At 46.9% G+C, this 256,924-nt stretch overlaps 6 protein-coding genes and 1 long non-coding RNA gene across 27 annotated transcripts; 4 read left to right on the forward strand and 3 right to left on the reverse strand.

Annotated features, from left to right (window-relative positions):
* Positions 1-4,193: 4,193 nt before the first annotated feature.
* On the forward strand, positions 4,194-47,747 carry FAM20A (FAM20A golgi associated secretory pathway pseudokinase). 2 transcript variants are annotated; one of them, XM_032456992.1, is made up of 11 exons: positions 4,194-4,642; positions 32,194-32,378; positions 33,092-33,142; positions 34,583-34,661; positions 38,283-38,375; positions 39,169-39,284; positions 39,760-39,940; positions 40,842-40,951; positions 41,723-41,804; positions 42,287-42,346; positions 43,543-47,747. In XM_032456992.1, exons 1-11 carry the CDS (start codon positions 4,230-4,232, stop codon positions 43,805-43,807), a joined length of 1,635 nt encoding a protein of 544 aa, XP_032312883.1. In that variant the 5' UTR covers positions 4,194-4,229; the 3' UTR covers positions 43,808-47,747. The 2 variants fall into 2 exon arrangements, with proteins under 2 accessions (XP_032312883.1, XP_032312884.1); XM_032456993.1 differs by lacking the exon at positions 43,543-47,747 and adding an exon at positions 42,623-42,831.
* A 738-nt stretch (positions 47,748-48,485) lies between these two features.
* Positions 48,486-65,821, reverse strand: PRKAR1A (protein kinase cAMP-dependent type I regulatory subunit alpha). 2 transcript variants are annotated; one of them, XM_032456995.1, is made up of 11 exons: positions 65,668-65,821; positions 62,269-62,448; positions 57,207-57,377; positions 56,268-56,359; positions 55,984-56,045; positions 54,948-54,994; positions 54,153-54,311; positions 53,067-53,127; positions 51,800-51,921; positions 50,753-50,834; positions 48,486-50,426 (listed from the first exon to the last, which is right to left on the reverse strand). In XM_032456995.1, the coding sequence occupies exons 2-11, from the start codon at positions 62,440-62,442 to the stop codon at positions 50,254-50,256; spliced, it is 1,143 nt and encodes a 380-aa protein (XP_032312886.1). In that variant the 5' UTR covers positions 62,443-62,448; positions 65,668-65,821; the 3' UTR covers positions 48,486-50,253. The 2 variants fall into 2 exon arrangements, with proteins under 2 accessions (XP_032312886.1, XP_032312885.1); XM_032456994.1 differs by lacking the exon at positions 65,668-65,821 and adding an exon at positions 65,259-65,417 and having other exon boundaries at positions 48,488-50,426.
* Positions 65,822-88,308: 22,487 nt separating this feature from the next.
* Positions 88,309-120,828, forward strand: WIPI1 (WD repeat domain, phosphoinositide interacting 1). 6 transcript variants are annotated; one of them, XR_004311670.1, is made up of 14 exons: positions 88,309-88,490; positions 92,402-92,484; positions 93,865-94,034; positions 99,055-99,151; positions 106,428-106,525; positions 107,172-107,264; positions 107,964-108,034; positions 109,314-109,421; positions 112,670-112,741; positions 114,315-114,479; positions 115,221-115,328; positions 115,971-116,089; positions 116,548-116,734; positions 119,448-119,990. XR_004311670.1 is itself a non-coding variant. In XM_032457009.1 (14 exons), the coding sequence occupies exons 1-14, from the start codon at positions 88,411-88,413 to the stop codon at positions 120,678-120,680; spliced, it is 1,512 nt and encodes a 503-aa protein (XP_032312900.1). In that variant the 5' UTR covers positions 88,309-88,410; the 3' UTR covers positions 120,681-120,828. The 6 variants fall into 6 exon arrangements, 5 of the variants coding, with proteins under 5 accessions (XP_032312900.1, XP_032312904.1, XP_032312902.1 ...); XM_032457009.1 differs by lacking the exon at positions 119,448-119,990 and adding an exon at positions 120,534-120,828 and having other exon boundaries at positions 116,548-116,648; XM_032457013.1 differs by having other exon boundaries at positions 116,548-116,712.
* On the reverse strand, positions 119,987-228,194 carry ARSG (arylsulfatase G). 10 transcript variants are annotated; one of them, XM_032457003.1, is made up of 13 exons: positions 189,531-189,657; positions 176,633-176,730; positions 165,753-165,985; positions 165,141-165,328; positions 161,800-161,847; positions 160,650-160,761; positions 157,745-157,882; positions 148,898-149,094; positions 147,835-147,915; positions 137,672-137,780; positions 132,553-132,673; positions 127,773-127,863; positions 119,987-120,988 (listed from the first exon to the last, which is right to left on the reverse strand). In XM_032457003.1, exons 3-13 carry the CDS (start codon positions 165,782-165,784, stop codon positions 120,714-120,716), a joined length of 1,392 nt encoding a protein of 463 aa, XP_032312894.1. In that variant the 5' UTR covers positions 165,785-165,985; positions 176,633-176,730; positions 189,531-189,657; the 3' UTR covers positions 119,987-120,713. The 10 variants fall into 10 exon arrangements, with proteins under 10 accessions (XP_032312894.1, XP_032312895.1, XP_032312891.1 ...); XM_032457004.1 differs by lacking the exon at positions 189,531-189,657 and adding an exon at positions 177,646-177,805; XM_032457000.1 differs by lacking the exons at positions 165,753-165,985; positions 176,633-176,730 and adding an exon at positions 228,104-228,194 and having other exon boundaries at positions 189,531-190,272.
* LOC116656751 lies at positions 187,201-189,532 on the forward strand. The gene is made up of 4 exons (XR_004311671.1): positions 187,201-187,633; positions 188,281-188,394; positions 188,581-188,776; positions 189,231-189,532. It is a non-coding gene; the product is annotated as an uncharacterized LOC116656751 (long non-coding RNA).
* On the forward strand, positions 202,770-219,689 carry SLC16A6 (solute carrier family 16 member 6). 3 transcript variants are annotated; one of them, XM_014553042.2, is made up of 6 exons: positions 202,770-202,858; positions 211,159-211,397; positions 213,478-213,621; positions 214,537-214,665; positions 215,727-216,542; positions 217,447-219,689. In XM_014553042.2, exons 2-6 carry the CDS (start codon positions 211,166-211,168, stop codon positions 217,695-217,697), a joined length of 1,572 nt encoding a protein of 523 aa, XP_014408528.1. In that variant the 5' UTR covers positions 202,770-202,858; positions 211,159-211,165; the 3' UTR covers positions 217,698-219,689. The 3 variants fall into 3 exon arrangements, with proteins under 3 accessions (XP_014408528.1, XP_014408527.1, XP_032312899.1); XM_014553041.2 differs by lacking the exon at positions 202,770-202,858 and adding an exon at positions 203,970-204,154; XM_032457008.1 differs by lacking the exon at positions 202,770-202,858 and adding an exon at positions 207,172-207,569.
* Positions 228,195-228,302: 108 nt separating the features above from the next.
* Positions 228,303-236,334, reverse strand: AMZ2 (archaelysin family metallopeptidase 2). 3 transcript variants are annotated; one of them, XM_032457016.1, is made up of 8 exons: positions 236,281-236,334; positions 235,209-235,381; positions 234,463-234,745; positions 233,972-234,145; positions 233,764-233,892; positions 231,174-231,337; positions 229,454-229,630; positions 228,303-228,554 (listed from the first exon to the last, which is right to left on the reverse strand). In XM_032457016.1, exons 3-8 carry the CDS (start codon positions 234,743-234,745, stop codon positions 228,399-228,401), a joined length of 1,083 nt encoding a protein of 360 aa, XP_032312907.1. In that variant the 5' UTR covers positions 235,209-235,381; positions 236,281-236,334; the 3' UTR covers positions 228,303-228,398. The 3 variants fall into 3 exon arrangements, with proteins under 3 accessions (XP_032312907.1, XP_032312906.1, XP_032312908.1); XM_032457015.1 differs by having other exon boundaries at positions 235,114-235,381; XM_032457017.1 differs by having other exon boundaries at positions 235,289-235,381; positions 236,281-236,328.
* Between the last annotated feature and the right edge of the window lie 20,590 nt (positions 236,335-256,924).

Consider the following 256,924-nt stretch of genomic DNA (forward strand, 5'->3'; position numbering starts at 1 on the left):
TTCCTATTGTTCTTTCAAGAGGTCCATTAAAATTCCTAAGGTTTAGATATTCTAATAAATATAATAGTTAATGTTTATCTGGGGCCAGATTTTTTTAAGTCCACATTTTTTTTAAATACTCTTTTTCAAACCACCCGAGCACAGACAGACCCACGTATGCAAACATCATTTATTCTACAGGAATTTGTTAATTTCAGTTCAATGCCTTGTGATGTCAGGGGTCCTATGGAAGCAGGAAACAGGAGGGGGAGGCATGTTGGCCTTGTATTCGTGGAGTTCTAGTTTAGCGTAGAAAACCAACCACACCAACAGGAAACAACTAGTTGTGTTTTAAGTAACATATGAACACGTGTGTGACAAAAATAAGAGTGTAACCTTCACAGATTAAAGAACTCTCCTGTTTGAATATTGACTCTGTTGTTTTCATGGTTTAATTCCTGGAAGTAAAGGGCTTGATATTTAGCCAGACTGAAAGGAAACACAAGTGCCCTTGGAGTCTGCTCCTTTTAATACAATAGCATAGTTTACCTGAATCTGCTCAGTGCACTCTGTCTTAATTGTCTCATGGGTATAGACAGATTTGGTTTCTCAGAGATGCTTGAAGGGAGGAACCATGTCTTCTGTTTCTTCTGTGTCTCCCACAGGGTCCAAAGCTGTTATTTTATTGTAACCAATAGTTAAGCCCCTACTGTCTACCAGGCCCTGTGCGAGATGCTACAGTTGCAGAGGGAGCCCAAGATCCCTGCCCTCAGAATTTTCCCTTCATTCACGCTGGTGGTTTGCTCAAAATCCTGGGCCTTCCCTCGCTTGTTGAAGTAGCACCCTGGTCTCTGCCTCCATCTTCACATGGAATTCCCTTTGTGTGCATACCTCCGTGTGCAAAATTCCCCTTTTTATAAGGACTCTGGTCATACTGGATTAAGGGCCCACTCTACTCCAGTATGACCCCATCTTACCTAGTAACACCTGCAATGCCCCTGTCTCCAAATAAGATTGCATTCTGCGGTATTAAGAGTTGGGATTTAAACATAAAAACTTTGCAGGGAAACAAAATTCAACCCATAACACGTATAAACAACTAAACACAACATGATCGATGCTTTGGTCGGAATGCATGCAAACAGCTATCAGGGTGTAAGAGAGCACATGGCACTGATGTTGCAGAGAGAATAAAACTGGCGGCGAAAGTGTGGGTAGACCACGGACATTCTCCAGGTGGGGAAATGGCAATGAGCCTTTGGTTAAAGGCATGTCTGTGAGAGCAGGAAGCACTTGGGGAACTTCAGAAAGTATTACGGGGTGAAAACTGGAGGACACAAAAAGAAGAGGTGGGAGATGAGGCTGGAAAAGAAGTCAGGAGCCAAACCATGAAGAGTCACATCACGAGTGGCCTAATCCAGAGGCAGTGAGAGGCTGTGGAGGCTTTTCAACAGGAGAATATCGTGGTATCTGTATGCTAGAAAGCTCCCTCTGGCAGGAGTTTTGATTATATCAAAACACGAGATGGGCACTGAAATGGGGCCACAACTGGAAGCAGAAAGAACATTCAGGAGGCTGTTTCCAAGAATCGATGCAAGAAACAGATGCATTCAAGAGCAGGAGAAATGGAAAGGGGGATGGCTTTGCAATGGGAGGCCTGAAACAGAACAATGGGACCTAGTAAACAGCAGTTGGAGAAGACATAGGTGCGAACTGAGGGGATGAAGATGAGGCTGGCGAGGAAGCCAGGGCCCCAGACCTGGAGAGTCAGAGCAGGAGCAGAAGGGGAGGGCTCATTTCTGGGAGGGGGAAGGAGAGATTTAGACAAACCGTGAGGACAGTGGCATCGGACTGGCCAGCTCTGCCTCGAGGATTCCCACTCTCCCACTCCGACCTTACACTCCATCTCTGACTTCCACATGCAGTTTTGCCCTTACCTTTATAGGGCAGGGAAGACGTGTTCCGATCATCGCTACTTGAGTTAGGGGTAGCTGTTTCCTGAATCGAGGTCACACAAAAGGGTCTCCTGAGAGAGCAGGACTCCACGCAACCCCTCGGGAAGGTGAGAGTTAAAGTCGTAAGACTTGCAATGGCTTCTTGCCCATGAACTCTGCCAGCCCAGAAATGCAAAGCAGTTTGCCTCATAGTTACTGCAGATGCAACACCCATGATGCCCGCTACTGGATCCACTGGCCACGATGCCTAATTAGACACGTCAGAAGTTGCCAAGTTTCTTAGAAACGGGAGGCCAGCTAGAATTTAATTCCAGATAAAAAGAAGAAGGTGGTTCAAGAGAGCTTAAAAACCCCACCACCACACCCAGCTGAGTGAAGCAGCTGGCAATAGTGTTATATTGGGATTTCTCACTCAGACTGGGCATTCAGGCCACTACGTCGTGTTCCTGACAATGGTCCCTTTTTGGGACTTTCCTTTTTCGTACTTTTCTATTTTTGTCCCACTCAGGAACAGTCTCTAACCTATCCCAGTGTACACCAAGAGCCAGGAAGTAATCCTATTTCTAGCAAACACATATTTCACACTTATTCAACTGTGTGCTGGGGGCCATTCAAAACAAGTTACATACTTTAAGTCACCAAAGTCACACAATAACCCCATGGGGTAGGTTCTATTATTAGCTTCCTTTACAGGTGAGGGATGGCAAAGGCCACAAGAATCTCCCACGGAACCACAGTGGGGAAGAACTCTGAACCCACAAGTCAGAGTGTATTTGCGGGTTCTTGACTCCAGTAAGGGAAGGACGGGGTGAAAAAGCAGGGTTCGCAGACAAGGGAGGCTTTGCTGTCTGGGCAGGCAGCTCGTGGCGAAGATGCATTTTCCTTAACTTTCAGCAGGGTGGGGCTGCCTCCGCCATCAGATTTGCGCTTCACCATCCTAACAGCTCATTAAAAAGAGGAGCCAGGAGTTCAGGGCTGGGCCACTGCCCCTCCCTCTTTTTTCCTCAAAAGGAAAACGGGGTGGGGGAGCCTAAATTACCCCATGGGATATCAGGAGAAGGCCCAACACCCGTCCTTCAGTGATTCATTTGGGTGGACCGCGTTCACACCAAGCTAAATGCCAAAGTTCAGAGTGGGGTCATTGGGAGGACCCTCCCTCCTTCACCGCAAGGAAAATTTCCTCTCGGTAGAGTTGCAGGCACAGTTGGAACCAAACTCTATCTAAACAGGAAATCACCACGATTCTAGGTAAAACTGGTGCCTTATTTTGAAAGGTCAAACTTTTTCATTGACTGAGTGGGTGTTTGTTGAGTGCCTACTACGTGCCAAGCACATGACATGTAGTCCTTACGGATCTAGTAGATGCTCTGTTGGAAGATGCAGAAAAGAACACACACACACACACATCTGGCAAATCTTACAGGACAAAGGTTTTCAGGGAGTTGTCTTTTTTCTAGAAAATAAACATGGAAATCAAAGGTTTCTCTCCCTCTCTCTCCCTCTCTCTCTCTCTCTCTCTCTCTCCCTCTCTCTCACACACACACCCCTCTGGAGTCCCCCCAAAGTTTCTGGCCTGAGCCCTGAGCAGAGCAAGTAGGAGGCCTGGGGCGAGGGGGGAAGGGTGTGAGAAGTGGGTTGGGTGACAAGGTGGAAGGGCAGAGCCGGAAGAGGGATCGGAGTTGGCAGGCGAGCTGCGCCAGAGGCAGGTGCCAGCGGAGAGTGGGCGGAGGTGCGGGCGCCCGGCCCGGCGGGGAAGGCCCGGCGTCACCCCCGCCTCTAGGAGTCGGGCTCGCAGACCAGCTCGCCCGGAGAAGCCGGGGGCACGGGCGTCCCCGCCGCCCGCAGGACGAGCCGCGGGAACGGTCGCCGCAGCCGCGGAGCGACAGCATCCTCAGGAGAGACGCCCCAGGCTCCGCAGCCGCCTTCCTCCTCCGGGAGGCGAGCGCCACCGCCTGCTCCCTGCACTCCGGCCGCCCGCGGAGGGCAGCCAACACCCGCGCCCCCATCCTCCACCTGCCGCGGGCTCCCGGGCGGCCGGACGCGGGAGAGAGAAGGTGCGAGAAACAGGGGCCCGGGGGACACCGTCCTCGGTGGCCACTTGGCGCGGAGAAGGGACACCCGCCCACACCGCGAGCCCCCGGGAGCTCTGCACCCGGTACCCAAGTTCAAGGGCGACACCTCTCGGAGGGGGGCTTTCCCGCGCGGTGGGCGTTTCGGCCCCGCTGACCCCCGCCAGCCCGCGGGACTCCTGCGCCGCCCGGGTCCTCAGAGACGCCCGCGCGCCCCGGCGGGGCCATGCCCGGGCTGCGCCGGGACCGCCTGCTGACCCTGCTGCTGCTGGGCGCGCTGCTCTCCGCCGACCTCTACTTCCACCTCTGGCCCCAGGTGCAGCGCCAGCTGCGGCCCCGGGAGCGCCCGCCGGGCTGCCCGTGCGCCGGCCGCGCCGCCTCCCCGGGCCCGGGCCCGGCCCCCGCCGCGGCCCCCTCGGCCCCGCACCCGGCCGCGCACAACTTTTCCCGGGCCCGGCCCCGGGCTGAGCAGGACGCCGGCGGCCGCCGCCGCGGCCCGGGCTCCAAGCTGCGGGCCCTCTTCGCCCACCCGCTGTACAACGTCCCGGAGGAGCCGCCGCTCCTCGGGCCCGAAGACTCACTGCTGGCCAGCCAGGAGGCGCTGCGGTATTACCGGAGGAAGGTGGCCCGCTGGAACAGGTGAGGACCCCGCCGGCGGCGCTCCCCCAGCCGCCCCCACCCCCACCCCCCGGCTCCCGCGCCGGGCTCCGAGCGTGCGCCCCGCCCGGCCCCCGCCCGCGGCTGCGGACGCCGGAGCTCACTGAGCAGACCTCCGGGAGGAAAAGTTTCTAGGCGGCAGCACAGGGAAGAAATGGTCTCCGCCCCACCCCCGAGCCCCGTGTCCCCTCCTGAGCCCCACTTCTGTTTCCCCCCTCTCTCTCCTGGTCCTGACGTGAAAAGCCGCTGCTCGACTTCGGTTTTCCAGAACGAGGTGCCCAAACAGAGAGCTGGTTCGAATCCAGCACTTACCTCTAGACCGGGGTGCCTTCCAGAACCCGAGGCTGCTCCCTGAAGCCCAGCTCTTTCCCTCTGCTTATTCCTCTGCCCCGGGGTCAGAGATCACGAGAGGTCAGCCCGGGGCGGAAGGTAAACCGTCAGTTTCCCGAAAGTGCGTGGTCGCCACTCTGTGCTATTTAAACGTGACTTGTCCCTTTCTGGTGAGTGTTATAACCTGAAGGCAGTTGTATTATCGTGGCGATTTGGGCTGACTTGGATCTGAGGCTTGATGCTTTCACAGAGGACGTTAAAAAAAAAAAAATCTACCTGGGAATTTTTAAAATCTAAGGCAAAATACAGAGGAACAAAGTACCAAACATTAGCATAATATTAAGAAGGATGTTTTTTGTATAAGGGAGGGGAGGGACGGTGTTGGAGAAGGGGGAATGGTCAGTACAGAGATCCCTCGCTAGGACAGAAGGCCTTCATCTGAGTTACCACTGTTTTGAAGTATAGATTTGCCTAAAGATCACTCACATCCAGAGTCTGCTTTTGGACCACACCCATCACTTTTCTTAATACAAGATATTTCCAAATGAAATGTCATCGGCTGGTTTTATAGTCCCTCTGGAAGATAGGGAGACCATAAATCTCGCTGGAAATTTAGTCCTAGCCCAGTTTAACTGTTTGCTCATTATTCTGCAGTGCTGAGAATGACCTGGGGTGGGGGGTGGGGGGAGACAGTCTTCAGAAAGTGAAAAGAGAATAAATTGAGTTATTGGCTGAAGTTTCTTTGGTGAATTTCAATTGCAACTCTACGGCTGATGATTTTATATTAGAAATAAAGTGGTTCTTGATTCTACTGCTAATTGGATGCAATAAAAAGGCAGTTTGAGTTTGCTTCTCAGACACTATCATTTTCAATATTACCTTTATTTCATCAGTAACGTGGGAGTCTGGATCAGTGAACGAGGAGATTTTGCCATTAGAAAATCAGCTACACAGTCTGTTGAGGATTTGAGGAGGGACCGTGGGAAAAGTCACTTGCTTTTGTCAGTGTAGATCAATAGTCACTCACATTTCTGTGACCATAAACTTCCCTATGTTACTTTCGTCCTTAAGGAAAGTGGAAGGGACTATTTTGGCAGAGAAACAAAAATCTTTCTCACCAATCTGCCCCACAGTCGATTTTGAGCTCGATTTCTACACCATTATCTGGCGGAAAAACACATTTACTGACGAGGAATGATCTTGGTCATTTAACAGAGGATTGGCCAACGGGGGCTGGTGACCTTGCTGTATTCAAATATAACAGAGTAGTTTTGTGTGGTCGGTTGAATGTGATGGTTGTGATATTTACTCATCACTTCCTTTGAATACTTGGGGTCTCAAATGAGGTTTGTGGGCTGCAACAGGAGTGGGGGGGCTGCACTTAGGAGTGTTAGAACGGAACCTCAGAGGCAGAGAACATCCTTCTTTCACCTAAACTGCATGATAAAGGTCAAGGCGAGGATGTTAATAAGTATGTGCTGGTTGCTTAGATCAGGGTTAAAAACGGAATACGGAAGACTCAAGAGCCAAGGTGAGTCTGAATCACTCAGAGCCCCACCATGAGAGACGGTCACTCATTACCTTAAGTGAGAGAGTGTCCTGACAATGTGAGGACAGGTGAAAGTACCTGCCACAATGTGCAGGGCCACCGAAGTCTCCAGATTTCAGTGCAGACAATTGGAAGGAACAGCAAAGGGAGAAACAGGGAACGACCTCGCTAATTATTTCTCTCTTGCACAGGCAAGACCCCACCCCCGCACCTTGTTTGTAGCCACAACCCAGCCAGTGTTTAAAAACCAAGGATTTATAGACATATGTGGATGCCATCATGCCAATAATTGCTTAACGTTAGCTGCCATCCAAAATAATTGTATCCGCAAACCATCTGCCACACCAGGAGGAGTGCAGGTAATGAAACAGCTAAATCAGCATTCCTCACCACTTGCCCAGAGGAGCCCATTAGTCTGAGTGAGCGGATTTTTTTTTTTTTTTTTTTTTTTGCCACCACACTAATAAGTAACGGTATGAAGTCGGAAAGTGTCTTTCTACAACTTGAGCTCATTACCAATCGGAGAGAGGACATGGCCCGTCTTCTCCCCCTCCAGCACATTCCTTCTGGATTTCAGTGGAAGATGGAGCTTCTACACTGTTTTGAATGTTTCAGGTTCTCGATCAATATTTGTTCATTGGAGGTCAATATTTAGTTAAGTTGAAACCATGCAAGAGACACGTTGTGAGGAGGGCGGGCTATCCTGGTGCCAATGCTCAGGCTGCCTGCAGACCCCCTCCACCAGCTGTTCTTCCCTCCCTTCCCCTCTTTTCCCCCTCGAGATGGAACTAAGTGTGGCACAATCCAAGCTAAAAATGTAATCAGGGGAAAATGTTTCTTTTGGGTCGTCAGCCACCGATCACAGCCAAGCGATCCAACACCAGCCTCCATCGGGCGTGGTGACGCATTTGGCACCTGTCTTGGATAGTGAAGAGGAGGGGGCCCAGGGAGCCAGGGGAATGGGGTCTTCACTATTTCAGGACTTAAACCAGTAAGCCAGGCAAAGCCTTTACCTTTCACAGTAACGATGGAAGGCAGGGCTTACCTGGAGCCCAAGTTCACATGCTGCTACCCTTATATCTAGAGGCTGAACTTTGAGTTTCTTCCTTGCCCGGAGGCTGCCCAAGCCAGAGGACATCTGTCCTTTGACATGTCAAAACTGGTCTGCTTGGCCTGGCCGAGTGCCCACATATCTTTGGTCAGTCAGTTCCTCTGTAACCCTCTGGTCTGACAGTCAAGGTCAAACAAGGTCATGAAGCAGTTACAACACAGATGTGAGTTCTCTACTCTCTGCATTTCTTTCTTGAGACATCTTCAAGTGTCAGGAAGGTTATATTTTCCTGCAATGACCGACTCAGCATTTCTCAGAAGCGCACGCAAACGCGTGTGTAGATCTGTGTTTTCCCCACCATCGGAAGCTCCTGTCTTTTGTTTGTTTTGTTTGGTGGGGAAGGTAATTAGGTTTATTTATTTATTTTTTTAATGGAGATACTGGGGATTGAACCCAGAACCTCATGGATGCTAAGCATGTGCTCTACCACTGAGCTATATCTTCCCCGCATAGGGAGCTCCTGTCTTTCCCTCTCCTCCTTCCTACTTGCCGTCACCGAAGGAAGGCTGGCCCTGAGTCTCTCTTGGAAAAATCACAGCAAAGAGACAGTGCAGCTTTGCAAAAATGACAGTTGCTCAAGGGGAGTAAATTGGCTCACCTATTTCCGGGGAAGCTTTGAGAAGAGCCAGTTATAAGAGATGGAGAGAGAGAGCCAGAGAGATGAAGAAGAACTCAGCTGGACACGGGAATGGTCTCATCGAGGAATTTTTGGAGGAAAATCTCCCCACCGTGGCATCTGTGGAACAAAAAGTAAAATCTCTTTATTCTCATTCCCTCCTTTTTATCTCTTTCCTGCTTATCTCAGGCTGGCCCCAGATCGCTTGGAGCACAGATATATTGGGAACAGGGGGTTCAACTGGCAGAGGGGATAAAAGTCCAGGTTCTTGCTCATGGATGCTGGCTATTGGTCTTTCTCCCAGAGTCCACAGGGCCTTGGCCCCTGGTCTGATTCTTCCCCCAGTGACGCCAGGCTAAGAAAGGAAATGACTTCCCTGGGTTGGAAGAAGGACCTCAGCCACAACCTGTGTGTGGTTCGCAGAGGGAGTGGGAATCCGGACATCCATCTCTCTTTTCTCTCAATTAAAGCCTTGCTTGGCCGGTTTGGGAGAAGTTATTATTTCAGTGGTTTCTGAATCCCTGGACTTGTAGCTGGAGGAACCTCTCCACTTTTCTCAGGGTCAAAAGCTCCAAGCAGATGGTTTCTGAGAGGGCTAATCCAAAGGCTGTTTTCATGTTCCTTCTCCCTCATTCCAAAGCCCAGTCCTCACTGCCATTACCACAGCAAAGATCTAAATCGGGGGAGACCAGAGCTGTTCATCCAAGGACAACAGGCACTTCCTGTTCCTAGTTACATCAAAATGAAGCCCCTCGGCCAAGAATGGGAGGATGTTCATTGTTCCCAACCCCAAACACCTTCCTTTTACCCCAACCAAGTTCTCATCCATCGGGGAACTCAACTGGTTCTAATTCTCTGCATGCAAATCCTCCCACCTAAAAGACGCTGGGCAAGTGCCAGGTTCTTTACATACACTGGCCAACTCAGGCCTCACAGTTTCCCTAAAAGCAGGTGTGCGTGGTAGACAGGATTCCAAGACGGCCCTCCTAGAGGCAGGGCCCTGGTGTACACACAGCTTCTCCTTATTGTCCAACCCAATGCTAATCTAGGAACTGCAGTGAAGGGATTTTATAGATGTAAGTAAAGTCTAAGATTGGTTGACCTTGGGAGATTATCAGGGTATGCCGGATCTAATCACTTGAGCCCTTTAAAAGCACAGGGTTTTCTTTGGCTGGTTAAAGAAGAGGAAGTCGGAGACTCAAAGTCTGACAAGGGTTGGGTGTACCATTGCTGACTTGAAGATGGAGGAGACCATGTGACGAGGGAGATGAGTGACCTTCAGGAACTAAGATGGGCCCCCAGCTGACAGCCAACCAGGAAACGGCAACCTCGGTCCTGCAGCCACAAGGAAGTAAATTCTGCCAAACGCAAGAATGAGCATGGAAGCAGATGGCTCCCCAGCATCTCCAGACAAGAACTCAACCGAGCCAATGACTTAACTCCTTTCTGCCTTGTAAAGCCTGTGCAGAGAATTCAGTCACACTAAGCTGGGTTTCTGACCTACAGCCCTGGGAGCTCATCAGTGGGTGTTGTTTAAAGCCAGCAGGTTGGTGGTCATTTTTGCCCAGCATAGAAAACAAATTCAGCATTGCTGCTTCCTTCATTTTATAGAGGGAACGGGGGACGAGAAGGTTGTTATAACTTGCCTTCTAACGTCAGGCAGCTAGCACAAACCTCAGGCAGGCTTTGTACCCAGAGGGCCTGGCTCCAGAATCCATGCTCTCTAAGTGCCAGCTCCACTGTTCTGCATCCTTGGATGTCCACAGGTCCCTGCTTTTCCTCTTCTGGAAAGGCTTTTCTGATGATTTCCATTCACCCTGGTCCCTCCCTGACCAGACGCATCCTCTCCATGTCCTAGTGTGTTGTTATGACTGTGCACTGTCCACCAGCTTCATAACAGCTGTCTGGAGCTTCATGTCAGCATGAAGAGCCACTTGCTCCTGGCATGAAAATACCCCAGCTTGCACGTGGTCACACGAATACATCTGTTCCGTGGTTTCCCACTGGGGAGAGCCAGAGTCAATATCTGTGGGACAAATAATTGAGAACAGACGACACCAGGATTTGGGGGCTGTTAGCCGATGGTCTGTTGGCGCCTATGAAAAAAAAAAAAAAAGCCTTGAATATAAATAATCTTAACTTTTAAATCATCCCACCGGTATCCTGTCCACCCCTCCCTGTGAAGGTCTAAGGTGAAACCAGCCCACCAAGACATTCTGAAATTTGGATCCTGGGCGTTCCTGCTATTGCAGTAGCGTAAATAAAATCAATTTCAAAAGGAAAAAGAAAAAAGCCCCAGAGGAAACTTGAGAAGATGTCATTTGCCAAGAAGAGAGAATTTCCTCAGCTTCCTGAGCTTTCCAAGGAAGAACAGCCAAGAAGCCATGCATTAGGGAGAAGTGGAGAGTCACAGAGCGACCCCGACTTAGCCAAAGCAGCCCCTGCTCACCCCTCGGAAGGTGCTGACCTGTGTTTTCCCTGTGATTATTCATTAAACTGGAGGCCGATGAGAGCCTGTGGATTCTGCTGACGGAGGCTTTCGCGTGGCTAAAAGCCAAATGAGGATGCCATCCTAGACAGCTTCAGTGGAGCAGAAGTTCCTCGGAGTAATGGCATCTGTGTACCTGTTATTATGGGCAGGCACACACGTATATGCCTTATGAAACCCACAGTATGGAAAAAAAAGGGGGGGCTTGGTTCTTTTTATGGCCTGTCACTTGGCAGGATGTCCCATGGCTGCAATGCGAAATCAGAACAGAACCGAGCTTGAGTGCCTTGGCGATGCCAGCATCCAGGACGCTCTACCCCTGGAGGCTGACCCTGGAGGGCCAGGAACTGGAGGCAGCCAGCGTAATTTGGCTTGGGCAAGAGGCAAAGTGAAGAACCAGAAAAGGGCCTATTTTATTGGATTCTCTAGTAATAAACCAGATCAATCTGGGAATAGTAAATAGTGGAGGACTGTGGTTCCTAAGAAGCCAAGAACCTGAAATAAAGTTCAGCAAAATATGGAAAGTAAAAGAGAAACTTAGGGAGTTGTTGGCACAAGGGGCACATGCACTGAGAAGCTGAACCACAAAAAAAACAAGGCGGCCTGGGGCGGGGAGCGGGGAGCTCGGTGGTAGAGGGCGTGCTTAGCATGCACGAGGTCCCGGGTTCAATCCCCAGTGCCTCCATTTAAATAAATGAATAAACCTAATTCTTCCCCCCCCCCCAAAAAACCAAGGTGGCCTGGGAAGAGATGGGATTTTAGAAAACTTGGGAGAGGTAGAATGTCTAGAAAAGAGCTCTGCTCTGCTAGCAGAAGGAAAATCAGAGCTGTTCAGCCCTGGGAAGTCAAGTTCAGCTCTCAGAGATCATATTGGCCTTCACCTGTCCACACCTGGGTCAAACTCTGTAGGTCGTGGGTAAATATTTTTGATGGGGCTCACCAAAATGGGGTCTGTGTGGTCTCTCCTGGCCAATTGAAGTGTCCCACAGAGTCTCAGTTTCATCAGTATAAACGGGATTTTTATATTTCCGATGCATTTTCTTCAGTGGCTGAATAGTGACAAATCCTGTATGGAAAGTGTAGTCATCTGCACACATGTGTCTTCTCTCTGAGTTAAGGATTCTGCACAACCGGCAGCCGCTCATTTACGTGTTCTCTGCCCCTCTGAGCACTCAGAGATCCTGAAGAAAGTTCCATTGACCACTTCATGGTCAGCTCAAGCCCCTTACTAACCAGCATTGCATTGCAGGGGTTGTATAACTGGGGTCATTGGAGTCTATTGAGTGCAAGTGATGAGGGCTCTATTTTCCTCTGCACACACTCTTTTTCCCCCATAAGGTCACACTCACGGGTTTTAGAGACGAGGTCAGGGACATATCTTTTGGGGGAGGACCATGCAGCCCACGACAGTCATGTCTTATTATCAATACAAAGGCCATGTAGTTACCGTTTTATTTTTGTTTTTTTAAAAAAGATTGTTTTTACCATTTCCACAAAGGATTGGCATAAAAGAGTGTTTTATGGTTGACATCACAGATCTTGCTTTCCCTGCTAGAGCTTCTGGTGGACGTAGAGTGGCAGGGGGTTTAGGAGGAAACGCCTGGCGATGCCTGGAACGTATCATCAAGGTCGTCATTCAAGATGGAGAAAGATATGGTAATTAGCTGAACCTGGAGGTAGGAACAAAGGCTCTTTATGAAGGTCGTGGAGTCAAACAGGACAGGCAAGTGAACTCAAGCCACGGACCTCTGTCCAGAGAGGGGCCGAAGGGCCGAGGGCAGCCTGATTCTCCTCAGACGATTCTTTGGGATCTGCTATGACAGGCGAGCCGAGGGGTAATCGATACATCAAAGCCATATGCTGCGGAATGTGACTGCGAAATGTTTGGCTGGAAAAAATATTACAATAGATGACAAGTAAATGCCACCGTAGGTATTAAAAAGCTATCAATAAAGCAACCATTGGATGCCAGATTTGAGCAGTGTAACTCACCCGTGGCCCCTCCGGATTAAACTCCTTGCAAAATGTACACCCCAGGTAACTGAATGAGGTGGCGTTCTCTTCTGTTATTAGCTGTAAATCCACTGAAAGGTTTGGGGAGGTCGGCCAAAACCGATGCACTTGGATTTATAGCAATTGATCTGCATCCATGTTTTTGGCAGTAACAGAGCTAACGGTCTGTTTAGGCTACTTGTAATTTGTGATGTTGAAACCACTTTATCTGCATGTATGAAAATGCTTCCTCACTCTCCTGGGCACAGCAGGGGGTGCTGTGCCCAAGTCACCCCAAAATGATATTTACTCATTACGGTATAAATAAACAAGCAGTTGGGCCAGAACACTGAGCCCCACTGGACGTGATCAGCTGACTCTTTCTTGTCCTTCGGGTCAGCTTGCAAAACTGTGCACTCAGAGAGGTCTTTCCTGTCTCACCAACCTAAACGGATCCCAAACGCTCTTTTACCAACTCCCATTTTATTTCCATCAAGGCCCTTAGCACCTTTGTGCCTTCCTATTTGTTAATATTCTTAGCGTATACCCTCGCGAGATTGTAAGCTTTTTAATGATGTATTGAATCGAATGGATATGGCCACGTCCCGATCCCCAGAACACGTCACCGTGATCTTCCTTGGAAAAAATGTCTCTGCAGATGTCATTGGGTTAAGAATCTTGAGTTGAGGAGATCATGCTGGATTATCTGGGTGGGCCCTACACCCGGTGACAAGTGTCCTTATAAGAGAAAAGCAAAGCGAGGTTAGGCACAGACAGAAAAGGAGGGGACATTGTGACCAAGAAGGCAGAGGTTGGAGTCGGGGGCCGCAAGCCGAGGAACGCCAGCAGCCACCAGAGCTGGACGAAGCGAGGAATGGATACTCCCTGGGAGCCCCCGGAAGGGGCACAGCCTTGCTGACACCACGATTTCAAACTCACGGACTCCAGATCTCCGAGCATACATTTCTGTAAAGCCACCAAGGCTGAGGTCATTTGTTAGGGCCGCCACGAGAAACAAACAGAAAGATGGATGCGTGTTTGCTTCTTTGGCAAGGTAACCCCCATATCTAAAATACTGCTTGTCCATAGCCGGTGCTTAGTAAATGTTTGGTCAATGAATGAATGGAAGTACTTCAGAGGCTCTGAAGTGAGGCAGTTCTGGGTTTCAGTCCTGACTCTGCCATGTAAGCGTTGGGACATCTGAGGCTCGTTTCCTCCAGCCTCAGTTTCCTGCTCTGTAAAGTGGGCTGTAAAACCTGCTCCAAGGGGTATCAGGAGGGCAGAGTGAGGTCAAGTGTGTAACACACGGAGCAGGGCGCCTGGTTCACACAGCACTGAGTCACCAGTAGGTAAAGGAACACTAGCTGATTACTCTTTTATGTTACATTTGGGTTATTTGATAACCCATCGATAGCCAGCTTTATTCATTAATGTTTGATGCTTGCTTGGGTGGAGGAGGAGGAGGAACTGGAGGAGGAGAGGAAACAGCTTTTGTGGTTCCCAGACGCCAGGGAAAAACAGCAATGCTTCCCGCCCAGCCCCTGCCCTGCTTTGCCTTAGCCGTGGCTGGTGCTTCCAGAGAGAAAATCCGTGTATTGATCTCCCTGCAGTCACTCTGACATCAGATACCTGGTGCTCGCAGACAAGGAGGAAACACAGAAACGGGCTGGTCTGCAGTGAGTCTACCTACTTCAGAAATGATACCCCCCCATACACACACACACACACCCCCCCCGCACACACACACACACACACACACCCCGCACACACACACACACACACTCACACACACACACACCCCGCCCACACACATACACACACACAGACACACACCGCACACTTCTGAGGGAAAACCAGGCAGCTAACGTTCCTCAGCGACCTGACAGGAGTACTCCTTTTTCTCTTCTTCTCACCAGGCATTTATGAGGCCGGTTAAACAGGCTGATCTCCGGTCACTGGAGACCTCTCCCTCCGGCCGTGCCCCTGGTGAATTGGGTGCGTTGAGGAGGGCTGACACCTGCCCTCACTCTGCGCGAGGCACAGGGCTGACCACTCCACGCACCATCTCATTTAACCCTCAGAACAACCCCATAAGAGGGGTACTATTACTATCCCCATCTTCTGATGAGGGTTGAGGCTCAGACAAGCTAGGTTGCCCAAGAAACTGGATTTCAAAGGCAGAGATTCAACCTCGACGTTAACTTTGCCTCATGTCGTAGATCAGGTTCTGGAAACAAATCTGAGATGCGATTTGAGTGCAGGAGGCTTGGTGGGCAGTTCTTCTGAAGTCCCAGCCCTTCAAGGCCCAGAGGTAGGCAACAAAGAATTGCTTCCAACATGCTGCTGTAGAATGAGAGACCGCCGTGGTCTTTGTGGGAGGAAGTTGGCGATAAGCATCAAAAGCTTTCAAAATAGCCCAGTCTATCCATCCTTATGCACCATCGACCTGTTTTTTATTTTTATACTAAAAAAATTTTTCTTTGTTTTTATAGTTGGGGGAAAAAAAACATTATTGCAGAATCTCTCTGCCCCTTCTTAGCAGTGCGGCCTTGGACAATTCGCTTGCGCTGCCTTTATCGGGTCCACTTACCTGTAGATGGAGGTAGTAACCATAGCACTGGCCTTATCAGGAGTTGCTGCGACTCAGAGTTACAATTTCAAAGCGCTTAAACAGGGCTTGGGGCCACCTTAAGTGCTAGGTGAGGGCTGGCTGTTTCCTCTGCTGTTATTCAGACCTAAAGACCCAGTTGGGGTCACTGGTTCCTCTTCAACCTGATTTTTGTTCACAAGGACAGAGGTCCACGTGGCTCCCACACCTGGCGTGGTCCCCGCTGTGCCCCTTCTCGTGCTGGTCCCCTCTCATTCTGTCCGTGCCAGCTCAGAAGCCTTGTCTCTGGGTCTTCCGCCACCGCAGACCCAGGGCTGTGACTCTGTGAGGTCAGGATGGCGCTGGGGACCCAGCTCAGCCCAGAGTGAACACAAGCGGTCAGTTGCAACACAGCATGAAACCAACTCCAAGAGGAGGAAGTGATTATATTTCAACCAGAAAGAAAGGGGTTCGTGTTGGGAAATCAGCTGATTCTTGGCTAAATCTCACTAAAATCTTGGTGCAGTTACTACTTTCTCAATGGAGAGACAGATAAGCAGGTTCAGTGCGTCCACCACCCCAACCACCACGCTGATCTTTAAGGAGCGGCCATCAGCATTCTACATAAATCCTTGCCAAAGCATCACTGTCTCCGCAGCCTCTATGGACGAGCAGAAAAGGCGCGGGTGAGAAACCCTGGCTGTTCATTCCTCCTTTCGCACTTACTATGTTGCTGCTTACCCTGTGCAGACCTTCATTTCCTCCTCTGGAGACTGGGCTTGAGGGGACTGGAGCAAGACAGTACAGTGAAAGTACCCCCCCAAAAAATTTGCAATGAGCTCTACCCAAATGCAAACATTAATAGTACTAAATAAAAGGATGCATCCTCCATTAAGTAAGCACCACAAAGGCTGTGGCAGAGACACCAAAATCCAGATGTCCCCCCCTGTGTGTCCCGGCCCCTTTGCAGTGAGGTGGGACCACATGCCTAGTTCCAGCCCATGGTAGGTCAGTTCAAATGGTTTACATCACTTCCTGGCCAAAGCATTTGGGAGCCCAGTCCTCAACCTTCCAGTGCCTCTCTTTTCTGGCCCTGCTGACTATGAAGGCCGCGTGCTGGGCTCCTGGTGTGTCCATCAAGCTGATCCCTGAGTCACTTGGTGGAGCAGAATCCCTGGTGACCTTCATCAGACTAGTCGCAGGTGTGAGAAATAAACCTTTGTTGTGTTGAACCGCAGGAGTCTCAGGATCAAGCCATTACTCTCCAGAGCCTGGTTCTCCTCCACAAGCCAAGTGTGAGAGAAATGTAACAATGGTTTCTTTTTCTAGAGTCAAATGGGACTCCAAGCCCCCTGGTGGCGGGGGAATGCCCTTAGGGTCTTAGGTGGCAGAGCATTTGAGGAAGACCCTCGAGTCCGTGTTCCGTCACCCGGTCTTGTGCAGAAGGGTGGCAGTGTCATTTCTGCACCAAGTTGAAGCGCAGGATTGTTTGCTAAGGGGGGTTCCTGGTGCCTGAAATGTGTCTTTCTGGGCACAGCACAGAGCCATTTCCCGCCACCGCAGGTCACCTCCAGGAAACAGGCCAGACCCACCACCCAAGCCAGCTCTCCTTTCATAATCTTGGAGGATCTGCACGCTTCCCCAAAGTGTGTCTTGTGTCCACACTCCCTACTCTCCGTCCAGCCCCCAACCCCCACCCCACCAGCTAGCCTCTCCCTTCACTGAGCTGAGGCTCTTCAAAAATAAAAAATGTTTAAAAGCCAGAGAAGGGGTGGGGAAACCTGTCTAAGGGTCTTCCTGGTCCTGGGTCACCAGCACCCTCGAAGACAAGGAAACGCAGAGTCCGGCCACCTCCTTAGAATGGGGGTGGGTAAGATTCCGCAAGAATGAAAAGCACATTAATATCTCAATAAATTATCCTACCCCACGGGTGACTGCTTACACTGAGAAGGAAAAAGATGCCAAGATCTGCAATTACCCTCTCAGTGTGTAAATCAGATGGAAAAATTATACCAGGCAAATTAGCATGAGCACACAGGCCAAGGACCTGGAAGAATTTAATCTGTGGGGAAGGCACAAGGAAATTTGCCTGAGAACCATGAAAATGTGTGTCCCCAGCCTAACCCTACACTCAGAGCCGTCCCTCCTTCAGATGTCCATGCACGCGCTATGGGCGGTAAGGTCAAGTTCACACTCTTTGGAAAAGAAGTATATTCTGGTCAAGCTTTATGTATTAGAGGCCCCAGCGTGTGCATTTTTAAGGCTCCTCATTTTCTTTTTCCTTTTTTTTTATTGAAATACAGTGGATTTACAGTGTTTCAGGTGTACAGCAAAGCGGTTCAGTTATATATACAAGTTCTTTTTCAGATTCTTTTCCATTATAGGTTATTATAAGACACTGAATATAGTTCCCTGTGCTGTACAGTAGGTCCTTGTTCTTTATCTATTTTATATATAGTAGTGTGTAGCTTTTAATCCCGAATTCCCAATTTATCCCTCCCCCCTCTTTCCCCTTTGGTAACTGTAAGTTTGGGTTTTTTTAACAATTAAATATTAAAATTTTTTGCTTGCAGAAGATTAGGAGGAGTGTTGGAGACCCTGCTTTATGCTGTCTTATGGAAAATATTAAATTGCACAGAGTCCAGGATCCTTCATAGCAACTTTCAGGTCATTATCGGAGGATTAAGTGCTTTATTTGCTCGAGATTCTGTGGCTCCAGCCCAGGGTCTCTCAACCTCCGCTCTCCTGACATTTGGGGCAGATAGTTTTCTGCAGCACCAGGCTCTCTTGTGCATTAAAGGATTTTTAGCAGCACCCCTTAGCACCCCACCACCACCACCCATGATGCAAAAGTGTCTAAATATTGCCACCCCAGTGGGTAAAATTGCCCCCAAGTTGAGAACCTCTGGTCTACACCATGGAGGCAGTGTCCTACGGAAAAAAAAAAATAGTATGCAGCTGTGGGACCTCCGCTCTGTGACCATCACATCCCGAGGAGGTTGAGGGTCCAGGGTTAATATTTAACGTTTCCCAAAATGCCCTGTGTGCCACACAGAACCCAGCGGACATCGACATGTGCTGTGTAAAGGAAGGGTTCAAGAAGTGCTCTCTGAACCAGAGTCCTGGCTGCAGGACTTCTCAGAGCCTTCGCTGCCTTTATGGTGACTGTGACTCCCCCAGAGAGGTGAGAGTTTGCCACTCTTCCCAGTTTTATTCGTGTGGAGCAAGTGACGTTTGTCAGTGATGCTGGTGCTTCGCTTGGTGCCCAGGACCAGAGTCTGGGAAATGCAGCCCAGCCAGAAGGCCCCGCTAGTTCCCTGCCTCGAGTCCGGGGATCTCTTCGACCAGGGATCATCCTTGCCATCTTCTCCAGGGGGTCGGTCTGCTTCATCTCCGGTCATAGGTCTGGAGGTTGTCGTGAGGGTGCAGATGCAAGTTTGTCACTAAGATCATAGTCCCAGCCCCTGGAGCTAGGATTCTTACCTGCCATAGGCATCTGGCTCATTCTCTTAGGCCAAAGCTGAACGCAGGTGTGAGGAGGGGGCCAGACAGCCAGAGAGGAAGCTCTGTTGTGGCCTGTCCCTGGGCTCCTGTGTTTTCCCCGGAGCTTGTCTCATTGGCCGGCCGGGTCCATTCAAAGGGTTCAGTAGGCAGCCACGTTCCAGAATTTGGGATGGGATGGAAAAGCAATAGCCTCTCTCCAACTTGGCAACCACTCCCCTCAGTGACAGCTCCTGGGCGTGGGGAAGTAGCAGGGCGCCCCTTGGATTTGTTCTCAGGAGCAGCAGTGCCCAGAACCACTCCGAGCCTGGGGGTTCCCATTGGCTCCGTCAGCTGTAGCTGCTGATGGCTGCTTGGATGTGTTTCCCAGAACTGCCATCACAGCCCTGGGTGGCTTAACACCACAGAAATTTATCCTCTGATGTTTCCGGAGGGCAGAAGTCCAATATCAAGGTATACACATGGCCCTGCCGCCCCCATAGGCTCTAGGAGAAAATCCATTTCTTAATTCTTCCAGCCTCCGGTGTCTCCAGGCCGCTTCACTCCAGGGTTGGCTTCTGGGGTCGCATCACCCCCTCCTCTGCTCTTTGCCTTCTCCTCCATGTGTCTGTCTTGGGAGGATATTTGCAGTCACACTCAGAGCCACCCAGATCATCCGAGATCATCACCCCATCTCCACATCCCTAACGGTCACTTCTGCAAGTCCCTTTGGGCATATAAGGACACACTGACAGGCTCCAGGATTAGGATGTGGGTGTCTCAGCCTGCTCCCCAGCCTGCCGCGGGGGCCATCCCAGGGAGCGCAGCATGGAGTGCTTGCTCTCATCCTAGCACACAGAACCGGGTACCTGGGAGGTTCCGCAGCCGTCACAAATCATCCCGCACAGCCCTCCTTCCCCACCTGCCTCAGGCCGAGCGGCCTCTCTATAAATGGAATCTCAGAAATCATAGTGATAACTCACTAAACAACTATGAATTTATTTAATCCTCACTAAAACTAATTTATTTCCCCTACTTTTCAGAGTCACAGAGAGGTCAAATAATCTGCCCTAGGTCACATAGCTGTGAGTGGCAGGGCCAGGGCTCCGGGTGAGGGACCTGCCTCCCTGCCTTCCACTCTGCCTGGATTTGTAGACTCACCACTAATAGTGACTCTGATTCATAGATCCAGGAACAGCATCACCTGTCACCTTCCCCTAAAATCAAGCTGTAGCCCATGACCTCACTGATGTGGCTGAACGGCAGACTCCCAAGGGCAAGTGAGCTGAGGAGGTGAGGGGTTGGGAACTGGTTTGGGGGCTGACAGATCGCTGGTAGGTTTGGCTCACAGCTTCCGGGGACTTGGTCGGCCTTGGGTGCCCAGAGCTAAATCGCTGGGGAGGCAGATGAAGAGAAGGGGGACATGGGAGTCATGCTCTTTGAGCCCATGGGTGGGACGGAGCGATGGGGAGATGTCAGTCGGCATCCTGTGCCTGTTTATGAAAAGCCAGAGGATTTTGGTGGTCAGCCCACGAGTCTGCCAAATCTGGGGAGAGTTGGCTGTTCTAGATCATTCTGTGGTGAGGACACGCAGCCTGCAGGAGCTCACTGATCTCAGAAACAATGTCCCCTCGAAAAACCATTTCCAAAAGCCCATGCCTTTCCTGGCCTCCAGCATTTCCACTCAGGGCTGTTGTTCTGATGCCCTCCTACTCGGGTGCCGGCTGGGAGAGTCCAGAAGGTCCTTTAGCTAAAGCCCTTGGCTTCCCTAGAATAGTGTGCCTGAAAGTGTCGTTCATACTGGGCGCTCAGTAGATAGTTCTCGGCTGTGAATGGTCTAATTGCCTGTCAGAGGCAGATTTACCACGGAGCTGATTAAGCTTCAGTCCAGGGCCTCTTGCTTCCCCAGTGGGTACAGGAAGCTGTGGGGGTGGCGGGAGGTTGAGGGGAGACAGCATGGAAAGGGAGACAGGTTGCAATCAAGACGTATTTCTATGTTAACCTCGGGAAGAATGGGATCTAAATCTTCAAGGCACTAGTAATTGGTTGCTATCTTTTCTCATTCCAAAGAAACAGCTCTCACGCCTAATTTTGTATTCACAATTTTATATTCTTTTTCTTAGCAATAGTCCTCCGAATTGTATAAGCGTCAGGTCCCACTAAACCTGAATCCTTCTTACTCACAGGGGACACAGGAGAAGACAGAGGAGGATTTTCCTAAACTCATCACCACCATGATAAAAACAACTCTGGGAAAATGTTCTCTCTAAGACCAATGTCAAGGACAAGGATATTGAAACATATGGATCAAACAGATGCATGGATTTAATTTGAAAGCCAAGTCCCTTAGAGGCTCACTCTAATGCTTTTATAATTTTCTTTATAGCAGAGTGGTTTTGGAAATTCATAAGATGGTTAAGGTAATAAATAAGTAAATACATAACTTTATGAGTTCTGTTCTAACAGAGATAGAATTCTAGTGCAACTCCTATCTTTGAGAGATTTCCCCTCCCCTCCCCTCCCCAAGTTTTAATACGAGTGTTCTGGAGTCTGATGGAAGTTTTGCAGCAGGAAACGTGTTCGGTTATTCTAAAAATCAGTTATTTATAGAGAATTTACTCCATGCAGAGCACTTGGTCAAATACTGAGCAAAATGCGAAAGAAATACAAGGCAGGCTCCTGCCCTCAGGAAATGTAGAGCATAGCTGGGGAGAAAACACGTGGGTCTGAAATCTTTCACTGTTGCTCCGTCTCTCTCCCAACACTACAGCACAATGACCATGACACTGAGTTTCCAACCGAGAGAATTTTTGCCTGAGTGCCTGACAGCCCCATTCCCACCTCCCTCCAGCTGTTCAGGAGCCGGGTGCAGATGGCCAGGGCCCCATGAACCTCCACAGACCATCCATCTTAAGCCTGGTGATGGGGCAGTGGGGCCCTTCATACCTCTCCACCTGGCACCGCATCTCCTACAAATGCCCAGGAATGCTCAGCTCCAGGAAATGAGCAGGGGGTGGGGGTGGGGGGTCAACCAATTAGAAAATAATTAATGGACTATTACCAAATTCCTCCCCAGGGGACCCCAGTGTGAGCACTTAGAAAGCAGCGAGTATGTCATTTCTCATAATGGCTTCACAACCAGTGAAGGTAGCAAAATACAGATTCTAAGGCATGCAGTTTAAATAGCTGTGCTTCAGAGAGCTTAGCGTCATTGCTTTTGGCAGGGAACTCGGGCTCAGGTGCCAAAGGGAGACTGGTTATTTCAGCAGAAAGGACAGAAGTTAATTCCTCAGATCAGTTCAGTCTGTCCTGACTCAGGAGAACTGGGAAATTTAAGAGAATGATACAGTTAGGAAGAAGGAAGGACGGCAAGGCAGGATTTCTGGAAACTTTAGCATAATAGCGAACATAACTATATCCAAAAGGCACGCAAATCAGCTTCTCTTGGATAAGCCTGTGATTCCCGTTAACTGCCTTTCCAGAGAAAGGCAAAGGGCGCTTCTTACAGAGCTGTGCACCCGCTGTGGGTGAGATAAGGAACGCCTTCATTCATCCAACAAATATGTATTGAGCACGTGTTACGTACGGCAGGAACGGTAGAAGAAATGGGAGGTGTGTACAAATTGGCGAGAGCGAGAGGGAAAGATCATATCCAGTAGTAGAATTGGAAAAGCTTCAAAGAGGGAGCTCCTTGGGCGCCTGGGAGGGAACTGGGGAAACCTGGGAAGGCTGGGAAGGAATTCTGGGGATGAAACTGTGGAAGAAGGCATTCCAAGAGAAGAAGCAGCACCAGGTGGGGAGGGAAGTTGGGGAGCATTAAACACGAGTGCTTAGGTAGAGGGGTGATGGGGGGAAAGACTAAAAAGAGTAGCAGGGCTCTGGTGTATGTAGTCAGGAGTCTGGACCAGATTCCATGGGCAGGGGAGACAGAGTGGAAGACTTTGCAGGAGGCAGGCGTATACTTGGAGCTGTGATTTCCAGATCATTTGGCAGTGATCAGGGCCTGGAGAGAAGCGAGGGGAAGACTGAGTTATGAATATCAGTTAAGAGGCTATTTTAGGCTCCAGGTAAGAGACTGAGGGTTGAGCTGGAGCAGAAAGAAAAGGAAAAATTTTAGAGGTGGTGGAGGTGAAAGTACAGGTTTTAGAAATGATTTGGAGCGGACGGGAGTCAAAGATGTCTGTGCTTTGCAGCCAGGTAACCTTACAAATGCTTAGTTTTGGAGAAGAATTAATGGGGGCCTCGACTCCCCATTGCCGATACAGCCCCAGCCTCCCACGTTAGGGGCTGTCAGAGAGTGTAACTGCTGTGTGTGTATTTGCAGGATCTAGTGCCAAAATTATCCCCAAAGGGCCTGACCCCAACCCACAAGGAACCCATAAATACAGGAGGCATCTACACCTTGAAATCAAGCGGGGCCGGGGGTGGGGGGGTCAATCGTATCCCTTCTGTTCCCTCCAGACAAGGAAATCTAGGTACCCAGGAGGTTCTTCAGACCCGAAGCTATACGGTCAGTGACTAGGAATGTGGGGGTGTGCCCACGCCTCTGAGAACCTTCCAGATCCTCCCTGAACCCTCTGAGTCACTGTCTCCCCTCCTTGCCAGAGGTGTTCCCTGCACCGGGCCAATTAATACCGCACCTCAGGGGCTCTGCCCTCAGGATCCCAGAAGGGACACAGGGCACGGGTGGGCACCTTCCACATGCTCTCAGCACCGCACTTCCCAGGAAGAGGACCCCACTTAGCCCACTGAGAGCAGCTGAGGTGCCGGCTGCAGGATTCCCATCCCTTCCCCACGCCAACAGACGCCCACTCCTATGTCCCAAGGCCAGACCTGCCTGAACATTCAAAGGGCTGAAGAAGCATTTTTCTCTAATGCCTCGAAGATAACTTGGCTACTGCTTAGTCTGCACATCGAAAGACCGCAGACAAGCTGCAGCGGATTCCCAGGTCCCGGGGATGATCCACGACCTCGCAGACATGCCAACGCATGCAGACAGCATTGTCTAGCAGAGCAAAATGATGCAGATGCTGAAGGGACAGTATGACATCCCTTGCTTATGGCATGTTCCGAGGGATGTGGTTCTGGCTAGCAAACCTGGCAGTTTCTACACTACAGGTGTGTTTTTGAAAACTTGTCATCTACCTGATCTTTAGTCTTTATAAACAGTAATAATAATTTAAAATAATGACCATCCTTGGACACCTAGTCTGTTGTTGGATGTTGTTACACTTAATTCTTATGACACACAGTGAGGTAGGTGTCAGCATCCCCATTTTCTGCAGTAGATAAACTGAGGCTCAGAGGGCTTAAACTACTATTTTAAGGCCAAGCCCTGTCTTCAGTCTTCTCATTTGCAAACTGAGTATAAGAGTATGTATGTCGCCAGGTGGTTGGAGGCTCATATGAGATACTGTGTGTATGGTAGTGACACCAAGCCCAAATCTCAAGGTCATCCTGCTGGAAAGAGGCAGGAGCAAGTCTTTGTGGCACAAAATTCTGTCCTTTTCTCCTGCTGCGCTCCTGGTTAGCTCTTGCTTAACTGTCAGGTATTAATGTCTGCGTTCTTTGACACGCTTACCTCATCCCTGCAGGGGTAGAACTTTGTCACTGTCATCATTGAAACCAAACCATGCCTTGTGTTTTGCTTTTGTGCCATTTATTCTTTATTTGGGGGAGTCAAGGAAATGTTTGTGCTGGAGGTGGGGGCTTTTGAGACGGTCCCTGTACAAGTTCTCCAGGTGAAGACTGCTATCCCAACAGACTGGGGTTTTGGAGGCAGACCAAGGGAAAGATTTAACATGAGTTAGGGGGGGAAGAAAAAACAAACTCTAATTTAGTCTGGAAATGAAAACAGGGTTTAATCAGGCACTGAGTGATAATGAAGATGATTGAGAAAAGGACCTGTCATGTTGACTCACACAGCCGATGAGACCAGGAAAGTGGTTTTGGTTTTCTACTGACCTAATAACTGTGGACATGAAGGAATGACTCTCTCAGTCCTGCCTGGCACCCGGGAGGTAGATGAGATGGCCAGGCTCCCCTCCCCGGTATGGTGTGTATGTGTGTGACTGTGTAGAGTGGGTGCTGACACCATCTCCCAGAAACAGGGCAAGCGTGCAACACATCAGAAGCGAGACTTGCATCTTGCAAAGGGCAAGTGATGGAAACACACCCAAAGCAGCGAGGGGAAGAGTGCTTGCTCCGCTCAGATAACTGCGATGTCTGGGTGTGATGGCTGCATCCAGGCGCTCAGACGATGCCACCGGGAAGCCTTGGGCCCTCTTTCCCCTGTCACTCACCTTTCAGTTCTGTCTCCTCGGCAGTGGCAACACTAGGCAGGCTTTCTGGCCACCAGCAGCTCCTCACTACAGTGTCCTGATAGCTGAGAATCCCAGAAAAAGAGGCTCACTGTTTTCTGGTGGCCCCTGAAAATTCTCCAGGCATCCTTAAATTGGCACAGCTTGGGGCATGGGGACGTGCCTGAATTACCCGCCGAGGCCAAGAGGATGGAACATTCCACCCAATCACAATCCATCCAAGCACAAAGAGAGCTTATTTGCCAGGTCTGGGGAGGCTGAAAAGGTGATGGAGAGGACATTAGATAGGGAGACAAAGGGAGGAGTGAGGGAGAGAAGCAACTCTTCGTGTTAGTTGTTTAATCGCAAAATTAACAGAAATGCATCAAGTAAGAAGTCAAAATTGCTCTTCATGACCCTCAAGGCCTCCCGTCATTAACAGTGTGTGTACCTCTTCTCACGCACAGCAAAGTGTTTGTGTGTTTGTGTCTATATAAGTATGTGTCTGACATTTTTAACAACAACAGAATACTCATGAGATCCACTCTACGAACCATACTGCAGTTAGGCATTCTTCCATGTCACTAAATTCAGAGCCGTCTCTTCCATCCCCCTGTCACGGACATTTGTATTTGCTCCACTTGTATCGTTATAAACAACACTGCGGTGAACACCCTCGAACGTACTTCCTCACGCAGTTGTGCAAATAGCTCTACTGGATAAGTTGCACCAATGAAATGGCTGAGTCATAGGGTAAACTCATTATACATCTTGAAATGGAAAACTGCTCTCTAGACAGCAGTGCCAACTATCCTCGTCAATAATGCAAGAAAGCATTATAATAATGCTACTTGACAAGCCTGTTTAAACCCTTTGGAGGTTTCCATTTTGAAAGGGTTTTGGCATTGTAAAATTCATGCAGATTACGACATAGGTTGGACTATAAAAGAGGAAAACTCTTTAAAAAGAGCGGTAAGTGGAGGGGTTGGGGGGGACTAGACTTCCCAGCAGTTAAAGTGTTTTATAAAGTTTTAAAAAGTTCAAACAGCATCACACCAAAACATGGCTAGACAGAACATGAAACAGAATGGAGAGCCCAGAAACAGACCCAAAGATAAATGGAAATTTATTGTGTGAAAAAAAGATGACATTTTGAATCAATGAAGTTTTAAAAAATGGATTGTTTAAGAAATGATTTTCTTAAATCTGGGGGGTGGACACATCCATGCCTGACACCTTTACTAAATAAATTCTAGACATGTCAGGCATTTATTTATTTTTTTTAATAATCTTTTTTGTTGTTGTCGTTGTTAATGGAGGTACTGGGGCTCGAACCCAGGAGCCCCATGTGTGCCAAGCATGGGCTGTACCAGTGAGCTGTACCCCAACCCAACATGTCAGATATTTAAATGGACAAGAATGGAACCAGAAGACACTAGAGGGAACCATGGTTTGTTTTGGTTTGGTTTTGCATTCCTGTCATTTCAAAGGGAGACTGGCTTTTCTAAGTATAACGTGGAAGTCAGAGCCATGAATAAAAGGAGTGGTCGTTTCAACCTTATAAAAATCGACATGTTTGCATGAAAAAAGATTATCCCTAAGTAAAGTCAAAAAAATGGGGGGGGCAGTATATTTGCAAATCATATCAGGGAAAAAGCTAATATTCTTGATATATAAAACCAATAAGAAAAAGATGAACAACCCAGCACAAACATGGGCAAAGGAACATAAATGAGTCTTGAACACATGCAGAGATGCTCAGCTTCGCTCCTGACAAGATAGAGCTGCACATTTAAAATACACGAAGGTACCATTTCTCACTTACTAAATAAGATTGACAAAGATCAAAAAGTGTAATGATGCTGTTGACAAAGCTTCCTGAAAATAGTTTCATATGGTGCTTTCAGGAAGGGGAGGTGATGTTGGCCTTGGAGGAGGGCAATTTGGCAACATCTGTTAACACTGATGAGTATACATACCTTTGACACATCAGTAACATTCCTAGGAATTCATTGTACAGACATCCTCCTGCACAGGGGAAACATCATATGTACAGGTTAAACGTCACAGCATCACTTGTAACAAAAGATTTCAAACAACCAAGATTTCTACCAAAAGGGAGTTAGATTAATTCTGTGATTCCCATACACCAGAATACTATGCAGCCTTGAAAAGTAATGAGAAACATCCTGTGTGCTGAATTGGAACAACTGCCAAAACCTATGGGCAAGAGAATAAAGCACGTTTCAGGACAGCATGGATTTTCTGTTACTCTGCCTATAAAAATAAAAGCAGAAAGAGATAAGGGGAAAAAAACCAACAACATCAGTATTCTCTGGAGAGGGGAAGTGGGTAGACTGGGGCACAGAATGAAAGGAAGATTTGTGGAATTAAAATTTTGGAACATGTATTTCCTGTTTCAGAAATAAATAAATACAATCAAGCATGTTGATATTTTTAAGTCTAATAAAAGTGCCATTCCTTCCAGGAGACAATTTTTGTGGAAAACTCCGGTATGGCGGAGGGTAAGGAGCAAAGTGGTGTTTACTCCTCCCCTCAAGGTCACGGGACTTGTAACAGGTTTTCTTTTTATTGATGAAAGCAACATCCATCAATACTTCATGCCTAGCAGGTGGGGAGAGCTCAAGGGGTAGAGCACACGCTTAGCACACACAGGGTCCTGGGTTCAACCCCCAGCACCTCCTCTAAAAATAAATAAATAAACCTAACTACCTCCCCCCTAAAAAAAATAATAAATCATAAAATTATACTGCTTCATGCTTTATTTTTGTGAGAACTTCTCTTTCTCTTCCTTTAAAAGTTCGGCTAGCCTGAAGACCAGGATGATCTCGGCTGCTACTGTGCACAGCCATCCCCTCCCCCTCCATATATGTATAATATATATTTTTAATATAGTGATATTTACTGCTGCCATATTGAGCTGCATTTTTAGAAATATGCCTTCTTTTCCCCCTTGAGTATCCCAAACAGGGAAAAAGAGCAGGTGACTGCTCTCTGCGTTCACCATTTTTCCACTCACAAGCACACACCGTAGTCAGAGCACAGGCCAGTGTGCTGCGGAACTGGCTCCCCTTTCAGGGTAAAAAAAACCCCAATTTGTAACATTTGCCAATTTCCATGGTGTAAGCTGCCCCACCAGGGCAGATTTTCAGCTACCTGTCCAAACCAGCCCCTGCCGGTTGTCCCCAAGGAACAAAAGGCACACAAGCGAAGTTTCCGACAAGAAATAAACTACTCTTGGCAGCTCTGCCTTGACCATTAAAAAACAAAACAAAACAAACAGAAACAAAACAGAAAAGCCCGCAGTGGGAAGGATCCCATGATGCCCTTTCTTTCCGCCCTCCGACGCCCCCACGGCCAGCCCTCTGTCCGGATTGTGACCCTGCCCCTGGCAAGGGCAGGAGAGCTAACCAGAGAGCCACGTGTCCCCAGCCCAACAGTAAGTGCAGACTCTTTAAGGAGCAATTTGTGCTCTTGCAGAAGTTACACTCAGTTTGCCACCCTTGTCCTCCGATTCGGGTGCTGCAGCCCCGACTGTTGCTATAGCTGGAGCCCATCAGCCATCAGCGCCACTGACTAAAACTCCCCCTCCTCCCCCACCCCTGCTCCCAAAACCCAGCCCAGCCTGAATCACCGTTTCTCTTTCCCCAGCTTCCCTTCTGTGCTGCTCTAGTTCAGGGTGACCAGCTCAGCTCAGGACTTTGCAGTCTCCCCAGCAGGCTCCCCAGAGAGTCGAGCAGTCCCATAGTTTTAGCCTCAAAGTAGCCTTGGGCATGAGAGCCCGGCCCAACTATCTTTTAAAATAAAAATCAATGTTAATAAAGTCAGGAAATGCTGGCAGGAGGCCTGCAAATCTGCTCAACAATTTGCCCTTCCCCTTGATTTTCGGAAACTACTAGATCTGAAGCAGCGTTAACATGAGACACTTCAAATTATTACTCAACTGGTTCACATCTCTCCCCATCTTCCCCAGCTGGGAGGCTGCCTGTCCAGACCTCGCTCTCTTGGTGGGGACATCCCAGCCATCTTTCTCCCTGCTGCTCTTGGAGGACAATGTCTTCAGATACTCATGCTCTCTTGCCTTCTCCAGAGCTGGGGCCGGGGGTGGGGAGTCTTAATATTGTCCTACGTCGACCCTGATCGCATCTGCATCGGCTTTAACAGCATAGGGCAAAGAACACAAATTGACTGCTATCTTGGTGGTGGTGGTGTTTTTCCAGCTTTACTGAGGTATAACGGACAAAAATTGCACACACACTGAAGGCATACAACATAATATTTTGATATATGCATGCATTGTGAAATAATCACCACCATCAAGCATTAAACACATCCATCACGTCGCGTAGTGAGCATTTGTGTGTGGAAGAAGGGCGGGTGTGTGGGGTGGGAACACTTAAGATCTCCCACCCTCCTAGCAAATTTCAAGTCCACAATGTAGTATTATTAACGATACTCACCACGCGGTACATTAGGTCCCTGGAAAGTATTCATCCTGAGAAACAGAAACTCTGTACGTCCCCCCATTTCCCCCTCCCTCCAGCCCCTGGCAACCACTACTCCACTCTGTGCTTCTAGGAGTTTGACTATTTTAGATTCCACCTATAAGTGAGATCTCACAGCATTTGTCTTTCTGTGTCTGGCTTATTTCCCTTGGCATCATGTCCTCCAGGTTCATTCAGGCTGCTGCAAATGGCAGGATTTCCTTCCTATTTTAAAGCTGGATCATATTCCCGTGGTGTGTACGTACCACATTTTCTTTACCCATTCATCCACTGACAGACATTTAGGTTGCTGCCGTATCTTGGCTGTTGTGAATAACGCTGCAGTGAACGTGGCAGTGCAGATATTTTTTCAAGATACTGGTTTCGTTTACTTTGGATGTAGACCCAGCCCACACAGGATATTTTTACATTCAAGTCAACATGTTTTAAAAAGGAGATTACACATTCTGATCAAAATCTGGATTTCCAGCTTCTCTTGACAACTCGGAATAAATGATTTCCCCGGGAAAATGTAAGTTTCATGAGAACAGAGAGTTTGCTTTGTACACAACCCTGGCTCCAGAAGTTGATCGGTGTCTAGGAGTCAGCCAGTGGAAATTGGAGGGCCTGGTCTTGGTAAGATGGCAAAGCTTCGAGTGTCTGAATCTATCCAAGCACACAGCCTATCCAAGGCAGAACCTGGGGTGGGAAGGCAAGTGGCAGAAGACCAAAGAGACAATGAGTTCAAACACCCAGAAAGAAAGTGGTAGTGGAGCTAAGTCACAGTATAAGAAATACAGATGCATTGTGGAAAACAGTATGGAGATTCCTCAAAAGACTAGGAATAGACTTACCCTATGACCCAGGAATCCCGCTCCTGGGCATAAATCCAGAAGGAACCCTACTTCAAAATGACACCTGCACCCCAATGTTCATAGCAGCTCTATTTACAGTAGCCAAGACATGGAAACAGCTTAAATGTCCATCAACAGATGATTTAGTAAAGAAGATGTGGTATATTTATACAATGGAATACTATTCAGCCATAAAAACTGACAACATAATGCCATTAGCAGCAACATGGATGTTCCTGGAGAATGTCATTCTAAGTGAAGTAAGCCAGAAATAGAAAGAAAAATACCATATGAGATAGCTCATATCAGGAATCTAAAAACAAAACAAAGCAAAACATAAATACAAAACAGAAACAGACTCATAGACATAGAATACAAACTAGTGGTTGCCAAGGGGGCGGGGGGTGGGAAGGGACAGACTGGCATTTTAAAATGCAGAATAGATAAACAAGATTATACTGTATAGCACAGGGAAATATAAACAAGATCTTGTGGTAGCTCATAGCAAAAAAAAAGTGACTGAATATATATATGTTCATATATAACTGAAAAATTGTACTCTACACTAGAATTTGACACAACATTGTAAAATGACTATTACTCAATAAAAGTTAAAAAAAGAAAAAAAAGAAATACAGATGCATAGGGACCCCGAAACCCTGCCCCCATGGTGCCACCTACCCATCGCGATCAGCTTTACCTCACTAGATGATGTATGCTAGCTTGCCTTGCTTTCCAGTCCAAAGGCCTCCATCTTTTCACTCAACCATCTATATATCCAACTTCCCTCTCTAGTCCTCTGATATAGCTGTCCCTTGCCTGCCTCTCTGAGTGTTCATATTGCCCCCAACCCAACAGCAGGCTCCAAATCTCCCGTTCAATTCAGATACCACCCATCTGAATGCAGCTGAAGTCCACTTTCTCCCATTGGAGCCTTCCTCTTCATCATATAATCATCTTTCCCTTCTCCAAAGGCATATTAGCCTGAAGACTTGTCTAGCCATCGACGGACCCCTGCCTTCTATTTTGCTCTGCTTATTTTATAGACATACAACTTGTCTCCTGCTCTAGACTCTGAACCTCTGTGTGGCAGTGGCATTGTTTTTGACTTTTTTCTTTTCACCCTGGCAGAAATGGCTCCTGAGCAGGACAAAGAGAAAATGGCTAATTAATTCTTCTTTTCTTATATGATGTATTGATTCATCCAACTCAGCTCCCAGCTCTACTTAAGGGTCTTCACCCTCATTCTTTTCATTTTCACCAATTACCTTCTCTCCTATCTCTGGATATCTTAGGTCAGGAAATACTGGGAAATACAAAATACAGACTTTTTCATGGGGAAGTGCACAAAGAGGCTCAGACCACTCCCTGAGATATCGGATTATCTGAGGTCCCTCATGTTACTCTTAACCATCTGCCCTTTTCCTTCACAGTGTTTGTTGTGGTTTGTCGTTGGGTATTTGCATATGTGTGTGTGGCATTGTGTAACTGTCTGCCTGTTTCGCTCACTAGACTGTAAGCTCTCGGGGGCCAGGAAGGCATGTGGCTGCTTTGGCATGTGGTATCCTGAGCACAGCACCAAGCCGGGGGCCTACTGGGTGCTTCGTACTCCTGTTGAATGAATGGAAGAGCGAATGGAGAGTCTGGACGAGGCGTTCCGGCAGGGCCGTTGCACCCTTGTCCCCCAACCTGAAAAACACAAAACCCTTCCTGCTTTTTCAGGCGACACAAGATGTACAAGGAGCAGCGGAACCTCACTTCCCTGGACCCCCCACTGCAGCTCCGACCGGAGGCCAGCTGGGTCCAGTTCCACCTGGGGATCGACCGCCAAGGGCTGTACTCGCGGTCCAGTCCCATCGTCAGCAAACTCCTCCACGACATGAGGCACTTCCCCACCATCAGTGCTGGTGAGGGTCACGGGCCAGGCGGGATGGCCTGACGTTCTCCCCGAGAGGCTGGGTAAACCGTCTCAGGCCGGGCTCCAGGATGGAATAGTAATGGGTTGATTCTAACACCCAGTAGAACAATAAGAAGAAAAACATTGAGGACGTTGATCTTTTTCCCTGTGAAAGAGAGCTTACAACGATGAGCTCCTCACAGCCCCGTAAGAGGCGCATAGGAGGTGTCCTATAGTTTACGGAGAGGTGATGGCTACCACTCACCTAGTGCTCCTTTTGAACCTGGTGACTCTCTCTTTTACACGGTGGTCTTATGATGTAACCATTATCATTGCCATTTTACAGATGGGAAAACTGAGGCTCAGAGAGGTTAAGCAACCTGGCCAAGGACCCAGTGGTGGCCCTGCTGACTCCAGGTCTGTGCTTTCAAGCACTTCGACAGTCTAAGGGACACACCGAGTCCCTTAGCAGACACCAAGCTAGCATCAGTTTCCCAACTAGGTGCTGCTGGAGTGTCCACTGAAGGGCTGGAGAGCATGGGGGCTGGACGGAGCAGGGTGGCAGACTGAGGCCAAAAGAGGCTTGGGGCTCGGCCCTATTGAATGACCAAGGGCCCCAGGCTGCCTCACAGTCTTCCCCCTCTGGCGTCTGAACCAGAGTCAAGGGCTCTCCGAGGAGCACGGCTGAACTTTCTCACCATCCTTCTCCTCTGTAATTCGCAGATTACAGTCAGGACGAGAAAGCCTTGCTTGGAGCCTGCGACTGCACCCAGAGTAAGTGGCCCTGGCCCCACCCCTGGCTCCACCCACCCCTGGCCCCACCCCCACCCTGGCTCTGGCCACGCCTCCACCCCACTCATTCTCTGTCACTATCCTGTAAACCCCAGTACCTGGCACACAAGTGAAGTTCCCACCATCCACTCCACGGGGGTCCTGGTCGGGAGGTGAAGAGCATGACTCCCGCTGCCTAATCTCCGAGCACCGGATGTGTCTCCCCACCCACCCACACAAAAGAGAAGGCATTAGAGAGGCGCTCTTGTGTAGGACCCAGCTGGTCAGCGTCTAGTCTGGGGACCAGCATGACCGGCGGCATCGGCGTCCTTGGAGAGCTTGATAGAAATGCAGAATCTCAGTCCCCACTCTGATTTTCTGAATTGGAATCTGGATTTTAACAAAATCCTCAATGGATTGGAGTGCATTTTCAGATTTAAGAAGCAGTGGTACAGGGCCGTGGTTCTCGGCCCAGCAACAGATTAGAGTCACATGGGGAGCTTTAAAAAGTGCTGCAGCCTGGCCTCCACGCAGGAGGTTTCGATTCAATTGCATAGGGTGAGGCCCAGGCATCAGAATTTTTAAAACCCTCCATGTGATTCTAATGCAGCCAAGGCTGAAACTCCCTGGAGTAAATGATTAGTAGAATTTTAAAAAAAAGAGGCATGAGATACAGCACTCTCTCCTCGCAGGGTGCTAGGACTGGGGTGCAGTCGTGCCTGGACACTGAAGCCCCCAGCCCATCACTGCCGGCCACAAGTAGCCTCATCCGTTTACCTCCATGTACTGAACACACATCAGAAATTTCCATGTGTTGTGCTGGGGCTCCCTTTTCTTTAGTTTGGCCCCTGCCATTTGCTATTTTGTGGAAGGCAAAGGTGGGGGAGGCATCGTCCAGGTCCTCACAGGGCTTACAGCAGGGCCTGGACAGGGCCAGGCGAGTGAGGCGCCCAGGACACATGTCAGGAGGCAGCACTCATGGTCAGGGCCGGGCAAGTGAACCTCGGGTTTCTAATTCACCCAGCCCCATCGTGGCCCAGGTGTCCAGTCTCAAATAGGAAGCGACCCCAATAAACCAGGCTCGTGTGATGTTATGGGTGGCGCAGTCAGAATCTCTAAGGTGCTGCTGAAGCACAATAAAGAATGTTTCCTTCTTAGGCAAACATCCTGGAGGGTTTTCAGGGAATGTCTATCTGGGGAAAACTGCCTTGTCTGCCCTTTTCCCGTAACAGCAGAAAAAGTCATACCTTGAGTCCCTGGACGCACTCTCCATGGCCTGATACGGTGGAATTTGCCCCACAGGCTTTGAAGGCAAATCCTAGTCTTCAGGGTCTCAAGTAAGAGCAAAGAGAAGGAATGGGCCGGGTTTACTGAATGAACAAAGGGTCACAGCCCGGAGCGCGGGCCCAGGAGCATCGTTAACTCCCCCTTCTCCCCATACAGTCGTGAAACCCAGTGGGGTCCACCTCAAGCTGGTTCTGAGGTTCTCGGACTTCGGGAAGGCCATGTTCAAACCTATGAGGTAAGTGACTGCCTTCCTCACCGCCACGCCCAGCTGTGGCCGCCCTGGGGGAGTTTGGGCCAAAAATTAATCAAAGTCGTCCAAAATCTTTTTAAGCCAATCATTTGTAGACTGCCTTTTGGGCGATCTGCCCAAGCATATAACCGTTTTGGTAATAATAATTAAAAATCGTAAGAGCTAGGTCTTTGCTAGTTTCCACGTTGCACACTTGGCATGAACTGTCATTGATTCATCAACCTTCTTATGAGCCAGGTGGTTTGGGTGACCACTTTACAGATGGAGACACTGAGGTCAGCTCACCCCAACCTCCCAGCTGCAAGCAGTGGGACCAGGATTCAAACCCAGGCGGCTGGATTGCTAAATTCACACTCTGTATAATTGATCCCCGCGTTTTTCCAGGGCTAGAATCCTCAAAAAGTTGACAGAGATCTACATAGTAATACTTGTTTTGATTGAAAAACTAGCCAATGAAGAAAGACTACTATGAAGTCAGTCACACTTTTAAATTAATCTCTATTTTATTCGTAAATAAAGCAAGAGCATGCCTTTAACATTTTGCAGTGCATGTATGTGGGCGAAATAATGTGTATTCAGTCTATGGACCGAGCTTGGTGTGCATATGAATCCGTGGCCCCCAAAGGGTCTGCAGCCTACAGGTGTGGGACTTCTGAATCAGGAGTGGTCCCCTGGAGTTGACATGCCCAAGAGAAAATGGCGCAGGAGAGGTTCCTGTCACCCAAGTCTTGCTTTCTGCCAGAATGGACCACCTTCCAGTGGAATCCCATTAGACTGACTTAGATTCCAAACCTTCCATCAACGGAGAGGCTCACTGAAGGCCCTGTGGGTGGGTCTGATGGTGGAAGGAGCGCTGAATAATGAATCTTAGTTCTAGTCCCTGCACTGCCTTGGAAAAGCACTTAATAAGTACTAGGTGCTTATAAAGAACTAAGTCTAGAAGAATTGGTCTGGGGTGGGGGGGTCAAGGCCCAGGCAGCCTTGAAAACCACCGCCATATAAGGAGACCTTCCATTTCCCATGTGAAAATCCAAAAACCTAGTTATTTGGTCAATTTAAATATATAACTTTTCAGAGATGTATGTGAAACGAGTGACTGTCTGCCTATATTTAATTTACTGATAAAAAAAAAACTCATATAAAACAATACAGAGACTTGGAAATCTTGCTTTTTTTTCCCTCCCAGTCTCACATTTCACCTGTCCTTTTTCTTTTTGGAGCAGCGTAAGGTTTACTGCAGGGCCGAACAAAGAGGGCAGGGTGGTTTGTGCCCAAGAAAACCCTGAACTCTGTCCAGAATTTTTGACATTGGTCCTCGCCATCGCTAGAGTCGAGTTTGGGGTCAAGGTTAAAATCAGTGTTGAATTCTCTTCCCGTCGCCACCACCAGGCTGTTTAAACCAGTTCAGTCGGGTAATAAAACCAGCATCTCTGTTGAAGGAATCTGTCCCAAACAAAATGAAGAAACTGAGAGGTGGGGGGAGCCTGTCATTTGCAGGACTATGCAGGGACTTAAATACAGAGAAACTCCCTTTTCTGAGGGACAGTTTGGGGAGGGGATCCCCTCTTATATCCAAGCATATAAGGTACTTTAAAAAAAAAAAAAAGCGCTCCTTTTAAAAGAGAATGACAGCAGAGAGCACACACAGTCAGTCCGGGCTCCAGAAGCAGGCACTCAGCTGAACACAAGAGCCATCATCACGCTCGGGCCATTAGAGAGTTTTAAATTATTGTCACGGTCAGTCGTGCACGTTTAATGTAGACTCATAACTGAGCACCAGTTAAGGAGAGGACACAGAAGGAACACTTGATATAGAAACAGGACGTTAAAGAGAAGCATAAAAATCATAATAAATCTGCAGATCCATGAATTGCATTCTCTGAGTGAAGTTCTCGTACGGCACACCAGGGTGCCTGTAGTTTTTAAAAACTGGAAGCTAACAGAAAGTGGATGAACTCCGTTTGGGGGAGGAGAAACTGCTCACTCTTGCAGTGTGTTATTTGCAAGAAAGCACATGAAGTAACAGCCTAAAACCTCTTCTCTGCCTTGTCAATGACAAACAAAATGCCAAAAGTGCTCAAGTTAACCAGGTTTTTTTTTTTCCTGAATATAATCCAAAAGCTTCCAACATTAGGTCATAAAAGCCATTTTATCTATGCTAAGGCCATAGCACAAAGTTTAACATGCATTTTATAAAATTTAGTCCAAAGCCAAAGTAAGTATCATTCTAAAATGTATTTCTTGAAAACGCAGGCATTTTTTTCTATACGTAATGTCAAGTAAATAGCATTGGTCCCCTTTTAAAAAGGAAAACAGAAACTTACCTGTGGGTGATGTAAATTATGACTATGATTTAGAGATTTATTTTAATGTAATACGGTCTGTACAATGAGAACTCCATCTGTGCTTCACATGCTCTGAGAAGCACTGATGTAGAGGAAAAATTATTTTCAGATTTAAAGTCACTTCTAAATATGCCATACGAAAATGAGGAAATGGCGTTTCAGAAAATTCTGAAGGGCATCCGAGAGACTGTATGTTCTTATGGATAGAATTTAAGAATTAAAGCGAGATTAAGTCACAGGGACGGTCCTTGCTGGCCCGGACTCTGGGCGGCAGTAGTGAGGAGAAGCGGGTCAGGTCTGGGCATACTTTAAATGTGGCTGCACCTTTTAAAAAAAGGAGTCTCCTCTTTCTGGGCAGCCCCTCACTCTGGTTTCCAGGACCCATGGCCGTTTCTGGCCAAGTGCACGGCACGCTTTCAATTTCAAGTGCCGTTTGCGTGCAGCATTCCGCAACATTACGTCTTCTCACATTTATGTTGCTTTTGCAAATGTCATGCAGCCCTACACGGTAGATTGTAAAATTATCTGAAGATCATCATTCTTCCAGTGATTACTAGCGTCAAGTCAACCTGGGGCCAGAAGCCGGGGTGCCCTTAGTTATTGGGAGGCACATTTCTGAATATACACACCCAGCCAATTCATCAAGACCAGGCAGGATGATGCTTTTCAGGAATCCATTAGAGATTTTTTTTAATGTATGTAAATAAACATCCTCAATGCCAGCCACCTTCAGCTCTCTAGCAGGACCCTTATTGCACAAAGACCCGGAATCTATCTGCTCTTCAAATGTCAGTCATGTGAAACTGCACCTCCAGGACCCTCTTCCTTTTATGAAGTCCTGTCTCATACCCCAGCTCTCTCAGTCCTTGGCATCTGGGTCTGCGCTCCCTGCGTCTGGTGTGTGAGCCAGTCCCCCGTCTTCTGTGTATCTGCAGAAGAGTGGATTTCTTCCCTCTTGACTACTGGGTTTTTAAAAGAATCAGCCACTGTCGCCAGAGCTGTTTGCATCGGAGACGTGGCGTTGGGGATGCCAACAGGACAGTCGATGTCCTGCAAGTAGCCCGACTCCTGCTACTGTGCAGCCTGGGTGGGTGTGGCAGGGTCTTCTCCAAGCCCAGGGAGCCTCGGGCCATTCCAGCATCACGCTGTGCATACAATAAAAGCATGAAAGCGTGTTTTCCTCTCCGTCTGGTCACGTCTGTCAGCTCTCCTCTCGGGCTTGAAGTCTGAGTCCAGGGCGTGATTCCTTCCTTCCTTCCAGACAGCAGCGAGATGAAGAGACACCCGAGGACTTTTTCTACTTCATCGACTTCCAGAGACACAACGCCGAGATTGCCGCGTTCCATCTCGACAGGTGGGGTCCGGCCCCGCGGGGACGGTGTTCACTGCCAAGGCCAACCCCAAGGCGGGCAGAGCCTCAGGGAGACCTCTCTGGAGTTCCTTCTCTCCAACACTTGCTCATATCCGCGAACTCCAGTGATGCCTTCACACCCAACACGTCCCATCCAACCCCATGGATTGAAAAACTCGAGGTCTTTTAATGTAATGAAAGGAATAACTTAGAAAGAAAATGAACCCTGCCAGGCAGCTCAAGTTTCCACCTGAACTGGACATGGCCCTTTGGCTCTGGTTTCCTGATTTAAAAGGAGGGAGAATGTGCCCACTCCCATTTCTCCAAAGAGTCTTACGATAGTAAAAGGTGAAAGTTCATTCCTAAACTTCCTAGCTCTTCCTGTTTGCCCGTCATTACTCCTTAAGGTGTGGTCTGTGGACTGGCAGCCCGGCTACCCCACCCCCCACCCCGCCACCTCCCAGGGAGCTTTTCAGAAATGCGGAATCACGGTCTCACCCTGGCTCCACTGAATCAGAGCCTGCATTTGCACAAGATCCCAGGTGACTCGTGCACACTGAAGCGTGAGAAGCTCTGACCTGGAACACAGCTTGGCTGGTGGGGAGCTTTGCCCAGGAGGCTTGATGGGACCAGGATGCCAGCCCCTTTGATGTAGGCGTGCCCTGGGCATGGTCGATTCAGCCCTGCAGAGACCCTCTCAGCTGGGTCTGGTCGGCAAGCCCAGTCCATTTCTAGTGGGCGACCATCTAACTCCCTGACCCGCCCTCAGATCTGAACAGGGCTGCCTCTCTTTCAGGATTTTGGACTTCCGAAGGGTGCCACCAACAGTGGGGAGGCTAGTCAACGTCACCAAGGAAATCCTGGAGGTCACCAAGAATGAAATCCTGCAGAGTGTTTTCTTTGTCTCTCCAGGTAGAGTACTGGCCAAGGCAATATTCTGGGTCTGAGAATGTGGTCTGACCGGTAGCGCCACCCATTACTGGACACTCCCGCCCTGGTCCAGCTGAGCGTCACACGAGATGAACTGGGGGCTGGAGATGGTTGTACGTGAGACGCTAACTAGCCTGTGTGAGCCCTGAACGCTAATGCCAGCCTTTCTGGAACCAGGTGTAATCCATTCAAACAATGACCGTTCTAATCATGTGGGTGGGATGCCGTGAGGCTGGGCCCCATGCTTTCTCTATGCTGAAGCACGTGAAAATTGGTACCCAGGATGCTCAGTTTAATAGCACTCACAAGCCCCTAGATCTGGAAAAGGCGATGTTTTCTTCTTCTGCCTTTTCCCAAGCTGTGAATTTAGGGTTTCCCTTCCCTCCTGGTGGACTTCGTGGGGCAGGAAGATGACATGCCTCCTTCTCTTACTGTTCTCTCCTCCGCCCTCCTCCAGCCAGCAACGTGTGCTTCTTTGCCAAGTGCCCATACATGTGCAAGACGGAATACGCCGTCTGCGGCAACCCACACCTTCTGGAGGGCTCCCTCTCCGCCTTCCTGCCGTCCCTCAACCTGGCCCCCCGGCTGTCTGTGCCCAACCCCTGGATCCGCTCCTACTCGCTGGCAGGAAAAGAGGAGTGAGTTGGCCCCCTGGCCGCGATGCCATCCCACGTCCCTGAGAGTGGCCACAGTCCCTGTACCAGGGACTTGTGGCCAGCCAGGCGCAGGTCCCTGAAGCTGCCTCAGTCCCCCTTTGCCTCATCGCATATGGGTCCTGGGCGTCTGTTCGGCCCCTTTAGTTCACGTGTTCAGTTATAAAGAGCCCATGGTGTTCTCAGCACTAGGGGATGCTGATGCAAAAGACACGGGCTCCCCCTTCAAGAAGCCACACGGTCCAGGGGGTGGTCAGACAGCAGCCAAATGGTGAAAACGCAGTGCCACACTTGCTGTCGCACAGAGACAGCCCCCAGGAGCCCACAGGAGGGACCCGGGTTCACTGAGGAAGCCCCGTGAGGCCAGGACCTCCTGGTTGTTCCCCCGGGGCCTGGCACACCCCCGGGCACAGAGCAGGCCCTCCCTTAATATCAGGTGACTGAAGGAGGGGGTTCCTCGATCCAGAGTCCCCAGTTGTGGTGGGAGGAGAAGGAAGCAGGCAAGAATTTCTGGAGGGGGTGCCGGAATTCAGGGACTTGTGAAGACTGAGGGAGAGCCCACCAGACGAAAGGGGGCCTGGGGTGAGGGCTGCAGAGGAAGCAGGTCCCTGCTTCCTCTGGTGTGAGGTCAGTACAGCACCCAACAGGGCGGACACTTAGCATACGGGTGGTGGAAGGCCCCAGGCCCTCCTCACCATGTGGAATCTGCAGCGCCTGTGTGTCCCTCCTCAGGGTCGTCCCGGGTGCACCCAGGACCCCCTGTGTGCTGAGGAGCTGCCACCAGCCTGGGGCAGGACCAGGGAGCCAGGGATTTGGGGATGCGAGGGGGCCCCCAACACCTTGCCGTCTTGGCTTTTCCAGCCCCAGGACTTCTTCTCCCCCTCAGGTGGGAGGTCAATCCACTTTACTGTGACACCGTGAAGCAGATCTACCCGCACAACAGCAGCAACCGGCTGCTCAACATCATCGACATGGCCATCTTCGACTTCCTGACAGGCAGGTGCCCCCGCGCAGGGCCTGCGGCGGTGGCAGCGGGCTCCATGGGTGGGCTGGGTTCTCTGTGATCCCGGACTACGAGGACTGAATAACCTCCCAACAGTTCCTGGGGACAGAAGCTAACATGCTCCCCTCTTTGGAGGGGACGTCACTCCAAGGGCAGGCACCCAGCCCTGCCATGAGGCCCGGGTGGACCTCAGATCACAGGTGTCGGACTGAAGTTCTCTCTTCCCTTCGCCAAGTGAGAAGGAACCAGGGAGGGAGGGAGGAGGTGCACAGTGAGCGAGCAGCAGAGGGGAGGCCTCAGAGGGGACCAGTCATCCCACCTTCAAGTCCCTCGGGGGCTGGGGAGAGGCAGCCACACACACACACACGCTTCCATCTAAAGTCAGACAGCAGCCTCCCCCGCTCAGTCGCATGCCCTTCGGGAGGCTGACCTGCTTGCCTCTGTATCCCGGCCTCAGCTGAAGCTCTTGGGCAGGTGAGGAAGGCCACACATCCATGCAGTGTATTAGGATCCCTGGCGGGGAGCGGGGGGGGGTGGTGGTAATAAAAGCCTTAGATTTGGAAGCAGCCCACGTTAGGGTTTGCTTGTTCAGCTTCCTTCTCCCTCTGCAATTTCACCAGTAACTCTGGGGGAAGGACAGCTCGTGGCCCTGGGTTCAGACTCCTGTCCCTGAACAGCTAGCAGGCCTCCATGCCCTGGAGAGGCCAGGAACAGATACCCACTGGCCTGCTGGCCCAAGCTCCAACGTCCCCCCTCCTCTACAGGAAATATGGACCGGCACCATTACGAGATGTTCACCAAATTTGGGGATGACGGCTTCCTTATTCATCTTGACAATGCCAGAGGGTAAGTGTCCCGACACCCTCCTCCCAGCCACCGCGCCCCTCGTGCAGCCGCTCAGGGGAGAGAATGAGGGGCCCCACTGCCAGGTTCCCGGCCTCCTCGCCTGCCCTACTTGCTCTGTTGCCTTTTTCTCGACCTTTGCTAAGTACCGCTTGATTCTCTTCTGGCCTGAGAGCACGTGTGAAACACTGAAGTCTTCTATGAGTTCCTGGAGGCAGAGCACAGGCCTCCTCCTCCCTGGGGGTCTGGCCCAGGCCCCCTGGAGTTGGTGAATTAATGAATGAATGATGCTTGGTTTTAACATCTTGGGACAGAGGTTTTTGTGACCTGGTGGAAGGGCTGGAGAGGCAGCTGCCGTGCTCCATGGCATTTTACCCCAAGCTGTGATTCAAAAAAAAAAAAAAAAAAAGGCAGCGACAGCAGAGGAACATAACGTTAAGGAGAGGAGATGCTTGCCACCCACAAAAACCTGTTTCTTCTCGTAGGTTCGGACGACACTCCCACGATGAAATCTCCATCCTCTCGCCGCTCTCCCAGTGCTGCCGGTGAGCTTTCGGTTCAGGGACAGGTCACAACTGTGACACTTCGTCCTGCATGCCACCAAGCTCTGAAGGTCCTCATCCGTCTTCCCTGGTCTAGGACGTGGGTGGGGGGAATGAGAGGAACGACCTCATTTCTTATCCTACAACTGCGGGAGCTGCCTTGGCACTGCTCGCACTCCCCCTCTTCTCAGCACAGGATGACTCAGGGTCTAATCTTTTAAACCTTTCAATCGCCGGCTGTAACCTTTAACCCACTCAGAGAATCACTCACTTTTGCAGAGCCTGACAGCCACGGGTATGACTAATCAGACCTACGCTTCCCATGAGCTCATAAGTACTCTACTCGATCACCATCTAAGCAAGACCCTGATTAAAGCCCCATAAAGCTGTCCAGAGAATCTCTCTCCTACGTCCATGCCTCTCCACTGTTCCAGCCCGGCTGGGCAAAACTGTCCCCCTGCTCAGCTGCCGTTTCCAGAGCTAATTAGGTATTTGTGATTCACTCGCTGCGAAACCATCTCCATTTCCGGCTGGAAAACTCAGAGCAGAGACTGAGCCTTCTTGAGCTAACTTCAGTGTGCCTCCCTCCTCACGGCCCTTCCTCTCCTGAATAGGAATAGGCAGGAGCTGTTTATGACAAAAGTTGGGACAATTAAGCTGCTTACCCATCTGAGCCCGAGTCAGATTCCCACATAAAAAGAAATCAAAACCTGAAAGTCCAGGATGGTCCTGTCCCATTCGCATCCCCGATTTTGGAGTCTTGACGCAGAGCAGAGTTATAAAGTTGGCCAGGAGCAGCCTGGAGCCCGTCAGTACCTACAGGTGTTGAGGTGACAGACGTCATCGTTCCACCTCCTGGGAACGTCTCTCATCAGCTTTGTCTCTTTGAAGAGTCATTAAACATCACTTCTGTTTGGATTCCCTTAGAAACGTCAGCTGCGTCGGTCCAGTAGCCACACTGTGTGGCATTACAGATGTCACAGCACAAAAGAGATCGGGAGGCTCTTGACCAAAAGGAGACCAGGCAAAGGATGTCACCTTTCATTCAGTCCCTTTTTACCTGGTTTTCACTGAAGGCACTAGGAGAGAAGGCTCTCAAAATACCAGCGCAAACAGCTGTTTGTGGGGAAAGAAGCAAGTTTGGGGAAGTTTTTTTCTTTACATTTACTTATTTGGTTCCTATGGCTTTGTCCTTTCAGAATAAAAAGGAAAACACTTCTGCACCTGCAGCTGCTGGCCCAGGCCGACTACAGACTCAGTGACGTGATGCGGGAGTCGCTGCTAGAAGACCAGCTCACCCCAGTCCTCACAGAGCCCCACCTCCTTGCCCTGGATCGGAGACTCCAGACCATCCTGCAGACAGTGGAGGGCTGCATAGAGGCCCACGGGGAGCAGAGCGTCGTAGCCAACGGCCCAGCAGAACAGTCAGCCCTGGACTCCGGCCAGGCTCACTTGACAAGCTAAGGGCTGGACGGGTCAACTTTCAGGAACAGCACCTGGAGCCCGCGGTGGACTTGAGTGCGGACCTACTTCCTCACAGCCCCCATCCACGCTGCGGGTCCTGGGGCGGGAGCGCGTGAAACAGGTGCGGCCCCGGGATGATTCTAAAAGAGCAAAGGAAGTGGGATCCACTAAACTTTCTTCCTCGGTGCACGGCCTTGGCTCCCTCTTGCCCAGGAAGCTCTGCTCATCAAGGCCACAGACCATCCCTGAGCCCACTGGGAAGTCTGGATACGGAGCAGGCTTGGAAGCCTGGTTCCCAGAAGCGAGTATTAACTGTAACGAATAAAATTAAAGGACATCAAATGGACACCTAGCTGACCCCTCCAGATCTTTATTATAGCTACAAGGATAATTCCCGAGCCAGATAAAATACCTGACATCTCACAAGCAGACAAACAAAAAATCCAGAAAATGGTAACTCTCAAACTGGTTCAAAGTAGACTTCACACTTTGTATTCATATTCCAATCACTGTGGCCCAATCTGATTACAATTATCCCTATTGACTGGTCCCCTAAGGTAATTTTTCAGAAACATTACAAGAGGCAAAAATCACATAGGGACCTGCTCAGAATATCATACAAGGGATGTTTTAATCTGAAAAGTAAACGTCAACAAGTAATATCAAAGTATGTCAAAATTAGCATCCAGTAACAACACAAGGGCAAACAAGGGCGGGCTTGGCGGTCGAACAGTGAAAGAATGGGTCCAGCAGGTACGCGAGCCTGGACCAAGGCAGGAGAAATGCCAGGGCTGGCTACGGGCCACCAACCAGGATCCTCCTCCCCATACGATCCAGGAATTGCCCCCCACCTGTCCCCAAGAGAAGCTGGGGCCACCTGGAGAAGTCTGACACCCTTAATGCCCCTCCCCTCAGCTGCTTACTCAGAAAGGACGAAGTCAAGTTTAATTTCCAAGCCTCCCTCAAACGTGGGTATTATCAGGGATTTCCTGTCTCTTCCACCTTCTCCCTGCTGACCTGCTGATGTCTGAACAGGGGGCTTTGTTTCTTACTCCGTAACTGGTGTCTGAAGACACACATGACAGGAATGCATTCTCATTAATCAATCAACAAGTAAAAATAGCTGATTTCATCAGATCAACCTTTCTAGTAAAGTCCAGAGGCTCAAATACTGGAAGTATGAGTGGGGCTGGAAGAAGCTGTCATTGAAGTGGGTACCAGGTCAAGAACTAGAGACGCCATCCACGACTTCTGCAATGTGCCCACAGACAGCCCAATGGGGTAAGTTATGAAAGTCTTTCTGACCCACCCCGGCACCCCCATTACTCATCCACTGCCCCGAACTTGCGTCTCCACGGAAGTAGCGTCACTACCACTTACGGAGTTCCTCCCACGTGCGAAAAACACAGGTTTCCAGTCCTCCCAGACAGACAGACAGAATCCCCTACACCTCCATCGTACCTCCAAGAAAACGAAATCTCAGAAAGATTAACGAAAATCACAGAACTTGATGATTCAAAACTATTCCAAAGCATTCTTTCCACTGGAACACAGAAATCCAACAGTCTCTCACCCAGTTTATGAAGTTGTATCTGCTTGTGTGAAAACAAAGATCAGCTCTTCAATAGAGGAACCTTAATCCCAGAGACCTGCGTTACTGAGCTGACCCTACAGCAGCTCAGGGCTTCCCACTTCAGGAACTGCTTCTCTCACTCCACGCCAGTATTTCCTTTTGGAGGGGGGACCAGGTAATTACACACAGAGGAATGAGAGAAGAACATTCAGGCCGAGGCATTCAAAGAACAGCACAAAATGGTCCGAAATTCCTAACTGCAGAGCCTCAGGAAGGTAAGTCAAGGTCCCCCTCAAACCCAGGCTCTTCTGTGACAATGGCTTCATTTTCAAATGGCCCATCATAAAAATGCTGGCGCACTTTACAAACTGAGAGTAACAGAACTGAATATGACCACAGTATGTTGAGTACCGGATACCTAATTATTCACTTACCTTAAACATGCCATTATTTTTTCACTGATACCAAAGTTAAGACTCTCTCCTTCGACAAAAGTACCAGAAAGCAAAAGACTCCAGCCTTAGAATGATCAAGTTCCTCCAATATGTTCATTTTGGACTACTGTTCACCTCTTCGCAACATAAAAACTCTCCTGTTCCTAGGTAGAAACTTTTCATGCTTCCCTGTCACTACTACTAACGGCAAACTAAAAAATCAAAGGGAAGTGGACAGAACAGGAACTGGTGGAGAAACGGGTTTGGGGGAATTCATTTAGCCTTCCCCAAAGTCAGGAGGACAACTTGACTCTGAAGACTAAAAAGTAGTTGACTCTCTTACTTGTGGAAGTTTTATGGTCGGTAAATTCACCACGGACACTCAATTAACCAAGACAACCATTTGCCGTGAGACAGGGTTTAGGTTCCTGTGAGCTTCTGGTTACATTTTTGTCAAGCAGTCAATACACAACCTTGTTTTATGTGTTACGGCCTGTTAAAGACACCTTAGTTAATATATATTGTTGCTTCATCAACATGGAACTCGTGGTCAACAGCACTGTAACTCATGTCTGAAAGAAGCTATCAAAACATTTCCCTAAAGACACATCACAGCCTTCTCACCCTCAGGAACTCTAGCCAGGACTTCAGCACTACACTTGGCGGCCACAGAAGGTACAGAAGTGCAAAGAAGTGGTACTGCATAAACCCGAAAAGGGCCATCTGATCCCAGCACGAGCCAAAACTAGAAGGCAGAGCGTGCCCTTGTCCGACCTCAGCTGCACACATGAGTGTCGGGAGACTAAACTCTTCATCACTCCGCTCCAGTCCGGGAATGACTGTGAAAGTGCTGTGGCTGTTGATTTTAGGGTTACAAATTTTAACAAACAGGCAAATTCGCAACACTGACAAATGCAAGATCCATGAATAATGTGGATCAACTGTAATTCATCTTGAAGATCAACAAAGATGACTAAAAAAAAAATGTTCTCCATCTAGTGGTGACTTTGAAAACCACAAAGCTACTTAAGCTAAATTAATTGGCAGAACTTTCAGCAAAATGAAAAAATTATCCTCATCAGTGGTTTCGGTTTTAGGTAAGGGTCAGGAAGAAGTCACAGCTCGGATCATATGTCAACACACAAATTTTAACTTTGTATGTACACAGCAATACCGATTTCTCTGTGAAAGCTCCATAGGGTAAGAAGGGAGAGATTGAAGATTCTCCCTCTTCTACTTTTCTCTCTACAGTCTCTACTGGTAGCTATTAGGATGGCTACTTGGGGGCCACGTTAAATGGTGATCTAGGCATTACTTCTCGATGTTGCTTTATTAGCTCATCTAGGAATACACTGCCAGAAAATACAGAAATACAAAAAGGGTTCAGCCATTACTTTGTGGCTGGAGGTAAAGCGGTATTAAGAAAACTAACATTATACTACTTCAATTTTAAAATGCCAATACTTAAGTCATTAAAAAACAAAAAGTGATTTCATATGAGCCAGTGTTTTAGAGGGAAAATTAAACAACCAGTACAGTCAACCCAGGAAAAATTTTAGTTATATTCTGTTGTGACTCAAAATGTTCCAACTCCAGTGGCTTGAGGGAGGGGATTACTGAATCTGGACAAAGTGCATGTGTTATAAAGCGGTAGAATTATCTCCAACTTCACTGGATGTAAAGAAATTAATTGCAATATACTAATGAATACAACGTAATCATCCCATGCCTCAGAAATCTGAAGAATAACTGTATCAGAAATGACTTTATATGTGCAAAATATAGAAGCATACCTAAATATCTGAATGCATATGTTAAACCTGAACCAAAAACTATGCTGATCTAGAAACGGTATTTCCCCGTTAAGGCTGGGAAAGATTCAAGGCCAGAGAACCAGTCTGTCTTCAATAAAAAGGAAATCTTTGGCTCTTGATTTAATCTTTTCCTTCCATTACTCAGGAAACAGGTCTGCTACATCTCAATTACCCTTTAAGTAAGGCTTTTAGATTCATTCTTTGACAAACTGGATTGGAAACACTGAAAATAAACATTACTCTTTCAAAACCCTGACCCACTAAATTCACTTTCCTGGCCCACCAGATTGGAGTTTCTGGGGAAGGGGGAGGGAGAAAAGAAGGGAAGGAGAAAGGGAAGAAAAACTGATTCATTAAAGAATTAAATTATTTAATCTTTTTTTATTACTTGACCTACGGTTAAGACAATCTATAACAAAAAGAAGAGAGTATATTAGCACACACAGTATAATCCGACTAGTAACCAGGAAACAGTACAAAATGGTCCTTTGGCCATCTATGCTCCCTACAGCAGTATCTCATAAATTCACTTACCAAGCCCAGAAATGGCTGCTAAAGCCCTGAATATCAACTGAGACCCATTATGCCAATGGTGATTTGCCACATACACTCAGATTGCACAAAGATAAAGCTTTAAATGTGATCATTTTTAAATTTTGACTTAAATTCTCAGATTAAAAACTACAAAAGGGAGTAAACAGCAAGCCAATGATTTAAGAGCAAAACTCATGTAGAAGCATCGTATGTATCTATACATGAACATGATTCTATACATACATGAAACTGCAAATTTACAGTATTCTAAATTCAGTTGAGTACAATTTTGGCATTTTAACAAAGATCAAATCAAGCTTTAAGCTAATAAGCACATTAATTTTTATTTTTTATATTTTAAATATAAAAAAGTGGCTAAACAAGAAACAGATCAGAAAATCCTCATTTAATATATTGAAAAATAAAAAATTTGTAGTTAAGGTGGCTTTCTATCCCACACTAGAATGTAAATAAAACCTCTTTCCCAGATTTATACTCCTAACTTAGTAACAACCTAAAAACCGTTCAAATCTATGAAAAAAAAATCTACCATGGCCAATTTAAATTACCTGGAGATGGGGAAGGAGAGGGGATTAATAATCAGAGCTAGTTGCACAGATGGAAAATGCTTGCAGTCACTCCCAATATAACCCTACATATTATATAAATCACAATGTAAATGAAAGTGCCTACATTACGGAACTGTGAAATTTTGTTTAAAAAATAACAATAATAAAAATAAACAGTTGGGTTTATTGGTGCACATGGAATAATGTAACAACACGTTAAGATTGATAAGCCTGGAAAATACTGAAATACAGTTAAGACTCAACACACAAGTTTACACAAAAAAGTTTGGTACAGAAATAAAATGAAAAGCAGAACTTCTCAGCAGGATTGCCTTTTAGACCAATTTGAAACAGACACATCCTACCCCACCTCTAAACCACCATCAATTCTAGTTGATGTAAAAAGGAGGGAAGTTAAGCCAAAGTAAAACGCCTCTTTCCAAATCTCATGCCCAGTGAATGTGATGGGGCAAAGTTCCCAGCGTGGAACGCTGGCCACCTGGCACTTCTCCCCTTAGCAGAACCACCTCCGTTTTCCTGCTACAACATTTGTTCCATCTAGTCTATCTCTTCCCAGCAAGTCCAACCTCCTGGGATCAGTGTTTAAGGAGCACAAGAGATTATTATCCTGGAATCAACTGAAGGATATACATTAACCAAAATCTCTAAGTTAACAACCAAGAGTGCAGACCTCAAATTCTTAACCTCCATTCAGCATTTGATGGTCAGTATTTGGCACTAGGTGGATAAATAAAGGTCTGATCAGAATTTGTGAGCTGAGGCAGACATAATTAAATCATAACCCAATATTTGCAGCCTATGATTTGGTTTCAAACTCAAAAGGCAGGTATAGTCAGAGAAGTGGAGAGGAAACATTAATAACAAGATATAAACAAAACCACGTAAATTAGCTTGACAAATCAAAATTGTTAAAAAGAAAAAAAAAAAACTGAGCAGATCAGATGAATCTGATCACTAGCAAAAATGGGCATTTCTCCACCCTTAAAACTAGTTTAAATACAGGCAGATGCCTTTCTACTGTACTAAGATTCTTCTACTTCTGTTTTTCCTAATCCTCAGAGCTTAATGAGAAATCATTTATTCTATAAGAAATACAGCATATATGGCCACAGTCTAAAATATGCCTACGATAACAGGAAAATTACGTCACTTTAAAAAAAATCTTGCACTGTTACATCATGACTATGGTAATTCATTTGGTGCAGGGATCTGCCCTCACCAGGAAGCATGGCACGCGCTGCCATGTGGAACACTAACACTGCACAAAGAGAAGCAGTAACAGCAAAGTCTCCAGAGAACTCTTTCTATTTATTTAACTGTGTACGAGCATTCAGTTAGTGCTCCGAAATAAAAACAGTGCAATAAAAGCAACTTTTAATAGAAACCGACAAGAAGCTGCGATGCCAGCGGCCATGTGGCGCTGCAGAGGGAACAGAAAGCAGTCTGCACGAGTGAAGCGTGGACTGGGGGGAGGCAAGGAGGGAGGCACAGGAGGCAGATTTCAGACAGACAGTGACACAAAACTGTTGTACTGCTGGATGTTTCGTTTGAGGATATCTGAGCACGGGCCAAGAACACGTTCAAATCTAGGTCGGTCCAGCTTAACGCACTTCAAGGGGCCACGAGCCACCACGGTGGCCGCACGGGGACGATTCATCAGCAGTGCGATTTCACCTGGAGAAAGGAAAGGCGTGGTTAAGAGCAGGCTAACTTCCACGGAGGGCCGCTTTCTCGCAGGCACGCTTCTGAGGGGAAAAGAACAGCATTTACTTCTCCTTATAACCTAGTACCGGCCACACCACATCTGCACTTAAACAACTGGCAGACATGAGACAATCAGTAACTTAATTATTAACTGAGTAAAGATCAAAATCTCACACTATTTCTCTCAGAGCGAGGAAACTAAAAAAAAATAATAAAATTCAAGAAAAAAGATTATGAAAGACTGATACCTCATTGAGAGAAGAAATTGTATGTTTAGGATGAGGAAATCCACATACCAAAATAATCAGAAGGCCCCAATCTTCCCACTTCAACAAATTCTTCATTTTCTGAACGACGCTGCAGCACAGCCGCTGAGCCCTGGGATGAAGCCACCGAAAAGCAAAATACATGAACACTTTCAAATCCAGGCTGGTATGTTAAACATCCTATGCAATTTTAGCTACTTTTCAGAAATGAAAACAAACAAGAAAAAGGACTCAGCAGTCACTGCAAATCAGCGTCCGTGCGATAGAGCACACCTGCAAATAGGCGCTACGTGGGCTTGATTCCTGTTTACACAGCAGCCCCCGCCGGGGGTCCCCTCATCAAGCTGAGGTGCTTAGAGGTTAGCAAACTGCGGCCGGAGGGCCGAATCCAAGATCACAGCTTTTTTTTTTAATAAATAAAACTTTATAGGAACAACACACCAAATCAGTTACATGCTGCCTATGGCTGCTTTCCCACTATGACAACAGAGGTGAGTCTGCAACAGAAACACTATGGCTCACAGAAGCCTAAATTACTTACCGTCTGGCCCTTTACAGAAAGAGTCCCTCGACCCCTGGTTTAAACAACACCATTAGCATCCACTGAGCCACATTCATACAAAATCTGCTATGTGGCGCTTCTTGGCCAGCAAAGGTATCTGCTGTACATTTCCATGGATTATGAAGACAGAAAACCTAGTAACCTTTAGAATTTAAATACTGGACTTTGATCCTTGTTTGTCAAATAGCCCAAACACATGATTTTAACGAGGATGGTGCAGCACACGTTAACAGTCTGTTACGCTAAATGGCTGGGCTCTGTTTGGCTTGCGTGATGAGGACTAATCTAAGCCAGTCAGAATTTGGCTATTACCTCAGGGACAGCCCTTCCAGAATTCCACCTCAAACTCATGTAAAACATGGTGGCCTGGCAGAAAACCAAACAAATGCATTTCAAAGTGAATGATAATTTTTAAATAGAACTGTCAGGTGATCTTAAAAACTAAAGCTATAAAGCAGAATCGGTATTCCCTATTTTCTCGCTTCCGCCGTACCATCAACTGCAGAGCTGTTTACCTCTAAAATAATGAAGAACTCATCCCCTGGTTCTCCCTGCACCACAATCTTCTGCCCATCTTCAAACTGGACCGGTTCCAATGCATCAGCTACTGTGAGACGTTCCCACTTGTCCAGAGATTCTATAAGGAAAGAATCGGAAGAATTTGTCTACATTATTTGGTACTGCTAGAAATTTTTACAGAAGTCAACCAAACAGCCATGCCAATTTAACTGTCTAGTAATGGCTCAGATTAAACACGGCACCTGCCTTCAAATGCCTCTCGTTTCAGAGAGATCCTCCTCTTACCTACAGATGGCCCTTAGAGCCTTCCTTCAGTAGCACGGTGGCCAAGTTAATTTATACCAACTAAATCCAATGGCAAAAGAATAAAAAGAATGCCATCATTAAGTATTCCTAAAAACTGCCATCGATACAAATCAAACCTACAATTACAGGACCTAAAAGTAACAGTGTCAGCAACTATATCATTCCAGAGATTCATAGAAATAATGTATCTATTTATCTCCTCAGTTGAATTTATGAAACCAATAAGAGTAACTAGAAAACAACTTTTGTTCCCAAAGGCCAACCTTACACCCAAGACACTAAGTAAATGTAATTATTTCAGAGAAAGGACAAGTAAGGGCAAAAAAAGTCAATTCACTGTAACAAAGCAATGGCTGAAGACTATTACCTTTGAAAAATCACCATATCCTCTCCCAATGAAGAACAGCTTGTAATAATGTCTCTAAGTCCACATAACTAAATATATAGAAATATCTACAACCACCCTGCTTTACTCTAGATTTCCATAAACTTCTAGTACATTTTCAGAGAAAGCCAGCAAATGATACCTAATCTTCCTACAGAGGAAATGCATTCCTGGAAATACTCACTTTCCTGAACCAATAAACTCACTGATGGAGCAAGAGATTCAATTCATAAGTCACAGGGAAGAACTGTGAATGTCTACAGTCAGGAGGAGGACACTTTTACCCTTTCTGTCTCTCCAGGACATGTAATTCCAGAAACCTTTCTCCAAATCTAGTAATTTCTATTTAAGAGTTTTCTCATATACTAGCCAATTAAACACATTTTAAAATGACTTCTTAGTCAAACATCAACTTTGCATTCCATGTGTTTTTCATTACCATTAGTATTAGCAAAAAAAAAAGAGCGAGCGAGCTGATAACTGGCGCAGTCTTTATGAAACATAATGGGTTCTCCTTAAGCATCATGAACACTTCAATTTAACAATTCTCCACGCAATCTTCCAAAACTCACCTAAAATAGACACTTTACTAAGGAACTCCTCATACATCTTCCGCTTTCTCAGCGTGCTTCCCTGTAAACGAAAAAAATTTAAAAATCGTATCTCTAAAATGTGTGATTCACATAACGCTGTGGAATAAGAAATATTAAGTTTCAAGCAAATTAACAACAGAGAAGTCAAAGGTTGCTGCTGCTGCTTCTTGACACATGATTGTTCTCCTTCGTGCTGAAGATGGCAAGCCCTCTGCTCGGTTCAATAAAAACCTTTTAGTAACTTTCTATTAAAAGGATCACCAGGTACATGGCCAAAATATTCACCAATTTACTGAAGTATCAAATAAGCAAATAATCAGTTCTCAAAAAAAATAGCAAATAATATGTGTGACTAGAGCTAAATATTTTTCCAGCCCAGGGTTCTTTCCCACAATCCCAATCCTCCACAGAAATAAGGAAATAAAACTGCTACCATATAAACAACATCCCCGCCATCACTGACAAGAGTGCCATACCCCAAACTAAACCAAAATTTCTTATCTGCAAGGTTTGTTAAATATATCTAGGGGAAACACACAGTTCCTCTATAACATTCTGTTCACAGTAAATTGTCTTGCAATTTATATATTTATACACTTAAAATACATATATAACATATATTTACATATATTATCACTTATATTTATTATACATAAATATACACATAATTTATATATTTCCATCCCCTCAATATAGAAAATTTTCTAAACATATCCAACTGCATATTGTAAAACAGCCACAAACTTAAGAAAGTCATTCAGGATGATTCCTGTCATTAGCTGGGACTTAAATACTCAAGCTACTCCATAAACATCACAAAGTTCGCAAAAAGTCTGCAGAATGTTCCAATGGTTTTATTACTTTGTTTATTCCCTTAATGAGAAAGGGATATGAAATTTGCATTACTGATAACCAGGTACAATGAATAATGCTACGCTGAGCTTAATGTAAAGCATTCAATCGCTGAAAGTAAAAAATATTCTCACTTTAACTTGGTGATATTACTCAAACGTTAGTTACATACACTCGACTGTAAATCACACTCCAAAAACCATGGTGTCTTACCATAAGGATTCTTCTATAGCTGTCTCGGTCGATACCCCACAATTTCACATTTGTCTTTGCCTTGACAGTGGCTGCTCTAGGTGTTCCATAAATCAAAGCAAGTTCCCCAAAGCTCCCTCCTTCCCCAACACTGGTTGCCCATTCATTGTTGACATAGACCTAAAATACAAACAAACTGTTTTTTTCTACCTACAAAACACATAAGTTTGAAAAACCCATAAACATTTTTAAGAGGTCCAAATCCTGAACTTTGTTTTAAAAAACAAGAGTATGTTATGTTTTCGGTATACAGCAGAGCAAAATGGCTGATTTCTGACAATGAGTTAAGTAAGTTTAGAGTGTCTATGATTACCTGGTTTAACTATCTGATAAAAAAATACGCTAAGCATTAATAATAACCATGTATTTACAGAATACTGCGCTAGGGCACTGTGTTAATAGGCATTTTACTTACACAGGGCACTGAGTTTTCTAATAATCTTAAGAAAGCAACATGACTTAGAGATTCAAGGCCTTACCAAGTCTCACAGCTCATTACCAGATCAATCCAGACCCTCCCTTACACTTGGCCTGCTCCACAGCATACACGTGCCTCAACTACTCTAGAAAAAGTTCTGAACTGTATGTCTAGCTAAAGAAATTACCTTTAAGAAGTTTCTGTGTCATTAAAATATTTGGCAAAAGGAATTTAACATACATGGGCTGTAATATAGCCCTTCAGAAACTCTTAGCAATAAATATTAACAAGTTGACTTTTAAGATTATCAACATATTTTTGCTATAATTAAATCTTACATCCATCTCTCCTTGATCAATCACATAGAAGTTATCCCCTTCATCACCTAAAAATGAGGAGAATAAAAAAGTTAGGAGCATATTATAAATTAAAAAGCACAAATCAAAACTACCAAAATAGGGGGGAGGGTATAACTCAATGGTAGAGCATGTGCTTAGCATGCACAAGGTCCTGGATTCAATCCCCAGTACCACCATTAATCAATCAATAAATAAACCTAATTACCTCCCCAGCAAACAGATCCAAAAACAAAAACAAAAAAAACCCTACCAAATTAATGTAAAATAATAAACTTACTAAGGTGCTGTGGGAGAAAAGAGTATATTAAAAATTAACACAATCTTTCAGGAAAAAAAAGTCCAGCAATATATTTCAAAGTCATAAAACTGATCAAGTTTTAGTCATCTTGTGGTCAAGAATATCTCTGAAAAATAACTTAAAAAAGCACTGTGTGTACAAAGGTATTAAATGCTACATCATCTATAACAACGACAAAACCAGAAACAACTCAAATAGTTAAGTAACAAAGTATCAGATAGTCACTAAACAAGAAGACATACAGATCACGAAGACCCATGAAAATACCAAGAGTAAATCAGAAAGGAAAAAAGGGAAGAGACCCAAAAGATGTGACCCACATTAGCATGTGGCCAGTCAATACTCAGGAGACGGCAAGGAACCTTACGAACAGAGAAGCCATACGATGAAGAGTGGGAGCGCTCTGATTGTTTCCTGCTTTATTTTACTAAGTGGTTAGCCATCAATATGAAGGATGTATGAAACACACGTGGTTCTCAAACTCCATACAAAGTAAAAACGCATGAGTTTCCTTTAACAGTTACTATAAGCAAAACTGTATCAGATGCTTTGGGAACTATTAGTCCCTTAGACAAAATGTGCCTTTTAGCTCAGAAGATTTTAATTAAAAAAAGAAATAGGAAAGTCCAATAGTATAACAGAAGGGGAATGGTAGGCTTAGAAAGGAAAGCAAGAGCCAGTAATAATACTGTGTGTCGTAAAAGCATCAACCTTTACCTTGCTGAATAACAGTCTCTCCAGCAATGAAGGAAACCGGAAACATGGCATCAAAAATATCACTGCAAGGGAGAGAGGGCCTTGTGTTACATTTTATGTGCCTCTTCTATGGACTTCAAACGTTAACCTTAGAATTAAAGCCCCCAGATTTTCAGCCTGGATTGTCATCAGGTAAACGACTGTTAAGAGCCTTAAAATCTGTGACCATGAGACTAGTTATGACTAGTTACTAGTTACGGACTGCAGCTGTACTAGAAAAGCAGGGTAACAAAGACTGTACCTACCTTCTCTCGTTATCATCAAGGTGTGAAAACAGCACATTCTTTTCAATGGCTTTAGCTAAAGCAGCCATTGTCTTATAATCTTTTGGTATAACCTAAGAAAAAAACAGAAAGTCAAATGACAATTCCATAAACCAAAACCATTTCATGTTTGCAACCTATTATTCAATTAAATGTCAAGTTCATTATGGTATTTATATATTTTCAACACAACACTCTTACACTATCTTTGATCTACAAACACTCAACATATATTGACTAATTAATCCCTTTGGCTACAACTAGGCCTGTATTTAAAGGCTGGTACTTGGTTCCTAGTCAACAACTAAAGACACAGGTCAAAACACCTTGGCATTGACACAACACTGTAAACTGACTACACCTCAACTTAAACAACAAACAAACAAACAAAAAACACCTTACCCCGAGTCATTACTGAGGCAAAACTAAGCATTTTATGACAACTAGTCATTTTTTTAAACTGATCATGTGCTACTAGTTTCACAACTTCTTGCCAGCACAATTCTCTCCTGTTCAGGCTAACAACGTACCTCAAAATGGCAGACTGGCTCTAAGGAAGAGCCAATTGAGATGAACGAAGCTCACAGGATAAAAGATTAAAAGCCACAACGTGAATTACAGGATGTTAAAAAAACTGACACCATGATTCAAGGGGAAACAGAGTAGTGCCTGCTCTTCTACTGCAAAACACCATCAAACCCCCAAAATGCAATTATTCACTGTTTTATAATTACTATTAATTATTTCCTTTAATGGCATGCTATTAAAGAAACCTGTTCCCTGCCCAGGAACCACACAGGATGCAGTACAATCTACCCTGCCTGTGTTTTACTATTCAGGAGTGCACGTATCCATCAAAGGAGACTGAATGACTAGCACATGGGTCTCGAAAACATTTCAATGTTCAGCTATCCAAAGCACCTTTCTGACGTATGACGCAGCATCTTCCTCCGTGTAGACCTCAGCGCTGATAGCACCTCGTCGCCTGCGGCCCTTTACCACAGGGTTGGGGGGAGGAGGGGAGATTTCATCCTCCCTTGAGTCCGCACGGCTGCTCGCTTTCTGCAGATTCTGGATCTGTTTTGCCTCCTCCTGAAAAAAATTATGACTTTATAACCTTCAGCATGTAAAGCTGATAGTCTCACATTCCAGTGACAGTCCTTCTCAGTCACTTTAAATCCCTTCCTCTATTACCAAGGTGAAAGTTAAGGGGAAAAAGGCCAATTACCAATGGGAAAAAAACAGTCAAGTCTGTAAAGAAATATTCTGAAAGGACTGTACTCTTTCTCCGATGATGACAGATGCTGTACTTATTAATGAACAAAAGCCACTGGTACAAGGACAGTAACATGCAAATAAAAAACTGGGTATTCATTATAATAATATATCAACAATGATTTGTAACGCACACAACAGCAACAAACTGCAAGACAAACTCCTGGGAAATCAGCGTGAGATCCCTGCCCCATCCTACTCCCAAGAATGTCATCTGGGAATAAACACTCAGGCACAGCAAAGCGATACAAGAATGTCTAGATTACTGGTCTGTTCCATTAATTCAGTAAGTATTCTCTGGATCTGCCAAGTCAAGTCTACGCTAGGCAAGGGGAATATAAAAACCAAAGAGAGAGAGTCACGAGCCCGTGGAATTCATATTCTAGCTGGAGTCTCAGACAGACAATGCAATGATGTGATACTAACCAAGAATTTAAATAAGATCAAATGTAACAATACTTCTCCTTAACAGAGCTAGAAGCATTCTTTATTATCAGGGTTTACACTTGAAGTTAAAACAAAAAAAGTTTACCTGCTTTAAAAAACTTCCTAGTAAACCAATCTGTATAAAACTGATGAACTATTTTAAACACTCTTATTTTCAGATCTAGGGCCTTAAAAAGGAATTCCTCTCAGGTCTGCAGTAAAGAATGAGTTATGCCTGACATAAAATCAGAATTTTAAAAAGCTAAGAATGTATTATCTACTACTTTCTCATTCATCTGACTCATTCTCCATTATTTTTCTAAACCATCTTTCAAATTCTAAATGAACTTAGCATTTACTAATTATTTCTGAGAATTTTTTGATAAAAAAGAAATCATGGAGACGACCGCTCTCTCTCCTGCCGGGTGCTCAGCTCTGCGTCTGGCAGCAAAAGAACACGCACCTGCAGCAAGAAAAGCCTAGCGCCACAGCCAGTTGTTATCAACAGTGTTTATTCTGTTAGTAACGTCATGCCTGGTTTTTATTTTTTTGGAGGAAGGAGGCAACTTCATTTTTCTCACTTCTCTAGAGTTTCTAATTTTCAATTAAAAACACAGTAAGAAAAGCCTGTAACAAAAATAACTTCAATATAGTTGTATAGTTAGTTACAAACGCAATTACTTGTTGACCAAATAATCCAGTAATTCTACTGCCAGGAATTTATTCTAAAATATGCATGTATGTGAAATGACAGATCTACCAAGTTATTTACTATACCACTGTTTCAACAGTAAAACACTGAGAACAACCAAATGGTCACCAACGTGGTCACTAAGTAAATTGTAGTATATCCACACAATGGAATACCATACACACGTTGGAGAAGAACAGAAAGCTCTTTTATATATGAATTTGTAAATGTCCATATATTATCTATGGAACAGGAGCTGCATTCAAGGAAGTGAGGAAAAAGACTTTTTGTTGTTATACCCTTTTGTACCTACAGAATTTAGAACCATGTGCAAATATGTAAACAATTTTTAAAAAAAAAATACACATTTTAATAAAACTCACTTCATTTTCATTCTGGTAATTCCAATAACTAACTGGTAAGGTTTTCCCATTCCATATTAACTGAGAACTCTAAAACACAAGTCTCCTCAAAGTTTAAGAGTATAAATGAAAACACAAATTCCAATCCCAAAATTTGTCACTGACATATTTCACAAAAATTTCATGAAAAATTTCACAAGTAACTACATCTCATTTGGAACTGTCTTCTATCTGACTTTTAAAGATAATTTTGAAGTACCAAAAGCATTTTGACTTTAACACTTTCATGGATTCTCGTCTTTAACAGCAACCAGATAGAACCTACCTCTAAAGACTCAGAGCCATTACTGAGATCATCGATTTCTACTGTGTGTCATGATACATTTTTATATCCTTTTTCTTGCTGTTGTCATTCTTCGGTCAGTCTCCTCCCTTGTCAGTTCTCCCACTTATTAAAACAAAAACAAAAGAACCTTTCCTAGTCGACTTACTGTCACCATGTTCTAGAGTATTACATTCAGATCCTGTCCCCACCACTTACTTAACATGTTTTCAACAATTGCTATTTGTTCCCTCCCTACCCTGGCCATTCCACTTTTCTCCACAGGTGAGGTAAACTTCCCACCCCACTGACTCGGGGCTTGCTACATGGCTTGCTTCAGCCATGGAACGCACGTGGGCGTGCCATACCATGTCCGCCTGTAAGGTCTGGTTCAGGCCCCAGGAGCGTCTGATCTCCCTCTGCCTTGAGAACAGCACACTTCTATAGTGACTACTCCTTCCACTCAGCCCCAGAACAAAACATGGAGCCCAGAAGGGAAGATGGGCCGAGCCCAGAAGAGCTGCATATGACCAAGAGATGAGGACTTCTGCAGGAAACCACTGCCATCTGGGCAATGTATGCTGCAGCAAAAGCTACTGCCCTGTATGACCACAGCCAAGTTAACTTGGTTTCTCTTGGTTTCACATGCTACCTCCATAAAATGGTAATAATCACCAACCACACATACTGAAAATAAGGAGAAATGTGTGTATGTAAAGTGCTCACACAGAACCTGGCACACAGGAAACACTCCATAGTTGGAGCTATTAAAATCCCTCTATCAGAGAGGCAAGTTTCTACTAAATATATGCATTTAAAAAGGTTTCAAATTACAAATAACAGTCTGAAGTAAAATGCAGACGCTTTCAATGGACCACCTATGAGAGTTTTTGGTACGTTTTTATTGACCAGTTGAGGGTACGAGAAACATGACCTCCGGTTGACACAGAGAGGTGACAAGAATGTGACTGTATTTTCAGACACAGAACCTAACACCTAATGTATAGAACAATGACCTGTTGAAAAGCTGACAACCTAGTTACTTCAAGGCCAAATACGGGTATTCAACTCTGACTAAAGGAACTGTGCAAGTGAACAAAGATCCTTGAGTTACAGAAAACACGGTGCTAAGCTGTAACTTTTATTAAGAGGTAAAGAAGCCAACATACCTTAACTCAAAAAATTTCATGTGCAAAGAAACTACTTTAATGATTAATTTCTTGTTTTCTCTTGGTTAGTGCTGAAACATGGCCGTGAAGAGTACAAACTCTGAAATGAGCACCATGCACGCAACACTCCCTATAAAAAGACACACACTTAATGTCTCACCAACTCTATCCTCTCATCGGATGGTTTCTATTGATGTCCAAAGAGAAGAGGGATCACCTTACAGTGACCCATTTCAGAACCAGATCTCCAGGAACGCACTTTACTTCAAAACAGGGAAGGCCCACAGCAGCCTGGCTCTACAGTGTTTCACTATTAGGAAACTGCTTAAACAGGAAAAAGCCAAACTTTCTACCACAATTCTGAGACAGCAAGGCTACATTCACAGAGACTGGTCAGTTGCTTTTGTTGCTGTTTTCATTATTCTAATCATGGTACCAGACACCAATTTTAACAAACAGTTTTTCAAGAAATCAGTAGAAAATACCCTATCACTGGGGCACCCAAACATTTTTTTAAACATCAGTATAAAAAGGTTCTTTTACTAATAAATTATGCTGATTAAGAAACTGTCCTGGGGAGGAGACAGCACAGAGGTAGACTGCATGCCTAGCAAGCACAGGGTCCTGGGTTCAATCCCCAGCATCTCCTTTGAAAATAAACAAGTAAATAAAACCTAATTACCACCCCCTAATACAGTGCTGTATGTCAATTATATCTCAATAAAACTAGCAGGAAAAAAATTAAAAAAAAAAAAAAAGAAAAGAAAAGAAACTGTCCAAACCAGTGGGGTATATTACCAGTATTTCTATAATACAATTAGACAATTAAAAACCAAATAACTAAGAAAATGCCTCCCAACTGGTTCACAATCATTATGAACCACATTAAAACTTCAATACACATTAAAAAAAAAAACCTGTGAATTTATCTTGCTGAATTTCAGAAGCAAATCAAACAAACTACTCAAAACATTTAACGATCCAAATGTTCCCACTCATCATTTTTTTGAGGGTAGTGAACTGAAGCATTGTCCTTGATGATAAATTACCATTTCGCTTAGAAAAGCATATACCACATGCTTAGGTCACATTGACATACACATAATGAGGATGAACAACAAAGCCTAAGAACTGGATTAATTTTTTTAAGAGAAAACAAACCCTGACCAAAACTGTAAATAGAGTAAAATTCTGACAACTATCAATCTTGATATCTCTCCTCTATAGTCGGTTCATCGGAGACATATTCTACAGTAAAACACACTTCACTAATTCAGTTTCTGATAAATGTCACAACCTAGACTCAAGTGTTTACTACGATTTCAAAAGGTGGAGTAAAGCTTTTAAGTTTACTTGTTTTGTTGAAGAGAAAAGCATTGAATGCTTTAATGCATTAAATTTCTCACTTCACATAACTGCTTACTACTTCTGATCTTGTCAGTTATTTTATTTAGTCAGTTTTACGTACTAATTAAAACAGTTATAAGAAACTACATCTGGAAACCCTGTTAGCTAAGGAAATTTAGCATACGGATTTGTTTTGATAACATCTGTTGATTACAAAGTTAAAAATTACTACAAATGCCGTAACTGCATTTCCCTTTTGAAGTTCTACTACAGACTTCTTATTTGGTCAGAATTTCTTTTCTTCCAAATGATACAACTCAGCACCTTTCTACAGCATTACATTTAATCATTGTCAGGGTCATCTCATCTTCTCCCCCCATTTATTTTTTACCTTCTCCAGCCTCTCAAAGTATTCCCTGAGGAATGCCATGGGTCTCTCAGGCCGGGCAGTGCACAACTGCACGATAGAATCCTTGAGCAGTGCCTGAATGTTGTGCTTCTGGACATAGAGCTCACATTCCCGGAGGCTTCGCTCCTCCTCACTGGCAGTGCTGCCAGACGCCATGGTGGTCTACAGGAAAAACACACAGATGCTTGGGAAAACTATTTATAAAGAGCAAATGCCAGTTTGGCCTTTGACTTACCAAATTCACAAGGATTTTTTTTTTCCCTCACTAAGTAGATTTTTTTTTTCTTAACAGGGCGGTGGGGGCTAGGGAGTAAAATACATAGAGAAATAGCATCCCCTTAAAGAAGTGTTTCATTTAAGTCCTGCTGCACAGGATCTAGGCTCTGTAGGCAGCAATAGTAAGAGGCAATAACCTCAGCTCCTGGGAGGAAGTATGAGCCACTATCCCCTGCAGAGGCGGGCTGCTGAGGAGTCAGGCCCTTAAGGGAATTTCATTCAGTTCTCCTCCTACAAAAGAAATCATGATGACGTGGGAAGTGTGTAACTGGTAAACAGGACAGAGAATTACAAGGGCACACAAGTCAGCAATAAGTGAAAGCAAGTAAGCACAATGAAGAACATCTGACATTCCCTATATGTAACTCGTATCCCAGAGGAATGTCCTAATTGTCAACCAGCAAACTACGGGAGCAAAGGCTTTGATTAGCCAACTACTAGCATAATTAAGATTTTTGGAAACGTAAAAGAAATGCCAGATGAGTTTTAAAAGCAATCTTTTATTCCAGACTCTTTTTACCAGATTCTAGCCCTAGATAACACACTTACCCACTAGAAAGAGGGAATCCTTACTAGAAAAAAAATTAAACACACATAAATAAACAAACACCTTACCAAGTAGAAAAGATTTTGACAGGAATATGTCAAAACATTTTCTTCATCTGGACAGGAAAATGTTAAAACACATGAAGTTTTAAACACACATGAAGATCAATAGATAAATTTCATTTAGTGAATTTTAGAAGGTTCAAACTACCATGTGAAGTAAACTAAACAGAAATACAATCATGAGCAGCTAACCTTACCCTGGAATCAAAAGCTTAGTAATTTAACAACAGTCATAACTGTTTTCTTTCCAATCTCTAATTATTAAGATTAGAAGATAAAATCAAGGTCCCCTCCATTCAGCAACTGAATTCAATACTAACCCATTTTTTCCAAATATAACGCACACAAAACCACTAAGAAACTGTAAATTTAAAAGGAGAAAGAAACACGAGTAAAGAGCTGAAGTGCTCCACTGTTACTCATTTTGTTTTGACAACTTTCACGATAAAGGTCAATAACGAGGAGACTAACAGACCATGAGCAAGTTTGTAGCTCCCTGATAAGCACATAAAAATTAGAAGCCACAGAAAAAGAATCATGCCTCTACTTAATAAACAGTCAAAAAAAAAAAAAAAAGTCCATTTACTTTAGGATAGATCTATACTAGTCACTTTTCCAGGTCAGACTACCTTATGAACTGATAATCTACTTCAGTAGAATTTTCTGCATTTGAAATACTGAAAGCCACTAAGAACAATGATAAATGATCTTTTTTATGCTCCAAGACATTCAGAAATACTATATTCAGACATATTTCAGGAGTATTAATACATGTACTCAACAGACAAATCAAAGATCAGGTCTGTGGTAGAAATAAGAGAACTGGGTCTAAAGATGAAGCTGGTCTTTTGCTTGCAACAGTATATTAAAAAGACGAAAAAGAAGACACTGGAAATAAGGTAGCATTATTAACAAAAATGCCCCAGGATTAATCCAGTCACCGTGTGAACCCCTGAAATCCGTATTTCATGATCTTACTATTTTTAATCGAATATACCTAGATTAATTCTGTGCTCATACTTAGCTTTAAGAGCCTAACAATTTAGGTTCCCTCACCCCTCCAATTATTTAACTGTTTTAAAACGTCACTGCATTGCCTCTACTCATAAGAAAACACTCAGATTTTCTTTTGGAAATTCAGCTGTGATAAAATTCAGTTTCAAAAGGATTTCATGAAATATTTAAAACACTCTGAGAAACTTGCTGATTCAGACCGCAGACCCTCAGACCAGCCATGAACACTTTCTTGGGAGTCATCTTGAGGAAGTGTTAGCTTTCCTTCCCCTGCGGAAGACCCATCTCTCGGCGAATCTCTCAAGTAGCTAAGACGTTTGGCACCGCACCTGCACTGAGCTGGAGGGGTTAACAGGTACCGCGTATTTTTCGAGAGAAAGGCCAGGAAAATGCCCTTCACTTCACTTATGCCACAGTCATGGCCACAAAATGAAGGAAGGCCGATCCTTCATTCTGTTTTAGTCGGAAGGCCACAGTGGTGGCAAGGGGACCTCAGAGGGGAAAAAATAGGAAAGGTAAGGAGATGAAAGGGGACAAAAGGAAATTTAGGACCCAAGCTAAGACCGTCCTGGGGGCGGGGGAGGGGCAGTAATCCCGGGAAGGAGAGGGAAAGCGATTGACGAGCAGACAGGAGGAAAATAAGAACGGCCGGGTCTCAAGACGAGCCAGAAAAGCTGGAGGGAGATATGGCGAATTCCGGGAAAAGCGAGCTGTTGTCCTTCAGGAAATGGGGGAGGGCGAGCGAGGTGGCCGCGGCGCGCGCGGGGGCGGAGGCGGCGGGGGCGCGATGGCCGCGGAGTCGGGGAGCGCGCGCAGGTAGGGCGGCCGCGAAGCCCCGCATCGGAGCAGACGCCCCAAGGGTCTCGGAGGTACAGACTCCCGGCCGGGGGCGCGGCCCGGGGCGTGAGGCCTGCGGGGAGGCGCCCGCCGGAGCCGGGGAGGGGCAGGGGGGTGCGGCCGTCCCCCTGCAGGTCGCTCCCCGTGACGCCATCTTGGATCGGTCCAGCGCCCCCCAAACGGGCGGCGGGGCGGCGAAGCTCGCCAACCCGGGACCCCCGGCCGACCCCACTCACCTGGGGACGGGCGGCGGTGGGCACGGGGCTGCGGCTGCGAGGCGACGGCTTGCAGAGCTCTCTCAGCGTTTCCCTCCCAGCCGGGCGCCACTCTGCGATAGCGGCTCCGCGGCGGCTCCACCGGAAACGGCCCGGCCGCAGCCAATCAGCGTTTGGCTGCTGACGTCAATGCGCCTCGCTCTGGCCAGGGCCGTCGCCTTGGCAACCTTAAAGGCTCAGAGCCGGGTTCCTCCCCCGCCGCTCTGAAGGACCCCCCTCCCACCTCCCCCTAGAATCGATTCCCTTCTGCTCTTCTTTCGGTCTTACCTCGTCCCTTTACTGTAGCCATTTCCTCAAAGCTGCCTCTTGTCTATTGCCCCACTCTCTCTAACCCAGGGCTTCCCTCCTCTGTTCACCTGCCTCCCCTTACCTGTTCCTTTCTGGACGCCTCAGGTCCCCTTTATTCTTCCTTCTGCTCTTCCTCTCTGCGTGGCTGTCTCCTCTCTCCTCTCTTCTCTCCTCCCCACTCTCGCTCCTACCTCCCCCGCAGCCTCGGCCTTTTCTCCCTCCCTTCAACCCCCGCCCCCCACCCAGGCCGACCCACGTGGGGCGTCTCGGATGACAGGTGGGCGACTCCGCCCCGTGGCCCCTGCCGGAGGCGGACGCGGAGCCGGGGAGGGGAGATTCCTGCCGTTTCCAGGCCCCACAGGAGGAGGCGGCCCCCCGGCGGATCTGCGGCAGCTGCGCCGCCGGCCGAATGCGGGCGAATGCCGAGAAGCGCACGCCCGGCCGCGCATCCTATGGTCGGCAAGCGCCGTGCGGGCCTCCAGGCTCCGGCCCGCCATCCGGTCCAGGAAATCTGAGCCCTGCCAAGCGTCTGTTTGGCAGATTGGGCTGCTCTCTTCTCCGGGGGTGCTGTCATCAATGGAGGCCACACCGTCCCTTTGGGCACAAAACGGTCCGAAGAGGACTGAGTCCTTCTAGAACCTGAAATGCCCCCTCCCCCCGATCCTCGCACCTGACCCTGTATGATGAGAAGTACAGATCGTGCAGATGATCACAGACCCTCTGTGACCATACAAGAAATCTCAATTGCCTGCAAAAACTGCACTAATTGGGGATGATTTGGGGAGGACGGGCGAGACACTTCTTTATTGGTTCAGCCTTTTTTTTCCACCGGAGTGTCGGTGGAAGAAGAGAGGGGATGCAGGGGACAGTTTCAGACATATAACGTCGCCGGATGAATAAAGACGCCCCCTGGAAGACAAGCCCCTTGTGTCTGGCTCGTACCTTTGTACTCTTGCGGTATATAGCTCAAGGGCTGTATGTGTAAAATACACAATGGATTTAACACCTAATACGAAAAATATATACAGATATCTCGTTTATAATTTTTGTATTTATTCCAAGTAGAAACTAATCTTTTGGATATATTAGGTTAAATATTACTAAAATTAATTTTGCCTTTTTTTTTTTTTTTACCTTTTTACTATAGCTATTAGAAAAATTTTAATTACCTATATGGCTCATGCTTATGGTATTTCTGTTGGACAGTCCTAGCCAGCCAACTGCTCCCCTTAATCCACCAGTATGATGAGGGTCCTGCTTATCATAGAATTTCTTTTACTTAGTTGTGGTTAACCCCTGCTTTCTTTTTTGTTTTGTTTTGGGTTTTTTTTTTTTTCCAGGGGGAGGGGAGGTAATTAGGTTTACTTATTTATTTGTAATGGAGGCACCGGGGATTGAACTCAGGCCCTTGTGCATGCTAAGCATACACTCCACCACTGAGCTATACACCCCCTACACACACCCCATTATACCCTGCTGTCTGAAAATCAGGAAGCAGAGGCAACATCAGAAGGGCAGGATTAGGCCTATAAGAGGGAATGTAAGAGGGAAGCTGCTTCTCCCACCCATGCCCCCACCTGCTGACTGTTCTTTCGCCAGGGATGGGTGGAATGGGGATTAAAGACAGAGCCCCAGTCATATAGGATTTCACCCTTGTCCGTACAAAGAAAGGCTAATAAACCGAATCCTAAGCTGGCAAGCAGCAGAGGGAATTCGATAGCACCGAGCAGGCCCAGTCGTGTTCTGAGAAGAAAACACTGCCGTCAGAAAAATCTGAGTTCGGTTTCAGGCTCTGCCATCGCCAGTAATTGACTTAATCTCCATGAGCCTCAGTTTCCTCAATCAAGGATAAGCCAGGCTGTGTTAAAATTAACTAATAGAGATAATAACAGCACACAAATCTATAGCACCTCCTAGGTACCTGGCACTGTTCTGAGTGCTTCATGCACGATAATTAATTTAACCTTCATAATGGCTCTATAGCATCGGTATTATGATTATCGTTATTGCTTCAGAAGGAAAGTGAGGCATGGATCAGTTAAGTGACTAGTGTGACCAGGCAGTGAGCGTCATCACTCTCCTTCGCAGCTTATATAAAGACAGTGCCAGCACTGGGTGTAAATAAATGATAATTTGCTTCCCTCTTCTCCTCCGCCTTCCTAATGAGCTCTGCACACTACCGGGTGAAGACCGAGTTGTACTGTGGCCCACTATCAATGGTACCATCCTAAGATAGTCAAGACGCTTAGAATAAGGAAACAAGTAAGCTGGTGACATTGAGCCAGGTGCTTTGAGTGACAGCTGATACCGTGCTGAGGCCTGGGTGTGTGTCCCCATTCAGCTGCATTCAGGCGCCAGTCCAGCCACGGGCTGTTTCCTGTGTCAGTAGCGCTCAACCTTGTTCTAGCTGCCAAATCCTCATATGCTCGGGCTTTGAAAGACAAAAAAGGACATGGGCAGTAGATAGTTGAGCCTGCAGGGTGTTCACTGAGACAGCTGTTCTGAAAAGCCAAACAGCCTCAATGATTTCCAAATGGTGCCAACACTCTTTCAGTGCCCCTGGGTGAGTGACACCGTGTAAATTTCATTTCAGAGCCGACCACTGTTTCCCTCTGGTTTCTGCTTGGTTTCCCCTTCTCCAGAGGCCTTCTGCCCTGCCTGGATTCCAAGGTCTGCCAGTCTTTTTTCTTTTTTTTCTTTTTTCTTTTGGTCTATGTCCTTGAAAAGCTCGACAAAATGAGTTCCTGGGGTCGTGGGGTTGTAAGTAAATTTTTCTTTTTAAAACAAAATTCCTTAATTGCTGTTACAATGTTTGTGAAACAATAGCAATTTTAAAAGTAAAATAAACATCAGCTGGGCATTTACTAAGCAGAAGTAGAACTCAGAAAGCCAGTACATAAAAGGAAAGAATATTTTGGCAGCCCATTTCTTAGTGTTTCTTATGTTTAAAGTTTCCATTGGCAAAGGTCAGATCCACATATTTCAGACTTCCAAGGAGAAATTTTCAGACTATCATCACCTATTTGGGCTGAGTATATATGCTTCCTGTGGAACCCAAGGTTGTGGTTTCAAAAATAACCTAATTCCAGCAAACATTCAAATGCCAAAAGTCTCTCACAAAGAATGGTTTCACTGCCCTAGAAATCCACTGCGTTCCACCTGTTTATACCTCCTTCCTTCTCCCAGTAACTGGCAACCACTGATCGTTTTACTCCCTCCATAGTTTTGCCTTTTCCAGAATGTCATGTAGCTGCAATCAAACTGTCTGTAGCCTTTTCAGACTGCCATATTTCACTTGGTGTTATGCGTTTAAGGATCTATATTTTTCATGACTTGATAGTTCATTTCTTTTCAGTGCTGAGTAATATTCTGTTGTCTGGATGTACCACAGCGTATTTATCCATTCACTCCTTTGAAGGGCGTCTTAGTTGCTTCCAAGTTTTGGCAATTATGAATAAAGCTGTCATAAACATTCATGTGCTGGTTTTTATGTGGACGTGTTTCCAACTCGTGTGGGTAAATACCAAGGGATATGATTGCTGGATCATATGGTAAGAATATGTTTACTTTGTAAGAAGCCTCCAAACTGCCTTCCAAAGCGGCTGTACCATTTTGCATTCCTACTGGCAGTGAATAACACTTCCTGTTGCTCCACATCCTCATCAGCATTTGGTGTTGTCAGTGTTTTGGATTTTAGGCATTCTATTGGGTACGTATGTAGGGGCGTCTCATTGCTGTTTTAATTTGCAATTTCCTAATAGCGTACGATATTGAGCATCATTTTGTATGTTTATTTGCCATTTGTATATCTTCTTTGATGAGGTGTCTGTTAAGATCCTTTGCCCATTTTTAAATTGGGTTGTTTGTTTTCCTATTGTTGAGTTTTAAGAGTTCTTTGTAGATTTTTGGATAAAGTTCATGTAATTTTGACATGTCCCATTCTTTTGATTTATTTCAACAATCAAAAAATGTAAAAATTACTTGTCGCTTGTGAGCTGTACAAAAACATACAGTGTGCCAGACTCAACCCACAGGCCACAGTTTTCCAACCCTTGCCTTAGAAGTTTGGGTTTTCTTCTTAGAGCCATTGGGGAAATCATCCAATGGTCACATGCAGGGAAGAGATGCCATCAAGTACACACTTTATCACTCTGCCTCTAATGAAGCAACGACAGGTGTAGGAAGCATAGGGGAGCCTGGACCGAGGACACTTGTTGGAGTCTGTGTAGAACTAAGGGCTTTGAACTCATCAGCTTATTAATTACAAAGCCACGGAGTGAATGAAATCCCTCCTGGTAGAGGGTGTTGAGAGAGAAGAAAAGGGAAATAAGAAGACGGCATGAGGCAGGCCAAGAACAGAGGATAGAGGAAAGAAGGGGACCTAAGGGGGAACATTTGAAAGCAGGCAGCAAACCAGAGAGGATGGGGGTTGCAGAAGCCAAAGGGAGCAACTGTTTTGAGAAGGAGGCAGATGCTGCAGAGAGATGGAATAAGAAATGAAGAGTCAGGGCAATCTGAACAGGTGGGACCCGGGAAACCAAGATGACCTTCTGATCTGCCATCAAGGGGGAAACGATGCTCAGAGTTATTTCTCCATGTGGCCTCATTTGCATGACCAGCCAGCAAGAGATTAGACAATTCCATTGTCACAAGTGTTCTATTGGACAGCACAGGTCTAGAGCAAGGATTGGCTTTTTTTTTTTCTGTAAAATGTCAGACTGTAATTATTTTAGACTTTGCAGTCACATCGTCTCTGTTGCAACTACTCAGTTCTGCCACTGTAGCATCAAAACAGTTATAGATGATGCATAGATGAATGGAGAGGGCTTTGTTCTGTAAAACTTTATTTATGGATACTTAAAGTTGAATCTATGATTTTCACACTTCACAAAATATTATTCAGGTTTTCCAACCACTTAAAAATGAGGAAATCATCCTTAGCTTGTAAGCTGCACAAAAAACAGAGGACCAGAGTTTGCTGATCTTCTTCTTAGTCTCCTGGAGTTCCAGCTATCTACTGTCACACAACAAATTAACCCAACACTTAGAGCAACGATCATTGTATAATATCTTATGATTCTGTGGACCAGGAATTTTGGCAGAACTCAGTGGGGTGATTCTTCTGCTCCTTGTGGTATCCACTGAGGGCACTGGGTGGTATTCAGCTGGAGGATGGGCTGGTCTGAAGGATTCAGATGGCTTCCCTCCCATATCCGCTGTCATGGTGAGCGGGGAATGTCAACTGGAGCACTCACAGTATGGAAGTCTCAAGATGCTGGACTTCTTCCACGATGGCCCAGAGTTCCCAGAGAGCGTATCCCAAGAGAGCTAGGCAAAATTTGAATCACTTTTGATGACCTAACCTGGAAATCTCTGAGCATTATTCCTGCCACATTCTCTTGGACACACCAATGACTTCAGCCAGCCCAGATCCAAAGGGAAGGGCATGGAAACTGACCTCAGCATCAGAGCTCCTTCACCATCTTTAATCGGCCACAACCAGAAGCAGGAAGCCAGGAAAGGGGCCTTTTCTTTTCTTTTCGTTCGAACTATGTAGGGTTTTATTTTTAATATGGAAAAACACAAAAAATAAAATTAAAAATTACCCTTCAATCCCACTACCCAGCAACGATCACGTAACACTGTCAAGAATTCCCTTTCAATATTTCTGATGCTCCGTCTTTTCAGAGTCTGCCTGTATTTCTGTACTTTTCTTCAAAGGACTTTAAATAGGAAAGATACATTATTAAGTTTGCATGTTGAAACATGACTTTGGCATCAGTGTGGGGAGTAGTCTGGCAGGGAGACAAACTGAGCCGTGATTGCTGTAATGGGGGAAATGATCCCCCAAGGCTTGGCTGCAGAAAAGTAGAGGAGGGGGAAGGGGACAGTTCAGCTGCTCCAGAAGCTTCTCCCCACTTAGTTTTGTGTTTTGATTTTAAACATTATGTAAAATGCGTTGCAAATGCAACTTCAAGACAGGCCCAATCCAGAAACAGGCTGGAAATAGAGCCATTGGAAAGTTTCTTTCTCACTCACACTTTGAATCCACCAGGTGGTCTGAAACTTAGTTCCATACTGTCTTCACAGCAGACCTCAAGTTTATGAAGTGACCTCTTTCCAAAACATGATGCCGGAGGAGAAGAAATCTTGGCTGTTAAAGTTTCTGCAAAGGAAAGACACTTATCAGTTCCTCTTGCCTTTCATTAGTCAAAGCAGGTCCCGTGCCAGTGGGGTTGCGAGTAGGGCAGAGAAGTCTCCGATGGCCAGCCTGCCCGCCCGCCCCTAGGATCCGGCCTCCCTCAGCCTCTGATCTCAGCCCTTCTGCTCTCCTGCTCACACCTCCTCCAGCCCCACTGACATCCTTGCTGTTCCTCAAACAACGCAGGTCCTTCTCCACCTCAGGGTTGGCTGTTCCGTCCACCTGAAACACTACTTCCTCCAGCAGCCTCCTGCCCCACCTCCTTCAGGTCCGTGCTCACATGCCACCTGGCCGTCTTATTTCATATGCAACCTTCCATCCACCTCCATTGCCACCCCCATCATTCTCACATTTCCTCCATATTGATCACTCTGCGACATATTGTATATATTTTACTAGTTTGTTTTCTCCCTCTCTTACACACACACACACACACACACACACACACAGAAATGTCAGTTTCATGAGAGCAAGGTTTTCGTTTTGATCCCTGTTGTGCCTCCAACACTTAGTATCTGGCCCATAAAAAGTGCTAAAAACATCTTGGAAGGCATCTGTGATGAATGACTGAATACTAGAAAGATGGTCAACACAGGGGAAAGTCAGAAAGCATTCACTTTAATTATAACCATATGCCTCTCACTGCATAGCAGAGTGTCCAGCTAAAAAAATATTAACTCATTGGGTGACCTTCATTTGAAAACCCTAGATTGTAAAAATGTACCTGGAGGTAAAATTTATTTCCCAGGAGACAAACTGTGGGTAGTTTCAGTTATCTAAGTTTTTCTGATTTGTATTATTAGAGCAATATTCTGAGCTCTCCCTGGGTGCCTGGCGCCTCTGTGTGAACACGCGTATCTGGTGGAACCCACACAACATCCTCTCGGGGAGGGAACGAGCGTCAGTACTGAGGTGTGTTCGGTGAGTGACCTCTGCAAGGTGACACGGCTAGTCAACATCAGGACCAGATTTCAAACTCAAGTTCGGTTCTGGAGCAAAAGCGCGGCCACCCCACGCTGGTACTTTCCACAGCAAGTGTAATTATACTCAGAATATGAAGCAGAAGGGGGAACGCTTATTTAAAAAGAAGCAGGAAGAAAAGGAGGAGAAAGAGGACAGGAGGAAAAAGGGGGAGGGAAGGAGGAGGGGGAAGGAAGGGAGGAGGAGAGAGGAAGAGGAAGAAGCAGAATCTCCTTAAAAACAAGAGCTTGTGCCTCCTGGCACCACCGCTGGCTCCAGCCCAGTGACTTTCACAGAACGGTCCCCTGGAAAGACATTTAAGCTTTCAAGATTCCATCATTATGCAGACATTATAACCCTCCTGGGGTCTTCTCTGCCTGGTCCCAACATCAGTCTGCCTAATGGGAAAGCGACTGCAAAGTTAGGTGATTCCTCAAAGAATCTTTTCTCCTGTTTTGATCAATCAATGTTCAGTGAATCACTAAACACGCAGGACTTGATCACTGAGCTTCGAGAATGTTTCTTTAGACTCAGTGGGATGAACCTAATTTTTGTAAATAAAGCTCTTCGGGCTTTGCAAGAATAATTGGAAGGTTTCCTCCTTTACTCACCACAACCCCTCATCTCCAAGAGCTGTGGATGCAAAGTGAAGTCCCCACGGCTGTGGGTCAGGCATTCTTGCCGTTTCACAAACACAGAGGTGGGAGCAGGAGAGTTTAAAGGGTCCTGTTTCCAGAGTCAAAGATCAAAGGGTCAAAATAACAAGTGGAGACTAAAAAAGGCCTGCATGAAAATCAAGCAACTCCCAACGGACGTGATGTCATCGTGTTCTCTGCAAAATCTGAAATCAGCTTCAGGGTTAGCAACAATAACAAGTAAAAACTTGACATGTTTAGAAATCTTTTAGTGTTCCTTTAAATATATATATTTTTCATTTACATTATATGATATATATATTATTTATTAGTGTAAGGCACCATGCATTTCTTTCTTGAAGAGTTCCTTGTCTTGTTAACAACTTTTTTAATTGGACAATTAAGACATGCCTGTGTCTTAAATGCCAAAAAGTGGCAAATAATACAAATAAAGAGTAAGCTCTCTGCCACTCCGTTTCTACAAATCTCCAAGGCTTTGGGAATGCAAATATTATACAGTACATACTATTCACATATAAATTTTTATATTCCTTTACGTATGCATATTTACATATATGACCATAATGGAAATTAGGAAATGTTTTGACGTGAGCAGCAAAGGCAAGAATATGTATCGAAATGGCTGGGCTGCATCTAAAGCAGAATTTAGAGGAAATATTTCCTGCTATGCCCATCCTCCTGGTGCCTGTTTTATTTGCTCAGTATTATGTTTCTTGAGATTTTACTGACCAATGAAGATTTAAGTCATCTCTCTGCTTGTAGAGACACAGAGGACTGCAGGCCTGACTCCCAGGAAATTCTGGGCCATGTTTCTACAATAAGTATGCTATTTTTTGGAAGTTTTTGGTAGATACTTTTCACCAGGAAGGCAGTTTCCTTCTATTCCAAGCTGGCTGAGAATTTTTGTCATGAACAAATTGGAATTTATCGATCCGCTAAGATATCCACTGAGAGGGTTATGTTCCCCCTCCGTCCATTGATACGTTAAAAATTGCGTTAAATGCGTTCATTGATTTTTGAATGCAAAACCGTTTTTTCATTATAGAGATAAATCCAATTTCGATTTTATAAGTGTTTTAAAAGACATGTAAAAGGTTGTATTTACTTATGTAAGCCAATAGGAAAACTCAAGTGTTTTGATTTTGAATGTTGGTGTTCTGGGGGTTTTATTTGAGAAGCTGATTGATGGGGAGCTGCTGGGAGAGGCATCACCTGACCTCCTGCTCTGCTGACCATTCATCACGGGACCAGAGGTGGCCCTGCCTGCCTGCTGCCAGCCTTCTCACTATGCCTGACATCAGGCAGCCAGAGATCAAATGGCCCCCGGGGCACGGCTGTCCAGGCCAACAGCCCTTGACTCCTCCGGCACACACTCGGCATGTCCAGCGCAGGAAATAAGCTTCTGTCGGCATCCTCTTCATCCGTTAGCAGGCACACCTCATCTTTTTAAAAACAACCACAAAAATGCCAGCTGACTCTCTACCTTTCCAAAACCTTAGCCCCAGGAAAAAGCAGAGCTGATCTCACTTAATGCTCTACATTGGGCAATTTTCCAAGCTTACTGTTTTTTCAGCTGAATTGAAGAGGCTGAACTATGATAGCTATATATGATATAATAAGAATACTATAAAAATATAACCATTAAAGGTGTTGGAAAGATTAGCAAGAATCAAAATATTACCAATGAGCAACTGAGGTGCTGAGATTGTAAGGCACTATGCATTTCTTTCTTGAGGGGTTCCTTCTCTTGTTAACAGGTTTTTAAACAGGACAATTAAGACACGCCTGTGGTTAAAATGCCAAACGGTGGCAAATTTTACAAATAAAGAGTAAGCTCTCTGCCACTGCATTTCCCCTAATCTCGAGGCCTTTGGGAGTGGGAAGCAACCAAAAAAATCACTCTTTCCAGTTTCTCTGCAGAAATCAGTAATGCCTATCTCGAGGGAGAGGCCGATTGGTGGGTAAATCTACGTTACAGATCAGCAACTGGATCAACAGGTCCATCTCTTCATGCTAATCGGGTCTGTGTCCGTCTAAATTTAAGTTTAAATGTAAATTTTTACAGTGACAATTTTACAAGTTGCAAATGCCAGATTGTAAATTTTTACAGTGACAGTTTCCTCTGACCTCTCCTGTAGCTTACGGGGATCAAGAAACCAGAAACTTGCATCAGCAGAATAATCCCTCCCAAAATTAAGAATTATTTACAACCTGGCGTTTGCCAAGAGCAGCTGACATCACTTTCAACTACATCGATTAAAAATGAAGTTACTTGTGGGGTTGGGTATAGCTCAGGGGCAGAGCACATGCTTAGCATGCATGGGGTCCTGGGTTCAACCCCTAGTACCTCCATTTAAAAAAAAAGAAAGAAAGAAAAAAAACGAAGTTACTAAAAGCATAACATTTGATGACCTAATAAATGAATTTGCAGAAGAGTGAGCCAGAAAATCCTAATGACCAGTAGCAAATAATTGTGTGATAGAAACTTACGACACGAGATGTGTATTTTTTGCTCATTGTGAGTTATATTACAACTCCTATGTCTTTCTAACCCCCATATGTTTTATAACTAATAAAATATTTTTTTCCTGTAAAAATCACTTTATTGTTAATTAAGCAGTATTTTTTTACTGCACATGTTTTTTTAAAATTTACATATATGCACTGTTCATTGTTTCTAAGAATGTTTAGAGCTTTAGCTTTCTAAACTTACATAGTTATCAAAGGAATAAAGCCAACCACAAACTAAGAATTAATTCAAAAGGCGAATAAAATATTTTTAACGGGAAAATCTTCCTATTTGATTGCCTTTAACAGCGCTTTTTCATGCTTTTGGAATAAAGGAGCTTGCATGTCCCTTTGCACCAGGTCCTGAAAATTCCGTAGCTGGCCCTGGTTGGGAGCTTTGTGTTGTGCTATGAAGATTCTCAAGTTCAATCCAGTGTCTGTGAGCAGAGAGCGGGAAAGTTCTTGGGAATCTGGCCTGTGTCCCCTAGAATATGGGAGGGTCAGGCAGAGGCACAGGGAGCCTGGTACCTGTTTCTCACCAGCAGGGTGAGGGGAGAGCAGCTAGCAGTGGGGAAGGCTCTTTGCCAGCCACGGCAGGGCGGCAGGGCAAGGACTGGTGAGCTCCCCCTGTAACAGAGGCTGGAGGAGTCATCAAGGCGGAAGTCATCTTGAAAGGCCCCACCTACCACCTGCCAGTGCAACAGAAGAAAGAGGCTGTGGATGGGCGCTGCGGGGGAGATGCCGAGGTGGAGAGCCACAAGGGGTCTGCCAAAGAGAACATCACCCAAATCGGGAGCAGTGCAGAGGGTCCCATGAGAGCCCTCTGAATAACCACAAATGGGGCCCCTGAGAGAGGCAGGCTTTTGGAGATGCTGTCCTAATAGGAGAGAGGGCATTAGGGGGAAAAAGCCTACAGGGATGTCACTGAGGAAGACTTCACCCCATCCCCTAGTCCCCTCTCTTGGCCCCAACTCAGGAGAAGATGGAGATGGGGTGGGAAGGAGGAGGTAGGGAAAGAGAAGAAGAGGAGCTCAAGGCTGTGAATGGCTGCGAGAGAGACATTTTCTAGTCTCTGAAAGGACTTGAAAAGTAAGGGGGCCTGCCCATACGATGCCTCAAGGTGAGCATGCAGGGGAGGAAGGGGCCATGATCACAGCAAAATAAGCTGTGTCTTGTTTGTCCTTCCATCCAGTTCACGTAATAAACCAGTTACCTGTGCGCAGTAATCCAGACGTTTATAAACACAAATAGACCTCGCATGACCTTTTTTTTTCATATAACAATTCTCAGGTGGTTCCAGGTCAGTACTATAGAGCTGCCTTACTCTTTTTAATGATCACATAGTCTCCCATCTCTCAATGTCCCACAGTTAACATAACCTGTCTTCTCTTGATGGATATTTTGTTGTTCTTCAAGTCTTTCACTGTCAATGTATTACTTTTCAAATCAGAAAAAAAATGCATTGACTTTTTATTAGTTGCACATTACTGAAAGAAGAAAAAAATTTTTTAAAGGCTTTGATTCATTTATGGAAAAATGGTTAATTTATACAGTGAGCTCTTCATTGTTTCTGGGCTTTTTTCTCCCCATGTTGTGGTAATCTAGCATTTGACGGTAAAAGAGCGCATGTTCTTGGAATAAGAGTCATCGCTTTGTCACTTATTAGCTTGGTGACCTTGGATACTTTGTTTAAGTTTTCCAAGCTTTTGTTTCTTTGTGAAATGAGACTAGTAATTCCTACCTGGAAGTGTTTTCATAAAGACTAAAGATAATCTTTGGAAAAAATGGAGCGTGTAAGTACGTGCTCAGTAAAGGCACATGTTTTTATTATTGATGTTTTTATGTGCGTGCAAATGGATCGGAGTGCAATAAACATTAACCCTTGGTTTGCTTTTCTTTCATTCATCATTCACTATGCATCTTGGCAATGATGTATTTTTGAGGAATATAAACATAGTTTAATACAAAGCTAAGCAAAGGATGTGGAAGAGGAGGATACAGTATTTAAAGGTGACGCAGTTCAAAGGCAAAGCAAAATACTCCTCTCCACTAATATTGTTCATTTGTTCTCCAAATGTGCTTCGAGGATTCCTGGGTCTTCCCCAAGAATCTCTTGCGGCACCTGAGAACTCAAAACTATTTTCAAAATAATACTAAGATATGACTTGCTTTTTTTCACCCTTGTTCTCTCACAAGTTCACAGTGGGATTTTCTGCAGGCTACTGGATATGTGATATCACCACAGACTGAAAGCAGAAACAGCTACAAGAATCCAGCTGTCTTCTGTTAAGCCAGACATTAAAGAGGTGTGTAAAAAAGGTCAAACTATGCCCCTCCTCCCCACTTTTTGTCTGCTTTGGAAACAAATATATACATACATACATATATATGAATGATATTAATGTTAACTTATAATGAGTTGATTATTTTTAATGAATTAATTAATAAATATCTTGAACTCTTCTCAGTTTTCGTTTCTATTGCACCAAATAATGATAGCTATAACCCACTCAAACAATAGCTCTTTGGGACCCTAAATAATTTTTTTCCTTAACGGAGGCAGTGGGGATTGAACCCAGGAACTTGTGCGTGCCAAGCCCACGCTCTACCCCCGAGCAGTACCCCCCACTCCCCACCCCCACAGTCCTCAATAATTTTTATGAGTGTCAAAGGAACCCAAAAAGTTCAAGAGCCACTAATATAGTTAACTGACATCTGGTTATAATACCAATTAAATTTGGACAATATCGAGAGATTATGTTTAAGAGAGACAAAAGACAAAAATGACACTGATGATGAGTTAACAGAAAGCTAATTTTTATACAATTTTTAAATTATTCATTCTGTAAGTCAGTCAGCCAGCAAATATATCATGAGTTCCTACTACGTGGTCAAGCATCACTTTAGATGCTGGGAGAAGTCCTTGTTCTTACGGAGCTTACGTTTTAGATGGAGGAGATAGAGAGTAAGCATGTAAACAAATAAACAAACAAGACAAATTCAGGTTGTGATAGCTGCTTTGAAGGAAATAGACAGGCTAATGTCCTAAGAACCCCTGGGGTGGGGGAGGCGGGTGGAAGGCACTGGGCTGTGTGGTCATGGAAAATGACATACTTATGTCAAGGAGATCTCAGACTCTACTATGTTCATGGATTGGGGGATTAGAAGAATGGAAATTAACAGCTGACCATGCAAAGAGTCAATGCATAAAACAGTGCAAAATAAATGGTTCCTGTCTTTGGCGTGGGACAAATCTCTTTAAAACAAAACAAAACTCTCCCACCCTTTCCTGGGAGTTGGCTGTAGCAGGATTCTTTCAAGGGCTCAGGGGAAAGAGATCCCTTCGGGAATGCCATGGGAAGGGCATGTTGATGTGCTCAGAGATGACAGTCAGAGGCAGGCAGAGCATTCCAGAGAGTGAGGTGACACCAGGGTCATGTGCAGACAGAGGCTGACTTAAACCCCCACATGTGGGAACAGATCCCTGGGGAGGAAGCAGCAGAGGAAGCACTGAGGGCCTCGGAAATGGTCACTTGAAATATTTTAAGATATGTCTTGCCCACTTGGTATCTTTCCTAAGGGCTCTTAAATAGCTTCTGGAACCAAACTTCCATAAGAAACTAGAAACCCACTTCCTAAGTAGGTACAGATCAGGGTCGGCTAAAGGGTGTATTTCTAGCAATGAACACATTCACAAAAGTGACAGATTGTGAACTGCAGAATGTTGATGCTTTTTGACCCTGAACCAGACCTCCGTGTTTAATTCTGATTAAGCACAGTTTAACGTGACCTTGTTTATAACGTGTACCATGAATAGTTTCATAAAAATGATACTTTCTTAAAAAAAAAAAAAAAGAAAGAAAGAAATTAGAAACCTGCTCAGGGATGTTTCTGACCTCAGAGAAACCATGAAAAGTTTAAATCACACCCACTTCAGATGTGCAGCCGTGAAAACTCTCGGTTGTGTTTTTGGAAAACACACCAGCTTTTTCTTCCCTGGGCGTATTTGCAATCAATAAGGAAAACAGGGGCTTCTGTAGATAATAGGTACTGAAATAAACTGGTGCACTTAGTTTCAGCTGATGAGCACTTGCCAGTTTGCATTTCCATTTATAACGGAGGTTCTCACTCATCAGCAATGTGTGACTTAGCGCTGCCACGGCCGGCTCAGCACACAGGCCAGCCTCCCCCTTCCTGATAGTGTAACTAAAATTAAAGGAATACTCAAAACATCAAAGTGGGACATCTCATTCCAGTTCTCCACCAATGGACATGTCTTCCATTACACGTGACCTCCTCCCACGGCTTCAGCTACTACCCCTTTGCCAGTGATTCTGAACCCTGCCCCCTCAATCCCATCTGTCTCCCCTCTGCCCGGGATACAGGTATCCACTGCCTCCCAGACGTCCCCTCTTTGATGTCACACAGTATCTTTACAGTCAAAGGAACCAAAGTCGCTTCCCAGATCAGTTTGTCCTCCTGCATCATATGTGAGTGGCACCACTTTCCATGCTAACAAGAAACCTGCATAGTGGAGAGATCCCCGGGGCTGAACCGGAGCTGGGCTGATCACACCCCGGCTTACTTGAAGGACTAGTGGTGCATCAGGAGGATTTAGCCAATGGATGAAAGATAAGAATGCAAAGAACGCTGTCCGTGCTGAGCTGTCTCTACTCATCCTGGTGTCTATGGGGCCACCGAGTCCTATAATGTCTAACTCCATCCCCCCGCGATCGCCTGAGTTCAGCTCTCATCATCTCCAACCGGGACTGAAGTACCACCCTCCCGCCTGTTCTCTGCTTCTACTCACCCATCCTCCTCCCCTTACCTCTGCGGCTGCAAGGAGCTCTCTAAGATGCAAGTCTGGTTTTGTGGGTCGCCATTGCTTACACTCATTGCTACTCAGGTGTGTACATTGCCTAGAACCAATCTGGTCTTTCTCTGGACATCTGTGCATTGTCTGAGAAAAGTCCCAAGAGGCTCCAGGCAGGAGGGAAGGGTACGAAGCCCCAGTCAAGCCAAGAGGGTCCATAGCACAAACACGCAGACAAAAAAAAAAGTGAGCAGCAGGAGGGACCAGACAGACAAGAGGCAACTTATAAACATAATGCCCACTTCCTATTTTTAAAATATTTGACAACACGGTCCTTGCCCATTTCATTGATTGTACGCTGTTTTCCAATTAGTACGCATGACATTTCAGGCGGGGTGCAATGTCTCAGACTCCAGGAATTTTATAGTAGGAAGTAAACATTTCATTCAGCTCTCCTCCAACTTTATTCTACAAAACACTGGGGGCTGATAACAGTTAGAGGTGGAGACCACCAGTGTTCGCCAAGTCAGGGTTAGTTTTATTAACTTACTGCAGCAAGAAGAGTGTGTACATCAGATGAACCGTGGGATGTTTCAGTAAGAGGCTGTGGGAAGGGGCTTTTTGTAGGATTTGGTTTGTGCCAGGTAATTCTAAGCTGGGAAAGTTAGGAGAAACAGGATCAAGGTCGGAGGTGGTCCTGAAGGGGGGTGGTTTAGTCACTGGATATCTCAGAAATCTTTGTTCGGGAGGTGGGAGGCACCGAGCGAGACGGGGGAAGGCATTGATAAGAAAACATTAGTCATTCGCAGTTAGTCATTTTGCAGCTGTGCGGCGGCCTCAGGGAAAACACCGTGTGCTCTTGGCCTTGCCCTGGACTTGTTTACGTCGGTTGGGAACATCGGAGTCGGCTCTTCCGGGCTGATTTTTGCTTTCTCAAGTCCCGCAAGATGTTAGTGGGTGTTTCTGGGAAAAAAAAAAGAGATCTAAATAAGCCTGCAAAGTGCTTGTGAAACCAGGTTAAATAAACACAACATCAGGCTCCTTGGGGCTTTTAACACGCTAAAGTCACTGGTGACTCTTCCCAAAGACACCTGCGGTTTCTTTCAACACAGCTGCCGGAGGGAGTCTGCTCAAATCTAAGGCAGGACGTCCAGTGGTTTCTCATCCCTCCCCCACACCCTGAGCGTGAACCATTCTGGACCCTTTTCCTGTTTATTCTGCCCTCTCCTCTCTCTTCCCCAATGACCCTGGTGGCTCCTCCATGTTCCAAGAGCACTCCTGTTCCTTCTGCCCACAATGCTTTTCCCCACGTGGCCGCATAACCTCTTCCTTTCTCTCCTCTGGGTCTTTGCTCAAGTGGAATCTCCCAGTGAAGGCTTCCCTGTTTACTCTCCGCGAAATCTACCTCCTCCTCAACACCTCCAAATGCCCTTTCACTGCTTTCTTTTTCTTCCTAGCACTCATTACCATTTAAGGTGGGCTCCATTTTTTTTCTTCTGTATGGTTCCTCTGCCCACGTGGGCAGGGATTTTGAAAAATTGTGTCCCATGGTGCATTCCCACGACCTGAAATCGAGGCAGGTGCGTAACAGGCATGTGATAAAAATTTGTCAAATAAATGTATGTGCAAACCCCTTCCAAACTTCTCCTCCAGCAGAGGAAGTGATGAGTGAGGTGTCTGTGTTTTCTGGGTACAGACAGTAGAGAGGTTTTGGAAGAACACATGGGGAGCCTTGGGGGCTCTTCCTCTAGGACTTCAGGACCAGCTCTCCAGATGGTCTCAAGTCAAGTCTTTCCTGCAAGGTCCATCCACCAGCCTGGAACAGAATACGGAAGACCACTAGATGGCATTGTTCACCACGAATCGTTGGCTTCCTGGCCCTCATTCTGCTAAGACCTTTGAAATCACCTTCTTCCCAGAGAATTCCAAGGAAAGGTTACCACTCCCAAGCTCTCCCTCTAGACCACGAAGAAACCCAGAGGCCTACAGCACCACATATCAAGGAGCCACCCCCACCCATGGGCTCAGGTTAACCCTTGGCTTGGGAGCAAAAGATGTTTTCAGATGCGGTCGACCCTGGGTACCCGCAGGGGTTGGTTCCCAGATCCCTGCCTTGTATCAGAATAAAAAATGGCATACAAAAGATGGCATAGTATTTGCACATAGCCTATGCACATCCCCCCACAGGCCTTTTAAAAATTTTTAATTTTTTTTAATTTTTAATTTTGGGGGTTTTTGTTTTGTTTTGTTTTGGGGGGAGGTAATTCGGTATTTATTTATGTGTAACAGAGGTACTGGGGATTGAATCCAGGCCCTCATGCGTGCTAAGCACATATTCTACCCCTGAGCTGTACCCTCCCTCTCCCATATACTTTAAATCATCTCTACATTACTTACAATACCTAATACAACGCAAACGCTTTGTAAATAGTTACCTGAACGGTAAACTCAAATTTTACCTTTTGGAACTAACTGGAATTTATTTATTTATTTATTTAAATTTGGGGGGATGTTTTCAGTCAAAGTTTGGTTGAATTCGTGGGTGAGGAATCCACTGATACAGAGGGCCAACTGTACTTCTAGCAGCACCCTGGCAGACTTAAGCAAAGCTTTGGACCTCTTTGAAAAGCAGCAGGCCTCCATGCCTCCCATTTACACTTGGCCTGTGGCCTTCTTGGCGCAGTTCTGTCTTTTTCTCTCTACCCTGCCTATCTGTCCCTTTATAGGACAGTGTACAGGGTAAGATGCTAACTCTATCTCGCCTTGAGCCACGGCAGCTTGAGACACAGCATGGAACGGCAGCCTGAGAATCTGCTGGAGGGAGCTCAGAGCAAACAGCATCTCCAGCACACACTGCCTCAAGATCGCAAGATCTTTAGAAATGCACCCATCACATCCCAAGTTTGCTTCACACGGCTGCGTGATGGGGATAAAATCCTTGGGTTGGGACAGATCCAGTGAGCACTAAATGAGAAGATATAAGAGGCTTCAAGACAAACTTTCCATAAAGTTTTGTTTTCCATTTCCAGATACCACCTATATCTACACTCTAATACCTAAGTTGGGGTGATCGGCTGACCTGATGACCCCATGTCTGTAATCTCAGCTGTTCTTAAGATGTCCAAGTGAACAGAAACTCCATGAATTGAACCTTCCTATATTGTCTTAAATAACAGACCAGGAGCCCAAGGTACGTCTGCAAATGCATACATGGAAAGCTACCATCTTCGTGAATGTCAGTCCATCAGCAAGCATGTATTGATGGAGAACTTGTGATCTGCCTTGGTGTTTTAGGATGATTATTCTGGAAGCAAAAATAAGACAGATCGGGGAGAGGGGGTGAAGACAAAGACACCAGCTCATTCTTCAGTGAAACATCATTGTTTCTTACCCTGGAGAGGAAATATGTAAGTCAAGGAATATTAGAATGGTTCTTAGTTTTTGCTCCCTGCCCTCCTTTTTTTTTTAATCAACGAAACCAGAAATAAAGATTCCATTTTTGGGAACAAAGGCACATTCTAGGGGCTGTTCATTCACTGCAGCCATGCTCTCCCACACAGATGGTGCATATGATTAGTTTAAACAAAAAAAGTCCAGTTGTGCCTTCTGGGGACTTCCTGATTGCCGATCCCACGGGACAGTCTCCTTTCCCAGAAATCAACCTACAGCCCAACCCCTCCTCCCCTACCTAGAACCGTGGGGCTGATTTCCTGAGCTTCCTTCACTTTGTGGCCCACCACCTGCCCCTCTCCCCCACCACCCCGAGGCTTTCGTATTCTGTGTTGCCCCTTGTCCTTTACCCTTTTCTCAAAGTACTGCCACACACACTTATCCATTATGGTTCTACTTTTTTTCTCAGCCCGCATTCAGAGTGTTGAAACACATCAGAAAAGAAAAAGGAGATTGTTTCCTGTGACTTGATTTTATAAAAATAGAATGAATTTTATAAAAAGCAGCAGCAGCCAGCCGTGGTATTTGCTCACCTAGTAGTTACTCTAATTATAGACCGTTGGGTGTTACGGGCAATCATATTGGGTGACAGGGGGTTGCCTCAGATAGGATGTCTCATTTCCAACTTCCCCTGTTAATGCCTTGTGCATGCCCTGATCAGCATCTCAAAATTACAACCTGATTGTTGACACAAAGAAGAAGTCTTCCCGTTAGCTGAACTGTGGCCTGCAATTTTGTATTACCAAGGATGCTTGATTCCTAGACCCTGTCTCAATTCTCCCAAGATTTGCTGACTTATGTTTCCCTAAAAATGAGAGGCGTTGTATCTGGGAAAAGATGGACACTCGGGAATTCCAACTGGGAAAAGGAGAAAAAGTCAAAAATCTTGTTACCGTTTCCATAAACTGTTGTATTCTCTCCCTCCCCCTACCCAGTATCCCCCATATTGCTTCTGTCATTTAGCCTTGAAATCGCTGTGCTAAGAATGTGGAAGGATTAGGATGCCACAAGCCCAATATTCAAATCAGGAGTTTCCACTCCTGCAGAACCCAAAACGAGAACTAGGACTTAGAAAAAGAAAAACCAGCCTGACATCAAATGAATTCAACACCTCTGAATATATTTATAACCTCTTCCTTGGCTTTTTATATAAATGGAGTTCTGGGATTTTTTTTTTTTTTTTTTTTTTTTTTGAGGTTGGAACTTCTCGAAGTGGCTGCTTCTGCCTCTAAGAAAGGCACAATGGGGCCACAAACTGGCCCTCCACAAACCACATCCAGCCAGCTGGTGTGTTTAGTTTGGCTCATCTGGTGTTTTTTTTAAAAGGTAAGAATTAGTTGTCAACATTGACAATTTTTACATAAAAATATAGGTTTATGTAAAAATTAACATTTATATAAATATAAACATACATAAAATACAGACTTCTGTAGTGTCTTGGGGAAAATAAAACCAGATGAGGCAGCCCTGGGATGTTACTTCCACATGGGTCGTTAATGGATCATGAAACATTAGCCCAGGAGCAAACACACAAGGGACATCATTCACACGAAAAACCAGGGCTGGGAAGGTGATCTGTTTTCTCCCATATCTGCATCTCTAAGCCTGGACCTTAACTCCAGTGAGCCTTCAGCTCCACTACCACAACATATCTGAAACTACATGCGTCTTCCTGCCAAACATCTGGTTTCTGAAAGCAGCCGGATGGGCCTCTTAACCAAGGAATCAGCTTTAAATATTCCCTCTTCCCCCCTGCCAATCACCCCTTTCCCCACCAGCCACCCCTTTTCCCACCAGTCACCATGCCCTGCAGTTTATGCTCTCAAAACGTCTCTGGGCGACAAGAAAGCTACCAACCACATGAGCACCTGAAGTGTGGCTAGTGTGACTGGAGATACACTGTAAGTGAAAAGGACACACTGGATTTTAAATACCTATGCTAAAAAATAATGCTAATCTAAACTGGCTGATTAATGATTTTACATGATTATTATTAAAATGACACTTTTGACATATTGGGTTAAATATAGTGTTAAAATTAACTTGCCCATTTCTTTTTACCCTTTTTTAACATGGGGTCTAGAAAATTTTAAATTATATATACCTTGAACATTTTAAATTACATATGGGTTCATATCTGTGTCTCACATTATCTTTCTATCAGACAGCTCTGCTTCTAAGTATCTCTTGGTGTGTCCATGATGAGGTGCTAATTTGCACTACAATGACAGTCATATTACAATATATAAATGTATGAAATCAGCATGTTGTGAACCTTAAATGTATACAATGTTATACATCAAATATATTTCAAGAAAAAAGTATCTCGGGTTTTTCCTAACCTTTCTGGCCTTACTGCCATCCAATAGACTAGTTTCTCACATCCCTTCACTCTGAAAATTTCACATTAGTCTAGGCTTTTCCCCTTTCTAATCTGTTCTGCACACCCTGGCCGAGTTTATCTGCCTAAAACACTGCTTTTATCATGAAACACTCCTGCTCAAAACCTAACACCAGCTCCCAACTCTACCCCATAAAGTCCAAATTCTTGGTAATAACAGCTTCCACTTTAAAAAACCTATTGTGCACACTGTGTAATTCTAGCACCTAGCATGTGAGGCTCTTGGTTTTCTAAATAGAACAAAAAGGACTGCAGCATTTGCCTGAGCTGGGGGAGGGGAGGAAAAGCACCTTTGATCTGAGCTGTTACAAGGATGATGCAGTTAAGGCATCCAAACAGCAATTCTTTTCACGTAAGACGATTTATACAACACCTCACAATCAACTAAAGAGCAATCAACATCTGCATATCTATGAGTTGAACTATTTTTTTACATCAGTTGAAAGAAAGAATAGTAGCATTGAAAGAAGAAACTGTTATATTTGCATTTCAGAAAACCAAAACCAGAAATCAACTGGAAAAGCTTAAGTGAAATATTGATCTCCACTCACCTGCTGCAGGCTCAAGTTTCCAAAAAAAAAAAAAAAAAAATATATATATATATATATATATCTTTGTCACAAAACAGAAAACCTGAATTATGTGAATTATGCCAGTTTAATAATAAAAATATCATCTCAAAATCTGAAAAAGCAAGAATTAAAAATTCATCATATAAATCCCAAACTAGCAGAGCTTGTGATTCATAAACTGGGTTGGTCTTTCTACATGGCAACATGTACTTAGCTTGGAAAGAGAGACCCTTTGTCAGGATTCGTCTAGAATTACGTGAGTTTTTAACTGTCCTTGGTCTTCAAGATGTCATCTCTTTCATAAAATACACCATCCTATACACATTTTCTTTCATTTTTTTCAGCTACAGATCAGATAGGTTTTGCCAAATACTGTCGAGCAGAGTCCTTTGGTGCACAGGTCTTGAAATCAGACAAATCTACATTTTACCACTTACCCTGTTACTTCAGACAGAATTGTTCAGCAGTTCTGTGTTTCAGTTGCAGCTTTAAATTGGGCATAATTATACTTTCTTCACAAACTTTTACAAGAATTCAACGAGATAATATACATAGTGATTACAGTGCTTGACATATAGTGAGAGTTCTCAATGGCAGGGCAATGGATAAGATAACTTCTTATCTATCTGGTCTTAGCATCCTCACAGTAGAAAGTTCAAAAGCAGCCTGACGACTCTACAAGAGGGTGGGGCTTTAGCGTCTAACGCTCTCTACTGAACTCTGTAAGTATTAAAAAGAACAGGAGGTTGGGTGGAGTCAGAACCAGCGCGTCTGCCTGTCTCCTTTGCCGCGTCGGCGACGCAGATGCGGGATTGCAGCCAGCAAGCCCTGCCCCAGCTGCACTCGTTCTCCCCTTCTCCCGCTCCGCCCCGCAGCTCTGGCAATGAAAACACCACCACGTGGCCTGTAGCCTGTGCGTCACGCGCCTTCACCCAATGGAAAGCCGCCTCACCGTGCTGGGGGTGGGCCGCCAGCAGGGCGGTTCCGCCCACAGCCGTTGCCAATTGGCCAAGGGTACTCCGAGTCATGGACTAACGACCAATGGCGGCAGGCGGCGGGGACCCCGCCCTCTCGGTTGCTTTGTACCCCCGCGCGAGAGGGGCGGGGTCGGGGGGGCGAGGCGATGAGGGGCGGGGCGATGTGGGAACAGGGAGGGGCTAGGGCCGGGGGGGCTGGCGAGCCGGCCCGCGGAGCCGGCGCCAGCGGGCTGCTGAGGTGGCTGTCGCCCGCTCGGAGCTGCGGCTTCCCCGGGTCGAGCCCCCGATGGAGGCCGTGGCCGCGGACAGCCCCCCAGGCAGGGTCGAGGGGGCGCTCAGCTGTTTCTCTTTCAACCAGGACTGCACGTAAGCCGAGGCTCCAGCCGTGCCGGGAGGTGGTGGGGGGTGAAGTCGCGATATGGGGTGTTGTCCAGTCGGCAACTTGTAGCAGGAGGCGCGGGCCTACGCGCCAAGAGGTCCTCGACGGGACGGCCAGTGCTGCCCCAGACTGGTGCGGGTCCTGGTAGCCACTCTCTGCTCTTTCCCCTTCCTCCAGCAGAGGGGTTGAGCGCCCCCATCCCCCGCTGCCGGCCGAGAGCAGGCAGGGGCCCGCGGACGGCGACGGGAGGGTATCAGCCAGGGGAGCGAGGCTGAAGAAGCCTGAGGAATATGGGGGAGAGGGGGGAGGGTAGTGACCGAAGTGGGGGTCTGGGGAGGGAGGAGCTGTGGCCAAAACAAAGGAGATGAGAGGGAGGGGGAAGTTGCAAGTTGACCCAAGGCGAGGTAGTTGGGGCCCAGGAAGATGGGAGTACCGGAAAAACTTTCCCATTTGTCCTTGAGCATCTCAACGTGGCATCTGGGCAGGGCCAATGACAAAGAGGCAGCCTATCCCTACGGCCAGGCCAGCCCAGTCCCAGCCCAAGAGCAGGGCACTTCGCCTGCCGGCTCTGCCTGTCAGAAACCTTTGCATTGCTCTCCCTGTTTTCACATAGCCCACTCAGCAAGGCAGAACCTCCTTCTCCGAGTTCAGGAGCCCTTTCCCGGGCCCAGGCTGCCTTCTCCAAGAAGCATGCACTCCACCCCCTTGCTTTTTGAGTGGATTTTTAATGTTTCACCGTGATGTTCACATTCGGACTTTGGCCAGAGAGACAGGAGCTGCTGCACTGTTTCAGACATCTAGAAAATTCAGTCCCTTAGAAGCAAATGCCTGTTTTCTTACCTCTTCTCATGGAATTGTTAGATGCCAGCTCAGGGACCATATGGAATCATCTCTTTGGAATGTGTGTCCAGAGCATCAGGCAGCAGTGACCGCTTCCCAGTTTCCTGATATACCAGTTTCTGTTGTGTTCCTTCTTTGAAGTTGGCTTCAGGTTTGTGTGTTGGCTGCCTGCGACTGGGCTGTGCTAATATTGAACTTCAGTGGTGTCATTAAGGCCGTCGTGTACCATAAGCAACTCTCTGCCTTCCATTCCCTTTGTGTTTCTGTTTAAAAACACTGTATGCCAAACAATGTGCCTTTGTTAGGAAAATCTGTATGTGTGATCGTGTAATTGGGTAGCTGGACAACTTGGTTAGATGAGTGACTTTCAAGCTTTTCTTGACCGCAGCCCACAATAAGAAATACGTATTTACAACATTACCCTATATATTTATACATATGAAATATTTTATACATATATATATATAATATCACTGAAAAGCAATTCACAGCATGGTGTTTACCCTTAATATGTGCAATACCCTCTGGTATTTTGTTTCTTTTTTTTTTTAAAGCCATCTGTGACTCAATGAATTGTTTTTAGGATCCACTCATGGGTTGAGACCCACAGTTTACAAAAATGATAGTCTAGATAAAATTCTGATGTTTTGTAAGAAACATTTTGCAAGAGAGGATGGCTTTTGAAACACTTGGGTGTTTTCCTTCCCAATTGAATGCAGATTAAGGAAGGGAGCTAGTTTGCTTGTTTGTAGTAAATGTTAAATTCTGCCTTGTAGCACTGTTTATCAGATTTTTTTTAAAGGGATGTTAATTTTTACTCTAGGTGAATCCTGGCTTTCTATAGCCATTGGGTAAGAATGTTATTTTCAAAACTGTAGGGTGCTTGGGAATTAATTTCCTTAGTCCCTACTGTCAGTCCTGTTTTCTTGGATGCAGGCTCTGCTGGACAGCTCTGTCTCACCTATAAATAAAAGTTTTTGTCACAGTCAGTTGCTCTGAGCCTCAGAGGGTATGACACTGGATTTTAAAATGAGTCACACCCCTTACTGAATACATTTAGGAGTGTCAAGGTGTCTTTTTCTGTAAGGCTAGGCTCAACTTGGGACCCAGTATTTCTGGAGAAGGTGGATGAAGACAACTAACCTTTACCAGTCTCCTCTACTCATACTTCTTGCTAGGTCCCGTGCTAGACAATTTAGGTTTATTTTGTCATTTGACTCATGATATGTATTTGTCCCAAATCCCATATTCATGAGAGGTGATGAGAATTTTTTTTTCCCTTATGGTTGGAATAAGGCTTTAGTCTGAATTCCTTGATTCAGAGTTTTTGTGGCCATTGATCAACCATTTAAAACACAATATTGCTCCCACTGCCATTTCTCATATTTAACATTCTTCTGTTCCCAGAGCAGGGAATGTTTGAAAGTTATTTTAAAAGGCCACATTTTTTGGTTAAGTATAAAACTCTAGTTCCAACGTATTTTTCCTTTACTGCAAGCTTTAGAAACCTCAGTTTGCAACTCAACGCACATGTATTTATGTGAAACAAGTTTACATGAAGGAAGTTTAAAAACAGTGATCGCTATGGAGTATGTACATTTTGAAGTTTTAAGATGCTGCGGGCCTGCCTTTCCAGTTGCTGTTTGCCGTCATTAATGCTGTAGTTCTGGAAGCCGAGCCCCAGTTCTGCGTGTCCTGCTGCTCTTCTGCAAAGATCCAACACACCAGGGTAGCCACACAGCAGGTCGGAGGGCTCAGGAGCAGAAGCAGCCACCTTGCTGATTAAAAGTTGACAGTAGTCACCTCTCCCATTGTCCCAGGGAAGAGCCAATGTTTGGGTGGGGGAAAAAAAAATTCCAGGGAAAATCATGTGACCTTCTCTTTTTTAGGCTAGTGAAACAAGAGCCTTGGCCACCTAGGCTTGTAGCAGTAAGCTGCTTATTTTAGTACGTGCCTTCCTGGGAAGAACGAAGCTCACCTTTTCATATATTTTAAATGAGGAAGTAGGACCAATTTTTGGGTCCACTTACGACCACTTTAGGGTCCGTTGCAGCTCAGACATCCCATTTCCCAGGGTGGAAATGCTCAGAGTCTGACTCATTCTGAGGGCGCCCCGTGGAAGGTTTTGTGCATCACGCGGGTGTGGAGGGCAAAGCGGGAGCGAGCGGGATGGCAGTTCCCAGCTGCCGAACAAAACTGACAGGTTTGCTTTCATCCTGGGGGCAGGGAGACCTCGGTTCTCACTCTGTCTTTATCTATTGGTTGAAAAGTGAAAAATTAAGAAAATAGCAATTTGTTTTAGCCCCACGCCCTTTGTCCCAGATAAGCGTTTAGTTTAGTTTTGTTTGGTTGGTTGGTTGTAATGAACCTTTAAGTTCTCAACGCTGGCTTCACATTAAAGGACTTGAACTAAGAAAAAAACAAATCCAATTAAATTGCTCAGCACTGGGGGGAGGGAGCAGGGGTGAACAGTCATCAGGAATTTTTTTAAAACTTCCCAGGTGAGTTCAATGTACATCCAGGAATGAGAACCACTGGTATAAAGTATCTGGGATGCTTTTGTGGGAAAGTGATGTGAGAGAGCATCAGTTAAATTCTGCTACTGGTGACCTGCTGTGCCTCCTCTGATTATGTATTTCCTTTTTAAGCAAAAAAAAAAAGAAAGAAAGAAAGAAAAAAGAATTTATTTCTTGGTAGCACTGTGATGGATATTCTTAAACATTCCATTTTTCCTATTTCTGCCCGGTGAGGAAAGCACGGTGGGTTTGACGTTTCTTTTGATGATAGACAAAGCCCACATGGTTTCAAGTCTCTTAACCATTTCACATTTTTGTGAGTGGTTGTCTTCGACTTTTTCTTTCTGGCCGTACCTGCCCACCTGACAAGGCACGTATGCGTCACCGTTTAGAAAGTTATCAAATATCCCAGCTCCTGAGGTGGTATGTTTGTTTATCTGTCCCCTGAGAGGCTAGAGGGAAGGGGGTTGTCAGTGTTCAGGCAGATCGACGGGTGGAACACAGTACCTCTTGCCACCCCCATGCTGTCATTGTCTTCACAGATCCCTCGCAATTGGAACCAAAGCTGGTTACAAGCTGTTTTCCTTGAGTTCTGTGGAGCAGCTGGACCAAGTCCATGGAAGCAGTAAGTACATGTGTGTGTGGGGGGAATCTCAGGGTCCCCCCTCTGGACTTTAATCCGTGATGCTCCTGGGCTTTGTTTCCCTCCCGTAACCCTCAAACGGACAGAGTCAGTATTCTTCAGATTTAAATATAAATCATTGTCTCCACTTGCTTCCAAAAAACCACAATGAGGCACTGGTAAGATTTGGCAATAGCTTAGGTAACATTTTCTTTTTACGTTAAGAAATCCTTTGTTTGAAACCATGTTGACACTTTTTCCTATACTTAGATTAGCTGTCTTCAGTTCTTATAATTGTCTAACAAAAAGGTCGTTTATGATTTTTTTTTCACCATTTTATTGGCTCTGTAGAATACTGGAAACATTCATTCAGTCATGAAGCATTTTCTTTGTTTTAATAAAGCAACACTATCCTAACTTATATAGTCTGTATCAGAGAAGTTGCAGTAGTTCTAGAGAATATTTTTTTTAAGTTCGTCTTAGAAATGTGACTCTCTTACTGTCTCAGATTAAGTAATAATTTATGGCATCATAATAGTGAAGAATATACAATCTTTGGATTTCCTGGAAAGAAAGTGGCAAATAATATATGGGGCTCCAAATTGATTTGTAAGATGTTATTTTCATTATAACATTTTTGTGAAGATTTTACTCTGTGTCCGTCCTGTGTTGTTCCCTATGGGACCAGAGCCCAAGAAAGGCAGGGCTAAGAAAAGAATGTTCTCAAAAAGACACCGAGGCCTCCACCGATGGGCGCTCAATAGGCTTGCTAGTTTACCTTCTTCCTGAGTACAGAAGCAATTCTCTGGTCATAGCACAGGTGTCCAGGTTGTTTTCAACAGGAAAGGGATTCCAGAGAGAGTCAGGGAGCAGGGAGCACAGAGAGATGGGGAGGGGGCACAGAATTAACTCCGTTCCTGCTCCCCCATCCTGGCGGCACCTGTCCCTGTTAGCAACAGGGACCAGAATTCCAAAGCAGAGGCTCCCAACAGAGTGGTCACTCCTTTACAAACCTCTCATGGAGAAGGAATAGATTGAGATTGTCTGGACCTCCCAGGTATGTTTTACAGAGTGAACAGTGGCGCCCTGGGGCCCTGGGAGTGGGGTGATTCCACCACGCAGACAGCATCAGGAGAAGCTCTGGAAATCCTGGCTTTGTGTTCTGGTCACGAGCGTTTTCTTTAGATCATTGAAAGGGCTTTAAAACTTGGGAAACAGTTAAAGCTTCACTGTTGGGGAAGCGAGGAGGGCAGAAATCATTGCAAACATGTGCTAACAGAGGGCACCCAGTCAGCAGGACCCAGAGAAGGCCAGCTGACTGGCGTGAGGGAGCGCAGGGTAGGGGCTGATGTCTGTGTAACCTCGAGCTGCCGTCCCTCCCAGATGAGATCCCGGACGTGTACATCGTGGAGCGCCTCTTCTCCAGCAGCCTGGTGGTGGTGGTGAGTCACACAAAGCCGCGCCAGATGAACGTCTACCATTTCAAGAAAGGCACGGAGATCTGTAATTACAGCTACTCCAGCAACATCTTGTCCATCAGGCTGAACCGGCAGGTAAGTGCAGGGAATCCCTCTGGGTTGCAACTGAAGAGAAAGATGAGCATCCTTTGTGATGAACGTCTCTACCACAAGCATCAGGTTCTATAGGGGGTTTTAATACTCAAGCCGAGTGTTTTGGGGACACCGTTAAGAGAGTTTCCTCCATGCGATGGTTTCAGTGGTGTGACCCTCCCTGGTCCTTTGCCTTGTGTGCTTTCGGTCCTTCTGCCTGGTGTGCTTTCTTGATGTTGGCCACTGGCTAGGCGGACCCTCTCCAGCTGGGTGCTGGCTGGGGGGACTCTGGCTCTGAAACTGTCTGGTGAACTCCTGCAGGGGCACCTTTGAACGCCTCTCTGGTTTGGGCCCTAGACAGTGGCATTCATTGTAGGCTGGCCATAATGCCTCTCAGAATAAAGTTCTAAAGAGCAAGTGTGGTCCTCCTGGGTTGGTCCTGAAGCCAGTCAGTAAGAACGCCCCTGCTCGTGCTGTTACTAAGGCCTTCCCAGAGGGCCATGTGTTCAGTCTCATGCTTCTAATCCTTAAAGATGTTTCTTGCAGTGTTTTCTTTGTTGGAGGAAGGATTATTCTTATCTGAAATATGCAATATATATTCTTTCTAAAAAATAAGTTCTCAGATTCCTTAAAAAACTAAAAATAGAGTTACCATATGATCCAGCAATCCCATTCCTAGGCATATACCTGGAGAAAACTCTAATTTGAAAAGATACATGCACCCCAGTTTTCATAGCAGCACTGTTTACGATAGCCAAGACATGGAAGCAACCTAAATGTCCATCGACAGATGATTGGGTAAAGAAGATGTGGTATATATATACAATGGAATATTACTCAGCCATAAAAAAGAATGAAATAATGCCATTTGCAGCAACATGGATGAACTTAGAGATTAGCATACTAAGTGAAGTCAGTCAGAGTAAGACAAATATCATATGATATCACTTATATGTGAAATCTAAAAAAATGATACACATGAACTTACTTATAAAAAGAGACTCACAGACATAGAAAACAAACATATGGTTACCAAAGGGGCGAGGTCGGAGGGGAGGGATAAACTAGGAGTTTGGGATTAGCAGATACACACTACTGCATATAAAACAGATAAACAGTAAGGTCCTACTGTATAGCACAGGGGACTACAGTCAATATCTTGTAATAATTTACAATGAAAAAGAATATATATACGTGTAACTGAATCTCTCTGCTGTGCACCAGAAACTAATACAATGCTGTAAATCAACTGTACTTCAATAAAAATTAATTAATTAAGTTCTCATTAAATAAGTTTTGGGGATATTAGCAATTTCCCTTGAATTATTCAGTTTTAAATCCTCTGAGGGCAGCGACTGTATCCATTTTGCTCCCAGCTGTAAGACCTGGTAGAAAAGACAGTGCTGGAAGACAAGTGCCCGGGGACTATCTGTTTCCTGGCTGCCTATTAAATAAACAGACAAACCCATTCTTTGTATGACTGGGCATACCTTTGTATTCAATTAAATACTCCCAGGATGCGGGAGACCATTGCCTTCACTGAGGACATTGTTTTCTTCTGTCCTTGTACCCAAGCTATTAAGTGCTTAATTAATTTTTTTTTAAACAACGAGACAAAGCACCATCTGAATTAAGTTTATGAGAAGAGATAGATGGTTTCTTTGGGTCGATCAGCTATTTTGACTGAATATCCACTGAAGTCTGTAGAAAGCAGCGGGGTAGAACACAGGCTGAGAAATAGAATATGGGAGGTTTTAAGCAAGGAGTAGCAGGGAGATAAGATAAACTGGGTTCTTGGCAGGAGACGGTAAGGCGGTTTGAGAGTTTTCAGCTTGAAGGCTTTTAAGCACAACTCTTGGCTCAAGTGCTCTTGCCGAAATCTGTTGGTTGCACGCTGAATTTCGTTGCAGAACGTTTTTATCTTTGCATGTGGTAACAGCCAGGACGTGAAAATTAAGCTTGTTTAGACAAATGTCCCATAAAGATCAGAACCCTCAAATGGTATCGATGGTATTTGTTTGTGTAATGTCTCTCTTACTTGCTCTCTGATATTTTCATCAGCAAATGGGACAAAGAAGGACTGTTCAAGCATCTAAGCCTGTCAATCTTTCAATGTCACCCCCTCCTCAATAAAACACTCATTAACCTCAAGGGTCCCCTCTCCCATCTCCCATCTCCTAAAGAGCACTGATGCACCTGGAACTTCTCCACTGTTCATGGCCAAGCTAACTGGACCCCAGACCGAGCAGGGCTCTCTTCCCTTAACGTTCCTTCTCCTAAGAAGATGATTTGAAACAGGTCTAGAGAGTCTTCAGGGTTTGCTTTCCCTAACAACGTTCAGGTTTGCAGCTCCACTTTTGGTTTACTGGGCGCTGCAGCCCCTCCCTGCCAGGCGGGGGTCCTGCCGCCGCCCCCCCCCCACCAGGTGTGAAAAGCGGGGCGAGAGCAGCATGTCCTGTCCATATCATCGGGTCTTCAGACAGTGCAGTTCCTTTAAAAAAAAAACAGGAAAAAAAAAGTGAAAGATTTGTGTAGGGAGTTACCAAAGAAAGAAAATCCCTATTTTCCTCTCAATCTATAGAAAGGAGAAATATTTAGTAATTGTGGTCTTTTTCACTTTTAATTGCTGTTATTCCCCTTGCACTAATTGAGGAAATGTATCCTGTGGACTAAAGACGATGGCCAGATGTGTTTTGAGACATAAATGTCCACAGTTCTTTGACCATCTGTTCTGAGGGGCCCTCGTTATCCAGATGGAGATTGATGGGACGGGAAGCCTCTGAGGGCAGATATAAATATTTTCCTAATGGATGAAAGGAGTTTTTAGCTCTAGAACCTAGAGAAGTAGATGAGAGCCAAGGTGGCAAGGAGTGGGCAGAGCCTGGGGTTCTGCTGAGACTGGAGACTGACGGCTTAAAGGAAGCAGTGACCAGGGTCGCGCTCATCCCAGGAACAGGCTCTCAAATGCAGTCAAGACGAAGTGCCTCCTCTTCCCCTCTCACTGTTTTCTGTCTGTTTTCCTCCGTTTTTATTCTTTCTTGTCTGCAGCCAGCAGGGGGGTGACCTGAAATCGGGCCAAGTAGCCAAGAGCAGGTGGCGTCATTAGAGCTGGCGGGAGAAGATGCAGACGGGGTCAGACCAGCTAGCTTGTGGAAGCTGTTCCCGCCCCAGACACATGCTGAAGACCCAATATGCTGGGGATCGCGTGTGCAGCTGGGTGTGGGGGTACGGGAGCGTACCAGAAACCTACAGACATCAGCAAGCACAGAACCCTCTAGTCCAAACCGTAGCAAGTGCTGGCGAAAAGTCACAGTGACGGGGGTCTACCAGGGGGTGTGTATTCCATGGAGAAACACTAACATACGCCATCAATTTGGAGACCCTGTTAGAATCATTTTCACCCCTCAGCACCCACAGCTTTGGCCACGGAGCCTTAAGTCACCTGGCAAAAGGTGTTTAAGTGTTGTTTTTTGGTGTGAAAGTGACAGTCTCCAGAAAAATCCTGAACTGTTAAGAGTCTTCCCGGGGAGCCTTCAGAGCAGGCTTTTCCCAGGAAGAGAGAAAGTGCTTCCTGATAGCCTCGTCAGGTCCCTCCTTTCCAAGAGGTGTCCCTCGGGATGAAAAAGTCTGGCCGGGGAGCGGTGGTTCTCAGAGCCAGGGACTTGTGTAAATGCCTCTGAATCTGAGTCTCCAGGCAGAGCCCAGGCCTTGCCCCTGCGATACCAGGTGCTCACCAGCCCAGAGGAAGCCTGGTCCGCACAAGCGGGGTCGGGGGGCAGGCACTTGTTGGGCCAGAACCCCCTTCCTAACAGCTCCTCCCCAGCCCCCAACATCTGCCCTCGTTTTGAGCCCTGTGTTCTGGTCTCTACACATCCAACACCTTAATTCCGAGGCCTGTTTCCACAGGGCCTGGGGAAAGAGGCTTTAAGTCTGGCAGGTTTCTTTTGAAGAGGAAGAGAAGGGTGACAGGGCCCTGGGGAGGGGGAGCCCCCTGGAGAGGAGCCAATCAGAGCGGACAGAGGGGGCTGGGGGGCGGGCACTGGGTCGGGTGTCACGTGAGGGTTGAAGGGTTTCTCCAATTCCCCTGAACCAGGGCTGGAGAAAGTGCACAAAAGTGGGTCTGGACGAGAGTTTGAGTGGAGTCTAGTTAAAGCCAGCAGTGACTTGGAGAGGGCAAAATGGGACACGGTGTGGTACAGATGGAACAAAGAAGCCCGCGTCTGTACAGGAGGGAGACTTTGCTGTGAACATGGAAGGGTGGGACATGTCTGGTGGGAACGGGAACTGAACAGTTTCCCTGAAATCGTCTTAAATGGCAAAGGAATCTGATCAGGAAGTGTCCAGAAACCCCTGTGCTAAGGGGAGGGGAAAGCACCCCCCCTCAATTTCTAAATGAAATTTCCTGAGATCTTAAATTTTCTGTTTCTGTTCAAGTGGCTGATGTACTTACGCACACTTCACACGATCTTCAAATTGACCATCAGAATTCTTCCCCCTTTATTCTAAGTGAAGTAGGCCAGAAAGAGAAAGAAAAGTACCACATGAGATCGCTCATATGTGGAATCTAGAAAACAAAAACAAACAAACAAACAAAAACAAAGCATAAATACAGGACAGAAATAGACTCACAGACAGAGAATACAGACTTGTGGTTGCCAGGGGGGTGGAGGGTGGGAAGGGATAGACTGGGATTTCAAAACTGTAGCATAGATAAACAAGCTTATACTGTATAGCACAGGGAAATATACACAAAATGTTATGATAACTCACAGAGAAAAAAATGTGACAATGAGTGTGTATATGTCCATGAATGACTGAAAAATTGTGCTGAACACTGGAATCTGACACAATATTGTAAAATGATTATAAATCAATAAAAAATGTTAAAAAAAAAAAAAAAGAATTCTTCCCCCTTTAGGCTTAGAATCAGGTTAGGATTCACATGAAAGGCAAGTGATTTCGGGATGGTGGGGCTCTTTTCGTGGAATCAGTCCGGTAGAGTGATGGGTCTGTGTGATTTCAGAGGCTGCTCGTTTGCCTGGAGGAGTCCATTTACATTCACAACATTAAAGACATGAAGCTGTTGAAGACCATCCTGGATATCCCTGCAAACCCAACAGGTGAGCTCCAAGCACGGAAATGGGTGCCCCCAGATCTCGTGTCAGGGTGCTCCTTGCGCAAGCTGTGTTTCCACCTAAACTGAAAACCTATTGTGTTTGCTTCATTGCTTTACACATCTTTGTGGCGTTTGCCTTGAAGCTTTGTCTTAATGGTGGCAGATTCAAATCCTATCAGGCTGCTCCTCCTGCAGGGGGAAGTTCCTTCCGTCTGGGACCCGTGCTCAGGGAACGTGTCGAAGCGTTTAGGCAGACACATAAGAGATTTCACGCATCTGATACTGAAAGGTGTTTACCCTTCGTTACTTTCCTGGTTGTTCAGTACAGCGTAAGCGTAATAATTAGAAGCAGGTTTTGACTTGATGTGTCTGCGAGGAGACGGACAACCCAAACCGTGAAGAATGTTTTGTTACATTACAAGTGAATCTCTCTACTTGGGTGATATGCTAGGATGTTGGGCTTTAAGTCTCAGATGTAACACCGTTCAATAAAACTTCCCACTTCAAGAATGGGAATAGTTTGGACTGGTTTGATTGAAATAGCTGATGATGATGATGATGGCACTTTATGAATTCGTGGAAGTAGAAGTAAACGAGAAGGAAGTCCTTCGTTGTGCGGTTGGGTGGGGAGTCACCAGACTGGAACAGCTGGCACATCTAACGATTCAGGGTAATATTTGTAAATTGCACTCCAACTTAGTGTCATTGAATTACTGCCTCCGTTTACTGTAGTTTCCTGATCCTTTGACTTTCACTGAATTTCAAGATCTTTGTGGCCCAACTTCAGGCCCCTAGGTTCTTGGAGCCTCAGTCTCACTATCTGTGAAATGGAATAATAATACCCATCTCCCAGGATCAGCTGGAAAATTAAGGTACTTATACAGACGGCCCTTTGCTGTTGACCTCAGTGCTTTAAAATCTCAGTCCTGCCAAAATGGTATTTTAAAAGATCAAAGCTATTGAGGCCATTATAAAGTTGGGTGAGATAATGACTTTTAAGCCTATTTCGCAAAATGGAGGGTGGTAAGTGAATTTGCTTGGGGTGGGGGGCGGTTAGTTGTTTTTCGTTTTTTGGGATTTTTTTAGAAATGAGAGGCTGAACTAATCTGGAAAGTATTTATTGCAGACATGCTATGTGCCCAGGACCACAGTAGACACTGTCAGGCACAGATTGTGGCAGCCGCAGGAACCCAGGAACCCAAAATCTAGCCAGCACTAGCTCCCTGAGGCGGCCTGCCCCATGTAACGTAGGGCACAGCCAGGGCCCTGGCCTCTTTGGTAGGGCCGGGACCCAGGGTGTGACAGCTGAAGAAAGATGTGCTCTTCTGATCGGGCGGGAGAGGAGTCATGGAGTCTGAGCAGAGCCCACGGGACGGGTGGGCCTGACCTGGACCCTGGTGGCTCTGGGCAGGGGACATTTCAGGAGGACAGAAAGCTCAAAAGCTGCCAGTGGCTCTCTGTTTCTTAGAAAAGAGGGGAGTTGGGCACAGTCCGTGGCCTCTCCAGTGGGGTGACCTGTGGGTTAATGCAGTGGTCAGCTGCCCTCCCTCCCATTGACACACTCAGCCTGCTCGGGCCCGGGGACAGGGCTGTCTGTGTCCAGGGCTGTCCCTTCTATGAAGAGCCCATCTGCTGTTAATTTTCTGCTGTTATAGCTGTTTGTCATAGCTCGGAAAACTCACTGATTGCCTCAGATCCTGCAGTGAAACAGGGAAAAGATGAGGTTTGAAAGTGTGGGGCTATTTGTGCTTGATGTGAGAGAGAATGTGCACTATCTGTAAAGGGCATCCTTTTATCTCAAGAAAAAATTAGGAACAATGGGAGGTGTTTTCTCTGTCTCAGATAAACATTATGAATGGGTCCCGGTTTAGCACTTCCTCCTGAAAGGCCAGGGGTGGGTGAAAAGACCAAGATGTGTCTTATTACACCTGGGACATTCTTTGGAGACACAGCCCGAGACCTTTTTCAAACCCTGACATTTACAACCATCCTCTCAACTATCCCTGAGCTCTTTCTGCTTCAGTAAAGTGGAGCTGATCATTTTCACCACACAGGGCTATTCTGGGGAGGATGGACCAGGGCCGTGGAGTGCATGAGAGTAAAGGCAGGTCTGCTGAGCACAGGCAGGCGGTCAGCAAGGCTCCCTCAGCGCCAGCTCTGCTCACACACTTCCGTCTCCAGCCGGGAGGGCGGCCTCGAAACAGGTCCAAGTTTCACTGCACTGACCTGACCCATCAGCAGACCCTGAGCAGCTGAAACCATGACTGTAAGATCCTCAGAAGCCAGGAGTCTCCTATATTTGTTCCCATTCTCTCGTTTATTTTCTGAACAGCAACAACAAAATATAAGAGGGGAACTCTGTCCCTCAGTTTTTCTGAATCCTTAATGGGTCCACAAGGGAGACGGAATCACTTGACTGTGTCTCCATCACACAAAGTCTGAATGTATCTTGACCTAGTGAACCACAGATACGCGATGAACACGGACTTCTGCCACTGCTTCATGCTCAGCATCGAATGTGGCTGTAAATTTCCTTCCCTTTTGTCTGTTTGTGTCAGGCCCATTCCTGTTGTGTCAAAGATTGCAGGCTGTTTCCTTTCAAGAGTTTGGCCAGACGGGGCCCGAAGTTAATTTCCTGCCAGCACAGCAGTCTGTGCCCTGAGCAGCTGAGGGTGGAAATCTCCACAAAAAACCTGCCAACTGCAGAACTCAAGGATGCCATAGATCAGAGACCCCTTTACGGGGTGTCAAGGGAGCAGTCTATTCCACGGGGCACCGTGTGTAACAGAGCAGAGTCGCTATGTATCCCCCAGCGAGTGCTCTTAAAATGTAACCCAGGTGGGGTAAACGGTGCTCGTTTGCAGTAGCACGGAGCATTTGCAAGCACAGAAATGACTTCTTTCCTTTCTATTTTTAAAGATGGCAAAGCATACTCTGAGACATTAATCAACCCAGAGAGAGCTGCATTTTGTAAATCACTGTTAACTTGCTTTATGTTTGACACGTAATACTATAAATACCAAGGTAAGAGTGATTTAGAATCACAGGACTTCCTTCTGATTCCAGCAAATGATGCCACTGGTTCTTGAACGGAAAGCAGGCATTTCTTTCCCAGCTGTGGAAGAATTACAGCCAAACAATTTCTGTGAAATTATAACTGACAGTGATTTATGAAAATGTGTGTCAAGTTTAAAGTCCACAAGCCACATCAAAACCTAACTCCTGTAATTTAAAAAAAAAAAAAAAAGCCTGGAAGAAAATACTCAAATATTAAGAGCACTGAAAAGCCTCTGGGTTTTAGAATTATGGGTGATTTCTTTCTCTCTCTCTTTATATTTTCTGGGCTCTGCAAATTTTTTTGCACTATCACTTTTATATTACAAAACATTTTATATTATAAAGTAATATCAAAGAAAAAGCTCATTTCCTGCCTAAAAAAGGGATTTGGGTGACATTTGCGATACAAACGGAAGACTTGGTAGGACAGTAATATCTAAGTCTGTAGCAGACTCTTCCTACTGTCCTCAGGGGCTTCACAAGAAATAAAGATGCATTCTTAGGGCTGATTGGATTTGTCCGACAACTGGACTACAGGAAACCAAAAAAGCTCACATTAAGCATTTCTGGGGACCTTCGTTAAGTCTACAAGGGTTGGTGTGCAGAGTCCCTTGGCTAAATTCAGATGGGCTGGCAGAGGTGCCGGCCCCTAAGCAAAACTGTCAGGTAGGTGGTTATGTGTCAGGGTCAACCTGCCCTGGTCCCTTCTCGTCAGAATCCAGTGTCACCTCTTCCTCCATTAGGTATTACAGAAAGTTCTATGTTAGCCGAAGAAGTTTAAGCTTTCTTCTTTTCTGGGATATTTACATTTTAATATAGAACTCAGCAAGTCACCTCACACTCAGCAAGAATGGCCATTATCAAAAAGACAAGCGGTAACAAGTGTTGGCAAGCACGTGGAGAAAAGGGAACCCTCGTGCGCTGCCCGTGGGAATGTAAACTGGTGCCGCCGCTATGGAAACGCTCCAGACGGTCCTCAAAAAACTAAAACTAGAACCACCTTATGTTTAAGCAATTCCACTTCTGGGTATTTATCCAAAGAAAATGAAAACACTAACTCAGAAACATAACTGGGCTCCCGTGTTCATTGCGGCATTATTTACAATGGCCAAGACATGGAAACAAACTAAGTGTTCATTGATGGATGAATGGATGAATAAAGAACTAGTATATAGAAATAATGGAATACTACTTGCTCAGCCATAAAAAAAAAAAAGAAAGAAATCTTTCCATTGTAATAACAAGGATGGACCTTGAGGGCTTCGTTCTAAGTGAATTAAATCAGGCAGAGCAAGATAAATACCATCCGATCTCGCCTGTATGTGGAATCTTAAAAACAAACGAGCTCATAGATACAGAGAACAGATTGGTGGTTGCCGGAGGCTGGGAGTCAGGTGGAAGGGGAATGAGAAATGGTCAGACGGGGTCAAAAGGCACACACTTCCCAGTTACAAAATAAATCATCCACGGGGGTATAACATTCAGGACAGAAACTGTCATTAATAATACTGTAGTGCATATTTGAAAGGTGCTTAGAGAATAGGGCTTAAAAGTTCTCATCAAGAAAAAAATATATTTTTTTTGGTAACTATATATGGTGAAAGATGTTAACTAGACTTACTGTGATCATTTTGTAATATATACAAATACCAAATCGTTATGCTGTGTCCCTGAAACTGATACAGTGTTATTTGGCAGTTACACCTCAGTTAAAAAGAAAAACATACTGAAGGGCAGCGGGAAGGATCTGTCCAAGCCTTCTGCTCAAAGACCCCTCTGGTTCCTTCTCCCTGCCACAGAGATATTTTCAGTTGAGGAAGTAAGTAAATGAAGACTTGGGATCTTGGAACATTAAAGCTGGAAAGGACCCTAGATCACCATTGCCCCCTTGCCCCCTCATTCCCCAGGGAGGAAACAGGCCTGAAAGGACCAGGTATAACTCAGCCTGTGTTACACTATCTACAGAACCTACGTCGATGCCATCTTGAAGCCATGCCCTGGGCCTGTCTCTGCCAGACATTCTTCAAACACTGACTCCCCCGCTCCCAAAATAGCTTTATTGAGATATAATTCACATGCCATACAATTTGTGCATTCCAAGTACACAATTCAGTAGCTTTTAGTATATTCAGTCAATTTTAGGATATTTTCATCAATCCCCACAAAAAACCCATACCTCTTAGCCATCACCCCCTTGCTCCAAGTCCTAGGCTACCCTAATCTGCTTTCTATCCCAGAGCTTTGTCTGTCCTGGATTCTCATATAAGGGACTCATACAATATACGGTCTTTTGTGAACATAGTATTTTCAGGGTTTATCCATGTAGTAGTAGGAATTAGTACTTCATTTCTTTTTAGTGTCTGATACTATTCCATGGTTAGGATATACCACATTTTATCTATTCATTCATCAGTTGATAGACATTTGGGTTGTTTCCACTTTTTGACTATTATGAATAATGTTGCTATGAACATTTGTATACAAGTTTTTATGCGGCTACACTTTTTAATTTCTCTTGGGTGTATACCTAGGGGTGGAATTTGGGGGGTTATATAATAATTCTGTGTTTAACCTTTTGAGGAACTGCCAGGCTGTTTTCCAAAGCAGCACCCACCCCCATTACATTCCCAGCAGCAGTGTATGAGAGTTCCAATTATCTGTCTTTTTGATTATAGCCATCCTAGGGGGTGCGAAGTGGTATCTCATTGTGGTTTTGATTAACACTGCTTTTTCTAAACCCATGTGCTCAGAACCCGTCAGCAGTTACCCACTGCATCTGTAAGATCTTAACTTTTTGATCTGGCTTGGTGCTCGAGTCCTTCTACAGATGCCACGTTCAATCTTAATATCTTTGCCGCCCCTATGGGAACCCCCGACACCAGCCACCCGACCTCCTGATTTTCTTCCCTCCCCAGTTCCACAAGACCAGAATGCCTTCTGTCTGGCTGGCTCTTCTTGAAATTGCATTTGTGTTGCAAAGAGCTCGGATGATGGTGGGAAATTGGGGTTCCTAGAGCAAAACTGGGAAGGGATGAGTGGCCTCTTCTAAAGCCTGGTGACCTTGCACAGGAAAGAGGGCTGCAGGGTGCCAGAGCCTGCAGGAAAGGGTGCTGGGCTCAGTCGCCCTCCCACAGCTGCATGGCCAGTGATAAGAGCATAGCCCTGGCTGTGTCCTCAGCAAAGCCAGAGCAGGAGGTAGGACCTTGGTACCAATTCTCAATGTTTATTTATTTTACCCCCACTCTCCCCACCCCACCCCAAAAGATTAGATCAGGTACCTCTTAGCCTGATCTAAAGTTTTTCTTATACTTTTGAAAGAAACCCATGTAATGTACTAACTTGTAACAAAGGTATCAGTCACCTTTTTCATTTAAAAAGACGTCTCTCTTGCACTATCTCAAAGTTTCTATTCTGGTGATGCTTTTGGTCCTGATAATTCCTTGAATTCACTTCTATCACGTACACCTCTATGAATCTAAACCATCCTTGTAAAAGTCCCTTACTTACATGCTAGTAGGATCCTCCCCAGCTTGAATCCCCTTGTAAATAATAATGGCTCAGGTTGGTTCAATTGTTTGATTGGCTGTTTACTCTTCCAGAATATTGTGGAAGCGTCTTCAATCCAAAATGTCCTCTTTCTTTGGTTTGCTCCAGTGGCAGCCACGCTGTCTTCACTGCAGATGCAGCCCTCAAGTGCACCTTCACCTCTGCCTTTATCAAGGCAGGATATTTGGCTCAGAAATGAGCACTTTCTAAATAGGTGCCCCCCAACCCCAACCCAGCTTCCCTATCCTCCAGCCTGAAATGACTGGCCTTTCTGTCACCTGCAGAAAGGCTAACACCACCCACCCTTTTACAGTTGGAACATTTCCAACAGGAGTAAATTCTCCTGCAGCCCTAGAGGGTCATGGAACTGGGGGAGAAGTAAATGTTATTTCAGGGCCCTGGGGTAAAATGTGAGGAAGAGCGTTCAAAATGTTCTAAATTCTGATTTCTTCGCTGTGGAGTGGACATGGTCGGTGTCAAACGGTGAGGTCTTCCCCGTGAATTCTCTTTATTGGAGTCCTTTGATGAGAAGAATCAGTTCCAAGGAAACATCGGCAAGGCCGTTCCTCCCCTCACCAGCAGGTGGCACTGTAGTCGTACCATTTGCAGATGCCCTTTCCAGGCAAGGTCTCCCCTGGCGGACCCTGGCTTTTCATGTGCGCTTTGCTCCCTGCCAGGTCTGTGTGCCCTCTCTATCAACCATTCCAATTCTTACGTGGCCTATCCTGGAAGCCTGACGACAGGCGAGATCGTGCTTTACGACGGACACTCCCTGGTAAGTGGACAGTGACCCTGACCGGCCCAGCCTGCCTGCCTGGCTGCATGGTCAGTGGCAGGTGAGGGGCAGGTGGGGCGCAGTGCTGAGGCGGAAGCAGCCCTGGGCGGCTGCTGGGTGTGGAGGGGACGGTGATGCTGTCCACCCTGGTTGCCCAGTCGCCGTAGCCACGAGGCAGCGTGCCAGGCCGAGTCAGACATCTGCCGGCGGATGGAAGCCTTGCACCAGCTGGTGGCCCTTCGTCGGATCGAGTGTGTCATGCTGGGCCGTGTCGCGGCCCGCGACAGCGTGCAGCTGTTTCACATTTCCTGTCCTCTGCTCTCGGAGGCTTCACAGAGCGGGCCAGGCTGGCTGCAGGAAGTCAGGCCCCCAGAGATGCACGCAGGGCCACAGCACCCTGCCTTGGCCACACGGCAGGTCGTCCAGCTTCCTGAGGGCAGGAAAGGGGACAGAAACGGAGCAGCCCCTGAAGCAGAATCTAGATAGGCCAGGAAACGACGTACAGTTTATGTGTCAACAGTCTGGTGGAGAGACAGGGAACCTGGCAGATGAGTGGGAGTGTCTGGGAAGGAAAGAGGAAGGATGGAGATGAAATGCACCTTCCCTTTGCCCCGCCCGCAACATCCATTTTGCTTTTCACCAACAGAAAACAGTCTGCACGATTGCTGCCCATGAGGGGACACTGGCTGCCATCGCCTTTAACGCCTCAGGCTCCAAACTGGCGAGCGCATCTGAGAAAGTGAGTGTTCCCAGGGCCTCGGGCTCTCCTCCAGCTGGGGCGGTGCTGGTTGGCTCCCGGTGCTGAGAGCTGAGGGAAGGAGGCCAGGGACGCGAGGACTGACAAGTCTCAGGCCGCTCAGGATTCATTCAGAGGGAGGCCTTCAGGCCCCTGCGGGTTGGGGTGCATTTATCAACCCAACAGACCAGAGGCCTCGGCCCTGCAGGAAACGAGATACTTTGCACAGAGCCTTGCGGTCTCATTAAGCAGTGTAGGTGCATGTCATCGCAGATACAGAGAGATACTGCATCTCATAAGCCCGTTAGAAACAGTGTGTCTGGCTGTTTAGCAGGTGAGATTAATCTCTTCTGAGTAGAATAATCAGGGAAGGTGATCAAGTTGAATTTCAGATTCCATGGAAAACAGGTGTATCTGTGACAGGCAGAGACTGACTGTTCTGGGAAGGCAGAGTGGATGGAACAGACACGCCCAGAGCCTCAGGCTAGGGTGGGGAGGGACCAGGAAACGGGAGTGTCCAATTCCCGCTCCCAGGATGGTTTACATGGCACATACACAAACCAGAGAGCCTCACTGCTCCACCTTCTGGGCTTCCCCTCCAGAGACAGATGTTCAAAACCAACAAGACGTGCTCCTCTCTAAAGGCTCGTGTCTGTGTGAAGCCATTCGTGGTATGAATTGCCCACCTGCTTTCTCTTCCAGGGCACTGTCATCCGGGTGTTCTCAGTACCTGATGGGCAAAAGCTCTATGAGTTTCGGAGAGGAATGAAAAGGTCTGTGTTCACTGTGAGACCCATTTTAAAGTCCCCACAGAGGTCCTGCCATGGGTGGCTGGCAGCCATCTGGGGAGAGGATGGGGGTGCCATGCGCTCGGCTTCTGCCTGGAAGGATGAATACCTGTACTTTCTCCGGTCACTGCCTTAAACGCCCTGCCAAGTGCTTAGTACCCCTGAGAGCGGAGAGGGGTTACCCTTGCTAACATGGGCCTTCAGCCTGGAGAGCCCTTTTTTTGACATGTGCATGGGTGGCCGGCAAAGGAGGAATGAGATGAGCGAGGAGTCACAGCCCAAAAGTAACTTCCAATTCCCTTCCGTGGAATAAAAACGTGCCGTGGTCGGGGATGCTATGGGCTGCCAAGCTTGCAGCTGGGTCGGTGCACAGAGCACATGCAGAACCTCCAGCATGACAGGAAGGAGGCTTGTTTCTTCTCACCTGAAGCCATGACCCACTGGGAATCTTTCCGACATTAATTTCAAAATAGGAATGACACAGTGCTAAAGGGGTCTTAGACCACAGGCAGACCTCGGGGCCACTGTGGGCTTGGTTCCGGACCACCGCAATAAAGCGAGTCACACGCATTTTTTGGTTCCCCAATGCCTGTAAAAGTTATGTTTATACTGTACTGTAGTCTTATTAAGTCTGCAATAGCATTATGTCTAAGGAAAACTGTACATACCTTAATTTTAAAATGCTCTATGGAGGGAGGGTATAGCCCAGTGGTAGAGCACATGCTTAGCATGCACAAGGTCATGGGTTCAATCCCCTGTACCTCCATTAAAATAAATAAATAAGTAAAACCTAATTACCCACCCCCCCAGAAAATAAATAAAAATGCTCTATTGCTAAAAAAATGCTAACCACCATCTGAGCCTCCAGCGAGGTATGATCTTTTTGCAACAGTAACATCAAAGATCACTGATCACAGATCACCGTGACAAATATAACAGTAATGAAAAGGCTTGAAATATGGTGAGAATTACCAAAACATGTACAGAGACATGAAGTGAGCAAATACTCTTGGAAAAACGACGCCGATGGATTTGCTCAAGGCAGGGTTGCCACAGACATTCAACATGTTAAAAAACAACCAAAAAAAGACCCCAAAACGCAGTATCTGCAAAGCGTAATGAAGTGCGGTGGAATAGAAGGAGGTCTGCCTGTGCCCAGGCTCTTCAGGACACGTCCGTGTTCTTTCTGAAGCTGATTTTTGAACTCTAAGGCCGCCCCCCTCACCTCCCGGGCTCACCCGTCCACTCGTTGCTGTGTTTCTAGGTATGTGACGATCAGCTCTCTGGTCTTCAGTATGGACTCTCAGTTCCTCTGTGCCTCAAGCAACACGGAGACTGTGCACATCTTCAAGCTGGAGCATCTCAACAACAGGTAGGCGAGGCTCCTTAGCCTAGAGGAGGCAGGTCCTGGTTATCCTGCCGGCGTCCACGGTTTCTTCCCTTTCTCAATGCTGTGAACTTGTTACGTCTTCACCAAAGGGGTGAGTGTGGCTTAGCAAAGACTCAGTGGTGCAACGCCTGGCAGCACAAAACCTGGGGCCCCCCATCCTGAGTTTGTGCCCTGGCTCTGTCCCTTATGAGCCACAAGGCTCAGGCAGGTTATTTTGTGTGAGGGGGGGGAAGACATATCATTTCTTTTTTTTTATTAAAGTATAGTTGATTTACAATGTTTCAGGTGTACAGCAAAGTGATTCAGTTATATGTATATACACATATACATATTCTTTTTCAGATTCTTTTCCATTATAGGTTATTATAAGACACTGAATATAGTTCCCTGTGCTGTACAGTAGGTCCTTGTTGTTTATCTATTTTATATGTGGTAATGTGTATCTGTTAATCCCTAATTTATCCTAATTTATTTATTTATTTATCCTAATTTATCCCACCTGCCCCTTTCCCCTTTGGTAACCATAAGTTTATTTTCTATGTCTGTGAGTCTGTTTCTGTTTTGTTAATAAGATCGTTTGTATTGTTCTTTCAGTTCCACATGTAAGTGTTATCATATGATATTTGTCTTTCTCTTCACTTAGTATAATAATCTCTAGGTCCATCCATGTTGCTGCAAATGGGATTATTTCATTCTTTTTTATGGCTGAGTCATATTCCATTGAGTGTGTGTGTGTGTGTGTGTGTGTGTGTGTGTGTGTGTGTGTGTGTATCTTTATCCAGCCATCTATTGATGGACATTTAAGTTGCTCCCATGTCTTGGCTATTGTAAGTAGTTCTGCTATGAACATGGAGAAGGTACATGTATATTTTCGAGTTAAGTTTTCGTCTCTTCAGGATATGTGCTTAGGCAGGTAATTTAATCTTTCTGTACTTCCATTTCTTCATCTGCAAAGCATAAAAAAGTCATAATCATAATCATAATGATACATGCATCTTAGGCTTGCTGTGAGTTCCTTGACCGGGAGCATGCCGTGTAGGACAGAGGTGTTAGCCAGTCTGGCCGTAAATACAGTAGTGTACAGGCAGGCCTCGTGTTGTGGCTCTGTGCTTTATTGTGCTTTGCAGATACCGCATTTTTGAAAAATTGAAGGTTTGTGGCAACCCCGTGTCGAGCAAGTCTATCGGTGCCGTTTTTTCCAAGAACATTTGCTCACTTTGTGTCTGCGTCACATTTTGGTAATTCTCACAATATTTCAAACTTGTTCATTATTGTTATGCTCATTACGGTGATCTGTGGTCAGTGATCTTTGATGTTACTAGTGCAAAAAGCTTACGCCTCGCTGAAGGCTCAGATGATGGTTAGCAGTTTTTAGCAACAGAGCACTTTTTAAATGAAGGTACATACATTGTTTTCTTAGACATAACGCTATTGCACTCTGAATAGACTACAGCATACTGTAAACATCACTTTTCTATGCACTGGGAAAATAAAATGTGCGTGTAACTTGCTTTATTGCGCTGATCTGGAACTGAACCCCACAGTAGTTCCAAGGTCTGCCTGGATTGATCATTGCCATTCCCCAAGCCCTGAGTGCTCGGCAGACACAGTCACAATGTGTCACTTTCTCGTGCACAGCACAATGTCCCAGTCATGCCTGTACATATGTATATTCATTTTAATATTCTTTTTCATTAAAGGTTATTACAAGATATTGAATATAATTCCTTGTGCTATACAGAAGAAATTTGTTTTATCTATTTTTATTTATAGTGGTTAACATTTGCAAATCTCAAACTCCCGAATTTATCCCTTCCCCCCCTTACCCTGGGAACCATAAGATTGTTTACTCTGTGACTCTGTTTCTATTTTGTGAGTTCATTAGTGACCTCTTTTTTTTTTTGTTTTTTTAACAGTCCACATATGAGTGATGTCATATAGTATTTTTCTTTCTCTTCCTGGCTTACTTCACTTAAAATGGTGATCTCCAGGTCCATCCATGTTGCTGTAAATGGCATTATTTTATTCTTTTTTTTTATCACTGAGTAGTATTCCGTTGTACAAATATACCACAATTTCTTTATCCAGTCATCTGTCTATGGACATTTAGATTGCTTCCATGTCTTGGCTATTGTAAATAGTGCTGCTGTGAACTTTGGGTGCATATATCTTTTTGAATTAGAGTTCCCTCTGGATTTGTGCCCAGGAGTGGGATTGCTGGATGATATGGTAAGTCTGTTTCTAGTTTTTTGAGGAATCGCCGTACTGTTTTCCATAGTGGCTGCACCAAACTACATTCCCACCAGCGGTGTAGGAAGGTTCCCTTTTCCCCACACCCTCTCCATCATTATCGTTTGTGGACTTTTTAATGAGGGCCATTCTGACTGGTGTGGTGATACCTCATTGTCGTTTTGATTTGCATTTCTCTGATAATTAGCAATATTGAGCATTTTTTCATGTGCCTATTGGCCATTTGTATGTCTTCATTAGAGAATTGCTTGTTTAGGTCCTCTGCCTATTTTTGGATTGGGTTGTTTGTTTTTTTTGTTATTAAGTTGTATGAGCTGTTTATATATTCTGGAGATTAAACCTCTTGTCAGTTGCATCATTTGCAAATGTCTTCTCCCTTTCCGTAGGTTGTTGTTTTGTTTTGCTTATGGCTTCCTTTGCTGTGCTGTGACCTTTAATTAGGCCCCATTTGTTTATTTTTGCTTTTATTTCTTTTGCCTGGGTAGACTTCCCTGGGAGAACATTACAAAGATTAATGTCAGAGAATGTTTTGCCTATGTTTTCTTCTAGGAGGTTTATAATAGCTTCTTATGTTTAAGTCTTTAAGCTATTTTGAGTTTATTTTTGTGTATGGTGTGCAGGAGTGTTCTAACTTCATTGATTTACACGCAGCTGTCCGGTTTCCCCAACACCACCTGCTGAAGAGACTGTCTTTTCTCCACTGTATATTCTTGCCTCCTTTTGTTGAAGATTAATTGACTGTAGGTCTGTGGGTTTATTTCTGGGCTCTCTATTCTTTTCCATTGATCCATATGTCTGTTTTTGTACCAATACCATGCTATTTTGATGACTGTAGCTCTGTAGGATTGTCTGAAGTCTGGGAGGGTTATTCCTCCAGCTTCGTTCTTTTTCTTCAGTATTGCTTTGGCAGTGGTCTCCACCTGAGTCTATTATTGGTGCTTAAAATAGGAGATCACCACATGGACTCATCTCCCCTCCAGGCTCTCCTGTTTCTGTCGGTCTCAGACCACCAGGAATAAGCCTTGGAGTCGCTCTGGACTCTCCCTCAGCCGGTCGGTGAAGTGTTAACACATCCCGCATGAGACGGCTCGTATTTGCCACCTTGGTGCCATTTCTCCGGCCACTGCCCTGAACCAAGCATTTCACAGCTCTTGGCTGGTCCACTTTGTTACTCTCCTCTTTGGTCTCACTCCTTCTAGCCTCTTCTTACAATCCATCCTATGTCTCTTGCTGGACTCATCTGCTGAACACACCCCTTTAAGCATGACCCTCCCTCCTCTGACACCTTTATTCCCCCTTTGCCCTTGGGAATAAAGTCCCGGCTCCTCCTGCCTAGCATTCGAGGCTTTTCTTGGCGCACCTGGTCTGCCGCTGCAGACTTCCCGCCTCTCCCACCTCCACCGGACCAGCACTGCTCATCTGCATCCACGTCTGACATGTGCTCCGCCTGCGCCCGCTCCATGGCTCTGAGTCAGGCACTGTGGTCCTGGAGCTCTGCCTGTGCTCTGCCTGCGCCCGCTCCATGGCTCTGAGTCAGGCGCTGTGGTCCTGGAGCTCTGCCTGTGCTCTGCCTGCCGACCCTGCATGAGGTGTCCTGCTTGCTCTTTCTGTATATCTGTGCTGTGCCTCCACCTTGAATGCAGGACCTGGATGTGGTACCTCTTTGTAAGTCCCAGCCCTCAGCCCAGAGCTCTGGCACACAGCACAGGTGTGTCTGGGATGTTCAGGATCCGAGCGTGATGGTAGAAGCCTGGGAAGCGCCCATCATTTTCAGATGAGAAAATTGAGGCCCAGAGAGTTTTGTCCAAAGACCATCCAGCCGGTTGGTGCCCATGAGAAATCAACCCCAGAGCTTATGAGCTGCAATGTGCCCCCGCAGCCCCCGCCACCAGGATCTAGTCCCACAGAGGAGCAACCTCTGAGCTGGTGTGCCGCTCAGCAGCACATGTGGCCCCCCTGGTCCTCAAAGTGCTGACCACTGCGGAGAGCTCGGAGGCAGGCGTGCGCCCCGCCCAGCCTCACGTCTCACAGTGGAGCAGTTGTCCCCTTTGCCTGGTGGAGCCCCTGGGCTGGCGCGTGATGACTGCAGGGGGCGCACCTGGTCCCTCTGAATTATTCCCCTCCCCCACCACCCCGTGGTGAATCCCCGGGAACCTGGGTGGCTCGAGGGCTGTAATCAAACACCATCCAAAGCGTCTTGCCTGGAGGCTTGCTTCCCACGCAGTCTGGCTGGGGAGGCCTTAACACTGGGATCGGCCTGTTCTTCCGTGAGCCCAGGACAGGCCTGGGCTTCTTTTACAGAGTCCAGGGGCAGATTCCATCTCGCTCTCTCCCCGAGCCCCCTTTTAGAAATCTAGAAATCAGACTAATCATCGGATACGACCTTTTTTTAACGTGGGAAAGCGGTAGCACTGCGAACCTCTTAATGGCTTTGCAGTGGCTTGCTGCCCTGCGGTCCGGCCGGGCCGGCTCGTCCTGAATTGTCCTAGGTGGGCAGAACATTACGCGAAGGCACAGTTCCTTCCCGCCGCTGCGGGCCCAGCAGGTTCAGGTGCGCAGAGTGTTGGACGGATGCCGGGGACCGCGGCCCCGTCTCACCCTCGCGTGTGACCTCACTCCCCCCAGTCGACCAGAAGAGCCTTCGACCTGGAGTGGCTACGTGGGAAAGGTGTTCATGGCTGCCTCCAACTACCTCCCCGCCCAGGTGTCCGACATGATGAACCAGGACAGGGCCTTTGCCACCGGGCGTCTGAGCTTCTCCGGGCAGAGGAACATCTGCACCCTCTCCACGTACGTATGGCGCCACCCACTCCCGACAAGCAGGAACCATTATGCGTCTCTTCCCAATGCACAAAATTCCCCAAACACGTGCAGATTTAAAGGGAGGGTGAGCAAAGGCAAACCCTCGGGTCACCCGTCCGCTGCTTTTCCCGTCTCGGGGTGGCGGGGGGTGGGGGGTGCTGGCACAGGAATTTTCACCCTCTGGTCACAGTGACACTGTCTTGAAAACAGTTCCCATTCTTAGGGAATCATGTAAAAAGGCTCTCGTCCAGACGCCTAGGTTCAGATACCTATGGGGTCGACAGATATTTTACTGAAGCAGTTTAAAAGCGCTTATTAAAGTTGAATGTTGTAAAAATTTCATAAACCTGGCCAGCAAGCACGGGAGCCAGTTTCACTCCTGTTTTCCTTTCCGTGGCTGTGAGAGGCAGAAACCACGTCCCGCTCAGGTGAGCGGATGTGTTTGCCAGCAGGGGTATTTCACGGAGCAGCAGTGCGTTCGCACCGCATTTCGTGTCATCCACACAATTGTTTTTAAAAACAAGAAATAATCCTCAAGGTCGATCACTAGGACACAACGCAAAGACTTGAGCAGAAACCCATGCTCTGGGGTCGGCGAGCTGCAGGTCTGTTGACGGCGGGACGAGAAGTTGGTGACCCCCCTCCCGGAGGAGTGAGGCTTTGTCACTCGAAGCCGGTCCATTGCCCACGTTCGTTGTGATCACAGCACACGTTTCTCTTGGCTCTTAGGATCCAGAAATTGCCGAGGCTCTTGGTCGCATCGTCCGACGGACACCTTTACATCTACAACCTGGACCCTCAGGACGGAGGAGAGTGTGTCTTAATCAAGACCCACAGGTGAAGAGACTAGTTTTCAAAAAGCCAGCCTTTCAGAGAGCTGACCGCGTCGCGTTGCCCCTTAGCTGAGGACACCCACAAGCCCAGCGCCCTTGCTTTTCCCTCTCGGCCATGGGCACTGCCCTGGGCCGCGCTCAGGTCCGGCCCCCTGCCCACCACCACGCTGCGTGCTGCGCAGGAGCCGGGCCGAATGACGTGCAGAACGCAAGGCCCCTCCTCGGACAGTTCCTCCGACACAGCGGGCGCTCAGAAACATTTCGCTGACTGAACCCAAAAGCCCTCTTGACCTGTGACCAAAGGCAGGGCGACCTCCTGCTGCAGACAGAACCCTGCCAGCTGCCACTGCCCCCGCGCCCGGGGTGGGGGGCTCCCCTCCAGCACCCACCTTGGTGCCCTTGCCTGGGTGGGCCGGGAGGAGGGAAGGACTGAGCTTCGTCTGTTAGACGTAAGTGAAGCGAAGCTGTGTGATCGGCCCTGGCCGTTTGAGGCCACTTTGCTTAACACCCACCCGGCAGGGTGCTGACAGGTCCGTGCCTTGAACTCTAGCAGCCAAGCGCGTGTTTCCTGCTGCTTTTCCTTTTGGAAGTGTCCCGGGCGTGTGGTGATCTCTTTCCCTCTTCCATTCCCCTCTTCTGCAATTAGCTTGCTTGGCTCAGGAACCAGCGAAGAGAACAAAGAAAATGACCTCAGGCCTTCATTACCTCAGTCTTACGCTGCAACCGTAGCCCGACCGAGCGCAGCTGCGGTCTCCACGGTGCCGGGTGAGTGGGGCCCAGGGGCCGGCCGTGCACAGGGCGGCGGGGGGCGCGGGGACTGAGACGTGTGGAGCAGCGACCCTCCCCCCTCACTGCTGCCTGTGGATTTCCTCCCAGGTGAAGCCTTTGAACTCAGGTCCCTAAACCTGGCAGGCGTAGCCCCAAAACGGTTGTGTCCCTGACAAGCAGCGTTAAACCTTTGCCTCTTGGAGGATTTTGCAACCAGGTGGAAAGTTTGAAGTGCCTGGGATGGAAGGGTGGGCGAGACCGGCAGTCCGGGGGCTTAGGGACCGTAAACGGTGAGGATTTTGGCTTGTTGGAAGCGTGGTCTCTCCAGCTGGAAAGCGAAGGCAGCCTCCACAGTTCCCCTGGATTCTTACTTTGCTGAGGTCCAGCCCCGGATCAGGGTCTGTCCCCAAAGACAGACCCTGTGGCTCCTCTCATGTCTCATTCTTGTTTTCTAGGTTACTCCGAGGACGGCGGGGCGCTCCGAGGAGAGGTTATTCCTGAACACGAGTTTGCGACGGGACCAGTGTGTCTTGATGATGAGAATGAGTTCCCCCCTGTGAGCATTCGGGATCCCTAAGAGCGGCTCAGTCTGTATGCTTGGCCGGAAACCTTCCCCTCGGGTGCGAGGTGGCGTCACTCCCGGTTAGCTAGTCTGTAAACGTCTAATCCTCTAATATCGGGAAAGCCGCGGGCGTGCACTGTGCCGCGCGCTTCAGACCAGGCAGACTAGCCAAGCCGACAGCACTAGGACAGCCGAGCACTAGCGCAGGGCGGCTGGGCGGCCTCCCTGCACTCAGAGGCCTAGAATCCTTGACCTTGCTTCTTTACCTTTGTCTTTGCTGCTCACAAGGTAGGAACCTGCCTGTGTGAGCGCTTACTTTTCTGAGGTTCCTAGGATGCTCCCGCAGAATGTTGTCGCCCTTGTGCCAAAGCTGGTGGTCTAACAGGGCTGGGCGCTCAGCCCCCTCCAGCTCCGACAAGACACACACTAGTTAACGGCCAGGCAGAGTGCAGAAGCGGTGGCGAGAGCTCCCCCAGCCCCGGCGCCTCTCGCTGGGCTTCCGGCGTCCTGCTTCAGCCCTTCTGCCGCGGGGGCCCGGGGGCTGGCTGGACGCTGGGAAGACAAGCTTGTCCCCCTGGGTGGCTGCCAACCCTGTTTAGCTTCTGATTCTTTAAGGTTCCATTCAGAGCAGCATATAGACCCCTCTTGTGAGCTGCAGTTAGAGAACAGCCCAGACAGTCAATGGGAAAGTGTTTAGAGGTGGAAGCGGTACTTTGGCCAAGACTTGGGAGAGTCAACTGAGTGTCCCTCCTGGAGGCAGAGAGAAGTAGCCACTGGGCACAGACCCTGGTGTGCAGCGTCTTCGCCTGATCATTATTTCCTGTCAGTTGGATTCCATTTACAAAAGGATGGAGTGTGGGTCTGGCTTCCTTCTTGCGTAGATCCTTGGGACAATTTAGCAAGCACAGTCAGCTTAAAAAAAAAAAGAAGAAGAGCAAGCTGCCACAGGGCCCTTTGTGCAGGTCTGGAGGGCTGTGTTCGCGATCTCAACTTGAGATTGTCATTTCTGGCTCTTAATGGGCAGGTTGCCAAATACAGTGCCAACCAGTGAAATGTATATTTTAAGGGTGGAAAGCAGTCGTTCTTAAAAACACTAATAATGTATTTTAAAACATCTGTTGGCTTGATGCCTTCTGATAAACCAGTTGTTTTGCCATTGGGTTCTCTTGCCCCAACTGGCTCTAGAGGGAGTTTTTCTGTTTCTCCGAAGTTGGTGGTTAATTACTTGAAGTTGCGTCTTCCGGGAACCAGAGCAGGTCCGGTGCAGTGGGGATGGACGAGACGGTCCTGCCCGTGGTGAGGTTCCATTTCAGCAATTTTGGTAAAAGTCTGTGGCTGCTTATAAAAGATCGTCAGATTCTTAGATTCTAAACTGTAATCAGAGTAGACCTCGCAGCTTCTCACGTTTACAGAATCAGGATACTTCGGATGTTGGCCTTCAGGAAGTGACCCCTTGCCAAAGAAAACCTGTATCAAATAATAGGTACACCCTGCAGATCATTTGGAGTGGGGAAAAAAAATTAGGGATGCTTAGAAACTAGCACTAAAATGTGTCGAGAGGCCCGTGTGCCTACACGCCGCCCGGAAGCCGGGTACGAGCTATCTGTCCTCTCTCCCTCTTAAGGACCAAATGAGTGAAAGTTGGCTTCAGTCGCATTGGGGATTTTTATTTATACACAAGGAAGGCTTCCTGTCAGTGAGAGTGCTGATCACTGAACGAGGTTCCCCAGAACGGTCATTGGGCCCCAGCAATTTCGGAGCAGGCCCTGTGTGCAGAGCTGGTGGCGGGCGTCTCAGAGGCCATCAAACCCCGGCCCTGCCCTCAAGCCTGCAGGTGGACGGTGAGGAGAGGGCCATGCTCCTGCAAGACAGCGACGTGGTGGCAGGGGGCTTCTCCCTCTCGCCACACGAGGGTCAGAGGCTGGAGTGTTGCTGGGATGTTCTTGCAACATCCTCAGTCACGCCCTCAGTGGCAACAGTAGTCAACTGGAGATGCTAGATGCCTTCCCCCCTCTGCCTCTGTTCTGAATCATCAGGCCTATTACCAGTACCTGTCCGAATCCGCATCTCTACCCATGTTCCTTAAAAATTTCCGGGATCACGCGTGGCTCTTGGGGCTCTCAGCTGCGTTAACATCCCTTCTCACAGACTCCAGCGTAGTTTTGCCCGGGGAGTCTCACAAAGGGCTCTCGGTGGTCGTCTTCAAACGTACTGACCCTTCCGTGGGTATGGTCACTCTTACTTTCTTGGGATTTACTTTGCTGCAATAACAAGGCGAGAAGAGAGACCTGATCCTCCCCAGTCCCTTAGAAAGGTGCTGTATTCAGGAGGGGAGCCGCTTTCATTTCAGTAACAAGCTAACCTCGACAAGTCTGCATATTTTCTGATACTAGTCTTCCTCTCGGGAGCAAGAGTAAGGGAATTGGGGCCAAGGGTACTTGCTGACTTTCTCATGGTGATGAAGCAGTCTGTGTTTACAAGTAAGATGAGCCTTGTAGAAATAACACACACACACACACACACACACACACACACGCACGCATCCAAACACACATATCCAAACACACACCCATCTGTTTTACAAGTAGCATTTTCTGACTGTGCCACCCCCGTCTCCACCTAGATAAGACGGGTGAACTTTCTGTGACCACACATGAGGGTCAGTCTGTGGATGTTCAGGAAGGCTCTGCGGGGCCCAGCCGACCCCGTGCGGGCCCAGATCTGTTGACAATGCAGCCTGCCTGACAGCCTCTTCCCGGAAAGAGTAAGGCCGTTCTGTTTTGATTTCGGTAGATAATCTTGTGCCGCGGAAGTCAGAAGGGCAAAACGAAGCAGTCCTGATGGGAAGCGCACCTCAGAAATCAGGACCTCCCCTGTCAGGGGGTTTTGGAGGAAGCAAGGAAGGTGGAAGAAAGGAGTGCGAGTGTGTGAGCAGAATGGGGGGCAGGAACCCCAGGTGCCGCCTGCTTAAGCCACGGGACACAGTCCACGGCCCAGCCAGCTCTTCTCAGCCCTGGTTGCCCGTGGGTGCGGGAGACACGGTGCACACACGTCCTGCCACAGAAAGCACGTTACAGCCGTAGTGCCCACGCGAACTAACCATATTGGTCCATAACCCGAATTTTATATTTAAAAAGGGCATCCTTTTAAAATGTATGCTGTGTAAACGTGTACTTACAGGAAAACCTCTTCGAATTGTACTTCTTGTATATTACATGCCTAGAGAGAGAGAGAGACTATTTTAGCCAGGCAAAGTATTTCTGCAGTGATTGGAATAAATCATTTATTACCTTTGAGTCCCATTTAGGACACTAATAATAAAATCATGGCAATGCACTTTTGAGGCTTTAAAAATTTATTTCTTGGTGGCATTAGGAAGCAGGAAGAACTCGTAGAATCTTTAAAATACAGCCAGTTGACCTGTAAAAGGGGGCGGGGGGGGGGTCGGGTAGGGACTTGGTCTAATGTGGGCACTTCTGCTCTGAGACCTGGAAACGGATCTAAGTTTGTCAGGTCTGTGTCTATGCTGCTCATGGCATTCCGGGGGGAGCTTCCTAGACAGGGAGAGTCTCAGGCCCCCCCCAGGCCCACTTTCACAAGCCCCCAGGTGATCTGTATGCACACAGAGACCAAGAGGCACCGCCCTAGACACCAGCTGGGATGAACCTGTTAACATGACTAGTGAAACTGGGTGCGTTGAAAAACTGGCAGTGTATCGAGCGCCTGCTCTGTGTCGTCTAATACACCCAGCATTTTTCATGTATTGCCCGTTTAATCCTCAAAATCAGCTTGCAAGTTAGGTTAAATAATCACCCACGTTCAAAAGCTGGACCAGAACCCGGTCTGGCTCCCTCCACAGCCCGGTGCTTTCTCTTCCAGCTCGGCGCAGAGTTCTCCCTCTCGAGCTGGCACGCAGGAGGGGCAGCAGGGGGCCACAGAGTGGTGGCTTCAGAGCAAAATTCCAAGACTGACTCTGAAAGCACACAGAGCTGCTGTGAGGAGGGTCCGACTGCAGCTGGGATGTGAACGTGCCCCGTTTCTGGTCCCCCAACGTTCGTGTCACACGGTCTGGCAGCGGCAGGCAGCTCGGCGGGGGTTACAGCAGGGAGTTACCGAGGGATCCTGAGTGTAATCCGCTCTGGAGATGTTGTCATCGGCAATGTCTCGAAGGACACCCGCCAGAGCCTCTCTGACCTTGGGCAGTGCCCTCCGGTACTCGGCGCTCCCTCTTTCTAGAGGCAGGGCTTCCGCTGCATCGTCTTCCAGGTTAAAGATAAGGGGGGGCTCATGGTGCCGCTCGGGTCCGACGCTCCCATCGCAGGCTTTGGCTCCACCTAGAGAGAGGGTGACAACGGACACCCCGTCAAACCCAGCATTCGCCTTACATCATAAAGAGAACTGTGATGGATTCTAAATGAATCCAAACATCCCAGGACTCGAATACTCAAAATCATCGCTCTCCCGGTCCAAGCAATCGTCTCAAGAACCTGCGTACTCATTCTGGGAATATTCAGTTGTCCAAAGTGATTTAGAACTTCTCCTTGGACTTGGCTTCAGAGTCAGTAGGACACTGACTCAAAATACCTTTCACCTCTACCCTTTGAGAGTAAATCTGATTTTTTTTTTAATGGATTTCTTGAATACAGAGGTTACTCACCACGGCGAATCAGGCAGGGAGGCGAGGTGAGTAACTTCACCTTGGGCTGCAATTCAGATTCTTGTATGAATTAGAATCTGGCTGTTAAGGTGGTCCCCAAAGAGAGGTGATGAAATGTCTGGAGTGATGGCAGCATCCTTGGGTGTTAATGACTCAGATGACCCCCCCTCCCCCCGTTTGCATGCAAAAAGGTCTTTAGGTTCCTGACAGAAATGAATATAATATAATTGAATAAACAAAAGGAACTGAGGCAAAGGCTAGCTCTTGGAAATACAGGCAATCCTAAACACCCTCTTTTTGTCTCTGAGCTTCTTAGCAACCAAACATGAATAAGGTAGACATTTACCAACTGCTCTGGGGGGAAGAGGGGCCTTTTTCTGGCTCTGAGGTGTGGGAGAATTTTTTTCCCACTGGCTCCTCCTAGGGGGGACCCTGTCTGATGGCACGCACCACAGCATCCTTAGGAAAAACACAGCTGTGTGATCAGGGCAGTCCAGCTGATGACCTTGTATCACACCTTCCCTTCAAGCTGACAGCACAGAGCCCACGTGCAAGTCAGTGAAAGCAAAGCTCCATGTAGGGGCCAGCGTCCTGCCACCCGAGGACGCAGCCTCCCTTCTGGGCCAGTCTGGACGGAAGAAACCTTGAAATGCTGAAGGAGAAGACTGGGTAGATCACATGCCCTTTAGGCGGCCCCTGTTCATGCTTTTCCTCCTGCGACTGAGATTCCGTTTGCTCAGCAGAAACTAAGACCTGTTGCCTCTGCCTAGTGTTTGGAGTTGAAGCTGGCTCTCTGCCAATAAACAGAGGCGGCCCGAACTCTGGCAATCAATCAAGGTAAGGTTAAAGGCTTCCACTTAAGGGAAGAGTGAAGTAGCTCATATAGAACTAATCCTCCTGCAGATGACAATGTTAAGTTCCAAGCAACAGATTTAAAAAAAACAGCCGGTTGAAGGCATCCGAAAATCATCCATGCAGGCAGAAAGGAATTCAGTTCCTGAAAGGAGGAAGCCACATTGGGTTGGGTCTGTGTTTAATTTTTTTTTTCTCCTGGAGACAGACCCCCTCCCAGTCAGTGCAGCACGGAGCCCCGGGAGGAGGCTGTGGTCCCTTTGGTGTGAGGGGTCAGGGGACAGAGTTCAGGGCTGCCACAACAGATGAAAATTGTTGGCCAAATCCCAGGAGAGAGCTGGAGAGGGGAAGCCTTGAAATCTGCAAGTAAGCTCCCTTCAGAACGTCAGCTGACCCCTAACTGCATGCACTTCATATTTTTCCACTGAAGTCCCCAAAGGCTCGTGCTAGGAGCAAAGCCCATGTCCCAGAATGAAGGCATTTACCTAAGATTAAGGACAAACTCTGAAAGAGCCAGTTCTAACAAAGTACAAAACCAAGCTGTATACCAACCAAAATTCCACAAGTTTAAGGGGATTAAGTAGTAATTAACTGCTGTGAAGGAAAAAAACCAAAAGCAACACTCCTCGGATCACGAGTCAGAATCTCTCAATGCATCACACACAATGTCCAGTTTTGAAAAACTACTAAATAGGAAGCGTCTAGTTTCTGGTCCAGCCTGTGAGGGGCCTGGAAGTCATCCCTCCGACCTAACAAGTAAAAAGCAGAACAGACTGAAACACCAACGACTCCTCTTAGATCCATCAGAGGAGTGAGGTCACAGGGCAAACCTCTGGCCCCGCAAACTGGAGAGACAGGTAGGTGAGTCCAGAGTCACAACACACCAGAGCAGACACCCACAAGCTGGACTCTGGGACCCAGCGCCCTGGTAGAAAAACCCAAATTGTGCCTGACAAACTGCTGGGGGCTCAGCATGGACGAGTCCAAGCGTTCAAAACCCCATGGGGGTGGGGGTGGGGGTCATCTTTTAGATGAAAATTATAAAAAAAAAAAAAAAACAGAAAAAAGAAATGCCAGTGATCAAAAACACTGTAACAGAAATAAGAATAAGGATTCCATTGATGGACTCGTTAGTAGGGTACGTGGCTGAGGGTCTCTGAGTTTGAGGACATGTCAAAAGAAGCTTCCAAAACTGAAAAGCAAAGAGGAACAAAGTCTGGAAAAAGAAAAAAAAAAAAAACAATATCCAAGAACTGTGGGAAAACTACTAAAAGCGTAGTGGGACAACTGCGTAATGGGAATACCATTAGGAAGGAGGAGAGTGAGAGAATGTAACAGAAGAAATACATGAAACAATAATGTCTGAGATTTTCTGCAAATTAGTGTCAGACACCAAACCACAGATCGAGGAACCTCAGGGAACGCCGAGCAGGATAAATGCCTTTAAAAGACACTGTCAAGAGAATGAGAAAACAAGCCACAGACTGGAAGAAGATATTTGCAGAAGATATATCTGATGAAGGACTGTTACCCAAAATACTTAAAGAATTCTTAAATCTCAACAGTAAGAATAAGACCCAAAACCTGGACACCTCACCACAGAAGATATACAACTAGCAAATAAGCAAATGAAAGGATGCTCAACACCATATGCCATATTAGTAGTTGCAAATTAAAAAATGAGACATCACTACACACCTTTTAGAATGGTCAAAGTTAAAAAAAAAAAAAAAAAAACTCTGACAACACCAAATGCTGGTGAGGATGTGGAGCAACAGGAATGTCATTCACTGCTAATAGGAATGCAAAGTGGTACAGCCACTTTGGAAGACGGTTTGGTGGCTTCTTCCTAAACACGCTACCATATGATCTAGCAATCAAAGTTCTTGGCATTTATTCAAATGAGTTTATGACCATACAAAGACCCTCGTATGGATGTTTATAGCATAATTGTCAAAACAACTTATTCATAATTGTGAAAACGTAGAAGCAACCCAGGTGTCCTTCAGGGAATGAATAAAGTGGTACCTCCAGGCAATAGAATATTATTCAGCACTGAAAACAGATAAGCTTAAGCCATGGAAAGACACGGAGAAACCTTAAATGCTGTATTAGTCAGCACAGGCTGCTATAACAAAATGCCATAACCGAGGAGCTTAAATAATAGAAATTTATTTTCTCACAGTTCTGGAGGCTAGAAGTCTAAGAACAAGGTTTTCAAAAATTTGGTTTCTAGTGAGGGCTCTCTCCGTGGCTTGCAGACAGCTGTCTTCTCACTACACCGTCACAGGGCCTTTCCTCAGTGCATGTGCACAGAGGGAGGAAAAAAGAGAGAAGCCTGTCTCATATCCCTTCCTATATGGACACTAATCCTACTGGATCAAGGCCCCACCCCTAGGACTTCATTTGACCTTAATTACTTCCTTAGACACCCGTCTCCAAATACAGCCACACTGGAGGTTAAGGCTTTAACATATGAATTTGGGAAGGACACAAACATTTAGTATATAACATTCTTCCCCTGGCTGCCCCCCTGCAAATTCATATCCTTCTCATGTACAAAATATATTCACTCCATCCTAATATTCACCCCCCCCAAAGTCTTAACTCATCCCAGCATCAACACTGAAGTCTGAAGTCCGAAGTCTCGTCTAAACATCACCTAAAACAGATGTAGGTGTGACTAATACTCAGGTATGATTAACTCCTTTCCAGCTCTGAACCTGTAAAACCAGGCAAGTTATAAGCTTCCAAAATACAATAGTGGGGCAGGCATAGGATAGACACTCCTATTACACAAGGGAGAAATAGGAAAGAGAAAGAGAGAGTGATTACAGAGGATTCATTGAAAACTACATTGTTTCATGATTGCCATGGTACAGACTAAGTAAGAGGTGGCTGAGAGCCTCGGGCACCCTAGACATGGGGAAATACGGGGTTGGTGTTTGGAGTCAGACCTTGGATTGGAATTTGTTCTCTGTCCCATAAATCTATTAATCAAGTGGTCTTGGGTGAACCCTAATGTAAACAATAGATTTTGGGTGGCAATGATGATGTCAATCTAAGTTCATTGATTGTAACAGGTGTACCTTTCTGCTTAAAGGGAAAACTGCAGCTATAAACGCTTATGTTTTTGAACATAAGAAAAGTTTAAAATTAACTGTCTAAATGTCCTCTTTAGGAAATGAATAAGGAGAGTAAATTAAAGTAAGTAAAGAAAGAAAGAGTAGAAATAAAAGCAGACGTCATGACATAGAAAAAAAAAGGAACAGAACTCAAAGTTGGTTCATTAAAAAGATTAATTAAAAAGATAATGAGGGAACATTCTGAACAATTTTAGGTCAATAAATCTGACAACTCAGATGAAATGGACAAATTATTTTAGAAATACAACTTACCAGAGCTGATACAAGAAGAAATAAAAGATCTGAGTAGCCCTATACCTAGTAAAGAAATTAAATTTGTAACCAAGAACTTTTCCATCAAGAAAGCCCCACGCCCCAATAGTTTCACTGGTGAATTCAATGAAACATGAAAGAAATAAAGCCAATCTCACACAGCCCCTTCCCAAAAGTAGAGAAGGGAACACTTTCCAACTTACTTCACAAGGTTAGAAAAAACCCCGATAGCCAAATGCTGGAACAGACATGACAAGAAAGGAAAATATAGACAAGAATCTCAGCAAGTCAAATCCATCAATATATATTAAAAAAAAAAAAAAAAAAGAATACATCACAACTCAGTAGGACTTATCCAGGAAGATAAAGTTGACTTGACATTTGAAAACCAGTCGATGTAATTCACAGCATTACGAGGGTGTGAGTCTGTAACGCGTTTATTTTAAAAACTCATCAAATTGTGCAGTTTAGATCTGTCTCTTTCACTGTGTGTAAAGTTTCCCTTAATTGCTTTTTTTAAAAAGGAAAAACCACAAGGTAACTTAATTCTGGGCTACACACAGAGACCATGCCTTTTAAGGCTCGTCCTAATTCACAACCAAAATAAATCACATCCTCATCACAGAAGGATACATGCATCTTTTTCTAATCTAATGTAGTAGGGGTCAATTCATCTTGCTTATCCAAGAGAGCACTTTTTAGGAACTGGGATGCAGATTTTCAGGGACCAGGGTGGTGGAAGCGAGGAATCAGGACACATCCGGGCGTCATCGTGTTTCATCCTACTCACAAGTTTCACCCCATCTGTTGAGATTCCCGTCTCCCCACGCTAACTCTCCTGGGAGTCTGGTGGCTCCTCGGAAGAACAGACCTCCCCTGGGTATCATAATTCCTATCTGATTGTGATCATTTTAAACAGTCCTATTACTTCATAGCAACATTTATGATCCGACCATTGTGGTGCCAAGGGTTTTCTGGCAGGGTTATGACTTCTGAAATTAACTCAGCCTGGAGAAACCATACCTCTTCGATAGCGTAATGTAAGGGCTGTAATCTAGACACTTTCCATCTGAAAACATAACAAAAATCTGGACTGGTTTGCATTTTACGTTTCAGAGAATCAAAGATTCTTGTGGCATTTTTAATATCCCTCAAGTTATGAACTCAAAGGACTTGTTTTGTTTTCATGCCACATTCTCTTTGGGGTCACTTACTCACGCTCGGGGAAAATCGCTTTTGTTCTTTATTATATAATTCTTTGGAAAGCTCTAACACGAAATAACTGCATCAAATCGGAATCCACATCAGGTCCCAGATTTTGGTGGGGTTTTCTTTTGGGGGCGGTAGGGAGCTGGTTGTTTTTTTTGTTTGTCTTTTGAAAAGTGTTAGGGTTCCTCCTAGGTGCAAGATTGTGTGCCAAGCACATCAAGACAACAAAGACTAAATAGTGTACAGAGCTCTGAGCTTAGAGAGCTTAAAACTACTAGAAGAAATGAAACGTGTACTTAAATACCTTGCCTCGGCAGCAGAATGTGACAGAGAACGAGAGTTCTCCGTACCCTACCAGCTGGGAAGATGAGAAGGGGATCCTATGATCCAGGTGGCCTTAAAAGATGAGAGAGATTCCAAGATGGAGGCCAAGGAAGAGGTCCATTGCTCTGGGAGCTAAGATTTTAAACGTGGAGGGACCTAGGATGGGGGGAGTCTGAATTCAGTTGGAAGCAAGAAGCCGCTGGAAGATTTTTGAGAACCATCCTGACCCAGTATCACATTCGTAAGACACATGTTTAAGATGGCCCCAGGGTGAGCCAAGGAGACTTACGTTTGCTGAATAGACCTCTAACATTTACTTTCTGAAACAGTCTATTGTCAAGTAAATTACACTTTAAAATATCTCTGAGCTTCCATTTAATGTTCAGCCAAACTAACATCGAAAGCGGAACAATGGAATGAAACGTTTCTCGTGTGACAAGGGACTGCATAAATGTGCTGGACCAGCTCTGAGCTTGCTGGAAATCTAGAAGAACATCAGAAAGACCTTGTCTGCATATTTGTGGGTGCAGAGGGTCCGTGTTGGGCCCTCGGGAGCTTAGTCCTTCTGCCAGGCCCACGTCAGAGGTGCTGAGAGCCCCTGGAAGGGGGTCAGCCCCCACTCATTCCTGGAGGCCTGAGTGAGGGTCCAGGTGGAGCAGGGGCCCATCACTAACTCACCGGTGATGTAGAAGGCCTTGTAGTGCCCCAGGCGGACAGTCTGAAGGGCTCCATCCTCTCCGGCGGCCCCGCTGTTGGGGTGAAACAGCACCTGAGAAAGGACGGCAGTGCTTACAGATAAGAAAACCATGCTAGACGCTCCCCAGAAAGGATGACTTTCTTTGTCACGGTCCCTGCTCCCCATCACCCTCCTCAAACCCACCCCCTGACCCCGACCCCAAACACTGACAAACACAGGCCTGCAGTCCACACCAGCCACACCTGCGGGAAATAGCTCTTCGCCAGTAAATTAATCAGAGTGCGTGACAGCACTGGCTGGACTCCTCAGCCAGGTACTAGCTGTGTAAGCGGCAGAGTCCAGTACAAAATGAGAATGAGAGAAACCTTGTCCAAAAATTGAGAATTTCAAGAAGACCACAGCACGTGTGCTTTAAAGCAAGCACGGGGTCCTCCTAAGTGGGGTGGGGGCCCTCTGTGACTGCACAGGTCACCCGCCCAGGAAGCCGACCCTGCCTGCGCCCCACCTGGGACCTGGGAACCTGCATGTTTTAATGTTCCCAGGGGGTCTGACACAGATAGGGGGTGATCCTCAGATGTCTTTGAAAAAAAGTCTTCTTCAGCATCCAGTTGACTTTCTAACTCTCACTTGAGCAAGGATGGCACAAGAAGGCATCCTTCAGAGGACACCTCAGTGCCATGTCTCCAGAACTGGGCACCGCTTTTCCTCCAGACACAGGTCCGCTTTGACTCCATCCTACTGAGCAAATCCCTCCTCACCAGGTCCCAAATGAAAGAATCATCCCCATGGAATGGAAACACCTAGTTCAGGGCTCCCAAGGGCAAGGTCTGGTAGAAAATAAATGACCAGCATCCTTGGTAGGTCAGTGGATTTGGGCTGGAAGCGTGAGACCGCCCTGGTATGAATCATGACCGATATATATCGCTGGAAAGGCGCTTACGTGATTCAAAGTTTCCATGGAGTTAAAAAAAAAAAAAATGAGAAACATCTGTAGGAGCAGTAAACAGCTGTGCCCCCAAGTTTCCTGGCTCTGAAAGGATGCCAAGGAGGGTGGGGCTCCTCCCACACCTGCTGCTTCCGCTCTCGTGACAACCCCTGCAAGTTCCCCAGCCAGCCTGATGACAGCAGGCTCCTTCCAAACAGGAAAAGAAGCCGTAACTCAAAACCCTCACTTCTTCCAACCCTGCAGGAAGCCAAGCCTCTCACCGCAGGAGGCTGTTTTGTTTCCTTGTGGAGAGGGCAGGAAGTGGGAGACTTGGAAAAATCTTTTGTCAACTGATCTATGATGTACTCAGACATCCAGAAGATGGGAGTCAAGGTCCGCTGGTTCAGATCATTGACATGACTTGCGTTTCAGTAACAGAAATTCCATACGACTGGGCTGCTGTGTTCAGAATGTGTATTTGGCGTTACCAGGCACTACTCCCAAAATCCAAGAGGAAGTAAAATGGCTCACTCTCCGAAACGTGGATGGATTTTGGAGAACCTGTATATGCCTTTTTTTTTCCTCTCCTCCTTTGAGCAGACTGATGATGGTGTTCTTGTTTATATCAACATAGGAAGGAGGTTGGCACAGCTACACATGAATCACAGCTGAAGAGATTTCCTCTCCAGAGGACACCCGGTGCGAATTTCAAAGATAACTTAATCTTCTGCAAACACGTAGCATCTTCTTGGTTGCCTTTCTTACCTGTTTGCTTCGTTTTATTTTGTTCTGTCTGTTCAAGCAGGGAGCATCTCCTTACAATCAGGCCCAGGAGGCTGGTGCTTAAACAGCCTTCCCAGAAGGAGGAATCTCCCACCCCATCAGGTTGGGGGGGCGGGGGTCACAGCTCTAGATCTCCAGAATCAGCCTTTGGCCAGCCACTCCCGACAGCGTCTTTCGCCACTAGGGGCCTCCCTAAGAGAAGTGATCAGTGTTGCAGAGACTAAGACTCAGCTTCTCTTTCCTCAATGTATGGTCTCCAGGGAGGTATCAAGCATTTTATGACTCAACCAGCCCCAGACTGGTTTGGGCTAGACAGATGCAGGGCCATTAAGGAAGCCTGAGAATTCCTTGGCTAAGAATTCTGGGGCTCGGTCACAGCCACCTGGGGCAGAGATCGGGCTTGACCAGCGGTGGCGCTGCAACGGGGAGCCAGTGGGACAGTTGGTGCCAGGCTGTGCACCCTCCCCTGCCTGGTTGCTGTCTCCCTCCTTGTGGTTGGCCTCACTGCCTAGACGAAGACCTGGCAAGATTGGAAGCAGAAGGCTCAGCAGAGGCAAGAAGAGGCACGTGGCGTCAGCGGCTGTTGGTTATGAACATCACACTCATCATGGCCCAAGTTGTCCATGGGTAGTGAGAAGACCATCCAGTAGGAAAACCAACAGCTCACTATTTGCTTGTCAACCTCAACAGAGGGCCAGGCAAGGTTGCCAGAGGGTATGTGGCCCCCAGGTTGCTTCAGCTTTTCAGCTTTCGGTTACTCATTTGCAAAACAGGGAAGAACCCAATTGCTGATTTGCATTTGCAAAGGTTTTTTTTTTTAACTTTTTTTTAATTGAGTTATAGTCATTTTACAATGTTGCGTCAAATTCCAGTGTAGAGCACAATTTTTCAGTTATACATGAACATACATATATTCATTGTCACATTTTTTTCCCCTGCTGTGAGCTACCACAAGATCTTGTATCTATTTCCCTGTGCTCTACAGTATAATCTTGCTTATCTATTCTGCATATTGCAAAGGGTTTTGAGATGACTATCTAGGGGTTACTCTGAGCTTCTTGAAACTGGAGTGGTTTTCTAAACCAACACACGTTACAATCTAGTAAGCCCAGGACATATCTAAGCGTGAACACAATTAAGTTGTGTTTATTTTAAAATGCACGTGTGTACATGTATGTATGTGTGTGTACACACAGGTATATGCGTGCAGATCAATATAATCACTCACAGTTTTACCTCCCGGCCCCTCTTCAGCAAACTCAAGACGATTTACTCTAGTGTCTTTAACGCCTGACCAGAAAAGACCAAGGCCAAATTCAGGGCCAGCGGCTGCCTCTGTTGACCCCTCCAGCATCTTCAATAATATTGCATCTTCAATAACAACCCAGTGCTCGGGGAGGCTGAGCTCGGCCCACAGGTGCCGGCACCATGTCCTTTTTACTCTTGAAGATGCCATCGGCAGCTTCCGGCAAGCAGTAAGTCATGATTGTTTCCTTCTGGGCTGTGGGGTGTGGTTACAGAGCAAATCAGCCTGACTCCAGCTGCATTACCACAAATCGAACATCCCCATGAAAACCCCAAACGGTGTTGTAGCTAGTGTCTGGTGCTCCCACCCAGTTCCTGGGCCCAACCCCGTTGGGGCTTAGACCACTAACCGTCCAGCCCCGAGGGTGGGGCGCCCATGAGTCTGCGGAAAGCTGCGACTTGAGAAAGAGAGCGAGCCTTCTCCCATCTGAAAACGGAAGTTCCACGCGAGGGAGCTGGCTTCCACCGGTGGCCTGACAACGTCAAGAGGACCGCAGTCCTTGAAGCACTTCCTGGTGACCCCAATTATTCTATTAGTAGCCGTGGTAATAAACACTCGGGAGCACCTCTCTGCTGACGTCTTGCATAACCCCCCAGGGTCACATACTGCAAACTCCCAGCCCAGAGGCGGAAACCACCTTCCTGCTTAGCTGTTGTCCTGGAGCTGGGCTTGGCCTGGAAGGGTCTGCCCCTCTAGGGGGTCGGATACGCCAGGAGAAGCAGTCCTTCTCTGGGGGCCACTCCAGGCATCATCTGAGGACCCCTAGAGTCTCCCTGAGTGCCCACTCAGGACCAGTGTCCCAGCTGTGGGGAAGGGCAGATTCAGGAACTGCCCCAGTACTTTTGAGTCACTTCCATGTGACCCACGGTAAAGCCAGAAATAGACCCTTTGATGTGTGGGTCCCTAACTGAGAAGCCGGGCTCACCGGGCCTTCCAGAGGGGGTTCCGGGTTCCGCCAGCCTCCTTTCCTCCTCCCACTTCCTCTTCCTTTTGGCAAAAGTAAAACACACAGAGAGACAGGGAAGGGCCATCAGGCCTGACATTTCCTGGCTGTCGCTGCCACCGAGTGCTTCACAGCACCCCAAAGAGGGGACACTGGGGTGCCGGGGAGCAGAAGCCTAGTGCTCATGGCGGGGCTGGGGAGCCGTGCGGGCCGAGCCCTCCAGGAGCCGGGAAAGGTCGGGGTATAAAGACCTTGCCAGCCCTGCCACCCATGAGGTCTTCCCTTCATTCATTTATTCATCCAGTTCGCGTTTATTGCCTGCAGGCCGGGTGCCCGGCACTGTGTTAGGTGCACTAAGAATTCCGTGGTGAGAGCCCTGCCCTCAGGAGGCTTCTGTTCGCATAGGGGAGCCCCACCAGACACAACCTACAGACACAGGTCCTACATCTCAGCCAGCAGAATGTGCCAATGCCTAAGTCATGCCAGAAAATTAAATGATGGTGAGGGGGGAAAAATCATTCATTATGGGGAATAAGCATCAACGTGCGCCCACCCCAGGCCAAACTGCTCCACAGACATCTGGACTGACAAACTGGATGGATGAGGGAAGAAGAGGAGGGGAGTGGAAAGAGAGGTTCATCTCAAAGGAGTCACCCAGGGCGGTTGTCAAACTGGATCTTCATTCGCCACTTGCCAGCATCTTCTGAAGAGGGTTCTGTCTGCACAAAGGCAGCCAGGCCCTGAGGAGAGGCGCCGGCCAGCGCCCTGAAAAGCCCAGGTGAGACACATACCTCCGCCACTTACCCTGTGCCCACTCTGCGCCCGGCCAAAGAGCACCTCAGAGGCATCCAAACCATCGAAGTGTCGGCCCCGGGGCAGTTGGGCCCCGGCCAGGGCCACCACGGTAGGGAAGATGTCCAGCACACTGCGGAAAAACCAAGACAGCGCTGGCCCCAGCTGATCCCAGGCTCTCTTCCCGGTAGCACTGTGTTGAGACCTGCCCGGACGAGCCCAGACTAGCACTGACAGCCTCCTGCACAGCCCACCCCCTCTGCCCGCCTGTCCTTCCTTTGGGTCCCAACTGGGTTTCTGCTCCTATGGGAGGCAGGATGGTGCGGTGGTTCAGCACCTGGGCACTGCAGCCAGGTGCTGCCTGGGCTCACATCCCAGCTCTGCCATCTAGCTGGGCCCTCAAGTGCCTCCGTTTTCTGTTCTCTAAAATGGGCATGTTAATAATAGTGCTGACCGCACAGGGTGGTGGTGTGGATGAAACCCATGGGTATGGCATGTTGAAGGCCTGCACTCAGCACTCACTGGATGCTTGTGTTATAATTACTCACAGGGGCACCCCTGTAGGCCTATTTAAGCACTAATGGGTTCTACCTGTCACCAACTAGGCCACTGCCACTCGCCAGGAGGGAACAGTGTGTGACAGGTGTCTGCAAGAGGACATTCACCTCCTTCCTTCCATCCCCGGTCTTTGTGTAGAGTACCGTCGTGTGTGAAACATCCCATCCTCGTTTACTTAGCTCTTTCATTTCCATTACGAAATAGTAAATGTTTATAGTTGGGGGGAAATGACATCCAGAAATAACAAGGAGCAGCACACAGCGTACATCACCCGAAGGCAGCCCCTGCGAACGTTCCGCTGGATTTTGTTAATTCGGTTTTCCTTTTTAAGTCGTGCAGTAAAACCGGGCTCTACCACAGGGCCCATGTCCCCCCAGCCTGCTGTGCTCATGTCGGGGAAAAAACTCTTCAGCAAGAACAGATGGGCCGCCCTTTCAACAGAGCTGTTTACCTGAGAGCCAGGCCAACTGAGAGTCAGCGGGACTTGACAGACCAGGAGGGCAGGGCCAACGTGAGGCTGAACTTCCCCAGGAAGGAGGGTCAGGATCCCTGAGGCTGGGCCCAGCAGCCGGCTTCAGACTCCCCACAGGGGAGGCCTCCAGGGCCACACGTCCTGCTTTCCTCCCGCCTGGGGTCCGGGGAGGGGCGCCTCGCCCTCCAAGGGGGGCTGCGGAAGGGACCTGCCACGGGGCTCCCACCACCCTCTGCCGGCCTCCTTCTCCTCCTGTCCAGGGCTCTGCCTACAACCCCAGGCAGGACCTCTCCTTTGACTCCGGTACAGACTGCTTCTGGTTTGCCTTCAGCTTTCACAGTCCACGTAGCTGGTGGCTTAGCGCTTGAGATACGCACCCCAGGAGCTGGCATCCCACACCAAGGCAAAGCCAGGAAGTGCACGGTAAGCACTTGCAGGGTACAGAACAGTCCAGAGACCTGTCCGGAGTCCAAGGTTCCTGCCACCAGTCAAGCAGCACAGGACCGCAGTGCAGCCTGGAAAGCCGGGCAGGGCTGGCGCTGTCGGTTTGCACTTTCTCTAAACTGTGCCCCCGGAGAGATCGGCCTCGCCGATGGGTCAGTCAGAGCCCGGGAAACAGGATCTGTGTTAGATTTCGGAATGCCTGGTACACTGTCTTTCTCCATCTCATCATCGCCCCTGCACCTCCACCGTCATGAGGCTTTAGCATCCTAATTACCGAGCACAGAACCCTGATGTCTCAAAATTTGGCAGGAACCTCAGAAGTACCTAGTCCACCCAGAGCACAGAGAAAAGCTTCTGGTCCACATCTCCAGCGACGTGCCAACTCAGCAGTGACTGGCCAGCACAGGCCATCAAAAAGTCCTTCCTTATGTAATGGAGGAAGCCACGCCCCCAAGGGTAGCCCTGGAGGAGGGAGGTCCTCCCAGGACACGCAGTCCCGAGGCTGGCCCCAGGCCTCAGCTTGAACTTGGAGAAAGAGCATTGGTCCCACAAGGGCCACCAAAGGGACCGCAGCTGCTCCAAACCTCAAACCCCACCCTCAGGTCCCTCTCGGAGACCCGACAGCACCGTTTTCAGGGAGCACGGGGGGTCCGGAGCATCAGGAAGACCCAGCTCCAAAGTGTGCACGTCCGTTACAGAGCAGAGCGCGGCTAGGAGTGAGGGTGGGGACGAGGCCCCCTCCCCGAAGCCCCCACCACTGCCCACCGCCAGATACAGGGCAGGGGTGGGGGGACCTTGAAAGGAGACGTGTGGCTTGGCCTTGCCCAGGGAGCGTGACACCTAAAGCACCGGGCATCGACGTGGATATTGCCACTCTGCAGCTCCCACTTCCGGGACTCGCTTCTGCGCCTCAGGACAGCATGGAACCAGCCAAATCCCCCTCCCGCATAGCTGCCTGCCTTTTGGACATGAGGAGAGCCATGTGGTCCCCCCAGGGGACCATCGCTCTCCTGGCTAAGCAGCACCTTTAGCCGTTTCAAACGAGCTTATTTCAAGTCCTTCTCACCATTCTAGTCACGGTTACTTGCCTCTGTCCTTAACACAGATGGGGGCCTCCCAGCCCCAATGCAGAGCTGACCCTGCACCTTTCTGAAAGTGACTCCAAGAAATCAAGCGAGAGCTGTGGTTCCCACCCAGCATGACTTTGTCCTCCCAGGGGACACCGGTGCTGCCCAAAGACATTTTGGTGGTCACAGCTAGGGCGGGGGGAGCTGCTGGCCTCTGTGGGTGTGGTCAGGTATGTCACCAAACATCCTACCAGGCCCAGGACAGCCCCCCACCACAAAGAACCATCCAGCCTCCAATGTCAACAGCGCCACAGTTGAAATACTCCCCACTCTGGAGTTTCAGGGTCAAACCTCCAGGCCTTCTTCACTTGTGCTGCCAAGCCCTGCCCTCCGGAAGGGACATCCGCTCCTGGACATCAGAACCCTTCTGTCTGATGTGCCTTTACTGCCCCTCCAGTCCTGAGAGCCTTGCGTGACCCATAGTTGGGCACAACAATCAATCTCCATTGAATAAAGGAATTTCCTCCATTCTGCAATTGTGCCCCTGGGCTTTGGGGTCAGGGCACCTCTAAGACCCTTCCTTGAGCTTATCACATCACCTGGGTGCACACCTGAGTATTAACACCAGCTGTATCTAAAGGTAACCAATAAGATGAGTTTGGACCCCTCCTTCCCCAACCCCCAAATGTGATTATATCAACTTGTCCACTGTCTGGTGGCCATAACGCCTCAGGGCCACTGGGATGTGGGCTTGGAGGGTTCTGGCCTTAGCTTGGAGTGGCTGAAGCGAGTTCTCTCTGATCTGGAAGGAGATCTATATCCTTGGAGGAACAAAAGACTAGAGTAAGTGACAGGAGAGGTGATTATGAACCACAACAGCGGGAGAGCCTGCCTGGGCATCCAAGAACAGGAGGCGTGAGCATCAGTTTCTTGAATATGGATCATACCATCCTGCTCCTCAGAGCCGACCCCGGGGAGTCCTGCCAATCAGTATGCCCCACCCAAGTCTGCTTCTCATGGATTCACGTGGGAAAAGAGCAAGAGGATAAATTCTATGAAGACAAACTGTCCTGCTAAAATCAAGACTAATTTATCACCAAAAATACCCGCCAAGGGGCTGATCAGTTTTGTCCTGGTAAAATTCCAGGAGCCCCCTAAGCAAATGTTACCTTGCACCAAAACAACTTCCTTTGGCTACTCACCAAACAATCCCCTAAGTCACCTGTCACCCCTGAGGCCTGAAATTATCAACAAGATGATGCAGTTTTATCTCTGGTGCCGTAGCTGACTGTAGGTACAAACGCCACTCTCAAATGAGAAGCGCATGCTTGGTTTTTGGTGATGTAACTTGAGAGACGGCTGAGTGATTTGTGCACATCCAGCCCAGCCCGTGAACACTTGACCTGACTGCACTGAGTCAGCCCCATAAAAAGCAGCCCGCCTGGCCCTCTTCCTGGCCGGGCTGACCTCCCAAACTCCGGCGTGAGCCGTTGCTGTCACACCTGCTCGCAGCCCCCCACCACTCGACAATACAGGGCTGCCTGGCAGTTCCTAAGGGCCCAGAGGCTGCCAGGGACAGTGCCTACTCGGCCCCTACTCTGGCCATCACAGCTGTTTGTCCTTCCTTTCCCCTGGGCTTCAGTGTGCCCGCTTCCTCTCCATCACCGCCCCTCCGGGGACACTGGAGGAAGACACAGAAGCTTGCTTTCCTCTACCAGGCTGTATTCTTTAGGCCGAAACCCGTTTGGTTAATGGTAAAGGACCTTTGGAACTAGTACATTAGCGTTTAACCAGAACAAAAACTCCAAGCACGTAAACAAGCAGCTGTTTCTACGGAGGACACCACCCCCACCGTCCATGAATACAGGGTAGAACCGCGGAGGGGACGTCCCACCAGACAAGGGAGAAGTCCCCATTGTAAGTCACGGTTGCGAAGCTACGTGGCATTGCCTTCAGAAGGGTGCACCTCAACCAAGTTCTGTGCCAAGGAGATGGCCTCCTGGATCTGCCTTAATAAGGAGATCGGAGGGATCCTGAGATTTTATCACGTTTACAGTCATCCTACAAATAAAAGACGCACCTCATTATAGAAGCTTCTTTGCCAGAGGTAGGAAGACTGTCCTCACCTAAGGATTCATTCCTTCCCTACCAGCCCGGTGGACCCAGCTCCCCCGCATCCTGCCCTCCAGGGCACGAGAACACCTAGACTCCTTTCTTGGGGCCACCTGATCACCAGCGACATGCTAGCTGGACACAGCCACCCGTAGGACGCCTGCCCTACCCTCAAGGAAGGAGTAATCCTGGCTCAGATGAGCCATTCCCTCCCGTCAGCTTGGCCCAGGCCAAAAGGGGAGATGAGCGTTCTGCCCTCCTGTCAACAGACACAGCCTCCACCCCATCCCTCTTCACAGAGACGTGATCCCAGAGGATGGCTTGCATTATTGCTCCATGCTGCTACTGTCAGAGTCTGGGAAGCATCAGGGGACACCCGACCGAGGCAGGTGATGGACAAGTCTCTCTTCCCAAGGTCTCTAGCCACTCAAGCGCCCGTGACCTTTTCTTATATCCCAAGGGAGTTTGGGTCTCTTACCTTAACAGAGCGGTGCTGGTGACATTGCTGGGGACTCTGCCGGGCCAGTAAGCCAGAGCCGGGACCCGGTGCCCTCCTTCCCAGGTGGTCTGCTTGGCCGGACTTCCCCCTGTGAAAGAAGAGGAGGCAGCTGGTTCTCTGGGGAAGCAGTGCTGCTCTACAGGGACCTCTAAGGGCTTCCAGTAATTCCAGCAAAGGAACGACTGCCTTTAGGAACCAGCTACTTTGATTCCTCCAGTGACATCTTTCAGTATGTGTGCTTTTATTCTGGACTCAACACACGTAAATAGCTGCCCGTGGCAATCTCTGATAATAATGTCTTCATGCCATTTTTAACACTTCACATTGTCTGGCTTGTTTATTGACTGGCTTGTGGTGTGTCTGCTCCCCACGAGACGGCATCAGTCTTGTGCACCCAAGACACAGTTGGTGCTTACATATATCTGTTGAATAAGTGAATGCCTTCCTGCTGATCACGAAATGACTGTCTAGGATGGAAAAATAAAATTACTTGGAAAGAGATAAAGGCAGAAACTCCCCCAGTTATTTGGTCCGCCCAACACCCAAGTGATCTGGCACAGATTTTGTTGTATTTTGTTTGCTCTGCTTTGCATTTTTTTTTCTTGGTTCGGATTTTTTTTTTTCTTTTTTTGTTTTTGGTGAATGAATGACTTGTTCCTACGTTGTGGAGACAGCGTTCATAATAGCTCCAACCTCTCACCTCTCGGCGGGAGGTAAGAACAATCTATGTGCAATCTATGAATTTCCACTTGGTAATTAAGGGAATTATTTTTGTAACCACAAAGTCAAAAGTGACCACCAGGATAACGATGACCAGCGGGCTGGAAGGGATGAGGTCATGTTTCATGGAAACATCCTGAATACACGTTGCGTTGAATTAACCATGACCATCCCCACCACTCCCACACACACCCCAACCTCATCCCAGCTGAGCCAAGGATTCCACAAAGTTAGCGTGTGGAGAGCCCTTCCAAGGCAAACGCTGTCTGTGCCTCGCACATACCGTGGTCATGCAACTTCCTTATGTTTGGCTGGCGTGAGTAACAAAGGCGGGGTGACGGGAGGGAGGGGGCGAGGAGACCAAGGCTTCTGTCACTCAGCCCTCACCCTGAAGCAAACAGAAGCTTTGATGTCCCTGGCCCAGCGCACAGCACCGGAAATGCTCGGCATTCCTGGAATTTTCTCATAACCAGCTTTGGAGTCCCCCGAGTGTGGAAGTAAGAAACAAAACACTAAACAACTCACGTTGTATGGACTGTTTATGTCTAGGGGTGTAGGGCTCAAGAAGCCACGTGGAGTTGTGTGGGCTGAGTGGGAAGCTCTTTGACTTGGCCCAGGACTTCTCAAATACCTTCTTCCTCTCCAGAGCCATGCCTCCCAGGAACACCTAGAGAGCCCACCCCCGATCATTCACGCGTGGGGAACAGACCCCAGCACTGCGCAGAAGGCACGTGCACGTGGCCCTGGAATGCATGACTTACGCTGCAGACACCGCGGCTTCAGGCCAGAGAGCAGGGCGGAAGCCTCTATGATCGCACGTGCTCGGGCTCTGCGGGGAATTCCTCCCCCACGAGAGGCATGTGTATGGAAGCTTGGGGAATAGATGGGTGAAAATATGGAGCCCATTTATTTACACGCTTCCGGAGCACAAAACTCAAACGGACTTGCTCATTCAGCCTTCGAGGCCAGATGCTAAGCAAAGGCGAAGGTTTCAATTCAAGAAACAAGCCGGTTGTTCCGAGGGTCAACCAGAAGGCCAGGGCTGGGGGCTGGCACTGTGATTGGCTATGGGCACCAGAGTCAGCACGCAGGGCTGGGTCTCCGCCTCGAAGATGTTTTCAGAAGGGTACACGAGCCCCTAATTAATAAGTTTGCTAACTGGTCCTCACCACTAGGAGTTCTGCTCATTTGCCATAATCTTTTGTATTGTTCTTTTTTAGAGGATTAACTTTACTAATTTGTTTTCAGAGAGAAGTATTTCAATGTGTTTGCCCTATTTCAGCACAGAGTCGGAAGCTTGGAGAGGGTATGAGGAATTCAGCTAGTTACAAAACGTGAATGTGTCAACAGGGTGGACTTACAAAGATTCAGTTGAGACAAATAGATAAAGAAGGTTGGCAGCGAGAAGCCCCTCAATGTGGACACATGAGGGGCAATCCCCCACTGTGTCGTCAAGGCTGGCCAGCTGGTACTGGCTATACCTTGAGTTCTGGCTTTAACAGAAAGACACAGTTCTCTATTCTAGCCATGCCCACAAACCTTGTACTTGAAAGGAATTTATCTTTAAAAAGTCCAGAGTGTGGTAAGCAATTATAAAAAAAAAAAAATATCCCCCACAGCGTGGACATCATCTCACTCCAAATTCCGGTATCTCACTGGCACTGCTAGGGGTGGACCAACTTAAAAAGAGTCGACCAGCATTCTCCATGGGTCCCCAGGGTTGATGCTTAATAACCAAGCATCTGATTATCAGAAACATCTAACAGTGTGTGTCGTGGTTTATTTGCACCAGCACATACTGAAACCCATGGTAGCTGGCCCAGGTCCCCTAATTCTCTTCTTCAGTGATACCTGCTCCTACTAATGGAAACTCATTCCGAGTTAAACATAATAATAACGGCAACCATAATCTCTCCTATTGTTTGAGCCCTTCCTAAGCACCAAAGTAAGTGCACCTAAGGATAATGCTAAGAGTTTCCTACCATTATCTCATTTAATCCTTATGACAACTTTGTGAGCCAGGCACTATTATCCCCATTCTCAGATGAAGCTCAGAGAGGTTAAGTAATTTGTCCAAGGTCACACAGCAAGCATAACAGGAGAGTCAGGATATGAATCCAAGTCTAATGACAATGCCAGCACCCTCACCCATTAAATCTTCTAGGACCTTCTAGGACAGCATTTCCCATCCCTGAATGCATATTCAAATCACTAAGGAAGCTTCTGAGAAATACCCATGCCAAGGTCCCTTTCCCAGAGATTGTGATTTAATTGGCCTGCGGTGGGGCCTGGATATCAGTACCTTATAAAGCTCTCCTGGTGATTTAATGCAGAGCACACCTGTTCCAGGGCAAAGGTGAGGAGGGCAAAGGGCAAAAACCAAAAAGTGGACACCATGCTTTTCGAAATTAAATGTAGCTTATGTGCTTTCTAATGACAGGGTTTATATTGCATTCACCTTAATACCTTTAGGCCACGGGATCATAAATGTGACCCTATACGTCATCCTGAGTAAGAACAATAGATAAATCCCTAAATTAAAATAGGGACTTTTTAAATTTCAAAATCCATTCGTTAGCTTAGAGCAACCTTACAACTTTGATCAGTGGCACTGGCACATGAAAAGTGTCAGTGGCGTTTGGCTTTCCATCGGGGAAGGCACATCTCAGGGTCATGAGAATGCATTTCAATGCACTTGTGGTTAGTTATGACTCTAATTAAGGCAGAACCTCTTACTTAAAGCAATAAATATTTAGCCTCAGCAACCAAAATATAAACAGAACCATGATTCATGAATTTGCTTACTTGTTCTTCCCTGGCTACGGAAGTGAAACGGCATTCTGTGATGCATCAAGGAAAGGGCAGGCTGAGGAAGACTCACCACAGCCAACGCTTAGGAATAGTGGTCCCTCCCAGGAAGGACTCAAAGGCCATGTTTCTCTGAGTCAGAAAGGCAGCGATGCTCAGACAGAGGCTGGCAAACTTCTCCGTACAGGGAGCCGCCTGCAGGACCCCCCGGAGATTCTGATTTCCTAAGTCTTGGGTGGGGCTCTGATTCCAGGTCATTCTGACACCAATGGTCTGAGGACCAGAGTTTCAGAACCATTAGTCAGGTAGATGGGAGGACGCCTTTTCATTGTGAGGCCCTGGGCAGAATTCTTAGCATCCCTTGGTCTGAACCTCCTCAGCCATGAAGTGGGGAAGGGGGTGGAAATGACTGTACTGACCTCATGGGATTCTGGGGAACGTTCCCGTGAGCTAATGCATATAAAGTTCTCAGTCAGGTCCTCTCCCACAGTGCCTACCACGGAAGTGCCCAACACATGCAATCCAAAAAACCCACAGCAAAACAAAACCAAAAACGCAACAAAATTACCTACAGAGAGACAAGAGCAGAAGTTGCAAACTGGCAACCCATAGGCTAAACTCCGCCCCCTTGACAGTTTGGTTTGGCATAAATCATATTTTTTATGTGACTTTTTTTTAAGGCAGTCTAGTTTTATGTATTTGGGGTAGGGGGAGAGGGGAGGTAATTAGGTTTATTTATTTAATAATGGAGGTACTGGGGGTTGAACCCAGGACCTCATGCATGCTAGACATGCGCTCTACCACTGAGCTCTGCCCTCCCCCCAAACTAATTCTGAATGTCATTAGACAGAGCCCTCTCTCCAATTTACTAAATCCCTAATGCTGCCTGCAATGGACAAAAACAAACGTTTGTTCATTAATATTACCTGCCTGGCTCCCAAAAGCATTTATATTCGTAACTCGGATAGAAGAACAGGCCTGTTCTGAGCAGGGCACATTCTATAACCTTCTAAAGAAGCAGGGCTCATTTCTAAATATAAACACGTGCCTTTGCCAAGGATGCCCGCAGCCCACACACTAGTTTTCTAGAAACACAGGGCAGCCAGACCGCTGTCAGGACCGGGGACTCTGGCTGGCCTGGGGTGGCCATGAGTGTGGTGGTGGGGACACTGTAAGCCTGGTGGCCTGTGGCCCAGACAGAGACATAATTTCACTTCCACTGAGTCCCCATCGGTGGGCCCTGCCCCGAGCCTGGGCCAACAGCCAGCATCCCTGGTCCCTCACTCTTTCCCCCAGCCCCACCTCTGCCCCAAACTGGACAGAAGGCCCAGGATGTAGGGTCCGCTTCCCAGTGGGAAAGGTTATGCAACAAGCCGATAGCATCGAATTACAAACAACCAAGGTCTCCTAGAAGCTGAGGATGCCAAATTCAACACAATGTTTCCTCATCACCAAGGGGGAGGAAGGAACAGCTCTGTTCTTCAAATAAAACAAGAAAAGATTTTCCAGACAGAGGAGCAGTCAGTCAGGGGACAAACAAGGTGCTGGTTCTGTCCCGGATAGGAAGTAGGTCCGGAGTGGGGAAGGGAGGGACGGCTGCTCCGAGCAGGGCCTGCGCAGGGGCCGTGGGCTCGGGGTCACCGGTCGACCCGCACCTCGGACCCTTTTTGTTTGCAAGAAGGCAAGGCCCTCTGCGCTGCCCCCTGCCCCCCGGCTCAGTTTCTCCTCTGCCCTGCAGGGCGCACGCAAGCCAAGCCCAGTGGCACATCCTCACTCCCGGCACGGGGTAAAAAGATGACTCCAGGAGACGCTGCCTCATCCCATCAGCTGAGCAAAGCGGCTTGGCCAGGAAAGGAAAGAGAAGACAGGAGGGGGGCTCCGGGGGGCCCGGGTAACAGGGGAAGGCAGCACGTGGCCTGACATACTGGGCTGGCTGCGGGGAGAAAGAAGCAGGGCTCTGGGTACTGTTTGTCCTACTCTGTTGCGAAAACATTGACTGTCTTCTCTCTTTCATCTATTCTGGAGACTGGCCTCCTTTACAGCAGGATGTGCAGGCATCCCACTGACAAGGAACCTGAGTGAAGAAGAGCAGGTGGTCCAGAGGGACCACCAGCCTCATGACCCGAGCCCCCAGCCATGTCCCTTCCACACGGTGCTCTGCCTGGCCTCCCAGAGCCCCCAGCAGCATTCTGAGCAGAGAGGAGGAAGAAAGCTATAAAACAGTGGACAGGAAACAGGTTTAGAAAATGAGGAAGGAAAAGTTCGCCTTTAGGATCTCCTGCAAAAAGAGAGTAGCGTTCAGCCCCTACCCCGCCACCACAAATTCAAGTGCTGTGTCCCACGGATACCACATCCAGCCACAACATTTATGCAAGGCCTTGCCCCCAAAAGGGTGTAATTTTGAGATGAATAAAATCCAGCTTCAGAGCAAAGTTTCCCAAGCTAAGGACCAAAGCACTTGTGAAGTTGTCCATGTTGTTTAAGTTGCCCGTGTACTCTGTAGGAAAATCTTTCTCAGGGCACTTCTTCCAATTCTCTTTGTGGGGACCCCCCAGTTTGTTTTGGCTGAGAGTGAAGAAATGGAGTCTTAAGGGGTGAGGGGCAGGGGTTGAGGCTAAGCGCCAGGCTGAGTTCCCTCCATGCGATGTCTCAGCTGGTCCTCCCCACCGGTCCCCCGAGATGGGTCTCCAGAGCCCCTCCGGAGGAGGAAGCCATACTGGAAGGGCAGGGGGCCACCAGGCACCAGTCCCCACGCTGAGTCGAGATTCAAGCCTCCAAAACCATCTTTCCACCTCTCCACTCTGCCTCCCATAAATCTAGAAAGGTTCAGACTGGAACAGGGGCTAACCAGATTTTCCTTGACAACCGCGGGGTCCAACTTGTAAGACAGGATGTTCCAACTGGTTGAGCAGTCGATCGGGTAGAACAAAATGTGAGAAACAACAATCCCGTGTGTTAAGGAGTGAGCCAATGGTGGTCAAACCACGTGGCCCCCTCCATCACTGGCTGGCCTCAGGAAAGCCCTCCAACCTACTTGGCCACAGTTTCCACATTTGGACAACAAGGCAATTGGAATAAAGATGGGGCCTCCCACCCTGGCATTGTTTGACTGTGGGGACAATCCTGGAGAGTCTGCCCCTCATTTATTTTTCATCTTTGGCTCGGTACAAATGAGTCTGGCACCTGCTCCTCTTCCTTCCCTCAGCCCCACAGACGGTAGAGAGGTCCTTTAAAATGGAACAATGTGTCAGGAGCAGAGGGCAACGCAGAGCTAGTGTTTAAAGTGTATGGGGATTTCTTTTGCAGTGATGAAGGCTTGGGGGGACCCAGCAGAGGCGACAGTGGCACAACACTGTGAATAGGCTGAATGCTACTGAATTGCACAGTTTAGCTTTATGCTCCATGAACCTCACCACCACTTAAAAAAATCAAATGTCACTCTCTTAAAAATCCTTCCACGATTCCACATTTCCTTAGAATCATGACTAAAAGAAAAGCCCTTCAAACGCTGATCCCGGCTTTCCCTGTCTCTCCACTCAGTCTGCTTCCATGAGCTCCAGATGCACAGACAGCTGGACAGCCCCGCCTCTCTCTTCTTCCCACTCTCGCCCAGGCCATGCCAAACCCCGTCGCCAGCAAATCCCAGGCGGTCTCCTACTCATTCTTCCAAACTCACACCACTCAGGGATGCCTTCCTGTTCCCCTCCCAGGTGGGCGAGAAGCCCTGGTGCTCCCCTCATGGAGTTCTTACCCTGCTTTATAATCACCTGCTTGCGTGTTTGCCCCACGGCACTTTCTGCAATGATGAAAACATGCTAACCAGTATGGTAGCCACCAGCCACATGTGGCTTCTGAGCCCTTGAAGTATGGCTGGTATGACTAAGGAACTGAGTTCTAATTTAATTTTTATCTAAATAACCATGTGTGGCTAGTGCACGGTGTATCGGACAGCGTAGTTCAAATTTTAACCTGCATCCATATCGCCTAAAGGACTTGTTAAAACAGATTGCCAGGACTTAGCCCCAGAGCTTTTTTAATCCTTTCCAATTTTACTGAGTACAGTTGACAACCAGCCCTGTATGAGTTTAAGGTATGCAGCATAATGGTATCACCTACATACTTCATGAAATAATTATCACCGTAAGTTTCGTCAACATCCATCACCTCATAGAGACACAAAATGAAAGAAATAGAAAAATTTTTTTTTCCTTGTGATGAGAACTCTTCGGATTTACTCTCAATAACTTTCACATATAACATACAGCAGTGTTAATCACATTTAGCACGACGTACATTGCATCCCTCGTACTTATTTATCTTATAACTTGAAGTTTGTACCTTCTGACCGCCTTCATCCAGTTCCCCTTCGCCCACTCCCACCTCTCGCCTCTGGTAGCCACAAATCTGATCTCTTCTTCTTTGAGTTTGTTTGCCTGTTTTTGAAGCGTAATTGACCTGCAACACTATGTTAGCTCCTGGCGCATCACACAGTGATTCAGTATTTCTGTACATTTCAAAATGGCCACCACGGTAAGTCTAGTAACCACCTGTCACCACACAGAGAGATTACATAATTATTGACTATATTCCCCACACTGTGCATTCCATACCTGTAACTTATTTATTTTATAGTAATTGGACTTTTTCACTTCTTAATCTCTCACTTATTTCTCTCCCTCCTCCACCACACCCCAACCCCTCCCCCAGCAACTACCTGTTTGTTCTCTGTATCTATGACTCTGTTTCTGTTTGGTTGTGTTTATTCAGTTGTTTCCTTTTTCAGATTCCACACATAAGTGAGATCATACAGTATTTGTCTTTCTCTGTCTGACTTATTTCACTTAGCGTAATACCCTGTAGGTCCATCCATGTTGCCGCAAATGGCAAGATTTCATTCTTTTTTATGGCTGAGTAATATTCCATTGTATCTTACATCTTCTTTATCCATTCATCTACTGATGGACACTTAGGTCACTTCCATATTTTGGCTATTGTAGATAATGCTGCATTGAACACACGGGTGCATGTATCTTTTCAAACCAGTACTTTCATTTTCTTCAGATAAATAGCCAGGAATGGAATTGCTGGATCATGTGGTAGTGCTATTTTTAATTTTTTGAGGTACTTCCATACTGTTTTCCTTGGTGGCTGCACCAATTTACATTCCCACCAACAGGGTTCCTTTTCCTCCACACCCTCTCCAGCATTTGCCATTTGTGTGACACCCTCACCAACACTTGCTATCCCCAGAGATTCTGATTTGGCAGGTCCAGGGTGAGGCCCTACCATCCACAGTGCTAACAAGCTCTCAGGTGGTATTAATGCATCTGGTCCTGGGACCACACCTGATAACCATGGGTCTAGATCCGAAAGTTCTAGACTTGAATGACTCTAGACTCATAAGGTCAAGCTGTGGATATTCTAAGTGGTTCTCAAAGTGCGGTCCCTGGACCAGCTGTATCAACATAACAGGAACTTGTTATAAATGCAACATCTCCATCGCCACCCTACACCTACTGGGTGCAGGATCCCCAGGGGACCATCCACAATTAAAGCCTGAGAAACACTGCTCTAGACAGTCATTCTTTTTTTTTTTTTTTAACGTAGGTACTGGGGATTGAACCCAGGACCTTGTGTATGCTAAGTACGTGCTCTGTCACTGAGCTATACCCTCCCCTCCTTAGTATTTCTTTAAATATATGTACCATAATTTCTTTGAGCACTCCTCTCTTGCTGGACACCTGGCTCATGTCCAACTATTTTTTTTAAAAAACCTACTGCAATGAGCATTCCTTTACATACATCGTTGTACACTTGGCTAATTATTTCCTTAAGACAGATCCTTAAAGGAGGAATTAATGCATCAATGGGCATGCATATTTTTCAAACCTTTGGTCCATATTGCCAAATCGTCCTCAGCATGACTGCTCTTCCAGAAAGTGGGGTCCTTGTGGGGAAACTTTCTCAGAGCAGATGGGTGCTGAGCTGGGGGCTGAAGGATGTTTAAACAGAGAAAGGCAGTATTGTGTCACGTCAAAAGATCACCAGCTTTAACTTGGGAGCAAGCCTGGCTCTGTCCTCCCAAACTGTGTGACTCTAGATGAGTTACTCAGCCTCTCTGAGCCTCTCCCCTTCTTCATCTGTAAATGGAGTTATCGCTACCTGCCTTTCACTAAGCTTTAGAGGTAATACCTACAGAAACCTTGCATGGCTGTGCACTAAATATTTCTTGAATAAATGAGGTAAATTAACAGTTGGATAGATGGAGGAATGACTCAAAGAAAAAATGAAAGAAAAGAAAGGAAGGAGGAAGTGCAAGAACATCAGGATGAAAGTAAAGGCAAGGCATATGTGTTGGAAGGTCCACGGACTGGCTCATCACGGGGAGAGCTGGTGCGCTGGGAGGAGAGGAGAGAAAGGGACGGTCCAGGCTGAACACGAACTTTCTCAGTCCCAATTTGTTTCTTCCCTGGAACCTGGGAGCTGGTGAGTAATCTGTCCCTACTTCACAATGATGCCCCAAGGCCCAGATATAAACTGGTCCCCCTAGAGGTGGAATCTCACGCCCACACTTGGGCTCAGCACCAGCCATGGGATGCCCCAACCCGAGCTACCTTGATGAGTTTGCCACAATCCAGTGAAGGGCCCCACGCTCCCTGCAAGCTCACACTTCTGAGCCCACGGGCCATTATCTCCTAGAAACCAAAAAAAGAAAAAAAAAAAAAAAAGCAACATGTAGCGGTCAACAGGCAGCAGTCAACAGGCTAATGGATGCTTCAGCTAGTTCTCTTTCTCTCTGTCACCATGTCCCTGTGCCCAGCAGGGGACTGGAGAGAAAAAGGACTTGTGAAAACAAACATGACCCCTACCTTTGAAGAATTACCTTTTCTAGGGGACCTGCCTCTGATGGGCTTTCAGAGAGGTGGCTGGTCCCTGCCCCGAGCTACCCCTCGTTGAGGCTCCTGCCTTCCTACACAGTTTTAGGAATCTTGTTTCCCTTGTCATCGGCCCAGCAACCACTCACTGAGCACCTGTGATGCACCCAGGGCTTCATATACATTATCTCATCCTCCTCCAACGTGCTAAGGAGTAGCTCCGACTGTTAGCTCAATTCTGCAGACAAGGAAAGAGAGGTTTCGCAAGGGTGAAGTAACCTTCCAAATAGTAGAGAATAGACTGAAACACAGGTGTCTCCTGCCCTCGTTCCAGACAGGGACCTGAGACCCACAATGCCTGTGTGGGCCCTTTAAACAGCTCACTAGCTCAGCTCCACTCAGAGAAAAGATGTGACCTGGTGACCGGTGGCAACCTCTGGGATGCGGGAGGATGCTGAAGGGGGAGTCTCAGAACTGCCCGAGGACTCTATAAGTTCACAGTGTCAAAGTCATTCATTAACAATTAAGAGCAATATCCAGATAACCCTAATCAATACCCAAGGGGCCAGCAGGGTACCTGTCCCCTCTGTGCCAGCCTTTCCAGGGGTTCCGCCTTGGTGGCCCCAATGGACAGGTGCTCAGCACGCAAGCTAATGAGGCCCCAAGTTCAAGGCCAGCCCCCTGGCCCCATTAAAGAGGATGACTTGCCCAGACTCTGCTCTCTGGTTGGTAGGTGGGGGTGGTGAATGTGCAGGGTTATCCATTAGATCTCAGTTAGACTGGCTGGGTTTTACTTCTTCACCTGTAAACCAGAGGAATGTGTTGTTTTTCGCTGTGCGGTCAACTTTGTCCTTGATCTGGCCCACGAGGCTGTCCATCTCACGGAGACCTGCAGCGTATGGCCTTCGACCCCATGTTTCTGCTGAGAGCTGGGTCCTGGCTAAGGGCACGTGCATGTGGGCCAGGCCCACATAGAGCAGGAAGGGTCTTCCGCTGGTGCTGAAACGAGAGAGAGCCAAGAGGTAACCCTCCAGAAGGCACTCTGGCTGTTCCAGTGTCTCTGTGGCTCTCCCTGGCTCCAGGGAAAAACCCAGAACACCTTCTGCCTCATGTGCTCAGGACATACTCATCTGTCTACAATCTCCAGAGGAAATGTGGAGATAACCTGGTTAGCTAGTTAAAAACTGAGAGGAACTGTAATCATTGTCACTGTCCTTTCACATTTACCGAGAGCTTTTAAGTGTGACTCACGCCGTCTAAATTCATCCTCATGAGAACCCACAAGTTCCCTTTTTCAGATGAAGCATCGGAGGCTCAGGGAGACTGAAAGACTTACTCAAGCTTTGTAAATGATCAAGTCTGGACTGAAACTCAGACCTGGCTGAGAGCAGAGCCCTGGCCCCTAACTGCTGCCTTCTAAAGTCCAATGCAAACATATTTTAAAATTTTATCTGCTATTTTGCAGCATCCAGGCCATCATGTCCACTCCCAGCCTTGGCCCTTCCTAGGAGATGAATGAATGACTCAAGTTGACCACAGGGAATTCCAAGGACAGAGCCGGGAACATCCAGATCAAGGTCCCGTTAGAGGCCAAGGCACCTGGCCACCCCTCATCTAATCCTGCAGGTGCCCCGGGAGGCCTCTGGTTCCCGACTGCCCCCCACCCCACCCTTCACTCCCAGGCAAGAGACGGGATCAAGTGCAGCTTCAGATCCACAGCCTCTCCACTCCTGCAGCAGCAGGGACCCTCAGGGAGCCCCGTCCCACAGCCCACACTTATGGGGAGGGGGGTCTTTCCGAGGACACAGTCAGGGTGAGGGGAGACCTCAGGCAAGTTTGTACAGAGTCATAATAGAAGTGCAGGCTCTTTTTACACCAGTGCAGCCAGAGACTCGACTTTCACATTGACCCAAGAGTTCTTTGCTTCCTCTGATTTACACCATCTCACATCAAGCTCTCTGAGTCCTCAGCTCTGCATGCAACCTCGCGCTGGACAGTCCCCTGCGTCCCAACTCCGAGGGTCCCCTGGTTGGGACGGTGCCTATACTCAGTTCTCTTTGATGGACAGAAAACCCAGGGTGCACGTCCCAGCGGGGGCCTCTCCTTCTCCACTTCAATCAGCAGTTTCTCTGCAGCGTTTCCGGAGTTGCTCTGTCCAATGCAGGAGTCACAAGTCACATGTGGTTATTTCGATTTCAATTCATGAAAATGAAACAAAACTAAGAGTTCGGTGCCTCACATGCCACACTGGGGATGAGGCTTGAAGACATGGTACCCAGAGTGGCCCGTTTCATAGAGGTAGGAAGTAGAATGGTGGTTGCCAGGGACTGAGAGGAACAGAAAATGGGGAGTTGGTGTTTAATGAGCACAGTTTCAGTTTGGGGTGATGAAAAAGTTCTGGATGGTGGTGATGGCTGCAGAACAATGTGAATGTACTTAAAAACATAGAATTGTATACACTTGAAAAGGTAAATTTTATGTTACGTGTAATTTTTTAATCTTTTTTGTTTGTTTCTTTTTTGGGTATTTTTGGTTTTTTATGTTTTGTGTATTTTACATCTGTCTGTCTGTCTATCTATCTATCCATCCATCCAGTGTCTCAGTTGCCTTAGCTACATTTTAAATGCTAAGGCTAGTGGCTACCATGTTGGACAGCACAGAGAAAGAACATTTTCATCCCTGCAGAGAGCTCTACTGGGTGGTGCTGATTTAGAGTGTCTGTTGCCTGCTCATGTACAGTTGTGTAGGTTGCGTCCTGCACAAAGACAAGGACTCTCTCAGCTGAGAGAGTAAATCGGAGCTTAACTCCAGCCCACAATCCGCTGGCTGGGCACTCTGGCACAGATCAGCGCCTGCTCAGAGGGGACGCCTTTTTTCTAATCTGCGGAGAGACACCATGTTACATTGGCACACTGGGTGGAACTGGTTCAAATTTCAGGAATTCTGCAAGCCAGTTGTTAAAACACGGCCATCATTAAAAATTAAATGAAATCAACTTACAGTTAAACAAATGATATTAAAAACAGGTAATAAATGTGCACGACTCCTCATATCCTAATTATTTTTTACATTTTAGTACTATCTATGCCCCGGAGGTAATTTCACGGACACTGACCCTGTATGGTGGAAACAGCCTAAGATGGGGTGCCCCAGCACATCTCTCCCCAACCCCACATTCAGCAACAGCTCACTGGCATCTTAAAATCAGCCACAGTGAGGATACTTTTTACACCACAGAATTGGGCAAATGGTACAAATCAGAGCTTTGTTTGTCAGAGTGTTGGTTGTTAAACATTGGTCAGCTCACCCCTGCATATGGGCTGGGCGCATGGTCCCATCATCCACCCCTGTCCCACTCACCCTCAGCATATCCTCCAAACTCCCCGCCCAGTATCAAAATCCTGTTAGTACCCTGGGCCCGAGGCTGAATGAGCACCGTGATGGTGAGGGACGACAGTACGCACGGATGAAGAGGACAGGTGCCGGAGATCTGCATCCAGACCCCTGGAATTTTATTTCATGGTTCTGTCACCCTGGACAATCAACTTAACCTCTGTTGCCTATACAGTGGGGACAGTTATGCTGCCCCCCAATAAGCTGTGATCATTAATTAACTGCCCATCATAAGCAGTTAATAAACAGTAGCCTTCTTACTAACAAGTATGAATTTCACGAGCCAGCAGTCGTAAGGATCCATAGTACCCAGGGAAGTACCTCTTCCTCTGCATCCTGATGCCATGCTAGAATTCATAAATGTGGCATCTTGCAGAAACCACACAAACTAGCTCCCAGGGGGCATCGATCCCCCAAACCACCCCTTCATTATGCTCCTGTGCTGAACGGAAAATAAAGAGTAAATAAAGAGAACTGGTACTTAAAAAAAAAAAAAGCCAATGACACAAATGAACTTACTTACAAAACAGAAACAGATGCACAGACATAGAAAACAAACTTATGGTTACCAGAGGGGGAAGAGGGGAAGGGGTTTGGGATAAGCAGATACAAACTACTCTATACAAAACAGACCAATAACAAGGTCCCACTGTATATTACAGGGAACAGTATTCAATAGCTTTTAATAACCTATAATGAAAAAGAATCACTATGCCGGACACCAGAAACTAATACAACACTGTAAATCAACTACACCTCATTTTTCTAAAAAAGCCAATTACAGGGGGAGGGTATAGCTCAGTGGTAGAGTACATGCTTAGCATGCATGAGGTCCTTGGTTCCATCGCCAGTACCTCCGTTAAAAAAAAAGCCAACTATAAGACAGTATGATTTCATATATATATATTCACCAGGCTAGAAAAATATGACCAGATCTAACAAAAGGGGTTAAGCTATTAGAAGAAGTAAGATGCTCAAGGGGACATTCCAGGAGAGAGGATGGGGCAGGGCGTGGAAATGCATTAAGATTAAGACCCAGAGACAGCCAAGTCAGCAAATCACCTGATCTGAAACAGAAGATGGCCAGGGAGGGACACCGACCTCTCACCTCTTAGGAAATGTCCCCACAGGCTTCTGGCCAGAGAGAGCCAGGCCTGCAGGTGGAGGTGGGGCTTCCCTCAAACCAGGAGTGTTCACCTGCCCAGCTGGTTCCCGGCCCTCTCGGCTCCCCCTGCAGTGGTCCCTAGAGGTGAAAGGTCACGAGTCTCTCTGAAATGGAAGGCTGCACAATTTTACCCAGCCCCCAGCATTTTACCATCCCCCTCTGGGCTTCAGCATTCCAGACATCTTCTCAAACCCAGACTTGATCTGTCAGTTTCCTATTTAAAAGCCCACTGGGCTCCATGCAGCCCACAAGATAGTCCAAACCCTGCAGCCCAGCATCCGTCTTCCCCGCTCCGAGGCTCCTTCTATGGTGCCAGCTTCCCAAGCATCTCACCTCCATCTGCCTCCTCTCCCAGACGTACCCTGCCTGGTTCCTTGCCTAAATACACTTAATCTGTTCTTAAGATCCAGCTCCCAAGCCATCAAGACTCCTCCTCTGCTCCTAGCTCACCAATAGCTTCCTCTTCCCTTCCCCCTCCCCCAGAGTATTGATCAAATCTGGATAATACAACCTACCTTCAAGTCAGCTTTTAACGTTATCTCCTTCTGCACTAGCCTGGGAGCTACTCAAAAGCCAGGACAGATAGAATGTTCCTTTGTATTCCTAGCACAACACCAGCCCATCTTTGAGGCCAGATCAAGTAACTCACTCATTTATTCACTCATTCAATGAACAGTCATTAAGCTCCAACCAGGCTCCCCCCAGGCACTAGGGATAGAGCTGTAGGCACTAAGATTAGGATGGGACAACTAAGCTGATTTCCATGATCAGCATTATTTCCACACCCTTGGAGCTTCACAACGAACTGGAAACAGGTGAGAGAAAAATCCAACTAAAAATTAATCAGACACAACCTAAATATCCATTGACAGATGACTGGATAAAGAAGCTGTGGTATATGTATATATATGCACATATACACACAGCAACAGAGCTCAGTTAAATGCAACTGCAAGTAGGTTACTGTAAGGTCTTTAAGATAAAATTTCTTCTTGTCAGTTTTTCTTAATATAAGTGCCTGTTTGACTTTACCTGTTACTTTTGTTAAATAAAGTTTGTATGTTGCACTAAAAAAAAGATACATATGTACGGATATGTGTATATATATCTCTCTGTACTATGGAATACTACTCAGCCATAAAAAAGAATAAAATAATGCCATTTGCAGCAACATGGATGGACTTGGAGATTGTCATTCTAAGTGAAATAAGCCAGAAAGAGAAAGAAAAATACCCTATGATATCACTCATGTGGAATCTAAAAAAAGAAAAAAGACACTAATGAATTCATCTACAAAACAAACAGACTCACAGACATAGTAAACAATCTTATGGTTACCAGGGGGAAAGGGGGTGGGAAGGGATAAATTGGGAGTTTGAGATTTGCAAATATTAGCTAATACATATAAAATAGATAAACAGATTTCTTCTGTATAGCACAGGGAACTATATTCAATATCTGGTAGTAACCTATAATGAAAAAGAATATGAAAATGAATATTTGTATGTATGTGTATGACTGAAACATTATGCTGCACCCCAGAAATTGACACCTTGTAAACTGACTATACTTCAATTTAAAAAAATTAATCAGATGATCATTACAGATTTAGCAGCGATGATGGAGGAAAAGTACAAGCTGCTGTGAAAGGATGTAACAGGGGAACCGAATTAAGTGTGGGGTGAGGGGGAGAGGGGAGAGATCTCTGAGACCAGGAGACCTGAAGGACGAGGGGTTCCAGGTGGGCGATGCGCAGTAGGCACTCAAGGTGGACAGAACAGCAGGAGGAAGGCCTTAGTCCCATCACCTAGTGAAGCACGAGTTGGTCATTTCCTCATCGGCTATTCATCTGAACATTCAAACAGAAAGAAGCGAGAAGTGGCTAGGAGGTGAGAATGGTCTTTAGGCTGAACCCGGAGCCCTGACGTAGGTGGCAGTCGGTGTGTTAGGTGGGAGACAGGTGGGGGTGGAGATAAGGAGGGGGAGACTTGGACCAGCATGGGGAGAGCAGTGCAGGGGCCGGTCCAGCCCAGCAGAAGAAGGCATTGAGCCTTTGATGCAGGTCCTAGGATGCAGCCCAGGAAGGCGGGGGCTTCTCTGTGTCTGTGCCTCTCTAGGCCCTGGTTCAGAATGACACCCACCCTGGAACAGTGACCACACACTCTGATTTCAAACACCCTCAACTACTCCTCACCCCTGTGCCCCATCCCCTCGGCCTCACCAGGCCCCGTTTCCCCAGTTTAGGTTCAGTGCACGAGACCCTGTAAGGAGCAGAGGACTAGCTCGCTCCTTGACCCAGTAGCCCATGCCATCTGCTCTCTCTTTCTTTTTTTGCGGTTGGGGGGGGGCCAATTTGGAGCTTTGCCTGCTGTTTAAAAAACTCAAATCTAGAATTCACTTTCAGGCTGGGTGGAGGGAGAAAATGAGAGTTCGAGATTTACAGATACTAACTGCTGCATATAAAATAGATGAACAGCAAGGACCTACCGTACAGCACAGGGAACTATATTCAATACCTTGCAACAGCCTATAATGAAAAAGAATATGAAAAGGAATATATATATAATATATTTTTATATATATAACTGAAACACTATGCTGCACACCAGAAATTAATACAACATGGTCAACTGAATATACCTGAAAAATTAAAGGGGAAGAAAAGAAGAATTAGCTTTCAGCATTGCTGCTAGGCTTGGGGTTTAAATTCAAGTAAAGACCCAAGGAAGAACGTTCAACGAAGTCTTAGGGTGGGACCCTCACTGAGCGGGAACAGAAAACCAGACTTCAGGGACCCCCGGTAGTTCTGACAAACAGGTCCAGGTAGGGTCGGAGGTCACGGAGGAGAAGAAAGTACAAATCTGGGGACTTTTCTGCTGACACTTCAAAAATCATGGGTGAACTGGCAAGGCAGATCCTAAAGAAATCAGCAGGCCTGAGGATTATTTTCCGTCAAGTTAAAAGCCAACAGGATTCATGTGACTTTTCACTCAATAAGTAACTTCACAAATTAACAAACCCTTCACCACTTTCCTACGATAAAGAGTTTTGTTGGTTGATTGGTTTGTCTTTGCGCTGGTTAATTCACTGGTCGATGAACAGCCCCATGTCCACTTCAGAGCGTTAATCAGTCCCCAGCCGGCGCACCCCCCCCCCACACCAGAACACTGTGCTTTCACCGCAAAAGGAGGCATGGACTGTCCCCATCAGCCACGAAGCACCCACCTGTCACAGGGCACAGGGGCCTGACGCCGTCTCCAAGCTCCCGGGAGCGGATAAGTGCTCAACAGCCCCAGATGGGAGAAGGAGCTTTCCCCTTTTCATATCCACCATTTGAAAAAATAAAAAACAAATGAAGTGTTTCTCAGAAAGCCCTGAAAAACTGGTAAGATGCAGTCTCCAAAGCCCTAAGGGACTGCTCTCAGAATTTAGGCTGTAAACAGGTTTTGTTATCAAGAAAACATCATAAAGAGATCTGCATTGCTGCCTCCACCCTCCCAGCTGCCCTTCTCTCTAACGAAGTCCCAGCGCGGTTCAGGGGTTTGGGGGTTCTCTCACATTCCAGGAGCTGGTGAGATCAGTCATCCGAAGGTGGAATCTATTTTTAATTCTGCACAAGTGGACAGGTGTGCAGCACGTTTTTTCTTGCCCACTTAGGCAAAGGCTGTGGAAAATACCAAGGGACCTACTAGAAACTGCTCCCCAGCCCTCGAAGGGGTTGCAATCTTGGGAGAAAGCTGAGACAGCACACGTGGGCTCAACAGAGGACAGCACGGGGCGGCTGTGAAGAGTCGAGACCCGGCTGAGGGGGCGGCGTGGGGTGGCTGTAGGTGTGTGCACGTGTGCCTGTACCCCACCGTCGGTGCACCACAAGGTCAGGGTGCATTACTTGGGAGCTGTCTGTTGTTTCACACAATCTATTCTCTGTCCTGACCAGGGAGGCTGTAAACCAGAAGCCCTCACACATACACACATACACAGCTTGCTAGAGACCCACTGTGGCACAGGTCTGGGTTTTTTGCTTTTTTTGTTATTTTTAATGAGTAGTTTCTAACTTTTAAAGATTAGGAGATTTGCCAACGGCCAGGTATCCCATCTTTCTTGAGAAATGGAAAGATCTGACAATCCAGGCTCCCATTTCCACAGAGAAGCAGCGGGCAGTGAGAGTTAGATGGCACACGTGCTTTCAAGTTCACCACAATCTCCACCACTCCCTAATGCCTCACATTCAGCCTGCTTCCCTCTTTAGGTTACCTGAGCCCTGGAGATGCTGGAATTTGTAACCCCTGCGTGTCACACTGAATCTAACCTCTGGAATCTTTGAATGTTGCCTTATGTGGAAAAAGGGACTTTGCGGGTGCAATTAAGTTAAGGGTCTTGAGATAAGGAAATTACCTTGGATTTTCCTAGTAGACCCTCAGTGTAATCACAAACACCCTTATAAGAAGGAGGTGGAGTAAGATTTGACTACAAAAGAGGAGAAGGCAAGGGGACCACAGAAGCAGAGATCAGGACGACGTGGCCAAAGCCAAGGAATGCCAGCAGCCCTGAAGTTGCACAAGACAAGAAACCATTCTCCCCTGGAGCCTCGAGAAGGAAACAGCCCTGCTGAAACCTTGATTTTGGCCCCATAAGACTCATTTCAGATGTCCAGCCCCCAGATCCGTAGGAGAATAAATTGCTATTGTTTTAGCCAATTAAGTTGGTGGTAAGTTTGTTACAGCAGCAATAAGAAATGGACATACCCTGCCAACTAAAGAACTCCACAAATGCCCGGAGTGCCCAGCATACAGCAGGCAGGCTCTACCCCCAGGCAGGTTATACGCCCATAGGAGAAGGCAGAATAATAATGATGATAGAGCATGGCCTGAGCAGGGATACGGGGAAGCTCCCAAGGACTTTGGGAACATACCCGAGGCACTTCTAACCCAGGCTGTGAGATTCCAGGGCAGACTGTTTTCCAGTTTTACTACACATGCATCCATCTCTGCGGGGCAATGGAACTCCGTCGTGGCTCTGAGCAGTGCGGGCCCAGGGGACATGGTGGGTGGGAGTGGGGACCAGCACCGGGGACGCCAGGGCACTCCTCACCTTGCGTGCTGGATGAACTGGGTAGCTTTCTCGGCATACTTCTGTGCCAGGCTGCTCAAGTTCACGGGCTGCTCCACGATGTTGAGGTTTTCATACAGAGGAAGGGCCACGTCAGAGTAACAGTCCCGCTCAAGGTTCCTGTGTGGAAACCACAGATGGTAGAGTATTCATTCCCACGACCTAAGTAGTCATAGAGTCGAGCGAGATGCTTTAATGCAGTGATGCACATGAATACAAAACACTTAATAGTCTGGCCCCAGATGGTTTTTGCAGCCTGCCGCTTCCTCCCAGTGTAAAACCAGTATGAGACCTCCTTGCATTCCCTTTCTGTAGATGTATTGATCCTTCGACAAGCCTGGCCTCTCTGTAAAACTCACCAAGACTTCCGTGAGCTAGGGACAGGGGGACTCCCATTTCTTGAGGGGAGAAACTGAGGTCTAAACAAACTAAATTACTCAAGCAGAGTCCCAGAGCCAATCAGCAGCCCTGGCTCTTTCTATGGACCCCCCGAAATCATGGCTTCTGGCTGTTGGGGGCAACGCTTGGTATTTTCCCAAGTCAACAGCCAGGACTTCCCACGTCACGACGTCTGACAATATGACAGATGGTTAGCAACGGTTTTTTTTTAATTTTTAAATTTTTCATTTTTTCATTAATTATGTATTTGTTTTCCATCTTTTTTGGGGGGGGGTCATTAGGTTTACTTATTTATTTTTTAATGCAGGTACTGGGGATTGAACTCAGGACCTCAGGCATGCTACGCACGCACTCCACCTCCGAGCTGTAGACCCTTGCCCCCTGGAAACAACTTTTGAATTTCAAACCACGTTTGGAGAATTTGGAGAAACTTTAGCAATTAGGAAAAGTGGTGGGGGTCAAACCAATTCTATCTCTTGGAAAAAACCGAACCCAGCCTTTGGTCTCACTGATGGGAAGGAATCTGATACATGCACGCCCCAGCAAAGAGGCCAGGTCATGACTCTGGCCATGATTTGGGGCAGCTCAAGCCCTCAGAGCTTGACAGTCCTGAGCGAAAGTGCGGGGTTGCCTGTGCCCCCTTTCCGGGGGTCTGGGGAGGACTAAAGGAGGTAAGGAACTGTTAGTGTTTGCACACTGCTCAATAGAGTAGCAACACAATAAAAACTCAAGCCCTCCATCCTGGTGGCCACAGAGGACCAGGGGAGAAGCTGAGAATGATGGAGAGTAAAGGGGGGCCACGGGAGGCCCAGGCAGAGGAACTGTCCTCCCGGTGCAGGGAAGGGCTTGGGAAGAAATGAAAGTTCCTCGCCACAAATCTATGTGCACACGCACCACTCCAGAAGCTTAAGAGGAAGGTCAGACTATGGTAAATAATCAACCAAAGACTACGATTTTTTTTAAAAGACAGAAAAAAAAAAAAAAGAGCACTGTCTCGGGCATCACAATGCTAATCTCATCATTTGTGTCCAATTTTTCAGCTTTTGATGGTCTCGCCCCATCTCCACCATCCTTTACACCCTTGCCCTATTCCTCTCTCGGCCAATGCTTTTCTTCTGTTTGGCTGAACACAGATTGAAAAGGAACTGGCTGGTGTAGGTCACACCATGATATGGCCAGTCGTGCCCCAGGTGTGACCCCCAGGCCACAGGCGGTCAGAAGGGCAGTGAGATGTCCTGTAGCATCGCTTCTCACACTGCAGCGTGCTCTGCATCACCTGGGCACGTTGTGAAAAGGCAGAACTCGGGGTGGGGTCTGAACACCTGCACTGCTAACAAGCACCCAGAAGACACCCATGCTGCTGGTCCTGCGACCACACTCTTGAGTCGTTAGGATGGAGAGGATACAGGCTCTGGACTGAGAGAGACCCAGACCAGAATCTTCATCCCCCACTCTACCCCAGCGTGACCCGTGGAACCAGGGGAGCTTCCTTCCCTGTACAATCAGGATAAACACTCTCCTCGCTTGGTGGTCACATGGGTCACAGATAAGTATGCAGAGTGCTTGGAACGTAACAATTCCTCAATAAATGGTTATTATTATACTAACTATTGTGTTATTAATAAGCCACCTGAGACTCATTTCCCCCCGGTGGCTGCAACCTTAAAAATAACCATAGCGTACGGTCTGAACAAGCAGAGGGCTGGGTTTACGTTGCTTTACTATCCGAATAAGGTTTATTACCTTTTCTGATAATAACTGTATTGCGTGCTCATTACAGAACGTTTGCAAAATACAACAAGAAAGGAAAAAAAAAAAAAAAGAAAATTCCTTAATCCCTCAACCAGAGTGTGTGAACAATGGTTACCATTCTGGCCTATTTCCTTTAGGGCTCCTGGAGGTGTAAATACAGAGGTAGTTAAGATCACACTGTCGATGACTTGCTTCCTGCCTTTTTCACTTACTATTCTATTGTGAGCATTTTCCCATTTCACTGAATATGTTTTTAAAACATCCTGTTTAGTGCCTGCATGACATTCCAACGTCAGAATGCTGCCTTATTTGTTTGAGTGGGGCGGGTGGGGGGCGGGTGATGCTTGTACGGAGCTCTGGGTACCTTTTCTCGCTCTCTGTACAGATCTCCCACCCTATGTCCACTGTCTGGGCCAGGTGAGTGGTCCAGGAGCAAAGCCAGCAGGTAGAGGAGGAAGGAGGCCACCTGCATGAGGCCTTCAGGTTCTCCCCGGCTCAGCTAAACAGTCCAAGGAGCCTGGAAAGTTCCAATAAAAAATTTTGTTTGCTTCATCTTCACCAGAAGTTTTCTTGCACTCCATGCCCATAATGCGTTTAAATTCGCACTCGAGGTACTCAACCTTTCCTGCTGTCTTTGCTCTCCCTTGTCAGCCTCTCTCATTGACTCCTGAAGGATCACACCCTCCAGATCTCTCCTTGCTCTGGAGCCCATAGTCAGTGCCTTGGATTGGATTACCTTGATGGCCTGTCGCCCCGTGGACACGCTGGACAGGGAGGGTGGTTGTAGCCGGGGGTGTCAGTGCAGCCCATATCATGGCTGTACGGGATTCCAAAGTAGTAATCAAAGCCTGGAAGAGAAGCCACGAGTTAGGCTTCTGCTGTATGAGTCGGCATTCTTACACCCAGAAATTTAATTTTCCACGATTTAATTCAGCAGGAATATGGAGTACGTAATTAAAAGGGGATTTGATTAATATCCCTTTGTAGTATGCAAAGAAAACACGTTGCTGGGTTCTGGCTGCAAGACTAGATTTGCAAAACATCTTGGGATTAGCGTTAACCCAGACTGGAGGGAGGGGGTGGATTATCGAACCCTTACCATCCACAGTGCGCAGGACTCTCTGAGGGATAAAAGAGTAAATCCTGCCCTCAAGATACTTCCCACCTGAAGGGGAGATAAGCTATAGAGATTTAATTATAAGAGACAGATTATCAGTAAGCCAGCAAGGGAGATCAGAGGCAGAAGTCACCCCTGGGTGCTGTGGGTGGGATGGGGTTGGGATGGGATTCTCAAAATGCTCCTTGACAGAGATGCTACTTCAGCCAAACTCAGAAGGCTGTGGGGTTGGGCTTGGGAGGATGATTGGTGGGGGTGGGGGGTGGTGTGGTGAGGAGGTCAAACTGAGACCTGAAAAATCTCCTATTCACTTTTTTTTCTGAGACCCTCCCTCATCCTCTCCTCTCCAACCCAAGTTTTAATCTGAAGTTTCCCACAGAAGTTCCCCTGCTCCTCCCTGAGTCCCTGCTTCGGTGAACCCATAAGATGATTTTTACTTCTTACCATGCTGGACCTCATGGGGGCCAGATGTTCCCTGACACGTGAAGAACTGGTTCAAGGGGAACATGGATGGGCTCCCGATGGGGGAGCCAGGAGGGCGGACAGGCACCAAGGAGGGGGGCCAGGAAAGGTGCCAGGTGAGAGGGATGTGAGATTAGAGGCAGTCATGGATGCTTCAAATCCCCCCAGTGACCCTGTGAACGAAGACGTCCTAACTTAGGAGCGATGTCCCCCAGAGGCAGGATGGCTTAAACATTCATGCAGTCCTTTTACACAGAGATCTTTATTTTCTATTTCCTAGGTGACAAATCCTCCAAAGAATTCTTACCACGGAAGTTGGGGTGATAAGAGCCATGGTGCCCAAGATGCCACTTGCCTGTAGGAAAACAAGAGAAGAGACTTTTAGAGGAATCCCCGTGGGGGCTCCCAGCCCCTCTGGGGAGCTGATCACACACTCAATTTTTTCATCAGCATCACCCTTTACTGAGGACAAGCAAAGAGAATCTGCACTGTGTGAAAGCCAGGCTTTGCTCTCTGGGACCGAGAGGGAGTCCCCAGGGAGACAGAAAGTAAGCAAGGATGACTCAGAGCCGCGCAGGAAAGCACGCAGGGAGAGAGGAAGGGGAGCCGTTACCGGGAGCCCAGAGAAGTCAGCAGGCTGAGCTTCTGCCCCTCAAAGAAGGTGCGGGGGCCCACAGTAGCCCCCCAGAGCCCACGCCACCCTCCGCTCCACCCGCCCGCGCGGGGGCCCTGCCAGGGCGCCCGGTGACCCAGGGAGCAGGTGCGCGCCCCAGATAGTCTCAGAGATGCCGGTTCCGCCTCGTTTCATCATCTTCCTCTCTGGCGGCATCAGCAGTCTGCAGAAGCTGAGCGAGAGACCGCCTCCCTGCTGCAGTCCAAGCACGGGACAGCAAATGAGGAAGCTCAGACGAACGGCTGCTCCTCGAGCTGTAAATGCGTTCGTGTCGGGGAGGTGGGGGGGGGGTTGTTAACTGGGCAATGTGGGGCAGGAGCTCGGACAAGGCTGGAACTCTCTGACCTGCTCACTCTGCGCTGGGCGAAGATCCCGGGGAAATCCCCCACAAGGCAAGGAGGCAAAGAAAAGATGGAGGGGAGTTAGGTACAAAGACCTAAAGGGTGGCAGCACGAAACACAGAGGACAGAAATAAACAGGCAGCCGCAGGAGGATGGCTAGGTAAATTATCTCACGTGGCCTCAGTAAAACACCTCTAAACCATCCTTAAAAGACAAATGCATATAGCTCAGCGGTAGAGCGTGTGCTTTGCATGCATGAGGTCCTGGGTTCAATCCCCAGTATTTCCATTAAAATAAATAAATAAAAACCTAATTACTCCCCCCTCCAAAAAAAAAAAAAAAACAAAACAACTTTAAGACAAAAGCATGTAGCAAAAATTGACAACTGATGAATCTAGAGGATGGGCATATGGGTGTCCATAGGTTTTTGAAAAAAAGGTAATAAAAAGTGGAGAGAAGTGGATTAAACATTCTGTGGAACACTTGAAGCATGACATGGAAATATAAAATTATATCACAATTTTAAAATTATCTCAGGGGGAAGGTATAGCTCAAGTGGCAGAGCACATGCTTAGCATGCACAAAGTCCTGGGTTCAATCCCCCGTACCTCCTCTAAAAATAAGTAAGTAAACCTAATTACCCCCACCAAAAATAAAAAATTTTAAATTATCTCTAAAATTATAAAAATTATAATATGTAAAATTATTATCACATGGACATACAAAATAGCAGGAAGGGGGAAAGGATACAACGAGGTAAACACACATTAACACGGACCAAGGTTGGAAGCAAAGAGCGAGTGGTGAACACGGACTTGATATTCCTTCAGCAGGTTTTTAATTTCCCCTAAAAGTGTGCTGATGGGAAATTCATAATCTCAACAAGCTGATGTGCTTACACATCCTCTCCCAGATAAGAAAAAGGTGTAATGAGTAGTGAGCGGAGAGGGTAGCAGCTGAACAGTGCATCTGTCATCAGTTTCTTCCCTGGGGTTGAAAGGCATGAAGAGGGAGTGGCAAGGGAGATCCGGTCCAGCTCAAGAAGAACTCAGCTCCCTGATGCTGAGCTCTGGAACCAAACTCTTCCCAGTTGTGCGTCTTACAGGGATGCATGAACGGAGCCGGTAAGGATGCTCAGCCTGTAGTGAGAGCTTCACAGTAATTAATGGCTCGGGGTATGGATAGAAAGGGACTGAAAGGGAGAGAAGGTTGGGACCTTAGTTGGTCCCTCCTACCAGTGTGGCTTGTCCTCCTGGGACAATGAATACCGCCCTCCTGTTTGATCTTCTGAGAAGTATGTCGGGCTCCTTGACTCAGAGGAGAAGTCGGGCCAACACACCAGAAACGCCAGTTTCACCCTGGTTTACACCAGAGCTCCAGGCACCAATAACATCCCCCCAGGGACCCTCACTGTGTCCTGTTTGTCAGCACACTGTCCCTTGCCGTTTCACGTGCGGCGGAGGGAGGCAGGAATCCCACTGGACCCAGCTCCTGGAGACTTACAATAACAAGCACAGGCAGCTCGAGGATGCTGTTGGGATGCTGGGTTCTGTAGGAGGGACCGGCGGTCCAGCCAAGCATAAGAGCACAGCCAGGCCTGACACACCTGTCTAGATCCAGCCCCCACCCACTCCAGGATTGGCAACTTGGAACAAATCTATGCACCTGCCTGAAACTCAGTTTTCTCACCCGGACAATGGGGGAAATAAGCATTTCAGAAGGCATTGCCTTACTCTGGTGCAAACAAACACAGCCCAGTGCCAGATACATTATAAATGCCTACAAGCATTTTAAAGGAAAGAAGGGAGGGAGGGGAATAGCTCATCAGTAGAGCACATGCTTAGTATACACATGCTCCTAGGTTCAATCCCCAGCACCTCTTATAAAAATAAATAAGTAAAACCTAATTACCCCCCCCAAATAAATGAATAACTAAAGGAAAGGATGCTGTTGGACAATGTGGCAGAGGCTGCTGGTTGCCTGCCCTACACCCATGTCCCCACTTACTCTGCTAATAGAACTTTGGTTTTGTTCAGGGAGTGGGCAGACCTGTGCCCAAGTCCAAGTCAATCATTATAATCCCAAGGCCAGCTTCCCAGCTTTCTTTGCAGCGAGGGGTGGCCACCCGACCCAGATCCACCACTAAGATTTGAGTGCATTTCTGCTGGAGGCAGGGGGAGTGTCCGAGAGAAGATTTGCTTTCCTGATAAAAGTGAACAAGTGAGTCTGGCACCACCTCCCCGTTTTCCTTCTTTAAACCACAATGAATGGTACCAAAGCCACCATTTTGCAACCATGAGGCCACAAGCATGAGGACAAAAGCCAACATACTAAGGACGGCAGAACAGAAAGATAGAAATGATATCTTTGAGCGGGTTAGCCAATGAACTCAATCACTAACCTCTGAGTTTGTCGTAATGGGAGGAAACTAGTTCTATGTATGGTGAGTCCACAGTTAGGGCTTTTCAGTTACTTACAGCTGAAAGAATTCCTAACTCACACAGTAAGAAATAAGCAAACAAAAGCAGACTTGAGCAGAAGAGGTGGCAATGTTTGGGGTTCTGCAAACACAAAGCAGCCACCACAGTAAGTGCAAGGGCAGATGGGGGTCCCGGCAGTGGGGCTCAGTGTTACCAATCATCCCGGTGACATAGCCAGCTTGCTGCAGCACCTCGGCCAAGGTGGTCTCGTTGAGCGGGAGGCCCCCCACAGAGGTGACTGCAAAGTTGTGAGTGACTCCATTGCGAAGGCCGAGCCGGCCGGTGAGCAGTGAAGCCCGGGAGGGCGAGCAGGTGGAGGCGGCTGCGTGGAAATCCACAAACCTGCACGGAAAGGAAAGTGATCGGGATCCATCCACAGAAAAACAAGCCAGGAGAAAATTCAATTCCCGCTCAGTTCCTAGGATTCCAGTGCTGGGAAAAAGCTCAAAGCTCACCCAGTTGTGGGACAGCTAAAGAAAGCGAAGCCCAGAGAGGTAAAGCGACTAATCCAAGGTCACACAGCTAATTCAAATTGATTTAATCCAATCTATTTAATCGATTTTTTTTAAGTGAAAGCAAGTTTATTTAGAGAGATACACACTCCACAGACAGAGTGCAGGCTGTCTCAAAAGGCAAGAGAGAGCCTTCATCAATCCTCTTTCTTTGTAGATTCCATACTTTGAAATCCTCTACTCCCTAAATGTATTTGTAACCCCAAAATCAGTACTCATGGCTCTTAAGTGGTCATTCACAGACGTACGCAGACCTGTGAAAATTCGAGCCGCCCGCTGGGAACATTCCCAGCTGAGGTTGAATCAGGCGACCTTCTTGTTTGGACTCTCACGCTGCACGCAAGTATCCTCCCTTTCACAGTCCATTTAGTGCCATGGATTTTGCACTTTTGTTCTTTCTGTTGATGATTTCACTGTTTCCAACAGCCCCTGAGCGCAGTGCCAAAGGGTCGGCTAGCGTTCCTGGGCTCACGAAGTTGGGATGTGCCTCGTGGAGAAAACACAGGTGTTGGATGAGCTTCGTTCAGGAATAGTTATAGTGCTGCTGGCCATGAGTTCAATGGCAACGGATCAAAAACATACATTAAATAAGACATCTTTATACAGAAACACACATAAAACAAGGTTCTGTACTGATCAGTCAACGAAAATGTTGTGTCCAGGGGCCCCCAGGAACCTAACCCTGCATTTCCCCTGGAAGCAGTGGTTCCAGGTTCCCGAATTCATCGTTCACAGGGACTTTATAAAGAAAGTAAATTTCGCCGGCAACAAGAATTGACTATCACTCACTACCATAAGCCCAGCCCTTTTTTAGACACTCTGGAGAAACAGAGGGGTTTCTCCATTTGCCTACCCTCAAGGAATGAGGTTAAATTTAATGTCACTAATAATGGGGCAGTTATTACTGCCCCAAGTGTCTCCTGATGAGCAGCTGCTGAAGTTCCTAACAGCAAGGATTCCTGCCCAGAACGTCTAACCTGAATCAAATCAGACCTCTGGATCTAATTTCCACATTATAGGAAAAATAACTAAGAGCAGAGCAAAATAAAGAATACCACAAGAAAATAATTCTGCAAACCAGTCTCTGGACGTTCTATAAGACAACCGGTCTGATCTCTTCAAAAAGTCAATATCCGAGGGAAAGATGGGATGGAGGGGGGATATTCCACAGCAGAGAAGAATAAAGAGATAGAGTCAGTGCATTCATGACCCTTGACTGGATCCCAGTTCAAACAAGCTGATGACGCCTTCGAGGGCTAATTCAAGAAATTTAATATAAGCTGGATATACAGTGACATCTGGGAATCACAGTTCATTTTTTTCAACGTGGCCATGGGGAAGAATGTATTCTTCCTCTCCAGTTGTACTGAGATACAATTGACAAATAACCGATTAGTTTCAGGCATACAACAATGATTTGATATAAGTATATATTATGAAATATAAACACCATGGTAAGTTTAGTTAACATCCATCACCTCACATAGTTAACAAAATTTTTCTTGTGATGAGAACTTAAGATCTACTCTCCTAGCAACTTTCAAATATACAATATAGTATTTAACTATAGTCACCATGCTGTCCATTACACCCCATGAAGTTTTATCTTATAATTAGAAGTTTTCACCACCTTCACCATTTTGCTGCATCCCCCACCCCCACCTCTGACAACGACCAATCTGTTCTGTTTCTGTGACTTTGGTTTTTTTCAGATTCCACATATATGTGAGATCATACAGTGTTTGTCTTTCTCTATCTGACCTATTTCACTTAGCATAATGCCCTCAAGTTCCATGCATGTTGTCGAAAATGGCAAAATTTCCCTTTTTTAATAGTTGAATAACATTCCGTTTTGTATCACATTTTTATTACATCAAAAATATGTTTATTGATTGACCAACAAGGGCTTAATTTCCAAAATATGCAAACAGCTCATTCAACTCAATAACAAAAAAAAAAAAGAAAAAACCAAGCAACCCAATCAAAAAATGGGCAAAAGACCTAAATAGATGTTTCTCCAAAGAAGACATACAGATGGCTAGCAGGCACTTGAAAAGATGTTCAACCTCGTTAATTATTAGAGAAATGCAAATCAAGACTACAATGAGGGACCATCTCACACCGATCAGAATGGCCATCATTAAAAAGTCGACAAATAACAAATGCTGGAGAGGGTGTAGAGAAAATGGAACCTTCCTACATTCTTGGTGGGAATGTAATTTGGTGAAGCCACTATGGAGAACAGTGTGGAGGTCTCCTAAAAAACTAAAAGTAGACTTAACGTATGATCCAGCAATCCCACTCCTGGGCATATATCCAGAGGAAACTCTAATCCAAAAAGATATATGCACCTCAATGTTCACAGTGGCACTACTTACAATAGCCAAGACATGGAAAGAACCTAAACGTCCATTGACAGATGACTGGATAAAGAAGATGTGGTATACACATACATACACACACACACACACACACAACGGAATATTAATCAACCATAAAAAAGAATGAAATAATGCCATTTCAGCAACATGGATGGACCTAGAGATTATCATGCTAATTGAAGTAAGTCAGAAATACTTATGATATCACTTATGTGTAGCATCTAAAATATGACACAAATGAACTTATTTACAAAGTAGAAACAGACTCACAGACATAGAAAAGGGGTTTGTAAAAGGGATTACAAAAGAAGAAAGGGGATAGAGAGGAATAAATCAGGAGTTTGGGATTAGCAGATACAAACTACTATATATAAAATAGATAAACAACAAGGTCCTACTGTTAGGACAAGGAACTATATTCAACAGCCTGTAATAAACCATAATGGAAAAGAATATGAAAAAGAATATATATATATCTGAATCACTTTGCTGTACACCAGAAATTAACATAATGTTGTAAATCAATTATACTTCAATTTTAAAACAAGAATATGTGTTTATTACATTAAGAATGTATTTTATTACATTAAAATGTTTTTTACTCTTAAGAGATGCATGCTGCAGTATTTAATGAAAGGTCACGATGTCTGTACCAAGTGATTCAGAAAAAAAATCATAGAGCAAACATAAGAAAAAATGGAAAAATATTAATGGTTGAGCATTCCAGCATTTATTTGACTATTCTCTCCCTTTTCCTTTATATTTGAGATTTTTAATATTAGCGAAGTTGACTGGGATGACGGTCTGGAGTCTAGAACAAGCAGGGCGGTGATGGGTGGGTGGCCAGGACCTCGCTGGAGGGTGGAAGGGAGGCGCTCACGTAGAGCGAGGGTCTCAAGCCCACATCTTGTCCGGGCTGCCTGGGAGCCCAGTGGGTGAGCTCGGCCGCCACTCTGGGCGGAGGGAAAGCCAAGGTCTGGGAGGGTGCAGGACAGACTGACAGCCATGGGGTCAGCTGGGGACGAAGTGGGTCTCCCTGCCTCTCCTCCCCACTGCAGCCCATCCTCCCACAGCAGCTGGGTAGGGGCCAAAGTGCTCCTCTAAGCACTGCTTAACACCCTGCATGATTCCCCGGGCACTCTACGATGCTGCTCCCCCTGGCCTGCCTTCTGGGTCTCTCCCTCCCTCCCTCCCTCCCTCCCTCTGGCCACAGGCTCAGTCTTACTTCAGTTCAGCAGACAGGCCAGCTCCTTCTCAACCTGTCCTCTGTCCACAGGGCACTGTTCAGGGTGCTCTCCCAGCTCTTCCCATGGGTTCTCCTGGTCCCTCAGTTCTCCCGAAAAGAAGCCTCCTCTTTCCTCTCACCAAGCTCCCGATGGCACTGGTCCCAGATGAGAATTACCTTGTCTGTTTTGTGTTCATACTTTGTGTTCATTCATCCCTGCACTAGAATGCAAACTCCATGAGAACAGGGCTTTGCTTGTAATGCTCACCGCTTCTGTCCAGCTCCTAAAACAGGGCTCTATAAATAGAGGAAAGGGGAGGGGAGGGGAGGGGAGACGTCTTTCCTCCCCAGCCACTTCATTTGAAAATGTAATCAAACACCCAAATAACAGTTACTGGGAATGTGACGAAGCAGGCAGGGTTGGGGACAGTAGTTTCCCTGAGCACATTCACCAAAAGCAGCGCCTTTTTAACGGTTTTTAAAATAACATGCTAACATGGAAGTTGCAAGCACAAGTGTCATGATGTGAAGTGTCATGAAGAGATGGGACATCAGGGCACCACGGGGAAAAGCCAGGGAAGAAGGTCATGGAGGGCAGTGCGAGTTTCAGCGCTCCTTCCCACCCACCATGGAGCCTGCCACCACCACGTCTCAGGCTGGGTCACCAGCTGCTACAGCCTCAGGTCTCAGCCGTGACCCCAGATCTGGGCACAGGCGGCTCCCAGAGTCTACGGACCACAGCTCTGAACTGGGCCCAGCCACCTCCCCAGGCATCTTGGCCAGGGCAGTGCTTGCTCAAGGGCTAAGACCAGTTCGGGGACATCTCCTTGTGATCTGTGCCCTCAGAGAGGCCAGCCTGGCACAGGAAAATGGGGGAAATGCACTCACACCCCTGCTTCTCCATCCAAGCAACTCTGGCAAAAGCCCAGCACAGAATGGGGGTTGAAAAGTAATGTTTACAAGGGACTCCAGCCCACACACATGTCACGCAGCCTCTCTCTGGCCACCAGAACCTCCTGGAAACCACAGAAGGTCCTATGAGTCATTAATGCTTTCATACCCCTCAGAGATGCCCCACGGAGCAGCCCCCAGCAGACCTTGCCTGTCATCATGGCCCTGGCGTTTACAGAGGTGATGGCTCTCGAGAGCAGTGTGGTCTGCAAAGCAACACAGTGGGTTCCTTTCTTTTCTCGAGCCTTTTTCCTCTCTTCTTTTTAACTATTACACAAGCCTAGAGATCATAAGGCAAAACTTTTAAAATCTTACCAACTGATTATGATCTGAGCCAGCAATTCCATTCCTGGGAGTGGAATTATCCAAAAGAACTGAAATCAGGTACAAAAATTCTTATACATGCATGAAAAACAGCAACACTGTTCACAGTAATCGAAAGGTGGCAAAAAAGCACAAATGTCCGTTTGTGTGAATGGATACACAAAATGTGGTACTGCCACAGAATGGAGTATTATTCACCCATGAAAAAGAATGGAGCACTGACACTTCACAACACAGATGAACTGTGAAAACGTTCTGTAAGTGAAAGAAGCCAGACACAAAAGGTCACATAGTGTATGATTCTATTTATATGAAATATCCAGAATGGGTAAAATCCACAGAGACAGAAAATAAATTGGTGGTTGCCAGGGGGCTGGAAAGGGGGGGAAAACAGAAAGGAATTGCTTTTAAATTCCTTTTAGGGTTTCCTTTTGGGGTGATGAAAATGTTCTGAGACTAGATGGAGGTGGTGGTGTACAACATTTTGAATGTGCTAAATGTCACTGAATTGCTCACTTTAAAATGATTCAGTTTAGGTCATGTGAATCTCATCTCAATTAAAAACAAACAAACAAATAAACAAAATCTTACAGACTGAGAGGCATATGCTCAAAGAGAACGTCTCAGGAAGGAACCGAGGCCCAGGAAGCTGGAGGTCAGGTCTGGAGGTCTTCAGATGAGACATTACTCATTTATAACTGAGAGGGTGAATCATCCCTTCATTCATTTATTCCAAAAGGGCTGACAGAGCAGCCACGGGGGCAGAGCTGTGACAGATGCTAAGGACGCCAAGAAGCAGTCCTTGTCCTCAGTGACCTTACAGTTTAGTTTTGGAACAAACGTCCAAGGAGGTCATTTCCATTTTACAACTAATTGAGCACTAACTATAGACCCGGCTCGTTACATGTGCTGACTTGTTTAATCCTCACGGTGGCCCCAGGGTGCAGATGTCAATGACATATGAGGAAACCCAGGCAGAGGCAGGGTAAGGAACTCCTGACCTTTGCACCATATGGCCAGATAGCCAAGGGCAATGCCTTTGAACTTGGGCGTGTCCAATTCCAAATCCCACATGTGCACCATCAAACCACGCTGCCTCCACTGGAGCTTGTCTGGAAAGTCAAAGGGAAGGGGTCGGAAGGCTTACCTACTCCACAGCCAGTCTCGGGGAAACGAGAGCCCCAAGAGACAGAGTGAGGTTTTAAAGCAGAAAGGGCCCAGTCCCCCAGGCCCAGGGTGAGAGACGTGAGAAAAGAGAGCTGGTCTGGGCACCAGAAGAGGCTCTGAAGCTTAATCATCCAATGACTGACGTGGGACACACACACACAGCTCCCAGATCTGAGCCTCCTCTCTGCCACCCGTGGTCACTGCCTCAACGGAGGCCCTGGGAGTGAGAGTCAAAATCAGTATAAGAGGTTGGTCTTCCTGCCACCCCCCCACCCGCATTCTCCATGCCAACGCAAACGTCTTTCTACAGGGCACGTCCGATCGCATCGACCTCCTACTGAAGAACATGCTCTCTCTCTCCACCCACTTCTCCAGGCTCATGGGCCGCCCCGCCCTGCCACCCCCCATACTCCCGACACACCATGTTACTCCCGGGCCTCCGGGCCTTTGCTCATGCCCTTCCCAACACTGGGAAGGCCTCCCTCCTACTCTCCCTCCTTATCTTGACTAACAAGTCCCAGTTGTCTTCAAAACCTAGCTCAAGGCACAAATGTCACCCCCACTGTGTCCTCTTCCCAGACTCTCCCCTCCCCACCACTGCCCACACAGAGTCAGGGCCCCCCCTCTTTACGTATTTTATACACACTTTGGCATCTCCTTTACAACACTGAAGGATCGTTCTTTTGTTTTCATGTTTAGGACGTCTTATAGATGGCCAAAAATTCTTTGACAGGCCTCCCATTGAGTCGTGGGGTCTGAGTCCCCTCCCCTTGGTGCTGTGATGGCTTTGGCCACTAGAATAATGTGGAAGTGACATTCCACCAGCTTCTGGGCTCAGGCCTTATGAGACTGGCAGCTTCCACCTCCCCTGCCCTTGAAATATGAGGCTTGAGCCACCATCTGAGAAGCAGGGCTACCCCAAGGCTGCCCTGCTGGAGAGGCCGTCTGTAGATGCTCTCGACAGAGACCCAGCAGAGGCCACTGGCCTCTAAACATCACCTGTGTGAGTGAGGCCATCTCGGACCTCCCAGCCCAGCCACCTGCTTGCTGAATTTCACCAGAGCGGCCTTAGTCAACACAGTGCGGAAAACAATTGTCCAACTAAGAGATGCCCGAATCCCTGACCTACAAGATCATGAGATGTAAGAACGTGGTTGTTGTTTTGAGCTTCTAACTCTGAGGATAGTTTGTTACTCAGCAATTACACAACCAGAGCAACATCTGTCTCTCACTAGACAACACTTGCGTCCCCATGAAGTCCTCAAGCGGGTACCACCCACCGTGTGTGGAGTGGGTGAGGCCACCACCATCCTCTTTGCTTCTGTACAATGTAGCAAGTCTGGCTAAAGAGATCTGGGCCTCAGTCCCAGAAGATGAGTGTATTCCCGAAGACCATCTTTCAAGGCGACAAATGGCAAAGAAGGGACAGAAACAGGGAGCAGCGACATGACACTGTGAGGTCCCAGCCACGCCTGCCTGGAAGCACTCAGCCTGGCCCTGAAGCCACGCTTTTGGCAGTGGACTGTGCGGTGCCTCCGTCTGACAGAATGAGGGCAGGGAAGATAAGTGCTGGGTTCACACGTGCTGGGCGAGGTCTCCCTCCAGCCTCAGGGAGCTCCCAGCCTCCCAGCTCAGTTCTCACTCCTGCCAACACTTCCTCCCTGACCCTCAGTCCCATGGGGCTGCGAGAAGCACGTGCAGCCTTCCTTCCCTCATCGCTGGGCACCTGGGGGTAATTCCCCAGCCACAGGCGTCTCTCAAAGCATCCCCACCTGCCACACGTCCCAGGGGCCTCAAGGAGGGTGTCAAACTCCTAGGGAAAAATCCAGGGCCCTCGATGTCATAGGTAACGGGCAACTGCTACCCTCAGAATCCCAAACCGAGTTCCGCTTTGGTGCTCACACTTTTGTCCCAAGAAAACGTTCCTCTCTCCCCAGTCTCTTCCGTTCTCTTCCTCCAGAGATTAAAGCACAAGGATCCTCCCAGGTCACACCTAAATGTTCTCTATAATGATTACTAGGACTATTATTAGTCATTATTAGATTACCGTCCTATTACCAGCTGTTAGATCACCATTCTCACTCTCACAGCTAATGCTCGTCAAGCGCTCCTGTAATCCAGGCACTTCGAGCACGTTACGTACCTGAAGTCACAGGCATCTACTGCCCCTGGACTCATTCTGGTTTGAACATGCATTTCTGCGTGGGCTGGCCCAAGCTGGTTGGTGTCATCTCTTTATCCACCACCACAGGGGCACACAATTTGCAGGGCCCAGTGCGAAATGAAAACGTCGGGCCCTTGTTCACAAATTACCAAGCATTTCAAGACGGCGACAGCAAAGCTTTAAACCGCCAGCCACACCTGGGTCCGGAGTCGAAGCGTGCACAACCTGCCCGGCTGTAGGCGGCAGCCGGCTTCCCGTTTACAATTCCTGCTCCCAGTTCCTCCTCTTCCCCCTTTCCAAGGGGTAGTCAAAGTAATCTTAAACATCCTTTATCAGCTAACGTTATTCCTGGCTGGAAACCCAGGAATGAGTTCTCACTGCAATCTGAGTAAACCCAAAGTCATTGCTGTGGTCTACTGGCCCTCCACCAGAGCTCTCCCGCCCAGGAGCTGAACAGAGAGGGCCAAATAGCTCATGGGTTTTCTCAGATCCAGTTCCTCTCAGCCCCAGGAGCAGCCAGCCTCTGGGCAACTGGAGGGTCCAGGGCAGTATTACAGCAACCCTACCTGCGCCCTGCACAATTCCAGGCAAAACAATCCCATAATATGGAGACAGCCTTTCAGGCGAGGCGCCAGGCATCCTGGTTCGAGGCCAATGCTGGCCACTTTCCAACTGCCAGTAGCCTCAGTGGAGACTCTTGGAAATGGATGCAAATGTCATTCGTTTCCGTGTGAGACACCAGACAGAAAAGGTGGGAACTCAACATGCCTGGTGATCTGGACTCCATCTGACATCTTCCCCACCCCACCCCACCCGCCCAGCTCTCTCTTCCATCAGCCACGCCAACCAGAGTGGCTCTGCCTAGAACACCTCAAGTTTGTTCCTGCCTCAGGCCCTGTTTATGCCCTGTCCATCTGGAACGCTCTGTTCTGGTCTCCACATGACTGGTCCCCCCTGTCATCAGGGTCTTGCCTCTCATTTGCCCTCCCCAGGGAGGCCTCTCCTGACCTGACCACCCTCCAGTGCATCACTGTTCTATTTTGTCTTTAGCCCTTATCAACTCTGACCTCACCTTGTTGGTTGATTTGTCTCCTTGCCTGAGGCCCGGCTCCCCTAGGTGGAATGGACTTCCATGGGCGTGTCTGCCCGCTCCCACCGCCGCCCCTGGGGGCTGGTTCCAGATCTCAGGAAGGGTCCTTCTCTGCCTTTGGCAGCTGGAGTCTTGTGCTCCACTGGGGAGATAGTTCTTCCTGTCTAGGGGGGACACTGGCTTGCTCCAGTGCGTTCTCTGCGGACACCAAGGCATCATCCCGCCAGTAGCAGGGTATGCAGACTTTGAGATGCTCCCCCACTGAACATTCCTCCCCTAACCCATCTTTCTGCCTCCCAACAGACACACAAGCACATCACCCCACCCCTCAAAGCTTCCACTTATGAGCTGCTGGCTTAGTTCAACCAACCACCACTGAGGAGCCACAGGGAGGGAACCACAGCCCTTTTCCATCAGGAAGCTTAATCTTTAGTGGAAGGGTCAAGACACATGTGGATAATAATACAAAAGAAGTTGAGCCTGATTAGAGAAACAACGTGCTATGGGAGGTGGAGGCAGAGGAATGAGAAAAGTGTGGGCAAACGTAGGTTCAAATCCGGCCCCAGCTAGCTCCAGTGTGAGACAAGACAGGTGACTTACTTCAAGCCTCAGTATCTTCATCTGCAAAATAGGCATAACTGTGCCTACCTCACCCGGTTATTTGGGAGATTCAATGGCATGACGTACAGAAAGCACTTAGCAGAGCTCCAGGTTTGGAGACTTTTCCCCCCAAATTCACGGTAGTCCATGGGTTTGCTATCATCACTAGCTAAATGGGGGGAAAAAGAACATTCCAGGTGGGACAGGGAAGCAGCGTGCAAGGCATGATGGAATCCTAGGGGTGGATGGCACCTGGCTCCCGCTGGGACTACCCAGGCATGCGATTCACTGCTGCAAGTCCATCGCAGGTCACCTCGGCCCCAACGTGCATCCACTCTCCGAGGGCCGGTGTCCACCCTCCTCGCCGTCAACCATCACCTTCGAGTCTCTCTGCCACCCCTTGCCTCCTTCAGCTCCTCCCATTCCAAACGACACCCCCCAGGATCAACATGGCCACTTCCCCCACCTTAATCGCTTCCATGACCTTCCAAGATGCCAGGCACACTGACGGGTCATGCCAGCCACTCCCCGATCCCAGGTCGTCAGTGACTCCCTCTGCTCGGCCACCACGTCCCACCAAGCACCAGCAAGACCTACCTCTTCAGCCTCTGAGCCCCCGCTGCCTGCTATGGGTTGAACTGTGTCCCCTAACCCCCATACCTCCAAAGGTGACCTTATTTAGAAACAGGATCATAGCAGATGTAATTAGTTAAGATGAGGTCATCCTGAAGTAGCCTGAGCCCTTAACTCAAGAGAACTGGTGTCCTGATGAGATGAGAGAGACACAGAGAGGAGAACTCCACGTAAAGACACAGAGACACACAGAGAGAAGATGGCCGAGTGCCAGAGGAGGCAAGGATTGCAGTTGGACTGCCACAAGCGAAGGGATGCCCGGGGCTACCAGAAGCAGGAGGAAGCAAGAAGGAGCTTCAGAGGGAGTGTCGCTCTGCCAGCACCTTAATTTTAAACTTCTAAGCCTCCAGAACTGTGAGAGACTACTTTTCTGTTGTTTTAAGCTGCTCGGTGGGTGGTGCTTGGTTGCGGCAGCTCCAGGAAATTAACGCAACACCCTACAAATCCCCAAAGTTCAGCCCAACGGGACTCTTGTTCCTGAAACATCTCGCACCCCTCCCTCCCTCCCAGCCCATGTGCAACTCACCAACCCAACACCTTGACTCGGCCGTAGCTCAGCCAGAATGCTCTACCCTCCGCTGGCCCTCCCAGATTCCTACCTCACGTTCAAAGCCTTCCATTGTCACGAAGTGTTTCCTCATTCATTCCCCAGAAGGCTGGGTCTCGACTGTGAGTTCTGGAGCACATTGAAACATTCCTGCAGAAGGCAGACATTCACCCGACAGTATTCTGAGTACTTAACGAAAGGGGTTTACCGTGGGGCTGCCAAAGCCCGTTCCCTGCCCCACGCCCACCTGCCCCAACATGGGCCCAGGACTCTAGCGTGGGCTAAGCAGAGACCAGCCCCCCAGCCTCAATGGTCAGGCCCACGACCCACGATCCAAGCAGGACTGTTCAGAGTCCACACCTGGAATTTTCTGAACCAGGAAGAGAGGTTCTTTCTTTCTTCTCCCTTGCATCTCAAGCTAAAAGGATGTCATCCCAGAAGGGCCAGGGCCTCACCGCCCATCATAAGCAGGAGCCTGAGAGAAGGGCCAACTGGCTCCAAAGCCCAGACAAAAAGACTGAGTCTCCCCAGAGTTTAGTCCATGAGCCAAGGCTGTGCCCCTTTGGTGCTTAGGCTGCTTGAATTGGATTTCTGTTGTTTACAACCAGAGTCCTGGCTACCACTCTGCGAGGGAAACCGGATAGGGGCCTGGAACATAACAAGTACCAGAACGAGGTCAGTCCCTGCCCTCACGGCGCACGTAGTTCAGTGGGGGAGGTGGGTAGTTCCAGCGGGGGAGAGGCAAGCACTTCTTAAAAGAGTTCCATGTAAGCTGAGCCCTCAAGTATAAACAGGCATTAACTTGATTTAGGTTTGTCTTATGATACTAAAAATAGCCACCATTTATCACAAGGCTACCACCCTAATCGTAGGACATGTGCTATTTCAAACCATCAGGACCCCATTTTACAGATCAGGAAGGTAAAGCAGAGAGTGTGCATAGCTTTCCCAAGACGGTGCAGCGGGTTTGAGCACAGACACGTCTTCCTCTGTCTAATCACTGTTCGGTATCGAAGACGGTGGGTCCCTACATGTAGGAAATGACAGAGCCCCAGGCCTGCTCACCCCAAATTCCATGTTCCTTCCACATCCCCTTCCATTTGAGAGAAATCTGGCTGGTGGTAGGCTAGTCCACAGAAGGAGGTACCTTAACTTTAAGTCACTGGTCTTGGGCTGCAACAGTCCTGAGACTCACTCTTGGAGGTGCCAACCCTGACAGCCTGACTCACATCCACACAGACCATGTGAGCCCGTGAGAGACACCGGAATGCCACTTCCCAACTGACTTCCGAGAAGAGGCAGAGGAACCAGAGTTCAGCAAGGTCAGTGTGTTCTCTTCCTGCGCACGAACGACACGGGAAATCAGAATTCAAAGTCTGTCATCGTGAGTGTGGAGTTAATGAATACAAAGGGAGTTAAAATGGGTCACAGAAAACGTCCTCCTGTGTGCTCAGCTCAGGGGACTTTTGTTCACTGTGGACTGAGCTTTGCCAGTGGGTCTGGGATGCTCAAAGTCTGCTGACCACCATTTCTTCTTGCCTGGTCCTCTGGACTAAACGTTGCTTCCTCGAAAAAATACATTATGTTCAAGCCCTTACCCCCAGTGTGATGGTATGTGGAGGGGGATGGGCCTTTGGCAGGTAATTAGGTTTGGATGAGGTCATGAGGGTGGAGCCTCCATTGATGGGATCAGTGTCCTTATAAGAAGAGGAAGAGACCAGAGCTTTCCCTCTGTCAAGTGAGGACAGAATGCTGCCAGCCAGAAAGAAGACCCTCAGCAGACCTTGACCAAGCTGGCATCCTGATCTTGGATGAGCCTCCGGAACTGTGAGAAATAAATGTTTGTCATTTAAGGCTCCGGTTCTATTGTTTTTGTTATAGCAGCCCGAGCTGACTCATACGCCTCCACAGTGACCAAACTGTATTTCCTGGATGCCACCCTGCCTGTCTGTTTTTAACAGCTGTGCTGAGTGTGGTCTCTCCTTCAACATGGTAAGGCCATCAACTTGGAAGAGCTAGAGCCCTTTTTTTTTTTTCAATGGAGGAGCTGGGGATTGTACCCACGACCCCTCACATGCTAAGCATGGGCTCTGCCATGGAGCTATACCTACCCCCAACCCAGAGCACATTTCTATGGCAAGATGTAACTCTGAGTTCCTCCCCAGACTGTAGGTTCTAGGAGATGGGGCCTCGAGTTGCAACTCCAGCCCCAAGCAGACAGCCTTGGTGGGAAGGGTGGCTCCAGCAAAATCTGGTGAATGAACAAACAAAACTTGACAAGAGAGGCCCAGGTCATTTGACTAGAAAAAACATGTTCGTATTTTTCCACATAATTGCTTAAGCTGAGGCTCTTAGGGCTCAATTCCTTCCCTACTGCGTGTTAAAGTTCACAGCTTAACTCTCAGAAACAATCTGATTTCCTTTATTTCCAAGTCTTTGGACAGCCCTGACTGTACCTCTCTCCTTCCCCCACCACACACACACACACACACACACACACACACACACCCTTTAACGACACCCCACGCAGCTCAGTGAACTGACCTCCATGTCACCTTTCCCCCTCTCCCAGCCTCTGTCTCAATTTGGCAGGGGCTAATTAATAAGCAATAAAATGGTCTTGCTATTTGGAAAGTTTCTTTGGTTTTCCCCCAAATCTATCTGGGCAGGCTCAGGCCAGTTCACCAACAGGGGTCCTAATTAAAGTCTGAAACTACATTGTAAGGCAAAGCTAGAAATACAGAACCAGACGTTACAGCAGCCTGTTAACAGGAAAATCAACTCAAATTAAGACACAGCCAGACAGAAATCAAAGCAACTTGCCATTGCATAAATTACGCGTATTAGAATCAGGAAACGTTAGCTCTGGAAACGCTGCCTCCAAAGCCCCCGGAGAGACATAACATCGAGAAGTTAAGCGTGTCCAGCCTTCATTTATAAGGAATTTAAAATAGATGATGAGACCTGCTGTGGCAACTCCCTAAATTGCTATGTGACTGGAATAAAAGCTATCCGTGCTCCATTCATAATTTAAAGGCTTGGAGGTGAAAATGGGTTTCAGAAATCTTTGCTGTGGCCTTTGAGCTTAGAGGGACAGGGGTGTTTAGTGAGACCTGCAAAAAGGCTCAAGAAGGACTTGGGCAAATCAGCTCAGTTCAGCCTCCACATTCTCTTCTGCTACATGGGAAGGACGTTAAGTAGGATCCTTGAGACAATCGGTAGGCAGGCCCTTTGTAAACTACAGGCAAACATGGCAGCACAGAGCCAGCTTGGTGTGTTTTGCTTATTCATCCATCCACCCATCCATCCATCCACTATACTCTTGTTTTTTCCAAAAAAGAACAGCTGGCGGCTGAGTTTGATATGACCCTTGGCAAGTTTCCCCTTTCCTTTTCACTCTCATCGTGGATATGGGCGCAACCATGTTCAAGGAAGGACACACAAAGGCATCTCGGCGCCTCCTGGATCAGACCCTTCTGCCCATTACCACCACTCTGAACTGAGCCATCCTGGAGGCTCCTGCGATACGGCTCCTGCCCTCTCAGCCACCAATGTGGGCCATGCCTAGTGAGCTGGAGCAATCATCTCAAATGCAGCTGGAAGCCTTCAGTGCTCAGGGGTCCCCATGCACGTGATGTCCCTCACCAGCTGCATTGTTGGTATCCCAGCCAATGGAATGCAAGCAGCCTATCTCAGCCAATAGAATGCAAGCCAGCCTATCCCAGCCAATAGAATGCAGAGAAGCTAGGGTTTTTTATTGTTCCAATCATGGTGTACTCCCAGCACCTAAGACACCTAGGGGGCGCCTCTGTGAACACCTGTTGAGTGAATGGGCACCTTTCAGTTCTGGATCTTTGCTGATGCTTCCCCTCTGCCTACAACATTCTTTCCACCCCCTTCATCTGGCTAATTCCTACTCATCTTTTAGGGCTCGACCTTCAGGTCCTACCAGATAAGTTTATTGAGTACCTCTTAGCTTCCCTCTGGAGAAATGGCCTTTTTTTCCTGTAGTCCCATAGCACCCTCTTTAACATGCTTCTCGCTCTGAGCTTCATCGTTCGAAAGGTGAGAAGCCCAGCAGGACTTTTCTCATTCCTGTCTGTGACCAGTGTATTAGTTATGTGCTAATTCTGTCCCCAGGATGTCAATTACATCCAACTCCGATGATAAAAGCCCAAGGGGTGGGAGATGCATCAGGAGTTCCCACTCTCGTAGCACAGGACCCTTCTGCATTCCAAGGGCCGGTTTTCCTGTCTTTATTTGTCACCAGGCTGTAAACCTCTTAAGGGCAGCGCCGGCTGGGGTCTCCCAGCATGACTCAAAACCTACCCTGAATAGAGATTCATTGTTGAATGACCGTAGTTGGGAGGCTTAAAAGCAGAGCAAATGATAGCCCCTGGAAAGGCTGTTTTGAACTTGCAGTTGTGACGCAGGCTGGCACCAAGGCCTCACTGGTTAATATTTCAGTTCCTTTTCTCTAAGATTGGCTGTCATCTAGATCGTCATATTCCTGCCTGTCCCTGTCTGCCACACAGAGCCACATGGTGAAGGTTGAAACTCCACCTTGCCCTGGTTAATAAGTGGGCATTACGTGATTTTTAGGTCTATTTGACCTACTTATCCAAGGACAAAGAGATAAAACTGCCTGTCCCATGATGCTGAGAGTTCACAAGGGGAAGATAGAATGGAACCTCCCAGAGCAAACAGCCCCGAGTTAATGGGAGAGGTCACAGGGCCAGAGGATTTCTCCCTGATGAGGGTCCTCAACCTTGAACCTGAATTGCTGTGTGGGGTCAGGGGTGCGGGAGAGAACGCTGGAAGGAGTTTACTTGGTGGGGGGAGGGTCTCATTCAGGAAAGTTCTTTCTGGCCTCGCTCTCAGGGTGTCCATGAGACCTCACTCCCCTGCAGCTTCCAGTGCAGCCTGGCTTCCATCTTCCTTCTGCAAAATCCCAAAGGTGGTAGAATGGCTGAGAAAGGCCTGAGGGGTAATAGAGCAGATGAGTGTTTGCAAAAAGCCAGTTCTGAAAAAAGAAATCACACCAGGCGTTTGGCTGAATGGACAGCTCAATTCATTCCTCAACGAGGCCCTTTTTTAGAAACAGCCTGAAGCCCCTGGGAGCCTCTGACCTTCCAGGGGGAACATTGATCTCTGATTTCGAGCTAAGCCACTGCCTAGAACTCTCAGTGCAGCACAGACTTGACTCAAAATTAAATTGAGGGCAGAGAAGGGGTGACGCAGGGAGGAAGAGAAATCAAGGTGCACCGTTAACAGATGACAAGTCAATTACATAAGTAAATGTATTCACAATACACTGTCAACTTCACCTCTACATTCATTGCAGCACTATTTACCACAGCCAAGATATGGAAGCAACCTAAGTGTCCATCAATAGGGGAATGGACAAAGATGTGGTATATACACATGGTAGAATATTACTCAGCCGTAAGAGAGAATGACATCTTGCCATTGGCAACAACACAGGTGGACCCAGATTATATTAAGCTTAGTGAAGTAAGTCAGACAAAGACAAATACTCTATGACTTCACTTATAGGTGGAATCTAAAAAACAAAACAAATGAACATAATAAACTAGAAACAGAGTCCTAGACACAGAGAGCAAATAGGTTGCTGCCCAAGGGGAGAGCGGATGAGTGAAATGGGTGAGGGAAATTAAGAGGGACAAACTTCTGGCTACAAAATAAATGAGTCACCGAATGAAACGTACAGTGTGAAGAATGCAGTCACTAGACTTACCATGATGATCATTTTCACATGTGCAGAAATATCAAATCACTGTGTTGAGTACCAGGAACTCACATACTCTTGTAAGTCAATTATGCTTTAAGAACAAACTCAGAAAAAGAGATCAGATTTGTGGTTACCTGAAGTGGGGCGAGGAGGGGAGTGAGGGGGAGAGGAGGAATTCGAGGAAGGTGGTCAAAAGGTACAAAAGTTCCCGTTAGAAGATAAATAACACCTGGGATGTAATGTACAACAGGATACATATGTTCTGTGTGTATCAGAACATACAGCCTCTTACACGGTTGTACAACAATGCTGTATGTTATATGCGAAAGTTAAGAGAGTAACTAAGCATTCCCAACACAAACTTTTTTTCTACTTTTTTAACATTGTAGCTTTGAGGTGATGGATATTCATTCAACTTAATGTGCTCATCATTTCACGATGTGGGTCAGATTGTTATGCTGTACACCTTAAACTTACATGGTGCTGAATGTCAATTATATCTCAAAAAAACTGGAAGAAAAAGGAGAAATAAAATTAAAAAAGAAAAGAAACAATATACTGTCAGCTTCATTTCTGAGCCAGCCTGGCAGATCATTTAAGTGAGGGGACAGTGTCTGGGTTGGGCTGGCTGGGACCACTGCTGTCTCACTGTCACTGGTCACCGTCCTCTCTCTCTCTCCAAGGACATCAATCAGGTGCTCACACCCCAGTTTGGACATCTTAAGCCAATGCCTGAATCCAGTCACCCAGCCAGGAGACTTCACAAGTTGCTTCTCAACCCGAGGATTTTCTGTCTCATCACAGGTGGAACCAGCACTGGCCTTTCCATGGATGTGTTGCCGGCAAGACCCAAACCAGAGCTGCCTTACCAAGGTTATTCACTGGGCTCTCACAGAGATTCAAATGCTGTTCGGGTCGCTTGGAAGGCTGGATGAGATGCCCAGGAAATGCATTTGTCCTTTTCTCTTTTTGAAAGTAGGAGCAACGCACTCCTCTAGCCCACCATGTAACTGCAAGTTTTCTAATTGCTTGAAAAGTTTACGTTTTAGTGGATGACTAAGTCCCTGGCATCATCACTGGAATTCCAACATTTCGATTTTCTTCTGGTTACCCTATCATTTTTCAGCTTTCAAAGGTTCAACAGCCCTGCCCAGCTCAGATTTGCACAGGACACTGGCCAAACGACAGCTCAGCTCTCAAGGTCAAGGGCAAAACCCCCTGGCTGATGAGCTTATTGACAAAAGGGCAGGAGTCTTGCAGCCCGCCGTGCACACATGGGCCACCCCAGGGAGCCCCACATGGGATGCCCCCGATAAAGAGGTGCGGTCACTTTCATTTTCTACACAAATAAACTGTCTGTCATTATCCCAAATGATTTAACGTGATCAACTGGCAAACTAGATAGCCTGTCCCCACATGTGAGAGGGCTGACTGCAACAGTCAGAACACTTCCTTACTCTCGGTGCCTCAGTTCCCCTCCACCATAACGTGTGGTGTGGATGCTCTTAGACATGAGCTGCCATGAATGAGGTCAAGGCGTGGGGTCTGGGGCCCCAATCCATGTTTTATCTCCATCTAAACAGAGTTTAGGAAGTCTGAAAAGGGACATCGAAATCAAGACGCTGAGAATTTTGCTTCTCTTCACCCAAGGATTCCTTTATTTTTGTTTTTTTTTTTTCTTTCTGCAACAATGATGACCTCACAGTTACTCTGTGAATGGTGCCCGTTCCGTCCACAACATTAGCAAATTGCACCTGCAATAGTCAGAGTAACAAAAAGAAGAAGAAGGAGGGTGGGTGGTGGCCGAGGAGTAAAAGGGAAATGTGATAGAGACGTGGAAGTGCTACCTTGGGGACTTGGGGAAGGAGCAGAATCAAGCAGATTCCAAGAGGACAGCTGAGTTCCATGGCCAAGCTGGGGGAAGGATGAGGGGGTCTGGCCCCGACAGAGTGACGTGCTTCTGGAACATAAGCTGAGCAAACAGGCATGACTCTCCAGCCAGGGGAGGGGGCGGGGGGAGAGCAGAGCCGCAGAGCCAGTGACACAGGGAAATACTTAGAGCTAACACCTCCCAAGCATGACTATTTGCTAGGGACTCAGGCAACTTTACTCACTTCCTCCTCAAAATGACCCGCAAGGATGCCATTACCGTCCCGTTTTAGAGATGAGCAGACTGAGGCCCAGCAAAGTTTAGTAACCAGCCCAGTGTCCCAGAGCTAGTAAGTGATGGATCCAGAGAGCCTGCTTTCAAATCCCATATTGGGATTAACTCACCTATGCATGTCCAGAAGGTTAGATCCAGGAGTCCGAATCCATGCACAAACATTTTTTTGAGTACCTACCATGTGCCAGGTATTGTTTTAAGCACCGGAGGCAGGAACAAGATAGATCAGATTGTTCCTCTAAGGAGCCAACATTCCAGGGTGAGAGCCAGGTAATAAAGAAGTAAAGAAAGATCATGTCAGTGGTGATATGGGTTATAAATCAGGAGAAAAGGTCAGAGACACTTGGTGAAGGAAGGCAGTGGTCAGGAAAGGCCTCCTCAAGGATGTGACATCGGAGCGGAGACTGGAAGGGTAAGAAGGGACCAGCTATTTGAAGCTGAGGGAAGAGCTTGCTAGTAAGAGGGAAGGAACAGGCAGTGCAAAGGCCCTGAGGCAGATAAAAGTGTGTGTTTGAGGAACAGAAGTAAGTACACCATCAAGAGCATGGGAGGGGCTTGGAGATGAAGTCAGAGCAGGCAGGGGAAGACCACAGGCACCTGCAAGTTTGGCAGCCACACATTCTTTACCTGTCAAACTTCCTGTCCAATGGTTACATCAACGGTTGACGTCTAAACCACGTTTCTCTGATTGTCTCTTACATCTGCACAGCACAGAACTCCTCTGTCCGCTCCAAAGGGAAGAGAAATATTGAGATTCTAACCTCTACCTCTTCAACACCTCCTTCCCTCTTACCAGCAAAGCCAGCCTGGGCCTTGAAGGACACTCTTGGCAAATTCCCCTCTACCTCCCAACCATTAAAGATAAGGCTCTCGAATGAGAGAATGTTGATTCAGCCAGTCATTAACTCTGGGCGAGTGACTCAACCTTGATTTCCTCATCTGTGAAAGAAGAGAAACATCAAGTGGCAGCGAGAATTAAACGGGGTGATGCCCAGAGCTTGGCACCTTGTGAACACGGGGAACAGGTTAGTTACTACTGCAGCTGTGGGGCTGATTCAAATACAAGTGTTGGCCCTGTGTGCACGGTCCATGTAGAGACTAACTGCGATACGTCCCCGGACTCCACTCCCCCTTCCATGATTCATCATTCAGACCTTTCCATATGCAGAGCAGCCAATTCACACGGACAATTCATTGTGGCTTTTTTGCTTTTTTATTTTTTAATGGAGGTACTGGGGACTGAACCCAGAACCTCCTGGATGCTAACTAAGCATTTGCTCTACCACTGAGCTATACCCTCCCTCCACACTGACAATTCACATGGATATTGTTTCCGAGAACAGTAACAAAAATAACCATCACTTACATCTATCCACGTCTACTGTGTGTCAGGCTCTGTGCTAACTGCTTACGTGGATGACTTCACTAAGCCGTCACAACATCCTATGGGGTGGGTGCTCCCATTGTCCCCATCTACAGGGGAGGAAAGCAAGGCTCTGAGGAATGAGGTGGCGTGGCCAGGGTCACGCAGGTGGAAAGCAGTAGAGCTGGGGTTTGAACCCAGGCCATCTGGTTCCAGAGCCAACCCTCTTAAGCAGGATAATTAACCTTCAAGGCAATAAACACCTAATGTGCCACACGCTCCAGACTATGTTGAGAGCAGAGGCAAAGATGAGGGCGGCATAGCTAATGGCTCTGGGTTGAGTCGTGTCCCCCCAGATCTCACGTCTCTCCAGATTTCACCAGTCCTTCACAGGACCTGTGAATGTGACCTTATTTGGAAACAGGATCTTTTCAAATGCAATCAAGTGGAGGTGAAGTCACACTGGATTAAGATGGGCCTTAAAAGCCAATGATCGGTGTCCTCCTGAGAAGAGGGAAGTTTAGACACACATGCGGTGGGGAGGCATGTTAACAATGGAGGCAGAGGGTGGAGGGGTGAGGCTACCAACCAAAGGAGGCCAAGGATTGCCGGCAACTACCAGAAATTAGGAGTGAGGCATGGAACGGATTCTCCCTGAGAAGTTCCAGAAGGAACCAACCCTCCTGACACCTTGATTTAGGATGTCCAGCCTCTGAACTGTGAGAGGATAAATACATGCTCTTTTAAGCCACTTAATTTTTTTTTATTGGAGTATAGTTGATTTACAATGTTGTGTTAGTTTCAGGTATATAGCAAAGTGATTCAGTTATACTACGTGTGTGTGTGTGTGTGTGTGTGTGTGTGTGTATACACTTTTTCAGGTTCTTTTCCATTATCGGTTATTACAAAATATTGAATATAGTTCCCTGTGCTATACATTAGGTCCCTGTTTCTTATCTACTTTATAAATAGTAGTGTGTATCCGTTAATCCCAAACTCCTAATTTATCCCTCCCCACCTCTTCCCTCTTTGGTAACCATAATTCTGTCTTCTATGTCTGTGAGTCTGTTTCTGTTTTGTAAACAAGGTCATTTGTATCATTTGTTTAGATTCCACATATAAGTGATATCATATGACACTCGTCCTCCTTTGTCTAACTTCACTTAGTGTGATCATCTCTAGGTCCATTCATGTTGCTGCAAATGACATTATTTCACCCTGTTTTTTTATGTAGGCCACCTCATTTGTAGTGATTGGTGGTGGCCATCCTGGAAAGCGAACACACTAATCAAAGAGAGATAACAGAAAAGAGACTTTCTCAAGTCACCCTTGGACCGCGTTTGGCAACAAGCCCTCTGGTCTGAAAGTCATGGTTCCCCACTGGCGGTGAGTCGGCAGAGGGAAAAGCCGCGATGAATCAATCCCTGGCCTCACAGGAAGCCTGCCTTCCTGTCAACAAAGCACACAGTGAAAAGCCGTCGACATCGGGCCAGAGGGCCACCGCCTGGCCCCTGTCACAAGGCTCAGACAGAGAGAATCTTGTCATCAACGGGAGGGAAAAATAGGAGAGCCCACCCAACTGCATTCACATCTGGTCCCCAGGAGGTCCCTCCTGCTCAGGGCGCGCCCGCCCGTGGGGACAGCTGGGAAGATGAGGCCGAGGCCCCTCGAATCTCAGTTTTAATAACGGGCCAGATAGTTCCCCACAAACCCACTTGACGCTCAAAGCAGAAGTTCTTCAGCATTTGGCAACCCAGTTCCCTTTGAGCATCTGGTAAGTGCCATGCATCAGCTCTCTCCCCACGGGGGAATAAATCCTCTGATCTGTACAATTTCAAGGCCTCCTGAACTCCTGAAGCCCACCCATCGGCAAGCAAGTATTTTGGAACTGCCTACTGGCCACCAGGCACTGTGCTGGAGGAAGAGACTAGGCATTTTTCTTCCTGAAGCCCAGTGCTGGGAGGGCGGTGCAGAACTTCCCACGGCTGCCATAACACGTCACTACAAACTCGGAGGCTTAGAATGATAGGAGTGTATTTGCTCACAATTCAGGAGGCGAGACGTCTGGTATCATGATGTTCGCAGGGTTGGTTCCTTTGGGAGACTCAGAGGGAGGCTCTGTTCCATGCCTCCCCTAGCTTCTTGGGGTTGCCGGCAACCTGTGGCCATCCTTGGCTTGAAGACACATCACCCCACCCTCTGCCTCCATCTTCACATCGCCCTCCCTTCTGTGTGTCTCCCTGCGTCCTCCCCTCTTCTTCTAAGGACACCAGTTGTTGGATTTAGGGCCCACTCTGAATCAAGTATGGTATCACAGAGATCTTTAATTACCTTTGCCAAGACCCTAGCCCCAAATTAGGTCACATCCTGAGGTTCTGGGTAGACATGAATTTGGGGGTGATGCTCTTTAACCCAACACAGGTGGTCGGATGGTTAAGCAATCACCATGGAGAGCAGCAAAGGTGATGGCTGAGTCTACCTGAGGCATCCAACACAGCGTTCCTGAGGACCTGGTGAGCAATTGGGAAGCAAATGGTGAGTAGAAGCTAATTCAATGGGAGCAGGGGAAAGTGCCCCAGAAAGAACGAATCACACAGGTGAGGCCCAGAGAGAGGCCCCAACTGAGGACAGCTGTAAGACGGAAGGGGCCACACAGAGAACCGGTATGGACGGTGTGCTGGTCTTATGAGATGCTCTCCGGAGTCTGGATTTTATTCTTAGGGTCACGACACGCCTTTGAAGTGTGGGAAGCAGAGGAGTGTTTCTAGACAGTTCACCTTGGCCGAGGTGAGGAGGATGGACTGAAGTGAGAGAGACCAGATGCAGGGACCCCACGGGTCTATACCTCACGTGAAAGCTCCCAGCTTGAGGATGCAAGCGGCTGAAACCCAGATGTTGCACGTACTGTCCCAGCCAGGTACCTAGAATGACTCCACTGAGCCAAATGGAGGGATTCACCCCAGGCAGACGGTATCGGAGCAGATCCATCAGATCAGCGTCAGCTCAAGTAGAAACCCCAAAAGTCTGAAAGCTGGCACTTGCTCTCAATCTAAGCAGGGAACAGGGCTAGGCACTGGAGCGAAAAAACGTACAAACTCTTGGCCCGGTTCAGATACACACGCCTTCTACTTTTGTGGTCCCTTAGAGTTAAGTGTGCCTTAAATGGACCAGCACATCCTACCCGCTCACAAATAAGCCTGTCTGACCTCACTGCACCCCACTGACTTTCAGTCGCTCTTCAAAGGTCACCTTCACCCTTGAACCCCTAGGCTGAGGTCCACGCCCTACCCACAGACTCCAGAAATTCCTGGTGCAGGCTTATGTGCTAGATTGTGATCTGTCCTTTCCTTTCATCCTATCTCCACTACCAGACCTTGAGGGCAAGGATTTTTATCTTGTTCGCCTTTGTGTTCCTCGCTCCCAGTACACATTCGCGCACAACCCCACACACAAAATAGGTGATATCGGATGGATGGACGGACAGACGGAAGGATGGATGGATGGATTTCTTCATGATGCTCTACTGGCTTCAAACCAAATTCATCAACCAATTAATTAAATCAACATGGACCCATCAATTACTCTATAAGTGCTTTGTGCTGCCTTCTCCCTCCCTGAGAGTCAGGGTAAGACATCCAAAGAGATGCTGGCTTGGCATCCTCAGGACTCACCTCATTCCTTCTGCAGCCATCTTATCAAGGTTGTCAGTGTCCTTCGTTTCTGCCCAGTTAGCTCCCAGGTCACCCCACCCCACGTCATCTGCCAAAATGATGACGAAATTCGGTCTCTGGCCTTTTGTGTCCCTACTGAAGCAAAAATCCACAAGAGGATAAAGACATCCCAGGAAACTCACCCCCACCAACAAAACCTTTAGGAAAAGCCAGGCCATGGTGATTAGGGGAGGATTCCGACTGTGCGGAGTGATGGCAGGCCACAGCCAGAAACTTTTCCAAGAGTTCCCTTCTGCTCACTTTCAACTTAGGGAGTCCTGGCGAGCAGTGGTGGTGTTTGCGATGGTGATCGTGGTGGTGCTGGTGGTGGAGGCAGTGTCTAGAGGGATGGTGGGGCTACAGAAACAAGGCCCCCATCTGGAATCCTAATTCGAGAGAGTCAGCAAATTTGCAACCCTGAACTTGGCTTTCTCCACTGCAGCTCCGTAAGATGACCGGCTGCGTGCGTTACTCAGACATCAGTGTCAGCAGCTGCTCTTTGGCCACTTACAAGACGTCCCCTCTGTGCTCAGGGATGCGGGAGCCGGAGCACAAGCCTTGCATCTGTTCGGGACTCCAGCTGGCGAGTGCGGGATAAATTCTCACATCTGCAGAACACCTGGACGTTCTGGAAGCCACAGTCGGCCCCAGTCGAGTTTCTGAGTCCCAGATGGTTGAAGGCTTCATGTGTCTGTAAGGTTTCCTGAAAGAACAAAAATTGACAAGAAAACAGAGTTAAAACTGCCAGTGCAGCTGTGTTTTACTCAGTAGCTTAGGAAATAATCACTTTTCCACGCCAACAGATGTTTTCCTTCTTATTCAAATATTTAACGGGTTCATCAGTTTCTCCACCTGAGAAATACCGATGCTTATAATATTTGCCATAGCCACCTAATCACATGGGTGGAAGCGACACTGGAGATCATCTGTCTCAGCTGGCTCACTGTATATGTGAGCGTAGTGAGGCCCAGTGTTCTGCAGGGGGCAAGGACCAGCACCTGACTCTGTGAAGTCCCAGTGCTCCCACCACCTCCATCCCACCATGCTCCTCTGATTAACAAGAAATTCCCAAATTAACTGTGACCTTATCAAACCCGTTGAGGATTCTAAAAGAAAGGGTGAGACCCTTATCACCAAGACATGCTGTAAACGAACATTTCTACATAAAATTCTTGATAGAAAACTAATTTGGGGGGGGGGAAGGACAGTGAAAATATATATAAAGTTATAAAGATAAATATATATAAATACATATAAAGTTAATGGTAGACACTAGGTGGACAGTCTATGGGAGCACACTGTAGAACTCTTTCCATCCTGCTGTATGTTTGAAATGTCTTGTAATAAAACGTGAGAAAAAATTGCCAAAAATTTCCGTTAAATGTGTCCCTTTACATCTTTACAAAAAGAAAATCTTAAGACTTGCTCAGTCAGGGCTTCTCACATTTGGATGTACATATGAATCAGCTGGAGATTTTATTAAAATGCAGATTCAGTAGGTGAGGCTGGGGCCTGGGATCTGTACGTCTAATGAGCTCCACGTAAGGCCAGTGTCAGGCTTTGGATCACATGTTGAGTAGCAAGATGCTCAGATAACAAAAACGTCATGATTCTGGTCTCAGAAGAAAACCAGCTAACTGGAGATGATTAACCTCGCTGATGCTTGACCTAACTAGAGATGATTCAGCTTCAGTGGAAAAACACAAAAGCAATCAATCAGGTTGAGTTTTGAAAGACAGAAATGGAAGGTTATGCGTTCCACTGACTGTAGGCTGCAAACAGGAACCAGAGAATAAAACCATATTGGCCCCCCCCCCCCCCATTCACTTAAAAGCCCTAGGTTTACAAGGTTAGTAAGGAGACACAGACTTGAAATTCGGGATCGGATTAAAAACTGCAGTCAAATGCCCAACCCATGGAGGAGATTAAAGGAGAACCAGTTTGTAATACATGAAGGTGCTACCCGGGCTGGGCTTACGATAAATGCTATTTTCAGTCATGCGTCCCTGCCCTGGAGGAAGGAACGCACAGCTGACAGAGCCAGCCCACCAACCCAATGGCCAACCCGAGTGGAAGGGAGTGGTTCTCGGGGTATGCAAATTCCAAAAGACCTAGATAAACTCAAAACGATAGGCAGACATGTACTTAGTCAAAATGAAAGGAAGTCCAAGTCCATAGCTATGGTTCTCTGGGAGCCAATGAATCCACTGTTCAGAAATGTGAACTTCTTCCGTTTTCCAAAAGTAAAGTTATTATTTCAAACTCAATTAGGTTCAACTGGTATTTGTTGATCTGGAGGCCCCGAAGACTTCCTCCTTTCTAGAAGAAAGAGCCTTGGCACGAGGTGGGGGCCAAACACTTGTTGACCTGCTGGTTGATTCCCAGCCTCATTTTACTGGCTTCTGACCATGAGCAACAAGCATTGAAAGCTTTTCTTCTTAAAGCTACTTAGCTCGGAACCCTAGAGTGGCCTCATTCTTCATCCATAATCCATTTCGGAATGACCCAACATAAAACACTTCAGGGGAAAAATAAAAATCTCTTTAGAAAGAAGTTAAAATTAAGGTGGGAACATAAATAAACAGATTGTTTTTCTTAGGAGTTCCATGAGAAAACATTCCTCTGAGGATTTTCAAAGAGAATCATTAATACTTAAAATTTTTCATAGAATGGAAATAAGTTAATTTAGCCAGTACACCATTGCATTATTCTTCACGCCCACACCTCCAGGGAGACATTTAATCCTTTCCCCCATTTACTTTTTTTTTTTAACTAAAGGAAAAAAGCAAGTCAGACATGCAAAGAATGGACTCCAAGCCACGGACTTTGATTAAGATCCAAGCTGACATTATGGAAACAGTATGGAGGTTCCTCAAAAAATTAAAAATAGAACAACCATATGATCCAGCAATTCCACTTCTGGGTATCTGTCCAGAGAAAATGAAATCTTGAAGAGCTATTTGCACCTCAATGTTTATTGCAGCATTATTCACAGCAGCCTAAGTGTCCACTGATGGATGGACAGATAAAGAAAACGTGTTGGATACATTATACACACATACACACAATGGAATTATCCAGCCTTTAAAAAAAAAAAAGAAGGAAATTCTGCCATTTATAACAACCTGGATGAAGCTGGAGGACAGTATGCTAAGTTAAATAAGCCAGGCACAGGAAGACAGATACTGCATGATGTCACTTACATGTGGAATCTAAAAAAGCGGAATTCAGAGAAGCAGAGAGTAGAAAGGTGGTTGCCAGGGGGTGGGTAGGGGGGAGTGAGGGAAATGGAAAGATGTTTGTCAGAGGACAAAGTTCCAGTTCTGCAGAATCAATACCTCCTGGAGATCGAACGTACAGCATGGTGACTAGGGTTCGTAATACAGCAAGTTGCTAAGAGAGTAGATGTTAAATGTTCTCACCACAGGGAAACAAAAAAAAAGAAGAAGAAAAACAAACAAACAAACAAACAAAAACCTTAAAAGGTAACTACGTGGGGTAAGGAATGTGCTAATTAGCTTGATTGTGGTAATTATGTTATCATTTATATGTCTTTCAAAACATCACATCGTATATGGTAAATAGTACAAATTTGATTTGTCAATTATATCCCAGGAAAGCTAGGGGGAGTTCTTTAAAAGATCCAAGCTGAGATGTTGAGCTCAGTGTCTGATCTGAGATTACTTTCCCAAATTTTCTTCAAAGGGAGCATGGACACAGGCAAGGAGCACTCCTGGGAGCTAAGGAAGAAAGGGGGAGTCTTTGGCAAATAAAGCCTTCACCCTCCATCACTGGGCTGGAAGGTACTCGACCATCTTGTTCGACAAACTGTGAAAGGAAGGCCCACCTGCTGCATCCGAGCAGAACGGACTGGGGTAGATCTCGCTGAGCACGAGGGTGAAACTTGCCCACGTCTCAGAGACCTTCAGGCCGCAGGGGAGTGAGCTTTGGTAGCCAACCCGCTTTGCAGTGGTCTGGGTTCTTCTCCACGACCCCTGCTGGGTCTGCGGAAGTTGGCCTCCCTTTGGATTTCCGGCTGACTGATGGGGAAAGGTACTTACAAGCCAGGAAACAATCCACAGGCAGGCTGTAGGCCAGAAGGGCTGAGAAGAGGAAGGGGTGAGGCAACCTGAAGATGCGCTTTGCATCTTGCACACCAGGGCTGGGAGCCCATCACCTGACCCTGGCTCCCCGTGGGCCCCCTGTGGCCAAGCGGCCTGTGAGAGCGCCTTGCAAACAGCTGAAACAACAAGAAGGTCGGGCAGACCTCTCTGGCCGAGGGCTCTATTGGTTTTCCAAAGGCAGAGCTTCTGATGAGCTGAGGCCAAAAAAGACAAGAGCACAGAGGGAGTGTGAGCTCTGGTTGCAGAGAAATGTTGATTCACCAGGCCAGTCGGAACACGGTCAGTCGGTGCGCTGGCTGCGGCCAGGAGTCACATGGGGGCTGCCAGGGGGGCTCTAAGGCACCAGCTGCCCACGTGGAGTCTAAAATGGTCCCCCTGCACGCCCCCCCGCCACCCCCGCTCGGGGCATTCAGTCACCCTGCAAGCGAACAGCATGGACCTAGTGACAGGTCTCCAACTGGGCGCTGCGCTCAGCAGGGAATCAAACCCAGAACCCATTGCCCAGATGCCACTGACCTGCTTTTAGGGGGAAGCCATGGAAGGAGGGCAATGTGTCACGGAGGAAATCAAAGCAGGAAGGGGATTGGGGGGGGGTGGCGAGCAGGTGCAAAGTTAAAGAGGGAGGTCAGGGACCACCTCGCTGAGAAGGTGATCTTTCTCCAAGGATCCACAGGATGGAAGGGAGGAGGCTCTGGGGCTCGCGAAGCTGGGCAGCTATGGGAAGGAACGCCAGGCAGAGAAACCTGCAGGGCACAGGGCTGGCACGTGAAAGGGCGGCCAAGAGGCCAGTCGAAACAGTAGACTGAGGGCAGGTGAGCATTAGGTGGAATCCAAGGTGAGGCAGCCTCTACTGGGGGGGAAGGGAGGCCAGAGGAGGGTTTGAGCAAGAGTGGCAAGTTCGGACTTACCTCGGAGCAGAATCCCTCTGGCTGCTTTGCTGGGAATAAACAATTGTGTCACAGCGTGGCACGGAAGAGAAGGCGAGAGGTCAGGAGTCCGTCGTGTCAGTCCAGGTGAGTCCAGGTGAGAGACAGAGCTGGAGTGAGGCCAGCCAAGTGCCCAGGGCACAAATTTAAGGAAGTGGCACCCCACATCAGGTGCCCTGACCGTGCTGACAGGGCGCACCTCCTTAAATCTTGCCTCACCCTAATCCAAGCCCAAGTGGAGAGGAAAATCCAGTTACCTTGGTGGCCAGGTCAGATGCTTATTTACTGTCTACATGTAATAAACATCCTCCTGGCCCCTTCCCCTGCCCCCAGACCCCAACGTATCAGTTTGGGGCTGGCCCAACTTGGAGAGATTTCTTTTCTTAATTTTTTAAAGATTTTCTTTCTGGTGGGGGAGGTAATTGGGTTTATTTATTTATTTTAATGGAAGTACTGGGGATTGAACCCAACGCCTCATGCATGCTAAGCATGCGCTCTACCCCTGAGCTATACCCTTCCCCCGGGAAGATTTCTTAAAGTCTTATCTGGGGGGAGGGGGGCCTCAGTTTTAGCTCAACAGAGGATGCCAAGGAAATCTTTTGTTTTGTTATTGTATTTTTTCTTTCAATTTTATTGAGATATAACTGACACGCAGCACTGTATAAATCTAAGGTGTACGGCATAATGACTGGACACATATATATTGCAAAATGATGACCACAATCAATTTAGGAAACATCCATCATCTCATACTGATACAGGAAAATGAGAGAGAGAGAGAGAAAAGAAAAACAAATGTTTTTTTCCTTGTGATGAGAACTTTGAGAATTTACTCTCTTAACCTGCAAGTGTTCCCTACAGCAGGGTTGACCATTGTCACCACGTTGTGCATCACATCCCCAGTACCCATTTACCTTACAACTGGAGCAACGGAAACCTTTCAATGCCTCCATCTAAGCTGGAAAAGCAATTCCACTTAGATAATTTTTAAAAACATTTTAAGCTTGAAGACCTCCAGCCAGGCCTTCCTGTTGGGAATGCCACTTCTGGGACCCCAGCGATGCCAGGAAACTCATCCACAGGGACAGATGACATCCTGCCCGATTTTAGGCTGGAACCACCCGTTGGGAACATCCCAGTAGGAAGCCATGTGGCAGGAGTCAATTTGGGAGAGCAGAGGCGGTGTTGTGCCATGCATCTAAAAACTCAGTACGCCAGCAGAAGTCCTATCTGGGTCCTCGAACCCAGGTCAGAAAAATACAAGAGAGTAGGTGGGCCTCTGAATAACAACATCCTTTCTCTAGAATTCCATCCTCCAATTGAGAAGAAAAATCAAGAGGGGTGTGATCAGGCGAAACGGGCTTACGGTCAATTACCTGAAAACCACTCCCTGAATGCCTGTTTGCCAAAATCTTAAGGACTTCTTACAAAGTGGTGTTAACTTATTATTATTAAATATTTATTACGGAAGTCATCCAACATTCAGGAGTTGAGAAACTCGCACATACCTAGCTACCTAGAAATATCTAGATCTAACAGTTACCAACACAGAGCTGGTCTGGTTTCATCTGTCACCTCTCCACCTTCCATTTCCCTCATCCTCCACATACACTGGATTATGTTGAAACAAATCTCTGCAAGCATGTAACTTCACCCACAAACATGTCTCTAGAGCTCTGTAAATGGTAAGAATTCTTTTAAAATATCACTACAATTCTAATAACGGCCCTTTAAAAAATTAACGATAATTCGCTAGTATCATCAAAAATCCAGTGTTGAAACGAACTCCCTCCTCTCATCAATGTCCTCACCAACACAAGTGCCTGCTCTCAGCAAGTACTGAGATGCTGATGACTGTTCTTCCCTTTCTCAATTGTCTTGAGGATAAAGAAACAAACATGAGCACCCTCTGACAAAGCACTAGGCGAGCCCAAAGCATTACTAAAATTAATATTAAGCAAAACTATTCTGAGCGTCGATGGTGAAACCCGGGCCCCCTGCAGCTGTTGGCTGAGTCTTCGCCATAACTGTTGGTCAGCATTCTTGGCAGTTGGATTCTGAATTCAGAAAAGGTAGCAGATACAAACACTATGGTTATACTCAAGACCGAAGGGAAAGTGAAGCGTCACCTTGATTTGCGTTTTCGAAGTTCTGAACTACATACAGTTCCTTGTCACGCAGTCCTGTGGCTGTCGGTGCCATTTTGGAAAAACCCTGAGTTGGGACCCTCTGCCTGGGCGGACTCTGGTGACAGCTGGCATGGTCCCTGGAGTACACTGCCTACCAACAAATCTGGTTTTGGACAACATAGCAGGACGAGATCAAGACGTAGAGTGGGTGTGAGGGGAACCTCCCTTTGCTGATAACTGAAAGTGCGAATTACATTTTCGTATCAGAAACATCCAAAAGAACGATTGGCCCAGGACACTGAGCTAGGTGCTCCAACAGGAAAAGGCCACGACTCTAGGGTGTAAATTCCCCAAGGGCAGGGATGTCTGTTTCACGCACTGCATAATCCGGTTACCCGGTCCAGAAAGCATTCAATCATTATTTCCCCAATGAGTGCATTGGACACAAAGAACTATGGCTGAGCCTGCTCTGTCCACCCCGAAAGCTCAGCGGCATCTCACCACTTCCCCAATCTCAGATGATCTTTCTAAGTTCCCCTCCCTCTCAGAGCCTCACTTGCAAAAGTGCCCTTGTCGAAATGCTCCTTTAGGTGATAATCACACCCATGTCCTTTCTTCTGAACTAGAGGGTGAACACTTTGAGAGGAGGGACCACATCCTCTAAGGTATGGTTTCCTGGCCTGGAAAGCTAAAGCATTCATCAGTGCGCATGCGTGGCCTGTGATGCGCTGCTGGGATAGAGGAGCGATGGGTGTAGGATGGGAGGACAGATGCTCCCTGTCTCCAGTGCTACCCTGGATCCGTACGAAGCATTTAAGCTCAGCGACAGAGGCTAGGGCCCTCCATGGATCACAGCAGGGCGGGGTCCCTCCTTGCCTCTTACCCGTATCATGGTCCTGGAGCATCCTTCTAGCTTCTTTGCCTCATCCGCCTAGCCATCTGGAAATATGTGGATGCCCTGCTCCTACAGGGTTAAAAGAGAAGCTTAACACTGTGTATTGTTCCAGGGAGCAGCAGGACAGGCCATGCGTGTTTAGACAAGACGGGGAAAGCCAGCATCTCCCTTTAGGCAAGAAACATAGCAGGAGAGCAGGTTTTTATTCCTTGGGCCTTGAGGAACACGGTGTGTGGGACAACTTCAGCAATTATCCAAAGAAAGCCGGGTTTAATCAGGGTGAAACCCAATGGTCCCACACTGAGCACTTTCCGACAATTCCAGTTAGATTTCGTGACCCACAACTGTGTCATAAAAGTCGAATGTGATACGTATTTATTCCTGAAAGTAGTGTGATAAAAATCATGTTGTTCTAAGAATTTTGATTTTTGTTTGGTTCTGTTTTTAGGACTTTTGCAACAGGCTTGAGATCATTTGGAGAGGCCTCTTCCAGGCAATTTTCTCCCTTTTTTTTTTAAGCAGTGAGAGGATGACAAAACTACAGGAGCAGTAAACGAGTCAGGCTGAGGAGGAGATATCAGCGAAACAAGTATCAGCGTTGAAAGCCAGGAACACTGGAAAACTGACTGCAGCATGAATTGGACACACTCAGTGATACATCACCAATACTTCCCAGAATGGTAACCAGGCGTCAGAGCCGCCAGAGCACCGGAGGGCCCTGGTGCCATGGGTCACCTCCCTGTCCCCAAGTCCAGCACGCTCTCCCTCCCCTCTCACCTTCCTCTCCTGCTCTTATCCCTTCCCCCCTCCACCTTGCCAGCCCTTGCAGGATCTTTCCCATCCAGCCTAAGCCTCACTGAGCTCCACCATCGTCTGCCCCCTCCCCAGCCAGGAGTCAGAGCTTCAGCGCGAGTCCAGCACAGCGCTAAGATGCAGAGCCAGTTCCATGTTAATCGGTTACCCCAGCACTCATAGCACGCCCCCTACAACAATAACCCTGCGCAAAGGAGTATTATTATCATTCCCATCTCCTTTCCACAGATGAGCAGACTGAGGTAGAGAGAGGTTAAGTAATGTGCCCGAGATGACACAGCTAGTGAGGGCAGAGCTGGGATTCCAAGTCAGGCTTCAGAGTCCCTGTTCCCGTGCCCCCTACATCTGCAGCATCCTACAGGGGCCGCTCGGCGTGCAGCCCCTGCCTTCCTGTGCTGACTCTCGGGTTTGTTCTCTTCAGAGAGAACCTCTCCGTGAAGGCAGGGACCACATCTTTTCGTCTTTGGGTTCATAGGGATCTTACTCATTGCCCTGCCTTTTTTTTTTTTTTTTTTTTTTTTTTGGCTTGGGTCTCGTTTCAAAGAATTTGGAAAAACAGTAAACCCCCTCTGTATAGTCAGCTCAAGCTGCCATAATGAAATACCATAGACCCGGTGACTTAAACAATAAAAACTCATTTTCTTAGGGTTCTGGTGGCTGGAAGTCTGAGAGTCTAGAACAGCCAGGTTCTAGTGCGGACTCTCTTCCTGGCTTGTATGGCTGTCTTCTCATAACATCTTCGCAGAGCCTTTTTTCAGTGTGTGCTCGCAGAGAGAGACAGAGAAAAATTTCTCTCTTCCTCTTCTTTTTTCTTGGCTTTTTAAACATTTTTTTAAAAAAATTTTGCAGGGAGGTAGTTAGGTTTATTTATTTACTTACTTATTTATTAATGGAGGTACTGGGGATTGAACCCAGGTCCTCATGCTTGCCAAGCATTCACTCTTACCACTGAGCTACACCCCTCCCCACTTCCTCTTCCTGTAAGTGTACTAATTCCATCATCTGAGCCCCATCCTCAAGACTTAGTCTAACCCTAATTCCTCCCAAAGGCCCATCTCTAAATATTGTCACATGGGTGGGTAGGGAGGGGCTTCAATATATGAACAGTAAGGGGGAACAAACACAGCCTCTAACACTCTCATCCAGTTTTAAATTATCTTCCATGTTTCATCAGAACTTTAAATCACTGCAAAAGATATCATTTCAACTGTATCTGTAAATGTTGACTTTTATAATAAAACTACTAAACCACTCTTTTAAATGTATTCAATGTAATATAATTTGGAAAGCACCATCACTGATTTAAAAATTACTTGGGACTATTTCTCATTAGGTTGGAAATTTTCTATCATTTTTTTCTCTTTTTTGCAAAGCTATACTTCCATTCTATCTCAATACACTATACCTTTATGTTCAAAAGTAGTTAATTACTTTATCCTACTTCTCTGGAATACAGACTTTGTGTATACATTGAAATTTAACTTTTCACATTTTCCTCCAAGTGTTAAAAAAAAATCCCTTCAGGATAACTGTAATTTATAAACAAAAAACACACATTATAAATTTTGACAAATTGTTATTAAGCACAAGATAACCTGATGGGAAACGCATCCTTAATAAGATGCGCTTGGGGGGGTGAGACATTGACTTGAAGAAAGGGGGTTTCCCTCTTATGACGTTTGCATTCTCCCCCTAGAGATGCTAACAGCTGGCCCAGTGCACCTAGTGACATCTTGGTGCTGGTTAAGCCAGAGGCGGCCCACAGTGTAGGAAAAACGGAACGCCAGGCCTGCACCACGGTGGGCTCTCCTGGCTGTAGGAAAGAGCTGATGTTCTGAAAAGTGATTCCCCCTAAATTACCTGTGCCTCAGAACCCCTTGGCAAATCTTCAAATATCCCCAAAAGCATGCATTTCTGTTTGAAGGAACCTGCCTTCCTGCAGCTCTTCCAGTGTGGGAGTTGGGGATGTCCTGCAGGCCGCTGGATGTACCTAGCACCTCGCGCTGGAATATCGGTATTGTTAGAAGGAAAAGCTTGTGACATTCTCTGCTGTCTGGAGAAGCTGATATTAAAGTTTTAAAGCAAGAATTCGCTTTCAACAAATACGCGTGGGTCACGAAGAATACCTGCCCATAGGTGAGCTCCTGGGTAGGTGGTGCAGAGACCGGAAGGGGGAGTGTGGATGGGCGGGCAGGCAAGCAATCCAGGCCTCCAGGACAAGCCTCCTCCAATACACCCCTCTTCATTGGCTGCTCTGCAGGCCCAGCCCTTAAAAGCAGGCTTGCACCTCTCTGAGCTCCAGACAAGATTCCTTTCAATCTCCTTACCCCAAGTTGAAGTTCTCACGGGCTGGTAAATGCAGGGAGCTTATTTGCAAGCCAGGGCCATATCTGCCTAGCAACCCAACACGAAGACCAGAAGGGCTCTAAACGTCGACAGAGAACAGGCCAACTTTGCACAAAGGAATCTGTTCTCATGCAAATGACTTGAAGCAAGAGGGCTAGGAAAGAGAGAGCAGTGGGGAGAGCTCTCAGGAGAAGTATTTCCAGAGAAGATGTTGGGGGACTTTCTAAGGGCATCATTATAGCCTTGCCCTCTGTAAACCACGGGCCAGAGGGGTCTGCTGCCACTTGGGTTGTGACAGACACAGCAGAAGAGGCTAAGAGGGGCGCCAGACCCTTAACTGAATTTCCTGATTTTTCTGGTTCTGTACTCCAGACTCCAAAGGTCCTTTTGTTTGCATTTAGAACTAAACAGAGTTAGTTTTGTTTAGAGGGTAGGGGGGGTTGATTAGCATGGTAACGTCGTGCTTTCCTCCCTTGCTCTCCCTCAAGGAGTGAAAAAAGCAGGGGTTTTCACGCTTGGTCTCACTAGCACGGAGGGAACAAGGTGAAGCCGGCCACTAACCAGGGCGGGCAAAAGTCACTGGTGTGTGGCTACAAGACCGGACAGAGGTTGAGTTTCCAGACACCTCTTTGTCGTCCAATGCGGGTAGCCAATGTCATCTTTGGATGAGCTCTAGCTGCAAAAAAAAAAAAAAAAAAGCCAGTGTGTCTAAACCTCGGGGGGATCCCACCAGGGCTCTGTGCCAAAACTTTTCTCATCTGTGAAATGGGGATGAGCATCAACTGCAGAAGGTTGCTGATGGGGTTAAAATTAGATCCCATGAATGGTACCTAATACAGTGTTGGGAACAAGCCAAAAGTGCAAAAAACTAATAATAGGTATAATTAATATTCATAGAAACAGTAGTTGTTTATTATTATTATTATTATTATTATTATTATTATTATTATTATTATTATTATTATTATTAATTATCATTACAGTTATGCCCCCCAGCAGCCAGTCATATCACTTGGTCAAATACTCAGATGTCACTTCCCCAATCATTCATTCACCCCTAGGGCTTTTTGCATTATTTGTCTAATTTTTAAAACCAAGCAGCTGGAGATCTTTTGTGACTGGCTTAGAATCCCTCAGCTATAAATAATGAGCTACACTCTTAAGTTCCTAAGCAGGACACAGCACATACTGTGCTGTGTCATTTTAAATATGGCATTTCCATCTAAGTGCAGTGACAGGTCCTAACGCAGGATAAAACCCTAAATATCAAAGATTACATTTACAGTCCCTCCTATGTTAGCATTAAGTGTTTTCATCCTACGTGCGAATTCTTCGAAGAACAGCTCGAAAAGGATCGCGTGCAGGTGCGGGCTGGAGTCAGCTACCAGACTTGATCAACCATGAACGGCAGTGACGTTAACAGCTACTGGCTAGTGAGGTCTTACCATATGCCAGTCACTGTTGATCCGTGCTTCACTGGCATCATAAAGTAAACCCTTCGTTTCTGGGAATACCACGATTGTCCCCCTTTTATAGATTTGGAAGTTGACGCCCCAAGAAATCGGGTTACTCCAGCGAGGTTGCAAAGCTCATCAGTGGTCCCCGCTGTACAGTGCTGGTCGCAACAAGGCACTTCGCGCCAACATACCTGCCCCCCACCTAACCCACGCCAGAGCTTGTTAACAGCACAGGATGGCATTTAACCCAGTCGGTAGACCCTATCCCAAAATTGTAAGAGAAATCAGGAGCGACTGCAAAGGGATTTTTTTTTAAAATCAAAATTCAAATCGCCTATTCCTCCCGGTGGCAACCCTCCGTGCACGCACTCCCAAACCAGGCTCTCTCGAGTTTCTGACATGAGAAACACACTCCCCAAACCCCAATGAAGGGAGCCGCCAGTGCCAAAGTCCGCAGAGGAATGTGGAGAATGAGGCCTCTGCTTCCGAGCAGGTCTCAGATAGGCCCTGGGGATGTGAGGTGGAGACCAGGAAGCCAACTCTGCGCCCCGCAGGCTCCGAAATGCCTGGGACCTAACACACTGCTTTGTCCCGAGCTCGTAAGTGAGGTTTCCCGCACATCATCTGCTGAGTTTACCGTAATCTTGGGGTCGAGGACCTCGGGATGAGGGGCACTGTACCCCCACAGCATCAGGGTCCCTCCCCTACCTGCGCTCCCTGCGAGTTAGGCATCCATGCACCTGTATGGACGTCGCCTCCCGCCAGGCGGGGAGGATGTGCGCGCGCCCCGGGCCGGGGATGCTGACTCAGCCCGGCTGCTCAAACACATCCCTTTCGCACAACGCGATGCTGTTGCTGCTGCTCCTGCTGCTGCAGCAGCAGCAGAGGGGGTAAAGCAAAGTCCCCGTGGCAGCCGGGCCGCCAGCTCCCTGGGGCCCACTGCGGCACTCCACCCCCAGCCAAGGGGAACCGTGGGGGTGCGCGAGTTGACGAAATCGGGGGAAGTGGGCGCAGGAGGAGGAACTAGGGGTCCGCGGAGCCGCGCGCACAGCTCACACCCAAACTGGAAGGAACCTGTTCTGCCCGGGGCGGGCGCAGAGCCGCCGCAGCCGGGAGCCCAAACCCTCCGGGCGCGGGCGGGGCTGGGAGGGTTGCCTGGGGGGCTGCGGGAAGGGAGGGGGCCCCGGAGCCCCGAGCGCTCCCGGCCGGAGGTGCCCGCAGAGTGGGTATCGGCGCTCCCGGCTTACAGTGCAGCGGAGCGCCGGGGTCTGGTCTGGCCAGGCGCGCAGAGCCGCGCCCGGCTAGAGACGCCTGGGGGCCGCATGCCTGGGACCCCGGCGACAAGGGCGGGGGTGGCCCCGCGGGACCCCGCGGCGGATCGGGGACAGCGACGCCGTTACCTTCCGTGACCCCCAGCCCCGGCCCTGGGCGGGCGCGCTCCCGACACGGCCCCGTCCACGTGGGCCGGCGCGCGCGCGCCAGGCCGGCCCCCCTCCTTGGCGGCGCTCCGCGCTCGCAGCACATGGTCGGCGGCGGCGCGCCCCCGAGGCCGGCGGAGACCGGCTGCAGCCGGTATAGGATAAGAGATAGGAAGCAACGCGGGGCCGGGGCGCGGGCAGCAGCACGCACGGCCCGGGCGCAGGCGGCCGGGGAGGGGGGCGGGGGCGGGCGCGGTCCGGGTGCCCAAGGCGCGGGAGCGGGTGGGGGCCGGGGCCGGGGCCCGGTGGGCCGGGCGCCCGGTGCTCACCCGCCGGAGCCAACTTGCCATAGGCTCAGGCCCACGCCCTAAGGGGTTAATCCTTTCTCATGTTACCGAGCGGCTTATAAGGAGGGGGAGGCCAAGCCTCCGCCTTATTGGGAGCCTTTTGGGGTTTATTCTCTTCCCTTCTAACTTGGTGAGTTGGTTTTATTATTTTACATGTTTAAAAGTTTAATGGTGGGGTGTGGGTTTTTTTTTTAATCTGTGTTGGGAGTTTTTGGAGGGTGGTGGGGAGGTTGGAGGGAGGAAGAGGAAACCACTTAACAGCTTAACATTTTGGAGAGGTTATTCCGAAAAAATCTCTTTGACAGTTGGGAATGCTCAGGGCCACCGGGATGACGCGCTCTCGCCAGTGTGGGCAGCCGAGAGTTGCATGTCGGTGGCTCCGGTACAGTTGGGGTCCGGAGAATACCTAAAAGGCAGATTTGGCCTTTTTAGTGCCCCCGGCCCCGGGTTAGGGGCTGCGGGCCGTCGGGCGAGTGGGGGCGCCGTGCTCAGCCCCCAGCATGGATTTTCCGCATGAAGTTGCCTGCGCGTCACAAGAGCGAAATGTCAGAGGTACCTTCCCCAGGCTCGCGCGCGCACGCAGGGCGGCCACGGAGGCAGTGCGAGGGAAAGTGGGGTTCTCGGTCGCCCCTCACCCGACACACACACCGGGGGTGGCCAACGTGACACCCCCCTTCTCCCAGGGAAGTCAGGGATTTCCCTGCTGAGAGCAGATCGTCCACCTTGACCGTCAGAGCTGTCAGCGGATGAAGGCTGGTCCCGTTCAACTTCCAAGGTTCCCGGGGCTGCCATCCACAGGAAAGCGCCCGTGTAGCCGAGCGGTTCTCTAGCGAGGGAGGATGGTTTTGCAGAGGAAATGGGTTATTTCCTTCTGTTCGTCCTCTTTCTTTCTTTCTTTCTTTCTTTCTTTCTTTCTTCCTTTCTTCCTTTCTTTCCTTTATTCCCTTCCTTTATTCCTTTCTTTATTCCTTTCTTTCTTTCTAAAAACCTAAACACCCATGCTACCGCAGCAGACAGGTGATAGAAGTTTCGTCGGTGACACGAAAATGTCACCAAATACGGGGGGCATTAGTCTTAGAAAAAGCTCCCTGGAGTTAACTGGGGAAGAGCAATTACAACTTGTCAACCTGGAAGCTGGTTTTGTTTGCACAGTTATAGACACTCCGTGCCAGCGCTTTCTCGAAGGAGATGGTTTCCACCCTGGGAATGAGATTTCTCAGTACCCTTACTGTTTTGCAAATCATAGTAAGTGGAGGGTCTTGTTTTCAACAACAGAAACAACAAAATAACCAAGTACTATGCAGAAATCTCTAAGTGGCTCTAAGTGATGCATCTCCCATGTGCCAAGCACCAGTACGTGGCATTTTTGGGGTCAACAATACATCCTGCCTGGTGGGTATAGAAATACCTCTTTTCATAATTAAGGGAAACGCGTCCAAGATAGAGAGTTACAGTATGTAAATAAACAATGCAGCCAAGTGGAAAAGCTCCTTCTATCTTAATGAGTACCACTAACCCTGAGTTTTCCTTCTGTGGTTTCCCAAAAAGGACTTTCCTCAGTGGAACTCCTGAGGAGGACACTTAAATTAGGGGCTCAGGTTTCAACACCATCATCTTGTAAAATGGATGAATCGGTTCTAAATCCAGTGATTCACAGCTGCTGAGGTGGCTGTCCAGGTTAGGATTCAGATTTTTTTTCTTAATAAGAGAACCGAAATGAACTTTACCTAAATACAGACTGGTTTTGACAACTAGGGCTGGAAACAACTTGTCGAAAGCTGTTCTCCAGGCTACGCCTTTAAGAAGAATGGAGATTGGCAGTGCGTTAGCTGAGGATTTGCTCAACGCTGGCCGCACCAGCAGCCATCACCACTTCCATCCAAAGCCTGCATTTTGAACTTTGCTCTGAACTGACCCTGGACTAACACTCTGATGGTCTATAATAGTCCAATATTTTGCATTCTTCATGCCTCTAGAGCAAAGCTTTTTCTCAACAAATCCAACTGCAGTGGAATTCCCAGATATAACAGATTTCTCAGTTTTGGCAGGATACTCATTTATTTAAGATTAGCTGACCAAATGCTTATAGGAAATACTCCAAAGTGACTGTGAATTTTGTTGTTATACTTGCTTTGGAAGAAGGGTGAAGGAGAGATGGCTGCCGGGAACCCTCATTCAGAATCATGGCATTTTACCCTCCACAGCACCCTGTCTCACCCCTGCTTTTACCGAGGATGAAATTTAAGAATTAAGTGATTTCCCCAAGATTGTGCAGCCAGTTAATGGTAAAGAGAAATTCAACAAATAATGCAGAAGGGCCTCAAGAAGACAAACCCATGGGCCTGGCGTCAGAGGACTCCCAACATGAATTGAGAAAGATGAAAGGGTAACTTAGAGCAAGTCAGGGTCAAAGGCTATCAGAGAAATGTAGATTTTTAGGGCAGAAAGAGATCTGAGGTCATCCCAGTCTAGTTCAGCTCCCCTGTTCACTTCTTGATGACACTGAAAGGGAGCAGAGTGATTCTCCCAAGGCCGCAGGGTCGCTCAGCTTACCTCACCCACTATCTCCCCACACAGTAAACTAATATCCCTTCCCATCAGATAAATTCACATGCCCATAAAGCCAAAACAGACATTTCCATGTCCTGGAGTTTACAGAGCCCTCTAAGCAGCAGGCCTTTGTTTCCTGCTTTGTAGACGCTGACCCTTCGCTAAGCCAGTTGGTCTGCTGGGTGAACAGGCAAAGGAAAGGAGAGGCCAGGGAAGGTTTATTCTGCAAGCAGGGACTTCCTCACTTGGTGACTGGGTTTTACAAGGATAGAGTGGCACATTGCATCAGGAGCGCCCCAAGATGCATACTTTGTTTAAGTGAAGTTTTATTGAGCACATATCATGTGCCAAGCACACTGCCAGGCACGGGCTCTGGAAAGAGCATCTGACTGCCCCGTAGGTGGCCCTGCGGGCCAAATTCAGATGTTATCAACCAGTATGTTTTGGAAACCAGGTTATTCTATTATCATTCTATATGGTGGTCTTTAGAGCTATGTAGATACTAGGGCATAAGATGCTTTAGGAGGATGAAGGCGTAAACTTTGGAGTAGGAGTGGGTGCTAGGATATCATCTTTCCTTTATGATGTTCCCAGCAATAATAACCAAAAAAAGCTGTCCTCCAAAATCCTAAGAATGCAGGTGAAAGTTATATTTGGATCTAGCTCCTGGAGAGTAGCACAGATGTAAAGCAAAGTTAAAAAAATAAAAAAGAATTGAACACCCCGGAGGAGCTCAGAAAGTAAACAAAAGTAGAGCAATCAAAAGTCCACCATCTTCCAACCAGCTGAGATCAGATCTAACCAACATCCAAGTCCTTTACACCCACGTTTGCAAGAACCAGCTGACATCTGCACTTTCCTTCTAGCTCCCAGGTCTCCTTGGGCCACCAGGTTTGGCCTGAGGAATCAGGTGATTGAGAAGTCAGGTGTCAGCTGCCAAAGCCAGGTGGATGCGAGCTTTAAGGATTCCCACGTCCAGCCTCTTCATTTGACTGGTGAGCACTCAGGCCCAGAGAGGTACAGTGACTTTCTCCAGGTCACACAGTTAAGTAGTGAAAGAGTTCTCATAGATTTCTACACACGAAGGCCAGGAGAGCTTTTATCTCTGAAAGAAACTGATTCCTCGAAATCTCTATAAAACACTCCCTTCCCTGGACTTCTAAATGTTGTTCTGTGTCCTAATACAGCAGGGCCCTGGGAGGCAGGAGATTTGATTCTGGACTATTTTTGTCCAGTCCCTTCCCGTCTCTGGGGCTCGGTTTGTGAGTGGGATTTTACAAAGAGGAGATGGACCAAAGATGGGCTCCCAGTTTCCTTTCAGTTTTAACATTCTGTGATTTTAACTCCATCCCGGGGCTGCCGGTTCCTCCCGATGCCACCCATTCTGCACATTCAAACCACCGACTGCAGCAGGCAAAGATAGAGTGTGACCTGGGCGCCCGTCACCAGAGCTGAAGCTCTGGCCTGACCCAGAGCCTTGCGATGGGTGGGAATCTCATCTTCAGAGAAAAACTGCAGTCTGCTCTTGCTGATCTCAATGCAACCCGACAAAAAGATTCTCTGTCTTGCTCCTGCAGTGATTTTAGGCTAGAGAGAGATTCAGCTTGTCTCTAGGGGGCCTGTATCACATTTTAGCCCAATATGCTTTTATTCAAGTTGGTCCTGAGCCCTGTATTAAAACTTAAGATCTTACGGGTGCCCAGGGTGGTGGGTATAGCTCAGAGGTAGAGCACGTGCTTAGCATGCACAGGATCCTGGGTTCAATCCCCAGTACCTCCATTTAAATAAAGAAAAAAAATTTTTTAGAGAATGTAGTGGTTAAAAAAAAAAAAAAGTCCTATTTGAAAAAAAAAAAACAAAAAACCTTGGACTTAGTAGCCACTCAGTCTTGACTGCTTGTCAGAAATGTGCTGAACTCCAGAAGGACATGGCTGAATGGTTTTAAAATGTGATAGATTTCAGTCTTAAGGTTCCTGATCCTTGTCATCAACAAACGGTTAAGTTCCTGGAGGCAGAAGCCATCTCTGTGTATTTTCAGTCATGTCCCCCTGTGCCTGGCAAAGGCCCTGGCACCTAGTAGGTACTTTGTTGAAAAAAAAAATAAAAGCCACATGCAAGGTACTTAGGGGCAAAGGGATACAAAGAGATAGAGACCCCAGATTTTGTTTTCTATGAGCTTACAATTTAATTGAGCAACTAAGATAAATGCATACAAGTCAGTAATACCCCCATTGTTCAAATAATACTTGTCACACAAAGAGAGCCCCTTAGGTTGAGTCGATCAGAGGAAGCATTATGGAAGTAGGAGGACTTGATGGGGCAGGTCTTACAGGTGCCAGCTGGAAGGGGACCTCCCTCCAGCCTGGGGAAAGGGCCTGGCCACAGGCAGGATGGTGAGAGACCAGGAGGCAGGGAGGAGTCCCTTTTGGTCATGGCAGGGGAGTCGAATCATTGAACAGGAAGAAATAAGGCTACAGACACCTGGGGGGTGGGTGGGCGGTGTGTCTCATGATCCGTGGATGTTATCCTTCAGAAAGAGGACAGCCACGGAGAAAATGTGAGGAGAAGCATGTCATGGCGATGCAGCATTTCAAAAAGATTAATTGTGCTGGACACGTGGAGCCTGTTAAGAGACCAGTAACGAAATCTTGGGCTCAAAGGAATGGCCCAGTCGGGGTATGAGATGGGAGGATGAAGGCTGAGGACCTGAGCGGTGGGCTCACCAGTACCACTTCCCCCTCCTTCCCTCCTACACCGCCTCCCAAGGGATCAGTACAATGCTGGGGCCAACACTGGCAAGTACCTTTTTTTTTCCCCTGGTCTTCTCCATCTTAAGCCAGTACTGTTGTCACTCCTCTACCCCAGCTGCCTCACCTTGGGGGTGCATTTTGAAAGTCTAACGAAGGAGGGATCTTGTGAAAACCTCCGTTGCTGGAAGGCTCCAGGTTCCCATCCTAAATCAGTTGCTTTCCTGCTGGGAACACTAAGGACAGACTGTCCCATGGTTGCTTAGCTGACATCCTGAGCTACTTAACGGCCCTTCCCGCCTTTGCCCCTGCTCTCGGGGATGACACGTTGACACACATCAAAATGCAAAGGCCTTTGCTGCAGAGAGCATAAGCTTCTTAAAGCATCTCCTGCCCTATTTTATGCAACCAAATATCTAACCGTAATAGAGCGAAAAGTAAGTAGACGGTCCTTCCCAAGCGCTAGGCTGCTGTGGGGATGGTGCTGTCCGTAGGATGAACAATATGAAACTAGGTCAGATTTGCTACTTTTTAAGATTCTTAGAGCAAATTCAGAATATTTGGTCCTCTTATCAGAAATCGGCAAGACTGCTGGGGAAGATGAGGTTTCATGCTTTTCTTCAATCACCCTCCATTATCAATAAAACCTGCCTCAGTCTGTGAACACAACTCACAGCTAGGGAAAGGGTACACACGCATCCTGGAAATTCACCTGGATCACTGTGTCACTGTAGAGAATTCTTAAACTCAAGGTGGGTTTCCATTAAGAGCTCTCAGACCATGGACTCATTTATTATGAGAGAGATTAATTTTTAGTTGGGCTAAAAACACACATGACTGTTTCAAAGTATACATAGTTGCCAAGGTTTTGAAAATGTCAGTGTTTAGGGGGCTAGAGCCCATCACAGAAGACTTAGCTTAAACGGCCCTCCCTCCAGTGTTAAATCTAGTGTCTGAGTGGTGTTACGCCACAGGTCTGCTTGTTTTGATGTTTGTCGCCATTTGAACAGGGAAGCAGGGGTAACCCGGTTAAGTTCACTGGGTATCCAGACCCTGCACACTGGTGGCCTGATTTGGTCACTATATTCCAGAGTACTTGTCTTGTGTGTAGAAATTCAGTTTCTCATACACCACGTCGTGACCAACTTGGAGGAGCTCACTCACCCCAAACCAACTCCCAGAAGACAGAAGTCCCACATTTTGATTTATGGTCATGTTCTGTCCATGTAGGTACATCCACATGGGACCCTAGCTCATCAGAATGTTGCTGAGTAGGAAGCGGGATGGAGGAGAGGTGGCTGGATGGTTGGGACGGCCAGTGGCACCAGGTAGAGATGCACAGGACGTCCAAGCATGTGTCCCGTGGAAGGTGCTAGACGTACGATCAGTGTCGTCTTAGCCTCTCCTTTCCTGGGCTTTATTCCTGATCAACAGTCCTTATGGCCAGTTCAGTCTTCCTTCACCTGACTTGTCTTCAGGTTCAAGGTCAGCATCGATACTTGGTCTGGTGGTCACTCTTTGTCCTTCAATGTGTCTCTAAATATTCTGCTCGGATTCCTTATGTTGGCTTAGTTAGTTTTTCCCATTTAACTGCCACAGCTTGGAAGTCCAACTTCCCAAAATCTTTGGGGGCTCCACATAGATGGGTGGATAGATGGATAGATACTGTTATTATTCAAAGACTTTATAATAACTGCTCATGATTCAAATATTCATCAACCTAAGAAGTGCGGTAAGTTGTGCTTACCTGTTACATGTACTGAAGAGTGTTAGACTCATCCAGCCTCGTGCCGTTGCTGGTCTGAACTTTTTTCTTTAACTTTTTTTTTTCTTTCAGATTAAGAATGACCCAAAAGAAATCACAGCTTTGTTCCAGAGCCAATGTTTATACTCAAGTGCCTGATGGAGGATGGGGCTGGGTGGTCGCTGTTTCTTTCTTCTTCGTTGAAGTCTTCACCTATGGCATCATCAAGTCGTTCGGTGTCTTCTTTAATGACTTAATGGACAGTTTCGATGAATCTAACAGCAGGATCTCGTGGATAATATCAATTTGTGTGTTTGTCTTAACATTTACAGGTTAGTACACCTTTCAGTTCAAATGCTCTGTAAGCACGTGCCTCGTTCAGTCTGCCTTATTGTGTAACGTTCAGTGTGCCTTATTGTGCAATGGCGCTCACTGTGCCGTGATGCTTCTCCTTAGATGACCTGTTGGCTCTTTCCAGCCTCGATTAAGTAATCTGGTTTTCAGGGGTTGGGGATGGCAAGAGGTAAGAGGCACCGGAGAAAAAAGCCTATTTGTCAGATGTGACTGCCTTCGGGTTAACACACGTGTTAAACGCCTACTGTATGCACTCTCTTAGGATCCCGTAGGTAATTTTGGAGAAACGGCCCCTCAGGTGCAGTTACCGTAGGTTATTTTGAAGACCCCAGTTCAGTAGGAATGTAGTCATTTCCTAAAGAAGCACCATCAAACGTACTTTGCCTCCTGGGCCCTGGGCTCATAAAAACGCGCTCAGGAAACAGTTTGGAAACATGAAGACGTGGCTACATGAGGAAGAAAGATGGAAGGTGTAAAAGGGTATCATGGAAAATTATAACCGTTGTTCAGGGGGGACGCTCCAAATTCCAAACACCTGCTTCCCTAAAGGACTTCCCTGGCTAATAGGTGTACCGTGCTCCCAAAGCCAACAGCATCCAATAAAATAGGGGTGTAGCAGAATTCTTAACAAACTGATTTTTCACTTTGTCCCATATCCGGACCTAATTCCACATGTCTGAGTGGTCTCATGACAGTCCACCCATCTGTCAGGGACCACCGTAGGGTTTTCTGAGAAAGCAAGGACGTTGAACTCACCTCAGATTTCCCTAACTGTACCCTAATACCCTGTCATGGGACGACTGTCTCTGACGTTTTCTAAGCCCGTCTTTCAGTGTAGCTCGTTTCCCGCTGTAGACTGTCTTAAAGAGGCAGCTCCACTGTTCTTTGCTGTTGGGAAAAGTCAGAATTTCTCTCAGGAGTCCTGATACCATCTCCTACGAGTTTCACTGCAGAACTCCGAGCTCCAGTTTGAGCCTTCAGATACTTAATTTTTTGATCACGGGATGTTTACTTTCTCGGAAAGATACGAATTAGAACCAAAATTTTACATCTGGTAATCTAAATAAAAAGAAAATCCCAAAACTTGAACTTTTCCCTCTTTCCTAACCAAAGATAATACAGTCCACAAGAAATCTCTAGTTAATACACTATCAGATTATCCCAGAAGATAGTTCTTCTAAATGCTATTATTCTGGTAGGTAGTGCTTTAAGGCAACACACTGCCTAAAAACAATGCTGCTGGTGGTGTCATTATATGCATGATATTATCATGTTAGTGTTCTGCTAACATAAGAGCTATGTATGGACCAACCCCCAACAAAATTTAGTCCTTTTTTTCTTTGCTCTTTCTGCCAGCATGCACTGTCTTGTTTTTCCTTCCCCCCGCAACCCTTGATGGTTCCTTATCTCATTGGACTCAAGTCAGTATCAGCGGTAGCCTGAGTAATATATAACTAGGAAACTAATTTTCCAGATTTAAATGTCCGAGGGGATGTCGTGCATGGAAGCTACGCCAATTGTAATTCATCAGCCACTCTGAATTCTCTGTCCTCCCTCTGGTATGCATGATGGAATTCACCATACTCATATCATTTGCAGAAAAGTCAAATGGAAATGGAACTAAGCTAGAATTTGACCCTAAATGGAGCCTTTTTAAAAAGAATCCAAAGCAGTGAGTATAGAAAAAAGAAAGAAAGAAAAAAAAAGACTCAGGCTCCTAGGAAAGCCCATTTTTATTACAGAATAACATAAATGTAATGCATGTCTAAGTGTATAGGTGTTCATGGAGAGTCTAAATCTTTCATCTGACAATACAGATGTAAGTTTTATACATTACTCTGGCTTTCTTTTTAAGGAGCCCCCCCCCCACCAAATATATGTCCAGCTTGAGCAAATACTACAGTAAGAGCTGAACTGACTTTCAGAAACCGTTGCACAGAATGTGTTATATATCTCACATCGTGCCTCCATGGTCAAGGCGTAAAGGATGGGATCTAATGAAAGCGAATGCGCACGCCTCCAGGAGTTAAAATACCACGTTCTGCTCTCTTAACGCAGCTCCCCTCTCCACTGTCCTGAGCTCCCGTTTTGGACACCGTCTGGTGGTGATGGCGGGAGGGTTGCTGGTCAGCACAGGGATGGTGATAGCAGCCTTCTCGCAGGCGGTTTACCAGATGTACATCACCATCGGCATCATCTCTGGTAAGTGTTCCCTCTGGGCTCACAATTTCTCCAGATGCTTAGTTTGAAGAACAAGGAAGAGGAAGAAGAGATGCAAAAGTATACTTCTTTCTGGCTTTCTCTTCTTTCTTTACCATTTATAGCATCCCAGATCCATGGTCTTGACCTGGGTTGCATGGACTCCGCGGGCAGGGGAACCTCTTCTCAATGCCCAATATTTTTTTGTCTGACTTTTTTTTTCAAGTCTTTACCGATGAGAACAAGAACTCTTTTGCAATGGTTTGCAGGCAAAAGATACCATTTTCACAAAGGAAGATTTGGATTTCTTTAGCCGAGATTTCCCCAGTTGGGGTGTGAGGATCCTGACCTGGAGGGGAGGGTGCTGTACTCTTGACTCAGTCTTAGGGGTCTGAGAAAACTTTTTTCCCTTTAAAAGGAGTCCCTACATTACTCACGGATTACCTATTATTATGTGTATGTGTATATATACACAGCTATATTTAGTTAAGATTTATACACTTAAAATTTTTTCATATATTCTGCACATATCAAAGCTCACTTATTTCCAAATAGACGTCTTACATAGAAACTATTATAAAACTACATTTTATAATATATATCAAATTATAGTCTGACCATTGCAAATTATATAAATTTGGGGCAAAAATTGCAGAAGAGTAGGGGAAAAAAAAAGTTTTCTGTTTTTTTTTTTTTTTTTTTGAACTCTTCGCTTCCCCAAAAGAGCTGTTGCAGTTTCTCCAGATCTCTGAGGAAACCTGTTTTTCCTTGCGACAGCACTGTTTTCCAGAACGAATGACTGAGCTCCCAGAACTCACCGTTTTAAAAATAAACACACAGATCCCAGATCTCTGAACGTCTCCTTCCGCCATCCATGAGCACATGGTTCTGACTGCTGTTTCGGACTTTCCATCACAGGTCTGGGATATTGCTTCAGTTTTCTCCCCACTGTCACCATCCTGTCACAGTACTTTGACAAAAGACGCTCCGTGGTCACGGCCGTTGCTTCTACAGGAGAATGTTTCGCTATGTTTGCTTTTGCACCAGGTAGGTGGACCACCCCAGTCCACGTGTTCACAGGGAGGAGCGGACTGGCTCCTCGACACCCTGACCTTTGCCAACCGCTAGTTATTGCCAAGCTCGTAGGCGGCGTCAGCCACGCGCAGAAGGAGAGGCCAACAGTCTTCTCTTCTCCAGCACGTTTTTAGGTCTGTCCTCCTTAACCTCCATTTTAGGAATTCAAACATTTTAATACTGGTCCAAGGTTACATAATAGGAAGATACATGGCACAGTTTCAGTGGTACAGCTCAAAACATCTGTTCCCAAAGAGATGATGTGTTGATTTGGGATTGTTCATGCAATTCTATTTCTCTCCTTGGTCACAAGAGCCATCTTCAGTATGGATTTAAATTGTGCCAATAAAATCACTTTCATTCACCATGTGTAGACACTCTCACAGTGAGATTTTTATCCCTGGTTTAGTTCCCTATCTTAATGTGACCATGTGAATTTCACTAACAACTAGTAGACAGATAACCTCGGAGACTTAAGATTCACCTCCTCCTCCGCCCCTCCTCTGCCGTTGCTGGGCGAATGTGTTGGTGAACTGCAGTGGATTTGTTCAAAGGAGATATGTGTTGTAGTATTTTGGGGGTGACATGTCATAATGTCTGAAGCTTTTCAGATAGTTTCAGAAAAATTAATGTATGTGTACAAATACAGGCAGGCAGACAGAGAAGAATGTTAATTGTTGAATTTAAGTGAAGGGCAGGCAGACTTAGAGGGGTAATTTCCCCTTTTCTGTCAGTTTAAAATTTTTCTTGTGCCTCTAACTGGCTAGAGGCCCCTCCAAAGCTCTTCTGGAGCCCCTGGCTGAGAACTTTTATTGCATCTCTGTTCCTCTTTATACACCTTCCTCCTCCTTGACTCATAAAAGCCCCCAAACCCGGAATGAAGCCGAGTGCCTGCTGACTGCATTCACACGGCTGAGTCGTTTGTGTTGAATCATTTCCAAATCTGGGTCCGTTCTTTCTTGCTCTTTTCTCCCGGGTCTCGTGTCCATTTCTGACCTCCGGTTTTGTTTCCCTCTCGCTCCTGTCTATCCAAGCCATCATGGCGCTGAAGGAGAGCATCGGCTGGAGGTACAGTCTCTTGTTCGTGGGCCTCCTGCAGCTGAACATTGTCGTCTGTGGAGCGCTGCTGAGACCCATCGTGATCAGAGGGCCGGGGACGCCGAAAGCCACCAGCCACGACAGCCGGAGAGAAGCGCAGTATATGCTCGAGAACGAGAAAACACGCACCTCCATAGATTCCATTGACTCAGGAGTAGAACTAACTACCTCACCTAAAAACGTGCCTAGTAACACAAACATGGACCCAGAGTCCAAGGCCGACCTCCAGCAGATCCTGGGCAAACCCGGCTCCAAGCAGAGCGACCCCAAGGCCCCGCTGCTGGACTTCTCCATCTTGAAGGAGAAGAGTTTTATCTGTTACGCGTTCTTCGGTCTCTTTGTGACCCTGGGATTCTTTGCACCTTCTCTGTACATCATCCCCTTGGGCATCAGTCTGGGCATTGACCAGGACCGCTCTGCTTTTTTATTATCCACCATGGCGATCGCGGAAGTGTTTGGAAGGATTGGCGCGGGTCTGGTCCTGAACAGAGAGCCCATCCGTAAGATCTACATCGAGCTCATCTGCGTCGTCTTACTGACTGTGTCTCTGTTTGCCTTTACTTTTGCAACTGAGTTCTGGGGTCTGATGTCCTGTAGCATATTCTTCGGGATTATGGTCGGGACGGTCGCAGGGACCCACATTCCACTGCTCGCCGAGGATGACGTGGTAGGGATCGAGAAGATGTCCTCGGCGGCTGGAGTCTACGTCTTCTTCCAGAGTATAGCGGGACTGGCTGGACCACCCCTTGCAGGTAATTTAAGTACCCCAAGTAAAACCCTTGTGTACAGTCCTTTAGTCAGTTATGCTATAATCCCTGTTGGGGTCTCACCCTCCAAAAAAAAATCAATTGATTTTTATACTTGCAGAGAACTTGAGAGGTGTCAGGATAGAGGTTACCTGAGCCAACTCTCTTGACTTAAATATGAGGCAACTGAAAGCCAGAGAGTGAGCCGATAATCCTACAGTAAATCAGTGACCAGGCTGGGATTAGAACCTGTGTCTGCAAGCCAAGAGGCCCAGGCTTTCCTTTCCTACCACTTTGCTCTGTAAAATGCTGGAGAGGTGTGCATGGATTTATGACCTCGTTACCCTCTGACTTTTGGAATAACACACTAAGGGGCTTCTGTAAACCATCTTCCCATCTCGGGAGGGGTTTTAGGGGCTGGAACACAGAACGGCACTTTGCAGAGACTTCACTGACCACTACAGAACGTCTCCTCGTAGGAAGGACATGGGTGTGTGGTATGCCTTAGACCCGAAATGGGACCTTAAGGTTACTGTGATTAGAAGTTTTACCGCATGTTAAAAGATACCCGAGGTATCTCTTAACTCTTTCGTCTCTTACGATGTCACCTTTTCAAAGAAGCACGCGTCTAACCATCCCCATGTTGTAGATTCTCGACTCGGACCAACTAGACCCCGGACCGATTAGACCCCGGACAGAGTTTTCTCAGGTGCTAAGTGTGCTGTATGTGTGTCTATGCTTTCTCTCCCGTAGGGACAAGACTCCTACCTTCCACACCCTTTTATTTCTTTAAAAAACAAGATAACGCTAGGAGGGCAAAGAACTCAAGAAGCTGCTGAGTTTGCGGGGAGCCTGGGGGGAGAGAGGGTTGGTGGCCGAGTCGCTAACTGATGCTGGCGCTCCCTCCCAGGTCTGCTGGTGGACCAGAGCGAGATCTACAGCAGAGCCTTCTACTCCTGCGCCGCCGGCATGCTCGTGGCCGCCGTGTGCCTGGCGCTCGTGAGGCCGTGCAAGAAGGGGCTGTGCCGGCGGCCTCGTGCCCGGGAAAGGAGGGCCGAGAGCCGTCGGGGGAAAGCTTTACCCGACATCCCCGAGGACTTCCTGGAAATGGACCTTGGGAAGAATGAGAATAAAGCTCCTGTGAGAATGGAGCCCGTATGACGCCCTTCCAGGGCACGTGGGCCGCCCTGCTGGCTGGGGAGGGCGGGGGGCCAGGGGACCGAGGGCGGTGGAGGAGCTGACCACTCTACCCGCTTGCAACTACACTTTAAAGGGAATGTATCTGTGAACACCACGACCAACATCCTTTTCTTCTTTCTTTTAAATTTTCCTTTTTTGCTTGTTTTTTCAGCTAAAACAAAGACAACCAAACACCCTTTCCGTACGTACATACACCTGGCTGTATTCAGTAGCAATACACAGCTAGAGGAGGACTCTGGTTCACATTCTGGTTTTAAAATAGTGACATGAATTGGCAAAGTAGTTTTAAGGGCTCTCACATGTGATAAACTATCATCTTATTAGAAAATGACACCTGGCCCAGGCCATTGAAGTGAAATCAGCCATTCCAAAAAAGAAAAAAAAAATCTTGCATCATCATTTTAAAAATTTCTCATTTTCAGAAATACGAACAAATTGTTTAAAACCCTTTGAAAAATACTGAGGTTTCCATTCACAGATTCGGGCCTCTTGATTTTCCAAATATTCCATGGAAGTGAAGTATAGTTTAAGACCAAACATTTGGCTAACAAATGGAAATTTTTAAAATATATGTAACTTCAACTTCATAAATGTGAAGATTACCACTTCTTTTTACGGCCAGTCATTACCAGAAGTATTTCAATACAGAATACACAACATGACATTCAAAAATGTGCTTCCTGTTGCTTTTAATTATTCAGAAATATATGATTGTAGTGTCTTTAATTTAAACCACTATTTATTATTAAGTTATTCTAGGATGATTAAAGTAATCAAAAGAAAGAAAATTTAAGACATAAGCAGAATTTTTACCTCCTTTCTGCAATCCTTTAAATGCCTCAAAGAATATGTCTTAACTTGTAAAGTTACTCTCATAAAAGGCCAAGTTGTAATGATTCTTCAATTTGATACAAGGCAACGTGTGTGATTTAAAGGGGCGGGAGGGGAGAGGGAGACAAGAGCAAATCGCCTTAGCTTTTTAAAATGATTTGTTTTATTGCCTAAGAATACTTGAGGATCTTCTTTGATCAGAGTTCTATTTCATGGAATTGTTAAAGCATTTCTGATTTTTAAAAAAAAAAATACGTCTAACTGTTGAAGCATTTCTGTATTTCACATGGGGTGGCAGAGACATTTGTTTTACCATCACGAGTTATAGGTTGCAATTTACGTCATATATAAACCTTGATTTCTCTGTGCTGCCAGAGTTATCAGGTTAACTGGTCATTGTCTTTCTGGAGTTACACTACATGTATAGTATTTCTATGTGCGTATTTTTCTGTAAAAGGGCAAGTGTGAGGATAACAGGTGGACTCCTATGTCCTGAATCTCACTCTGCAGGTGATGGTCAGTACCGCTGCTCCATTTTATTCATCATTTACTGTTAATTTATGACAACTCAGGGGGAAAAAAAATATAACAAGCCTAGTTGGTTACAGGTACACACAAGCTTGAATATTTCTCTGCACTGAAATGAAAGTGGCATATAGTTCATCACCACCTGCTACATTTTGTACAGCATTTGATCAGCCATAGAAATAGGACAATCTGTAAAACTTTGGGGGGGGGGGCAGGGGAGGAAATGACAAAGTGTCCGTCTAAAACAGACACACCAGAAACAAGGTGGATGTAGCAAATCTCTGTCACTGCCAGAGAAGGACTTGGAGCTTGTGGCAGTTTTGCAGACTTCCATGACTTCAGCACTTTACCACATTTTTTACTATGAATGTTCAATACAACTTAATATTTATAACTGGTTTCTGAGCGATCTGCTCGATGTCCATTCTGTTAAGTGCATGAAAAAAAAAACTGTATGCCAATTTCAGTATGTCAGTAATCAAGGTTTTACATGTTTGGAAGAAAATGAAAGCAGGATTGCTGATTTGTTCTGTATTAGTGACATTCTGGTACTTCTAGATTTGCAATAAATATATGGCTTTTTTTATTTAAAAAGAGGGATTTGTTTTTTATTGACTTCTGGGCATTCACTGTTGGATCCAACTGAAGTTATAAAAACTCAAGGAGGGTTCACTTCAAATAAATAACTTTCTTAAAAACCTTTCAGCAAAATCTTTTTTTTTCCAGCAAAATCTTTTAACTCTACTAGAGACGCATAAACTGTTCCCAGAAGTGTTTGCTGAACGTCGTTATTTCATAAAAGAAGAATGAGTGAATGGAATGATATTACAGCAGCCACAGAGTGGTAGCTAAGCCTATCAAAAGTACTAAGTGAAAATAGTTAAAGACTAACCATAGGCAATTACAGAGCAGTCCCCAAAACTGGTCTAACCTCTAAGTAAACAGCACAGAATCTCCATGCCAGAGATCTGCGAACTTCTTCTGTCAAGGTCCAGTTAGTAAATATTTAAGGTTTTGACGGCCCTGGGACTCCGTCTCTGGAGGGTGAAACAGCCACCGACCATATGTAAAGAACGAGCATTGGCTGTCTCGATAAAAGTTTATTTAAGGATACTGAAATCTGAATTCCATAAAGTGCTCACACATTATGAAATATGATTGATTTTTTTCCAACATAAAAATGTAAAAACTATTGTTAGCTTTCAGGCTGTGAAGACAAACAGGCAAGTAGCCTGGATTTGGCCCATGGGCCTGCTCCATGCATCAGTGACACTGGGACCAACAGGGACCACCGGCGGCACAAGTCTGAAAGGATGACTCTGCTCAAAGCGATTCCTGGACCACAGGTGCCAAAGGCAGGAAAGATTAAAGAGCTAATGGCAGAGTCTCCGTTTTCATTTCCTGTGATTAAGGAGATTTTGCTTCAGCCTTGCAGACTGAGCAACTTCACTATAAATGTGGACTGTTTCCCACCCCGAAGTGAAAGTGTTCCAGTTGTAAAAAAAAGTTAAGATCACATGCTCGTCTAAGACAAATTCATCCTGAACTGAGAAATGTTTCCAAGCCTTTTAACAAAGTTATTCGTTTTCCGCTCCAAGAATGGTTAATGGAGATTTCGGGCACCTATTTGCCTTTCCTTTAGCCTAATACCTGGTGATAAAACAGAAAACGGGTTCTAACTCCGCTCCTGTGACCTGCTCATCCATTCAAGATACCTAGACATGTTTATTACATTTAGATTCTGCACTCCTCAAATACTCTAAATCAGAGAGGATCCAGAATCTTTATTTTTGAAAGTTCCCAGACAGGAGGCTCGCTCATAGGCCTCTAGAGCTTAGAAGCTTTAAACTTTTAAATGGTTGTGAGCATTACCTAAAATAACTAATTTAAAGACAATCCAGACATGGTACGTGTCACTCCTATAAGTATATCTTACATTGAAAAATGTGAAAAAATGTGAAAAGAGAAACTGTCCTGGTTTTCAGATTTATCTTTAATACAGATGTTAATGTGAGGGCTACAATCTCCAACAGGTGGGCCAGGCACCGCGGCGTAAGCAAGGACACTAGCTCCCCCTGGCGTCCAGTCTCTATAAGGACCACCTGAAGGTGCGGAACAAGAAAAGTGCCAAGGTCAGGAATTGGCAAAATTTCAGTTGTCATGTAAGAAAAACTCTCACACCCAAATCAAAGTGACTACAGTCACTGTGGATCTCCTAGAGGGGAAAATGTACAGCAGAACTGGTATCTCACAACACTGTATCTAAGAAGGTTTTTCAGATACGGCTCACCAAAGGTTATGTTTAAATACAAATGGTGGCCATGAATTTATATTATTTATATATAACTTTCTAGCAACTCAAGAAAAGAACAAGCACGCTAACTACCCTAGCAACTTACTCTCCTACAATTCGCCCAAAGCTTCACCTCTTCTACAGCGAGGACTGCCATTGTAAGTCCCAACTTCACCTCGGACCTCCTGACCGTGTGACAGCAGCGGGGCCAACCGAGCTCTCCCAGTTAGCCTGTCCTCGGCAGAACTCTTGCTCGTCCTCCCCAAACTTGCTCCTCCACAAATCCTACCAGCCCTACTTTCTAAATATATCTAGAACCTGACTGCTTTTGCCAACTCCACCGGTACCCTGATCCAAGCCAATGTCTTCCTAGCTGGATTATTGCTATAATCTTCTAGCTCCTTTGCCCAATTTCACTCTTGCTATGCATCCACCCTAACCCACCCTGGCCTTCATTTTCCATACAGAAGCCTTGCAATAATCCTTTTAAAACCTAAAATCCTTCCTATGGCTCTCCATGCACGGCCTGGGGCTAGTATTTTCCGCCTTGCTCTTGCTACTCTAACTGCACTGGCTTTCTTGTTGTTCCTTGAAATCACAAGCCTCGGGCCTTGGCATCTGTGGTTCCCTTTACCTGGTCCGCCCTTTCCTTAGATGTACACATGATACAGGACCCTTCATTTGGTCCCCAGCCCCCGACCCACCTTGAGGAGGCATGCCTGACTATCCTATTCAAAACAGCGCTTGTCAAACTACCCAATCGAAAAATGGGCAGAAGAGCTAAACAGACATTTCTCCAAAGAAGACACCCAGATGGCCAACATGAAAAGATGCTCCACATCACTAATTATCTGAGAAATGCAAATCAAAACCACAATGAGGTCATCACCTCACATGGGTCAGAGTGGTCACCACCAAAAAGTCTATAAATAATAAATGCAGGAGAGGGAGGGGAGAAAAGTGAGCCCTCCTACACTGCTGGTGGGAATGTAATTTGCTGCAGCCACTGTGGAGAACAGCATGGAGGTTCCTTAAAAAACTAAAGACAGAGTTGCCATATGACCCAGTAATCTCACTCCTGGGCATATATCTGGGAAATACAACTTTAATAATTCAAAAAGATACATGCACCCCAATTTTCCTAACAGCACTATTTAGAATTGTCAAGACAGAAGCAACCTAATTGTGCATTGACAGATGAATGGATAAAGATGTGGTAAACATATACAATGGAATGCGACTCAGCCATAGAAAAGAATGAAATACTGACATCTGCAGCAACATGGATGGACCCAGAGATTATCACACTAAATAAAGTCAGAAAGAGAAAGATAAGTATCATATGATATCACTTATATGTGAAATCTGAAAAAATGATACAAAATGAACTTACAAAACAGAAACAGACTCACAGACACAGAAAACAATCTTATGATTACCAAAGGGGAAGTGGGGAGAGATAAATTAGGGGTTTAGGATTAACGGATACACACTACCATATGTAAAACAGATAAACAAAAACCTACTGGATAGCACAGAAAGCTATATTCAACATCTTGTAATAACCTATAATGGAAAAAGAACCTGGAAAAGAATACACACGTATGTATAACTGAATCACTTTGCGTACACCTGAAACATTGAAAATCAACTACACGTCAATAAAAAATTAAAGATTTTTTAAAATTTCAAAAAGAACTTGTTTCTATCCCTTTACTCTGGTGTTATGTGATAAAAGTATTTGTTCACTCATTTATTATCTGTCTCTTCCACCAGTGCATTCGGGTAGCAGTTTTCTGTTCGCTGCTATATTCCCAAGGCTTTGAGCACAGAGTAGGTGGTGCTCCAAAAATACTGCTGAATGAATGAATTAATGAGTTCCTTGTTTCTCATGGACTTTTTTTTTTTTTTGAGGTATAGTCAGTTTACAGTGTTGTGTCAGTTTCCAGTGCAGAGCACAATTTTTCAGTTACACCTGAACATACATATATTCACTGTCGCATTCTTTTTCACCGTGAGCTACCACAAGATCTTGTATATATTTCCCTGTGCTCTAGAGTATAATCTTGTTTATCTATTTCTCATGGACTTTTTCATGAGAAAAAATTGGTATCTATTTACGATTACAGCTCAAGAGTTGGGTGCTTCTATGAAGCAGCTGGATGGCCATGGGACACTGAAAGCATTGTGCTCAAAATCTGCTCATCCAATATCTGAGATGGGTTTCAAAGTGTCCCGCGGTAGAGGCCTACGTGGGCGGGTCCACTGTGAGGAAGAAAGCACAAATCCAAGGGAGACTAAACGAAAGCGTAACTACCACTAGGTTAGACACGCAGTCCTCTGTATCTGCTGGTTCCACATCTGCGGATCCAACCAAACAAGGATCGAAAATATTCGGAACAAAAATTCCGAAGGTGCCAAAAACCCAAACTGGACTTCCCACACGCCTGGCAACCACTTACATAGCACTTACCTTGTAGTTACAACTATTCCTATTGTATTAGATGTTACAAGCAATTCTAGGGATGATTTCAGGTGTACTGGAGAATGTGCACAGGTAGTCTACAGATACTACAGAATTTTATATAAGGGACCTGCGCATCCATGGATTTGGGTATGGGGTGGGGAGAACAGGGGAGTCCTGGAACCAGTCCCCCTGCAGATACAGAGAGAGAGTTGTATGCAACCAGGGGGCTGTGAGTTTTAACACATTGCTGGTGCAGAATTTATTTTAACTTAACCTATTTTCCAGTAGACTTTTTTTTTCATGATGCTTTTTTTTTCTTTTAATGGCTCGACTATAGCAAGTGCTTTTCTGGATACTGAATCTCTCTCTTTTTAATTTTGTTGGTAAAGCAAAGTACTGTGATTTCTCTGACTTTGAGCAACTCCAGATGGCCCCACTTGAATAGAAAAGAGGTCGAAGGAAAGTTTAATCTTATAGCCTCTTCTGTAAACAATCTGAAAAAAATCAGTTAGGTCTCTGGCATGAGGCATTTTACTTCTTAAGAGGTCACATGGCACAGTGAAAACAAAGCAGAACTTGAAATTAGGGAGATCTGGTCCCATTTTTGCCACTGGGATAACCACACACAAGTTTCCTTAGCTACTTGTTTCCACATTATTAACATTCCACAACCCTGCTTTCCAAAAGTGCAAATACATTCAAAGGACGCACCAGACCCTTGGCCATAGAGGAGAGACTAAAAAAACCATCTGCCATGGAGAGTAACAGCAAGATTCAAAAGCAAATCGGTACCAGGTCCAGAGGCCCTTACACTGCTCACAATCTTTCAGCCTGAGTGTGAACACTCACTGTCCCAAATGTCAGGAGATCCTAAATGACCTTTTCCTTTCAAAATCCTTACTCTCCTATTAATTCAACTTCATAGGTGCAGCTTTCCATGCAGACTAGAAACTGGTGCTAATTGAGAGCCGCAATGTCCAATTACTGTCAGCCCAGGAGCCACCCAGAGCTGTTGAGCACTGGAAATGGGACCAGCAGGAACTGAGATGTAATGTCAGAGTAAAACACGCTGAAATCTAAAGGCTTAGTGCGAAAAAAAAATATTGTAAAGTGAGATAAATCGGACAGAGAAAGGCAAATACTGTGCGGTATCACATCTATGTGGAATCTAAAAGAGCAGAACTAATAAAAACAGAGATGAGAACGGTGGTTATCAGGGGCTGGGGGCGGGAGAACAGGAGAGAGACTGTTTAAGGGTTCAAACTCGCAACTGTAGATAAATAAGTCCTGGAATGATCCAGCGCACAGCATAGAGGTAACGGACAATACTGCATTAGAAACCTTAAACTTGCTAAGAGACTAGATCTTACACACACACACACGAATGTCAACTATCTCAGTAAATTTTATATTGATTACATGTTGATAATACTTTGGATGTATTGGATTAAATGAAATAGCTGATTAAATTAATTTCATCTGCTTCTTTTTGCCTGCGCTAACCTGGCTACTAGAGACATTACAACTACACAAGCGGCTCCGGTTATACTGGACGGTGCTGCGCCAGACCAGCAATCAGAACTGAGTCAGTGACTACGATCCAGACGCCAACAAGACAAGCCTTTTGCACGCTCGACTCGACTCCAGAACGGATTGCACTCACGCTCTTTGCCGAGCCCCGCCTAGGCCGGGCCCACGTGGCTGCGGCGCGGGGCTCCTCTGGCGGGTCGCGCGGTCCGGCCGCGGAGGAGGGGGGAGCGGTGAGGGTGGGTGGCGGGGAGAACGCGCTGCGCTCGGCGGCCCCGGGCGCGCGGGGAAGCCCCGGGCGGAAGCTGCTGGGCCGCGGCGCCCGCTTCCTGCCGGGGAGGGGCCGGGCCGGGCCGCGCCGCGCCGGGTGTCCGCCGGCGGCCGAGGGGGGCGCCCGGCCTCGCGGCTCCACTGCGACAGGGCCGGCGTCGGGGGAGCTTGTGCTGCCGGGCGCCCGCGGCTCCGGGTCCCCCGGGCCCCCCTTGCCACGGGCTCCTGTATAATCCTCACTACGAAGTCTTTAAGGCCTGGAACATTAGCACTTAACCCCTCCCTCGACCAGAGAGACACGACTAATTCCGTGGGCGCCAACGGGAACGCTTCAGATTCTTTTTTTCTAGAGTGGTGGTTAGACCGTGGAAAAAATCCTTCTCTTTACCCTCAGATACCTAGTTCGTTCAGCATTTGCAGAGCAAAACCTGCCTAGATTTCTGTTGGTGGCTAAGTGAAAATAAGTGGTTAAGTGAAAATAAATCATTTTTTAAAGCTACAAAGATTTGTGCTCCTTTCGGCAGCACATATACTAAAAAAAATAAATAAATAAAAAATAAAATAAATACCTATAGCACATATAGTTGCCTTGAACAAGTTATATTTTTTAACTTAACCCCAAGAAATTTTCCAACAGCAAGTACAACGCAATAATTAATCATACACAACACTTAAGTGATGACTGCCTGTTACAGAAAACTTAAGCTTATCCGACTTTTAACAAGAGTGAAGTATTTGTTTCAATAGACCTCTTCCTGGTCTCACAATGCAGAGTAGATACAAATGGACTTACAGCTTGACCAAATAACTTTAACCCCCAATTTACACACTTGGCCAAATCTGAGTTCTTTTAGGTTTGTAACTAACGCTGACCTACAGGACTAAAACTGTGTTCACCCTGTAGGAACATGAAATAAAACTAAACAGACTGGAGAATGGTTAAAAGTACGTTACTCAGGAAGGAAATGAAGCCCATAACAGAATCCATAAAAAGTCCACGCTACACTGGGTTCTCTTTTCAGTATTAGGAAGACCAAGTGTCCCCTATTAGTTTTAATGGCAAAACACCGTTTTCTAAATGACTTCAAAAGGTTTCATCAAGTAGGAAAGAGTGAATGTAAGGGAGACGTTGATTCAGTTATAAAATACGCTTTAAATCATACTGCATAAATAGTAACAGTTGAAGAATTTAGGCATCAAAGTTTTAAAAAAAAATTACCTTTAGTTTCACCTCCACGGTTAAACAGGAAGTGGGAAGTGCTTTCTGCTCAGCATTTGGTCAAGTGATCCCCTCTAGTTTCTAGATTTCCAGGATACATCGATCTGTCAGGTCTGAGGTTTTCAACCTCTTCCCCACAGTGGAAATCCAGCCAATGGTCACAGCCTGACGGGCCATCGTGGGCATTATTCGCACATCCAGAGATTAACCCCATCACACACCATCCCCTGCTCAAGTTAACACTTAAGGCAAAGGAGTGAGTTATTATTGTAGAGAGAAAACACCTGCTTAAACCTATATTAAAAGTGCAACACTCACAAATGTAATGACCATTATGTAATAGGGAAGAACACATCTAACTCCATACTGGATCTTTTCTTTTACTTTAACCTTTGTATTCTATTGCTTTTGCTACAATTTAAGACTGTTGCCTATAACCTGAAATATACAGGATAGTCCATTTTCAAGGCTGTGACCTTTAAAAGCGTAACACTTTTCCATTCAGAGATAAAAGTTGCAGAACAGTAACATTTGTCTTGTTGGAGGTTTACAGGAACACCATGACCTGACCTACCTGGACAGTTGCAAGACCAAAGGATTCTGACACCAAAGTTTGCACCAACCACCCCCACCTCCTCCCCTTTTAGTATAAAAGAAGCCTGAGTTCTAACTCAGGTAAGATGGTTCTTTGGGACACTACTCTACCATCTTCTTAGCCTGCTGGCTATTCCTTGCCCCAACTACTAGTCTCTCGATTTACTGGCCTGTCATGCAGTGAGCAGTATGAACTTGGACTTGGTAACAATTACAACAGATTATTTGCAAGACTCCTCATAAAGGATTATGTTAAAGCTGAGAATTGCAATGTACCCACCACAAAGGTTGGTGCAGTTCAAGTACCACTGTCATTTTCACTTGTAAGTAAGAGTGAGAGGAGGTCACATTTTAAGCTGCTAAAAACTGAAGTGAGTTATTACTTCTTTCAGGATGAGCTAACAATTAAAAAAAAAAAAAAAAAAAGGAGGTAAGGCCGCCCAAAGGGTGGAAAAGCTTGCAGAAAAGCAGGAGGGATGTGAAGGGAGAAAATGACTTGGTCGGGTCAACAGACAGGGAAAGGCGGGGAAGCACCTCTTTCTAAAAACTGAACCAGAAATCACCCCCTGGGAATTATGTTCCTTGGAAATCCTTTCTTAGGGCATATACAACTATTTTTAAAGGATTTGTTTACTTACTAGTTACTGCTGGTCCTAGCTCCCTCATGAGACATAAACACATGTGAAGAATGGAAATGATGAGCTAGCCGTCCCAAACCAGGCTACTGAGACAGAAGAGAAAGTTTCCAGTTTTTATCAGTCAAAATGAGCCTCATTTCAAAGTTCAGCTGCTTTAAAAAAAAAAAAAAAAGTTCCACTCTGTTACTTTGACACAGTGCAGAGTCAATAGAACAGTTTATTCCAATGAAGTACTCCACCCAAATGACTGCATAATGTGCAAGTATTTATTTTTATTACTCCTATCGGAAGGTACTTATTTTTGGAGAATGGCCAGGCATTTTGTGATCCATTCTTTCCATTCCTTAAAGGCTTCCACAGGTTTTGGCAAGTTCACATTATCCTCACGACTGTGTTTTGGAGTAACTCCAGGTGTGTCAGTGGACTCATCATCAATCCACCTCACCAGCGCCTTGAGAAACAGAAAACAGACTCATTATTTTAACACAGCACAGCACAACTGTTTCAGGCAAAGAGAAAACATTGGCTCCTAAATCAACTTAATCTAAACTAGTGACTTATGTTGCCCCATGAAGATGTTCCATCTGATAAAGATGGTGACATAAAAAAACACGTGATGCCAGGCTGAGTGGAAGGGCGCGCACCGAGAACGCCAACGCCAACCCTGAGTACAAATTACAGTTACAAATGTGCACAGGAGAAAAGATTAGAAAGAATTACACTGATCCTCAGTTTTGTTTTGTTTTTTACAGTGGGGAGATAATTACTCTCTTTTCTCAACTTGCTGAGTGTTCCACAAGGCATTACTCTGTGCTGTTAACGTGATGTGTATGTCTCTACACCAGTTACGTGTACACATAGGTGTGGTGAAGACACACGTGTAGATGTGAATTGTAGTCACACCCACAAGTAGGAGCATGACGTGTACTGACACGTTCGTGGGCTTATGTGGACACACGTACATTCATTCACACACACACTTGAGATTAGGTACTTTCCTTCCTCCTTAAAATCATCCCTTCCTCCTAATGAGTATCGTATGGTTTTTCAGCTTGAACTCTGCCACACTTACCGATACGCTGCTCTGCAAAGTCAAGCTCTCTGGCCCCAAATGAGCGGGAAATACAGAAACCTCTTCCACTGTTTCTCATTGAACTCTAAGTGTAAGGCACTCAGAGGCAAGTCAAAGTCTTTAAGAAAGTTACGTCTTTGCAATTTTTTTAAACCACAGCTTCCTGCGTACCTTTGCACTCATCTCCTCCCATAAATCACCTCCAGAGAAGCGCCTGATAGAAAATGGTAGTTTGCTTGCTTATAACCACTTCCCCTTTTGACTCCCCCCCCATTTACTTTGTATCTTTCTTGAATGCTGAAGCCGACAGCACTCTGCAACTTGCGTAAACAGATGGGGCAAAGGTTGAGGGGGCGCCGGTCAGCTTCTTCCAAGTGGTTGGAGCCCTGCATGAGGCACGCAAGCCACTGGCAGTGTCGAAGTCCAAAGATATGTCCGATCTCATGGGTCAAAGTCTGCAAGACATTCACATGGAGGCTTACAGCACCGTCATCAGCAGCAATGAGTTACACCCCTGCTTTCTCTTGCTTTTCTAAGAAACAAATTTATAGGAATCAGCTTCTTTACCATCATCACTAAAACCTCAATCTGCCCAGACTTAGTCCCTATCTTCCCTAAATGCCTTATTGCCTTCCTCTCTGTACTTAATTACTTCCCCTAGACCAGGGTTCCTCAACCTTGACACCACTGATGTGTTGGGTGGGATCATTCCTTGGGCTGGGCAGGGAGGGTGGGGAGGGGGAACAGGGGGCCTGTCCTGTGCACTGCAGGAGGCTGGGTGAGGAGGGGGAGGGGTGCAGGGGGGGCCTGTCCTGTGCACTGCAGGTGGCTGGGTGAGGAGGGGGGCAGGGGGCCCTGTCCTGTGCACTGCAGGCAGCTTAGCAGCATCCCTGGCCTCTACCCACTAGATGCCAGTAGCACCCCTTCCCCAACTGTGGCAACCAACAGTGTCTCTAGACATTGCCAAATACTCCATGGGTGGCAAAACCACCCCTGGTTGAGAGCCACTGCTCCAGACCAATGGGGTACTTGCTAAAATTTAGATTCTGAGGCCCTTCCTCCAAGATGCCGAGTCAGCAGGTTGCTGGGGTGGGGGTGGGTGTTGATCTGCACATGACAAGCACAGCCCGTGATGCTGAGGCAGGGAACATACAGTTGACCCTTGAACAAAGAGGGAGTTGGGGTGCTGACTCCCCAGTCAAAAATCTGCTGGAACTCTACAGTCAGCCCTCTGCATCCGCAGTCCTGCATCCCGGACCCCAGCCAAACTCGGCTCCTGTGGTACGGCAGCACCTGCTGAGTACCTATTGGTATTTAGTGGAAACACACACACACACACACACACAAACACACACACACACACGGACCCGTACAGTGCAGAGCCGTGTTGCTCAAGGGTCAGCTGTACTTTGGAAATACTGTTCCATTGGGTGTGGTTCTCAAACCCCAAAAAACAGGACTGGTGAAGGCTGAAAAGCCTTTGCCTCTGGCCACGAAGAAAGGCGAACATGAGGAGATAGGCTTTCCACAGAGCGGGGGGGGGGAGACATTAGGAACCACCAGTGGGACGACTGCTGTAGAAGGTGGCCTGCTTCCCGAGAGGAGGCCCATTCTCCTCAAGAAGCCAGAGAGCAGGGGCCCCGAGGCCCCGGGGAGGCAGCTTTTCTCAATGACCATGGCAGCTTGAAAAAGTAGGTTCACTACTCATGCCAGAATTCTGGAACTAACAGTGAGGATGTGGATACAGCCAAGTCTGCCTGGAACTAACAGGACAAAGAAACGTGGCACAAATATTGTAAATTTCAGTATTAAGATATCCATTTAAATTGTTTTAATTGATAACTTCACTCAAGCAATATCCACCAAAAGTGTAAAAACGATACAAACTCGTTGATTCTATTACCTGAAGGATTGCTGATACATAAATTCAAGGAATTAAGATCTCTTTAAAAAAAAAAAACCTCCTCCTGTTGGACTTGGATTGTTTGAACAACTCACCTTACAGGACCGAAGCAGCAAAACACTAGTCACTTCGGGAATGTAATAGTTATCAAAAACCGAATAGTCACTTGAAGATTTCTTCTGCAGCTTCTTCACTTTGCCTTCATAGTGTGAGCTGTAAAAATCACTGCCATACCTGGCAAAGCTGAATATTCCCACACCTACAAAAAGGGGACAAGCAACGACAGAGAGTAAGATTCCAGAAGGAAAGACTGAGAGAGCCAGCTAGGGACCTGGCCAGTGGGTGCACATCTGTACTAGTGAGTGCGCGCGGGCTCATGGGCTTAAGGTTCGCCAAGACAAAGAGGACTTTTTACCCCAGATTTCCCGATCAAAATCTGCTACCCAATTTGCTCTGCCCTGTAAAACTCAATGGTCTTGAGGTCAAATTCTTGAGAAACTGGAAGTTCCAGAGAACTTTTTTCCCCATAAAAGAAGTCTTTTTCTTAAACAGTCCAATCAAGTACTCCAGAAGGAGGAATGGCAGAATGATCACATGACCCACAGGCACTCACGATTTCACTCGTTCTGGACACAATAAACATCCCCCGTGCCACGTGTGTCGGTGAGGGCTCCATGTCTCCCTCACGTCATGCCACAGAGGAAGACTGCCCGGCCACTGCCCTGGATGCCTCGGCAAACACATTTGGACCAGGCCTTCAGACAGAAGAACCTATTCCGTCCTACCCCTCTTTAAACACAGCACAACTCTACAGCGTGGCTGGTTCCACGTGCCCAGAACAGACACCCTTGTGTCTGACCTCCTGTGACACTTGAGCTTGTTTCAGCCATCTCTGCATATACGGAGAACAGATTCTGATGCACAGCTCATTCTAAAGGGGGCTGACGGCTTTATGACTTGACTTGTTGACATCATTCCTTTCCCTGATGCCTCTCTTAGAGTTGTTATTCAAAAGTAATACGGGCTTTTTTGTTAAGGAAATGAATTCACAGTAAGTCTGCCCAATCTAATTCCATGCAAAAAGAAGGCTCCTCACTGCACTTTGGTGTTTGAAATTTAGGGGAAGAAAGCATTCTGGAATCTAAGAAAAAACTAAATCTATTCGTGTTACATGTGGTCTCCTCTGACCAAACCAGCATAGGCGTATTTCACTGTAATTCCTTTAGCAAGAACATTGTTTCCTTCTAATAGTCCAACAAATAGATTATTTCCTTTAGTAATTAAGTACTTCTCCATCTTAAAATACCAATCTTTATAAACTTGGAGGGCAGAGTGACTTGCAGTAAGATACGGTCCCACTGCACGGCAGGTCAACCCTGTCTCTTCCTACATCTTCTTTGATGTCATGCGATGTTTAAGACATTTACTGAAAAAAAAAATTAAAGTACAAACATTTGGGGGGAATGCTTCCTGATCTCCTTAAATACATAAGACAAATTAGCTAACAATATCTAAATAAATGCATTGTTTAAAACATATTTTAATGCTTCCATCTCAGGTTAATAATAAAAGGGGAAAGAAAGATTTAGCTCATACAAGTTCATTTCTGAAAGCGCGTGCAAAAAAATCAGGAAGACAGCAGTGACCTAAGTCTCTACGAGTGTATTGACAGGGTCGTGGGGAAGGGGGCTGTAAGAATATAAATGGAGAAATGAGGATGAAGGGGTAGGTGGGAAAAAGAGGCTCTGTAGTGCCCTGTGCCTCCACCTCTGATGAACGGGGAAGAGATGTATTTAATAGGAAGAAATACTCGTCAGTGAGGGCTCCCCACCGCCAATAAACCCTGAGGCCAATGTAACATCCAGACAGTCTGTAAACTCTGTACTCATGAAGTTCAGTGCCTGGTAATTACTCTCACCCCCAGAATGCTAATGGACAACCACTCTCCTTAGTTCACTGGACTTTTCCCCTTCTAATCTGTCTCAGATCCTTGGAGGATGGAAGCAGAAAAATAAAAGCAAAAATGGAGGGGAAAAGAGAAGCAGAGAGAAGGCAAAAAAGAAAAAAAATAAAAATAGGCAAAAACATGATTCGCTTCCAGATCGTCTCCCACCCCCAGTGTTACTATACAGGGTTCCCGATGAGTCAGTTTATTTTCTCTCAAATCAAAGACTGAAATTGACTTTTCAAAAAAACAGAAAGTAACAAAATGTTATAAGACACAAGCTACGCCATCAATGCAGGAAGACTACCAAAAGAGTTGAAAGACTATTAGCAAGATTTTCACTTACATTAATGATAACTCAAATACCGTTTCTTAATCCACCTTGCCACTGAATTACTCACATTTACCATCTGTGGTGCTGAATGCCTATATACGTGCCAGGCATATACACACGCTTTTAATGCATCACCATTTTCATTTAAATTATCTCAAAATGACACCGTGAAAGAGGTATTATTCACTTCAAGGTTGTGCAGGCAGCCGACGGCCCACCTGGAGAGGAACCCAGATCATCAGACTCTACCAACAGCGCGCTTCCCACTACAGCACGGCCCGCACGAGAAATACCACAGTCTTAAGTATCAAAATTATAACTGGTTGGAAGTTTTTTCCCCTCTTTCAACATCTTCAAATATTCTCAAACTGGGGAAGTTTCTACCAACAACGTCAAAAAGGAATACCATCCGTCAAAGAGGCCTGTCCAAAGACAAAATTCCAGGAGTCTCTTGGGTAAAGATCGATCATCGTTATTCCCACAACACAGAAAGCATCTTCAGGTTTCCTCTTCTTTAAGAATTTCAGGATCTGCCCTATTTAAAAAGAAATGTATGTATGAGACATACACACACACACATTACTCAATTCCAACGGTACAGCTGTCTGAATCACCTGCGTGAATCTGCAGGTTCTGCGTGCTATCGTTGATTCTAAAGGAGCACCTCGTTGCAGAGATGGGAACCGGTTCCAGGAGTTTGACTCTCAGGCCATAGAAAAACGCTTCGCAGTAGCCCTTGAGCCATCTCACATATTCTTCACTGATACTTCTGGTGTTTCCTAGAGACCCTATGATGTGCAAAAAAATTTAAGACCAATTTTAAGATGATCAAAATATTCAGTCTTTACTACCTCTGTCTCTAATAAGAAATTTGGAATTAGAAACAAACGAACTCTAAATTTTCAATACACTTTTATCATTCATGGATGTGAATACGAGTTAGAAAGAAATATAACAACCTCTTTCAAGGCAGCTTGGCTACAAATCGTCCACCACTGGAGTGAATGTCAAAAATGATGATAAAAACTGCCTGCTTGAATGAGATCAACAACCCACACTCTCCCTGGCAAAACCAAACCAAATCTAACGTATTATCGATATATACCAATGCACTGTATATAAATACTGCATTTCTCTGGAGAAGGTGTCTTTCTGTAAGGATCACTGAAAAACTCTTCAAAGTCTTGGGGAGCCTCAGGATGGGAGTTTATCCAATCTGATTGTGAATGCAAAGTAATGGGTCCAAAGAGATCACTGTCTGGCCGGAAGGCTTCGTTCATCAAACGGCGCTGCCCAGCATCTAACTTCTCATACTGTGACGCAAGCGCTGGGTTCTTTGAGATGAGAGCTGTTTTTAGTGTCTGTTCAGAGTGCCGTACTGTTTGCATCTACCACAAAGACACAAGCAGTCAAATATAAATGCATATCTGTGCTCGTGACTTTAACCCACCTGTCCTCCAATTACATTTCTTATTTCTCTCTAGAATGGAATGACTAATGGATTGCTAATGCCTTGCAGTGACCACATCAAATTACTGTCTGCTTTCCCCATTTCTAATCAATTTCTTGGGGAGGGTAATCTGAAAGAGTGAAAAGAAAATCATGAAATTCCTTCCTCCATCTTTTAGGGAAACTGCTCCCATTATAAAAACTAGTAACCATAAGACATGACCTGATTTCCCATTTCCTTCTGTCATCTGGGTAATAAGAACAATATTACGAACTGACTCATTACAGCCACATGAAAAATACTCACCCTTTCCAGTGTGACTCAAAGATGTTCACGACAAAAAAAGAGAAGTAATGTAAGTCCTGCCATGTCTGTAATTTAACTGCAGGCTGATACTATACCTCAGCCACTGAAGTTTACGGTCTCAAAGTCATGTCATCCTGGGGAAGACATCCAGTGACTAATCAAAAGCCACACTCACAGTGACATGCCTCTTCCATTCACACCATGTTCCTATGTAGAGATTTAATCCTTCCGTCTAAATGGGTCCAACAGCTTTCCACCATAAGGCTTTCTGAGTTAGGAAAGGAAAAAAATTGGTCATCACTGTCTGGGACCTATCGTATTTTCTAATTATCTAGGTTTTTCCAGTTTAATGACAGACGATTGAAGGGAAATTTTAAGCTAACGGCTGTTCTGGCTGGATATCTGAATTCTGGGATTCCAGAGTGTGGAAGAAATTCCAAAACAAAGATCTCTAGCTGTCAAAACTCTCATGAGCATAAAATCTTCCTCACTGCTCCACAACTGGGCTGAAATGTGACTTCTACAGGACAAAATGTCAAGCAGGATGTGCCCTCCTGTATTTCTACCTACATTTAGGGAAAGGGAGGTTCCCACTGAAGCTTTTGCTTCACGAGGACAGGCATGTCTGGGCCTGGTCGGGAACGTGTTGTGCGGCTGCCTTAACCCTAACAGTAAAAAGGCAGCGTGAAAGGTCAGGAGGCCTCCTCCAACCTCCCAGGTCTCCTCTAGGTTGAGACGTGCGGGAGAAGATGGAACCACGGGAAGCATGACAAGGTCGCTTCATGGGGATGGAGGCCTGCAATGCCGTCAGTACTCAAACCAGCACGTCTCGAGCAAACCGGGACAAGATGGTCATACCGACTGGTCGCCTATGGCGACTCGCAGCTTGGGCTCAGGCCCGTGCAAGCGCGACCCGGCCCCCAGGTGGCGGGTGGAGAGGGGGATCCCCGCCGGGGACTCTCGCTTCGTCTTTTCTCCCCAAGGAAGACCGGGCCTCGCTCCCTGGAGACACCCCCGCCCCCGCTGTCCTCCCCGCTTCCGCCGCGGCTGCTCCTCCCACATCCTCATCCCTCCCCACAGCCCGAGACGGTCCCCATGCTCTACAAGCAGGCTGCCCCGCCAGGAAGCCCCAGCCCGGCTCTGACGGTTCCGCCGCACTTTCCTCACCACGCCAGGTGTCAACGCCGCCGGCCCGCCTCCCGCGGCGGCCCTGCGCGCCTGCTCAACGCGCGCTGCGTCTTGCCACGCCCCTTCGCGCAACGCCCCGCCCCACCGTGTCACGCACGGCTCCTCCGAGCCACGCCCCGCCACGCCCCCACGCCCCAAGCCCAGCCCCGCCGCGCGAGGCCATCTGGGCCCGTGTACCCTCGGGCCGAGAAGGGTCACGAGGGGGCGACGAGGCACCGAAGTCAGCCCCGGCACTCGCCTTTTCCCGCCTCGCCCTCGCAGGGGCGCCGCCTCCGGTCTCTCCGGGGCCGCTCTCCGGCCGCGCCAGGTCACGGGGAAGCTGGGGCGAGGCGGCCCCGCTGCTGCCTCGGGCCACGCCCTCTTTTGCCGGGTTTGCTTGTTTGTGAATGTGCTCAGCGGGTCGTGGGTTTGAGAAGCGCCCTCGACGTGACTAGTGTAAGCAGCTGGCTCGGAAATAAGTCAGCTGCGGCCGCAAGTTGACGCACGGCCTCGGCTCGCACTCCCCGGTGCCGTCACCCGCTGTACTTTCCCTTTATCTGGTTGCAGCCTGTACAGCCGCCCGGGCTCGGGGAAGTGCCGAGTGGTGGGCTGCGCGGAGGCGGTGTCCGGTGCAGATGTCACCGGCAGGATATCTCTTCTTCCAGGGATGCGTCCCTTGGTGTCTCACCGGTGCTGAAAATGCCAAAATGCGTGTGCAAGAGAGAGGCTGGGAAGTAGAAAAGGGCTCGGCCTCCTTAGAGGATCTCAATTTCGTAAACGTTGAGTTTTTCAGGTCAGTGATCAACACAGCCTCTTGTTTGTGCCCCTCCCCCGCTCTTGACATCTCAAAATTCATTCTTTGACCATAGTGCCCATATCCACCCTTACCTGAACCCGTTCTTCAATAAAATGTGTTCATACCATGCCTATTCTCAGAGTTTCAAACTGAGGACAATGGTGCATCCTTCTTACCATACCTGAGAACTAGTGGGCTTTCTTGGATGTTGTGCCTTGTACTGAGTGCCTACCTCCGGATATCCTGAGGTAGCACAGAATCTAAGATCATGGTCTGTGTTTGAACCCTAGAACCCCTAATTGTTAGCGCGTGCCCTGTGTCTGTTATTTAACCTCTTAGGTACCTCTTCCCTAGTTTGTACAACAGAGATCCTAATAGCACAGATCTTACAGAGTTTTAGGCATCAAATGAGTTACGTTGGATGTTTTGCCTGTTGATTGAATGGCCTCCTGACAACCTGAGAGGTCTCTTTAGCTCAGTGTCACCTCTTCCATAAAACTCTCCATAACCCCAACCCCACCCAAGACAAAACTCCCTCTTCTGCAATGCTCATCCATCTCCTTGTTCTTACTGCTGTGAGATGCTGGAAGGTAAAGACTTTCACTTAGGGTATCTGGAACATAAAGGTATTCATTCAATCACTTGTATTCATTAACAAGAATTTTTCATTTTGCATTTAAACTGTTTAAATTCATCTTCTGGGAGGGCGGGAACTTTGCAATTGCCCCCAAATCTTAGAAGGATACCACATTTCTGCACAGTCTCAAAGTATTTAAATATTTATTTTTTTTAAAGCCTAGGACCTTGTGGTTTTTTAAGCTTTTTTTTTTTTTAAGAATAAAAAGATATTTTCTATTACCAAGGATGCCAGAATAATAGGTGGTGTGGAGAAAAAGTCTGTATGATAAGAGGAACAAGTAAGAGCTGACAACGTTAAATCTGGGATAGGATTCTAAGATTTTTTTTTGCCTGTTAACTCGTATGCAGTTCCAGAATGAACCATAGTATATCTACGTTTCTAAGAGAAATACAGTTTCTCATTTTTAGAAATGAATGTGTATGCCAATCATCCAGGTTGTTCAAAAATAAAATTTGTAATGAAATTAGAAGGCTACGGAATGGGGGAAAGACATGCAAAATATATGACAGACGAAAAGAATTTTAATGGCTTTTACAAATCAATAACAAGAGATGCCTACACTATTGATGGGAATGTGCAGCCCCAATGGAAAACAGTATGGAGAGCCCTTAAAAACTAAAAATAGAATCACCATATGATCCACTAATCCCACTCCTGGGTATATATCTGGAGAAAATTCTAATTTGAAAAGACACATACACTCCAGTGTTGGAAGCAGCACTGTTTACAATAGCCCAGACAAGGAAGCAACCTAAATATCCATCAACAGATGGTTGGATAAAGAAGATAGATGGACAGACACACACACACACATATACATATACAATAGAATATTACTCAGCCATTAAAAAGAATGAAATATATTGCCATTTGCAGCAACAAGGATGGGCCTAGAAATCATCATATTAAGTGAAGTAAGAGAAAAACAAATATTATATGGTATCACTTATATGTGAAATCTAAAAAAAAGGATACAAATGAACTTTTTACAAACCAGAAATATACTCAACTTTTCCTTCATGTTTTTCCATCTATCACACTGTAGTACTCTTCTGAAGTTTTCATCAACTATTTTTTCTTTTGAATATATATTCAAACATTCTGTTCTTCAATAACCCAAAGCCCTTTCTTGTTCTGATTGTTTATTTTGCACCTTTTTTTTCACTTCATGGGTAAAAGGCCTTCTCTTACCTCTCTACAGATATTAACTGTATCACTTTTGAAGTTTTGTTCTGCTGTTTCCTGAATGTAGATCTTTTGCTTTTATGTTAGAACTTTCCACAAACATCTGGTGATCCTTGGCTATCTGTTAAGATTTTATCATACAAAAAGCTGGTTGATGGTTTTGTGGGGATGAAAGCAGCTTATTCACTGAAGTTTCACAGATGTGAGCTGGCAGAGAACCAGCTGATTCACTAAGGGGAGATCCCCCAGTGTCTGAACCTGCGACAATCCTGTTTTTCCCAAGGAAGGATCGTTTCGTAACTGACTGCCAGTGTTCTAGAAGCAGGGCATTGTAAGCCTAGGAGTCCCACTAATGAGAGTTCCCTTTATGTGCAGCTTCTGAATCCTTAACCCCTTTGTTTTCAGTCTTAGGTCTTAACTGCCCAGAATGACTCTCAAGTCTCACAGTCAACCCATTTTTAACATGAGAATATGCTAAGAGGGTGAAGAGGTTTCAGTCATTCACCCGCTAGTATGAATTCATTCCTGCTCACTTTGCTTTTCCTCTAGTCCTTGTCTGATATCAACTGCTCTGAGGAAATGGAAGTCCAGTTGATCAGGAAATGAGGAAATGTGGAAACTTTGAGGTCGCAGAGTCCCTCAGCAGGAGATCAACTCAGAACAGATAAGGCAGACTGGGGAGGGTGCTGTAATCCAGGGCACTGGGAACTGGATGACACAAGGGAGGTGGAAAGATGGAAAAAAAAGTTAACCTAGGTTTAGATTGTGCTCAGAGCCCGGGCTCTAAGGGTAGAGCAGAAGCTGACTTGTTTTCTCCCTCCTGCACTGCAAAGACCTGCACTCAAAGACCCAGAGCTCAGGTACAGTCACGGCTGGACAGCACTGACTCTGCAAGTGAACCTGAGGACCCAGTCACCCAGGGAAAGACGGTTTCCAGGGAAACACATCCTGCATCCAAAACACCCAGCTTATAAATGATCTTTTGGACCCTGTCCCGCTTGCAAACTGAAGCTTGATTTGCCTGTAACAGGCCAGCTCCGGCAGTGCCAAGGGAGAGAGGCCATTAGCAGAAATGAGAAGCAAGAAATCTTTTAGTCCATTAGGTTGAAAGGGGATTTTTCTATCTTTGATTATTTATGATTTGTGACTTCAGTTACTGTTTCCCGGAACAAACAAAATGTAACAGTCCTACTTCAGCTTCCTCACGAGCAAATAGATGCCTGTCATCAATTATGCTGCAAACTGCTAAGCAGTCTGTCCTCAAGGCCTTTGGCGCTTGCTGTGGCCTCTTTTCATAGTTCTTTGATGTTTTGTCAGGCAAGTTATTTTCTGTGCCTCAGACAGTTTCCAAAAGCTGCTGCAGTCTGGTGTGTGTGTGTGCGCGCGTGCACACGTGCATATATATATATATATATATATATATATATATATATATATATACACACACATATGTGTGTTTCTGTTTTGCAAATGAATATAGTAAACTCAGTGACATGAGCAAAAGCAGACTTTGCTTCTTACTTTAAGAAGGTCACTCCCTGAAAAATAGGAATTGGGGACCTCAAGGTTCTCCTGTGGCATCATTGAGGACTACTTGGGTGGCACCTAAGAAAGTCAGCAGGAAGTGGGGAGGGAAGGCCGGATAGAGTGAGCTCGGGGACCCCTGGAGGATGCTGTGATCCCCCTGCTAACTGCCCCAGCTTCTGCTGAAGGATGACATGGTCATGCATGTGGTCTCCGCACTGTCGCTGCATCTGAATTTACAGTTTTTCTTTCACGTTCCCCTTTTGCAGTCGCCAAGAAGACGGGGGGAGGGGATAAATGAGACACAAGTGAAAGAGGAAGTGTCTCAGCACGAATGAAACATAAAACAGCCCACTCGATCCATGACCTCAATGGAAATACAGAAGACTACCTCTGCGGCCTTTTAGACTTTCTCGGGGAAGGGACAGCTGCTGCCCAGAAGCAACCAGCTTCCCTCTGGCCAGGTCATCATGGTCACCTGCCTGGAGGTGGAAGGAACTTGTGAGGGGAGGGTAGTCGGATGCGCCCAAGGCAGGGAAGGCCTCCTTGCCTTTGGGTGGCCCTCAAGGCCTCTTCCGCAAGCTGGAATGCACTTAGCTTCCCATGGAGATACCCAGACTGTGTTCAGAGCAGGTGTCATCCAAGGGGGCCACCCTGGGACCATGAGCCCAGTTCACTTTCCAAGTCAGGCAGCAGCTCCCCAGTGAACACCTGTGGGGGCAGCTGGTGCTGACTGAGGGACAGGGAGGGACTGACAGCCCTCTGAAGGAGAGGACAGGCTTGAAGGCAGATGACAGAGGGCAAAGGATAAAGCAAGGGTGGTGCAGAAGAGACAGGAAAGAGCGCGTGGGCAGAGGTTAGAAAACACGTATTTCTTATGCAATGTAAAAATACATTTCTGCTGGTGTCCACGTATTGAGAGCCAGGACTGAGACATACTTACAATAGAAACATTCAGAAGGCCAGGAGAGTGGACAAAAGAACAAAAACACTCCCAGTCCTGCCCAGAAATAACCTGTATGAACAGGGGCTAAATGTTTCGACTTTTTCATAGCCTGCACTTTTTAACATAATTGTAATTTGACAGAACCTTGAAAATTATACACACTAAGTTTTCAACCTATCTCTTTCTCATTCCAGAAAGAATACTCAGCCTCTAAGGATGCACACTGATAATCTGGAAAACCTGAAAATGAATGATCATCATTTCAGTCAAGTAAATGAAGTTACAATCTCACAGTAAAATATTATGTGGTTGTTAAAAAGATTGATCTCATACTGTTATTCACATGGAAGGATGTTGCCAAGATCTGGCTGAATTTTTTTTTAAAGTTTAAAAAATAGTATATATAACTTGAGCCCATTCATATAAAAACATGGGTGTATGTGCCTAGTTTTATATTTTTTAGAATTACTCATTTTGAGAAAACATTTTATGTACTGATTGATATAAAATATATCCATTATATAGTGAGTGAAGAGTTACAAAATGTATACATAATATACCATTTTGGAAGGTGACATTTCTAGGTACTGATTGGCATGTTATATATAGATATAATTTGTGACTATAAAAAAATACACAGTACACATATTAAATACAAAATTTACATATCCATTTTACATGTGCGTATAAAAACAAGCTTAGAAATGTATTCTGTGCTTTTTAAAAAGATAATTACTGTATTATATTTTAAACAATACTGTTATTTCTATTGGAGGGGAAGTAGTGTTTTGGGCTGAGTCTTGGAGGAGTTGGACTGGCCTGTGCAAGACAGTCCGGCTGGAAGGAACAGCACGTCCCCAAGGCACAAAGTCACAATAAAGCGGGGCACGTTTGTCGGCCTGTCGTCCCTGGCATCTAACACCACGGCAGCTCCCTCCTTCTGAAATTTCGTCCTGGCTTTTCTGGGTCACTGTTCTCTCTGGGCTGCAGTGGCTCCGGTCAGGCAAGCAGACCCTGGGGGCCCTGAGGGAATGAGGCCCGGGACAGCGACCTGGGCTGTGCTGGGCAGGGACTCCGTAGAGATTAAGAGGATGAAACCGACCTCGTTCGTATTCTCTTGGAGGCTCAGGTCCTGGCACCAGGGGAAAGAGAACTTAGAATCCATGGCACTGGACTTGGGTTCAAGTTGAAAGACCACCACGCCCTCAATGGCCCATCTCAGATGAGCTACTTCGCCTCCCTGAACCTCAGTGTTGTTATCCATAAAATGGGGCAATCACCACCTCTCCCCCGGAGGGTTGCTGAGAGCATTATAAATAAGCCTCAGAAAAAGCCCTTGATGGCTAGCCATTTTGTTTCCAAAAAAGCTGACTCCAGTAATAACAGCATGACAAAACCCCAGAGGCGAAAATGCAAAGCCCTGCTGTTTCCACAGGTCATTTTTTTTGGCTAAAAAACCAGCGCTCACGACAAGCTCTTGTGATGGATCCTCGTGGTTGGACACGTCGGTCACCAGTTCTAATTATGGAAACGCTCTCTGACAAAACAGCCGGTTGACGTGAGTCACTGGGGTGGTTGGAGTCTCCAGGCCGAGAACTCTCCTGAGAATGGTTTGCAGAGATGTGTGTTGTCAGGAAGAGAAAGCAGTGACTGATAATCATTTTCACCCAGGAGGATTCGCCCACAGGCCAGACAGTCACGGGCTTGTCACACAGCAGGTGTTAAGAACTTGCCAGGGTCTCCTTCCTTTTAATTTTCTGCGTCAACTTCTTCTGGATTTTCGCCTGTTTGGTCTCTCCTTTGACAGACACACCTCTGCTGATTCAGGATCCGGCCTGGTAACCTGGGTGAAATGTTTCAAATGGCAATTCAAATAACTTCAGTCTGATCGTAAAACGCAGACGGGAGAAGAGTCTGCTTACTGTGGGCGGTGACAGAGTGGCTTCAGAAAGGGATCAGGCTCTTCTTGACGGGCAGGGTGTGAGAGGAGGCCATGACGTTGCTTTTCTTTCAAGGGCGAATATTTCTCCCTCCTGAATATTTGGATTTCTTATCTGGAGGCTTCCTCAGCTTGTTTTCTGAACAGTCAGCGTGTTTGATAATGTGGAAAGCCTCTCTCTGCAGGATTCCGTAGCGTGGCCGTTAGGGACACACACATGCAAGGCTGTCCCCAAGACCGGGCTGAATTTTTTTTCTTTTAAGTTTCAAAACAGTGTATATATAACTTGATCCTATTTATACAAAAACATGGGTGTGTACATGTGTTTCAAGAAGATGTTGGCCAAAAAAGAAGCAGACTCATGGATAGAGAGAACAAACCAGTGGTTACCAGTGGGGATGCAGGGTGCTTATGGGGATGGATGAGCGGAAGATGTAAACTACTGGGTGTGAGATTGGCTCAGGGATGTATTGTACAACTTGAGGGTGGGTAACAGCCAATATTTGGTAATAACAGTAAATGGAGCACAACCTTTAAATATTGTATTAAAAAGTTAAAAATTAAAAAAATTTTTTGATTAAAAAAAAAAAGATGTTTGACAAAATGTTGCCTGACAATCATGGGAAGAAGCCACGGATTTGCATCCCAGTCTTGCCGCTTACCGGCGTGTGTGACCTGGGACAAGGGCTTACTAAACCTCCCTCTATTTCTTTGTCTCGGGAGCTGGGACCGCGACTTGGTGTGAGGATTCCGTGAAATACAGGACGCCCTGCGTCGTAAGTGCCGCTGATTATGATTCTGCCACCCTGAGACCTGGGAGAAATGGGTCCTGCCATTTGCTTAGTAGAGACCCAGAATGCGGTGGTTGCAGTAAAGCACGACTGACTGAGCTGGGTGTCCCCTGGGGGTGAGCCAGCACGTGGAGGATGGATCAGACTCCTGCTGCCTGAGTTCACAGAGAGGCTAGTGCAGGAAAAAAAAAAAAAAAAAAAAACCAACTGCCATGTGGTGGCCGCCCTCACAGAGCCGAATACCTGTGTTCTGAGGTCAGCACATGCACGCCCTGCAGACAAGGGAAGCCAGATTCTAACAGTTTTTTTCTTGGTCAACCTGGGGGATTCGTTGGGTGATGCCAGTGGCCCCTGCCACTCAAAGCCACGGTGGGATCAGAGCTGTCCCAGACCTGGACATCCATGCTTCTGGACAACGTTAGAGAGAGCGACCAAAGCCCCGTTTTCTCTTTGACCCTCCTTTTTCTGCTGTTGACCAACCCCCTTTCGGACTGGCACATTCCTAGGATGTGTTACAAGAGAGGGTTTGAAGTGTTTTTGTAAATATGCTTTTCTTAATATTCTCCAATTACAATCCAGTCTTGCTGAAGGACCCCTTCTGACTTCTTAAGGTGACTCGACTTTGTTCTGATCCGGATGTGTTTTATACTTTCACTCTCCAAGTGGGGTTGCCAGATACGACCCAGGGGCCCCAGTTACATCTGAGTTTCAGATGAAACAATGAATCATTTTGTGTATGTGTGTGTGTATGAATATGTCCCATATGTTCTATGGGACCTACTTATATTAAAAAATGATGGGTTGTTTATCTGAAATTCTAATTAACTGGGCATCCTGTCTTTTTATTTGCTGAATCTGGCAACCCTACCTCCAAGGGAAATCTTATTTCCCTGCTTCCAAATTCTTGGAGGGGATGGTGAGCTCATGGTTGCGGATATAACACATACGCAGCTCTGGGGAGGGAAGAGTGGTGATTCTTTAGGCACAAAGACACACTTCCACACAAACAGCAAGCATCTCCCCTTGCGAGGCTCAGCGCTGGGTGGCTTGGGGAGAGCAGAGCCTGGTAAGACCCAAGCCCTGCCCTGTAGAACACAGTGCAACTAACATAGAGGGAAACGGGGCAGAGCATGTGCCGTGCGGAGGGCTCCAAGCGCCCCAAGTTCAGGGGAGAGGGAGGTCACGTTTGCCAGGAGGGGTTGGATGAAGAAAGTCTCCTTCTCGGGGTGGCGTTTGGATGTGTCTTAAAAGCATCAGGTGGAAGAAGTGAGGAGTGCCTGCCCCTGGAGTGGAGAACGAGGCATGTTCCCCACCCAAAGGTGGCTTCCTTTGGGCAGAACACAGAAGACACCAAGTGGTAGAGAAGGGGGTGTAAGGCTGGGAAAAGTAGGTTCGATTCCATAAACACGCAAACAAAAACCAAACCAAAAAAAAAAAAAAAAAAACAGTCACCGAAACTTCTTCTGCATGCGTAATTTTCAAATACTGAAAATTTCTCCAGTATTCTCTTGAGAGAGGAGGTGGGGGTTGGTTATCCAGTTCCTCAAGGAAACGATTTTATCCCATCTTGAGTAAGTAACATTCACCAACAGTTGCTGCCATCAGTTAACTCGATCTGGGGATCAAGGAAAGGGTAGGAGAGAGAATCAGGTCTATCCAAGCGACGCCTGGGCTGAGGCGGCCGTGGAAGGAGAAATACGGATGTCCTTCGTTGGACAGATTACATACAGTCCAGAGAGGTTGGCCAGGAAATGAATTTCTGAACAGCAAGTTGATTTCCCAGTTTTTCAATGAAAAGAATGAGAGTCCGGGGCTTCCCGACCTAGTTTGTTCATTGAACGCGTGGCCTTTAACTTAGCAAGTGTATGACCTGGAAACTCTGATGGGACTCGGTTTTCTCATCTGTAATATGACAGCATGCCCCGCATTGCTATGTTTCTTTTCCAACCGACCCAAAGGAGAGCTCTTGGTGACAAAGGCCTGTGTGACAGGCCTGCTCAGAGGGCCCCACGACACCTGCAGTTCCCTTTGTCTTTTCTGGATAAGATAATTGGAGCTTAAGCAACTCCTGGGAGCCAGCCAGTATGAAGGGTGCTGAGGGGTAGGACCAGCCCTCCATCCGCTGAAGAATGAGGCTCCACCACATTACGGGCCTGCAGTGAGCCTGCCTCCGGGTATCCATGCCCTCCTGGTGTGCAGGGTTCTCATTCTTGAACCTGGGCTGGTTAAGACAGTGAACAGTGGTGACACGGCCCCAGCTCCAGCCCCATGCCTCAAGGAAGCTTGGTGGGTTCTGCTTTTGCTGTCTTGGGAGACGTGAGCTCCCAAATAACATGTACTGTGTATCCTGCTGGGAAGGCCACGTGGAGAGGGAGAGGCCTTGTGGCTCGGTGGAGGAGCGCCAAGCACCTCAGCCAGATGTGTGCCCCTGTTCAAGGCCATCCAGCCACCCCTAGACTTCTGAGTCACCCGATACGGGGGGGTGGAGATGGCATCTGGGATCTTCCACCCACACAGGGACCAGCCACCCCATCCGTGCGCCCTGTATAAATTCCCGACCCACAGATTTGTGAGCAAATAGCATTGCTGCTATTTTCAGCCACAAAGTTTTTGGGTACAGCCCCGGGTAATGAAACCCCACACTTGCAGGAGAGGTAACCTGCCCAAAAACTGTCAGGAATCTGTGCCATCTGGCCGGTTGGGTTTCTCAGGATCCAAAGAAAGAATGTGCATAGTTTAACCACAGGCAGGAGCACTTCCTATTGGGGACCGAACAGGAGTTCCCTGAGGACGCCTACTTTCTGGACCCTGGGGTGGACTGGGGCACAGGCTCCAGGGGAGTTTCTCAGCTCTTGCTCAGAGCATCCCTGGGCTGGTGGACCAGCCCCAACTTTGTTGGGTCACAGCTTTGCTGCCCCAGAGAGGCAATGACACGGGGAGCTGTGTTCAGGAGAAGCTTTGGGGCCATCGATTCAGGGGTGTCCCCCACCTCTGGGGAGTAGCAAAAACCAAAAGAGACAGGAGGAGTGGAGATGGATGGATGGAGGCAGCAAAGGTGGCTCCCAGGGGCTCCTTCAGTCACCCAGGACAGGAAGCAGGACAGAGGGTGGTAGGAGGGTACCCAACAGGAAGGGGTGGAAATTCACGGCATGGACTGGAGTCCAGGGAGGGCTCCACGGGCAGGGACAGACCAGGGGCTCTGAAGGAAGCACACACTTCCACGGGGTCAGGAAGGGGCAGGGCGTTCTGCACTCGGGATGGTCCCCTGAAGGTGCAGAAACAGGAGAGCAGGCATCCTGGCTGTGCAGGTCCGCTGCTTGGGGCAGTGGAGGGTTTGGGGTCGGGGGCAGGAGGGCAGGTGAGAAATGTGAATGCCAGGCTAAGGCCGCATAGGGACCAGACTGTGGTGGGAGTCTGGGCTCGGTCTGGTCCACCATCAGCCAGCCCTGCCACCTCAGCAGCTGGCACATAAAGATGCTCAACAAATGTTTGCTGAACAGAGGGATTTCAGTTCTACATCAAGGGAAGACTGATGCTATTTCCACAGAGGCGATCTGTAGAGGAAGCAGTGTAACGGATGCTAGGGAGACTGGTAAAAGGGGAGACTGGACGGAGAGGACCCGTCAGGCTTCTGCAGGCTCCCCAGGAGAGGAGATGAGGGCTGGGCCACAGAGGGGCAGTGGAGCTGGGGGTGAAGGATGGGGAATAGTCCTCAGGAAGCATTTTATCAGGATGGGCCGCCATGGGAGGAGTGGGTTTCCGGGGCTGTGGGCTCTAGCCCTGCCTGGTCATCATACCACGTGTGATGTTGGGCAAGGTGCCCCCTCCTCTCCAGGGCTCAGCACCGTCTCTGTGAATCAAAGGTGTTGGAGGAGAAGTTTCCCTTCTGCTCAGGGACTCTGTCCCTGAGATCTGGTGACTAATACAGAGTGTGGATGGGGGTGTCAGGAAGGGAAGGAGCTGGGAGGATCAAAGATAATTCTGAGGAGGGTGATGGAGAAAATGATGCAGCTGTCGGCAGAAACAGGAAGTCAGAAGGGAGAGCTGCGCTGGGTGGGAAAGATGACGTGTTTGCTGTTAGGGAAGTCTGAAGGGGACGCGGGCACATCTCCAGAGCAAATGGGCAGCGGAGGCAAAATATCACAGCCAACTAGAACATTCCTGCCATGCTCCCCCCAAAAGATACCCAAGTCTTTATATGGTACCTGATATGGTAAAAGGGTCTCTGTGGATGTGATTAGGTAAAGGTCCTGAGATGGGGAGATTATTCTGGATTATGGGGTGGGGATCCAAGATGCCCTCACGTGTATCCTTATAAGAAGGAGGCAGAGGGAGATCTGACACTCAGAGGGGAAGATGTGCGAATACAGAGCAGAAAGAGATTTGAAAATGCCGGCCCTGCAGATTGAGTGATGTGACCACAAGCCAAGGGCAGCCAGCAGCTCCAGAAGCTGGAACAAGGAAAGACCGGGTTCTCCCCTGCAGCTGCCGGAGGGAACACAAGCCAGCAAGAGTTTTCAGCCATCTGGCCTCCAGACCTGTGAGATGAGAGATTTCTGCTGTTTCAAGACACCAAAACTTTGTGGTAATTTGTTACAGCTGCCACAGGAAATAAAGACACTGGCCATCACAGACTCTCAACTTACTCAGGCCCCTTCACTTGGGCCCCAGGTTGAGTGCTTTGCATAGATTGTCTCTTACAGCTCGGAAGAGCCTGTGAGGCAGGAACTGTTAGCATCCTCACTTCCCAAAGGAGGAAGAGGAGGCGTAGAGGTTGAAAAACCTTCCAAAGGTCACAGGGCTGGTCATCAGAGTGACAGGCTGATTCATGCTGAGATGGGTGTGACTCCAGGAGTAATCAAGTAACCGTCGTAACCCACTCGGCTAGTCTATCTCCCAGCTAAACACATATTCCTAAACATTTTACCAATGCAAGCTTTTGGGTCCTGGTAAGGAAATTGGTGCCTCATTTGCTTAGTGCCTGAAGTCACAGAGCCAGCACGTGTAACAGCCACACCTCAAAATCCTAACCCAGTTCTAGCTCGGTGATGGCATGTTAGTCCTGCAGTGGGCCTCTGAGCATCTGTCTCCTGTGACCTGCCATGTCACAGGGGGACACACAGGGACCCTGAGGGGATTGCTCACGGTTTTAAGGCTGGTGTCCCCATGTTAGAGCCAGAATCAGAGGCCAGTCCAGAATGTTCCCCAGTTAAGCAACTTAAATGTGAAAAGAAATGCTGGCTTGGTGAGACCCTTCCTAACTAAGAAAACCCCAAGACCACTCTCCAGAATTAGAATCTGAAGTCAAAGATTCTCTCTTTATACACCCACTCTGGGCACGTGACGGGTGATGCATGCCACCCACCAGAAAGTGTAAGGGCAGGGCAACTGGGCACTTCCCAGGGGGCTGATTGGATCAGGGAGGTCCCCTGACAAAGTGGACCCATCCACTGGCTACCTGGTGGCCCCCAGGGGTGCCTCCCAACGGGGCAAGGTATTGGATTAATCAGACTAGCTCCCTGGAGTGAACTGCAGAATGTGGAGAAGACTGATGAGGGACAGACAGAAAGACAGACAAAGAAACCCGCCCCCTCAGGGCTACTTTGCATCCTGGAAACCTTCCCAGAAGAGGCTCACACACCCTCCCTCCTCATCCTGAAAGGCGATTCTCCGCTTTTCTGAGTGGACTTGAGACCCCTGGGTAGCTCACAGGGCAAAAACAATTAGCAGTATTCGCCCCACTCCTTTTGTTTTGCATCTTTGCATTCAAATGTCTACATCTTTCGTTGCTTTTTTGAGGTGACATTCTTATAACTGCCTTCCTGAATTAGTCTTGCTGCCTGTCACCCTCGCAAATCCATCTGGGCAAGTCAGATTTGCAAGGGAGTCCTCACCGCTGAGACAGGTCCCAGGGGGCCCCTGATGGAACCAGTTTCAAGCAGAGACTGCATTGTGTTCCTCTTTTTCACGCTCTGAGGACCAAAATGAGATGGGGCAGCCTGGGGCCCCAGTTTTTTCTATTATCAATCTGGCCTGAATTTAAAATGTTTGAGAAATGAATGTTAAACCCTTCACCCATTGAGGAAGGCTTCGTATCTGCCTGCTAACTTTAAAAAATATCTATTTTGTACTTTCCCATAGTGAAATAGAATAAAGCTGAACTCTGATGGTCCTTGGTCATTGATTTAACATGGATTTATGCCTGCAGTGCTCAGCCGATCACAAGACTGGGGTGCACGTGGACTCTGCTTACAGATCCTATTCATATAAGGCTGAACTTGGCCAAGGGCACCCTCCCCCCTCTAACTGCCAATGCCAAGACGACTCCCTCCTCAGGGGACCTTTACTTAACTATCACCTTTGGGTGATAAACGTGGTATTAGAGACTGAGAATTTCACACATGGGTTTCTGGTTTCTCTCGGGGGAAGTTGTCAAGATGAAAAACAAAAGAAACAAAAAGGAGGGTGAGAGTGAAGAAGGAAGACAAAGAAAGAAGCCAAAGGAGTGAAAAGAACAAAATTTAAAAGACGGAATTAAAAAATAAAAAGATAATAATAGCTACCCTCAATTCCTACCTCGTGCCTGGCACTGTAGCAGCCTCTGCATGAAAGGCTGAATAGCAAACTCACCGCGTAGGTGTTACAGATGAGGCAGTCAATGCCCAGAAAGGCCAGGGTGTCTGCCAAAAGTCACACAGCTTGGTAAGCAGAGAAGCCAGGATTTGAATCCAAGTTCATCTTACTTCAAAGACTATGTTTTTGTTCATCCAGCCCAGACGCAGCCTATAGTCATTCCTTAAAGAATCTCACAAAATAAGAGCAAAATGAAGCACAGGAATTCTCTGGAAAAGTCAATGTAGAGTTGAAAGCTAATGAGCAATGAAAATGTAATGAGCATGTCCTATGCTGGAACTGGCAGTTTGGACCTCTTGTATTATTGAGCACAGAGGCCATTAAAGAAATGGATCACACAAAGGCTGGGGAGAAAGTACAGCCCCTGGGGGCCGCCTGATAATGAACAAGGCCACGTGAGGACTGTGGCTGAGACGAAATCTTGACCTCTCGGATTTGGTGTAGCTCAGCCCTGCGTGCCTTCTGGTACGGACCCCACTCAAGCCGAGGTGGGAAGCACCAGGAAAAGACCGGCAGGACCCACAGGCAGGGCCACTACTTTCCTGCCAGCGCCATCCGGTTCCCTGGTCTGGCGGTGTTATCTCGCTTTTGTGCTTCTGTAAAATGGCTTGCTTCTAGGAGAGCAGAACTTACCCCTAAGATTCTATTGGTTCCCAAAGCTCACTCCTGATTGGTCCATTTCTAACACCTACTCTGCATATGATGTTGCAAAATGTTGCAAAGTCTAGACTGGTAGCCTATAAAAGCCTGTGTAAACCTACAGACGGGGTCCATAGCTTGGAGTGTTAACTCCTCTGGGCCTGCTGGTGTAATAGACCTGAGTTCTCCAACCCTCCGAGTGTCGCTTGATCTCTTGCCAGGATCCAGGTTGCTGTAACTCTGAGCTGTAACACTGAGCTGCAACACAGTTTGCTGTAATAAAGTCTAGGCTTTGAAGCAGTTTTTACACTTACAACACCACCCCCACAAATTGTGCCCTCTTTATTTTTTCCAATTTCTATTATGAAAAGTTTTCAAACATACACAAAATTTAAAAGAATAGCTCAATGAACAGTTAAAATGTTATCATTTGCTTTATATCTCTGCCTCTGACTGTCTCTCAGAGAGAGTTCTTGCTGCTGCCCCCAACTTGTAAGTTCTACCATGCCGCAGTGCCTTTGCACATGCTGTACCCTCTGCCTAGAACATCCTACATGTTGCTCATCTTTTATCATAGCCTTCCATATTTTGTTTCCTCCAGTGGGCAGTGAACTCTTAGGGTGGAGATAAGAGAGCTGTTTCTCCTCTTTACTTCCAGTGCCTTACAGAAGGCTGCTTCATCAAAGATGCCTTCTCCTTTCTCTGTTGTTCAATCCATCCAGCACGCAGCCTTTCTGCTCCTTATGTCCAGATATATTTAAGTCATCTTTGAAGGCCCAGCCCAGTGCCTTGTCTTCCACAAAAGGGTCCTTGATTCCATCTATATGGAAGTAATTTCCTTTCCCTGAAGACCCCATAGCATTTTTCCATGTTTTCAGAAGTGGTAATTATTATTATAGATTCTGGGAGTTAATTATTTATTTTTGCACCTATATTTTCTCCCCCACTAGACAGTAAGCATCTTAAAATCAGTTCCATAAGTGGATCATTTTCTTATCACTAGAAGTATCTAGCACGTAAGCAACATAGTTGACATTTAGGAAGTTCAGTTAAATTCTACAAATATTTTTGAGCACTTATCTATATCTAGCAAGCTACTAGGCTCTGGGCGTACAGAGGTGAAGGAGACAGACAGTAATCTCTGCCTTCTGGGAGCATACAGTCTCTCCTAGAAGTCAGACTGGAAAGCAGATAATTTCACACATGATGACCAGGATGAAAGGGGAGGTAGAGGAACTGTTTCAAAGCAAACACAGGGGCTTATACTTTGCTGGTCAAATGCAGGTTTCTCTTTCGCTTTTAAATGTTTATTGATTTGTTTTCTCAACATAAAAGTAACAGATGTTCTTTGTAAAAAATTTAGAAAATGGAAAAGTGTAAAGATACAACATCTTGTGACTCCCATGCCTCCAAAACAAACATTTTAATGTCTATTTTCAGTTTTTTTTATTTTTTGCAAACTCTGTGGGGTGATTGAAAGCTCAAATTTTTTTTTTCAAAAACAGCCTTATTGGATATATAATTCACATACCATCAAATTCACTGATTTAAAGAGTCCAGCCAATGGCTTCTAGTGTATTCACAGTTATGCATCCATCTCTACAATCTAAGAACATTATCCTCCAAAGCAGCCCACACCCATTAGCAGTCACTGCCCAGCTCCCTTGCCAACAGCCCTAGACCACCACTAACATATGTTCTGTATCGATAGATTTGCCTATTCTGGACATTTCATCTAAATGGAATCATATAATGTGATTGTAAAGAAGGTAAAGCCTTTTATGTCCAGCTTCTTTAACTTAGCATAATGTTTTCAAGGTTCACCAACATTGTAACATCTATCAGGACTTCATCCGTCTCATGAATAATACTCTATGTAGGAATATGCCTCATTTTATCCATGCATCAGCTGTTGGACATTTGGGTTGTTTCCACCCTTTTTTCTATTGTACATAACGCTGCTATGACCATGCATGTACGTGATCTTGTGTGGATGTGTTTTCACTTCTCTTGTGTAGACACTTAGGGGTGGAACTGCCGTGTCATATGGAAACTCTGTGTTTAACATTTGGAGGAACTGACAGGTTTCCAAAGGGAAACAATCCCACCAGCAATATATGAGGGTTCCAATTTCTCCACCTTCTCATTGTGGCTTTGACTTGCGTTTCCCCGATGCTTAATGATGTCGAGCATCTTTTCACGTGCTTACTGAGAGCTCAAATTTGGACACTGCTACAGAGATCTTGGCTACTTGAGTTCTGTGCTAAAGACAAGTATCAAGTTACCAGTGAGTAAAAGCTTAAGGTTTGGTGGCCAAGTACCCTTTCTGGGTTCCACCATAGAGAGTTTAGAGCTGGTTTCTGTAAACAATCATGAGGACTGTAAACTCCATACTACTGGACACATGGAACTAACAACAAAAAAGCCCCCCAAATCGAGAAACATAAGAGTAATAAGACTAAAATAAATCTTAATTTTACAATGCAGAAATAAAATTATTTTATTTTTTTCATTACTAAATGGGTAAAAAATTATTTACTATAAGAATTTGAGGTATTGTCCTGAAACTGCGAATTCTTTATGCAATACCAGTGACCCACAGTATCTGGGATCAGTTTTAAAGTTTTCGGTTCTGTTCTATGACGTCACAAAGAGTGTGGTTCAACTCTCAGAAAAGACCTTCAAGATACTGAATTTTGGAGCACACTGGAGAATTTTAGAACCAAACTCCCTGGCTCACAAGTAATCTGATTTGCAGAAGCTTGAAAACAAAATGGGCATACTCATTGTTGCTATTGTAGTAAACTGTTCACATCACACGTTTGGGCAAGAAGTTCAAGCAGAAAGACATGGACACAATGTTGCAAAATGACTATAACTCAATAAAAATGTTTAAAAAAATAAAAATAAAGTTTTCAGAGCAGTGCCTGTCATATTGTCAAAAAAAAAAAAAAGACATGGACAGGCAATGAGTGAAATAGGCAACTATTTAATACAATTATCATTAGGACTTAAGCTCATGACATGTTAGTGAATCATATATAGGGAGAACTCACTAGACAGAAACATTAAGATTATTTATAGTGGTTGTGATAGAGCAGTAAGACTGGGTGATTTTTTTTTTTTACCAAAAGTTTTTGGCAGTATACAGAGAAGAAAATTTATACCAAAAAAGGTGTTACACAGAAGATGCGTAGGAGCTGCTGGATTCTTATCTTTGCACTGATCACTGAACACACAAACAAACGAAAAAAGATTCTTCTTGGAAAAAAAGGCAGAAAATCAAGCTGGATTCAAATCAATGCTAATGATGACCATTATGTTTCTGTCCAGTCCAAGTTCATCTGTTGACACCCTAATCCCGATGTGATGGTGTTTGGAGGTGAGGGCTTTGGGAGATAATGAGGTCATGAAGGTGGAGCCCTGATGAATGGATTAGTGCCCTTGGAAGAGGCCAGCCAAGTGAGAATACGATAAATCGGCAGTCTGCAAAACAGAAGAGAGCCCTGCCCAAAACCTGACCATGCATGCCTGCACCCCATCTCCACTTCCAGTCTCCAGAACTTTGAGAAATATATATCTGTTGTTTGTAAGCACCCAGTATACGGTATTTCTTTTTTATAACTGGCTGAACTATGATCATAAACCAAATGCATCTGACCTTCACATATCTGAAAGCTCCAGTGAGTTTTTGAGGCTATCAGAGCCTAACTTTCAACACCACAGAAAGACTAACAACACATTCTTGAGTATCTATGGCCTGTTACAAGGAGTTTCCCTGTGAGGAAAAGAGTGCAGGAAAAAAAATAACACAACACTGGGGGTCAATTTTTTAAAAACCTATGGAGTTACTGTTAGTGTCTTCAAAGACACATATGTACAATTTCCCCCGTAGAGTCTTTCCCTTTACTTTTTTTTATCATGAAAATTTGAAGACCTTATCATAGGAATTTTTATTATAGACTGTAACACTACACTACAATGTACACAGCTTTTGTTGCAAGTTGGAATACTCTCGAAGGCTTTCAAGAATCAGTAAAGAAAACGGAAACCGTCTCACTCAAGCTCCTTACTTCCCAGATAATCTGTCTGATCAGGCCACTCCCCAAGTTAGTGACAGTCCATTCCAGGGTCACTCGTCCACACTGGAGGGCGGAGCTCTCTCTACCCCTGCTCAGTCTGATTTCCCTCAGGCTCCCATCACCGCGTGATTGTGAGTCTCCTAAGAAGCCGATCCTGTGTTGGTTCCTCTTGGGAACAGTCAGATGTGTCAGGAGGGCACACAGGGAGCATAGCGAGAGCATCCGTGTAATAGTGTCAGGCTCAGGCCACAGCCGAGCAGGAGAGCTAAGACGTGCACATAAGCAGATCTGCTGTCAGTGCCCTGAGAGAGGGATGGGGTGAGGACGCGAGAGGTCCACAAGGACGACTGCTCCCAGCCTCGGGGTGGGTAGCCATCCTGCCGTCTTCCTCAGGGCCACGCCTTGAAGCATGAGCAGGATCTGGCCCGTGGTGAAGAGAACCAGAGAGAAGAGGCTCGGGGAAAACTGCTGTCTGGTTCAGTTGGAGTGAAAGAAGCAGGAAGGGAAGGCTGGCTGGGGAGGGAGGCTGATGCCTTGAAGGTTGAGGAGCAGGAGGTTTGCATGTAATTCTGTTCTACGCACTTTAGAAGGCGTTACGCTGTCCAGTGTACCTGTGCTACACTAATGCTCATTATTTCCATAAATTTGGGCATCCAGTCTTAGTTTTGTACATTGACTTTTATAGCAGCTCCCCCCCACACTATTACCTGTTACATGATAGATGCCAGGACGGCCTGTCCATTAGCTTTAATGTGTAATGTCACCAATACCACTGAACCCTGGGTGCTAGGACATTTGGGTTTTTTTGTTTTTCTCCAGGATAGCTTCGATGTACTCATTCTGGCGTTAAACCAGCTAGTTAAATCTCACAGAGTTTACAGGAACTGGGATTTTCCATGCAGAATAATAGAAAAATAAAACCACCACTCTTTCCACCTCCCAAGGGCAGCAGTGTTTGGCTTTGTTGCATCGTAGGAACTTGCTCCCTCTTGGCTTCAAGGTTTGACAGCGGCGGAAAATCAAGCCCGCGTCTAAAAGCGGCAGTGTGGTTAATTGCAAATGATCAACTTTTAAAAAGGCTTCGTTGCTTGTTTTCCTATCACGTACCTTCCCCGGGAAAAGGAAAAACCAACACACTCCTCCACTCGGTATAAATGTTAATTCTGGACACAGCTTTCCTCTGTGTTCTTGGGGCCATCCCAGCAGCTCAACCCAGCTGCCCTGAATGGTTACTTTGTGTTGAACATTTGTTTGAATCTTTTGTTGTCTTGGCCTCCTTGACAAAGGGATGCTTGGGAAATGTAGTTGACAGTGTTTATTCCTTCCTCCGGCCGCAATGCTGTATTTCAGGTGCTCCCCATCTCATTTCTGAAGGAAAATTACAGTATCTTCTAAAACACTGCCGGAGGTCATTTGCTTTTTGAGGATTTGCCAAATTTCCCATCCACCAAACAAATCTCTAGTTTAAC

This window comes from Camelus ferus, chromosome 16 (genome assembly GCF_009834535.1).
Source record: "Camelus ferus isolate YT-003-E chromosome 16, BCGSAC_Cfer_1.0, whole genome shotgun sequence".
NCBI lineage: Eukaryota > Metazoa > Chordata > Mammalia > Artiodactyla > Camelidae > Camelus > Camelus ferus.

What these genes read in the sequence shown, in the direction of transcription:
- ARSG (XM_032457000.1), bottom strand. Translation starts at nt 189,748, where the DNA reads ATGGCCTGGCTTTTCCTAAAGGTTTTGTTGGTGGGGGTGAGTTTCCTG. An exon ending in TTATCACCCCAACTTCCGTG is followed by an intron (nt 160,762 to 161,799) that starts GTAAGAATTCTT and finishes CTTCTCTTCCAG; the next exon opens with GCTTTGATTACTACTTTGGA. An exon ending in CAGTTCATCCAGCACGCAAG is followed by an intron (nt 149,095 to 157,744) that starts GTGAGGAGTGCC and finishes CTCTCGTTTCAG; the next exon opens with CACCAGCGGAAGACCCTTCC.
- AMZ2 (XM_032457016.1), bottom strand. Translation starts at nt 234,745, where the DNA reads ATGCAAACAGTACGGCACTCTGAACAGACACTAAAAACAGCTCTCATC. An exon ending in TATTTATATACAGTGCATTG is followed by an intron (nt 234,146 to 234,462) that starts GTATATATCGAT and finishes TGCACATCATAG; the next exon opens with GGTCTCTAGGAAACACCAGA. An exon ending in GCATTCAAGAAAGATACAAA is followed by an intron (nt 228,555 to 229,453) that starts GTAAATGGGGGG and finishes CTGTTTCTCAAG; the next exon opens with GCGCTGGTGAGGTGGATTGA.
- PRKAR1A (XM_032456995.1), bottom strand. Translation starts at nt 62,442, where the DNA reads ATGGCGTCTGGCAGCACTGCCAGTGAGGAGGAGCGAAGCCTCCGGGAA. An exon ending in CTGCGTCATACGTCAGAAAG is followed by an intron (nt 56,360 to 57,206) that starts GTGCTTTGGATA and finishes TTTTTTTCTTAG; the next exon opens with GTTATACCAAAAGATTATAA. An exon ending in CTTGATGATAACGAGAGAAG is followed by an intron (nt 56,046 to 56,267) that starts GTAGGTACAGTC and finishes TCTCCCTTGCAG; the next exon opens with TGATATTTTTGATGCCATGT.
- SLC16A6 (XM_014553042.2), top strand. Translation starts at nt 211,166, where the DNA reads ATGACCCAAAAGAAATCACAGCTTTGTTCCAGAGCCAATGTTTATACT. An exon ending in CACCATCGGCATCATCTCTG is followed by an intron (nt 213,622 to 214,536) that starts GTAAGTGTTCCC and finishes TTTCCATCACAG; the next exon opens with GTCTGGGATATTGCTTCAGT. An exon ending in GGCTGGACCACCCCTTGCAG is followed by an intron (nt 216,543 to 217,446) that starts GTAATTTAAGTA and finishes GCTCCCTCCCAG; the next exon opens with GTCTGCTGGTGGACCAGAGC.
- FAM20A (XM_032456992.1), top strand. Translation starts at nt 4,230, where the DNA reads ATGCCCGGGCTGCGCCGGGACCGCCTGCTGACCCTGCTGCTGCTGGGC. An exon ending in AGCCTGCGACTGCACCCAGA is followed by an intron (nt 33,143 to 34,582) that starts GTAAGTGGCCCT and finishes CTCCCCATACAG; the next exon opens with TCGTGAAACCCAGTGGGGTC. An exon ending in TCGCTGGCAGGAAAAGAGGA is followed by an intron (nt 39,941 to 40,841) that starts GTGAGTTGGCCC and finishes TCTCCCCCTCAG; the next exon opens with GTGGGAGGTCAATCCACTTT.
- WIPI1 (XM_032457009.1), top strand. Translation starts at nt 88,411, where the DNA reads ATGGAGGCCGTGGCCGCGGACAGCCCCCCAGGCAGGGTCGAGGGGGCG. An exon ending in TATCCCTGCAAACCCAACAG is followed by an intron (nt 99,152 to 106,427) that starts GTGAGCTCCAAG and finishes GCTCCCTGCCAG; the next exon opens with GTCTGTGTGCCCTCTCTATC. An exon ending in ATGAGAATGAGTTCCCCCCT is followed by an intron (nt 116,649 to 120,533) that starts GTGAGCATTCGG and finishes TTTCTCTTCCAG; the next exon opens with CTCGGCGCAGAGTTCTCCCT.